Source organism: Pteronotus mesoamericanus, unplaced genomic scaffold (assembly GCF_021234165.1).
Source record: "Pteronotus mesoamericanus isolate MK-2021 breed Mesoamerican mustached bat unplaced genomic scaffold, CSHL_Meso_final contig_56, whole genome shotgun sequence".
NCBI classification, from domain to species: Eukaryota; Metazoa; Chordata; class Mammalia; order Chiroptera; family Mormoopidae; genus Pteronotus; species Pteronotus mesoamericanus.
Window position 1 is genome coordinate 10,826,775 of NW_026555201.1, and position 288,358 is coordinate 11,115,132.

General features: G+C 39.2%; 4 protein-coding genes and 2 pseudogenes across 9 annotated transcripts; 4 read left to right on the plus strand and 2 right to left on the minus strand.

Annotated features, from left to right (window-relative positions):
- The first annotated feature begins 26,431 nt into the window (after positions 1–26,431).
- LOC129076075 (uncharacterized) lies at positions 26,432–26,584 on the plus strand (annotated as a pseudogene).
- Positions 26,585–52,224: 25,640 nt separating this feature from the next.
- FRS2 (fibroblast growth factor receptor substrate 2) lies at positions 52,225–162,372 on the plus strand. 3 transcript variants are annotated; one of them, XM_054580091.1, is made up of 11 exons: positions 52,225–52,361; positions 95,264–95,324; positions 108,510–108,604; positions 109,481–109,523; positions 137,905–138,006; positions 147,336–147,429; positions 156,122–156,214; positions 157,198–157,384; positions 158,429–158,587; positions 158,914–159,077; positions 160,487–162,372. In XM_054580091.1, the coding sequence occupies exons 7-11, from the start codon at positions 156,149–156,151 to the stop codon at positions 161,435–161,437; spliced, it is 1,527 nt and encodes a 508-aa protein (XP_054436066.1). In that variant the 5' UTR covers positions 52,225–52,361; positions 95,264–95,324; positions 108,510–108,604; positions 109,481–109,523; positions 137,905–138,006; positions 147,336–147,429; positions 156,122–156,148; the 3' UTR covers positions 161,438–162,372. The 3 variants fall into 3 exon arrangements, with proteins under 3 accessions (XP_054436066.1, XP_054436065.1, XP_054436067.1); XM_054580090.1 differs by lacking the exon at positions 95,264–95,324; XM_054580092.1 differs by lacking the exon at positions 52,225–52,361 and having other exon boundaries at positions 95,240–95,324.
- LOC129075877 (glutathione S-transferase Mu 1-like) lies at positions 102,180–103,050 on the plus strand (annotated as a pseudogene).
- Positions 162,373–169,686: 7,314 nt separating the features above from the next.
- CCT2 (chaperonin containing TCP1 subunit 2) lies at positions 169,687–186,679 on the plus strand. The gene is made up of 16 exons (XM_054580094.1): positions 169,687–169,778; positions 170,683–170,757; positions 170,850–170,915; positions 171,602–171,713; positions 172,035–172,111; positions 172,241–172,353; positions 173,189–173,391; positions 175,722–175,822; positions 176,021–176,148; positions 177,728–177,831; positions 180,701–180,820; positions 181,171–181,299; positions 181,488–181,591; positions 181,882–181,981; positions 183,086–183,227; positions 186,399–186,679. The coding sequence occupies exons 1-16, from the start codon at positions 169,776–169,778 to the stop codon at positions 186,427–186,429; spliced, it is 1,608 nt and encodes a 535-aa protein (XP_054436069.1). The 5' UTR covers positions 169,687–169,775; the 3' UTR covers positions 186,430–186,679.
- Positions 186,680–192,984: 6,305 nt separating this feature from the next.
- Positions 192,985–193,875, minus strand: LRRC10 (leucine rich repeat containing 10). Its single transcript, XM_054580291.1, has one exon. It carries the CDS (start codon positions 193,873–193,875, stop codon positions 193,039–193,041), a length of 837 nt encoding a protein of 278 aa, XP_054436266.1. The 3' UTR covers positions 192,985–193,038.
- Positions 193,876–220,115: 26,240 nt separating this feature from the next.
- BEST3 (bestrophin 3) lies at positions 220,116–258,548 on the minus strand. Of its 4 annotated transcripts, XM_054580096.1 has the most exons (10): positions 258,392–258,548; positions 256,611–256,778; positions 253,067–253,161; positions 252,393–252,626; positions 242,953–243,107; positions 241,779–241,856; positions 241,524–241,676; positions 238,267–238,347; positions 236,443–236,594; positions 220,116–221,373 (listed from the first exon to the last, which is right to left on the minus strand). In XM_054580096.1, exons 2-10 carry the CDS (start codon positions 256,760–256,762, stop codon positions 220,434–220,436), a joined length of 2,040 nt encoding a protein of 679 aa, XP_054436071.1. In that variant the 5' UTR covers positions 256,763–256,778; positions 258,392–258,548; the 3' UTR covers positions 220,116–220,433. The 4 variants fall into 4 exon arrangements, with proteins under 4 accessions (XP_054436071.1, XP_054436070.1, XP_054436072.1 ...); XM_054580095.1 differs by having other exon boundaries at positions 241,524–241,856; XM_054580097.1 differs by lacking the exons at positions 253,067–253,161; positions 258,392–258,548 and having other exon boundaries at positions 241,524–241,856; positions 256,611–256,661.
- Between the last annotated feature and the right edge of the window lie 29,810 nt (positions 258,549–288,358).

Here is a 288,358-nt window from a genome sequence, read left to right on the forward strand (position 1 = left end):
AATAGAAAAAAAAAAAAAGCAATGAAAGATGTTGAAGCCAGATGTCCCTTTAAAAAGAAACTGCTGATGGGGAACCTTTCCTCCTGTAGAAAGAGATTTCAGTTAAGACGATCAGATGAAATCTGTTATACTTAACGTTTCTGGCTTTTTAAAAAAAAACTTAGTCAAATAAAGCTGTGTACTCTAAGACAGAAATCAAAGGTCATTCTTCTGATAAAGAAAGATTCTGGGGGTTGCCTTGTAGTAGGGCAGGCATTTGAGTAGTGAGTTCAGCCTTGGCAGGTGATAATGCTCTTCAAGTCATGTTCAGAGGGTGGAAAAGCTCCAGAATCTAAGTAGATTTTGGACTGCAGATGCCATGCTTACAAGTTGTCTAAGGTACTCTTAACTAGTTTTCTGATCTGTACCGAACCTTGCTTGCCAACTCTGTCTCCTTTTCTAAAATGTCAGTAATAAATAACTGCCAGTCTAACACATTCACCTGTCGACAAAGTGATGGCTGTGTTAGAGGGAGTCAACAACCAAGAATTAGAGTAACTTCAGTTGGTTCCCCTCTCCCATATATCTCTTTGTAGAATCCATCCCTGTGTAATAGTTAACTCTCTTTTATCTGTTTAATACCAAAGCAAAACCTACATAATCTAACTACATTTGAGCTAATCCTTCAACCTTGCTACCTTACCACCCTGATAGTTGCCAAAGTGGTAAATAGAGCTGACTTAAGTTTCACTTCAATCATTTCTCTTGCTCATCTCTCTGAGCTCTCTTCCTGTAGTGCCCGATTTCAATGTCACATCCTCCGAGGCCTCCCTCTCCCACCCACAGTCAGCCCTCCACGAGTAAATGCTCCTTTCCTTTGCATACACCTCCACTGTGCTTATCATACTTTATAGTCACGTGTTCATGTGTCATTCTCACCGGTTTGACTGAGAACTCCATTGGGGCAGGGGCTGTGCCACATCCTTCTTTCTATGATGGCACCTGGCTCACTGTCTGCCATTGTAGAAGGCTTGTCTAAATGTTTGTTGATCGAAAGTGTGCCACGTGCTGGGCACTCAGATGGGATGAAGGGTGTAGAAGGAGTCAGTGCCTATTCTCGAGGAGCATGCAGTATGGTGGGGCCAGAGAGGCCTGGCCATAAAGACAATATAAGAACGTGTCTGCAGGTAGCATTATCAATGAAATATTTGAGATGAGCCTTGGAGGATGCTGAGAGGACCTTCCAAGCGGTGGACCTGCATCAGCAAAGGGAGAAAGCATGTGGAACCTTTAGGTTGTCTGGTGAATTTGAAGTTGTCCAGGTGATATTAGGTAAGTGTCAGGAAGCAGTGGAAGATAAGATTGGAAACCTGGGTGAGCCTAGATGGCTGAAGGTTCTGAGTTTTGGGTTTCCTTCCTCAAATGATAGAGAACTACTAAAAGTCTCTGATGCACCAAGAATGTTGTGGGTAGAGTGGGCTGACATTGCTTTAAGAATTAAGTATAACCGGATTGCTGAGAAGAACATGGGCGGGAATGTGACTAAATCGCATGTGGAGCAGTAGGAAGACAAGATCACAGCGGGGTTTCAGGAGGGTGATGTTCGCAGAGTGCGAGGAATGAGATGTGGATGAGGGGCAGGAGGCAGGAAGGCCAGCTGAGAAGCCAGGAGTACCTGAAGCACCTGAAGAAATGCTTCATAGGTCCAAGGAAAGGGGTTAAGCGATTTGCAGCCTGAATCACTGTGAGAACTCCATCCACAATTAACTAATGTGAGGGACCTGGCTGGTCAGGGGGAGGGGGTCAGAGGTAAGATGAGGAGATGTATTTCAGGTGTACGAAATCTGAGGCGCTGGAAACACATCCTGGAGGAAATTTCCAGCAGATCGGTGGAGATTTGTGAAAAAACGTGCAGGAGTGACAGAGAGAAATTTGGTTATTTTTCACAGAAAGGGAGAGATGACAAAAGCCACATGATTTTATGAGCCCATAGAGAAGAGCGGATCCTAGACAGAAAATTCCAGACAAAGCTTAGGGAAAGCTTTCATCTAGGGGGCAGGAGGAAAAATCCCCAGCAAACTTGGCATTAGGGATTCAGAGGTCCAGGAACAAAAGGTGCTTGAGGGGTGACAGAGAGATGCAGAAAGTTCAAGGACAATGAGGGTGGAGGAGACACGTGTGTATCTCATAACCGAAAAGTCACTGGTGAGTTTCAAGAGGACATTTCTAGTTGAAAGATCGGGACATCACCAAAACCTAGCAGGAAACTGCAAACTTAAATGCTTACAAGGACTTGATAGGTAACAAGTGAGCAGAGTGGCTCGAAGGAGACTGCGATGACCAGGGGATCACATTCCACCCACCAGGAGCAGCTGTGCCCAGACCGCTGTTGCCACGTGGGAAGGGTGGCCCAGCTGTCTGACCTTTGCAGAGAAGACCAGCTGAAATCCTTATTTTTAGGTGATATTTACTAAATTAAGAACACCGTGAGGGCCAAGTGAAACACTTTTATAGTCTGTATCTGGCATTTGAGCCACCATGTCTAGCAACCTCTGCTCGGCTTGAAGGCACTGAAGCCAGGATAGGAATCTTCTGAGATTAAAGGCAGTGCAGGAATAACCAGTCTGATGGGTGTTTTAGAGACTGAAGTGCTAGCAGATGTCAAAGTGAAGACTAGGGATTCTGGAGGGAGAAAGTTCCAAAGAGGGGGCAGAAAGCATGAGAATTTTAGGGAGAAGATATATTTTTTCCTTTTAGATGAGAAGGATGAAGAGAGTGAGAAACAGAGAGGTGTTAAATATTGGCAATGAAGGTTGAGGTAAATGAGGGAAGATTCAGGACTATGAACAGGAGATCTTAGTCATCAATGAACTCTAAGAGGAAGGTCCTGAGATTACAGGCTGAGGATGAGGGAGGCAAAGACTGCACTTGGGCCATGGGAGGCTGGGTAGTGTTTGCAACAGTCCCCAGGGTCAGGATTTAATAAGTGACAAATCAAACAAATAAAGACCTGGTTAAAATTGGTAGAAAACACCTCCTGGGATTTTCCATTTGACCAGTATTTTTTACGTGGCTTCTGCATTCTGAGCACTGGGCTAAGCCCTGGGGATTTCCAGTCAAGTTAAGGAGCTAGATGAAGAAATAAGTAATTACTACAAGACTATAAATGTCCTAAAAAGGGTATAAACAGGGTTCTATTGAGAAAAGAGGAGAAACATTCTGGAAATCCTTGTGAGGAGGGGGCATTTAAGACTGTGTTTGAAAGATGAGCTGTAGTTACTATGAAGAAAAGGGGGAAAAGTCAGAAGAGACAATATATACAAAACACTAGAGGCAACAACCAACACGGTACATTCTTGGAATTTAAGTTCATTCTGTGTGTCTAAAATGGAGTGCCCTTGGCAGAGTGGGAGATGAAGTTGAAGAGTTAACATGAAAAAGCGTGGATGGTCATAGGACTTAGATTTGCCCTGTAGACAAGGAAAAGCCACAGAAGAATTTCAGGCATGACAGTTACATCATCATCTTGTTTGTTAGAAACAGCACACTGGCTAGAAACAAGAAGATCAAGAAGGAGGCCAATTCTGATGTGCAATTATGTACCTAGCCACGAAGGATACATCTTGATTGTTTTAAATTAATTATGGCAATCTTAATCTCTGTATCCACTGATTGATCTAGAGTTGGGGTATGCAACCACTGTAGGTCAATGGGGTATCAGAGGGTACCCACATGGAGCTTCTGGGAAAGAGTTCTTTCATAGAGAAGAAATACTTGAGACGAAAGCTCCTATGGTCCCTTTACTTCCTCTCTTTCTGCTTGTTGTTCTATAAAGATGTAATGTTTGGAGCTGTAGCAATCATTTTGAGATGATGAGGCAATAAGTCCAAGGATGAAAGCCACCAAGTTGAAAATGGCAGAGTATAAGAAAGGCCCTGGGTTCTTGGTGTTGGGTGAGGTCACCGAGAGGATGTGACCACTTGCTGACCCTCAAGCTGGATCCAAGCATTGGGAGACTCCTTCCCCTTCCCCTGTCCTGGGAAAGGTCTGCCCACTGTTTCCATAGCCAGAGCCCTTTCAAGGACACAGCCTCGAGAGAGTGATGTGTGGTTGGTTGAGACCATCTGGACTGTGTATGTGACTGAACCTCATTAAAGCCTCTCTGTAAACTTTTAAGACTGTGGCATTCCGGTGGATGTGGCGATCTACTTATCTTGCGGCCCAACACAAACTTTGTATGTGGGCTCCCTTGCTCCTTAAACCTGCCACCTACCTTCCTGGAGGGCCCGCCTCACTCTTCGTTCTCTCCTTGCCCTCCCTGGAAGGGGGCCGCTTTTCGATTTCACCCGGGTTGCGAACCAACACGTGGTGACACTGTTGTGTTTCCAACACCAGTCTGGGATGGCCTGTCTTGAACTTAACCAAGACCATCATGATTAGTTGGCTTTTTTGTTCATTGCCACACTGCCTTATGGTGGCCACCACAGTGGAAAGTTTATAGCAAGTGTTCGTAAACGGCTACGGGACTATACTCCTGTGCTCAGGAGACAAGATGCATACGCTGGTTAGTCTTTCTGCTCTGTCATCAGTCTTTACCCTTCCCCTCCCCACGTCCCACCTGGAGCAGGGAGGCTGCCTTGCTCATCCTTGTGCTCTTCTTTGTAGCTCTCCTTGCTTTCTCCCAAACAGAATTCATTTCTCTCATTTGAAGTCCAGTGTCTTGCTATAGTTATATTAAATTATAGTTAATTAGGAGGCCAGAGGTCTTATTTTCTTTATCTGTGTGCCCCTGGCACAAAGGCTGACAAATAATAGATACACAAAAATGTGTTTTAAGTGGTATTTTTAGGTAGGGGGCCCGAATAATGATACAAAGAATATTGGGCCTATTTTATATATTTCCCCAGATTTTCCTCACTGGCCTCCAAGCTTCTTGCGAAGTGCAGAGCCCCGGTGTGTTTCCTTGTCCTGGTGGGAGGACTGCCTCCGGCCTGGCCCCCACTGCACAGAGACAGCGGGAGCTGCAGGGCAGCCCAGAGCGGGAAGCCAGCTCAGCCCGACGTGAGGAATTTCTGTGTCCTCCTGCCACTTGCTGGCAGCACTGTGGCTGCCTGGAGAGGCCTTGTGTTGCAAGTCCAGGTGAGCAAGGGAGTCATCACCCTGTGGGGTGTCTACTTTGACCAAAGAGAGACAGAAGGTGAAAAGGAATTGAAGCAGCACATTACCTCCTCCCCCTTTCTCCTTGATGGACCACTCTGGGCACATGGTTTCTTATGGCCTGACCAAGCGACTCGCTGTGTTTTCTCACGAAGCCGTAGCCGATTCCATGATGCACCACTTTGTATTTGCTATTTCTCCACCTGACTGGCTTTCTTGTTACTCACTCTTGCCACCCTGGAATTGTATCCCTTTTTTTCCAGCAGTGTTAGCATGTACTCTTTCCTATACCTTTGTGTTCTAGGCTAAGACAAAGAATACAGCTATGAAGTAGAATCGATTTTCTCATTGAATATTTGTGGATGACACCTCAGTTTAAATTTTCCTTCAAATATGGCAGCCAGGGATGCCAAAATGGCACAGGATTTTTAAAAGCTCTTTTTGTTTAAGTAAACCATTACTCATGAGTGACATTTCTGAAAAATCAGTCTGGCCATTTTTTAAATGCTCTAAAGGAGGTGAAACGAGGTCTCAAGGGCAGTAAATTAGCTCCTAGGATAAGCAAATATTTAATTGTCCTTGAGTTTGAATACTTAGTTGCCAGTTTGAGCTTGATAAGGATTCCTTTAAAGTGAGATTATTTCTCAAGTCATCGAGCCTGTGTTGACAAGTTTCTTGAAAGAGAGTTGGAAGAATAATTGAAAGATACATAATTATCCTTTGCTTGATGTTTGGTTATCTTAATGTCATCTAATATCAATAAAAGCTACAGCCAGTGATCAGAATATCTGAGTTACTTTCTTTTGACAGGTGTGGAACACTATAGTATTTATTAAGCATTATTCTACTTATCGCAGACATTTTTTTGATGTAGTTAAATTTGTTTTATATTGAATGCATGTAGGAGTTATATATAATTAATAGAAATGTCCTCAAGGAGGCTCTGGCTGGGTAGTTCAGTTGGTTAGAGACTTGCTGCAATACGCCAAGGTTGCAAATTCAATCCCTGGTCAGGGCACATACAAGAATCAACCAATGAATGCACAAGTAAATGGAACAACAAATCAATGTTTCTCTCAAATCAGTAAAAAAGCATTAATTTACAATAAAGATATTAACCTGCATAGTCTTGTCCAAGATCTAAGAAACAAAGTGAGAGCATTTTAGCATATTGCTAAACTACCCAGAATAGAAGCACATGGACAAACTGAAAAGGAAAAAAAGAATAAATACTGAGCCTGTTCTGGGAAGGATCAGAAGGGGATCTGTACAAGTTGTAAGGGACCCATCAAGAAAAAATTGGAAAAAAGTAATACCAAAAAAAAAAAAAAAAAAGAAGAAGAAGAAGAAAAGAAAGAATGTAATCTTTTCTAGAATATAATAAATCTGGCAAAGATTACATTCTTGATAAATTTAATTTCAGATTATTCAACCATACTTTCTTGAGAATAGAAAAATCTTCAGCACTCTCCTAATGAGATTTGAAAATAATATTGTAACATTCATATTGAAATATGTACACGTTAAATACAGCCAACTCTCAACTATCCTAATGGATAAGGGTACAGTGAATCCCAAATCAATCAGCAAATGTTTGTTAAATGCTAATCATGAGGATTTTGCCATAGTTTAGTTTCCTGCAACTATGTTCCCTGACCAAACAGGAAATTGTCAGCATCAACTATGACTTGCTTTATAATTGAAATTTCCTAATTGCCAAGGCCTTCTGGAGAAGAGAAGAGAATAACAAATAGGGAATGAATGATAAGGAAGGTAAAATGGTTTCAGAGGAGAATTTTAGGAAGACAGTGATCCAACTGTCAGAGAGAAGGGGGGTGGGAGGGACTGGATGAAAGAAGGTAAAAGAATTAACTGAAGAACATATGAGCATATGTTCACCGACAACGGTGACACTGACAGGCGACATCAACAACGGTGGGGTACTGGCCAGAGGGAAGAGGGGTGGGGGCTGGGTGGCTGCAGGCAAAGCAGGGGGGTGGGAATGGACATCTGTAATAGTGTCAACAATAAAAATAAAGGGAAAAAAAGACAGTGATCCAAACGTTGTCCCAAGAACAAGAGAAATAAGGAAAAGCCTTTGAATTTACTGAGAATCACTCACTGGTGTTCCTAAGAGCAGTTTCAGACTCTCTCTTCTGGCCATAGTGGAATAACTGGAACTGGGATTAACCTTAAACAACTAGAAAACTGGACAAAGTATACGAAACAAGCATTTTCAGATTTCCGGCAAGTCCTGTGGGACTGTGATCTCTGGGAGAAGGTGGCCCCAGGGTCATCCTGGCTTTCTGCCTGGAGACACACGCCTGCCATGGAACAGGGCAGGGGACCCCATGCGACACGCAGTGGTCTCACCGAGTCCAGGAGATGAAGATCAGAGCTCAGAGAGCTGAAGTTGCCTGAAGTTGTAGGGCAGAGTTGCAGAGAGGAGGAAGGTACCTGAGAAAAGAGCCCCAGAAATCTGCATGGGCTCACTTTGAATTTTTGCTGAACGCAGTGAACCTTCAGTGTGGATGAAGAAAGGCTGGGGAGTTGTGAGCTGAACAGTTCCTGGTCTTACCCATGGCTGAGACTGCTCAAGCTCTGACGTGCCCCTGAGCTATCCTTGTTGATAACTAGGAACCTTCTGTAGAAACTTTTGTCGATGTAAGAACATCCAAACCTGTAGAGAATGTTTATAAAAATTTATTTGAGCCCGACAGAAGATACACCTGGAAACAAGGTCTCCACAGACGGAGAATAATGCTTCTTCAAATGGCAGGCTGCAGTTTCTTATACATATTTTAAATTAAAGAGGGAACTACGAAATATTACATGAAGGTGGAAGACGGCAAGGCAGGGATCAGGTTACAGCATAGTTAAGATTATGTGCTCTCTTGAGGGTGGCTTCTGAGGGGCCTGAAAAGAGAGGTGTGTTAACTTTAATGCACAGAAACAACGAACAGGGCTTGCTTAAGGCAAAGATAAACCTTTTACTAAAATGTTACGTGCCTGGGGTGTGACCACTCACCATGACCTGCTCAGTTAGGAATTTATGATCAGATCACCCTGTGATGTTACTTTCTGTGGAACCCTTTTTCCATCCACACTCTAAAAGGGCCATGCTTCAGTAGTGTTGCTAAACTACTCCTGCAATAAAGGTTACTTTATGTCTGCCCTAAAAAGGCTTCAAAACAAGACCAAAAGGATCAAGTACTTTTACTGCCTGCCACAACAAAACAGGACGATCTTTAAAGGAAGACAACAAAATCTAGACACTCAACAATGTACAACTCACTGTACCTAGCATGCAAAAGAAAAGCAAACAAACAAACAAAAAAACCTCACTAAATATGCCAAGAAGGACCATGACTTGTAGCCAGAACAATCACTCAAAGGGAACAGACCCAGAAATGTTAGAGATGGATAGAATTAGCAGACAAGGATGTTAAAGCAACTGTAATAACTATGTTTGACTAATTAAATGAAAACATGAATAAAGTGAGGAGATAAGTGGAAGATTTCTTTTTTTAAATAAAATTTCAGCAAAGTGGTAGAGAGAGACAGCCGACTGATAAAAGGGAAGAAATGAGGAGGACAAAAAGAAGGTAGTGGGCAAAGACTGTTTCTTCAAGAAATATGGCTGCTAAGACAGAAAGGGGCAGCGAGGACTATCAAAGGCTTGGGTTGTTTTTGCCTATTAATAGAATAAAGAAAGAAAAGCTAAAAATGAAAGCTAAAGAGAAAGAGGCAGCTGAGGGAGATTTAATTTTTCTTTATTTAATTAATTTATTTGGTTGTCACATGCTCTTTAATTGAAATATTTTCCTTTGTAGTTCTTAACTAGCTGGGCGTTCGCTGCACCATTGTGGGGATCATCTATGATGTCATGAGGGTGGTGGCCATCAACATTGCAACCCAGGGCTGGGCAGTCCCCAGGATCTCTGTAATGGTCCCAGAGTTCTATAGCTGAAGATCGACGGGTGCCACAACTGTACTTTAAGGGCTGTTGATCAGGGCAATCTGGGCCTGTCTGTTCTGAACAGTCAGGTTCACTGTCATCCTCAGACCCTTCAAATCACTGGTTGCTTTGGCGATGCCATCACGAACCTTTTTTGGAGAAGCCAAAGGAAAAGGAAAAGCCTTTGAATTTACTGAGAATCACTCACTGGTGTTCCTAAGAGCAGTTTCAGACTCTCTCTTCTGGCCATAGTGGAATAATTGGAACTGGGATTAACCTTAAACAACTAGAAAACTGGATAAAGTATACGAAACAAGCATTTTCAGATTTCTGGCAAGTCCTGTGAGACTGTGATCTCTGGGAGAAGGTGGCCCCAGGGTCATCCTGGCTTTCTGCCTGGAGACACACGCCTGCCATGAAACAGGGCAGGGGGGCTGATTTCGGGAGCCAGTTTGAGGGCCAAGGCAAGGTGGCACCACCTTCCCCTGGGGTGCACCTCAGGTATACGACTTCGCTCTCCTTGCAGTTGAACTTCAGCAACATAGTGAAGGTGGCTGGTGTCAGATGAACCTGGATTCGGACGATGGAAGAAAGTTGCACCTTAACCTTCTCTAAGACAAAAGCCTAAAGAAATTTGATTTACAGAAAGGGGAAATCATATGAGGTTAATGGCTCTAGGAAGCTTTAGGAGAGAAAAACTTTTATCTCTAAAGAGAAGAGGAATGATTTTTCTCTTACACAATGGAAAGAAGATGAATATAAAATAGAGAGAAAGTTCAAGGGAACTAAGGCCAGGGTAACTAATGGAGTGTCAGCAAACAGGAGGCAAAATCCTTAACTAAGAGGCCACAGGACTGGGGAGTCCAGTGAGGGAAAAAATGAGAAGAGGGAGCCTGAACCAGTGACTACAAGCCTCAGAGAAAATGTAAACGATGAATAAAGGGATTGCAGAGCTGTAACACCAATTAGCCCAATTTCCCTCAGCACAAGAACTGATTAGATTCCAGAATTAATGAGAAAGAAATCATCAAATGTAAATGAGGAGGGCTTTGAGTTGAAGTGTTAAAAGGAAAGTGATTTTTCTTTTCATATTAGTATGCTAAATCCTGGTGGAAACATTCTAGGAGAATAATGATGTTGAGGGGGTAGAACGGTGAAGGAGCTGTAGACTGTAGGGCACGGTGAGGTGAAAGCCAGGCCAAGACGCAGGAGACAGAATATGTGTCTGGTCTCTGATTGACCATCTCACGTCACAGCATTGGTTTCTGCGTCTGTAAAACGGGCAAAATGCCAGTTATGTCTACTCTGGATGAATTGGAGCAAATTAAATGAGGGTATACATGAAAACACTTTGTATGCTGCTAAATGCTATAAAATGTGTTTTAGACCTTTTGTGGGTATTTTTATAATTTTTACTTATTTATTTTTAGAGAATGAGAAGGGAGGGAGAAAGAGACAGAGAGAAACATTAATGTGAAAAGATATATCAGAGATATATCAATCAGCTGCCTCTCACATGCACCCAACTGGGGCCCTGGGCCTACATCCCAGGCACATGCCTTGACTGGGAATCAAAACGGCGACCTTTTGGTTCACAGGCCAGTGCTCAATCCACTGAACCACACCAGCCAAGGCAAGAGCTTTTGTGGGCATGTATCCCACTGACAATGACTCATCTTTCTGAGAGTTGCCTTTCTATCCACTGGAATGACTCCACTCCTCCATTCGTTTTACTGTATCACTATAACTACTTACTTACAATTGATTGGACCAGAATTGAACGCTGGATTCTGAATGGGCCAATCAGGTTTTCCCTCTTGAGGATTTAGAACTCAGAGCAAGATTATCTAATTTGAACCAGTCATTTCAAAAGAAATGTAAACTCTGGAGCAATGGGTGGTCATCTTCTGCCTGCTGAAGGCACGGAAATGCACAGAAAGCCAGGCAGAAGGAGACTGAGATAAGGAGAGAGAGCCCTGACTGGTGTGGCCCAGTTGGTCAGATGTCATTCTGTAAAGCAAAAGGTCGCCAATGTGATTCCTGGTTAGGGCACATGTCTGGGTTGCAGGTTCATCTCCAGTCAGGGCATCTAGAAGAGGCAACTGATTGATGTTTTTTTCTCACATTGATGTTTCTCTCCTTCTCTTTCTCCGTTCCTTCCCCTCTCTCTAAAAATAAATAAATAAATAAATAAATAAACAAATGTTTTTTGAAAAAAGGAAAAAGAAGAAGAGAAGACCAATACTTCTGACAGTTGTGCAGTTCCAGGTTCCTCCTCCTGAGGACTGGTGGTTTTACTGCCTTGGGATTCTGTGAAACACTCCTCTGTCCTGTTAATTTAGTTTTTGCATAACTAGAATAACAGTGAGGAGATGCCCTTGAAGCTCTTAAGTGCCTTCTAGATCCACAGCCCCCTTTTGAGAAACAAGCCTCTAGTGGTTTGCTCTGCACAAAGTTGTTATATTTCTTGCCATGTGGAACCAACCTAACTACTCCCGCCACACCTAGTTGGAGACAAAGCCCCCTGGGAATGCGCTGGTGGGAAGAAGGCCAAAAGGAGCTTGATGTCAAGCTGTCTAACAGGGACACTGTGCATTAGATAGTAACAACTCAAATCAACCAGGAAGTATAACTACTAAATAAACAAAGAATAGACAATATCCCAATCCATGCTGAGCCTTTGTTTTATTTCTCCACAAACCTAGCAACATGCCTGTCTGGGAAGCTTTGTGATCAAGAATGGCGGCCCAGCCCTGACAGAGTAACTTGGTTGGTTAGAGAGTCCACTCGATATGATACGCCAAGGTTGTGGGTTTGATCTTTGGTCAGGGCACATGCAACAATCAACCAATAAATGCATAAATAGGTAGAACAACAAATCGATGCCTCTCTCTCTCTCTGTGTCACTCTTCCCTTCCCCTCCCTCTCAAAAAAATCAATTAAAAAGAAACAAATAAATAAAAGAATGGCTGCCCAGCTAAGGACAGAGGACATTCATGCCATCTCGTGAATCCTAGCAATAACCCCCATTGTTAGAGGTCATACGGGTATGCTTCTTATTTCAACCTGTCTTAGTCTGCTCAGGCTGCCATAATAATATTATCAATTGGATGACTTAAACAGCAGAAATTTATTTCTTACGCTTCTGGAGACTGGTAAATCCAAAGATCAAGGTGCCAGCTAATTTTCCTGAGAAGAGCTCTCTCTGGCTTGCAGATCGCTGCCTTCTTGTTATCCTTACTTGGCTTTTGCTTAGTGTGTGCATGCAGAGAGAAAGAGACATTTCTCTTTCTCTTCTTATAAGGTCACCAGTCCTATTGGATTAGACCTTATGACCTCATTTAACTTTAGTTACCTCTTTAAGTCCTATATCAAAATACAGTCACGTTGGGGGTTAGAGCTTGAACATATGAATGTGGGAGGAGAAGCACACAATTTAATTCATTTAGTCCTTGAGGTTTAGCAAACCTTAGCAGGGGTGTCCAACCTGCGGCCCATGGCCCACATGCGGCTCAGGATGGCTATGAATGCAGCCCAACACAAAATCATAAATTTACTTAAAATATTATGAGATTTTTTTTGTGATTATGTGTCACAATGTACTTAATGTGTGTCCCAGGACAACTCTTCTTCTTCCAGGGTGGCCCAGAGATGCCAAAAGTTTGGACACCCCAACAAGAATCTAACTAATAAAGGTTAGGGCGTGTATGAATATGATGACCACAGAGATTTAATAAACATTTTGGGGAGTGCAGCAAAGCAATAAAGTTTGTTCTAAACTTTGCCATCACCTCCTGTACACTCTGGTGCTGTCACATGAAATCCCTTGTCTTCTATGGTATTCCTTCCAGAATGTCTGCTAGAGAGCTTGCCTCACGGCATTGGCTCAGCCCTGCTAGAAAGAAAAAGGCATTCTGGGAATGTGTGCACAGGGTTAAAATTGTTTTTTCTCCTTAACATCTTATTAGAATCCTCACCAGACAAACAGCTGTCTCATCCATGATTCCAATGCAAGGGTCAGAATGAAAGAAAACCTTAGATTATTTTTGTCATTTTGCCAAGACACACGATGCTTCTAACTACATAAATTTAAAGGTATATATACACATACATATACATATATATAAACCTATTTGAGTGTATGATTATATTACATATATTTATGTATATATGCATAGTTCCTACGTGCCAGGCATTGTGCTAAGTGATTTATATATATTAACTCATTTTATCCTTATAACAATCTCCTGAGATAGGTAGTATCATTAACTCATTTAACAGTCTAGAAATTAAGACACAGAGAGGTTGAATAGCTTGTCCAAGCTCAAGCCGTTAGTAAATGTTGATGTTTGGATTTGACCCATAAAGTCTGTCTTCAGACTTCATGTCCTTAACCTTCATGCACTGTAGTTTTTTGTAAATAAACAACTACAAAATGTAAACAAACTATAATGAAAATGTGAAAAGTACCATGATAGAAATTATGTAAAAAGAGATATGGAATCAGATCATTTTATACTCTTTTGAATGAACCACCTCTCAGTCTACTAGTCTCTATAGACTTTGATAGCCCTACTGCACTCTCAGTCTCAGAAATAAATACAGCTTCCCTTGGAATAAGACTGTATTAGCGTATGGCTCCATGTGTTACCTTGATCTGTTTTTTGACAGCGGGCAAGCCATTTGGTAGATGGAGAAAGACGCAAAGTCTTTCTTGTCACATTCTGCACGTCCTGAGGGAAGAGCTGCTCACTCTGAAGTTTTGTCCCCAGGGTAAAAAAGGGAAGAAGATCGTGCTCTTTCCCATCACTCTTACTAATCAAGTGCCCCTGTGTGCTCCAACAAGAGGTTCTTCTTAGTTGGATGAATGGATGTGTAGAGAGGCAAGAGGCCAGGACTTATGGGCTCAAGAATGTGTAAGATTTATTGGAGCTGCTGGTTAGAACACTGCTGTTTTCGTAAACTGGACCAAAATGCTCTCACACCAAGCTTTCAGCAATAAAATAAATAGCCTCAGGTGTCTATCGACCTAAGAGGACCTGCTTGTAGTAGATATAATTGCCAAACCACTTGCTGGGAACTTGACAGATGAATCCTTTAACCTTCGATCCAGGATGAGAATTTGCACCAAAAAACAAGACTAATACTTTTTAAAGAGAACTACAAATTCCTATGTTCTTAATGTTTCATTCCTTCATTGAACAAATATTTATTGATTACTTACTATGTGACAGGCATTGTTCTTGGAGATTGGAATACATCAGCAAGCAAAAGAGATTCATGCCCTCAAAGAATTTATACTCTAGTGTGGGGAGATAGATGATAGCAATAGACATAATAAGTAAATTATAAAGCACGCTAGGAAACTATCAGTGTTATAGAAAAATAAACAAATAGAGCAGAATTAGAGGGATTGAATGTATTGGGGCCTGGTTGCAACTTAAATAGAATAGTTAGGGTAGGCCCTATTGAGAAGGTGATATTTGAGTAAAGACTTGAAGGAGTTGAGATCAGCCAAATAGACATCTAGGGGAAGAGCTTACCAGGCAAAGGAAAGAACAAGGCAGAACTGTGTCTGGTGTGTCCAGGAAGTCCGGGTGGCTAGAGCAAGGGAGGGGAAAGGTGGACTATGGAAGATGGGAAGAGGTAAAATGGATCCACTCGTATGTGGCCTGGTTGGCCACTGTCAGGTCTTCTACTTTTACATGGTAGGACTTTTACTCAGAATGAAAAGGGACTCCATTAGAGAGCTTCGAGCAGAGGGGTGACATGTTCGCTCTTATATTATAACCAGATCACTTGGAACTCTGTGCTGCGAGTTGACCGTATGAGCCAGAGTGGAAAGAGGGAAACCCAGATAGACTGCAATCTCAATGATCAAGAAGAGATAATGCTGGCTTAGACAGGATTGTAATTGTGGGGGTGGTGAAAGTAGCCAGTCAGTCAGTTTGGGGATAGAATTTGAGGGTGAGTCAGTTGGAGTTGCTATAAATTAGATGTGGCATGTAAAGGGGGAAAAAAGACTAATTAGATGACTACAATCAGGTTGTTGGATATGTGAGTCTGGAGGTCAGGGATAAAGTTTGGGCTGGAGATGTAAATGTGGGAGTTGTTGGCACAAAGATGGCATTTAAAGCCAAAGGCTGGATGAGATCACCAAGAAAGTGAGTGTAGAGAGAGAAGAGGTCCCAGGACTGGGCCTTTCAGCATTCCAACATCAGGGGTCGGGAGAAAAAAGGATTCAGCAGAGGAGATGAAGATGCAGTGATCAGAGGTAGGAGGAAAACCTGAATGTTTGTTCTGAAAACCAAACGAAGAGAGCGTGTCAAGGAGGAGATAGGTATCAGCTGTGTCAAATGCTGCCAAGAACTCAAGGAAGATGAGGACTGAGAACTGATTATTGAATTTAGCAACATGAAGATTATTGGTAATTTTGCTAACAAATGTTTTGTCGCAGTGGTGGGAAAAATCCAGGTTGGAATAGATTTACATGTGAATGCATGCATTTTATTTACTACGTATAGATTATACTGCAGTAAAGTTGATTTAAAAGCACAAAAAGAGGGGAGGTATGAAATAAGATAAATAAAACTTAGAAATAACACAAATGTCCATCAACACTAGAATGGATTAATAAATTATGGTGTATTTATTCAGTGGGATATTATAGACTAAGCAGGGGTAATCAAAATACAGTGTAAGAGTCAAATCTAGCATAGGCCCTATTTTTATAAAGTGTCGCTAGGACATAGCCACAACCATTTGTTTCAGTGTTGTCTATGCCTGCTTTCGTGGGCTACAGCAGCAGAGTTGAGTAGTTGTGCTGAAGTCCTTATGGCCTACAACGCCAGGTATTTACTACCTGGTCCTTTACAGAAAAAGTTGCCAACCCCTGGTCTGAAGCAATCAGAATGACTGAACAATTGCTATTGATAACAATATGGACTAATTTCACAAATACAATGTTGAGGGAAAGAGGCCAAGTGCAAAGAGGACACACTGTATGACTCTGCTGTATGAAGTTCAAAAACAGGAAAACTAACCTATGGCGCTAGAAGTTAGGACAGTGCCTACCCTGGTGTTCGTGATTGGGAAGGGTCGGGAGGTGAGCTTCTAGGGTGCTGATGATATTCAATTTCATTCTTTTTCCAGTTAACATCCATCACCATAGTTACAATTTTTTTTTTTGTGATGAGAATTTTTAAGATCTATTCTCTTAGCAACTTTCAAATATGCAATACAATGATATTCTAATCCTTGACCGGGGTGCTAGTCACCAGGATTCTTCACTTGGTGAAAATTAACTGAGAACTTAGAATTTGTGCACATTTCTAAATGTCTAAAAGAAAATTTATTAAAAATTAAAAATGGTAAGAGGCACTGAAGACAAGGGTTATAACAACTCTTTCATGAAGTTTTGTTGCAAAGGAGAGGAAAGAAGTGAAGTGTAGTTCAAAGATGAAGGAGGATTAAAGAAGGGTTTTTTCAAAGCTGGGAGAAATGATAGCATGTTTGTATGTTGATACGAGGAGAAAATGGAAGATTTCAGAAAGAGGAGATTGCTAAAGTGACGTCCTTAGCTAGGTGAGAGGGGATGCATTCTGGCATACACATAGAGGGACTGGCTTTGGACAAGAGAACAGGGAGTTCATCTACACTAATAGCATTTTGGATAACCGAAGGCACCTACAACCTGGAGCCTATCTTTATATGTAGTCAAGAATAATCCTTGGCTACCAAGGAATTCCTTTATGATCTTCCCCAGCCAGTTCGCTGTTGGCCATTTGGTGAATAATAATCTCATTAATAGTCATTATGTCACAGGTGCTTTCACATGGATCTCATTCAACACTCATCTTCCAAGAAACATATTTTCTGTCTTTCTGATGAGATGGCACAGTGCAACTCAGAGTAGCTAGTGATAGCCTAAGGTCCCCATGACCAAGCCGCAATTGCAACCCAGGTCCCTGCATTCATTTGCCAGCTGCCTTAATAAAGTACTAATAAAGTACTGCAAGACAGAAATTTATTGTCTTAACAGTTCTGGAAGCTGGAAGAGTGACATCCAGATGTTGGCAGGGTTGGTTCCTTCGGGAGCTGGGAGAGAGAATCTGCTCCATGCTTCTCTCTCAGCATCTGGTGATTCTCTGGTAGTCATTGCTGTTTATTTCTTTATTTCTTTCTCTTTTAAAGATTTTATTTATTTTTAGAGAGAGGGAAAAGGGACAAGAAAGAGAGGGAGAGAAACATCAGTGTGTGAGAGAAACATCCATCAGTTGCCTCTTGACCTTGCTCCCACCAGGGGATAAACCCACAACCCAGGCATGTGCCCTGATGATTAATCTACCCAGTGACCTTTTGTTTTGTGGGATGATGCCCAAACAACTGAGCCACACCAGTCAGGGCAATCTTTGCTGCTTCTTAACTTGTAGATGCATCACCCTGACCTCTACCTTTATGCTCATATGGTGTTCTCCCTGTATGCGTGCCTATTTCTTTCTAAATTTTCCATTTATATAAAGACACCAGTCAAGTTGGATTAGAGACACACCCTACTTCATAACCTCATCTTAATTTAACTAATCACATCTGTAATAACCCTATTTCCAAATAAGGTCACATTCTAAAGCACTGAGAATTATAATTCAACATACATATTTGGGTCCTGGCCAGGTAGCTCAGTTGGTTAGAGCATCATCCAGATACACCAAGGTTGCAGGTTTGATTCCTGGTCAGGGCGCATACAAGAATCAACCAGTGAGTGTATAAATAAGTGAAAAAAGAAATCAATGTTTCTCTCTCTCTCTCGCTCTCCCCCCCCCTTCCTTTCTCTCGCTAACATCAATAAATTAAAAAGTTTAAAAAGTTAAAAAAAAAACATGCATTTGGGGGCAGGGAGACACTGTTCAACCTGTGGCTGTCTTCTAGTGCCACCTTTAGTGCCAGCCTTAATAGCAGTAGATTAGTCGATTGCAGACCAGATAGGATTGAGAATCAATGGGATTGAAACATCTATCTTGTGCAACTCTGATGCCTGCCAGTCCTATCCTGTGAATTTATTGTCTTTGTTGAGACTGTTTTGACCCGTTTTAGAAGCAGAAACCTTGAAAAATAGGAGGTAACTCCTGGGAAGGTGAAGAATGAAGGAATTTGTAGGGGAAGGTATTACTCTAAGGTGCTTTTCACAGTTTGGTCCAGGACATGTTTGCCTTTTGTAGAGCAGCTTCTAGGACCTCACCGCTGAGACTCTGATTAAACAGCTGTGAAGCCCAAGAATCTTCATTTTAGCATGCTTAAGGTGATTTGGATGTTACACCTTGACAAAGATTTCCCTGAAGAACCAGTCAGTGATTAGTGGTTTAGAGAAACTGAAGCAACAAGACACTGGGTTGGAGCCAGACTGGGTCTTGTCAGCCAGAGAGAATGGACAGAACCATAGGAGCCATGAGGTCCAAGCTACAAGGGCTGGAAGAGAACATCAAGATCACCTCTTCAATTTCCAGAGGAGAAAATAGAGCCCAGAGGTGGTAAAGCCAGGGCATTTTGAGCACATAAGAGCAGAGAGCGAAGCAACAACAGTACTTCAATATAATAAGAGGATTACAATGGATAAAATGAAAAGAGAGAAGAGGAATGTGAGCTGGCCTTTAAGCCAGTGTCTAGACTAGATAATGTCTTCTTTTCAGATCACAGAAATTGTCAAGCTTCAGAGTGGGCCACTTCCATGCTTCTGAGGCAGGCCTGGGTTCCGGAAACAGGGATTTGCCCACAGGATTCAGAATAGGTCTGTTTTTGATAGTTATTTATTGAAGTTCACTGCTTCTCATGGTACTGCATTATCCTTAGCATGCAAAGGAAAAAAAAGAACTTGAGAAAAATACTTTGTGTGATTAAATTGATTGATGATCTTCAATGAACACTGATTAGATTTTGATAATTAGACCTCCTAACAAAATTCTGAGGGATCATAATCTATATCTCTGTAATTTCTTTACTGTTCTTGCACTTTGTTGACCTTATTTAGTGTTCACCATAACCGTGTAATAGGTATTATCCTCCCTGGACAGACCTTTCAAGGTGAAAATCTGATCATGTCCTTTGCCTGCTTATAATCCTTTGGGGTTTCCTCACTGTCCACACATTGGCTTATTCATTCTCCCTTGGGGGAAATGTGTTCCAAGTTAATAACCTAAACGAAAAAAGAGCAATCTGTACAAGACTATACGTAACAGCTTTATTCACTATATTAAAAAACCGGAAAAAACCCCCATCCCAACAATAAACAACAGGGCTAAGCAAATCCTGCTCCATCAATACACTGAATACTCTGCACCTACTTTAAATAATAAGAATCTGGCCTATGCTGAGGTGTGAGTGTGTGTAAATGTGTGTGTCTCAAGGAGGTAAATGTGGAAAAATTTAATAAACAGGATAACGAACACCCCGATTCAGCTCTGTAAAAATATGCATGTATATGCTGACAAAGCCTAGACAGTAACAAAAAGTGATGAAATGTTTGGTATTGTATGTAAATTAGATCTTCTGTATTATAAGTGTGACATAAAATTTAAACGTGGAAAATAATGCCTTTGGGATTTTCTTCTGGGGCCACTCACATAGGAGTTTATACAGTGAAGAGGAGGCTAGGCATGGGACTTAAAACTTTAAGACGTCAGTCCATCAGGGTGGGCTTAGGACACAGTGACAGGCCCGGGTTGGAATGTAGTGTCTGGGTGAAGTCAGAACAGGGCTCGGGGCATGGCAGCCTGCAGCGGCTTTGCTCAGGACGTTCACACACGCACGTGTGCTTTGGGCCTGCAGTTACACTAGTTATTGCTGCCGCAGCAGTTAGGCGCCAGTGAGGAGTCACAGAGCAGGAAAAGAATTGCCCTATTAACTGAGAGAAAAACTGGTCAGACTCGATCAAGCAGAACATTAGTGTATGCTGTCAAACTGACCTTATGTACAGTTTCAAAGGGGCCCCAGGAGCAGTTCACCAAATTCTCTTCTCTGTATTGTATTTGTCATGGTGAAAGCCATAAAAGCACGGTGTCCGAAGCCTCACCATTAAGGCACACAAATGGCCGATGTGCCCGAACTTTAGTTTAGGCCTTTTCCTAGTTTTCTTTCAGGCTCCTCCCCTCCTCCTGAATCTTATGGTATTTGCCTTTTGTACTTTTCAGTAAACCATGCAATCAGTAATTGAGTCCTCTTTACATTTACTGTTTTCACTTGGTAGAAGCAAGGAATAGGTTGATGGTTAGAAACTCTTCCAGGTTTCCCTGGGTTTTCTGTCTTTGTAAATCTGGATCCTCAGTCTTGGCTTATCCTGGCTTGATCGAGCCCAAGAAAAACTGGCTCATGAATCCTGAACTCATGTGAGTCTGATTTGTATCAGAAAATCAATTGAATCATTTACAATGAGAAATGTATTTCTGTTGGCCAGTTTGGAAGTTCTCTTCCCATAGAAGAAACCAAACAAAGATTAGAACTCTGTTGCTGTGTAAGCATAAGTTATTGGTACAAGGACGGGGTCTGAGAGGGGTTTATTTACAAATTCATCTACCTAGAAGTTCCCACTTCCCTTTCAATGTCAGTTCCTCCCAGTTCACACGTCACCGATCCCGTGAACTTCTCCTAGCCCTGAGCCTTTGCAGAAAATTAGTCACTCACCTGGCCAGGCCACCATACCTTTTATACCTCCATTACAGCCCCAATCACCTTGTAGTCTAGTACTCCTCCATGTACCTGTTGCCCCTGCTATTTCAATATTTGGGGCAATGACTCTCTTAAACACGTGTTTGTTTCCTCAGTTCCTGGCATATAACAAGTACCCAGTGCAGGGTTGCAGAATGAAAGCATGTATGTATGAATGAATGATGAAGGAGGGAACTTATTTCTCCATCTAATCCTAATGATTTTTCTTAAATCAGGTTTTATTAGTGGACATAGGTAGATACTAAGAAACAGAGAGAGAGAGAGAGAGAGAGAGAGAGAGAGAGAGAGGATTTTCTTCCTTAACCATGAGAAACCAGTCCAAACATTATACCATGGAGAACCTATAAAAGCCAGTTGTAAGCAACACTGAATGTTTTACATTTTCACCCACACTGATCTGCTTATCTGATCCATCTATATTATTCTTCAGCCTCACTTCAGGCCCTGGCTCATATATGCCTTAGTCTGCCTTCTTGTTTTAGTGGACAATTTGACCGCCTCCACAAGCATATTGACTTGGATTCTCCTAACTCACCCCTCTTCTCTGCTAACCTCTGATAATCCTCAAAGCACTTGAGACCTCCACCTCTCAAATGACTAGCCCTATCAGCATGACCTGGGAACTTTTTAGAAATGCAGAACTTCAGGCTCCAGAACTACTGAATCAAAATCTGAATTCTAAGACCCTGAAGTGATTTGTGTGCACATTCAAGGTGGAGAAGCTTTAAATCTTTTATAAACCACTGCTCCTGGCTCACAGTTTTCCTCTCTGTCTTGTCTCCTGCTATTCTCAAGACATCAACATCCATTGTATTAGTTATCTATGAAAGCACCCAACTTATCAGCTTTAAACAACAAACACTTATTATTTCACAGTTTCTGTACCTCAGGAACCTGGGCAACACTTATCTGGGTCCCCTGGCTCAGGATCTCTCACAAGGCTGCAGTCAAGGTGCCAGCTGAGGCTGAAGTCATCTAAGGCTGGGTTGTGGGGGGTAGCCACTCTGAGTTCACTCCTGTGGTTGTTGACAGGCCTCAGGTCCTCTTGGGCTATAGTACTGAGGGCCTGAGGTTCTTACTGGCTGATGGCCAGAGACCTTTCTCCTCTTGTGACTCCTGTCTTTGTATGTGCGCGTGTGCTCTGTGTCTTGACTACAACTTAGTTCCTCTACTTGTTCTATACCTTCACTCTAATTAAGCCTACTTTCACAGGAAATATGACTATCCCTTTCAGCCTTTCCTTTTTTAAAAAAGATTTATTTATTTTTAGAGAGGAGAAGAAGGAGAGAGAAACACTGGCCAGTTGCCTCTTGCATGCGCCCCAACTAGGGACTTGGCCTGCAACCTATGCACGTGCCCTGAATCGGGAATTGAACCAGCAACCTTTCATTTTGCGGGACAACGCCCAACCAACTGAACCAAGCCAGTCAGGGCCCTTTCAGAATTTTTTGTTCTAATCTATTAATACCCGTTCAGGTTTATGCAAAGCCAGTTGTAAGCAACACTCCATGTTTTATGTTACATAGTCAGCAGTGGCCAGTTATGTATGGTCTTATTGAAAACCTAGAAACACCCATGGTCACCCATTTAATTTGTGGGACTGTCACCTTTTCTTCTTCCACTCTAGGGAAAACTTAGCATTCTCTGGTTTCTTCCATTTCCAGATTTCTGAGCATTCTTGAAGGAAATCACCCAATCATGCTGACTGGCTTTACTGTAAATTCATGCTATCTAACCTCATCTGGGTAACACCTCTCCTCCAGATTGCATTCCTGCAGAATTTATCCAGCAGTATTTGCAGAACTTTCTCATTCTCTTCAAGTCCCCAAACCCACCCTCACTGTTCTTGATCTACCCTTAGCCTTCCTCCACTCAAAGGTCATTTTCCAGTTCGTATGTCTCCACTTTAGAATGCTCTCATCTCTTTACTCATTGGTTTTTGTCCCCCTATATCAGAAATGGGTGCTGATCAGTCTTTCTGGATCTCAACTCTTCACCTGTTGTAATCCTCTATCCTGTTCCACTTCTTTGTCTTTGTTCAGTCAGTTACTCCCTCTCTCTCCATATTGCCTCTTTTCAGTTTATAGACATGTTCAGAAGTAAAAGCAACCTTGACTCAATAACCACCTCAGACTACTACTTCATCATTTTCTTTCTACCACTTGTATATATATTTCAAATATACAAAAAAGTATATTGTGTATATTGTATATTTCTGCATATTTTCTGTATATTTGAAATATATTGGCATAATAGATACCAATATACTTGCATGTAGATTTAACAATTTGTCATATTTACATATTTGTTTTCCTGAAGCATTTTAAATTAAATTATAGACATAATGACATTTAACATCTAAATACTTTAGAATGCACCTTTTAAAAATATCATTATCACAGCTAACAGAACTTATAATAATGCCTTCATATTTTGTAACAGACTATATTCACATTTTTCCAGTGGTCACAAAAGAATGTGTTTTTTTCAAATTCTTTTTCAAATCAGGATTCAATTAAAGACCATGTAATCAGGTTGTTGTATGGCTTAGCTTAATTCTCTTTTAATTTCAACAGTGTTCCCTTTCCTCTTTTTAAATTTTTTTTAAATGTATTGATTTGAGAGAGAGAGAGAGTGGTCACAAAAGAATGTGTTTTTTTCAAATTGTTTTTTCAAATCAGGATTCAATTAAAGACTATGTGCTCAGGTTGTTGTATGGCTTAGCTTAATTCTCTTTTAATTTCAACAGTGTTCCCTTTCCTCTTTTAAAATTTTTTTAAATGTATTGATTTGAGAGAGAGAGAGAGAGAGAGAGAGAGAGAGGAAAGGAGTGAGGGAATTATACAGAGAGAAACATCAATGTGTTATTCCACTTACTGATGCATTCATTGGTTGATTCTTGTATGTGTTCTGACAGGGGATCAAACCCACAGCTATGGCTCACGGGGACAATGCTCTAACCAACTGAACTACCCAGCCATGGCTCCCTTTCTGCTTTTTGATATAATTGAATTGTTGAAGTGAGCCCATTGTCTCTCTAATGTCCTACCTCTGGATTTGCCTGATTGTTTTTTTCTTTTTCTTTTTTTGCTGTCATTTCACACATTCATCTACCCTTTATTTCTTGTAAACCTATAAACTCTGATTTAAATTAAACATTTTTGTGAGGAATATTCATAGCTGATGCTGTATACTTTTTATTGCATTGCAGTTTAGATCATCTCACTTTTAGTGATGCTAACATTGGTTACTGAGTTAAGGAGGCAATAGCCAGATTTCCCTGGTATTGTTACTTTTTTTATTTTTTAAACAATTTTACCCATTTTATTTTTATTTATTTTTATTGAATTATTGTTGACTTTTTTGCTATCACTCAGCAAATAATCCATGGAATGATACTTTGGCACCATGTAATGCCAAGAATTTTTTTAAGACTGTCATATTGCTATTTCATACTCCATTCCCTAATTCTTCTTCCTCCCTCACTAGAATAAATCTTTTCTGTAGAAGGTCACTAGTGACTTTTTTTAGTCATTAAAAGCCTTTGGCTTTTCATGAAGATGGTACTGAAAGCAGAGAAGGAAGTTCTTTCTTCTTTCTTTCCCTAAGCAGAAGTCAAACAAAGGGTTGGAAGGCCAAGAAAGTAGTGCTGAAAGGTGTCTATAGTCATAAAGAGAAATATCCATAGAAAGATCTGAATGTTATCCACTTTCCAATGGCCCAAGACACTGAAGCTGAGAAAGCAGCTCAAATATTCTTGCAAGAGCGTCCCCAGGAGAAACGAGTTTGACCACTATGCCATCAAGGTCACCCTGACCACTGAGTTAGACATGAAGATAGAAGACAACATACTTGTGTTCATTATGGATGTCAAGGTCAACAAGCACCAGATCAAACAGGCTGTGAAAACACTCTATGACATTGATGTGGCCAAAGTCAACACCATCCTCAGGCCTGATGGAGAGAGGCGGGTGTATGTTCTACTGGCTCCTGACTATAATGCTCTGAAACTTGCCAACAAGACAGGGATCATCTAATTTGAGTCAAACTGGCCAATTCTAAATACAATTTTTCTTACCATATAAAAAAATGAAAATAAAACGAAGAGTCTTTGCTCATCTTCCCATAGCTTTTTGAAACATTTTTTGCAAATTACTTTTTGAAAATTTCCTTTCCCGTCTTTCATGAAGTTTCTTATTTTAAGTATTTCTTTCTCTAAATACTTATTTACATCTTCATTGAATATTTTTATTCCTCTGACACTAAAGAGGGTCTAAGTTCTGTTTTCAGACCTCAACTTGGTCTCTACAATGCTCCTCCCCGTTAGTAATCTTACCCACTTACACAGTTCAGGCAGGTTGCTCCAAAAAATAGGTATTTCTAGCTTGACATTCTATACTCTGTTGCTATTTCCACCTCTAGTACCGTCAGGCATAAGTTAAACCCAGCCAGCATGAAAGTAAAGTCATCTTTCTCTGTACCTCCACCCTTCCAATATAAGAGTTCTGATTTATTCAATGTTTACATCGTTATGCTCATGTAAAATATTGCCCACTGCTGATACATACAGTGTATTATGATCATATTTCCTTTTACATAAGAATAATGATGGTGGTAATTGCCTTGTTTTGTGGGGTTTTTTCTATGTACTGGCCATGATTTATTCTTTTCCTCTCCCCAGAGCTGTAAAACTCTTTAGATAGTGAAATTCAACAGGTAATTGATCAGTTTCCAGTTTTTCCCCCTCTTTCTGGAGAATTTCCTCCTGCCTTCTAGCCCTGCTGTACAACTGGCCACTGGGACTTACGGCAATTTTCTTCTCTCTCCTATGTAGGATCCTCTTTTCCTGGATTTCATCTCCACCTCTTTCCTGGTTTCTCCCATTGCTTGTGGGGTATGCTTTCCCCAATAGCTTTCTCAGAGAGGGTGTCTGGAGGTAAACTCTCTGAGATCTTGCATATCTGAAATGTTTTTATTCTATCCTTACACATGATTGTAAATTTGTTTAGAATTCTAGATTGGAAATCCGCTTTACTGACAATTTGAGGGTCACTGTTTTGTTATCTTCTAGCTTCTAGTATTGCTATGAGAAATCTAATGCCATCCTATTTCTCCTCCTGCACCATCTGTTTTATTCTCTAGAACCTTTTAGGATTTCATATAAATTAATTCTTTTGAATTTTCTTTAAGTATTTGATTTTTACTCTTAATTTTTCTGTTTTCTTTCTGAAACTCATTTTAGTTAGATGTTAAATTTGCTCTGTTGATTTTCAGATTTTATTCTTGTTTCTTTCCTCTTCTATAATCTTTTAAAATATTTTCAACATTATTTTCCAACCCTTATGTTGAATTTTGTGTTTTTGCTATCATATTCTTAGTATTTACAAACTTTATAATTCTCTGAATTTTCTCTTTTAATAGCATCCTATTGTTTCAAAGATGCAGTATTTTCTCTATCTTTATATGCATATTAATTATAATGATAACATTTATGTTTTCTCCTGCTCCATATATTATTTCTATTTCTTATGAATTTATTTTTTAAATGTTTGGGGATTTCCTATATTTTGTATTAGAACTTTCCCCGAATACCTGGTGACCCTGCTGGAGTGAGGAAGTGTACTCACCTGGCAGGGGCGGTGCCCTGATCACGAAGGTGGTTTCCCCAGGGCGAGGCTTATCCATTGCACTCTAGATGTGTGACCCTGATATTTCCCCAAATGTGGTAGTGCATAATTTATGGTAGTGGGGGGCTGTGTTCATGCTCTCTTGTGACAAAAAAAAAAAAGAAAGAAAGAAAGAAAGAAAGAAAGAAAGAAAGAAAGAAAGAAAGAAAGAAAAGAAAGAAAAGAAAAAAAGGGTGAGGCAATAAAAAGTTAGTTAGAACCTCTGTGCATGGGCAGGTTGATTTGGCAGGGCTCTGGATGTTTTCTTGCTTTCTCTCCCCAAATACTTTTCTCCTGGGGAGTCAGTAGCTCCAAAGTTAGATGCTTTAATCTTCAATCTGATGATGAGGTACTGTAAACCTGTCAGCCACCGTCTAGAGCAGGTATAAAAGGGGTGGGGACCTCATTGTTCAATATGTAGACTTTTACTGAAACCCTGTGGGTCTCTGGATCCAGTCTTTCTGGTTCAACCTCTCTAGTTAGTAAACATTTTTTAAAAATTAATTTTAAAAAGAGAGAGGAAGGGACAGAGAGAGAGAAAGAGAGACGATATTGATTTGTTTCATTTATCAATGCATTATTGGTTCCTTCTTGTATATGCCTTGACTTGAGATCAAACTTGTAACCTTGGCATATCAGGACAACACTATTAATCAACTAAGTTACCTGGCCAGGGACAATAGTAAACACGCTTTTTGTTTTTTAAAAAGGTATTCTTTCTCTCTCTCTTTCTTATTTTTAGAGAGAGGGGAAGGAGGGAGAGAAACATCGATTGTGAGTTGGCTTCCTCTCACACACCCCTAACTGGGCACCTGGCCTGCAACTCAAGTATGTGTCCTAATTGGGAATTGAACTGATGACCTTTCAGTTTGCAGGCCAGCACTCAATCCACTGAGCTGCATCATCTGCTAAACATTCTTTATTCTGCAAAGATGAGTATATTAGTCATGGTTTATTAAGGAAACAAAAGCCAATATAGATTTTTTTTTATCAGAAAGAGATTTAATTCAAGTAATAAGGAGCTTTCAAATTCATTGGAAGAGCTTGAGAAGGCTGGGCCAGGCTTCTAAAAGCTGAGTTATGAAATAGACTTAAGTACCTGTGCTCCAAGGTTCCATTGCCAGGCTGTAGCTGCATCTCTACATCCTCAAATCTAGGACCTGAAATTAACAGAAAAACTCATTGTCTCCATATCCATCCTGGCCAGAAACAACAGTCAAAGGAAGAAGATGGCCTCCACCTAATTGCTACCCTTCAGATTGAATGCAAGTGCATTTCATTTTTGGAACCTAATTCATATCTTGAAAACTAGATGTAAAGGAGTCTGGAAAAAAATTTTGTTGACTTTTCAACCAGCCTTTGCACACCAGAAAAATTAGAATTGATGGTGATTAAAACAATTGTTTGAAATCTCCCATAGTGACAGTCTGTTGAAATCTATCAAAGTAAGGCAAGGGTAGTGAAGAGGTACTGGAGTTCTAACTGTTCCACACACCTGAGACTTCTACAGTTCTATGGCAGAAATCAGAATGCTTCTCCTAGGCTTCCCTCTGCAGGCACATTGCAGAATGGAGAAGGTGAAATCCGACAGTTACTATTCCTCCATATTCTTTTCATCTCTTATGATTTTGTTGATCTTGCTCATCTACTGCTGCCTCATTTTACATTTTTTTGTACTTACTGGTGTGAAATTTTCTTAAATTTTCACTTTTATAGAGTTTTGGGAGAAAGAAGAAATAAAAATCTTTTAAAATCTACTTTGTTCTAGACACATCTGAGTGATAGGTTATTCTCCCATGTGCCTGTGTGAAGGATTAGGGTGACATTGAAATATACTAGCATACCAGAGTACAGGCATTAAAAATTTTAAAAACTCTCCTAGGAAATTTTGATAAACTCTACCAATATCACTATTTTTATATTAGTTATGTGTTGCTGTATAACACACTACTCTAAAACTTAATGGCTAGAAAAAACAAATATCTCACAAACAACAAAAGTTATTTCACAGCTTCTGCGGATCAGGAACTTGGAAGTGGATTAGCTGGGTGACTCTGGCTTAGAGCCTCTCATGAGGCTGAAGTCAAGTTGTTGGGTAGGGCTGAAGTCTTCTCAAGGCTTGACTGGGGTAGAATCTGCTTTCAAGCTCACGCACGTGGCTATTAGTAAGCCTCCATCCAAGGTGGCTGTTGACCTGAGGTGTCAGTTCCCTGTCACATGGACCTCTAATAAAGATGCTCATGGCATGGCAGCTAAAGATCCAAGAGAGGAAAAGCATGAGTGAATCCCCAAGACAGAAGCCACAGTCTTTTTATAACCTAATTTTGGAGGTAACAGCCCATCACTGCTGGAGTATTCTTTATTCATTAGAAGTGAGTCACTAAATCTAGTCCCCACTTAAGGGGAGGAGGTTATGCAAGGACATGAATACCAGGAAGCCCAGATCATTGGGGACCATCTCCTAAGCTGCCTACCACATTAACATGCATCAGTACTTTCCCCAAGTTGAAAATTATTGTTTTCAATCCTTGCTTTTGACCTTTCTGAAGTAATACTCTTCTTAGATCAGATGCACAGCATCTCCTCCTTGGATATAGATAGAATCTAATTGGCTGTATTATAATAGAGGTAATATACCAGACAGTTAAACTACAGTCTTTGGAGTAAAAGAGACCTGGATTTGAGGGATGGCTGTAGCATTTCTCTCCGGAATGACTTTATGAAATGAACTCTCTAAATTTCAGATTTCTATCCTAAAAAATTAGGTTAATAAGACGTATCTCATAGAGTTATTGTAAGGGTTAAATGAAATAATCCATGCGAAGCAGCTAACATAATTTCTTTCTCTTAATAAATAGATGTGCTTCCAGACACACTTTTCCAAACTATCTGCATCACCACTGCCAGTTCTGACCAAATTATTGTTATATCAAAACCTATTAAGAGAAGTTAAAGCTACTTAGCATCCCTTTCAAGATTCTTCAATATAGTCCCAACCTCCTACTTCCCCTCTTCTCCCTGTCTTCCCCTGCACTTCCCCTGTGTTGCAGTCTATCTCTGCCGGATGCCCTCTTTTGTACCTGTTAAGCTCTAACATCACGAGTTACTCATGAGCTTTCTCCATGTGTGCCCACAGAAACCTTAGCCATCTTCTAAAACTATAGCTGGAATTCTACTTTCTCCTAGAAATCTTCCTGTCTACCTCAGTCAAAAGCAATCCCTTTCTGGAGTGAGTTCCCAGGATACTTAGTATACTACATTAGGATATTGCTTGTTGTTTTTTTTTAAACAAGCAAATGAATATGGCACTTTTCCATCAGTAAGTATTGTCACTGAAAGTAGATTCCGAACTCCCAGGGGACAGAGGTCACATCTTATACTTCCTTTTGTCCTCTATAGCATCCAACATATTACTTGCTAAATGAAGGAGTGTTTGATTAATGAAGTGGGTGAATAGAGTGGTAAAGAGAGGAAAAGGAAACATAGTGTAGAACGACAAATAAGATAATTAAAAAATGACTCCAGGGACCCTTTCTGCGTTGTTTGGGCTGACTGGACCATGGGCCCTTCCCTCTCACCAGCAAGAGAAGCTGCACTCATATGTGCCTACCAATTCCCTATTGGCTTTCAGGAGCTTCTCCCACCCTTTCCCTTCTCTGTGTTGTATTACAGAATACTCCATCTTCCACTCTCCCTTGCCATTTGGCCTTTAGGTAGTTTCAGATAGTTTTCACATTTTATTTGATTATAGTGTTTACTCATTTTTATTGCTGTAAAATACCCCATTGTATGCATGTACCAAAGTTACGGTTTTATTCTACCATTAATGGACATTTTACAAGAGTCATGTAAAAGAATGTCTATGTCAGCCTTATTGAGTCCCAAACTAGAAACTCAAAAGACATGTTAGCACTTATTTCTTGGATTTATATTGGGGCTGGAATTGCTGGGTGAAGGGTATGTGTCTTTCTAGTATTTATTAGGTACTTCAAATCTCCAAAGTAATAGCAGAGTCTGAGAACACCTTATGCTTTCCATCCTTACCAATGCTTGGTATTGCCAGACGGCTAAAATTATTGCCATTCTGATACTTACGAAAAGATATCTTTGTTGAATTCACTGATTACTACTGAGGTTGAGTTTCTTTTCTTAGGTGTATTGATTATGTGTGTCTTCTGTGAAGTCATTGTCCATATCCTTTGCTAATTTTTCAGCTGGTTGTTCGTATGTTTCCTTTGACATGGAAGAGTACTTTGTGAAGTACTTTGTAAAGTACTCTACCATGTCAAAGGAAGCATAATATATAAATATATATTATACTTTGTTAGTTATACTGATTCTCTCAACATATATTTATTTACTTACTATCCTCAGAGAGATACAGCAGTGACCAAGACAGCCCCCAAAACTCACAGTTCATAGAGCTTAAATCCTAGTGTAGGAAGAGGAACAATGAACACAATAAATAAGCAAAGCTTATGGTATGTTCACTTTTATGTGCTCTGTAATAAATGCAATAGAGATGCTCTTTCACTTACAACAGGACACCTAACCCATTGAACATAATAGCTTAGCCTAGCTTACCTTAAACATGTTCAGAAAACTTACATTAGCTTACAGCTGGGCAAAATAGTCTCATTGTACAGTTTTGCAGTACAGTTTCTACTGAATGCATATCACTTTTGCACCATCATAAAGTCAAAACATTGAAATCAAATCATCTTGAGAACTGTTGTAGAGAGAAATAAAGCAGGGAAGGGAGACAGGGAGTTCTGGGGAAGAGTTGGCATTTCAAATAGGGCAGTCAAGACCTGATTGGTGTGACTCAGTGGGTTGAGCGTTGTCCTACAAACCAAAAGGTTGTAGGTTTGATTCTCGGTCAGGGCACATGCCCGGGTTGTGGGCCAAGTCCCTGATTGGGGGCGCGTGAGAGGCAACTGATGTTTCTCTCCCTTTCTTCCTCCCTCCCCTCCACTCTCCCTAAAAATAAGTAAAATATATTTTAAAAATAGATTTTAAAATTTATTTTTAGTCTCCATCATAACATACATTAAATTTTAAAATTGAGCCGTTCTGTAATTATAACTACTGTTGCTGTTTGTGTAACAAAACAAAACACACTTAGGAGAGTAAAATGAATAGAGGTGCCCCCAAATACATTTTTTTAGTTCACTTATAACATTTACTCTTGTATAGTATATGATACAACAAAATTTGTAAATTTTTAACATGAAAAATAAAATTTGTATTTATCAAAAAAAATTAATCAAAGTAAGAGATAATGGTGGCATGCACTAAAGTGATACTGAGGTGGTAAAAAGTGATTAGAGAAAATTAAAAGATAACTTATGGGTAACTATGACCTAGCTGAGGTCAGGTGGTATTTGTTGGTTAGTTAGTAATTAATCTTTGTTTTCCTACTCTAGAAGAACTTTCTCTCATAATGTTTAGGAGCTGAGACTGTGGATGGAGAAAACTAAGGTGACCAACCCGTGGGTGGAACTGGTATGGCTGTAACAGTAAAATGACAATGGCTTGGGCCAGAGTGGCACCGGTGAAGGGGTTGCAAAGCTTTCAGAATCCAAATTTATTTTGAAAGTAGAATTAATATGATTTGCAAGAAATATAAGCAAAAGTAAGAAATCAGGGATGGATGTAGGATTCTTATCCTAGAAGTTTAGAGTTTCCATTAGTTCATAATGGAAAAACTTCAAGACCAGATTTATAGAGAAGAGCAAGAGCTCACTGTTGGACCTATTGAGTTTGAGTTGCCTTTTAGACATACAAATGGAGGTGCCCAGTTGACAACTGGCATTCAGGAAAATTTAAAGGGTATTTTATTAGTCAAGATTGCTGATGTAAGAAACAACCCCCAAATCTGAGTGGATTATAGCAACAAACATTTACTTCTTTCTCTTGTTACAAACATACGGACAGCAGATTGATTAGAGCTCTGCTTTGGGCTGTGGGCTAACGATGTGTCTAATTCAATTTTCTTCTAATTTGGGGCCTAGGCTGAAGAAACAGTCACTGCCTGACACATGCCATAGTCATGGCAAAGGGCAGAAACAAGAGGGGTCAAACTAAACAATGGAATCCAATTTAAAACTTCTCCTTGCATGTGACTATACCATATGCTTCCATTTCATTCTACAGACGAAAGAAAGTCACAGAGCCCAGCCCTGCAATAGGACAAGGATGTATATTGTACACAGAAAAAAAGAAATTTCAAGACAAATCCAAAGGGATGTGCAATCTTCATAGAAAGGAGGAAGCAAATAAGTTGTAAACCATCATTAATCTACCACAGAGTGAATGTAGACATTGAAGAGAAGAAATCCAAAGACTGAGATATTTCAATTTTCAGAGCTCAAGGAGACAGGGAAAAATAAACAAAAGAGATTGGGAAAGACAAATAATAAGGTGGGGAGAAAACCAAGGTAGAAGTCAAACAAACCATGTCAAGAAGGTAGGAGGGATCAACTGAGTCACATGTTGCTAATACGTCAAGCAAGATGAAGACAGACATTGATCATTAGATCGGGCCATAAAGAAATCTTTGGTGATCTCAACAAGAGAATTGATGACATGGTACAGGGCAAAAATGGTCAATGTGGATTCAAGAGAGAGTGGGAGAAGAGAAAATAGAGAAGGTGGCTGTAGGCAGACTGCTCTTTCAAAGACTTTTGCTAAAAAGTGAAGGAAGGAAATGGAGGAGTAACTAGAGGGAAAGTGAGATCAATAGGAGTCTTTTTTTAGAAGGAAGAAATAAAATTGTGGTTTTATGATGATTAAAAAGATCCAGGAGAGAGGGAAACACTGGTAATGCCAGAGAGAAAGTAGAGGATTGCTGTACACTAAAGCCCATGAACAGGCTACAATGGATGGGATCTAGTGCAAAGTGGAGGACTGGCCTTCATTAGGAATATAGACAGTTCATTTATAGTTACAGGTGAAAAGGCAGAGGATATAGATACAAGTGCAATAGGTGAGTAGATATAATGTTATCATATGAAAATTCTTTTCTGATTTATTCTATTTTTCAGCAAAATGATATGCAAATTACCAACTGAGGATGAGGATAAGGAGAAGTTGTCAGAGGTTTGAAAGTTAGAAGAGAGTAAGAGTTGTCTAGGGGGATGGAATGCAAGAGGGAACAATAATCATCAGTATAACCTATCTGAGGTTAGTGAAAGTTTTGTGTTTTGTCTTCTCCAACCACAATCCGCTGCAATGGTGTGGGTGCAGAGTTAAGAGGAGAACTCAATTTATCTAAATAACAAACAGTCGGAAAATCAGATTTAACCAGAATTTGTCAAGTTAAGGATTTGTCAGAGAAGGTCCATAATGGTTAATTATGAAATTTAAGTTGCATAATAATGGAAGTAGAGCATGACACAGGTTGGAGACAATAAAATGGTAGAAGAATCAATAGATTATCTAGGTAAATTTGACAAGTTGTTGGTGTGAAGAATAAGCTTAAAAAGTCTTTGTCAGAGAGCCTGATGCTTAATACTGACATTATGGGTAATGACAAGATCCAGAGCAGCACTATCCCATAGGAATGTTCTATAGCCACCATCTATTGTGGTTTTCACTAGTGGCACCGGTCACTGGAAATAGGCCAATAAAAGAAATAAAATTTAAATTATATTTAATTTTAATAAATTTTAAATTAAAAGAAAAATTGAGCTAGTATCTACCATAACAGACTGTAGTTCTGAGACATGACCATGTTAGTGAGTGGTTAAGATGGAACAAAACATTATTGGAGAAGAGAAGGCAAAAAAACTTTGGAAGCAAGGTTATTGAAAGGACTATATCAGTAAGTGGATACTGAAATCACCAAGAATTATGACAAGAGTAGTATTAGAATGACAGTGAAGTACTAACTGAAATCTTCAAAGAAAGAAAAATTTCAGGATAGGAAGATGGGTATAACAAGGAGCAAAATGATGGTATAGTCAGGTAACGTGTTAATCAAAATAGAGAGTTTTAAGAAAGAATGAGAAAGTTTAGAACCAGTGATGTAAGAAGGATGCTTACTCCTTATCTAGGTCCAGTGGTATAATATATGCTGTTATATCTTCTTTCATTGTAAAGAGAAGTTTGTGGGTTGTTATACCACTTATTTAGGATGTCTTTTATTGAGTAAAATTTTTACTTATTTTAATTATATTTTATTGATTATGATATTACAGTTGTCCCAATTTTTCCCACTTTGCACCCCTCAATCCAGCACCCCCCACTCCATCAGGAAATCCCCACATCATTGCTCATGTCCACGAGTCATGTGTAAAAGTTCTTTGGCTACTCCATTTTGTATTCTGTACAGGGTCTGGCAGAAGTAACCTGCTTGAGTGTGGTTGGTAGGGTAACATATAAGTGTAATAATTTGTAGTTTTAATGTAGTTCAGTAAAATGTTACATGGTGTGCTTGAGTATGACATTGTTATGTTACAGAATTACATGCTTATGATTTTGTAATAAAAAATTTTGTAATAAAAAAGAGGCATTTTTTTTGGTGCCAGACCCTGTACTTTACATTCCCATGGCTATTCTGTAACTACGAATTTCTACTTCTTAATCCCTTCTCCTCTTCACCTATGCCCTACATCCTCTTCCCATCTGGCAACCATTAAAACGCTCTCTGTATCCATGATTCTGTCTCTGTTCTTCTTGTTTGCTTAGTTTGTTTTTTAGATTCAATTGTTGATAAGTATGTATTTATTGCCATTTTATTGTTCATAGTTTTGATCTTCTTTTTCTTAAATAAGTCCCTTTAACATTTCATATGATAATGGTTTAGTGATGATTAACTCTAGTTTTTTCTTGTCTGGCAAACTCTTTATCTGTCCTTCGGTTCTAAATTATAGCTTTGCTGGAGAGAGTAATCTTGGCTGTAGGTCCCTGCATTTCATGACTTTGAATATTTCTTGCTTATCCCTTGTAGCCTGCAAAGTCCCTTTTGAGAAATCAGCTGACAGTTTTATGGGGGTTTCTTGTAGGTAACTCACTTTTTTTCTCTTGCTGCTTTCAAGATTCCTTCTTTATCATTTACCTTCGGCATTTTAATTATGATGTGTCTTGGAGTGGGCCTCTTTGCATCCATCTTGTTTGGGACTCATTGTGCTTCCTGGACTTGCAAGTCTATTTCCTTCACTAAGTTAGAGAAGTTTTCTGTCATTATATTTTCACATAGGTTTCCAATTTCTTGCCTCTCTCATCCTTCTGGCACCCCTATGATGCAAATGTTGGTATGCTGGAAGTTGTCCCCAGAGGCTCCTTCAATTTTTTTAAAATTATGTTTTCTTCTTGTTGTTTTGATTGGTTGTTTTTGCTTCCTTATGTTCCAGATCATTGATTTGATTCTCAGCTTCATCCGCTCCACTGTTGATTCCCTATAAATTGTTCTGTTTTCAATTAGAGTATCCTTTTTTTTATTGGATCTTTTTTATACTGTTGAGGTCTTTGCTAGGTTCCTTGAGCATCCTTATAAACAGTGTTTTGAACTCTTGATATGATAGATTGCTTATCTCCATTCTGTTTAGTTCTTTTTCTGGAGTTTTGATCTGTTCTTTCATTTGGGCCATATTTCTTCGTCTCCTCATTTTGTCAGCTTCCCTGTGTTTGTCCCTATGTATTAGGTAGAGCTACTATGACTCCTTATCTTGGTAGTGTATCCTAATGTAGTAGGTGTCCTGTAAGGTCCCATGGCACAGCCTCCCCCATCACCCAAGCTGGGTATTCTAGGTGTGCCCTTTGTGTGGGCTTAGTACATCCTCCTCTTGTAGTGGAGCCTTGATTGCCGTTGGCAGGTAAATAGGAGGGATTTACCCAGGCCCGTCAGCTGCAAGGACTGGCTGCCGCCAGCTGTGGAGAATCAGCTGTGCGAGGGAAGGGTGGTTGTGCTTTGATGTGGTCTGTAACTATCCACTGGGTGAACAGGCTATGAGGTTTCCTGGGTAGAACAGACCAAGTTAACTACTACCTGTGTTCTGCCTGGGGCCACCCTGCCCAAACGATAAAGCATTCTGAGATGGCTACTACTTGTGCTGGGCTTGGAGATTCCCAGGCAAACCCAAGCTGCGAGTCTAGGCTGGCTGCTGCTAGTACCAGGTTTGGGGCCAGTTAGCAAGAGTTATGGGGTCTGGTAGCTGGGGGCATACTGAGGACAGCTGTTGCTTGTTTGATAGGATTTAAGAAGTTGTGAAGCATGAGCCAAGACCAGCTATTCATATGGAAAAGTGAAGGTTAATAGTTTGAGTGGGCCTGTAAATCGGGTGGGATGGAGTCTTAGGGAATCTTCAGGGTGAGTCAAACTGTGTTAGCCAGGTTGATGACATCTCATATATGGCACCAGCCTGCTGGCTCTGTGGCTCTGTGTGGGAAGGGCTCAGAAAAGGAACAGTGGCCTCTATCTGCCTTTCTGTCTGGGAGAAAGCTGTTGCCCAGCTCTTGCCTTGATGCCAGACACTTAAGTTCCTCCTCATAAGCCACTGGTGCCTTTTAAGTTCCTATCCCAGTGCTGGAGCTCAGTGGGAGTGAGTCAATAAGTTTGCGTGTGAGTTCTTTAAGGGGAACTGCTTGGGACTACAGAGGTGTCTTCTACCATCTCAATCCCCACTGGTTTTGCAGCTAGAACTTATGGGGACTTATTTTGTGGTACTGGAACTCTGAGCTGCAGGTCTGTAGTGGGGTTGGGACTCCTTGCTCCCAAGATTTCCCTCCCATTTTTATCCACTACTCCTGGATATGGGACTAGCCTGTTTCGCATCTGCACTACTCCTACCAGTCTAGATGGATGTGGTTTCTTTAATTACTTAGTTGTCAGACTTCCACTCAACTCATTTTCTGATGGTTCTGAGTGATGGTTGTTCTAAATTTTCGTTGTAATTTTCATGTGGTTGTGCAAAGAGGTGAGCCGTGTTTACCTGTGCCACCATCTTGACGAGAATGCCTCACTTCTTAAATTTGAAAAGTTTATTCCTCTTTTATGACTCTCATTTTTATATCTTAATTAAGAAATCCTTACCTACCCCAAGGTTATAAATATATCCTCTTATATTTTCTCCTAACAGTGTTATAGACTTGCTATTTATATTTAAGTTTTTATTTCCTCTGAAATTTATCTTCATGTATGGTATGAGATAGAAAACAATTTTTTCATATAATCTGATCTCTGAAGCACCCCTTATGAAGATACGAAGTTCACTGTTTCTTACACTGTTACCACCGTCTTATTCATTTCTCTAATAGCTTTTGAAATTAACTCTTTATCCCAGATGATTTTTACTTTAGTAGAATGTATGTAGTCACATATTTTTGGTGATTTATCCTGTGTGTGTGTGTGTGTGTGTGTGTCTTTTTCAGTTCTGCACTTACCTGGTTATTGTTTCTTCAGATATTGTTTCCCCATGATTCCTTCCATTCTTCTGGAACTTTTACTGAATGTGAGCTTGAGCTTCTCTATCCGTTTTCCATGTTTTCTCATATGTATATTTTTCCATTGTGTATCCTAACCATGTAATATGAAAAATAGAGACATTTACTGAAGATACAAAATACAAGAAACATTGTACATAGGACAATAGGACAATAATGCCTCAGTCCCCTTAAAAGTAGGCACATTGGGACCTCACGCAGTTCTCCCATTCACCATCAGGTGCCCCATTGTATTTTCCTGAATCTCAGGATGGTCTCAAATCTCTTCCCTTTCACAGGTGATTTTAGTTTTGGGAAAGGTTAGAAGTTGCAGGGTGCCAAATCTGGGTGATTTGATATTTTGTCAAAAAAACTCTGCATGAGACATGATGCATGAGCAGGCACATTGTTGTAATAAAGCTTCCAGTCACGTTGTCCATAGCTGTGGCCTTCTGATTCATCTGAATGGTTTCTGCAGAGGAATGTACAAGATTAATGCAAAATTTAATGCAGATTTGTTGCTCTACTTGCTCAGTCATTTTGAATGCGACAGTCACACAGTACATATACTCACTCAACATTGTCTACCACCCCCCACTGACTAATACAGTGAAGTTGTCAATGTTTATACTTTTGCATTCCAGTCCACTCCTCTTGGCTGCCAGGTTACATCAATGTCGTGCAAACCACTTTCATTATGTTAACAATGGCTGGACTTTTTATATATATTTTATATATTTTATATATATTTTTTATATATATAATTTCTTTGGCTCACTGCTGTATTCTAGAAGTGTCTCTCAGCATTATCTTTAGTAAAGTCACTCTTCAAATATTGCATCTTTAATGGCTATAAAAATTTGCAGATTCTAATAGTCTCTAGTTGCATCTTTTATTTAGTTGTTTTTTATTTTATTTATGCTTATTTCTTCATAAATTCATATTCATTTTCTTTTATTTATATCTTTTCACATCCTAAAATATTTATTGTAAATTGTCAAACTATTCTATAAAATTAATTTCAGTTGTAGTGAATTCATGTATCAATTGCTAATATACTTTATTCTCTTAGCCTTAAGTTTTCCTATGTTTTAGAATTTTGACTTATTTTGAGTAAGAGGTTTTTTTGTTTGTGGTTTTTGTTCATTTGCTTATTCCCCTGTGTGCTGTGCTCACTCCTCATCTATCTATTTTTGTGGCCACCTCCACTCAGACTCAGTTCCCTCAATTCAAAAGCATGTGCTATAGTGGCATTTCAAAGTTCTAGTCATAACATTGGGATATAAGGGATGTTACAGATCTAATCACTGAGGCAGTGGTCCACTTTATTCAGTTCCCAATTGCTGTGCATTTATTCTTCTACCTTCTCAGGTCCACAGCTCTATATAATGCCATAACCTCAGCAGCTGATGCGTTGGCATCGGCTTTGTATTTTAGACTATAATAAGCAGTGAACTTAGATTTGGAAGAGATGGGATATATTTAAATGTCATCCTAACCGTAAATCGTTTGATGGTTTTATAATTTTATGTAAAAAAAATTTAAATCTTTTATTGATCTGTAGTTTATGGTGATGTAGTTTTGAATTAAGGATCTAACTCTACTCCAAATAGCTAACCATTTGTTCCCACATCATTTATCACATTATTTATTGAATTGCTAATTGCCACTACTACTTTTTAAATAGTCTTCAAATCTGTCTTATTCTTTATATTCCCATAGTTAACTGTCCTAGTTTAGGTCACTATGATCCTGTCAACTTTCATCTAGCTTGCTGTTATAACCTCCTAACTCTCATTCCCCAGTCCCTTATACACACTGAAGACAAAATGACTTTTGTGTAACATAAAGTTGATCATGTTACTCCCTACATAAAACCTCCCAGAGACCATCCCATTCTCTCAAGATGAAATACAAACTATTTAATGAGCTAAGGCCATTAAATTAGTTCTTTATGGCTTCATCTCTTGCCATTAATTCTCCTCGCCCTCATCTTTACCGTCCACTCACTAAGTGTTTAGCTTCCTGAATATGCCATGCTCTGACGCGTTTCCAGGAACATGCATTTCTTTACCTCTGTCCTACCTCGCTCTAATTTTGATGACTCACTCATCTATCCCACAGATGTCATGATGTTGTCACATTTTCCAATGAGCCTTTTGTGATCTTCCTTGAATCCAGATTAGGAAATTCTCCTATATGATACTTTTCCCATTATAGCAAAAAGTGTGCAGAATTGCAATTTCTCATTTTCTTCCCTATTTACTTCCTTTCTAGATTACAAGCCATGTGAAGGAATTGTGTGGTCTATCTCTAAGTCCCTAGTGGCTAATATATAGTATTGTAGATTTCTACAAATATTTTTTTAATTTAGTAAGAATTTATCAAATGTGATCCATGGACTTCTAGTCAAGATGGTGGCATAAGTAAACAAGGCTCACCTCCTCACATAACCACATCAAAATTTCAACTAAACTGTAAAACAACCATCATTCAGAACAACAGAATTACAGAAGAAACCACATCAATACTGGTAGGAGGGACGGATTAGGAGGGACACAAAATGGATTAGTCCCACATCCATGCAGGGTGGATAAAAATCAGGAGGACTATCTCAGGAGTGAGGGATCCCAGCCTCACACCAGGCTTCAAGCCCAGGGTCCCAGTGCCAGGAATATATGTCTCCATTACTCTGGCCGTAAAAACCCACAGGTATTGAGGCTGTGGAAGACAGAGACTGCTGGAATACCAGCCAGTTCCCCTTAAAGGACCCTTGCACAGACTAATTCAGACTCCCTCCCTCTGAACTGCAGTGCTGGGGCAGCAGATTGAAAAGCATTAGAGGCATTCAGGGAGGAATATTACTGGCATCAAGGCAAGAGCTGGGTGGCAACTTTCTCTCAGGTGGAAGTGCTGGCAGAGACCATTGTTCCTTTTTTGAACCCTCCCCCCACAGAGCCAGAGGTGGGCACTGTATCTGAGACTCCATCAATTTGGCTTATACTGTTTGCCCCACCCTGGTGATTCCCTGAGGCCCTGTCCCACCCAAATTTCAGGTCCACCCAAGCTGTTTCCAGTGGCTTTTCCAAATGAATGTCTTGCATTTGTCCATGCTTTAGATTTTCCTAAATTCTCTCAGACAAGAAGCACATGGCTTTAGCGAGCCCTGTACCACTTGCTAAGTTGCCCCAGGCCCAGCACTAGCAGCAGCTGGTGCACAGCGTGACCTCTCCTGGGCACCTCGAAGCCCAGCACGGGTAGCAGCCATCTGCACATCGCTTTGTAGGTTATGCTGTGTGACCCTGGACAGAACACAGGCAGTGGCTGACCTTGGATGTGCCAACAGCATTCAAGGCTCAACTACAAGAGGAGGGTGTACACAGCCCACACAATGGATGCACCTTGAGTACTCAGATTGGGTAAGAGGGGACAATCTGTAGAAAATTCTAAAAACAGTAATCCTTTACCTGTCAAAACTGTCACCAATATTTTCTCCAGCTTTTTATTTACCACTTAAATCAAACTTAATTTTAAATTTGACATGCATAAGCTTGCATTTTTTTTTGTAGTTAAATTTACTAATCTTTACTCTAGTGACTCCTCTCCTTGCTTGTAAGCTTAGAAAGAGATCTTCCCATCCAGAGATTTGACAAACATACACTTACATTTTCTTTTTTCTCTTTCTCTCCTTCCTTCTCCATTTCCTCTTTTTCCCCCCCTCCTCCCCGTTGTCTTAAGGCCAGCTTTAAGTAAACTGAGCTACTAAGCTGCCCCCAATCACCTTGGTCTCTTGGGTATCCTGTAGACCAAGAAAAACGTGGGGTTGGGATGAATTTCTCTACAACACAACCCCCTCCCTTTTCCTCCTACATAAAAAGCAGTTCAGTGTCAAGCTCCCTAATAAGCGCATGTACGTCTGACAATTAATAAACTGCTGAAGTGAAAGGTGGCCTTTAGATATTCTGTATATGAATTTAGCCAGTTATACAGAGAGAATGAAAAAAAAATATGGCCTGATTCTGATCAGATGCTGCTTGTTTCTCCTTACACCATGGGGTTCTGTTCTATGTCATTTCCTTTGAAGTCAGTGGGAGCTCTGTGCAGGATGGAGGGCCAGGCGAACACCGGCCTCTATACATGAAGGTGAGAACTGCCATTACGATAAACTATTCAGCAATGCGGTGGAGGGAACATTGGTTTAACACACTTGGTGGCTACCCTGCAGATCCCACTGTCTGTGAGAGCTTTGTTCAGCCAGAGCAAACAAGAACTTTTTGAATCTTGACATACAAGGGCTCATTCAGCAGAGCATCCCCTGTTATGAGAGGAGGCACAGTGCTGGGCAGGCATTACAGTTTTTAGCCACAGCACACTGAGGGCATTTCTCTTACATTCTCTCCATCTGTAAAGAGACTGTTTTCAAGACCCCAAAATGGTTTTCTATAGATTGGAGAGATGTATAAATATTTTTACATGTTTGTACTCATATAATGGGGAGCAAATTACAGTCATGCCAAAGTGGCCAGGCCTTTTCAATATGGAAAGAAAGAATTCTTTGCAAATTTTAGCTGAGGGTGTTACCCGGTGAAACGCAGAGCTTATAACAGAAACAATGAGAGAAACTTTAACATGGAAAAGGTATGGAAAATGAAGAGTCATGTGCATCTGCTTTCTGTTTTAGGAGAATTAAAAAATTTTTTTAAAAAAATTTATTGATGAGAGAGAGAGGGAGAGAGAGAGAAACAGAGACAGAGAGAGACAGAGAAAGAGAGAGAGATGGGCTGTTCCACTTATTTATGCATTCATTGGTTGCTTCTTGTATGTGTCCTGACCAGGGATTGAACCTGCAACCTTGGCATACCAGGATGATGGTCTAACCTGTCTGGTCTAGTCTGCCTGGCCAGGGCAGGAGTATATTTTGTTAATTAGCCCACAGAGACCTTCTCTCTTTCCCCCATCACAATGAGTTTGTACCATTTTTTAGAAACCCACATCAAGGAGTGCTTTCAGGTTGTTATACTATGAATATCAGAATGAATAGAGGTCAAAGAGCAAATTGTTCAAATTTGGTGATTTTTTTTCTCCACCGACCCCATCCCCTGGCTTTTAATTCTGCTCCTGTCTGCATGCCCTCGCTTAAGCTGTAGCATACACCCAGCTGCAAGACCCCTCGCTTCCAAAGATCCCTCACAGAGCAGGACACCCACACTCCGTATTTGTAATTTTTCCTACTGCATAACATGGAAGTTGATAGGGCTTATTTTTAAGTTACAATTTTGAATTCTTTTCCAGAAAACTTGTATCTACCTCTGCATATAAAACACCTTTTCCACAATGCATCACCAAGTGCTTAGTGTGTAGACAATATTTAATCTTTGGGCCTGGATGAGATCATCAAGGGAAGAAACGTAGATGGAGGAAAAGAGAAAGAACTAACTTTGAAGCACTTTAAATTTTAGAGATTGGGGAGAAGAGAAAATATATCTGGGAAATTATTCCCTAATAGTACACAGGGAGCTGCATCATTTTTGGAAATAAAAGCTATATGGCAATATAATAGTTGGAAGCTATTTTATTCTGTGTGAATACGCCCTGATTTATATAGGCAGTCCTCTACCAATAGTTTCCTATAACTGTTCTTCCTGTTCTCAGTTAATCCTCACTCCAATCCACTCTGTATACTGCTTAAGTTAACCTTGGACTAATTTTAGTCATTTGTGTCTGGATAGAAAACAGAACATTGGTTAAGTACAATATATTACATTTATAATATGTAATATCATGTGAAGATGAAATAGTTAAATTATTATTTTTAATAAGAAAATACTCACAAAATAATGTAGGGTAAATAAAGCACAATCCTAATTTATACATAAACATGTACACACACAACCAGAAAAAAATTCTATGTTACCCATCAAAAGTGTAATATTTCTGGATGGTGGGGTTCCAGGTGACTTTTATTTTTATGCTTTGATGTGTTTTGCAAATTTCCTTCATGAACAATAGTTTTTCTAAAAGTGTACATTAATTATGTTGCCTCACCGGCAGAAAACCAGCTTTGATTTTTTATTGCCTAAAAAGGTAATGCTCAAATATCTTAATTTAGCAGTGAAGACCCTTCAGACTGGAGGCCCAAACTCTCTTTCAGATAAAAGGATCTGCTCAGTGTCTTCTTGATGTTCCTGTATTTTCTTATTTCTATACTTTTTGAAAGCTAGGGTTCTTTTAATTTTCCTCTTTTGTAGGTAATTTCTACAGATCCTTGAAGACACTGTTTAGATTCTACCTCCTACTTGGTCCTAAGACCATGAATACTGGAAGAGGTCCCCAAATATTAATAGCTCTATTATTCATTCAGCAACGACCACAGGATGCTTTGCATTATTATAGGTCTTCTTCTATGAGACCATAATTTATCCCCCCAACTGACATTTTTGTTCCTTAAGGGACAGGTTCTGTGACTTAGAGTCACACTTGGAGGAAATTTAAAATGGGTTGTATCACAATGCCAGACACTGGAACAGAGCTCTCCATGTGTTGTCTTGGTATTCCCTGAGTCACTGTGTCTTGTTCACAGCAAGTGTGTAATAAACATTTGCCACATATATATATATTTGCCATATATATGCATATATATATATACATACACATATACACACAGACAGAGACACATATATAAACAAACAAACTCTGGATTCTCTTTACATATATGTTTTTATCTTCTAAGTGCATTGAGCTTATTGAGAGAATAATAAAATTAGAGCAGTTATCGCAAGGGAAATGCTTTAAAAACCATACAGTTTGAACTATTGCTTAAGCATTTTTTCTTCTCCCACAAAAGGTCACTGGGTTTTTCTTCAGGGGATGTTCTTTTCTTACTGTCTCCTGAAATACAAGGTAGCTTTACTTTTCTTCCTTACTCCTTGGTTCCCAAGCATAATCTCTGCATGTGCTCTACCTTCGCAGGTGAAATACTTCTTGCCTCCGTGAAAATCTAGCTCCCAAATGGATTTCTGTTGGTTGAGGAAGCAACTTGAGGATTTTGCGTTCGGCACCATCGATCTTCTTGGCATCTCTCCACAGTCACCATTTAGAAAGCTCCTGGTCGGCAGGACTTCTCTCCATCATGCCTTCTGTGGAGATGAAATAAAGGACTGTACTACACTGGCTTGAAAATATGATGGAAAATGAAATTTGCTTTACCAAGAAAGGAAGCTTTTGAAACTCAAATTGTTCTAATAGGACCTTTATGTAGGGATAGTCCTTAGTGGAGTAAAATGGCAGATATGGTGAAAATGCCTCCTCAGTTTGCTGCGAAGTAAATTCCACTATGTTTAAAATCACTCACACAAATAAAGCAAATTGCAAAACAATATGATTATATTTATGTTCTAAAACATATGGGCATATATATACTTATAGAATAAGGTTGGATTAATGTCTTCAGGAAGGTCCTGAGCACTGAAGAGCTTATGGTGCATATGAAATAATATCCTATTATTCACTTTAAGATTAAAACCATGTTAAAATTATAGCCCTGGCAGCACAGCTTAGTTGGTTAGAGCATTGTCCTGATACACCAAAGTTGCAGGTTTGATCTCCAGTCAAGGCATGCACAAGTATCAACCAATGAATGCATAACTAAGTGGAACAACAAATCGATGTTTCTCTCTCTCCCTCTCTCCCTTCCTCTGTCTCTCTAAAATCAATATAAACAAATAAATAAAGCCATGTTAAAATTAAATAAGCATAAGAAAGTCTCAACAAATTCTGATTTTTATGTCTATGCATTTGTAAAACCATCTAATTCTCTATAAAAATTTTTTGGGTCCTGGTTTTCTGATACCTTCAGTACAGACTTCATCTACCTGTTGAGTAATCCTGTTTTGTTTATGTGAATGTAAATGCACAGAAAAAGGTGTGGAAAGGAACACACCAGAAAGGAATGAGGTACAGCATTCCATTTTACCCTCTATTTTTCCCTAATCATCTATACACAAAATATAGCCATTTATTTCAGGCACAATTATTGAAAACAAACAAAAACAAACTGGAAAAGTAAAATATTTCAGCTTTTCTTTCTCTATCAAAGTTTAATATTAAAGTGCCTATGTCTGATTTTGTTAATGTAACTGGGGGGCAACTCAAATTATCCTCCAAATCGAGTGTATTGATTTTTCTTTGTCTTTAATCCAATAACATGGTTAGAGAGCTGACCACTATTAGGATTTTTCAAATATTGCTGCTAGTCATCATCATCACTAACATTCATTGAGCTCTTAGAGTCTGCCAAGCACTGGTGAAAGCTCTACATGTATTAATCAGTTGAACCATCACAATAATCCTGTGAGGTGGGAATCATTATTACTGCCATTTTACAGTTGAGGAAAAAGAGGCTGGAGAGGTTCAGCTATCTTGTGTGAGCTGGGTCACACAGCTAGCCAGTGATGGAACTGAGAAGTGTCTCTGGCCAACTGACTTCATATTCTGCATAGAATAGAAGAAGGGAGAGGAACTAGTCTATGGTTTAAGATTTTTACTTTATTTCATAGTTGGCGTATACACTTTTGTCTAATTGGGAGCTGAGTAAAGGCATCTGGGTCTGGTTGATGTGTTGGTTGAAAATTACTATTATTATGAGGATGATTATTATAGTATTTAGTAATTACGCAGTGCTTTATACTTCAAAGAACTGTGCTTTATGATCATTTATTAGCTATGACTCACAATATCTCTACCATATAAGATGCACTTATCATGCATATTTGGCAGAAAGAGAAACTGAGGCAGAATAAGATGGGCCACATCTTAAAATGAAGAGCGAAGGTGAAATGCAACCTCTTAAATTTCTGAGGCTCAGAGAAACAGCTCAATCTGGAGAACAATGAAAGTTTAATTTTTTAAGCCTTTTAAAGGAAGGTGTCAGTTTGAATACTTTTCTCAATATTTAATTAATTAAAAATTAAATGTAAAATATGCTTTAAGTTGATGGTCATTTCCTTTTAGATTCTCTACTTTTGAGCTTTCACTGCATTTATGTCATGTGACATTTTTGCTCTAACTCAACCTTGCTGTCTCCCATTTCTCCACACAAGCGCAATTTGACTACAGATACTGGTTTTCAGTGTCAATATTATATTGCTTCAAATTGCTTCCATTGTCTTTAAAAGATACCTTTTGTTCACCACATGCATAGGACTCTTCACAATAACTTGCAATAAATACAAACTTTGTTCAAGAATTATATCAGAATTAAATAAAGTCCTAGATATCTGGCAGTTTGTACAGCTCAAAACTGAAGATTATAAGCACATCAATATGACTTGGAGTGGGAGGCAGAGAGAGATGAGAAGGACCTGTTTGGTTTATTGCAGCACCCTATAAAAGGCCTGGAAGAAATACATGCGCTCTTCCATAACTCTGGTAGTCTCTTTCAGTTGGAAGACAGTCTTGGCCATAGCACATGAGAGAGGCTCAATAAATATTAATTTAACGGTTAAAACCATGCCTGTAGAGACAGACTACCTGGGTCCTAATCCTGGCTACATTACTTGTTAATTACCTGAACTAGCTGTGCTTATGTTTCTCCATCCAGAAGATAAAAAGAGGACCACACTCCAAAAGGTCAGTTGTTAAGAAATTTATTCAAGTATTTGCTATTGTTTGTCCTTTCTATTTCCAAGACATTTGACAAATAACATCAGCTACAACTTCATCAAAATGTTGGTGATAATGATATTTATATTGGAATAATTAGATGTCTGCGCTTGCCTGGCTTGTTTAGAAATGGGATAATGTGATATCACACAATTTTATACCCCAGAAAAAATTTAAAATTACTTGAAAATACATTGGAATACATAGTTATCCACACGTGTAAAATCTGTAAAGCAAAATTTTATACTTGTTTCTTCAAAACATCCATATGATCCCACATATCAGTGGCTCTAAACTCAATGCCTACCATAAAGATTTCCACATGCGAGTGAGGCCAACTCACTGTACAACCTGAATAAAATTGCTGCATATGAGCCCTGGCCAAGTAGTTCAGTTGATTGGAGCATCATTCATAAACACCAAAGTTGTGTGTTCCATCCCCTGTCAGGGCACGTCCCTAGGTTGCAGGTTCAGTCCTGGTAAGGGTGTGTATGGGAAGCATCCAGTCCATGTTTCTGTCTCTGACTCTCTGTCTGTCTCTCTCAAATTAATGGATGTATTCATGTATCCTTAGGAGGGGATTTAAAAAAAAAAAATCAACCAAGGACCCAGGTAGGTGTGGGTCAGTTTGTTGGAGCGCCATCTAGTATACCCAAAGGTTGTGGGTTAAATTCCCAATCAGGGCACAACCTAGGTTGTGAGTTCGATCCTGGGTCAGGGCACTTATTGATGGATGTTTCTCATATTGATACTTCTCTCTCCCTTCCTCTCTCTCTCTCTCTCTATTAAAAAAAAAAATCAATTGAAAAAATAAAAAAATAAAGCTGCTGCACCTGAGCTAAAGACACTGATACCTTGTGGATGCATGCCCAGTTGGCCAGTGTCTAAATTTTCAAGGGACTCCAGAATCTGGGATTACTTTTTTAATGTGACATTTCTCAATTTAAAATTTTGGCTTAATATATTTCTTGGTACAAAACTGTGGTTCAAACAACACACTTGAGAGCCATTTGTCAAATCTCCGCCAATTATTCTAGTACCTACATAAGAGTACTCTGTGCTGTTATTCATATCAGCAAATACTTTTCAAGCACTTGTGCCAAGGCCTGGATACAAGGTAAGGAAGACAAAATATGACAAAGTATTCATGAAACTCACATGTCTGGTGGGGAGATAGGCCATAATGTCACAGGAGAGAGTGAAAAATGCCACATCTGCTGGTGGTTTAAGTATTTGATCAGGCCCGCTATAAAAAAAAAAATCCTAAAAACAAAGAACCTCATTATTTGAAACCTTGGCAATTGGTGGTACCCAAGTAGATGGCCCTTTTGTTTAACAAAACACCTTAATGGATTTTGGGGGTGGGAGCTATGCATAGAAAGGGCCACAGCCTTGCACATTTGCAGGGGGACCATTCCTACTGCGGGCCTCTGCAATTGGCACCCCCTTGAGACCCATTCAGGCTGTATTCTTTGTGAATAGTACCCCCTGGAATTGTGCAACCAGGATGATTCTGTCCATAAACACAGGCCTGGAGTCTGGCCTGAGAGAAGGATTGAGAGCTAAATCCTTCTACATAATAAAGTAAGAGGGGCAAAACAAGAAAAAAAAAAAAAGAGGAATTTTAAATCTTTACCTAGTAGGTAGAGGCAGGAGGATGGAGAGGTGCCTGTAATGGGGAGAAGACAAGGGCTTGGAGAAAACAGCTCTCGGATGAAGATGGGCCAGCAATTTGACAACAACCTGGAGCCTATGAACCTGGTGAGGGAATCCCTGTAATTTGGAAAAGCAATGCATAAAATCATCTGTCATCTTCTTTAATTCCCAGGAGACACTGACAAATGAAGTCAAACAACTGTTCTGTTGGCATCAAGTATAGCCTTCACTCCTCTTACGCATGAATTAGGAGATAACCAGGAAAAATGCAACGCTCAGGCTCACATAGCAACACTTGGCTAAATATACAGTACTATAATAACTTGCCTTTTCACTCTTTTTCTTCAAAAAGCTCAAAGTGCTTACACTTTTATTTCCTCATTTGCTCTAACATTCCAGTGTGGGAGGGGCTGATTTATGATAACATTATTTATAGATGGAGAAATTGAAATAGAGATTAAATTGCTTACTCAGTGTTGCATAGCTGGGGTGGTGGAGCCCACACTGGAATTTAGTTCTCCAAGCTCCTGCCATGAAGTTAAAAGATCATGAGTTTTTGAATTAGAGGGATCTTTGTTTGAACCATCCTGATTTCTGTCCCTTAGTAAGAATGTGGCCTTAAGTCAATTACTTCATCTAAGTCTCAGTTTTTCTCTTCTGTAAAATTAAGACCATAAAACTTCATAGCAGTGTAGTGAAGATTAATTTAGAAAATGCATGTAAAGCCCTGGCACAGAACAGTTCTCAAATAAGATTAGTTCCACCCCCCAACCCAGTGTTATCTGGTTAAATTTCAGTACAAATTTGAAGTAATAAAAAAAAGAATCCCACATTAATACTAAGTTTTTTTTTTCTAGCTTCATCTCCCACTGAGAGCAAAACATGAATAAAAATGCTTCAATAGGTCATTTAATTCAAGGGGAAGAATTTTGCTTCTGTAGAATTATTCCTGTTGGAGGCAATTAGAAAAAAAAGAGGACTATGGGGAAGACAAGAGTGCTCTAAACCTTGAGAATGTTCCAGAATCACCTGGAAGTCCTGTTAAATAAAACAGATTTCTGGGTCCCACCCCAGAGTTTCTGATTCACAGGGTCTGGAGTGGGGCCTGATAATTTGTGTTTGTAACAAATGCACAGATGATGGTGATGCTGGTGGCCCAGGGACTAGACCTCAGAGAAGCCCTAGCATGGTTAAATAGAACTCTGGGGTTGGAGCCAGGCAACCGGTGTGTTGCCAAGACCTCCAGGATTATGAGGCCCTGTCAAGTTGGAGAGCTACTGGCAGAGTGGTGAAAAGCATCTGAGGAGACAGATCCACACTCAGATCCTGACTGCAGCGTTTCCTGGTTAGATGACCATTCAATGACAATCCTCTAGCACTTCTGTGTCTTTCAGGGAGTCTGAGAATGTCTGTGATTCAGGATTCCTCTTCCTCTTCCTCTAAGCTCTTGGTGCAAAGAGAAGTTTTTGAGTTCTGCCAACCCAGGCTCTGTTTTTTATTCCTTTACACTCCAAGGCATGAAAGGCTGCTTAACTTTGGGTATTAGGGAAGTATTTACAAACACTTCTGTGATCACAAATATAAAATAAACAAGACAGCACTGTAAATAAAGCCAGTAACAAAGGCATTGTTTGCATCTTAAATTCATAATAATGGGTTGTGAATCATTACCATTTCCTCTGGCTCTTTAAGTAGAAAATTAAAAAAAATCTTCCTCACAGATGCTTAGAAATTTGTTTTGCAGATAGTGTGCATGCTAAGAGGCTTTATTTCCCCTGTATCTGGCCTGAGATACAGAATCTGCCTCAGATGTTTGATGCCTTCCTGATTTTGTGGTGGAGGAATTCCTTTTTTTCTTTTTTTTTTTCCCCTCCTTTCCCTGCCTGGCAACTGACTGTGGGTCCTCATACTGTCTTGGCTCACAGTGTTACAAGTATCCAGGCTGGCCACAGGACATTCTTTGGCTCACCTACCTTCATTTTTCCCACTGCAAAAACCTCTACTCTTCTTTTATTTCCCTAATTAACTTTTTCTGTTGCCCGTTGCTAATCCACAGGTTTCCAAATTACTCCCTGTCAGAGTGATTCCACTGGAAGAGAAATTGTTCCTACTGATGATGAGATATGAGAATCGTACTTTTATTCAGTTCTGTGTTGGCACCAGGTACACTGAAGTGTTTATCATACATTTTCACTTTAAATTCCTACAATTCAGACATGATTATATATGTGTACCCACAAAGACACATACACCTATCAGATATTACAAATGAGGAAACTGAGGCTTAGTTAGAAAGGTCAAGCAACTTGCCCAGGGTGAGAAAGTACAAGTAAATTACAGGTCCCAAGCAACAAGTAAAAGTAAGTAACAGGGCCCAGGTTCTTGGCCTCTGTTTAAGTTCTAAGTGATGATGGAATATAGAAACATAGTTTGGTCCTTGCACTTAAAAAATTTAAAAACCTTCTTAGGGGTAGATGAGATTTTTACACACAAGTTAAAATTAAGAGCCAACATTTGTGGTATTGAGTTTGGCATCTTTGACCTGTTTCCTCTTCTGCAAGGTGTACATAATAGCACCAATCTCAAGGGGCTTGGGGATTCATTAACTGAGTTAAGCACCTGAAGTGCTTAACAGGATGCCTACCAGGTTGTAAGCCTTCAGTAAAAGTTAACTATTATTATTTTCAAAGGAGGTAGATTGGAATGAATACTGGAGAGAGGAGGGGCCGGGTGTATGCAGTGGACCCTGTCATCTAAACTTTCTGACCCTCGACTTCCTCCTATGTAAAATTAGGTGCTGGAACTGAACAATGCGAAGAGCAGCAGCAGCCTGGGGAACAGAGTGTCCACGGGATTAGATCTCTGAGAGTCCGGAGGCGGATTTGTGGGCGCTGGGCGGGAGAGGCCCCGCCCCGCCCGGGAGGCCCTGGCAGCTCCAGCCCGCGAGCAGTTCCGGTGCCAAAACCCTTCCCTCTCCCGCTCCCCCGGAAGTGCTTTTCCAAGGTTCGGGCCAGAGAGAGGCCTTGTAGGCACTGCCGCGGAGGCTCGATCGCCTCCGAGTAGGGGCTCCTTCCCGGATCGGAACCCGGGGATCCGTGCCCGCCGAGCCGCGACCTAACCCCCTCCCAGCGCTCGGGCCGACGGTGAGTGGCTTGGGGAACAGCCTGGGGCAGCTGTGGGCCGTGTCGGGGCTTGCGCTCTCGGGCCCCCGCTGCCCGCTACGGGCTACGGGCTCCTGGCTGCAGGCTGGGCTGTCGGGGTTCCGGGAAGCGGGTTGTCGACCGCCGCGGTCTTTGCCGAACTCGCCGGCCGGGAAGGAGCGGGCGGCAGGGCCGTGGGGTGGGCGGGGCGGAGCGGGGGAGAGGGTTCACGGAGCTGTTGTTGCTGTTGGAACTGGAGAGTGGGGATGGGCTGGGCCGCGGTCCATCTGATCCCCTCTTTTCTGCTCCCTCAAACCTTCGTGCTGCCTCCCAGATTTGGTTTTCTGTGTCCGACCTGGGTGGGGCTGGGGACCTGGACACCGGACTCAATCTCGGGATCCAGTTCCCGACTTTTTTTGTCCTCAGGGTTTGCCTTTGGGCTCCGTAATTAGCCCGGGTCCCAGAGGTGGTGTCTCCTCGATCCCGGGGCGGGGCGATGCGTGTGTAGATGCCCGGGATCTTTTGCAAAGCTTTTCATCCAGACACGCCTAGGGGTTGCCCGGGACCGATTCGGACTGCGCTTGGGGACCGTTTCTGAATAGGTCTGTGGCACCGGCGTGCCTCCCATAATTTTTAGTGACTGGAAAGCTTGCTCAAGCTATTGTTAAAGTCATTTAAAACAAACAAGTTGAGGAGAATCGGTTCAGATAAGTTTCCTTATTTTCTTGCAGACTTAAAAAATAATGCTTTTCTTTAATCTGTATTCCTAATTCCTGTGGCTATTTGAAGTCACCGTTGTATGGTGAGTTCAGTCTGCGGTTGCACGAATGGATTGCAGAGGTTGGAGAACTGTTACACCGCGTCTCCCTCGAAGTTTGCATACCTTCGTGTTCGGAACTGTCATTTTCCTTAACTTTTACAGAATCGCTCTCGGTAACTTCTGAGGTTCCTTATACTGTTAACAGCAAGGCAGAGTTCACACAGTTGGGCAGAGGTGATTTGTTTTATTTATTTATTTATTTTGAACTTATATTATGAAGTGCTTAGCTCGGAAAAATCGAAAATTTCCTAAATGAGAAAGCACTATAGGCATTTTTAATGAACAGATTTTAGGTAATAAATACTGCTGAAAGGTTTGTAGGAAATAAGGGTTTCCCACATTTAATAGTAATTTTTCAATTACGATCATAAGGGAATGCAATTACTGCAGATTATGGTTATCGGCAGATGACCAGTGTTTTTGCAGTGTAAAGTGTACCCAAACCATCTTTGTGAAGTTCGTGACGCTTTCCCGCTTATATATTAGGACTTATACTGTAGTTATTTGGATACTCGTCTCATTTCCTCTCCTCCACTGACAGAGAGGTAATATGAATTAGGGAAAATATACTAAAGTGACAAGTTGGGTGAGCTCTCCTATGCAAAAGAAAATGTATTTCAGGGTTGTTGATCTTTAGGCAAAGGGTGGATGATTTTTAAGTTCCGGGAAAAGATTGTGGAGGGAAGGTTAGTTGCCCGACATTTACATTCCAATAGAAACTGTGGATTCTTAGCCATTTGAAGTGGTTGTTTAGAGCATACGGTTGGAATATTGTAATTGAAAGAACCTGGAAAAAGAGTCAAGTTAGATATGGTTATGGATCCGGACTGATGGTAGTTAATGTCTTTTGAAGGGACATGTTTCAAGAATTGTAGCAGTAAAAAAAGATACTTGGGGAAAACCAGATACCCGTAGGCATGGTAAATTTTATTATGTTCAATTCAATTCAATAGATGCTGAATATTTGCATTGTAAATTATGTTATGTAGGTCTATTCAACTGATATTGAACATTTGCTATGTTAGACAAACATGTGGGAGCAAATAAAGATACACCCCTAACAACTGAGATTCATGTTTTGGCAGTAATTTTCTACGGTGTATCAGAAATCATGAAGAGATGACTTACATTGTTTAAACATATTAAACAATTTTTCTAATTGGAGGGGGTGGTATGTGCTTCATTAAAAGCATTAATAGGCTTTGTAGGATACAAATACTAAGTTTTTGGTCTTCAGGAATTTGAAATCTAGAAGGTGATGTAAGATATTGGCACAAACATTTATGACTTAAATATATGTAAATATGTAGGTTTGACCGAAAGTTTGGAGTTACATGAAAGGAAAATGGGTTCATTTTTAGCTGGAGTAATTATGGAGAGTGGTAGAGGTATAGTAATACTTCTGAAGTTAGCTCTGAGGCCATTATTTACTGAGCATTAAGTGACCACCAGGCTCTCTGCTAGTTGAGGACTGTGTAGCTAGCAGGTAACCGAACCCTCATTTGAACCCAGATCTGCCTGGTGCCAAAGCCTGTGTGTTTCAGCTCCCTCTTGTTATCTCCCAATAAACTGATTCTCTGAGTTCAACATTGCAGAAGGTAAGGCTTTTTTCTAAGAGAAAAATTTAGGGATTGGGAATAGATAGATGGAGAAGGTTTTTCACATAAAAGGAATGATGTGAGCACAAGTGTGGAGGAGGGAACAGTTCATGGTGTACTGAGAGAAGAGTTAGAGGAGCAGAGTACCTAGAATATAAGGTTCATTTGAGGAATAAGAGGTGAGGTTTGAAATTTAATTTGGGGCTGGACCATGTTTAAATTCTCTATTTAGGAGTTCAACATTTGGGAGGTAATGAGAAACTACTAAGGTCTAAAAAGTGTAGTGTGTAGAGTTTTGTTGTATAAAGTTGACTTTCAGTATATAGAATTGACCCTTGAAAAACCTGGGTTGGAACTGCCTGGAGCCATTTATACGCAGATTTTTTTCTGTAAATACGTATAGTACTGTAAATGTAAATAGTCTTAATAACATTTTCTTTTTCTCTAGCTTGCTTTATTGTTAGAATACAGCATATAATACATGTAACATACAGAATATACAGGGTGGGGCAAAAGTAGTTTTACAGTTGTTGGTGTGGAAAATAATACACTAATTAATAAATAATAATACAAGAATAAACTGTGTACTCACAACTGTATATCTACTTTTGCCCCACGCTGTATGTTGATCATCTGGTTATGTTATTGGTAAGGCTTCTGGCCAACAGTAGACTATTAGGTTTTTGGGGAGTCAAAAGTTACATGTGGGTTTTTGACTGTTGAGGGTGTTGTTGGTGCCCCCAACGCCCAGGTTGCCCAAGGGTGGACAGCAGTATAAATACTGGGCAAGTGTAATGGTGGCATAGGATGATTTAGTAGGAGGGTAGAAGGAGGGATTGTTGGGAAAGGTTTGGAGGAGGTGGAAGTTGAAGGCTGTATTCATTTTTTAAAAAAAAGTTTTTGTTTATTTATTTATTTTTAGAGAGAGGGGAAGGGAGGGAGAAAGAAAGAGAAGCATCAATTGGTTGCCTCTCATTCCTGTACTGACTGGGGTGGGTTGGAATGGCAACCCAGTCATGTGCCCTTGAGGAGGCATGAAACTGGCAACTTTTAGTTCTATGGGAGGATGCCCCACCAACCGAGCCGCACCCATCAGAGCAAGGTCATATTCATTTTAAGTGTGGATGATGGCGATGGAGGCACTGTTACCAGAAATATGGGAAAAGGAGTGCATAGTATGATCAGTTTTGAATATGTTGACTGTGTTTTTTTATGTACTTGCCAAACACTGGAAATGCCTAGAGGCTTTTGGAAATGTAGGTTTTTAGTTCATGTGAGAGAGCAGTGCTAGGCATATATTAAACATGCGTGTAGATGTTAATACAAAACATGTACTAGTTGAATCTCTATAAAGAGTTGAAAGAATCGGGAGAGTTTATAGGGGAAAGAAAAAACTCTTTTAGATGGTATCTGTTTAAAACAGAATCCTAAGACACTAAATAGATAATTCTATGTAGTGAGAAAAGAATTTGGTAATCTGTGTACTCTTCTTCGCATCACAGATTCGGATAGGATAGAAAGAATCTGATCATTGAAAATCCAATTGGGAATAAAATTTTCTTGCTATTGCTGTTAAGAATACTATGCTATCATTGCCCTATTTCAGGGGGAACAAACTATTTCATATTAATTTGGTCTAGACTCTCAGACTTTGGTTACTTAAGAGCTGTTTGGTTGTTTCTTTTGGACATTTGCCGGCAAGTGATACGTGAGTATTTGGAAGCAAATCTCTGATATGGTATTCTGTTTATTTATATATATGACTTTCAATTTTGGTTTCCATATCAAGAACCTTTAAATATTCAAAGATAATTTTTGTGCCTCCTAGTACTACTGGCTGGTAGTAGTGCCTTTCATAGAAAATGGTATTTAATTACATATTTTTCTTCTCTCTTTAATACGTACTTTAAAAAAAAAAGATTGTATTTATTTACCTTTAGAGAGAGGGGAAGGGAGGGAGAAAGAAATGGAGAGAAACATTGATTGGTTGCCCTTTGCATGCCCTCAACTGGTGACCTGGCCCGCAACCCAGGCATGTGTCCTGACTGGGAATCAAACCAGTGACGTTTTGGTTTGTAGACCAGCACTCAATCCACTGAGCCACACCAGCTGGGGCTGTACTTTTGATTAATATGAATAGTTTTGTCTCTCAGGTCCTGATTGTCTTAGAGGGATAGAATGATAATTAACCATTGTATAATGATACATTCAGTTGGCCAAAAAGTCCATTTAGCTTTTTCTGTAAAAGAAAAGACACATTTTTCATTTTCGCCAATAACTTTATTGATTTGGATCTTTTGAGTATATTGGCAGTGTTCTGCAATTGGCGTCTAGTGGGTAGAGGCCGGGGTGCTGCTAAACATCTTCCAATGCTTATGACAGCCCCACAGCAAAGAGATATTTAGCTAAAACGTCAATAGTACCAAGAAACTTCGCAAACCACTTTTGACATGTTCAATCAGTCACAGCACCTTCTCCATATACTGCACAGATCTTTTTTTTGTGTTTCTGTTGTGGTTTTACCTTTCTTGAAATAATAAAGCATAAAACACCACAAATGTTGTGTATCTTCTTCCATCTTCAGTATTAAAATGGCTGCACAAAAATTCACCAGTTTTGATTTTTTTTTAATGCACACTGATATGACAGCTGTCACACTACTATCTAACAAAATTGTTTTGAATGAAGTTAAAGATAGTTAGGCACTATTAGAGTCAACATTTGGAAAAAATGTAACGGACTTTTTGGCCAACCCAATGTATAAAATATATTTTAATTTGGAAACCCTGAATTTATAGAATTTTGTGTGGTTTTCTGTTTAGACATTTAAGTAGGGGGAACCTGTGTATTAGTGTATAAGAGATTGTAATAGTTTGCAAAATGGGGCTTACAGTTGTAGCTTTTTGAGTGCAAGTTTATTAATTTTAGACTGAGTTACCATGGAAGTGTTTATTTCCTTCTGGAAATTAATACATTCATTTTGTTTTTCAGGAATATGTTCTTCACTGTATCACAGAAACTTGGGACAGTCCTAAGTAAGAGTCCTATGTCAGTGTTGTTTGAGGCAGGGGGTTTTGTGTGTGCTTTGTCTGGGCTGGCTGGCTTTGTTGCAGTGAGCCTGGTATTAATGAGGCAAAGGTCAGGAGTTCCATTTAGCTTCATTCGGAAGGAGGGCTAGGGAGTACACCTCTTACTCCCGCCAGCTGTCTTGGAAATTCCTCGGTTGTCATTGGTCACAAAGGTGACTGGATTAGGGTGGATCTTTATAGCACTGGAAGAATATTAGAGGAAACAATATAATGGTTAGGAACCCAGGCTCTGCAATTACACAGACCTGTGTTAAATTCTAGGTCCATGACCTTGGGAGAGTCCCTAAACCCCTCCAAGCCTCTGTTTCCTCATTATTGAATAGGTTAATATTTTGTTTGGGCATGTCTTACTGTTGCTTTCTTTTTCCAAGTGGGAGTTGGTTGCTTAGACCTGTGATTCCCAAATGCTGCTGTGGAGTGGTGTCGGTCCATGACAACATTTCTACTTGTCTGACGTGAAATGAGAATGAGCTAGCTTTTCTTAAAGCTAAATCTATTGAAGCTAAAAGATTTTTTTTCTAAAATTATCTTTTACCATTTTTGGTGTAAGCCTATTAGTTCTTTTATGAAATAATGGTGATGGTAATTGGTAGTTATTTTCTTTTTAAATGTCCTTAGCAAAATAAAAGTGGCACCTTTGATTTATTATTATTATTTTTAAGATTATGGGTCTGTGAAATCTGATAATCTTGGTTTAAACAGAACCAGGGATTTGGGGGAGAGTACTTATCCAACATATTTATGCATATTCAAGTTAGGTTTGTGGTACAGTCTGCCCTTGTATTACCCTACAGGGACTGTATTGGGATTCTCGCTGCCATTGAATTTAATTTTGTCAAGTTTTATACTACTTATTGCACATTTCAAGGGCCAGTTCAGATTGTTTTAAACTGAATTCAAACAAGTTTCTCAAAATTACTTGGTTAAGGCTGTGTTAAGGCTATGTTTCTCAACCAGAGTCCCAGGAGGAAACTGGCGAGCCGTGGGGCCGCCTGAGGGTGCTTGCTGTAAGTCAGCACGCTGCTGATGGGCCAACAAGATAAAAAACTTGCCTTTGACATAGTGGAGTAGTAGAAATTGGCTTTTCTTTTCACCTCTTCTGCAGGACAGATCCTTGAAGCTACAGCAAGAAAAGCTTTTTTATTTAGCATAGCAAGTAAACCCTGTACAAATATCAGTATTCAAAATGCTTCCTAGAGAAAGAATAGTTCAGCACTTTGCGTAATCGGTTATGTAAGTGGAGCCACAGAAGTCCTCCTGGGAACACAAACCAATTATTAGCATAAGCGTTTATTGAAATTGCATTCAGTTGTCTACGCGAGAAGCTTATCGATTCCCTGGTTCACTTTAGAATGTGTGTGGGGGTAACTGAAGGTGCAAACCTTGCCTAAGTGACTGTTAAATTAAGGCTTAACATTTGTTTCTTTTGAGTGTTTTTGGTTAGGTAATTTTAAGAATTGGGAGTGCAATAGAAATATATAGAAATGTATGTTAGACTCCCTAAAGCAAAATGTACATGTTAGGTTGAAATAGCTTAGGCCCTTTGTCCTTCAGTTTTCAAGAAAACGGGAGGCTTGCTGCTTTCGGTATTAAGGATGTTATTCTATAGAGTTTTGTTGTGTGATATTGTTTCTGGTGAATAAAAACAATCATATAGAATTCATCTGTTTTAACAATGCTTAAGTTTTTCCTAAAAAGTACTCCTAATGGCAGAAATGAATGGTATGCTCAGAAATCTAGAAATACAGTTTTGCTATAAGTGTTACCCAGTAAGGGCTCGCTGCCCCATGAGCATAAGCCAATACTGTGACACCTGCTTTTGATAAAAGAAAAAGCTTTTATCGCGAGGTCAGCTGGCAAGAAGACTGGAGGCAAGGCTCAAATCTGTCGCCTCCATCCAGGGTTTGGGGCAAAATTTAAGAGGTTTCAGCACCAGATCTCTCTTGGCTTCTCTAAAGGTTTTGCGTTTTTCTGGTCATGTCTGAGCCCTTTGCTCCGGAAAGAGGGTGCGGGGGGGCAGGGGCAGTTAGGGGTTCTATAAGTGTTTCTTGTGAGTGGTGTATCCATGGTTTAAACTTTGATTCTAGGTCTTGTTAGAAACAGGATAGGACCAGTTGGAGCTGGTTTTGGAGTTACACAAGTAGGACATTTCATGATGCCTACAGGCTTTTATTTTAAAAATTCACACAAATTTTGCATTTTGTCATTTTATATGTATGTAAACAGTGTTTTAAAGTGTTGTCAACTAAAATTGGTACCCTGCCAAGAAGAGATGATATGTTCATCCTGTGAATTTTTGTATTCTTGTGACATGGCTTGTATTCAGTTTAGTAGCACTGTGCTTAACTATTGGGTTGGCAAAAAAGTTCGTTTAGTTTTTTTCCCTATGATGGCTCTCATAGTGCTTAGTTGTCTTTAACGTCATTCGAAACAGTTTTGTTAGATTGTATTGTGACAGCTGTTATATCAGCATGTGTTTAAAAATAACTTACCAAAATTGGTGTATTTTTGTGCAGCCATTTTAATATTGAAGGTGGGAGAGGAGACACAACATTTTTAGTGTATCTTTATTATTATGCTTTACTATTTCAAGAAAGGTAAAACTGCAACTGAAACACAAAAAAAGATTTGTGCAGTGTATGGAGAAGGTGCTGTGACTGCTCAAACGTTTCGAAAGTTGTTTGTGAAGTTTCCTGGTACTGTTGACATTTTGGTCAAATAATTCTCTGCTGTGGGACTGTCTTATGCACTGAAAGATGTTTAGCAGCTCCCTTGGCCTTTACCCACTAGAAACCAATAGTGGAAGATAGCTGACATACTCAAAAGATCCAAATCAATAAAGTTATTGGTGAAAATGAAAAACATGTCTTTTGTTTTGTGGAAAAAAACCTAAACGGACTTTTTGGCCAACCCAGTATGTAATTTTGGCTTGTTAAAAAAAAAAATCCTTTGTTCTGATGGTTTTGGTGGAACACAGGGGATGGTGAATAATTCCTGACACTTTCTATATATTTTTAACAAACAGCAAGCTTTTAAAACTACTACTGAGGAGCAGTAGTTTCAGAGACATAAAATGACTTTAAAAGGACAGTTAATCAATTTTAAGATGTCCTTTTATATATAAGATTATTTAATTGTCAATATATTTCTAGTGTTATAAAAATAGCAGCACTGTCTAATAGAACTTTCTGAGTTATGGAAATGTTCTATATCTGTGTGATTCAACATAGTGATCTTCATATACTGAACACTGAAAATGTGTCTAGTGTTACACAGGGACTAAATTTTAAGTACTATTTAATTCTTACTAGTTTAAATGTGAATAGCCACATATGGCAAGTGACTACGGTATTAGACAGTGTAGCTGTCTAGGGTTATGAGGTCAAGAGGGTGAAGAGATTTAGAAATTCTTCATGCCACCCCTCAGTTCAGTTATAGGCAAAGATAAGTGTTTGTTTAATGAAACAGTGCATCTTCTTATTGTTTCAATTTCAAAGACCAAGTTTCGTGAAGTAGTCTAGGTTTAGGGGGTGATCACTGGTCATTTGATTTTCCCCCTTTTTTTTGTTGATATTTAAAATTTACTTTTATTATAAAAGTATACAGTAAAATGTACAATTTAAATAATTATAAAGTGAACTACCATGTACCATTAATTATCTTAGAAAAATCAAATACTGCCAGGGTCTTCAAAGCCCTTTATACTCACCATTTATGTTTAGTAATTCCCCATTCCCCCTTCCACCATCCCTGGCGACAACTACGGGGTCCGGCAGGAGTAACGCCTGCTTGAGTGTGGTTGGTAGGGTAATAATATGGGTGTAGTAATTTCTGGTTTTAATTTGAACATTTCACCTAAAATGTCAATATGGTGTGCTTGAGTGTAATAGTGTTATATTACAGAATTACATGCTTATGATTTTGTAATAAAAGATTTTGTAATAAAAAGGGGCCATTATTCGTGCCGGACCCTGTATTTTACTGTCTCTGAATTTGACTATTTTAGGTACCGCATATAAGTGGCTCATAAAATAGTTTTCCTTTTGTGTGTGACTTATTTCACTTAGCATGATATCTTCAAGGTTTATCTGTGTTGTAGCATGTGCACTGAGTTTTAAAAAAATTTCTTGTACTATTTTTTTTACTTCTGGAAGTTTTATTTAATTCCTTTTTAAGACTTTCCTTTTTAGTAGTCTTACTCCTTTTCTTGATCATATTCTCGAGATATTTTTTCTTAAACACCTATTAAATATATTTATATTTTGTATCTGATAATTCCAGTATCTTTGCAGATTTGATTTTGCTGGCTCTTGCTCATGTGCCATACTTTCTTGTTCATTTCGTAATTTAACTGTGAAGCTTCTTAGAACTTAAGCTGTGTTAATTTTGCAGAGTGATATATTTTTTAAATTCCTTACCTGAGGATATGCTTACTGATTTTAGAGGAGAAGGGGGAGAGGGAGAGGGAGAGAGAGGGGGAGAATATCATCGATATGAGAGACAGACATCCATTGATTGTTTCTCATACATGGTCGCCTCTCATACACTCCCTAACAGGAGACTAGGCCCGATCTGGGTTTGTGCCCTGACCAGGAATTGAAGCCACAGCCCCATGGTTTAGGGGATGACGCTACAACTGAGCTATACCAGCCACAGCTTGCAGAGTAGTATTTAATAGTACTTTAAAATTGTATAGCTTAGAGCTTATAAGTAAACCCTGGAGGTTAGTATCCTGTTTTCTTAAACTTTTTATTTTGAAATAATTTTAAACTTATAGAAAAGTTGCAAGAATAATACAATAGATTCTCTTACACCTTTTACACATACTCACCAATTTTCAGCATTTTGTCATATTTATTTTGTGGCATATATGCACATTATTTTTGTGAACCATTGAAGAGTATGTTGTATGCCTTCTTACCTCATAATGCCTCAGGGTATATTTCCTAAGAATAAGGACATTTATTTATTTATTTATTTATTTATTTATTTAGAGAGGGGAAGGGAAGGAGAAAGAGAGAGAGAGAAACTTCAATGTGTGGTTACCTCTTGCAGTCCCCCAACTGGGGACCTGGCCAGCAACTCATGCATGTGCACTGACTGGGAATCGAACCATCTATCCTTTGGTTCGCAAGCCAGCACTCAGTCTACTGAGGAACACCAGCCAGGGCAGAGTAAGGATATTCTCTTATGTAATTACAGTGCCCATATCAAATTCCAGAAATTTAACATTGATACTTTAATCTCCACTTTATATTCCAGTTCTTTCAGTTTGATCGTGTATTTGGGTGTCATTTCTCTTCACTGGCCATTAATTTGGAAGAGTATCTTAGCTTTTCTTTGTCTTTAATTGAAAGAAATACTGGTCAGTTATTTTATTTTATTTTTAAAGAATCTTTAAAGATTTTATTTATTTATTTTTAGAGAGAGAGGAAGGGAGGGAGAAAGACATCAGCGTGTGGTTGCCTCTCATGCGCCCCCCACTGGGGACCAGTTCAGCAAGCCAGGCATGTACCCTGACTGGGAATTGAACTGGCAACCCTTTGGTTTGCTGGCTGGCGCTCAACACACTGAGCCACATGAGCCAAGTCCTGGTCAGTTATTTTATAGGAAGTTTTTCAATTTGGGTTTGTCCAGTTTGATCTGATTTACCTTGTGATTTGAGTCAGGCAATTTATTTATCTTCAGTCAGACGACTACAAAAGTGATGTATTCTTCTCAGGATATCACATCTGGATATACATATGTCCATTTGCCCCTCATTAATGACTTTATTTTAGGTTAAGATGCTACCTGGTTTATTCGGTATACAGTTACTGTTCTCTTCTCCTTGTAACTAGTAAGCAATGCGCAGACTAGTATACTAGTGCTTTGTTTTTTCTTAATGAAAAGCTAGGTACAGTAATAGTATGCCTTACATTTGTGTAGTGCCTTCTATTTTGCCAACCATTTTTATATTTTATGATTTTATTTTAATCTTCATGACAATAGTACCTTTTATAGTTCTTGGAAACTAAGGCACGGAGACATAGCTAATAAGACGGAGCATTGAAATTCAAACCTGGTTTTCTTAAGATTCTTTTTACTAGCTATAGTTGCATTTAGGTTACTAGATGGACCGTAAACTTGGACATGATCTGTGTCTTGTTCACTGTTATATTGTTACTGACTGTTGAATGAATAAACAACATAGGCATGAGTTGCTATTTGACTGGTGTCTTAAATGGTGGTAGTTCTAGTGTAATCTCATTATTTATTAATATATCATATTTATATATGAATATAGACATAATACATAATGTAGAAGTATATATAATATATGTTGTTGCTTAGAGCTTAAAGCTGTTGTGGAAGGGGTTTTTTGATGTTTTGTGTAACAAGCCAAGATTCTTCAGATCAAAAAGTTGATGAATTTGCACATTGTAAAGAAAATTTGGCTTTCTTGAGAGCATTATGTGGTAAAGATTAGTGAGGCAGATTTTCTGATACTAACTCAGGTTCTTTTTCTAAGTGTGTCTTTAAGATTTGGGTGATCAGAGGAAATGATTTCAGGTTTTCCTATGGTCAACTTTGGCATTGATACTAGGATGTAGTGTTGGTTTATACCATCTTTTGACCTGGGGCTGGACCCTATCCAGATTTACCCTTTTTTTCTCTTGCCTCTTACCTTCTGTCCCCGTTCTCAGTTAAAGCTGGAGGAACTTGGGCATTGAGTCTGAGAACATAAATTCATCCATTGACTAATTGACTTAATAAATAGTTATTGGGAGCCTACTAGATATTAAGAATGGTGTAGTCTTTGAGGTTAAAATAGTGAATTAAGATAGATGTCATTGCTGTCATGTAGCGCAGTCCAGAGGTGATAAACTGTTATATCCTTTGTATTAGTCACTTATATATTTAAGTTGAACATAGGTAAGAAAAATCTTATTTACTCTTGTTGAACCTTTTCTGGCAAGGGAAAACATTCTGAGGGCTATTGTCTAATTGGTTATGTAAGTATAGGGTTTGAGGTTCAAAACTACTCAGTTAAGGATATTCTGAAAATTGACTGATACTTTCATTTAAATTAAAGCCTTGTATTCAAACCTAACCTAAGTAAATTATGTTCAGTCTGAAGACTGCCATTTGCTTCCTATGGCGTTGGATGAATAGTGGATAGTGGTGCCTTGGAAATTATACAAGGTGGGGCAAAAGCAGGTTTACAGTTGTGAGTATTGCAACATACAGAGTTTATTCTTTTATTATTTATTATATTTTTTCTATTTAAATGGTATGCATTTATTCATAATTATTGAGCATTCATATCCAAATATTTATAATCTTACCTAAAATCCTCAAATTTAAACAGGAAACTTATATCAAGGCTCTGACTTCACCTGTGCTAAATCATTTTTAAAATTTGTAGCTTTTTTATTATAAAAAGTTGATACTAATATACATAAGTAATAAGAACTTAAAATTCATCATACGTTTACATTTTTTTAGCTTGACCTTCTAGTAAATCTTTAGCTTAATTGGTTTGGGCTGTTGTATATTGAGATCCTCCCTTGTCTGGGTGATTTAAAAGCTTAATTTTGTCGATGAGAATCTCTTATTTTTCCTTTATTGGTAGTAGGGACCTAGCATTAGTGCTGCTTCCTCTTCTGTCGTTTTGGGTTCAAACCCACCTCTGTAATAGCTACCTCTGAAGACAGATTTTGGTAGACTTTGAAAAACTTGTTTGACTTACGGTTCCATTGGCTTCGTGGCTTGCAAAACACAATGGTCTGCAAACCCTGCATCAGCGATTGTCAGTCCAGCTGCTACCACTGTATTGTCCATGGCTGGGCCTTCGTTCCCCTGCCTCCACGGAGACCATGGTTCGTCCTAGCCCAGAGGCCCAGCCACCAACTCCATGCCTCCACCATAAAGCAAGACGGCCAGCACTGTCAGGGATAAAACATCCAGATACGGGCACCCCAGAAGACACTGTAGTGGTGACCCTTAATTATTGTATTATTTTTCAAATGAACAGCTGTAAACCTACTTTTGCCCCACCTTGTATAGTACATGGTTCATTATACACTCCCTTATCTCCCACCCCCTCAAAACAAAGCTTAATATTATATGTGCAAGCACATGTTCATTATTTTTTTTAACTTTTATTTTGAGATAAAAACTCAGGATGTTGCAAAAATAGTAGGGTCCTCTATCCTCTTTACTCAGTTTCCCCAATGGTGACATCTTCTGTAGCAGTCATACAATATGAAAACCAGGAAACTGATTCTGGTACATTGCTGTTAACTAAACTATAGACCATATACAGATTTTAAACCTGCATTTCTGTGGGTGTGGGTATGTAGTTCTGTGAAATATATATCATGTATAGTTTTGTGTAACTACTACCACAATCAAGATATAGGACTTCCTGGTGTTTCCTCTATGCATTCACCCCCACCACTAGTTTTGTCATTTTGAGAATATTATATGAATGAAATCATACTATATGTAACCTTTTGAGATGCATATTTTAAAATATAATTTGTTTTAATTCTAAAGGTAAAATAACATTTTAAAATGGTTAAACAATATAAAAAACATTTTGAATCCACCACTCTAATGTAGTCATCATTTTGGAGTTTTTTACAGCATTTTCCATATGAAGTTTTATGTTATAGTATATGTTGAATTTTGTTTGCTGCTTTTTTAAAACTTATTAAGTATGTTCTCTGTCGCCATGACACTTAATTTTTGCTGTTATAAGAAATGTTGCTGAAAAAACTTTTGAGCATATAGATTTCTTCATAATTTTAGTTATTTCCTAGTGCAGATTCCCCAACATGTGATACTGAGCCAAATGATATGAGGGTTTCTTAGTCTTGAAACATTTGGTCAGATTGTTCCACAAAAGGATGGTACCATTAGTACTATTTCACTGTATCCTTGTTAGAGTGGATATTAGTGTTACCGGCCCCACCTCCCCCAACTTAATGGGTAGTAAAGGTACTTCATTGTTCTAATTTTAGAGTGCATTACTTTATGTAACAGTTTTCTATGAAGAGTAAAATTGATTGTAATGTCAAAATGACATGAACTTTTAAAATGCAATTTCACTTACAGTAATTTGGAAAAGCATTTTAATACCTGTGCCAATGTTCAACAGTTCTGAGCACGAGGATGAATCACCAGGTCCATCCCCTTACCGTACCTGTAACCTCTTTAGTTTACAGGTTTGTTGCCTACAAAATTATTGCCAGTTCTTGCATTGCTTCTCTCTCTGGCCTCTGCCATTATCTTCTAGTTACTTTTCTCACTTGGGATCCTTGACCTTTTCCCATGACTGTTCCCTGTACAAAGAGCTGCTGCTCTGTCCAGTGGTACCGCATCACACCTTATTCATTTTTCCTGTGTTCTTGTCAGCTCATGTTGACATGTTAATGTAATACTGTCATGTTTCCTTATAGTAGACTGTAACCCTGGGTGACTACAGTCTCCTGGTGCTCTTAGGAGTATTGCCTGTCCTTACAGAAGTTATATGGCTAAGGATGTATGGAGTATAAATAATGTACATGAATGCAAAATAGCAGAATAATGATAGCGTGCACCTTTTACTTTTCTATATGTATTCTTAGAGCAGTAGACCATCAGGGTAATACAACCCTTAAAGTAAAGCAGAAGTTTTTAATTGAATATTACAAAGTGCCAGGTACTATGCTTACATACTTTATTTAGTCTTTACAATATTCCAGGCCCAGCTGGTGTGACTCAGTAGATTGAGCACCAGCTCGCCAATTCGATTCCCAGTCAGGGCACACACATGTCTGGGTTGTGGGCCAGGTCCCCAGTTGGGAGCATGGGAGAGGCAACCAATTGCACGTCCATATTTCTCTCCCGCTTTTTCTCCCTCCCTTCCCCTCTCTCTAAAAATAAATAAATAAAATCTAAAAAGCCCCCAATATTCCTATAAATTTTTGTGGTAGCTACATATTAAGATCTCATATATGATATTGAGTAGGTAGTTGAAAAGTTGGTTAGCAAGGGATTCATAAAAAATGTATTTTTAATTTTAATTTGGATATACATTCTTTCACCATTACACTCCCCTCCCATAAGATCAAGGTTTTTCTTCATGCATAGTTCTGTGATTAGAGTTCTGGGTTGCCTTTTTAGCATATTCCGCATCCATGAGGCATTATCTGTTAGTGTCTTTTAGAAAAGAGAGAATTAAAAGTCATTTTCAGTGTGTTAAATAAAAACTTTCTACAGCTTTTAGGCTTTTTTAATTTATTCTTTTAGAGCTCTTACATATACCTAATTCCATAATAACTTTTAAAAAATAATTAGCCTTTGAATTTTTTAAAACTTTTTAACAGAATTTCAGAGAAGCAAGCCCCTTTGACACTCATACTTCATCATTTCACATAATCTTAGATTACATAATTACAATAACAAGTCCAGTTGGCATAAACTGGTTTGGGAACCAACAGCTGGCTCTCGTTAAGTGTCCAGCGCATTTGGTGAGAGCAAAAGGGTGGGGACATATTAAGAAAGTGGTCTACTTAGAAGACTGCTAGGTCCAAGTGATGAACCTGTGGTACGCATCAAGGAGTAATTTATGGAGGGATTGAAGAGCTGTATTTCAAGAAGTTGATAAAGTAGAGGTCTGTTGAAAGAGTTTCTACTAAATTATTGTTATTTCCATTTTATAGATGAGAAAACTAAGTCTTCAGAGAGTTAAGTAACATTCCCAAGTTCAGACAGGTAAGATGTGATGGAGCCCCAGGATTTGTATTCAGGTTTGTATAGGTTCACACAGAGCATGTTCCCTTACTTGCTGTGCAGGTGCTAGATGCCTGGATGCTATCTGATTTACCTGGTCATTAAGTATTCTTGAGTGGTCTTCAAGTGATGATTGGGGTTGTTCTGGCAGTTATCCCATATCTTGGGTCCTAGTTTCATTTTGCTCCTTAGTGTTTCTTTGGCACTAATGCTATGCAGAAAATGCGGGTGCATTCCAAGGTGAAAATCTGGCTTATGATTTGTTTTATTTTATATTGGATATGTGTAGTTGAAGACTATGGATAAAATTTTGCAGAGTTGTCCTGCTGAGGTAATTGTGAAATAAAAGAGTGTAAGGAGGAAAAATGGAGTTGGAGAACACAGACATAGTCTCTTCCTCCTGTTAAATTTCCTTCATAGTTTGGGATCTGATCAGTCATCTTTTCTTTCCTTATTACTTATTTCTTGAATCATCAATTGAGCCTTTAGGATTTAAGGAAAAAGATACATAGAATTTGTATTTCATAAGTATCTTTCTGTTCTCACCCAGCACACACAACAGACCTTTTCCTGATAAACATTTTATCAATACCTAGAGTCTTGATAAGGGACCTATCTAAGAAAATATGTAATTTTAGTTTGCATTTTGCTTTTCTAGAACATTAAGAAACCTATACTATATTATTACTGCTACTTTTCAGATGTTAGACTACAAAGGAGTTGTTCCACAAAATAAAATGTTTATTACATAATTATTCATTGAGTTTTTGGTTTTCATTGGTGAAGACTATAGCTACGACCGGAGCGTCTAGTCACTGTGAGATAATTGCTGTTGCCACATTCAGTTTTAATGCCAGCCCTCAAAATGAAATTTGGTTATCTTAGTGTACAAAGCACTATTTCATACAGTTTATTAGGCTGTTAAGCTATTTTTTAAATCTTGAAAATAGCTTAAGGAACTCTTAAGTTTCTATCTTAGGTGGTCTTGGACTCAGGATTAAAAACTACTAGTATTAAATGTTCGTGTGTGTAGTTGTTAATCCCTGACTTTGATATGGTTATAATGGATATTATGATTAACATTACTCTTTGAGTATCAAGTATCTCAGACACTCTTGAGCCATACATATAATATAGAATAAAAATGAAAATTATTAGTTGATAACATTCGTGTTCTTTTTCTTTGTAAATGTCAAGATATGTAATACTGATTCTGAGGCAGATTTTACCTCCTGCTTTTTTAAGTGTACATTTACTTCATGAGGTTAGGTTTTATTTGTTGTTGGGTTTTTTTGGCATTAGTCTGAGTGTTTGAATCTGCCAAAGGAATGTACTGATTTTTTTGATATGCCAGCTAGCAGCTTTCATTTACTGAAGTATATTCTAGCATGAGACAGTAATTGATTATGACAACTAACTTTTAGGCTATATAGTTTGATTTTTTTGTTTCAACAGATCTTTAAGTTTGTAAAATTAAAATTTTTTCATAGTGATACAGCAGTGTGCTTACATGGCCATGTCATAGTGTTGTTAATGAGAGCCAGTAGAAGGATATTCTTTTTCCACAAAATAAATATGATTCTCTTCTCAGATGTTACCATGATGTTACCATGCTTTGTCCTCCCCACTTCAGGATTTTTTTCCCCTAGTTTTATAGTCAAACAGTGAGACTGTAATACTTTTGAATCAGAGTTAGAAGAGGGGGACCAGCTTAGTATTTGCTGCTGTTATGTTAACCTCTTTATCTAGTAGCAAAAACAAAAAATCTCATTAAATAGCAACATTTAAAAATTAGCTAGAAAAAGAGTTTGAATTGTTTCATTCAGTTCCTTGAGTTTTAATTACTGAAGGACAACTATATTCAATGCTACGTGGAGTTTAAGAGCTAAAGGGGAAAATTCTGTTAGAAAAATGGTATCTTAAAATGGATCTTGTGGACTTCTGGCCAAGATGGAGGCATAGGTAGATACACTTTGGCTCCTTGCACAACCAAAAGAAGGACAACAACAAATTTAAAAAAAAAACCAAAACACGCAGAACTGCCAGAAAATTGAACTGTATGGAAGTCTGACAGCCAAGGAGTTAAAGAAGATACATTCATCCAGACTGGTAGGAGGGGTGGAAACAGGCAGCTAGGGCAGAGAGGACATGTGGCAAGGCGGTAGCTGGAGGCCCAGGCTGGCGAGGTGATGGCTGGCAGACTGGGCAGTCCCACATTTGCCTGCGCTTAAACTGGGAGGAACATCTGCGGAGTAAGACAGGCAGAATCTAGGGTTCCAGTGGGGGAAAAGAAAGCCTCCAGATCTCTAGAGGTAAAAACCTGTGAGGGTTGGGGCAGCAGGAGGAACTCCCAGCCTCAAAGGAGAGACTGTTGGAGAGACCCACAGAGTCCTAGAATGTACACAAACCCACTCAACCAGGAATCAGCACTAGAAGGGCCCAGTTTGCTTGTGGGTAGTGGGGGAGGTGACTGAAAGCTGCCCAAGAGCCGAGCAAGCAGCATTGTTCCCTCTTGGACCCCTCTTCCACAGACAGCGGCACAACAAGGCAGTGACCTGGGTTGCCCCACCCTGGTGAATACCTAAGGCTCTGCCCCTCCCAACGTAACAGGTGCGCTGAGACAAAGAAGTATGGCCCAAATGAAAGGTCAGATCAAAGTTCCAAAAAAGAACTAAGTAATGAATAGATAGCCAATCTATCAGATACACAGTTCAAAACACTGTTAATCTGGATGCTCACTGAATTGGTTGAGTATGGTTGCAAAATGGAAGAAAAAGTGAAGGCTATGCAAAGTGAAATAAAGAAAAATATACAGGGAACCAACAGTAAATGAAAGGAAACCAGGATTCACGTCAACGATTTGGAGCAGAAGGAAGAGATAAACATTCAATCAGACCAGAATGAAGAAACAAGAATTCAAGAAAATGAGGAGAGGCTTAGGAACCTCTGGGACAACTTTAAATATTCCAACATCTGAATCATAGGGATGCCAGAAGGAGAAGAGGAAGAGCAAGAAGTTGAAAACTTCTTTGAAAAAATAATAAAGGAGAATTCCCCAGTCTGGTGGAGGAAATAGACTTCCAGGAGATCCAGGAAGCTCAGAAAGTCCCAAAGAAGTTAGACCCAAGGAAGCACACACCAAGGCACATCATAATTATATTACCCAAGATTAAAGATAAGGAGAGAATCTTAAAAGCAGCAAGAGAAAAGGAGAGAGTTACCTACAAAGGAGTTCCCGTAAGACTATCAGCTGATTTCTCAAAAGAAACCTTACAGACAAGAAGGGGTTGATGAGAGGTATTCAAAGTCATGAAAGGCAAGGACCTACATCCAAGATTACTCTATCCAGCAAAGCTATCAATTAGAATGGAAGGGCAGATAAAGTGCTTCCCAAATAAGGTCAAGTTAAAGGAATTCATCATCACCAAACCCTTATTATATGAAATGTTAAAGGGACCTATCTAAGAAAAAGAGGAATATCAAAAACTATGAACTGTAAAGTGACAACAAACTCACAACTATCAACAACTGAACCTAAAACACACACACACACACACTCACACACATAGTGTAATACTATTACATGCATACCATATTGAAAAGTTTTAAATGACTGACACTATCATGTGTTGGCAAGTATATGGAGCAACTAAAACTACTATATTCTGGGGCAGGGGTAAATATTGTTGCAGTACTTTGCTAAACAGTTGATATTACTTTGTAACATTGAGCATGTGCACACTATAGGACCTAAGAATTTCACTTGTGTGGAAAAACAAATGGGTCTTGTGGCCTTTGAAACTTACTGCCTCTTTCTTTGACCTCCTCTTTCTCTTGTTTTGAACTGCCTTTTCGATTCAAATGGTTTTGGCACTTCTTAGGTTCTTTACAAAGTATTTCTGGTGCATATAGCCATTGAGATCTAGACCCCAACCAGAAACTCCAGCTAGATAGTTTTTTCCTTTTGATGAAGCATGGTTTTTAGAGTGCTGATAACATTATATTACATCCAATTTTATTTCTGTAATAAAGATTACTTTGGGTAAGACAAATTTTTCATTTATTTTTTTCATCTATTACACCTCATTTTGATTGATGCAAAGTTGCCATAGCTGTAGCTCTTTGCATTAAGGAGGAAATGAGCCCTCTACCGTAGCGTATTGATTATTGGTAACTTCTAGTAGCTTAGATGCTCATTTTAATGAACATTGCCTGCAGATGAAGATAGTAAAACTATGTGTGATACATCAGAGGATCGGAGAAAATGGTCTCAATTCTTTAACAAATTTTTAATGTATTTTTAACAAAAGGATGATATGTATACATGACCCAAAATTTAAAGGTACAGATAGGTTTATTCTGAAAAGCAAGTCTCCTCTCCTTACCTCCCTGTCTACTAGGTCCCCTCCCCTGAGGCTGTTGTTGTTTGTAGCAAGTTTATTCCCTACATTTACAACCATGTCCACTCTTTATTGGTTGCATAGTATTCATTGTATTGATGTACTATAAACTCAGCTTGTTTCCTATCTTTTGCTTTTATAAATAATGAGGCAACAAGTATTGTATACATATTTCACATCTGTGCACATATAGCAGTACTTTAAACTTTAGAGGAATTTCTGCGCCAACAGATACATGCAGTAAAAATTTTGATAGATATGGTCAAATTGGTTTTTTTTTCCTTTAAAGATTTTATTTATTTATTTTCAGAGAAAGGGAGGGAGATAGAGAGGGAGAGAAACATCAATGTGTGGTTGTCTCACGCATTCCCAACTGGGGACCTGGCCCACAACCGGGGCATGTGCCCTGACTGAGAATCGAACCAATGGCATTTTGGTTCGCAGGCCAGCACTCAATCCACTGAGCCTCATCAGCCAGTATTTTTCTTGGTGTATTCATTTCTCAAGTTAAATATTAGTTTTCTAAGGTACTTTTATAAAAGTATGATCACTAGTTAAATGATGTTTATAACTAATTTTATTTTATTTTTCAATTATAGTTTAAATTCAGTAGTGTTTTCTATTAGTTTCAGGTGTACAGGAGAGTGGTTAGACAATCATATACTTTAAAGTGTTTCCCCTGATATTTCTAGTACCCACCTGATACCAAACATATTTATTACAATATTATTGACTATATTCCCTATGCCATACTTGACATCCCATGACTGTTTTGTAACTACCAATTTGTACTTCTTAATTTGTTCAACTTTTTCACCCAGTCCCCCAAGTCTCCTCCCCTCTGGCCACCATAAGTCTGTTCTCTGTGTCCTCAGTTCTGTTTGTCATTTATTTTGTTCTTTAGATTTCACATATAAGTGAAATTAGATGATATTTATCTTTCTCTGATGGACTGACTTAGAAGAATACCCTCTAGGTCCATCCATGCTGCCACAAATTGCAGGGTAATATTTTATTGTATTAGATTTATTTTATTTTTATTTGTTACATGGTTGCAAAGATGAGTCACTCATGTTGCACAAGCTATTTGTATTCACTTGTTTACTTTGTCAAAAATGTATTGTTTTAATTACTACTAGTTACTGTAATTTTACTTGTATATAGGTGACCTCTATTTTGTAAATGAATCATTTAAAAAGGATTTTGGCTAAGAGGAGGGGAAAATCAGGAATTAAAAAGAGGAATTTGGAATTAGCCTATTTTTCCAATAAGTCACATAAAAAAGGTGTTCAGCTTACTAGGTCAGGAAATAAAAATGATGTAGCCCATCATACTGCATTGTATTTGAACCCCTCTTTGTAACACTGGTGGAAACTCAGTTCATCCTGCTGCATCCCTGTCAACGAGAACTGGGTCTCCCCAAAATCTAGGCCCTGGTTGTGACTTCCATTACCTGAGACAGGGGAGTAGAATTGAGGAGAATCATGTAAGGTGATCAGACCAAGGAGCAGACTGCCTAGAGGGAGCAGTGAGCTGAGTTAGGGGTAACAAGTAAGAAATAGCAATAGAGTGAACTTAAGGTGGTGCAGGGTTGGGACAGGGTAAAGGAGGAAGCAGGGAAATGGGAAAGATGGGATTGTCCGTTCTTTTCCATTATGGTAACTTTTCTTTGTTTATTAGTCCCATTCATAGGATCCCCATACCTGGAATTCAGGCGAGTTGAGGTGAATTAGGGCTTGTGAGAGGTAGTGGAGAAGAGATGAAGAGTGACCGTGTCTGTAACTGTCAGGGAGGTTTATAGAGCCTGAGAACAGGGAAAGGGAATGGAAAAGAAGATTTCTAGTGATAAGACAAAGAACCATCGATCTGTGTGTTAAGCTTTTATAGTGTGTTCTTTTTTAAAAATTTTTTGTAGGCAAGTGTGTGGGCAGTGTTGAGGGCATTTAAAGCGTTGTGTTTTGAAGGAGAGGGCAATAATATCTTGGGTCCATGTGGATTTTTCTTAAGGGTGCTCTAACCATTCTTTCCTGAAGTGAAAACATAGAGGCTCTGACATAAAGAGAGTGTTCTGTTATATCCTAGTTGATTTAAAGGTATCTCTGCTGGTCTCACTTGAAGTAGTAGCAATAATTCTCTTTCTATTCAGTTCCACGGTGGAGCAAAACAGAGTTGACTGTGCAGCCGTTGTCCTTCAGATGTGTCTAAATTTCTCAGTCTATTTATGAGCATCAACAAACACTTTGTGCATACTTCTGCCGTGGGTTGAATGCATCTCTTTTCCTTTAATTTAGCTTAAAACTAGTAATGGAATTCCTGAGGTTTTGAGAGGAATAGTGTTGGCAAGTTCAGTTTTGAAACTAAAGGCAAATTAAGATACCAAGCAAAACAGACTATTACTTTAGAAAGGGATCTTAAAACTCTGCTGACATTTGCAAACTTAGTGTCATATTTATACAAGCTTTAGCTAGCAACTACTATTTTTCTAAAATTGTTGGTTTAAAAATAATTGTTATATTTGTGCATTTAAAAAGTTGCTTCTAACACACTTTGGGTATGCTTGAGCTCAGCCTTTCAGCAAGATATTCAGACATTTGGGCATCAGCCCTTTTGGTCTTATTCTGTCTCAGGCCATTTAACATAATTAAGATGGATTGTGGATGTCAGGAATTTGATAAGCTTCCATTAAAATCTAATGTGGTTTAAAAAATTGCTTAAAATGGCCTTTCAACCTATTAAAATATGCTGTCATCATCTGAATTATGAAATTTAGCTGAGTATTGCTAAAATGACAAATGATAGCACTTGTCATTTTTATGTTTGTTCTTTAAGTGTACTGTTTCATTGCCTTTGTAAGATATTAGCTGCATGTACTCTGAAAGATTATACTAATTAACAATAGGCCTCCTCTGATTAAATCTGCTTAATTCTAACTTTTGTATGCATCTCATTGAGATTCATTTGTGACCTCAGCTATTTATGTGAGTTTTACCCATCAATCCATGAATATTTTTTTTTGAGTGTCTCCTCCTGTTAAGTTTGAGTATTTTGTTTTGTTGCTACGCATCTCTTACTATTCTAAAATCTCTCCAGAACAAACACTGCTTTCATACATTCTTTGATACTTCTCCACAATGCAATGCAATGAATACTTTGTTGTTGTGAGTAGATATTGAGAGCTTATTTGCCCATTTAAAAGATACTTGCCCAATACTTACTTTTGTTGTAGAGGCTGAGGATTCAAAGTCGTATAAGGTAAGGACTCTGCCTTCAAGTTGCTTAGACTTTAATAGGAGATTCAGACAATAAATAAATTATAGTGCCATGTGTGATTTATATTTTGAAATGATCTTTGGAAAAGCCAGAGCTCTCTACCCCTGATTGAGAATTTTGTACTTACTTTAAAGAATGGGAACTAACATCTATATAGAGTGTCTAACGGCTTCTGTATTAATTCAGCCTCCTAAATCCTGCAACATAAGCATGTTATCCATTTTATACAAGAGGAAACTACCTTCTAGAGTTTATATGATTTGCTGAAGGTTCTTAGCTAACAAGTTAGAGAGCTGGGATTCTTTCTCACTTAGAGTTCTTTTATTACCAGGGTTTCTTTACTTTTAGCATTAGTGATGTTTTAGGCCAGGTAATTGTCGTGGGATGCTGTCCTATGCACTCTAGGATGTTTAGCAGTATCCATGGCTCTACTCTGGGCCAGGAGGACTGAGGTTAAACAGGGAGGTACCTAGGGCACAAAATTTAAGAAGTCACTCACTCTTCGGGTCTTTAAGGGCAGACCCTGAACTTAATCCTCATAGTATCTGAGACAAAGTTCTCCCATACCAGCCTGTTGCTTCTAGGTTTTGATTCTGTAAATACTGTAGGCATTTGGATGTTCCTTGAGCTGAGGAGCATTAATGAGCAGGAACTTTTTGTGTTCTTTGTCTTTGTCATCCAAGAACACATACTCTTGGGTAAAAGTGACTAAAAAGAAACGGCATTTATAAGTGCTAAGAAAATATCTTCTAAATATTACAGAACTAAGGACCTTTAGGTGATATGTTATAGGACAAAAATAGCAATTGCCTCAGACTAATTAGAACTTAGAGCAAAAATTGTATATTGAATATACTCAGCTTAGTTTATTTTGTGCCTGGTGGCCTGTCACTTACCTGCTAATATTAACTTTATACCCTTAGAAATCACATTAAATATTTTCCCGTGTCCCTGTCTCAATACAAGTATGTACTTGTATGGATAGATACGTTAATTCCTTTCAATTAGCTAGACTGTAGCTTGACACAATCTAGGTTCTTTATGTAGTTCTCTAGAATGGAGTCTTTAAAAAATGGTGTAATAAAAACCTAAATTTTAGAAGTATTAACAAACAATGCCCAACAGCATTCTTTATAGAATGCCAGATTTTTGAATCTTAAGTAGTTTTGGCTTATATTTAACTTTCTGATAAAACACTAATATTTGACTCATGATAATACTATTTAAAAATTTTTTTATACTCGTTGAACTGTAGCTAGATTAAAGAGGTTCCTGAAAAGCTGTGAAAGTCGGCAACTCTTCTTACTCTAGACAATAGAGAGCCATTAAAGACTGTCAAATAGAAGAATAATTTAGTAAAGGTAACTTTTCAGAAATATCATTCTGGCAACTCTATATATAAGGTATATAGAATATATTAGGCAACAACTTTCACGAAGGTCAGTTTATAGGCCAGGCAGGAAGACATAATGAGAGTCTGAAGTTAGGATGCTTGTCCCATCTTACATCCTCCCATTCCCTCCCCACACCCCCATTTTTGGAGAAAGAATCCACGGTGCTACATATCTCTTTTCATAGATTATGAAGTTTTTAAAGAAATGGCTTTCTCAAACGAGACAGTTTTATTCATATGCAGCAGGAACACAGCAGGTGTTTGTGGAATGAATGAATTAGTAACTGCTAGAATACTATAGAAACAAATAAAACGGGGAATAGAGAGGGACGAGTCAAAAATAATGCCTGGGTTTTCAGAGTGTTTGAGTGGTGGTAAAGGAGAACCCGGCTATAGCTTTTGATGGTGAGAATGGAAGTGGTGGAGGTGGTGGGGTCTACAGAAGAGAATGGGTTTCATTCGCAGGTATTGAATTACATGTGCTGGTCCTGTATTGAAAGCTGGAGCTTAGGTGAGAATTGGGGTTTATCACAAACGTGAGAAAATGTGGAGAAAGAACTGAGTTTAAAGCTAGCCACAGTTTGGGTCAGAGCAGTGTTTCTGTCACATCTCTTTTCAAGGACCACTCCAAAATGCAGACCTTTTCTTTAAATGACTCTTTTACTTAAATACATTTATTTTATAGAGACACTTTATATTGGTACTATAAATTGTAAACTAATATCACTTGCTTTCAGTAGTTGGCAAGGAAAATTAAAGTGATGACAACAATAATAGTATTGAATTTTAGCTAGATACTGTTGCCTGCTAACTCCTCTGAGCTTGAGTCTACTCAGTTTAAATAAAAAACCAGAATGAAATGAAAAACAAAGTTTGAGGGCTTGACATGCTAATTTTCTTAGGACGCTATTCATTATTGTATATGTGCCATCTAAAGTGGATATACATCCCATGCTTTGGGAAACACTTGGGTGTGGTCGAGGAAGAGGAACCTTCTGTGAAACGAGAGGCAAGCTAGCGATCAGACCAGTGAAAACCAGGAGAGAGTGATGAGGTCCTAGAAGTATGGATGTAGGAGTTTCAAAAAGGTATGTGTTGTGCTTTAAAAATTCAGGGAAAGGTTTGTGATAACTTACTTGCATGTCAATATGTGATACTGTCTATTAATACATGCCAGGAAGTGTCTGAATTCTGGTGATTCTCATGTATTTGGATTTATCCAGTTCACATTGATCATCATATAAGAATTGATAAAATGCTTTCTTGCTGTGTTTGCAAGTTTTATCTGGAACGGGTAAATGAAGTGTGGAGAAGGCACGTGGCAGTGATGAGGAAAGTGCATTCTTGGTTTTCAAGTAACTATTAGAACATCCTTGTGGTCATGTTCTTATTTTTATTATTGAGACTTAGTTTCAATAAATAAAATAAATTAGTGTCAAATAAAATAAATTAGTTTATTTAAAGAGGAAGCATCCCCCTACCCCTTTTTAATCTTAACTTTGAGGAAATTTGGTTGTATATCTTTATAGGGATAATATTTTGGGTATAGTTTTTTTTTTAAAGATTTTATTTATTTATTTTTAGAGAGATGGGAAGGGAGGGAGAAAAAGAGGGAGAGAAACATCAGTGTGTGAGAAATACATCAACCGGTTGCCTCTCATACGCCCTCAACCAGGGACCTGGCCCACAACCCAGGCATGTGCCCTGACTGGGAATCGAACTGGTGATCCTTTGGTTTGCAGGCCGGTGCTCAGTCCACTGAGCCACACCAGCCAGGGGTTGAGGAATAGCTTTGTAGAGTTTTTGTCATTGAGTCATATGCCAGGGTATGGACCAACACTGGTCACATACGTGAAGTTTTTTTTTTACTTTTGGTGGGTGGATTGGTGGGGGGGATGAGTGTATTAATAGATTACTTGTATTTTGGTTATCCTTAAAATGAAAATTTGATGCTGGCTGGGTACTCAGTGGCTTAGAGTGTCATCTCGTTAAGCCAAGGTTCCAGGCACATACAACAATCAACCAGTGAATGGATAAATATGTGGAACAACAAATCAGTGTCTGTCTCTCTGTCTGTCTTTCTGCCTCCCTCCCTCCATCCCTCCTTTCCTTTCTCTCTCTAAAAATCAATAAATAAAAAAAGAAAAGAAAATTTGTCCCTGACCTCTGAACATATTTTAGAAGTTCTTAGAATTTATGGTGATAAAATAATTCTAATTTTTTTGTGAATCACCCATAATAGTACTTTGTTGTTCTTTGCATTATAAAATTCATTTTAAAGAATATCTAAGAATATACTTTTTTGATACCTTATTTTCAAGCTGAAATAGGTGGTTGGCCCCAATTTAAGATTAAACTTTTTCAATTAAAAACACTTCTTTAGAAATGCAGTACTAAAAAAAAAAAAATCACTAAATTGTTACATACCATCATTCAGCCATAACCCCCTCCCCCCATTTAATGAATGAGACAAAATATAAATAAATGAAATACACAGTGGTGGTTGCCAGGCCACAAAACCCTGTAATGTACCTGTAGCACAGTACTGTACTGCATCACCTAACCACCATACACAACAGTGATTCTGTGGAGCAAAAAGACATACATGACTCCGAAGCAATGAACCAACAAATCATTTTTGGAATGTACCATGTTTAAGTTGGGAACTGCTGTAGAAGTAATTGATTTGGGCAGAAAAGAGATGTGTTAAAAGAGACTTGAGTATCTCTTCATTATCTGCTCTTGAAAGTGCCTTAATGTTTTAGGAGTCTCTTTCTGTGGGAACATTTCTCTGCCTTTACGATGGTGGGAAAATGAGATTCGCTGTGTAGTTAACCTTGGAAAACTAATTCCATAAAATGAAGGAAATACATAATATGAATTAATCTGTTTAATGATAAGGTTTAAGGATGAATTAGTACTGAATATATTTTCATACTACAGAAACATTCAGATTGGTTATATCAGTGAACGTTGTGTCCCATAAGTTTTAATCTATGTTTTAAAATATACAGGTGGTCTTAGTTAAATCTAAACAAGAATGCCACTTAAAAGACTTCTAGTGGAGCATAAAAGTTCTATTAGACATGGAGCTCTGTTTCTGCCAATAACTCGACATTTTGAGGACAGATAGCATCCCATTTCCAATTTGAGATTGGGTACAAAAATATCCTAGGGCTGAGAATAGGCGTAGTAAATTGCACCAACAAAAACCTTTTGTGTTTTTATGGTAGAGGAAAAGTCTTCACTGAGTGTTCGTGGAAAAAATGATACAAACTCCTTATGCTTTAGCACAGTAGATGGGACTTCATTTTATTATGGTTACTCTGTATGATTAATTTTTGATGCAAATTCCAAAAATGTTTCTGCACATGAGTTCTTTGACGTTTTTTCTGTTATTTTCATCTTTGGTTAATTAAGAGTCTCACTCTCCCTTCTCTGCCAGAAGTGTTTCATTAATTTTTCTTCTCTTATTTTTATTTTTGTATTTTTTTAATTAATGGTTTTGTTCTACTTTAAGCTTAAATCTTTTTCCTAGTGGTTTTAAAAATTATGGGACAGTAAAGTCTTCAGATGTCTTTTATTTTCACTCTAACACTGTTTGAGTTGGCTTTTAATCCATGCTTATTTTGCCTAAATTTCTCTTCAAGGGGAAGAATCACTTTTAGCATTAACACTGCTGGGAATTGTTTCAAAGTTTAGTTTATTGTCTTAATGTTAATAAGATTTCCAGAAGTCTCATTTTGGTCCTATATCCCCAAAGAGTAGATTTGGTTTTGTTGTTTTAATTGGGTTCTATATCATTTTGTTTGATCCTGGATCTTTCAAAGAGTTATAATTAACTCTTTTCTAACTTATTCAGTATTTTAGAATGCTGATAAATAGGGAAAGTACTGATACGTATTTTTGAAAGATTTTATTTATTTACTTTTAGAGAGAAGGGAAGGGTGGGAGAAGGAGAAGGAGAGAAACATCAATGTGTGAGAGAGATATCTATGGGTTGCCTCTCACATACCCGCAACTGGGAACCTGGCCTGCAACCCAGGTATGTGCCCTGACTGGGAATCGAACTGGTGACCTTTCGGTTTACAGGCTGGCACTCAATCCACTGAACCACTCCAGCCAGGACTGATGTGTAATGTGTATTCTTTAGGTAAAGTAATTTTAGTAAGATATTAATACTATTAATAACTTAAATATATTCAAGGAGACTTTAATAAATGCTAATACCTTTATTCAACTATTAGATAAAATTTTGTGGTGTCAGGAAGGAAAATAATTAGGTGATATGATTTTTGGTGAGCTGTAGAAATGTATATAGCATATTTTATGGTTATCAGTAAAATGCAGCTAAAGCTAAATGATATCTAAACTGTCCATTGGGGCATATTTTGTTGGTTGAAATATTTAACTAGTCTGATACATGATCACTGAAACAGACTAATAATTTAATATATAATAGTGCATGTTGTGTGTGTGCATGGGAGTACATGAGCCGGTACATTTTTAGAGAATAAAAAATAATAAATTCCTGAATGGTTAATGAAGTACTTTAGTGAGTATTATTATTCATCATTGATTTTTAAAATGTGATTGATAAAGCCCTGATTCCAGTTCCTGGTTTGCTTTTGATACCCACTATAATTATTTCCTTGTTGATAGGCTCAGGTAATATAATGTTAAATGTTAATCTGAGACATAATCAGAAAGATATATGCTAAAAATCAACGTAACACATTTGAAGAAGGTAAGTAGAAATAAAGATCCATGCAGCACTACTACATGGCTGCGTAGTGGAGTAGTTAAGAGCATGGTTGAACTTCCAGTCAAGATGGAGGCATAGGTAGCCAAACTTGCCTCCTTGCACAACCATAAAAAGGATCACAACTAACCTCAAAACAAAAAACACCCAGAACTGCCAGAAAATCGAACTGTATGGAAGTCCAACAACCAAGGATTTAAAGAAGCCACATTCATGTAGATGGGTAGAAGGGGTGGAGACAGGGAGCCAGAGCAGAGAGAACGTGGTGTGCAGTAGAGTCAGCGGTGGTGGCGCATTCACCTGTGGATAAAATTGGGAGGGACAACTTGGGAGCAAGCAATCCCAGCCCCAGGCCAGACCGCACAGCCCAGGGTTCCAGTACTGGGAAAATACAGCCTCATAACTTCTGGCTGTAAAAACCAGTGGAGGTTTGTCTCAGTGGAAGAAACTGCCAGTCTCTTGGGAGAGTACATTTAAAGGGCCTGTGCAATCCTAGAACATAGGCAAACCACCTACTCTGGGAACCACTACCGGGGCAGCAGCTAGAGGGCTGCCAGTTGCATGGGAAGTGGATGAACTGACTGGAAACAGGGCGAGTGCCGAGCAAGCCTCCACCAGCCAGACAGTGGCATTGTCACCTCTCTAACCCCTCCCCTACATACAGAGGCAGAAAGCAGTGAAGCAGGTTGTCTCACCCTGGCGAATACTTAAGGCTCTGCACTATACAACTTAATAGGTATACCAAGACAGGGAGTCAAAGCAGCTCTACCTAATACACAGAAACAAACACAGGGAGGCTGCCAAATGAAGGAGACAAAGATATAATGGCCCAAATGAAAGAATAGAACAAAATCCCAGAAAAAGAACCAAGTGAAACAGAGATAGCCACCCTATTAGATGGCAGAGTTCGAAACAGTAGTGATCAGGGTGCTCAGAGAACTCACTGAGTATGGCAAAAGCATAAGAGAAGAAATGAAGGCTACACTGAATGAAATAAAAATCCACAGGGAACCAGCAGTGAAGGGAAGGAAGCCAGGGTTCAGATCAGTGATTTGGAACATAAGGTAGACATAAACAATCAACCAGAACAGAATGAAGAAACAAGAATTAAAAAAAACGAGGAGAGAATGAGAAGACTCTGGGGCATCTTCAAATGTGCCAACATCCGAATCATAGGGGTGCCAGAATGAGAAGAGGGAGAGCAAGAAATTGAAAATTTATTTGAAAAAATAATGAAAGAAAACTTCCCTAATTTGGCAAAGGAAACAGACATACAAGTCCCAGAAGTACAGACCCAGGCAAATTGGACCCAAAGAAGACGACACCAAGGCATATCATAATTAAAATGCCAAAGGTTGGGGAGAAGCTTATAAGCAGCGAGAGAAAAGCACAGAGTTACCTGCAAAGGAGTTCCCGTAAGACTGTCAGCTGATTTTTCAAAAGAAACCTTGCAGGCAAGAAGGGGCTGGAAAGAAGTATTCAAAGGCATGAAAGACAAGGACATACATCCTGTGTCCTATCATTTAGAATGGAATGGCAGATAAAGTGCTTCCCAGACAAGGTAAAGCTAAAGGAATTCATTATTGCCAAGCCCTTATTATATCAAATAGTAAAGAGATTTATTTAAGAAAAAGGTCAAAACTATGAATGATAAAATGACAACAAACTCACAACTGAATCTAAAAACAAAACAACAAACTAAGCAAACAACCAACTTAGAATCATAGATATGGAGATCATTTGGAGGGTTATCAGTTGGGAGGGGGAAGGGTAAGAATGGGGGAAAAGGTGCAGGGATTAAAAGGCATAATTGGTAGCTACATGATAGACAAGGGGAGGTTAAGAATAGGATAGGAAATGGAGAAGCCAAAGAACTTACATGCATGACCCATGGACATGATCTCAGTGCGGGGGATCCCTGGAGGGAAGGAGAGTACTGGGTGGAAGGGGGCAAAGGGGGAAAACTTGGGAGAACTGCAGTTGCATAATCAATAAATTATATTAAAAAAAAGAGCATGAATAGTATCAAAGACTGTTAAGGTAAGGTAGTTTCCTAGATGTGCTTTTGGAGGCTGAACATGGCAAGTTGAAATGCTAGATGAAGGAGGTCACTCAACTAAGAAAGTGGCAGAGCTGGGATTGAGACTGCTCCTCCACTCCAGGTACATTGCTTTTTGTACTATGACTCAGGTGCTTTACGGGGCTGAAGGGTTGTCTTTGGCTCTTTGGTGCCTACATTCAAAACTCCCTGCTCCTCTCAGTCACACATAAACACATATAAAAATATTGGAAGGAAACTTAGTTACATCCTTCTGTATACTATGTACATGGGATCAGTTAATTCAGTATTGGATCTCTGTGGAAGGGGGATAGAGTGTTTGGCTACTGTTCAGGGGGGTTTCAAGTGGGGGTGTAATGCAAGAGCATGAGATTTATGCCTTTGGGTGTGGGAAAACAGAAGGAAGTGAGAGAGAACATGAAGGACCATTACTCCCAGGTGCTGGACCAATGAGTGTTTTTCAGTTTATGGTGAATGTGAATTTGGTTTGGTATGCACTAATAAACATAGATTCTGATTTGTAGATGTAGAAAAACTAATAAGGTATTATTAATATAGAGAAGGGAAAAATTGAGATGTTAAAAGTAATATTAGTTGTAATTCCTGAGAAAGCTTTTAAGTTTTTAACTAATAATAGGGCATAATTATGAGTGCAATTCATGAATGTGATTATTTTGTGTTTCATTTAGGTATATTAAAGTACGTATTTTTCTTTGCATTTCAATCCCTGTCTATGCAGTTGTTAGCATACAACCAAAGTAATTTAGATTATACATTGAAAAGTTTTATAAATGAATTTCTGTAACTCTGACTAGCTTTGAAATTTGCCTGAGCAGCATCCTCTCTCCTTCTGATCATCAGAATGGCCTGTTGACTAGATGATGCACTGGAATAGTAATGTCTCAGTTTGCTGGAAAAGGCCACATGGTCTGGTCATAAAAATTTTGTGGTTTAAATAAATGAGACCCATTTAGTTCTTATGTAATGCAGCATACTTTAAAATGGACATTTTTTAAATAGTAGCTATAGCATCCTAATGTTTTGGTTTTTATGGGAGATTGAGGTTGATAATAAGTGCAGTGTAAAATACTTAATGTGTAAAGAGGTGTGTAAAATAATGGATAGATTATAGGACTGGGAATCAGGAAATCTTAGCTGTCCTTAGGTAGTTTTGTAGCTAAACAAAACTTTTTTTGTCATTCTTTCATTATGGAAATGGGATTATAAAGCTTTTACTCTTTTTTTCTCCCTCAAATAGTGGAATGACGTTAATCAAAATAATGTGAACATTTATTGACACACAAGACATATGGTTGTTCATTTTTTTCCTTTTGTTTTTCATTTTTTGAAGTTGAGGGGAACTCTGTTTACTATATTTATTTTTTTCTTACCTCGGTCAATTCTCTTTCAGATTACTGTCACTTTTTGATTTTACATACATTCGCCCCCGAATTTCAGTATGAAAAAAATTTAAGAGTACAGCAAAATTTAGAGGAGGAGAGTAGCATTGATGATCTTTTTCTCTTATTTCTTAAAATACTTTTCTAATTTTTTGAGGCCCACCCAGTTCAATGCCTACTTCCTCTTTCAGCCCACTAATAACTTTCTCTGATCCAAATTTGTAATTATTCTTTATATTGTATAGTTTAGTACTCAGTCATTTCCCAGTTTTATATTGTTTATGGGTCGGTTTTTTTTTTCCCCATGTCTAACCTTGGCATCCCTACCACTACACTTTTTACCTCTTCTCCTTGCACTTCTAAATTCCATACTCCCTGAGTGCAGGACTTTTCTCCTATGCATTTCTTTCTCATGCTCCCTGACATATGGGCACTTAGTGATAAATAATTGAGGTTTTCTTTGGTAGCTGTATTCCTGACTCTGTTTCTCATTTCATTGTGTGGATGTTCAATATAAAATAACATATTGGATTTTAATGCTCTTAAGCCTTTGTAATAGTTGTTTAATTATTTGTAAATACGTTACATAGCTGATACATGAAATTGAATAACTATTTTGTAAATTAGCCCAGTCGGTTGGTACTGCTGAAAAAGCTAAGCCTCATAGTTTTGTTTTCTTGAGGAGAGAGAGAGAGAGACAGACAGACAGGCAGACAGGCAGACACTCATTGAGTTGTTGTTCTACTCATTATGCATTCATTCGTGGATTCTTGTATGTGCCCTGACCAGGCAGTGAACTGCAACCTTGGCATATCAGGACGGTGCTCTAAACAACTGCGCTACCCCACTAGGCCCTGTCTCATAGTTTTTATATGAAAAGAACATTAATTTTTAAAAAATTTCAATAGATTCTGATGTAGTTGCTCATGTTTTTTTAATCTTGTACTTAGAAGTTTGTTTGTTTTTTCCCTGGAATGAGGTTCTGGTTTTGACTGTAGAAGAAGTATGTTAGATTATATTTAGTTGGTGAATTTTGCCCACAAGAATGTGACTTTTAAAAAGTTTCAAGTTGCTATAGTTCTTGCAGATAAGATTGTTTCCTGTTTTCTTTTGTGCATTTAGTATTTTGCATTTTTTCCATGAAGTAGCCTTTCAGTTTGTCCATTTGTATAGTTTGACATTTTGACTGTAGTAAGTTCAACGCTGCCATCACTAGTGCTTACAAATGCTAGTCATTCAAAATGTCAAAATTTGGATTTTACCCAAGAGTTACAAGTAACATAAGCTTTTATATAAATACATCCAAATACATGTTCTTAGGAGGAAAGGCATACATAAAATACTGTGTTTATGGAGTGGTTTTAAACAGTTAGGCTTTAGAATTGCTACATGCCCAAAGTATTTCTCCTTTGAATTGCATAATATAGCAGTTCATGAATTGTGTTATAAGAAAAATAGTTGGGCCATGACCAGGTGGCAGTTCAGTTGGTTGAAGTGTCATCTTGTACTCCAAAAAGTTGTGGGTTCAGTTCCCGGTCAGGGCACATACCTAGGTTGCAGATTCTGTCCCCAGTTGGGGTGCAAGCAGTCTATTGATGTTTCTCACATTGACATCTATCTGTCTGTCTGTCTGCCTGTCTCCCCCACACCTGCATCCCCCGCTTTCTCTCTCTCTTAACTCAGTAAAAAACATATCCTTGGGCGAGGATTAAAAAAATAGTACTATTGACCTCAATACTACTGAAACTGCTAGTTGACAAAAATCAGTATAATAGTTTGGGAAAAATGATGTATACTTAATTTAGATAATTTTAGATCTTTTAAAAAAAAAGATTCATTTATTTTTAGAGAGAGGTGAAGTGGGAGAAAGAGGGAGAAAAATGTCTATGTGAGAGAGAAACATTGGTCGGTTGCCTCTTGCATGCCCCAGCTGGGGACCCTGCCCGGGTGGGTGGGGAGGTGGGTGGGGAATGGAAGCAGCGACCTTTTGGTCTGTAGGACGATGCCCAACCCACTGAGCCACACCAGTCAGGGCCAGTTTTAGATCTTTCTAATATCGTGACAAAATTTGCTTTACCTCTTTAAACTTTTGTTTACTTAAAAAATAAAATATTTGGCTCTCGCCGGTGTGACTGAGTTGGTTGGAGTGTTGTTCTGTACACTGAAGGGTTGTGGGTTCCATCCCTAGTGGGGAGCCTACAGAAGTGACCAGTCGATGTTTCTCACATTGATGTTTTTCTTTCTCTCTCTCTCTCACTCTTCCTCTCTTTCTCTCTCTAAAAGCAATGAAAAAATGTCCTTGGGTGAGAATTAAAAAAAGGAAAAAAAGTTTGTGCATACATAGAGTTAAAGTCAAATAATATTTCAAGGCTTATAAAAACATCAGTTAGCCATCTCTTCCTACCTCCAATTCCCAGTCTTTAGAGGGATTCAGGTTCAATTTTTTTTCTTAGCTCTTTGTTCTGATATGTATCTTTATTTTTTTAAGTCAGTTCTGCTTTTTGCTGGCTTATTCATTTTAGACAGAAGCTACTGACTTCCTTCTAAGAAAAGTGAGGCTTAGTAACCTTAATCTCTGTACCACCTGCAAATATTTACACATGATTCCTTTTCTCTCATCTTTTATAGGATAGCAGATTTGGGGGTAGATTCTTTATTTACTATTTAAATTATGGTTATGCAATTTTTTTGACAGCTGAGCCACAAAATTCACTATGATTGTATTTTTTTGTTGTTCAGCTCATTGTTCTCCTAATTATTTGAGTTTAAAATTTTGTGTACTTTATGCTGATGATTAATTGATTTGTACTTCTCTGACAAATCTAAAATGCTTTTCAATATTATTGGATACAGTCAGGTAATCCATTTTGTTCTTCCATGCCTTCTGGATCTTGTTTAGAATGCAGACTCTTACATAATTCTTCCTGTTTTTAGTAAGGCATTTTGTCTTCATTTCTTTTATTTGTGACTTGTGTTCCTAAATCAGGGTCTCTGGTCTACTCTCTTTGGAGGAACATCTCTAGACTTTTGTCAGAGTTGCCATAAGATTGGTTTTCAGAGTGAGGCTACTAAAACGAACTTTCAGCCAGCCCCCTAGTTTCCAGACCCTTCCTTTGTTTTTGTCTTCATCATGCTTCTAGTACCTGAACCTCTCCAGGACCGGTCAGCCAGCTGCTGCTGCTGCTGCTACTGCGATGCTGCTGCTTTTTTTTTTAAATTGCTGCAGTACGGTAATATGGTAAAATGTACATAACATAAAATTAACCATTGTAACCATTTTAAAGTGTACAATTCAGTGGCAATTAATAGATTCACACTGTTGTGTAACTACTACTCACTATCCCTCAGTCTCCAGAGCTTTCACATAGTCCCAAATTGAAACTTTATATCTATTAAACTATAACTGCCAATTCCCCCAAATCTTGGGCCACTTAACTGACTTATTCTGCTTTCTGTCAGTTTGCTTCTTCATCTCAGGTTTAGGTTTCACCTTTCTTGGTCTTATTAGGTTAGTTGTCACTTTTCTCCCTTTCTAACTTTCCAAATATTGTTCACTGCTATCACTTGCTGTTGTGTCTTTCCCCATCCTCTGTATCCTTATGGATTTTATGCTTTTAAAACAACTAACTTTTTAAGGTGAGGTATCAGGAGTCAAAGTTAGTTGTGCTTAACTGAAGGCCTGATTTCCCCCTACATTTCTTACCTTTTAAAAAAATTTTTTTAATTAGGAATTTAGAATCAGGTATGCCCAAATAAATAATGGCAATTGTATAGCTATTTTGGCTATAAAATTAAACTTGCTAGATGGGCACCTTTCCCCCCTGCCCCCCAGTGGTTCCCATTGTATTGGCAGGGAGTTGAATCCTGAGACCTATTTAAACCCTGCAGTCCCCTCCTCTCTTCCACTAGCAAATCTAAGATGGTGCCACTGTTTCCAGACATAGGTTCTGTGCTACAGCAGCAGTTTTTATAGCAGTGAGAACCTGGCCCTTCCATGGGAAGTGATTTGGGGGGATGGACTGTTACATAGAGATTTCTGTAAAAGTTTGTTACTCAAGGTACAATTGAAGCATTTCATCTTCTGCACAACTTCTCTGAGTGCCCTAGGCAGAGTTAATTACTCCTGTGCCATGACACCCATGAACGATCCTGTTTCATTCTGTTGCATTAGATCTCTCTATCTACACTGGATATGTACATTATATGATTGGTCTTGATCTTTCTTTCTTAGACATAATATTTCTGAACATTTGGAGAACATTCTGATAGTTTTTAGTCCATAATAGGTAAGAAATAATTATTTACTAAATGAATAATCCATATGGATTGATTGAATTTCCTGGGCCCTTCATTACCAATGTCCACTGAAAGCTGAGCCAGAAACTGTTAAATGCTTTTTGCTTGCTACTGGGAGTCAGTTCTTTGTAGTGAGTTGAGGTGTGGCCAGAATGTCTGGGTTCAAAAAACTAGCAAGTTTCTTAGCCTCTCTGTGCTTCAGTTTCTTTACCTATAAAAGAGATAATAGTAATAGCTATCATGCAATGTGAAGATTAAATGAGTACATCTGAAATATAAGATCAATGGCTGGTACATTGTTTTGTGGTGTATCCTTTTCATCTATATGTGGACATTGCCTTCTGTAATAGTGTTAGAAACAGATTATACTAGATGATGATTTTTGATAGAAAAATGTAAATAAAGTGACAGATCTAGCTATTATTAAAATATTTAACTTCTGGTCAAGATGGCGGCCTTAGTAAACACGGTCACCTCCACGCACAACTACATCAAAATTACAACTAAACTGTGGAACAATCATTATTCAGAACTGTCAGAAACTAAGCTGAACGGAAGTCGTACAACTACGGAATTAAATATGAAACCACATCAAGACCGGTACATGTGGCAGATAAAAATCGGGAGAGATATCTCAGGAGCAAGGCGTCCCAGGTCTACACCAGGCCCCACAGCACTGGGTTCAAGTGCCAGGGAGATAAGTCTCCATAACTTCTGAATATAAAAAACCAGTAGGGATTGAGGCTCTGGAAGACAGAAACTTCTGGAACCCCTGGCACTTAAGTTTCTCTTAAGAGGCCTGCCCACAAACTTACATGCACTCACTCCCTCTTAGCCCCAGTGCTGAGGCAGCAGATTGATAGGCATCAGAGACACATAGGGAAGAACTGAGTTGTTTGGCATCAGGGCAAGAGGGGGCGGGGGGCAGGCCGCGTTTTCCCAGACAGAAATGCTCGCAGGGGCCATTGTTTCTTTTCTAAGCCCTCCCCGCGCAGAGCCACAGAGTCAGCAGGTTGGCACCATATCTGAAACTCCATCAACATGCTTCACACTGTTTGCCCTGCCCTGGCGATTCCCTGAGGCCCTGCCCCACCCAGCTTTTGGACCTACCCAACCTGTTTCCAGTGGTTTTTCCATACAAATGGCTTGTCTTGGCCCATGCTTCAGATTTTACTAAATTCTCTTAAACAAGCAGCATGTGGCTTCAGCGAGCCCTGTACCACTCGCTAAGTTGCCCCAGGCCCAGCACTAGCAGCAGCTGGTGCACAGCGTGACCTCTCCTGGGCACCTTGAGGCCCAGCACGGGTAGCAGCCATCTGCACATCGCTTTGTAGGTTATGCTGTGTGATTCTGGACAGAACACAGGCAGTGGCTGACCTTGGATGTGCCAACAGCATTCAAGGCTCAACTTCAAGAGGAGGTTATACGTAGCCTACACAGTGGGTGCACCTTGAGGACTCAGCTTAGGTAATAGGAGAGGCTGTGCCATGAGATCCCAGAGGATACCTACTACATTAGGCCACTCTATCAAGCCAGAAAGATGTAGCAGCTCTACCTAATACATAGGAACAAACACATAGGACCACACTAAGTTCCTTGGCAGGCTCAAGGATCTTAGTGAGGTCCTCAACAGCTTAAAAAAGATCCAGTCAGAAATGAAGGATACACTAATGAAAATAAAGAACAATTTACAGGGAATCAACAGAAGAGTGGATAAAGCTGAGAATCACATCAGCAATTTGAAACGTAAGGAAATAAAAAACAACCAAACAGAAGAGCAAGAAGAAAAAAAATCCAAAAAAATGAGGATAATGTAAGGATCCTCTAGGGACAGCTTCAGGTGTACTACCATTTGCATCATGGGTGTGCTGGTAGGAGGAGAGATAGCAAGAAATTGAAAACCTGTTTGAAAAAATAATGACAGATAACTTCTCTAACTTGATTAGGATAATAGATAAGTCCAGGAGGTGCAGAAAGTCCCAAACAAGCTGAACCCAAAGAGGCCCACACCAAGACACATCATAATTAAAATGCCAAAGGCTAAAGGTAAAGAGAGAATCTTAAAAGCAGAAAGAAAAAGGCAGTTAGCTACCAAAAGAGAGCTCCTATAAGACTGTCAGTTGATTTCTCGAAAGACATTTTGTGGGCTAGAGGGATTTGGCAGGAAATATTCAAAGTGATGAAAAGCAAGGATCTACAACCAAGATTACTCTGTCCAGCAAAGCTGTCATTTAGAATGGAAGGACAGATAAAGAGCTTCCTAGACAAGAAGAAACTAAAGGAGTTTATCACCACCAAACCAGTATTATTTGAAATGTGAAAGGGTCTTCTTTAAGAAGGAGAAGTTGAAAAGTATGAACAATAAAATGACAATAAATACATATCTATCAACAAATGAATCTAAAAAACAAAATAAACAAGCAGAACAGAAACAGAATCATAGGTACAGAGAATGTTTTGATGGCTGTCAGAAGAGAGTAGGGTCAGGGGACTGGTGAAAAGGTGAAGGGATTGGATTAAGAAGTACAAATTGGCAGTTACAGAATAGTCATGGGGATTTAAAATACTCAGATACAGCATAGGGATTAGAGTAGCCAAGGAACATACGTGGATTACCCACGGACATGGACAACAGTGTGGCAGTTGCCTCAGGTAGTGGAGGTGGGGGCGAGGAGGGGAACAGAGGGAAAAATTGGGACAACTGTAACAAAATAAAATATAATTAAATATAAAATATAGCATAAGTAATAAAACATAATTAAAAAAATATTTAGTTCTTTGCCCTGACTGGTTGGCTCAGTTGGTTGGGCATTGTCCCACAAAGCCAACGGTTACTGGTTCAATTCCCAGTCAGGTCACATGCCTGGATTGCAGGTTAGGGTCCTGATCTGGGAGGGTATGAGAGGAAACCAGTGGATGCTTCCCTCCCTCTTTCTTATTCCCTTCCCCTCTCTCTGAAAATAAAGAAAATCTTTTAAGAAATAAATAAAATATTTAATTCTTTGAATTTTATATATGAACATGTTCTTAAATGAGCTCCATGGGCAATAACAGATTATGGCATTTAGACAGTAACTTAAACTGGGAGAAATAATGTCTTCAGTTTGCTGTATACCTACTAAAATACTATATTCTTTAAATAAAAGATATCCATACTCGTAAACATAGGGAACTATATTGAATGGCAGTGTCAGTATTTATGCTGTTCTTTCCTAAAAAGAGTTTTATGCAGCCCATTAATGAACTCGATATTTAGCATGATTGTTGTCTTCTAACTGGGGAGAATTTCATTCTATTTAATTCTCCCTTCAGACCCTATGCTGAGGGAAGAGAAACCTTCATTCATTCAGCAGTTATTGACCACTTGCTCATATGCCTTGGTGTTATGGATACAAGGGTGAATAAGGCATGGTTGTTCCTTTCAAGGAACCATCATCCCTTCATCGTTTCAGTAATATTAAAATCAGATGTTCTGGCAGAATGTATTCACAACTCTTTGACCCAGAATTCCATTTATAATACTTTATAAAGGGAATAAAAATGTGCGCAGAGATTTATATGTACAAGGTGTTCATTAAAATATTAATTATAAAAGCAATAAAAAGAAGTGAATTTTAGTACATTCATTATATTTTCTAGACTTTCAATTAGAAACAAGTTATTACTTAAAGAATTAAAATTTTATTTTTAAAGATCTGTTCTGGTGGATTTACATTGGTGGATGGATAGAGGGTAGGTCAGTTGCTGAGTTCTGTAAAAGGAGTGGTAAAGTGCTTGTGTCCTTGTTGGAGCCCCAGTTCTACCACTTACTCTCTCAAATTCTGTAAACCTCAGTTTTTTTCTATGTATAAAATGGGCATAATAAGTAGTTACAAAGTTTATTGTTAGGATTAAATGAAAGAGTATATGTAACCTAGAAATATAAAATAAGAAATAGCTCAGTAAATATTTGAGGTTCTTCTGTTATTGTTTTTCTGTATACCTATTCGCCACTTAATTTTTCTCCATACCCTTCCTCTAGTCAGTCCAAACCAGGAATGGCAATGTTTTTGTTTGGTCTGACAACTCCATTGCTTTGTAATAGTATTCTAGATGTTTCTGATGCCTGTGTCAAGCTCCATAAAGCTGTCTGTCCCATGTCATCTGTGCTGGCCAGTTTTGAAGGAGGGAAATAATCCTTGTGCCTTGGAGTTGTTGTGCTTGCTGTAAACCTTATTTTGCCTCTTTATATACATATTCTCTCCCTGTTCTCCTTTGGGTTTTACGTACTTTTTGTTCTTGTACCTTATTTTGATAGGAGTCATTAGCTCTTCTATTTTTTATTTTTTTATTTTTTTAATGTTTTGGCTGTTACTGTTGTTTCCTAGCATAAATTACTCTTCATAATAAAGTAGTAATCCAGAGCTAGCCTTAGGTCCTTTAGCACTGCTGCTTATAGGCTTCTTATAAAATGCAAATATAGCTAATTTGTAAGGCTGACTTGACCGTGCTTCATTTAAAGAAGATTAGATTTTGTGTGAACTTTTTCTTCTTCTCCCCTGAGTAGGAAGCTCCTATGTTTAGTATAAGGTAACCAAATGCAAAGGAACTTTTCCGTAAGGGATTAAATCCTTTCAGGGCAGATAGATTGTGACCAGAAATTTTTTTGTTGTTGCTGTTGTTAAATGGCATACATTTAAATTCATGGTTTTTAGGTATAAGTTCTGTTCTAAGGACATGCAGTAAATAACAACCAATAAATTATAATTGGTGATTAATGAAATAGCCGATAGCGTAGAAGCAAAAATGATTTTATTTTTAAACACATTTTGGGAATTACATAGAAATGAACTTATGAACACCTTAAAAAGTTTTACATTTTTTTGATGATTCTATCTACATTGAAAAGTCCACAGTATTTATAAATCAACATAAATCAGATTTTTATTTATATTAAAGAGTATTAACAGTTGGATTTTGAAATCATTTGCCTTGAGTTTACAATTTTTTTTGTTAGTTAAATGCAGGAATCAATATCATATGGTGTTCAATTAACTTTATTTTGACTTAATTTGAAGGATGAGCTGAAGATGTTTTAATGACATCACCCAGCTAGAAGTCAGAAGATAGGCTCTTTGGGTAAGTTGATAACTCTCAAGGCCTGAACTACTTCTATCTTACAGCATAGCTCTAACGCATGATTTCAGGAACCCAAAAATTCTACAGATGTTTTCCCTACACAGTCTCTACCAACATTCAGGGATTTACTCTATTTTTAATGTTAGGTGGATATTAGATATCAGTATACATTTCCAGTGCTTGATTTTTTTTTCTCTCAATTGTAATCTGAAAAAACTATCACTTTTTTTTTTTTAAAAAAAGCTATGTTTGGTTGATTTAGATTGTTCCTTATTCATTACAACATAGTCTCAACTCTAAATGGTGACTTGCTTCTGAGATTTACAAAAAAACATTTAATCCCCAGTTTCACTCTCTCCATACCGTCACATTTATATTGCTAAATTACTATAAATTAATAAATAAAATTTATTTGAGCTTTAACATTCTAGACAGTGGAGAAAAGCAATACTGAACTATAAAATAGCTTTGCAGAGAAATCTAGCAGAGGAAGAGGAGTGTGATTTACATATCGAAAAATCAGCCTGTGGTAATGAGGCAGTGAGTTGCTATGTACTGTTTTAATAGAAAATTGAATAGTTTTGTTAATATGGATTCTTTACTGAGTTATTTGTTAAAAGAGGAATATTTAAGGCCTTTTGTTAATAATTAAAATTTTTTTACCTTAAAATGACCCTCAAGAGACAGAGGGAATTTCTTGGTTATAGAAAAGCTCAAGTGAAAAGCTTCTGCTGGGAAGAAAGCTGTAGAGGGTAGTTATAGGCATGTTGGAATAATTTCTGTTACATCAGTGGTAGTTTCTCCACGGATATAGGTATTTTCCTGTGTTTTCTCTTTTACTCTGTTTCTTTGAAATAAATTTAAAATTGATTAGACATTTCTCATATTCTAAATTAGGAAGATGATTCAAAATTTTTAAAAACAACTTTTCTAAGACTTTACAGGATAAATCCATAGGTGGAATGTGAACAAGACTTTCGTGTTTCTTTGTAAAGATTAAAAATAATCTTTTTCCCTGTGGCAATGGAGCAGGTGAGAATAAAAGTTACCCCTCCCTGATGTGTCAGTCAGAATTCTTGGTGGCAGTAAAAACCAATTCAAACATATCATGTATTTTAAAAAGATATTGGGTAGAGCTTAGTGGTTCATCAAACTGTTGCAAGGGTTAGAGAACCAGATTTAAGACTAAGCAGCCAGAAACAATGCCTTAAATCACATTGCACAATGATTCCCATGAGGATGCCAGCACCATCTAGAGACAGACAGACGCCACAGCCTGCCCCAGTGACACTAGCTCTGGATGACTCTGAAGGCTGTCACCTCTGCCCTGGACTTGACCTGGCTGCAGTTATTCCACCAGTAGTGAGAGAGAGAGTTCCCTCTGGTTTCTGCTTTTCCCACTCGCTAGTTTCCCATGTCCGGTCTGGGCTGGGCACATGTGTTTGGCAAAGCCCATGTATAGGATGTGTGGAAAAGTGTTTGACCTTTTGAAATCATAAGATGAGGGGAAATTCTTAAATTTAAGATGTAGGGTACTATTTGCCCTTCTGCAGTCGTAAAGTGGAGAGTTTCCCAAACCTAAGAAGGGTAAGTTCAGATGCTAGACAGAATGAAAGTTGTTCACTGCACCTGATGTTTTAGATATATGTGTTGGACCTTCACTGTGTGCTAGGAATTATGCTAAGTGTCTCACAAGCATTATGACACATTGTCCCTACAGCATTAGACATAAGCTAATAGGCCAAGAGAGAGTAAGTAGCCTACCCCGGTTCACAGTTAGTCATTGCAGAGCTGGGGCACAAACTCAGAGCAATGATTCCAAAGACTCTGCACATAACCTCTGTATTAAACTGTATTAATTTTTTCCCCTAACATATTTAGCTCAGAATCTTGTAAATAAATCTGTTAGGTTGACTCTACGAAGCTTATTAAAATCTTATGTATTTAAACATCTTAAATGAAGTTGAAAGTTTGTGGCTTTAATTTTATCTATCTTTAATTAATTGAATAATTTCTGATTCTTTTTCTCATTTTGTGACTTACTGTAATTCACTTGGCCACACTACAGTTTGATAAAATTCTGTCTCAGTATCAGTGTTTAGAAGCCAGTTATTGAGTGTAAGAGAGGTCAACAAGAAGGAGAGGGCCATAGAGAGACCACGGCCAAGGTGGGGAGGTAGAGATATCACGCGTGAGCACAGACAAGGGGGAGGGAGAGACAGGGCAGACAAATGTATTTTGAAGTAGTGAGAGCACATCATACAAAGTGCTACTCTTTTTATCCTTTGTTATTTGTAATTGTTGAAAAACAATGAAACTGCCCCTCTGCTTTAGGAAAGTTTTAAAAGTTAGAATTAATACTATCTCTAGAGTACACAGTAAGTTTTAAGTCTCTGTATCAGTTTATATTTTAAATTGACCTAGGTACTTCTGTTTGAAGTATTTTTAAAAAAGTGATATATAGGAATAATAAATGGAAGCTGTTCTTTAACTTGGGACAAATACCACTTGGTTTTGGAGGAAATATCATCAAGATAAACTCACATAGTTACTGTGATGTCAGCCACATTAGAGTATTTCTTCATAAATTTCTTGTTAATTCCTCCTTAGTACAAGTCTATCTGCACTGCTGATTTTTCTATGCTACCAGAACAGCATTTTATGATGTTATTTTATTCACTTGTGCTTTTTGGACTAATTGGGCAGCTATAATGTTTGTTCAAGTAAGTAGATCAAGTACCCTTCCACACACATATTCTTGTAGACTGTCTAAATGTGGGTTGAGTTCTAGAGAAATACTTGATCTAGAGTAAATATCTATGAAATTAAAATTGATTTTTGTCCTTTTAATTATTACATTTTTAATACTGAATATACTATACTTTTTGTCCTTACCTCCCTACCCGACCTTCTCCCCTTTCCCCCTCCCAGCTGATAACCCTCCAGATGATCTCCATATCTATAATCTTGTTTCTGTTCTGCTTGTTTGCTTACTTTGTTTTTTATATTTAATTGTTGATAGTTGTGAATTTATTGCCATTTTATTGTTCATATTTTTTATTTTATTCTTAAAGAAGACCCTGTAAAAAATTCAAATAATACTGGTTTGGTGATGATGAGCTCCTTTAGCTTTTTCTTGTCTGGGAAATCTCTTTATCTGTCCTTTAATTCTAAATGATAACTTTCCTGAGTAATCTTGATTGTAGGTCTTTTCTTTTTATGACTTTGAATATTTCTTGCCAACTCCTTTTTAGCCTGCAAAAGTTTCTTTTGAGAAATCAGCTGACAGTCTTATGGGAACTCCCCTGTGGGTAACCATCTGCTTTTCTTTCAATGCTTTTAAGATTTCTTCTTTAACTTTAACCTTTAGCATTTTAATTATGATGTCTTGGTATGGGTCTATGTTGTTTGGGACTCTGTGCTTCCTGGACTTGTATGTCTGTTTCCTTCACCAAATTAGGGAAGTTTTCTTTCATAAATTTTTCAAATAATTTTTCAGTTTCTTGCTTTTTCTCTTTTTCTTCTGGCAACCCTATGATTTGGGTATTGGAATGTTGGAAGATGCCCCAAAGGCTCCTTACCCTATTCTCAGTTTTTTTTTTCTTTTTGCTCTTCTGATTGAATGGTTTTTTCTTCCTTATGTTCCAAATCGTTGATTTGATTTTCGGCTTCATCCCCTTCACTCTTTGGTTCTCTATAGATTTTTCTTTTTTTCTCTTAATGTAACCTTCATTTCTGCCTAGGTCTTTTTTATGCTGTTGAAGTACCCAATGAGATCTGGAGCAGCCTAATAATCAGTGTTTTGAACTCTGCATCTGATAGATTGCTTATCTCCATTTCATTTAGTTCTTCTTCTGAAGTTTTGTTCTGTTTTTTCATTGGGGCCATACTTCTTCATCTCCTCATTTTGGCAGCTTTCCTGTGTTTGTTTCTATGTATTAGGTAGAGCTGTTTCCATTCCTTGTTTTAGTAGCATGGCTTATAGTTGTAGAAAAGCACACCTGTAAGTTGTATGGGGCAGAGCCTTAGGTAATCGCCAGGGTGGGGCAACCCATGTCACTGCTCTGTGGCTCTGTGTGGGGGAGGGCTCTGCGTGCTGCCTGGCCTCTGGCACTCGCCCTGCTGCCAGTTATTTCACTTTCTTCTCGTATGCCACCTGTGCCCTTCCAGCTGTTGCTCTCGTGCTGAATCCCAGAGGGAGTGGGTCTGTGTAAGTCTTAAATCTGTTTTGGGCCCTTTAAGTCTTGCAGTTTCTTCACCACCCAGTCTCCACTAGTTTTTACAGCCAGAAGTTATAGGGACTTACTTCCTGGCGCTGGAACCCTGGGCTGCGTGGTCTGGTCTGGGGCTGGGATTCCTCACTCCTCAGGTATCTGATTTTTATCCACCACATGTGGATGTGGAACCATCAGTTCTGTGTCTTTGCACTTCTTTGCCTCTCCGTGCCTCTCCACCTCTCTGCACTTCTCTGCACTTCTCCATGCTTCTCCACCTCTCCACCCCTCCTGCCCATCTGGATCAATGTGACTTTTTTAAATCCTTGGTTGTCGGACTTCCATACAGTTTGATTTTCTGACAATTCTGGGGGTTGTTTTTATTTAGTTGTGATTCTTTTTGTGGTTGAATGAGGAGGTGAAGCATATCTACCTATGCCTCTATCTTGACCAGAAGTCTCTCTTTATCATTCTTAACCATCAGTGCAATGAGTTAAGATTCTGAGGGAGATTTTTTTGATAAGGGTTAGTTTATACTGAAAATTCCTAGGAAACAATCAAGTACAGGTTTCTCCAGTATCTGAAAGCAGTGTTCCTATAAAACCTTTGTAGCTGAACCCTGGCCAGGTAGCTCAGTTGGTTAGAGCATTGTCCTAATATTTCAAGGTTGTGGGTTTGATCCCCAGTAAGGGCATATACAGGAATCAACTAATAAATGCATAAATAAGTGGAACAACAAATTGATGTTTTTCTCCCTTCCTTTCTCTCTAAAATCAACTAAAAACAAAAACAAAAACCATCATAATCTGAAAAGGAGTGAAGCAAAGAAGTAATTACCATTAATTTATATGAAAAAATTTTGAGCACTCTCTGACCCCCAAAATACCCTACCAAATCATACCAAACAATGCATAGAACTAAAGTAATACCAACATATAGTAAAAGCAGGAATGATATAAATACACCCATGCTTTGTACACCCATCAATACTCTCAGCCAAGAGACTTTCCATTTTATCCACTGCTGAATGCTGACTAAAAGAGACCACTTTGCTACTAGCAGAACCAATAGTAACTTCAGCAGCTTTCAAGATTATTTCTGAGTATAATTAATAGGAATGGTGGATGCAGGCAAGGAGCTTGGTGGTGCCACTCTGGCTGTTTGGGGTACACACTGTCTCTATAATGGCTCACTGCAAAACAAACAATGAATGCTATTTTTGCTTTTAGTCTTTTTATTGTAAAGGTAAAATCCTCTTCAATTTTGTTCAGTTAGTAAAACAGTTACAGCATGTCCGCAAATGACATTGTTTCATTCAGCATCATTTCCTTATATCATTGAGAAGATGCTGTAGGAACTTTAACTCTTGTTTATATCAATTACCCTTTGTTAAAGTTGGTTTTGAAATATGTTGTTTTGCCACAGTTCCAAGAACCTGTTCACAGTGTTAAGCGAGGACTTACTATACTCATGTAGGTCTTTCGTAAAAGCAAAGTACTGTAACACAAACTTTCAAAAACCAGGGAATACTTTTACTTAGAAGGCTAGTGTATATATGTATTTAAACTTTCAAGAAACTTTAAACCATCAATTTGTTGAGACTCTCCTCTATAAAACAGTGGGTTGTTTAAATGACATGTTTTTAGTCATTGGGTATAATTTCTCCCAAGGAATTTTCACTTTCTCCAACTATATGAGGATCTTTTCAATGTATCAAGGTCACACTTTCTGGATAGTATGTGTCTTGACAGTTAAATAATTGTCTTTTTATTTTATAATAAGGATGTTACTTTTACTGTGTGATAGCAGTGCATGCATCTCATAATAACCACTAAGCTTACAGTTTAGAAAGAAAATATTCCTACAAAATATTTTCTGATAATGACATGTTAAAAATCAGATTCTGTTGAGTGTAAAGAACCGACACCAGTAAGTGGCATTCCATACTCTCAGGAACTAAAGTGTTCCACATGAAAGAATTTTCCAGAAAGGAAAAATTAATAATCCTAACTTTAGTAATTTTGCTGTAAAATTTTTAAATTTATTTTTAGAGAGGTGAGAAGGGAGAAAGAGAGGAGGAAAAACACTGATGTGCAAGACAAACATTGATTGGTTGCCTCTTGCACACTCTAATTGTTGGCCTACAACTCAGGCATGTTCTCAGACCAGGAATTGAACTGGTGACCTTTCCGTTTGTGGGATGATGCCCAACCCACTGAGCCGTATCCAGGTAGGGCAATTTTGCTGTAAATTTTAATAAATTGGTGGAATACTTTAATATGTGTATTTATCTATTATGAAGAGAGAAAGAGAAGTATTTCAGACATCCAGAAAAAGTACAGAAACTATTTTGATGAATAATTATGTTCCTACTCTATTAAATCTTAACATTTCTTTCCTGACTTTTCAGTGTGTAATGAAATAGCCATCACTTAGAGGTTACTAGGTTAATCATGAATGAATACTAATTAGTAAGTTGTGCTAGCCTGGCTTATGCTTACTCAGTTCACTTAGACCTAAATGTAGCATATTCTTCTGATTCATTCCTTAATGCCACAGTTTCCTCCTTTAACCTTTTATCTAAAGCAACTTTGAGGAGGCTGCCTGAGCCTCAGGTCCTGGGCCTCTCTTCCCCAGGGACAGACCACAGTATCCAAGCCCAGCCTGGAAGAAAGCACTCAAAGTGCAAAAACCAGCACCATGGCCTTGACTTTGGGTTACTGGGACATCCGCTGGCTGGTTCACCCCACCTGCCTGCTCCTGGAATACACAGACTGCAGCTACCAGGAGAGGAAGTACATGATCGGGGACGGTCCTGACTTTGACAGAAGCCAGTGGCTAAGTGAGAAATTCAGGCTGGGCCTGGACTTCCCCAGTCTGCCGTACTTAATTGACGGGACTCACAAACTCACCCAGAGCAATGCCATCCTTTGCTGCATTGCTCACAGCACAACTTGTGTGGGGAGATGGAGAAGATTTGCATGGACATTTTGGAGAACGAGATTATGGACATCCGAATGTACAACATCTGGATCTGCTACAGTCCTCACTATGAGAAACTGAAGCCTGAGTTTTTGAAGGTGCTCCCTGAAAAGATGAAGCTCTTCTCACAGGTTTTGGGGAAGAGGTCTTGATTTGAAGGGGACAAGCTCACCTATGTGGACTTCCTGGCTTATGACATCCTCCATGTACTGTGTATGTTTGAGCCCAAGTGCCTGGATATGTTCCCGAACCTGAAGGACTTCTTGGTATGCTTTGAGGGCCTGAAGATCTCTGCCTACATGAAGTCTGGCCACTTCCAAGGCTGTGCCACATGGGGCAGCAAGTAGGGCCTATGAGCGCAGGAGATGGGAGCGAGGTGCACAGAGGGACCTGGAGAACAGTGGGTCCTCCGTGAACCCACTGAACCAGCTGTCTTGTTTTGTCTCCTATTCTTTCCTTCACCCACACTCACATCCTGTTTGGTGCCCTTCCCTTCCTGTTCACCTGGGATCTTCAAGCTGTCTAGCACCCATTACTCAGTGAAGCCTGTCCCTAACATTGTCCTTATTGCACTAAATTAGAGCCAGATGGACAGACCTTCCTTCAGTGATTGCTCTGCTTTGAGGAGCCCAATGGGACCCCTGGCCTATAGAGCTCAGCCCTGAGCTCCCAGCACCACCCTGAAGACCAGTATTGCCTGGGGTGCGCAAGCCCTGCTCCCCAGCGGGGCCACTCCCAGCCCTGCCAGATCCCCAGGGAAGCCTAATCACGCTGCTGTGCCTTACTCCCTCCTGCCCCCTGAATTCTCCAAGGGACCCTGCTGCTTCCAAGGAAGTGACTGGTGATGCTGGCAGTGGCTTGGTCCTTGGCGTTCCTGGGTGGTAGTAAGGTGTGTTGAGACTCCTTGTTCCCATTTCTGACACCCGTGGAGTAGGACGCCTCACGGGGCTCGCTGTGGGAGGGAGGCCTCTTTCCGGACCTGGCTCTCTCACTCATTCACCCTCCATTATTGAGGGCTCACTGGCAGAGCTTCATGTCTTAGTGAGTGGGGCCCAGAGGTGTTCGGAATCCCCGGGGAGGAGGACCAGGGCTCTTCTCCCTTCTTCATTGTCTGGCTTTATCACACCTGTATGATCTCTAGGATTCCATCTCTGTTCTTTTCTCAGATTTTGTCAAGGTGCCCTCTGCAGGCTTGCTGCACAGCTGTTTTTAAGACTTTCTGTTTTGATTTACTACCTCTTTATCATAGGTACCATAACATAAATTTATTTAGTCCTTCCACATCTGAAAAATGCCCATCTTGGTGTGCGGTGAACTAATACTCTGCTCGGGTATAGAATTCTACAGACCACTCATGGGGTTGCTCAGCTTCTGGGATTCCACGCTGTTGATGAGAATGGTGATGCCAGCTTGACTTGAATCATTTGAATCACAGGGTCGCATCTTTTAAACCTAAGGAGCTCTTAGATTCTTCCTGCCATTCTGAGCTAGCCAAGTCCTATGTGGAAAGCTAGAGCATGTCCTCCACATCACACCCTTCTGTAAACATTTTAAGTCTAGATTTCCTCCACCGTCATCCATGGCCACCCTTTCCCCATCAGCATCACATGTTTTGAAAGTGATTTTAAATCATGCTGTAAGATGTGCTGCTTGAGAGGGGGTTTCTAGGAGCTCAGGGGTTCCCAATTTGTGGAATAGTTTCTGATTTTGTGAGTCTCATACTCAGGCAGGCTCAGCTAGGAGAAAATATTGCAGATCATCAAAGGACTCTTACCCAAAATCCAACCCAATGAAAAAATGTCCCAGCTTTGAACAGGTACTTCCTGAGAGAGAACATCCAGATGGCCAAGAAGCATATGAAAATCTGCTGAACATCATTATGTATTGGAGAAGTTATTAACGCAGTTGAATCCTATTACATATTAACACAGACTAAAATTAAAAGGATTGACAATGAATCCTGATGGCATCTCTCAGTTGGTTAAGCATCGGTCCACAAAGCAAAAGGTTGCTGGTTTGATCCCCAGTTGGGGCACGAGCCTGGGTTGAATCCTGGTCCCCAGGTTAGGTGCATGTGAGAGGCAACCAGTTGATGTCTCTCTCCCTTGCTCCCTCCCTTCCCCTAAGAATAAATAAATAAGATTTTAAAGAAGAAAATAAAATAAAGCAACTTTGGAAGAATGGAACAAATTTCTTAAAAGAGCAACCTGGATTTATGTTATTCCTATGGAGCAAGTGTGATATTTGTAACTAATAATTTTATTCCAGTTTACTGCAGATTATAATAGTGAAAAAGAAAGACTGAGATTTTGCACCATGTCTCTTTCTGGTTTGGATATGATATTTAGCCATTGTATGTGCTTTGTTAATACCTTTCCCATAGGGAAGTTCTGAGAATTGTGAGCAAATGTAAATATCTGGCACACAGAAGTTGCTCAATAAAGGTTACTTTAAAATCACTAACCTTCTTTCCAGTGATTGGACTTGTTAAAGTCTGATTTCCAAGTGAGCAGGGGCATTTCTGCAAAAAATACTCAAGGAGTTTTCCCCCACTCCTCCCAAACAAAGCAGAATTTAACATGAAATTTCAGCATTCAGCTCTTAGAACGCCTGCTGATTGTTTTCATTGTACTCTTGGTTTATTTTTGTACCTAAGGTCTTATAGGCACATAACAAGTGCTTTGTGTACCTTAAACTAAGTGAAAATAAATTGTTCAGATGAAAGGTATGTGGATAAGTCAGTTTGGGGGCAATTCTAGAGAACTCTCGCCAGAAGTGGTATCTTTGTTTTGATCTTCAGACACTATTAAATGTGATCACTGAGTCATACTTGCTGTTTTCCCTGTCCCCTGGCTATCTCTCTTAAGGACCCAAAGCTTGCCAGCCACAGAGTGTTTAAAACAGGGTAGGCCTTAAACCAGGGGGAGTTTGTTTATTTAAAGAAAAATAATTAAGTTCAAAGATCCCAACCATGTCAGAGCTTGTCTAGTCATGTTATAGAGTTAGTGAGTTCTTTTCTGGGGGTCATAGTACTTGAAGGTAACAGACACATTTGAAAGTAAACTTTTCCTGGGATAACTTGGAACTTGATCATATATTCCCTAACAGAAGTCCTTACAGGAGTGGGAGGAAAGGGAATGCCATTTATTTTGCTAGTTGTTTTTTAATGGGACCCATTTAATTCAAATCTTTTACCCTCTCCTTTCTAGTGTTATGATAAAGACGATTTAAAAACAAAACCACCACCACAACAAAAACCCCACAATATGGTAGCTCTATCTTCATTAATTCTTTGAAGTTGGGGTCATAGAATCTAGAATCTCTTAAAAAGGTCAGTATAGTTCTATAGATATTTAGACATAAAGACATGAAAATTGATGACTTTTGTGTTTCAAATGATTGTCATCTCCAAAATTTATGACTGATTTCTCCTATATATTCTCTTCCAGATAAGAAAAGTCTGAGGCAGAGGTTTTGGGCTTGCCTAGGGTACCAAGGCATATCTGTTAGATGACATAACTTGTAAAAACTGAATCGTAGGGGAGGTGAAGGAGAAATAAGCCAGAGAGTTATCTGGTATCATTGGCAGAGGGAAAAACAAATCCTGAGGCCCTGAGAGCGTGCCTCATGTGTTTAAGGATAGGAAAGAGACCAATGTGGCTAGAATGGAGTGAACAAGAGGGAGAATGGTGTGAAATGAGGTTAGAGAGGTGGGGATGGGAAATATCAGATTATGGTCCTATGCCTTTGTAAGGTCTTTGGCTTTTAAGACTAGTGAGGTGGACTCAGTTAGAGGATTTGAACAAAAAATGATCTGACTGGTTTGTTGAGGTGAGCAAGGGAAGGGGAGTCTGGGAGATCAGATAGGAAACTATCACAGTAATGCAGATGAGAAGTAAGGTGGCTTGGACCGGGTGTAGGTAATGTTGTGTATACCATTTGAAACTGGAGCTCCCAGGATGAACAGTTAATGGGTAGTCATGAATACTTCTGCATGTATCTGGTTGACACATTTTTAAAAAAAGATTTTATTTATTTATATTTAGAGAGTTGGGAAGGGAGGGAGAAAGAGAGAGACAGCCATCAATGCGTGGTTGCTTCTCGTGCACCCCTAGCTGTGGGCCTGGCCCGCAATCCAGGCATGTGCCCTGACTGGGAGTTGAACTGGCGACCTTTTGGTTTCAGGCCGGCACTCAGTCCACTGAGCCACACCAGCCAGCGCTGGTTGATGCATTTTTAATGATGTTCAGATTAATCACTGGGTTCAAGTTTTGTCAACTGACTTATCCATTAAAAGTTTCCTGTCACCTTGGAAGCTAAACAGGGTCAGGCCTGGTTAGTACTTGGATGGGAGACCACCTGGGAACGCCAGGTGCTATAGGCTTTAAAAAAAAGTTTTCCATCAGTCTTTTACCTAATGATTTTAACAATCATTGATCACTTTTAAATATCCATTATTTCATTAGGGGTTACAAAATGGTGATTGTCTAATCCTATCATTACTTCTACATTTAAGTTTGGAATCTTATAAAAAAGAGCTTTCATTTATTGACTGCTATATTACCCTGAGGTATTTTTCTTAAAGAAAACCAGGATAAAAGCTTGATTATTCCCCTTTATCCATTTTCAGATAATAATTTAGTACCCTAGTAACTTTCAAAGATGACCATAAATTTTTAATATGTTAATGTTTCAATCAGTGGTAGTCATTATTATTTTTTTTTGTAGTCAGAATGTCAGTATCATTTCATGTTCATTTGCTCTTAAAACATGTCTTCAAAATAAACACTATAAGGTATATTCTGAGAAGTCTTCCATTTCTCTCCCTTCTATTCTGTTTTCTCTTACCTCTGTAGATAACCCTTTAAAAATGGTTTCAGTTTATCCTTCCCATTGCTTCTTTTTGAAAGAAAAAAAAAGCAAGTCTATATTAATATTTGTATTCCCCCATTTTTTTACAAAAAGAGTAGTATTTTATGGAATCCTGATTTAGCTACGGGATTGACAGTAGGAAACTCCTGGGTTCCTGAGGATTACTTTTGAGACCTGTCAACCTTTCACTCCTTATGAAAGATTTTCTCTTATATTCTTAGCTGTCTTCACAACCAGCACCTCAAAGAACACACATATTTAAAAAAGAGGACCTTCACTCACATTATTTGGCAATATTTAGCAAAATTGCGTATCTAGCAAATTCCCTTCGAGGAGTCTTTCCCAAAAGTGTGCACTAACAAAATTAGGAAGTGACATATGCCTTTGTTTTGTTCCTTGAAGGTTGGGATCCTGTCTTGATTGTCTTTTAATTAGGGGCTTTGTTTATTGGAGAACAAAGCAATAATGATAATGTAGTTGGCCTTAATATCGATGGTGTATGTGTGGAAGATACGACATTTTGACACTTTGCCGTTTTGAAATACTGTCAGGTTAAATATTTTACCAATTAATGTTAGGTCATTCATCAGTTTATTTATCCTTTCAATAAATATTTATTGAGCACTTAACATATGGTAGTCATTGTCTTAGGTGCTTGAAAAATGCGAGTAAATAAAACTGACAGAAATCTCTGGAGCTTACTTTATAGGTGTGAGAGGGAAGTAGACAAATGGACATAACAAATAAGCAATTAACTTCTTTTTTTCAAATGTGCTGTTTTAGTGCTTCTCTTCTACATCTTCCTTGTTTTCTTTTTCTAATCTATACATGGCATTTTTAACAGTTGCAAGACCCTGGTGGGTGAAAGGGCTTGAGGACTGAAGGGGTTATGGATGTTTATACTCAGTACTTGTAACTTACCAGATTCTGGGCTTGTGGGACCATAGTCTGTACTCCATCCATCCCAGCTTACCCTCAGTTCTGCTAATGTTTTTTAATTGGAAAGTTGGTCAAGAACTGTTTTGATAGTTCCCTGAAGTCACTGAAATTTAGATCATTGTCATTAAAGATTTCATGTTTTTATAATATATTCTTAATTATTACATCTTTATTTCAGAAATGACCATTAAGAAGTAGATTCCCAGATGCAAAGTGATGAAACAGCCAATTTGTCATAAAGTAAAATGCAGCTGTGGCTTTTCAACCAGATTAGTAAGTGTGGCCAACATTTTTTTAACTTTATACTTATTTTACCTACTTTGAAAAACATTTAATAAAAAAGCATAGTGCATATTTTTAAAATGTCAATTTGTATTTCTTTTTCTTTTTTTACTGTGAGTTATAGTACAGAGTCTAGCATATAGTTTCTGTGCTATACCTTTTAAGAACAATAAAGGTAATATTATAAAATCATAGCTTTAGAGGAAATGTATGAAAAAGAGTCCGTCACTAATACATCTACTCTCACAATTTTTGAATGTATGTTTTCCCTACCAGTCTTTGTTCTACATATTTAAAAGAGAACATAATTTTGATCATTGTGTTAAAAAGAGTATGCTTTTTATATATTTAAAAAAATTGTTTCAAATATTTCTCCCTGGCGGAAAATGTTTGCTTCAAGTACAGGGTTCCTTATTGGGGTGACAAAAATGTTTTGGTGTTAGATGGTGGTGAACGTTACATAACTTTGTGAGTATAGTTAAAAACTACTGAATTTTATACAATAAAAGGATGAATTTTATGACATGTAGATTATACCTAAAGAGTACCTTTCAGGAGGTCAACTCTTGACTGGAGTAAAACCCAATTGAGTAATGATGTTTTAGAATATGAAAATGTGCCACACATTACGTACTTAGCAAAAATGATTTGATATAAGTATTTTTGTAATGATAAAAATAAGTATTTTTATAAAAATAAAAAAGTACTTTTATTAAAGACTTACTGTCTCTTAAGGTTTGGTAATACTAAATGTTATAATATTCTGTATGTACTGTGTTAGCATTTTGTAACTTTTCATTTTCAACAGACTTTCTGTTTTGAAACTAACATTTCTACTTTTCTACTGATTTTTTTTTTTTTTTTTAGGAACAAAATTGTATCTATTTTTCTCAGAAGAGAATTCTACAAGGTAAGAAATTGGAACAGTAGTAAAACAAATATAACTGAAAAGAGGCTAAATTTTTCTTGATACTTAAAAATTCCTTTCCTATATTTGTATCTTTTCTTCATTATTACAAGATTCTCACAAATTGGTTAGCAAACCTTTATTACCTCAGAATTTGCTAGAAAGACTCAGGCTTATCTTTTCTGAATTTAGGGTAAAAGGGTGTGGTAAAAGTAGTCACCTTTGAAACTCAGGTACTGCTTTTCCTAGTTAGAGCTTATTCCTCATGTCAATAAGAGTGGGGTTGTCTATTTTATGGAAAGTTCTCTTCTTCCATTGGGGCCCATCCACCTTTTACCTCAGTTGACATTACCTAAATGAATCTGCTGAGTAGAAGGTTCATAGAATCTCTCTCAGGGGCTTTATTTATTTATTTTATTTTAAATAATGAAATGTTTTCATTTTTAAATTTTTCGTTAGCATTGATGGTTTTATTTTATTTTAATATTGATTATGCTATTACCTGCATAATCAATAAAATATATTAAAATATATATTTTAATTATTTGGTGTAGGTAGCGCTGATCACTAGGAAAATTTATGCTAAATTTTCCCCTTAACCCCTGCCACCCAGGACCTCCCCCCATGTCCTCTGGTAATTTTTTGACCCCCTTAGTTCTTGTCCATGGGTCATGCATATAAATTCTCTGGCTACTCCATTTCCTCTATTGTTCTCAACATCCCTCTGCCTACTCTGTACCTACCAATTTGTACTTCTTAATTCCATTACCCTTTCCCACTTTCTCCTCCTCCTCCCAAATGATAACACTTCAAATTATCTCCATATCTTTGATTTTGTTTCTGTTCTGCTTGTTTGCTTAGTTTGTTTAGTTTGTTTTTTAGAGTCAGTGGTTGATAGTTGTGAATTTATTGCCATTTTAATGTTCATAGTTTTGACTTTATTCTTTTTCTTAAATAAATCCCTTTAACATTTCGTATAGTAATGGCTTGGTGATGGTGAATTCCTTTAGTTTTACCTTATCTGGGAAGTACTTTATTTGCCCCTCCATTCTAAATGATAGTTTTGCTGCATAGGGTAATCTAGGTTGTAAGTCCTTGCTTTTCATTACTTCTTGCCAATCCCTCTTTGCCTGCAAAGCTGCTTTTGAGAAATCAGCAGACAACCTGCCTCATAGGAACTCCTTTGCAGGCAACTGTCTGCTTTTCCCTTGCTGCTTTTAAGATTCTCTTTTTATGTTTAACCTTTGACATTTTAATTATGATGTGTCTTTGTGTGGTCCTTCTTGCATCCATCTTGTTTGGGACTTTTTGTGCTTCCTGGACTTTTTCAAATAAGTTTTCAGTTTCTTGCTCTTTCTCTCTTCCTTCTGGCCCCACTATGATTTGATTGATGGTATGTTTGAAGTTGTCCCAGAGGCTCTTTATCCTCAATTTTTTTTTCATTCTTTTCTCTTGCTATTTTGATGGAATTTTTTTTTTCTTCCTTATGTTCCAAATTATTGATTTGATTCTTGGCTTCATCTAGTTCACTGTTGATTCCCTGTAAATTTTTCTTCATTTCACTTAGTGTAACCTTCATTTCTGCCTGGGTCTTTTTTATGCTATTGAAGCACCCAAAGAGTTCCTTGAGCATCCTAATAAGCCGTGCTTTCAATTCTGCACCTGATAGGTTGCTTATCTCTGTTTCATTTAGTTCATTTTCAGGAGTTTTGTTCTGTTTTTTTAATGTGGGCCATATTTCTTTGTCTCCTCATTTTGGCAGCCTCTCTGTGTTTGTTTCTATGAATTAGGTAGAGCTGCTTTGACTCCCTGCCTAGTAGCATGGCCTAATGTAGAAAAGTGCACCGTTAGGTTGGATGGGGTGGACCCTTAGGTAATCACCTGAGCAGGGCAACCTGTGTGAACCAGGCTGATGGAGTCTCAGATATGGTGTCACTGCTCTGTTGCTGTGTGGAGGAGGGCTCAGAAAAGGGACAGTGGTCACTGCTTGGCCTCTGGAATTTTGTCTGGGAGAGAGCTGTCCCCTGGCACTCGCTGTGATGCCAGACACTTCAGTGTCTCCCCGTAAGCTACTGGTGCCCTTCTGGCTGCTGTCCCAGTGCTGGAGCCCAGAGGGCGTGAGTCTGCCTAAGTCCTAAGTCTGTTATGGACTCTTTAAGAGGAGAGGCCTGAGAACCCTGCAATTTCCTCCGTCACCCCAACCCCCACTGGTTTTTACAGCCCGAAGTTGTGGGGACTTACCTTCCTGCCACTGGAATCCTGGTTTGGGGGGCCTGGCATGCAGGTCAGATCCTTCGCTCCCAAGATATACCTCTCGATTTTTATCCACTGCATACAGGTATGGACTGCCTGTTCCGATCTGCCCCTCCTACCTGTCTGAATGAATGTGACTTTTTTAACTCCTTGGTTGTTGGACTTCCATACAGCTTGATTTTTCTGAGAATTCTAGGTGATAGTTGTTCTGTAGTTCAGCTGTCATTTTTGTTGGGGCTGTGTGAGGAGGTGAGCTGTGTTTACATACACCACCATCTTGACCAGAAGTCAAATAATTCTCTTAGGGGCTTTAAATTAAAAGAAATTATTTAACTGTGTGTTTCCATCTCTGGAAATTGTATAATTGCTATATGAGCATATTTAGTTTAAAAATGTAATGCTTTTTACCAGGTAGATAATAAAAGATTGAGTAATGTCTACTATTGTTTTTAAAAATTGAGCTCTTTTTTCAAAAAAATGTATTTAGAAAGAGAGAGGAAGGGAGGGAGAGTGGGAGAGAACTCTTTGGTGTAGGTAGCGCTGATCACTGCAGGTTAATTCAGTCTGTTAACTGGAAATGATTATATAGTTAATTATTCAGATCAATAACTCTTCCTCATTTATTCACTTTTTCCGATATCCTGTATCCCGAGTGGAACATGCATTCTCAAACATATCTTTTCCACCTAGTTTTGAGACTGCCACAGATTTAGTTAATCAAGTCAGTTTTTATCCTGATAACTAAAAACAAGGGTTAAAATAAAGGGACTGATGAGGAGGACGGGAGGGCAGATCACCAATACACTTCATTTTAAAGTTTCTTGTGAAACTCTTTTTTTCCTTCGACTTCTGGGGGCTTAAAGGAGGAGCTCCTGAACCCGTGTGTAGCACTGTCTAATCTTATAGGGCACTGCTCAAAGATTTCAGGAGAAGTCCCTTTCTTGGACTACAGTGCTTAAAGCATAGACTAAAACTTCAAAAGAGCTAATCTTACTGAATGAGAACCTTGATCTGTTACATCTTTGCTTCTGTTTTTTTGGTAAATGTAATTTAAGTCTTCCACATTAATATAATAATGATGGATCATGGAGTCTAGTACCCTGATGGCTCCCATATAAGTGTTCAATAAATATTTATTTTTACAAATACCCAGGTGGTTTTATAGTTTTTTTAGAGTAGAAAGTAATCAAAACAAAATTATTCACATTTATTTAGTATCACCGTACTTCACAAAGGTGTTAAAAGGACAATGACAACTTTAAAAAAATTGTTAACCATACACTTAAAAATGGTTGAAATAGCCCTGACTGGTATGTGTCAGTGGGTTGGGCATTGTCCCACAAATCAAAAGGTTGGTGGTTCAATTCCTGGTCAGGGCCATGGCTGAGAGCCAGGTCCCCAGTTGGGTTGTGTGAGAGGCAACCAATCAATGTTTCTCTCGCACATCAGTGTTTCTCTCCCTCTCCTGGCTCCCTCCCTCCTCATCTCTCTAAAAAGAAATAAAACCTTTAAAAAATTTTAAAAATGCATGTAAGTTCTGTTATGTACATTTTACCACAATTTTAAAAATAAATATTGTTTAAATTTTGGGGCAGCTGTTTATTGTGAAAGAGGATGGCTATGTCTGAAGTATCATTTTCAGCCTCAAGTGCAAGAGTATTATGAAGTTAATGATGTTCCTCCATTTATGTTATACCCATCATTGCTGGTTCATTAAAGGACTGTTCTGTTTGTTTTTTTTTTTTAATGAGTCCTCATATAAGAGACTTTTTAAAGTGCTTGATATGTATCCTTTTGTTTGTGTCTTGTAAAAGGCTTTAGTATTGTATTTATTAGGTCTTAATCTAATTCCTAAAGTCTTCTCCACCCTCCTCTCACTGCTTTTTTTTTTTTTTTTCTTAAGATCTGGCCATGTTGCTGAGTGCTCATCTAATTGTTTCATCCTCCTGTTACATTGTATTCTAGGTTGTTTATTAAAATGAAGCTGTTAATGTATGTAAGGCACACTAAAATGAGTGTTGAAGAAAAGCTAATTTCCCCTGGGTGGTATGGCTCAGTGGATTGAGCACCAGCCTGCAAACCAAAGCATTGCCGGTTCGATTCTCAGCCAGGGCACATGCCTGGGTGTGGGCCAGGTCTCCAGTAGGGGGTGTGTGAGAGACAACCACACTTTGATGTTTCTCTCCCTCCTTTTCTCCTTCCTTTCCCCTCCCCAAAAATAAATAAATAAATAAATAAAATCTTTAAAAAAGAAAAAAGAAAAGTCAGTTTGTGCTCTTTTCTTTATATTAGAATTGAAGTTAAGGAATGTGAGTTAGATGCTGTACAATATTAGAGGAAATATAAACATCGATTTAGAAGGCTGTCTAAGCGTCTGTTAGAACAAGCAAAGAATTGTGGTACCTAACAAGAGCATGTAATTTTCTTCTGGAAACAGTGTTATTAAAATACTTAGGTCTCAGTACTAGCCCACAAAGGCTTAATAATTAAAAGATACTGGTAATACTATGGAATGTTTACATTCTCTATTACTTATTAATTTCTACATTGTATTTTATTTGAACATTCACCTTCTTTTTTCTGACTTCCTCGAAGCAGACCATGTTCTATGAATTCCTGTCACTGAATCTAACACAGAGTAAGGACAGTACAAATGCAGGATTTTAAATTCGGGATGCAGAAACAGTTTCATTCATAGTAGCACAGTATCAGCAGAAGCAACTTCTTTTACATCTCCCTAACTAGGCATTGTCAGAGAATGGGAAGCTCCAAGTCCATGGTGAGCGCCTGCCTCCTAGTAGTGAAGAGGGGAGAGAGGAAGAGATGCCTGTGAGAGGATGGGCTTGGCCAGGACATTAGAAGGATAATGGCAGCAGTGACCAGGTCAGGGAGGGGCTTCCATTAAGGAGAAAAAGCTGAAGGTACCCTGTTGGGAGCAGTTTCTTTGTTTGAGAGGAGTATCTTAGGACCACTTAGTTCTGAGGGCTCGGAGGAACGTGGTGGAATGAAAAAGGGTAAGGGAACTCACATCCACTAAAGGTGAAGCCAGTGTTGAGGCTTTTTGAAAGAAGTAATTTATATGTCAGTACAAGTATTTTATAAGATCTTTGGTGGGAACCTCTTGAAGTTGATGCTGACTTGGTATCCTGTGCATTGTTAAATACTCCCCCCACTATTTTTGAAAGTAACAATTCAGAGAATTGGACAAGTAACATAGTCTTTCTCTCTATTTTTTCAAATTTTTGAGTATTTTGTATGACATAGTTATTATTCTCACTAAGTAAAACAGATAGTATTCTCATTTTACAAATGACGAAACCAGTAGTGGAATTAGCTTTAGGTTTTTTTTGTACTAATCTATACTGCCGCCTCATCAACTGATATTTTGTTCTGTATAGAACATATAATTACTAGGATAAATTTAACTTAAATATGTCTAACCAGGAAAAACCTCATTGCCTGAGAAGTCTAAAAAACACGCATACAAACAAAAATATAACCAGTGAATAATGTAGGTGGTAGTTCCTTAACCTTAAGGTTCACTAAAACATTTTTAATTAAACATTAAATTAATATGGATTTTTGTCTACCACAGTTATATAGAAAATTATTTCATAAATATTTTCCATTTACAATGAAGGCCATAAGTTTTAGATGTCTTTGAGTTTTGAATATGCCTATATACTTCCTTAAAGATTAGGTGTCTCATTTTGATGAATGGGAGTACAGAAACCCTTTGTGGGTGTGGAACAAGCAATATGGTCTCATGTATTTTAGAACATGGTAATTCTTTTCCTCCAAATTATTTATCTGTAGTATAAAAATCAGGCAGACTTTTATTATAAACCTGTATATTTTATCCCAAGAGACTTAACTTGTTTCAGGCCCAGCTTTCATTGTATAAGCATAAGTTCAAGATTGGTTTGAGTAATCCAGTGCTATCCTAGGTTATTCTAGGTCTGAAGAATTCTCAGATATGCTAGCCATTTGATTTCAATAACTAATGCATTTGAGACTTTGGAAAGATTGTGAAATTTTACGTGTAGGTGGTGGGATCAGTCCATCGACTCACAGTGTATTGAATAGATTGAAGTTATAGGACTTTGACGTTTAGCAGTGTTTTTGTTGTTCAAAGTTAGGCTGTGATGTTTAAAAAACATCTAACTCTGACTTCTTATTGCATATGAAGGCTTCAGATGTTACAGTTCAATTTAAGAAAATTTGAACTTTGAACAGTGTGGATAGGTTTATCATTTTATAAAAGAATACAGTTATTGCAGATGACTTTATTCTTCACGTTCTACTCTTCCTTAGAATTCCATATGAGCTGCCTTTATTTTATTTTTAGCCACTTACTTTAGATTAAAAAAAAAACAACACACCAAAAATCCCCAAACTCAGAATAGGTTGAAACTCGACCCAGCTTGCCACCACAGAACAAAAGTGCTGATCAAGTTGAATCAACCCCTGTAATGTGTATTGAAAGGAAAACCTCTTCTTTCTCCCCTAATTTGAAGAACAAGCATTTTCCCTGCCAAGAAGGGCTGACTTTAAATGGACCAGCTGTCCATATTAGGAGCATAGGGTTGCTAAGGTGACCGTGGCTGTTTGGAGAAGAATGCAGCTGAGAGGGCAAGTTCTTGATGTGTGAGCTGAGGGAAGGAATGTGGTGTGATTGTGCATCATTCCTCCTAATCACATGCTCACAAAGTGCTGTGTGGGCAGCATGTAGAAACTACAAGTCTGAGTGCTGGAACTTGTGTGGTTAAAATCATTTTATTTTTAATGTGAACCAGAGGCTTCACAGTTCAGATTGAAAATATCTACTTTGTGCTAATGTGTGTGTTTTTGGAGAAAGGAAAGGGTGTTTTGTTGGTGGATGAAATGGAAATAACTTATTTTGCCTGATGGACACATGATTGCATATTATTAAAAAATTACTTTGGGATACATATTTTTACAACTCGTCCATCCCTTTCAGTCTTTTATATATATGTGTGTGTGTATATATATATGTATATAGTTATATATTTAATAATATGTATAGTTAATAGTTTTCCAAGTGGATGATATATTCCTTGTATTATGCCTATTTTCTTGGCACTTTGCATTTCAGAATTATTTGACAGTCCTTCAGAATATGTTTTATTTTTTAAATAGTTCTTAATTCTTTCCAAAGTATATCTTATCTTAGGTATTTCTTCCCTGAAGCATCCAAACAGAGGTTCTGGCTTTTGGTAAAAAATATGATTCAAGGTACAATGGGAATGTTCAAACCAATACCTCACTTATTTGAAGCACTATGTAGATTTTACCGTGGGCATCACCGTTAATATTTGAAATGAGATGCAGACACAGACATTGATATAAATACTTACTGAACCATGAGGTATTTGATTTTTTAAAAAAGTTCTTGTTAACAAATCCCTACAATAATGTCCTGATCTTAAATGAGGGCATAAATGTATACTGTATTTAGGTGGTTAAGTAGTTGTAACATTGGAGGCTCTGTATTACACTAGCATGATATTATTTTTTAATCCTTTGACATGATTGATTTTTGATTAATTTATAAAATAGAGGGAAATTAAAAGATTAAAATAATTTCACCTTTGAATTCAGTTGGTTATTTGTCATTTCTCATGTATATCTTAATAACTTCTGATGGCATTCTCAACTACAAGCTTAATGGTTTTGCCTTTCACATTTTTCTTATATCTGCTAGAAATTGTTTTATTTTAAATTTATTTACTTTTTGGTTATGCTATTACAGTTGTCTGAATTTTTCCACCATTGCCTCCGCTCCACCCAGCACCTATCACTCCCTCTGACAATCACTCTCCTTTGTTCATGTCCATGGGTCATGCATGTAAGTTCTTTGGCTACTCCATTTCCTATACCTGCTCTTAACATCCCCCTGCCTATTCTGTAGCTACCAACTTATACTTCTTAATCCTTTTACCTTTCTCCCATGTCCCAAACCCCCTTCCCTACTGGCTACCATCCCAATGATCTCCATATCTATGATTCTGTTTTTGTTGTGCTTGATGCTTAGTTGTTTTTTTTTTTAGATTCAGTTGATAGCTGTGAATTTATTGCTATTTTAATGTTCATAGTTTTGACCTTATTTTTCTTAAGTAAGTCCCTTTAACATTTCATATAGTAATGGCTTGGTGATGATGAACTCCTTTAGTTTTACGTTGTCTGGGAAGCACTTTATCTGCCCTTCAATTCTAAATGATAGCTTTACTGGATAGAGTAATCTAGGTTGTAGGTCCTTGCGTTTCATCACTTTGAATATCTCTTGCCAATCCCTTCTAACCTGCAGAGTTTCTTTTGAGAAATCAGCTGACAGTCTTATGGGAACTCCCTGTAGGTAACTCTGCTTTTCTCTTGCTGCTTTTAGGATTCTCTCTTTATCTTTAACCTTTGGCATTTTAACTGTGATGTGTCTTGGTGTGGACCTCTTTACATCCATCTTGCTTGAGACTCTCTGTGCTTCCTGGGCTTGCATGTCTATTTCCTTCACCAAAGTAGGGAAGTTTTCTTTCACTATTTTTTCAGATAGGTTTCCAATTTCTTGCTCTTGCTCTTCTCCTTCTGGCACCCATATGAGGTGAATGGTGGACCTCTTAAAGTTGTCCCAGGGGCTGTTTATACTCTCCTCATTTTATTGGAATCTTTTTTTCTTCTTCTTGTTCTGATTGGTTGTTTTTGCTTCCTTATGTTCCAAATCATTGATTTGATTTTCGCTTCATTCATTCTGCTGTTGTTTCCCTGTAAATTTTTCTTTATTTCAAATAGTGTATCCTTTGTTTCTGACTGGGCCTTTTTTATGCTGCTGAGGTCCTCACTAAGTTCCTGGAGCAGCCTTATAAATAGTGTTTTGAACTCTGCATCTGATATCTTGCTTATCTCCATTTTCTTTAGCTCTTTTCCTGGCGTTTTGATCTATTCTTTGATTGGGCCATGTTTCTCTGTCTCCTCATTTGGCAGCCTTCCTGTGTTTGTTTCTATGTATTAGGTAGAGCTGCTTTGACTCTATGTCTTGGTAGTGTGGCCTAATGTAGTAGGTGTCCCTATAGGGTCCAGTGGCACAGCCTCTCCTATCACCCAAGCTGTGTACTTGAAGTATGCCCTTCGTGTAGGCTGGTTGCTGTTGGCAGATCAAAGGGAGGGATTTACCCAGGCCAGTCAGCTGTAAGGACTGGCTGTGATCACTGACCACCAACCTCTGCCCTCTGTGGAGAATCAGCTGTGCAGGGGCAGGGTGGTGGCATTCTGACATGGTCTGTCACTGTTGACTGCACACTGGCTCTGTGGTTTCCCAGGTGGTGCAGGCCAAGGTCAGTCCCCACCTGTGTTTTGCTCAGGGCACCCTGCCTGAACAGTGAAGCACTCTGAGATGGCTGCCACTTGTGCTGGGCTTGCAGATCCCCAGGTAAAGCCAAACTGTGACTCTAATCTGGCTGCTGCTAGGGCTCCCTAGAGTCAGCTGTTGCTTGTTTGATAGGATTTAGGAACCAAGATCAGCATTCTTTTGAAAAAGTAGCTTGGGTAGACCTGTAAGTTTGGTCAGGTAGAGTCTCTGGGATCTCCGAGGTGGGTCACACAGTGTTAGCCATGTTGCTGGAGTTTTAGATATGGCACCAGCCTACTGGCTCTGTTAGGGGGAGGGCTCAGCAAATGGACAATGACCTCTGCTCGCCTTGATGCCAGACACTTCACTCTCTCCCTGTATATCATTGGTGCCCTTCAAGTAGCCATTCTGTTGCTGGAGCCCAGAGGGAGTGGATCTGAGTTAGTGAGTCTGTGTGCAGGTTCCCTAAGAGGAACTGCTTAGGTCTCCAGCAGCCTCCTCCACTGACTCAATCCTCACTGGCTTTCACAGTCAGAAGTTGTGGAGACTTACCTTTCTGGCATTGGAATCCTGGGCTGGGGGGGCCTGGTGTGGGGCTCGGACACCCCAATCCTGAAATATACCTCACGAATTTTGAACCACGTGGGTGTGGGGCCGGCCCATTCCATATCTTTGTCCCCTCCTACCAGTCTGGATGAATGTGGTTTCTTCAATTCCATAGTTGCCAGATTTCCATTGAACTTGATTTCTGACATTCCTGAGTGATGGTTGTTCTACATTTTAGTTGTTAATTTTAATGTGGTTGTGTGAAGAGGTGAACCATGTCTGCCTACATTACCATTTGACCGGAAGCCCTATTTTCATTTATTTGAGAGAGATGAAGTGGGGAGGGAGAGGGAGGTGGGGGGACAAAGAGGGGCAGACTTTGATATGAGAAGCATCTATTGATTGCCTCTCAGATGAGCCCTGACCAGTGTTGGAACCCCCCAACCTAGGTCTGTGCCCTGATTGGGAATCAAACCTGTAACCTTTTGGTGACAGTGCTTCAACCAACTAGCTGCCCAGCGAGGACTACTGTTATCTTTATGATTATAGCCATCCTAGAGGGCATGTGGTGGAATATGTGGATTAGATTTGTATTTCCCTAATGACTAGTGATGTTATATTTTTTTTTCAATCCTCACCTGAGTATATGTTTATTGAAGAAGGGAAAAGGGGGGGGGGGAGAGAGAGAGCGCGCGAGAGAGCGCGAGAGAGCGAGCATGGCACATCAGTGTGAAAGAGAAACATTGGTTGCCTCCCATACGCACCCATACTGGGGATCGAACTGGCAACCTAGGTATGTGCCCTGTCTGGGAATCAAACCTGCAGCCTTTATTGGTGCACCAGGTGATGCTCTGACCAACTGAGTCACTTGGCCAGGGTGATCGTCTTTTCATGTACCTATTGGTCATTCGTATATATTTGGAGAAATGCCTATTCAAATCTGTCCATCTAAAAAATGGGTTATTTGTCTTTTTATTGTTGAATTGTAAGAGTTCTTTATGTTCTGGGTACTAGACTCTTTTAAGATATGATTTCCAAATATTATCTCCCATTCTTGGGATTGTCTTTTTACTTTTTTGATAGTGTCCTTTGAAGCACAAATGCTTCTTTTTTAAAAAAGACTTTATTTATTTTTAGAGATTGGGGAAGGGGAAGAGAAAGAGGGGGAGAGAAACATTGATATGAGAGAGAGTCATCAATTGGTTGCTTCTCGTCCATACCCCAACCCAGGGCCAAACCCACATCCCAAGCATGTGCCCTGTAAGGAATTGAACCGGGGACCTTTTGTTCTTTTTGCTACAACCAGTCAAGGCACAAATGTTTCCTATTTTGATGAAGTCTAGTTTGTATATTTCTTTTTTTTCCTTGTAATTTGATATTATAACAAAGAAACTTTTGCCTAAGTTTAGGTAATGAAGATTTATGTTTTCTTTGGAAAGTTTTATGGTTTTAGCACTTACATTTTGGTCTTTGATCCATTTTGAGTTAATTTTTTTTATAGAGTATGGGGTAGAGGTCCCACGTCATTATTTTTCTATTGGAAATCTAGTTGTTGCAGCGCCATTTGTTGAAGAGACTGTTCTTTTCACATTGAGTTAGTTGTCTAGGCACTCTATTGAAACTCAATTGACTATGAATATATGGGTTTATATCTGGATTCTCAATTTTGTTCTCTTAGATGTATATGTCTTTTCTTATGCCAGTGGCACACTGGGGTGATTTGATGTTTGATGACTGTAGGTTTGTAATAAGTTTTGAATTAGAAAGTGTGAGTCCTTTTTAATAGATTGTATTTTCTAAAAATTTTTTAAAATTTACAAATTTATTTCTGTAAAAGTGTCTTTAATATCCTCTCACTAGTTTAATCTCTACAGCATTTGTAATGATGCTCCCTCCTTTTGTTTCTTTTTCTGTTTTGCTTGATTAATTTTTTCCAGAAATTTATCATTTTGACTACTGTATCAAAGAATGAATTATTGACTCTATTGATCATCTCTGTTGTAAATGTTTCCTATCCTTTTAAGTCCTGCTATTCTACTTCCTCAGAATTTTTAGGGTTTTTATGCTGTCCTTTCAAAAAACCTTTTAAATTTGGATTCTTAGTCTTTTAATTTGCATCCAAGTGTCATCTTGGCTGCCTCCCCACAAATTTTGTTAAGGAATATTCTTGGCATTGTTTATTTTAAAAGTAATTCTTATATGTCCCACGGATTGTTTAGACATGCACACTTAATTTTAAGTATATAACTTTAAAATATTTTGTTACATAGTTTAAATTACTTTTATTATGGTCAGAGACCATAATATTATCACTTGTAGGAACTAACTTTTAAGACCTAGCATATGGCTAGTTTTCATAAGTGCTCCATGTACATTTGTGGAAATTATGCAAACTCCCTGGTTGTTTAGTACAGTGTGCCACATATATGTCCATGACTTTGTTAATTGTTCTCTTCAAATATTCCATATTTGTTTGTCTAAGTTTTGTTTTGGATTTGTGTTTGGTTTTATTTTGGAACTTCTCTATCAGTTTCTGTGCTAAGAAAGACATGTTAATGTCTTTCACCTGATGGTAGGTTTGCTGGTATTCGCCCTGTAGAAGTGTTAATTTTTTTTTGTCTGTTTTATTGATTACTTAAAATTTTAGAATTATTTTATCCTTCTGTTGAATTGAACTTTTTATTATGAAAAGTCTCTCCATAAATTTTTTTTAACCTTCTAATTTTGTTGTTGGCTCTTTTCTTGGATTAATACAGACATTGTAGCTTTCTTTTGGTTAATAGTATTTTCCATCCTTTAGTTTTCACTGGTTCTGTATTTTGGTTCGTGCCTTGTAAATGGTATGGTTGTGTGTTTTGTTCTGAATGACAATTTTTATTTTTTACCTGGAGAATTTTAGTCTGTTTTGATTACTGGTATGTTTAGATTTATTGATCTTTGCATGTGGTCTTTTAATTTGCCCTACTCTACCTCCCTTCCATTCTTCCAGACTTTTGTTATTGAGTTATGTGTGTGACACTTTCATATAGGCACATCTTTTTTTTCTTATTTCATCCCCCCAACACCTTGCACACCTGTACCCTTGTTTGTAAGTTAATATACTCTTTATTCTTTCAGTGGTTACTCTAGTTATTTTAACATGTCCTTTTTAAAAGGAAAGTCTAAGTTAATCAGTATATTTAACCTATTCCTGAGTAATAACTTAAAATTCTCTGATTGTTCTTCTTCCAACCTGTAACACCATAATCTATTACTTTTTTTTTAGTTTTAGCATATTTCTCTCCTGCATATGTACAGATTTTTAGGCAAATTATTGTTTTAGGTAGTCATCTTTATTTACACCTATTTACTATTTTCTTGGTTCATTTTCCCTGTTTGTATCTGAGACTTCCATGTGAGATAATTTTTTTCTATCTGAAGTACATCTTCTAGAATTCCTTTTAGTGAAAGTCTTTGGTGAAAAAAAGATACTGGTTTTTGTTTGTTTTATCTGAAAATGTTTTCATTTCATCCTCATTCTTGAAAGATAATTTCTTTGTGTGTAGAATTCTGTGTTCTCACCACATTGAGGACGTGATTCCAGTCTTTTGACTGCCATTGCTGTACTTCAAAAGTAAAATTGCCCTTCTTTTGTAAATAATCTCTTTTTTCCAAGCTTTTTTTCCCTCCCTTTGGTGTTCTACAATTTTATATATTGTATTGAGATGTTTCTCTTTTTTTTTTCACTTCATTATTTTATTTTATTAATTGTAATCCTACTTGGGATTCTTTGGGCTTCTTTGATCTCAGGATGTCTTTGAGTAATTATGTTAAATTTTTCACCATTATTTCTTTAAATGTTGCCTATTACTTTCTTTATTTTCTCCTTCTTTAAATGACTTTATTTATTTATTTTTAGAGAGAGGGGAAAAGGGGGGAAAAGGGAGGGAAACATCGATGTGTGAGAGAAACATCCATAGGTTACCTCTCATAAGCGTGCTGACTGAATCTACAACCCAGACATGTGCCCTGACTGGGAATCAAACCGGCGACCTTTTGCTTTGTGGAATGATGCCCAACCACCTGAGCCACACCATTCAGGGCTATTTTTTCCTTCTTAAGTGTTCTTTAAGGACTCAGCTCCTTACTTGGGCTTTTGGTGGAGGTCATGGGGCAGCATCTGCAGGTCTAAATCAGGGTGAAGGTGTTTGGTCCTTCTGTGTTTCATGAGAATGATTTTAGACTCTTAATTCTGTGAATGGTACAACTCACACAGTAATGTAGTTCAACTTACAGTTTGTGAACTTCATGTTCATTGGAGACACTGACTTTGAAAATGCCTTTCAGGCCTCTGTTACGTTTCCAATGACGAACTTCTTAATGGCCTTGGGCACATGGATGCAGTTAGTGCACAGACTCATTTAAGTGTTGGCTTGTAGTTACGAATTCTCACTGGAGATGTATTTTTTCTTTCTACCAGCACCAAGGTCAAGCAGGCCAGTTTGCTTGCTGTTACCTTCTGCTAGATGGCTTTACTACTCATTCATATGTACTTTGCAGGTGTAGATATTTGGATTTTTCAGCCATGTGCAAGACTGATTACATTCCCCATATTGGCGGGGGGGGCGGGTCTCAGAATATGTAGCATACCTCCAGCGATCTATAGTTTTCAAAGCAGCGTTGTGGGGTAACATTAAAGTCAAGAGCCACCATCCAGAGTTTCTCTGTACATTTGTGTCAAATTAAGAAGTTTAAAAATATCTTCTAAAGAATTTATTCAACATTTTAGATTCAGGCAGTAGAGCCAGTCTGGGCATCTAACCTACTGTGTTGCCAGAAATGGAAATCCTTGATCCATTTCAAATAAACATCTTTTAGGTAAGGTTTATATAAGAAATATGACACAGAATTTCTTAAAACTCCTGAGACCTGGTTTAGTCTCCGTATGAATTTATTTCTATATTTGATATGCACATTCCCCACATAATAACATAAAATTCAGTTAAAAACTAAGGCTTTCCCAGAAGCAAGAACCCTGTGGGCGCCCACCCCGCCCCCAGCAAGAAGAGTACACCTCATGCTCAGGTGTCGGTTTCAAATACAGTTCTCCAATAAAAGGAACCAGGGCTCCTTGGAGAAATGGTTGATTCTAGAACTGGGGCAAGAAATAAGTAAGATCAGCCTGGAGCATCATGTATTGCCAAAAAGTAAGAAAGTGTTTAACAAACACACCCACACTGATGGGAATGTGTCAAAGGGACATTGCCGCCAACTAAAAAGAGCTCCCAATGGCCAAAGTTGGAATAATTTGAGCAAGAAAGTAAGTAACGGGTAAAGTAGTATTGGATTATAACCCAAAGTATAAAATAAACATCCAAGGCTTCATACTGGTATATAAATGGAGAAAAGACAAATTTTCTGTGCAGAGCTCCAAGTAATTTGTCACTACACCATCTTCAACAAGAGAGAGCATAAGCGCCCACTCCGTAAATGTGGGCTCTGCATAATGACTTCCTTTCAAAGAGTACACTGCTAAGGGGCGGTTGGGAGGAGAAACTTTAGTGGAGAAACCTGACAAACACCAGCTCAGCCAGGTGGTCTGGATTAACATCAACAGTGATACTGATAATGTGCTTTAAGGGATATGATGTGATGAAAATGAAACTCTCTCTGTGGTCTTCTTCCCCAAAACTCATAACCATAGTTTACTCATGAAAAAAAATTAGATGAATTTCAGTAGGGAGACAATCTGAAATCGGTTTTCCCTGAAATGGCTAGTGTCATCAAAAACAAAGAAAACTCAGATACTCCGCAGCTGGGAGGAACCTAAAAAGGTATGATGAATAAATGTAATGTGATATCACAATAGGACAACATTGTGAAAACTAAGGAGATCTGAATAAAGAGTGGACTTTAGTTAATAATGATTTATCTATATTAGTTCATTGTAACAAATGTACCATATATTAAAAGATAGAGTCTCTCAAGTATTTTTTTAAACCCCAAAGTCATATACATCACAACTTTTACCATATTTTTGCTCATTTTTTATTCTTAAATACATACTCCTCCTGGAGCAACCCGGTTTTTAAAAAATCTAGTAATAGCCCTGGCTGAGTGAGTACTTCAGTCAGTTAGATCATTGTCCTGATAGACCAATTTGTTGGGTTCAGTACCTGGTCAGGACACATAGAGGAATCAACCAATGAATGCATAAATAAGTGGAAGAACAGATCAATGTTTCTCTTTCTCTCCTCTCCCCCCTCTCTAAAAATCAATCAATAAAGAAGGAAGGAAGGAAGGAAGGAAGGAAGGAAGGAAGGAAGGAAAGAAGGAAGGAAGGAAGGAAGGAAGGAAATATCTAGGAATATAGGGTAATTTGCTTGAGTATATTGCGTAACTGGTTCTTGCAGACAGGCCTAACATTTATTATTCTGCATTTACTGCCAGCTGAAGTCCTACTCACAAGTGGTAGAAATTTGTGTTTATCATAATCTTAACTATTTTAGCATTTAAAATTTTTAGCCTTCATATCAACCATAATTCTTTTTTAAATAAAGATTTTATTTATTTTTAGAGAGAGAGAAAGGGAGGGAGGAAAAAGGGGGAGAAACATCGATGTGTGAGAAAAACATTGATTGGTTGTCTCTCACACATGCTCCAACCGGAGACCACACCCGCAACCCGGCATGTGCCCTGACCAAGAATCGGACCAGTGACCTTTGCTTTGTGGGACGATGCCCAACCAACTGAGCCACACTGGTCCGGGCCACCCAAAATTCTTGTAAAAAATATTTAGTGTACCTTTAAAAGTATAATTTGTTAACCTAAAAATCCTTTCTTAGTCTTCAATATAATTTTAACACATTTTTAATAATGTAAATAGGGATAATGATTTCAAGGAAGTAATTTCTCTATTTTTCAGGATAATTTTACCTTAGGCACCTGAAAGATGGTTTGGTTTTCTTTTTAATATTCAAGACTCACTAAAACCATATACATGGTGGAGCAAAAGTAGGTTTACAGTTGTGAGTACAGCAAATACAGTTTATTATTTATTAATTATTGTATTTTTTTTCCATATGAACCTACTCAACCTACTTTTGTCTTATCCTGTATTAGGAAATGACATTTATTGCCTGCAACCCAGGTATTTTCTTGGAGTGGGGTAGAGTATGTTCTTGATAGTTTTCCTTACTAACAGACAAACTTAGTTTTGACAAAACAAACATTAATTTGTAGCATTTTAATTTAAAAGTAAAAATGTTCATGCTAGCAAACTCAGTCTTAAACAGATTTAGCCTTATCAACAAAAGAAATTTAAAGCCTTATTTTGTTAACTTTATCTTTGGTTTATTTATAGATAAAAGAAAAAAAAAGATGAGCTCTTCTTTGAATTTTTAAACAGATTTTTGAGTGAATTAGTGCAAAGAAAGAAAATACCTGAAGAAACAAATGTTGTAATAGTTAAACTGTTATTATTTTAGTAGTCTGTGTTTTTCACTTACATAGCCATATCCCTCTTTCAGCTGAAATAACTACCAAATAATTAGACCAAAGAAATACCAAGGAAATAAACCAAAGATGTTGGTGTTGGATTGCATAGGGCAGGTAATTCAAGTGATAGTCAAAGAAAATACTAGTTAATATTAAGCACCTTTAAGGTTAAAAATTAGAAGAACTTAGGGGAAGGGTTAGGATCAGAAATCCAACATAAACAGTAGTCTCAGCTCTAGAGTTCCTCACCTTCACCTAGCCTCATTCTAAGACTGCAGGAACCTAAAAGTGATCTAGCTTAGAGGGAGGGGTACAGGTTGGAAAAAGACTTTTCGGCAGTTGACTTGCCCAAATAGAATCTTTAGACATCACATCTACTGTAATAACTGCAATCCAAATGACATGCTTGGAATCTGTGTAGTATGAAAAGGAGGACATCTGGTGGCTGCTAAGTCTTGTGAATATTCAATACTTGCTCTCTCTGGCAGACACAATGCTTAGAAGCATTGATTGTAAGAAAAGTTTGGTGTACTACATGCTAAATTTCAAAGCATTTTACACGAAATAGCTGTCAGTGTTCAGGTAAATCTGAGTGATAATTTTAAGCTTCATTTTTTAAAGTAATCAATAACTATTAAGTAGCATGTTAATTACTAATAATGTAAGATTATTTGGTTGCAGTTTTATTGATAAGTTTTGGCATTGCAGAAGTTCAGGGACAAGGTTTATCAATAAGTATGCTGCTGTTTTGAAACATTATCTAATACTAAGGTATTTTTTTCATTTAACTAAGACTTACTGAGCATTTAATGTGTTTGGCATGCCAGGCACTAGGGATATAGCAGTGAAGAACATAGAGTCTTTGCCTCAGTGGAGTTTACATTTGGTAGCTATGGGGTAGAGAGACAGGGACTCAAAAAATAAAGTCAATATATAGTGTGTCAGTTGGTAATAAGTCATTTGGAGAATAATACAGCAGTGTATGAGGAAAAGGAGTACTGTTACAGGGTAGCAGTCTGCCCATTTCATACAAGGTGCTCGGGGGAGTCCTCTAATAAATTGGTTTGTGAGCAAAGATCTGAAGCAAGTGAGGGTGCGAGCTCTGTGGCTGTCTGGCAGAAGAGTGTTCCATGTAGAACAACAGTTGCAAGGGATCTGAGGTAGAATCATGCATAGTGTATTCAGAAACAGCAGGGAGGCCAGTGTGGCTGAAATAGAGTGCGGAGGTGGGAGTTGTAAAGTATTAATCCATGAGCTCAGTAGTGGACCAGGAAGGCAAGAAGTGATACCAAAATATTTAGGACCTTGTAGTCCAGGCCATTAAAAAGTCTTTAATTTTTACTTTCAGGGGAATAGGGTGCTATACAAGATTTTGTCAGGAAAAATTGTGAACGACTTTGAAATGGGCAAAAAATGGTGAATGAGTGTCCTGTTTTGTTCATCCATTGGATCTATCTCTATCTCATTTCTTTGAGTTACTTTATGGTTTTGTAATTTGTAGAAAACTTAAAAATGCACTTGAGTCTTATCCATAGCAGTGCAAATGAATTGTGTCCAGTGGAATACAATTGATTATTGCTCTGTGAATAAAAAACTGTTTTACATCTATTTGTAAATTTATTTCAGAATTCCTCATTCTCTATGTAGGTGTGGTTCTTGGAACTCTCCTTTGAACCAGTTGTACATCTCAATGGTTCCCTTATTAATCAATGAGTTAAATAGTATCTTTGACATGTGCTTATTTTACCATGTTTCTCAGAGTCATGATTTTTACCATTTAAAAATATATCCAATGCAGTAACACTTTTTAGCAGAAATACTCTGGTTGCTCTGTTGAGAAAAGGCTGGAGGAGGACAGGAGCAGAGGCAGGAGCCTTCCGTCAATCAGAAGGCTATTGCAGAAATTCAGACAAGAAATGATGGTAGCTTGGAACTGAGAAGTGATGGTGGAGATGGTAAGCCGCTGTTGGATTGGGATATATTTTTAAGAGAGATCTGAAAGGATTTATAGATTGGAAATGGAATATGAGAGTGAGGTGTTACGGATGACTGCAAGATTTTTGAGGTATTAATCTTAGTAATATTTACAATTAATTCCTTTCTTTTATCCATTTTTGTGTTGGTAATTTTTTCATTCTTAGGAATTTAGTTTGACAAGAAATGTAAAAGGACTCATTCTGGCTCTTTTCTCATGTGGTATTTTTCTATAGTAGTCATAAGTACAATATATAATTACTGTATATGAAAACATGAGGAACAATTATGAGTCCGGATTCTGGCAGAAAACAGAACACAAACAGTGTTAAAAGAATTTAATGAAGGGATTATTTACAGAGTTTAGGCAGGTTAAAAGGAAACCAGCAAACAGTGATGACCAGGCTGACTAGTAACAACAGGAGCTGTTACCACCTTGGTCCGAAAGGGACAGGGGAAGGGGAAGTGATCACCTGGACCAGCAAGAGCTATAGGTATAGGAGAGGGTTGCCTGATAGGAGCCGTCAGTAGAGAAGCTTCAGTAAGGAACGGGGCCACAGCCAACCTGGTCTGCTGGTGCTCCGTGCAAGCCGGGCTCCTGGAGCACAGAGCAGGGCGGCTCTGGAGGACCAAACGGAAAATATCCAGCAAGGCAAATAATTTTTATACACTGTCATAAAGCAAACATAAAAACAAACAAACATAAGACCAAGTAAACAAATAAACATAAAAACAAACAAGCGAATGAACAAACTGATGTATGTGAACTTTAAAATGAAAAGAAAGAACATAATTTTTCAGTAGTAAAATTTGTATTGTAAAAACTCAGCTGGGTAGGTTTTAATGACATGGAATAGAAGTCTTACAGCTAAAATCAGTCATAAAGGCTTTTATATCAAGTTAAGTGTTTTACTTTGAACTCACAAGGTTATAAAAATCTCTTTATCTTTTTTATGTGTTTTACTTAGAATTAATTTAATTTTAAAAACTTTATACAACCATTACTTTATATTTCTGAGTATTTAAAAGCTTTTTTTGTTGTGTCTTTCCCTTTGTTCTTTTTAATGCAAAGTTATTTGAGATTTAGTTTGGTCCTTGAAATTTACTTCAGTGAGTCATCTCGTCCAGTTTCTTAACCAGTAGTGAAATCTAGTGAACTCAACATTTAAGGGGAACTCAGTTCTTTGTTAGATAGACAGAAGTCTATTTTATTCACATAAATGTCCATGGTTTGGTCTAACTTCTGTTTTAGGAGCAAGCAAGTCAAGTTATTCCATAAAACAGAGAAATCTGAGAACAGATGACTCTTCTGTCCTCTTTTTAACTGCTCAAAATATTTTTCTCCAAACTAACTTTCTATTGTTTCCGCGATCTTACCTTGCTAATTAGACACTGTTCTTATCCAATATCACTTTGAATCACTCTCTTCCTTAGATTTCTGTGATACCACACTCTTGGGATTTACTTCCTGCTTCTTGGGCAGTACCTATTCAGTTTCCTTTGTGGGCTTCTCTTCCTCTGCAGTTCCTTTACTTTTTTCTTTTCTTTTCTTTCCCTCTTTCTTTCTTTCTTTCTTTCTTTCTTTCTTTCTTTCTTTCTTTCTTTCTTTCTTTCTTTCTTTCTTTCTTTCCTTTTCTTTTCTTTTCTTTCTTTTTTTTTTTTTTGCAGTTCCTTTAAATGTTGGTGTCCATAAGTTTCTGTAGGTTTTACTTTTCTTCTCATCGGGCAATCGCATCTTGTCTCATGCCTTGCATCTATCTGTAAGCTGATGACTCTCGGGTCCATATCTCCAACTCAGATCTTTGTCCCACCTTTGTAACTATATGTCAGTTTGCCTGTTGACCATTTTCTTACATGTATATCTTACAGGTACCGTAGTGCATTCAAAACTGAGCTTACTTGCTTCTCTAAGCCTTGTGCCCTTCTGTCCCCTAGCTCAGTAAGTGTACTGTCACCTAAATGGCAGTTGTGGGTATATTCCTCGACTCCTGCCCCTCTTCCCAGTCTAGTTAATACTGGCTGTTATTAATACCAGTAACTTCTAAATATTGCTCTAATTTATCCTCTTCATCTTCATTGTTTACTACCCTAATTAGGATTTCCCCTGTTGTTATCACTGCAGCAGCCTTCAAACCTAGCAAACAAAGGAGGTGTAGTAGTGGTGGTGGTGCTTTTTACTTACTGGTGAGGAAACAGATTCAGAAAGGTTAGATAAGAGGACAGACCTCTCTAATCCTGAGGCCCCTGATACTTTCACTGTGTCATGCTGCCTTGCTGGAATTATCTGAAATAGATACGGCCTTCTACTGGAAGAATTTAGAATGCTAAAAACAAAGCGTTTTATTTTAGATTCTAACGTGCTGTTTTAAAACACATTTAGATAGTAGAGCTGTAATAGGCCATTTATAAATTATATCAGAATTAAAATCTTACCGTAGCCACATCCCACCTCCTTTTTAGCAGCGTTAACAGTTTCAGAGAATTCAAATTTGGAATTTGCATGTGAAAGTTAAAAATTTTAAAGGTTTGCTGAGAATAGTTTATGTACATGATTTTATGCAACTAATATTCTTTGTAGCCAACTATTGAATTCAGGTCAGGTTTTGGGAGGTTTTTTTTGTGGTGGTTATTTAAAAGGGTTTAAAGTAGATAGCTTTTTAGTTAGTACTGGTGCAGAAACAATTTGGAAGTGGGACAGAGTAAAATTTCTTCTTAGAAATTCCATAGTAAGTTTCCATAGTGATTTCTTGTATTAACATTTGTCTTTTTTTTTTTTTAAGGAAAGAAGGAAATGTTTTCACTGTGGCTTTCAAGTAATGTTTTATTATAAGTTGTGCTCAGAGGGACTGGCCCCAGTGACCTTATATGTACTTTTAAATATAGCTCTTCAGAATTACCTTTACCATAGATGATTGATGTCCTAGGTTTAAGATCAATATAAATCTGAAGGAAAACAAACCATGACAACGTTAGGTTTTGGCAAAGGACTTTGACAAAGTACACATTGTCTTTGTCAAAGAGGTAGACAGGGAAACTAAAAATTCCAAATTCGGCTTCTAGTCAAATTTTCATTAAATTTTTTTTTTTTTTTTTTTTTTTTTTTACTTTATTTCTCCATTTGAAGAATGGAGAAAATACTTCTCAACAGCCTACACTACAAGATTGTTTTCTAGACAAATATTCATCATGGCTCAGAACATTAACTCTCATGCGTTCTAGTATCCTGTCTCTTGGTTGTAACTATCTTATAACCTCTGGTAAGGAAAAGGAAATGATATTTTTTACCTCCTTTCATTAGTAGTATTTGTGTCGAGTTGATAGTTTTCATTGACTGTGCCATGTTTCATTGATCTAAGAGACATTTTTTTCCCATTTTATTCACTAAAATGTGGGCATATCAGTCAGTGGTGTGTCATAGTTTAATTGGTAACTCATATACTTTAGTGGTATATAAAATATTAGCTTTAAAATCAGCTGTGTCTCAGCTTTGATGAAAAGGAATATATATCTCCTTCAGTATTCAAAATAATAACAACAACAGTAACAATAGAGTGGACTCCATTCTTGAGGATTATGCTTTTGGTAAGCCTCCACTTTCTTAAGCACAGCCAAGAACTGGAAAGTAAGCAAAGAAGGCTTCTGGTGCTTAAAATTGTTGTTATGAAGCTCATAAAGTAAAGATTATGAACTTTAACATAAAGTATTTTGTCTCTGAGTACAGGGCCTTATTTTGCAACTAATTTTAATAGGCTTGCGTATCTGATTACAGAGTCTATAAGGGGTCAAAAGATAAACTAAAAATAAAAACAAACACAACAAAAAACACACGTGCATGTTTATTAAGTGACAGTTCTGGGACCTGCTATACTATCAGCTGAGAATGAAGGTGACCAACAAAGTAAGAATTAAAAATTATTTTAAAAAAACAAACATAAAACCCAGAACTGGCCACATAGCCCTGTTTCACTAGAGGCAAACAGCCTGATGACACACATAAATCACCCTGATGACAGTTTGGAAAAGATTCTTTATCAAAATGCAGTCTGTCTGATGCCACTGGCACATTTTTTAAGGACAAAATGTGCTTTATTTTCTCATTCTGATTGGGGAACATTTGCTGTTGATTAATTATCCCCTCTTATGGCTTAATGGAGTTTCCCTAGGACATATTTTGTCCTGCAAATGTTAGGGGGAAAAACAACAAAGAAAAACTTTTTGATACTCACCTGTCAAACATCTGAAAAAGGGTCAGAGTCTGTAATCCCAGTGGTGTCTAGAACCTTGTTGCTCAATGGTACCGGAGTGCCATTTTTAGGCCTGAGGGCTAAGGACTTGGGTATAGGTTGTTACGAAGGTGTTAGAGAAGAAAGACATAAGTAGAGGAGAAAAACTGAAAGAACAGACTGTGGTACTGGGGGAGTGTTTCTAGAAGCTCTCAGTGGGCAGTTGTGCACCAGATGCCCAACTGCATTATTTTTGTTTGGAAAAAACCCAGACTATGTATATCCATAAATTCTTAGCATTAGGGGGGCCTTTCAGGACATTCCCCTAAGGCATGTGAATTCTGAGAATAACTTTGCTGACTGTGAGCACCTTGAGCCTAAGAGTGGATGTTAAGTTCTGTGCATTGGCTGATTTCCAGCATTTACTAATTAGGTTTTGCCTTCTTAAATTCTCCTGGCAATTTCCCTTGGCCACACTCTGCCCTAACCTGTTTTGTATGCAGTCTGCCTTTGGGCTCTGCTTAGACATTTATAGCATTTCTTTCTAAAGAAGTCTTTAATAAAATATTGATTTGTATATTCTTTAACTAATAATTTGTTGATTATAAAAGCAATTCACACTCAACAGAAAATATAAATAAAAAAATGCCTTTCAGATTATCACCAAGTGAACCGATGTTAACATTTTAGTATGTTTTAGTCTAGTTTTTTTCCCCCTGAGTTTGTGTATTTTGTGTAGGGATAGAAGAAAGATAAGTGTGAAGGCTATTTTTCTTTTTTGTTTTAAAGATTTTATTTATTTTTAGAAAGGGGAAGGGAGGGAGAAAAAGAGGGAGAGAAACATCAATGTGTGGTTTCCTCTCATGTGTCCCCTACTGGGGACCTGGCCTTCAACCCAGGCATGTGCCCTGACTGGGAGTCGACCCTTTGGTTTGCAGTCTGACACTCAGTCCACTGAGCCACACCAGCCAGGGTTGTTTTTCTTTTCAATAAGAATTCCTCTCAAATGTGGTACTGGTTACTAATAGTAATTTTTTAAGTAAGTTTTTTTCAGAACAATTTTAGAATCACAGAAAAATTAGGAAGCTAGTACAGAGATTATTATGTACCTAATGTTAACCACGCACAACTATGGTGCATTTGTCAAAACTAAGACATTAACTCAGGTATAATATTATTAACTAAACCATAGGCTTTATTTGGATTTTGCCAGTTTTTCCACTAATGTTCTTTTTCTGTTCCAGGATCCAGTTCAGAATACCATATTGCATTTTGGCCTTTTTTTTTCTCTATTTAACTTTATATCATGACCATTTTTTAATTTATTAAATATTCTTCTTTTTTTTAAAGATTTTATTTATTTTTTAGAGAGAGGGGAGGGCAGGGAGAAAGAGAGGGAGAGAAGCATCAATGTGTGGTTGTCTCTCACTTGCCCCCAACTGGGACCTGACCTGCAACCTAGGCATGTACCCAGACTGGGAATCAAACGTGTGACTCTTTGGTTTGCAAGCCGGCACTCAACCCACTGAACCACAACAGCCAGGGCTATTAAATATTCTTTAAGCAATGCTTATTAATGGCCTCATAAAAGTACATCAAACGGATAGGTGCACTCTGATGTAAATATTTCTGGTTAACTTTTTGGGGGACATTTTGTGAGGGTAGGAAGTGTTAAAAACCACACGCATGCATTGAACATTTTTAGTAGTGGTGTATTTGAATCAGGTAAGTTTGCTAGTTTGTAACAATTTTTAATATATTGCTCTAAAAGTAGAAACTAAATAGTATTTTTTTGAGAATATGTTTAAGAGCATTTTAGATTGAGTTAAATGTGGAAACTGATGAGATATTAGTGAATGACTTGTTTTGAGGGTTACAGTTGCTTGGCATTTGGCTTATTTTGTGCAGATTGTGTGTATTGACACAGTTAATATTTAGGCTTTTAATATGCGCCTAGTAAGGAGCATGATAACCATCTGAGCTTGGAAGTACAGATTTGTGGTATATTCTACTTATCAACTTGTACATTAGGTTTTGCAAATTACCCTTTTTTTGCTTTTTTGTTATCTTTAATTGTTTATTTAGTTCTAGGTTAAGCATATTACATAAAAAGTGAAAATGCCTGGTGATTTTCTTGCATGTCTTGTATTGTTTTGTTGATTGTTACTGAATACATTGTATATTTATTAAACACGAAGTTTAAGGTCAGTGATCTGCATTTAGTGTTTTGTTGTTTTAAAGAATAAAGCCATGAAGCCAACCATTTTCTGAGAACTATTAGGTACCATTCTGAGGAAAATACTGTAAAATTCTTTTTTGGGATCTACTGTGGCTCAGTTTAGTAAAACCTCATAAGTTAAATAGTATGCTAGAGTTCAGTCCTTGCTAGTAAACGAGTGTCTAATAATAAATTTATGAACTAGAGATTTATTATAGGGTTAAGTAATCATTTGTTAATTTGACACAATTGTATGGATTAATATATAGAAATAATAACTGAGTTGAAGAATACAAACATGGGATTCTGATGTAAAATACTTACAAAAAATTGAGTGCACTGTCTTTGTAAGATAAATATATTCATTGCAATTTTCAGAATTAATGATAAATGCTTTCTGGAGAATGCTTGTACTTTCTTCTGCTGTCTTAAACAATTACTTGTCTTTTTATGGTGCAGTCTGAATTTTTAGTGGTGAGAGCTCCATGATCTGTCATATAGAATGTTTATCACTTTGATGTTGCTGGAGGATAATATTTGATTTCCTTGTCATATTTTAATATCATGACATAAAGCACTGAACTAGGAGTTTCTTTGAGAGTTCCCAAGGCTGATGATTTTTTTCCCCCTATGATTGAAGGTGCTGGGAGCCTTGCCATCAGCACTGATTACATTATTGAATTAGCTAAGGTGGGGTGACTCATCTGCTGGGTTTGCACATCTGTAGGTTTTTTTTAATATCTCAGGGCAGAGATTATGGGTACTCTGACTTAATTGTGTAAATTTCATCACAAGGGGTTCTAGATATAAGTATGTTCCAAGGTTAGAAATGACTCTAGGATTGAATTAAGGCAGAGATGTGTTTTATACCACTTTCCATTTTAGCACAGTTTTATCAGTGTTTGATAAGTACACATAGTTGTTGATTAATAGATTGGTAGATGGTAGATAAAGATACAGATACAACCTTGGCAGGGTAGCTCAGTTGGTTGTTGTCCCATACACCAAAAAAAAGTTAAAGGTTCGATACCTAGTTGGGGCCTGTAAGGGAGACAACCAATTAATGTTTCTCTCTGACACAGAAGTGAGTCTCTCTTTCTCTCTCCCTCTCTCTCTCTCCTCCCACTTCCCCATCTCTCCATCTCCTCCCTCTCTCCCTCCACCCCTCCCTCCCTCCCCCCTTTCCTCTCTAAAATCAATGAACATATTCTCCAATGACAATTTTTTAAAAATTTGAAAGAAAAAGATATAGATACAGGTATAGATTCTTTTATTTCAGTTTCTAAAAGTCAAAATGCATAATTGAAAGTGACTTTGTCAAATTCATTGTGAAATACAAAGTTAAAGTGGGTGACTTTTTCTAGGTCTGGAAGGGGTATCTAAGGTTTAAGTCATTCTACAATGACACTCGCTGCAGGTACAGATGCTGTTGGGAGAATGTTCATGTTTATAGATGGATGCTGTTACTTTCATGTCAAATTTTGGGCATCATAGATAATAAAACACCATTAGTTTTATTCTTAGGAATTGGATGTTTTTGTATGTACTCTAGATTTTCTGCCTCTAGGAGAAAGTATTTGGTAGGACAGGGGTGTCTTTAAGATTATAAAGGAAAATGTGAACAGCCCTCAGTAGTGCAAACTGGCTCTTCATGAAATCGAATGAGCCTACCCTGCACGCCTATCTCCTAATGTTTTCCCTTGTGTTACCTGCCTTTCAGTTATAAGGAACTACTTGCTGCTTTTGGAACAGGCCATGTTCTTTCATACTTTTGTGTTTTTGCATGCAGTTGTCTTGGTCTGGATTGCCCTTGCCCTAGCAAACTCCAGTCTGCCTTTCAGGACTTGACTTAGAGGTCACCTTTCCCAGGAATCCTCTCGTCACTTCTCTCTTTCCTTCTGCTCTGAGTTAAATGTTGTGATGGCACCAGTGCATGGGTCAGCAACTTTGCCATGTATTAATTTTCTTGTCTGCCTCCTTCACTGAAGAGTAAGCTCCTTGTATCAGGGAATGCATATCTTGATCTCTAGCATTTAACTCAGTGCCTGGCAAAGAGATTTAGTGCTCAGAAAATACTTGTTGAATACTTCAATGTGTATATGAAGAAATGAATGAACTCATTTTTTATTCTCTCCTTAATCTTCGTAGCTTCTACAAATTACTTTAAGTAATAACCTTGTTGTAATTTTTAACAACTATGTCTGAAATAAAGAAATGTTACTTTATTAATATTTTAGATTTATCCATAAGAAAGTGAATTAATGGCAGTTTAAATACATGTATGCATGTCCTTAATCTCTGTTGATTACCCTGGTTTTAACTTGTCTCTTACAGAGAAAACAGACATGAGAGGAATCTCATTTAAATTACAGTGCAAGGAATTTAGATTAGACAAAGACTTTCCAGAAGATAAAGTACCACATATTGAAGTGATTTGTAAGTACTCTAATTGATTTTTTTTTGTTTTTTTGAGAGTTCAAAAAGTGTGGTGTGGATGAAGGGTTACGAATTGCAACCTGGTTCACAAACATTGCCCTTTAGTACAATAAAATACCTACAAGAAGAAAAACCTATTTAGTAATACGCAGATGCAACTATATTCATAGATAGATGCTTAAAAATAATTAGATACTTTTTTTTGGTTTTGTGTGTACATTTGTACTTTAAATTTTTAGCTAACAAGGAAGCTATGTGGCAGGTGTCCTTACCTTTCTCAGAATGGTTCTCATTTAGGTGATTAGCAGAATATAGTGACAGACCTCCCTCCTTACCTTTTTAAAAAATTTCTTTTCCTTAGAATAATGTAAATATAATGAAAAATCCTTAGCAGTGTTAAGAATAATCTGAACACTAGTGCATATCAATAAAAAAAGACCTACCCAATAGTTTAAGAACAGCATAGCAAGACGATTGACACAAAGAACAGGTTTTTGAATGCCATTCTCTTGATTGTTTGAATGTAATTAAATATGGCAGTTAGCTATGCCCAAAATTTAGAGTTATATTATTAAGTTTCTAACTGTAGAACTTCTGTAGTTATAGGCCAAATTCACCCTCAGTGCTAGTGAACTGAAAGAGCAAATACACCTTCCTGAGCACCAAATTTATAATCACACTTATGAATAGAGTTCAGTGTTCTCTTTGCTTGTCAGTCTGCAAAAATCATATTGGAATAATTTAGGATAGTTTTACTAAATTTATTAATGTAACTCTTGTTATGAGGATGGTGCTTAAGTTTTAGGAATCTGTGTGTATAGTGCAAAAGGCTTCTTTGTGATTTAAGAGGCAGATTTTACTGGTAGTGATAATATAATAATACCTTGTCTTTTTAAACACTATATATTTTTCTAAATGTCTTCATAGCCTGAAATTATTTTGTTTTTATAATACCTCTGTGAAATAGATGTTCAAATCTCATTAATGAGGACATTGAGGGACAGAAAGGTTGATCAGCTGCCAAAGGCTTACAACATTGTTTTAAGATAAATCATCATCATTAGTTTACTAAGTGCTTACTATATGCTAGGCACTATTTTAAGATTTTTACATGTATTAATTATTAAGAGTCAGATCTGGATTTAACTCTGGTTCTTCCTCTTATCAGCTATTGACTTTGGGAAAACTGCCTAACTTCTTCAAGGCTTGGTTTCCTCATTTGGAACTTGGAAATAATGGCAGTGCCTACCTTGTAGGGTGATTGTATGGACTGAGATAATCCAGATAAATCTGTGTCTGGCACACAGGGCTTTAAAATCGGGTTACTGTTGAAAAATAAGGTGCTAGTAGATAGTATTTAGTATAATTTTTAGCTTCTCGATGATTATTCTGTTACAGTCATTGTGTTCTTGCGCATAGAATCATAGTAAATGCTGCTATACATACCTATTTTGTAGAAAAATATCCGCGTTACAATAAGATCATAGATCCATATAGTGGTTATCGCTACCTCTGCCCTTTCACTATTTCCCAATCACCTTTTGGTTCTAAGCCTTCTCCTAGCAGGAAGAACCCTAAGGAAGTTAAGCAGTCACGGAGAGTATCTAAGGTATCTGCGTTCCAAAGCGAGTGGCAGGACATCTGCAGTCCATTGCGTTGTCTTCATTCCAAGTGTATTGTGGTATATCAGTTATTTGGAATCCAAACGTGTCTTCTTGTAGAAAGTATCCTTTTAAATAAGGAACATACATTCTTTTAATCCCTGTTACAATTAACATGCTGGATATTGGTACATAAAAACAAGCAAAAACTCCACAGTACTTTGGCAGTGCCAATATTCAAAGTATTTAAAACAATAAAACTGAATATATATTGATCCTCACAAAAAGGTCTGGAGAGGAGTCTGGGAAGATGATGCAGTAGGAAGCATCAGGAATATGTCTCTCCACCTAGGTAACAGTTGCACTGCCAGAATCTGGTGTAATTATTCTAGAACTCTGTGGTTATTGAATATTTGCAGCTTCCAGGAGAAAAGACTTAGATGTAAAATTGCACTTCATTTTAGTCAGTTTCAGCTTTCAACACAGTTATCAGCCACCCCTCATCTACTCCCAGCCCTGGACACCTTACACACAGTTTGTAGGAGCCAGGATAGGACAAAAGGACCCTCTTCTCCAAGTATCAGGGATCTGTGCTTGGATCATTGATTGCTGCTTTTGATAACAGGTGTAGACCAAGGGGTGGGCAGCCATTGATGTTGCCCCTCCCCATTGTTGCAAGCACCTTCCCCTCCAGCTGAAATTACTTCTAGGGAATTTAAAGGGCTACCACTCATTCATTTTTCTCCTTTTTCCCTTTTTGGGAGCCAAAACAATTGCATATACAGGAACATTTAGAAAGTGCAACCAGAAAAAGGCTCAGAAAAGACCTGAGAACACCTTAGGTTTACACGTCAGACTGATGGTTGGTACAGAGACAGTCTACAATCAAAAAAATTAAACTAACAAAATACAGCAAACATTGGGGGAGACTCTGAGTTCAGTAGTTACACCATTATTAGATTCAAATGTCCCATATTCAACAACAACAAAAAATCACAAAGCATTCAAAGAAATAAAAAAGTATGGCCCGTTTGAAGGGGAAAACATCAATAGAAACTGCTCATGAAAAAGACTTGATGGCAGATATATTACACAAAGACTTTAAAACAACTATCTTAAACATACTCAAAGAACTAAAGGATGATGTAGAAAAAGTCAAAAAAATGATGTATGAATAAAGGAAATCTCAATGAAGAGATAGAAAACATAAAAAGGAACCAAATAGAAATTCTAGATCTGAAAAGTACAATAACTAAAATGAAAAAAATCTGTAGAAGGATTCAAAGTCTGATGTAAGCCGGCAGAACAAAGACTCAAGAAAGTTGAAGATAAGACGATGGAAATTATCAAGTCTGAGGAACAGAAAGAAAACAGGTGTAAGAAAAATGAGCAAAGCCTAAGGGATCTGTGGGGCACCTTCAAGTGGACTTACATATTGTGGGATTTATAGAAGGGGAAGAGAGAGAAAGGGGCAGAGAGAGTATTTGATGAAACATGAATATAAACGTCCAAGAAGCTCATTGCACTTCAGGTAGGACTAACCCAAAGCGATACACACCAAGACAAATTATAATCCAACTCCCAAAAGCCAAGGACAGGAATCTTGAAAGCAGCAAGAGAGAAGCAAATTATTATTGTTGTATGTACTTTGTACATACAAGGGATCTTCAATAAGGTTATTGCCAAATTGCTCTTCAGAAACTTTCGAGGCTAGATGGCAGTGGACATAAACACTGAAAGTGCTAAAAGACAGAAACAAACAAACAAACAATAAAACACCTGTCAACCAAACAGTCCTATATTTGAAAAACTGTCCTTGAAAAATGAGGGAGAAATGAAGACACTCCCAGATAAACAAAAGCCTAGGGAGTTTATTACCACCAGATCTTCTCTGTAAGAAATGCACTTCCTAAGAAAGAGAAGCCTGCAAGGTGAAACAAAAGGACGCTAGACAGTAACCTGAAGCCATATGGAGAAATAAAGATCTCACTAAAGGTAAACACAAGGGAATTCTAAAAGCTAGTACTATTATAACTAAGATTTGTAACCGCACTTTTTGTTCTCTGATTTAGTATTTAAGAGAATAGTACATTTGAAGAAAAACTAACTTATCTAAAAGCTTAGTATTTAAACTTTGGTTTTTCACTTTCTTTTCTATATAACTTAAGGGATGAATACTTTAATTCTTTGTTTATGTTTTTGGGTATACTGTATAAAGGTATAGTTTTGTGACATCAGTAACTGAAAGCAGTGAGGACAGAGCTATAAAGAAGCACAGTTTTTGTGTATTATATTAAGCTGGTATAAATTCAAATTGGGTTGTTATAACTTCAGAATGTGAAATGTAATTCCCATAGTAACCACAAAGAAAATAGCTATAGAATATATACAAGAGGAAATGAGAAGGGAATTTAAACACCTTACTACAAAAACTTAAACACAAAAGAAGACAGGAGTGGAGAAAATGAGGGACAAAAAAACTCTTAGAGGTATATGGAAGACAAATAGCAAAACGACAAATAAGTCCTTTCTTATCAGTAATTACTTTAAATGTAAATAGATTAAACTCTCCAATCAGAAGACAAATTTGGAGAATGTATAAAAACATGATCCATTTATATACTGTCTACAAAAGATTCACTTGAGAATTAGAGACACAAGTAGATTGAAAGTAAAAATACAGAACAAGATATGTGCAAAAAGTAAGAGGGGAGGGGTAATTACTAATATCAGACAAGAAAGACTTTTAAAAAGTTATGAGAGATGATGAACATTATATAAAATATTTATAAACTATTCAGTAGAGCAAGAAAATGGAACAGTTATAAACATTCATGTGCCTAATGACAGGTCATCAAAATATACAAAGCAAAAAAAATGACAGAATTAAAGGGAGAAGTAGTTCTATAATAATAGTTGGAGACATTAATACTCTACTCACAATAATGGATAGGTAACCAGGCAGAACACTCTACCCAACAATAATAGCATAAACAGTTTTTCAAGTGCACATGAGACATTTTCTAGGATGGACCATATGTTAGGCCACAAATTAAGTCTATAGACTTTAAAAGGTAGCTCTCATACAAATGCAGAGTATCTTATATTCAGCCATAAGGGGATGAAGTTAGAAATCAAACACAGGGGGAAAACTGGAAAATTCACAAAATTGTGGATCTTAAACAACACTTTAAACAACCAGTTATCAAATATGAAATCTCAAGGGAAATAAATACAGCTAAAAGTTGGTTCTTTGAAAAATTTAACAAAGCTGACAGATTTTGGCTAGATGAATTATGAAAAAAAGAGGGAAGACTCAAATTACTTAAATCAGAAATAAAAGGGGGACAGCACTACTGATTCTGCCAAAATAAAAAGGATTGTAAGAGAGCACTGTGAACAATTGTACACCAACAAATTAAACAACCTACATGAAAAGGAAAGATTCCTGTAAACAGCAAACCTACGAAAACTAAATCACAAAGAATTAGAAAATCTGAGTAGACCTGTAACTAGTAAAGGGATTGAATCAGTAATCAAAAATCTCTTTACTAGAAAAGGCCTGGCTTTACTGGTGAATTCTGCCAAACATTTAAAGAAGAACTAATATCAATCCTCAAACTTTTCCAAAATATTGAAGGTGTGGAAACACTTCCTAATTCATTCTAAGAAGCCAGCATTACCCTGATAACAAAACCAGACAAAGACACTACAAGAAAACTACAGACCAATATTCCTTATGAACATTGATTCAAAAATCATCAAGAAAATACCGGCAAACTGAATTCAGTCACATTAAAAGGCTTATACACCATGACAAAGTCGGATTTGTTCTTGGAATGCAAGGATGGTACAACATACAAAAGCCAGTCAATATAATAAATCACATTAACAAAAGGAAGATAGAAAACACATGATTATCTCAATTGGTGCAGAAAAAACAGTTAACAAAATTCAACATCTTTTCATCATAAAGACACTAAAAAGCTAAAAATAGAAGGAAACTACCTTGATATAATAAAAGCCATATATGAAAAACCTACAGTGAACATCATACCCAATAGTGAAAGACTGAAAGCTTTTCCTCTAAGATCAGGAACAAGACAAGGATACCTGCTTTGACCACTTTTATTCAACACAGCACTGGAAGTTCTAGCCAGAGCAATTAGTCAAGAAAAAGAAATAGAAGGCATCTAAACTGAAAAGGAATAAGTAAAATGATCTTTGTTTGCAGATGATAAGATCTTATACGTAGAAAACCCCAGAGATTCCACATAAAAGACTTAAAACCAATAAATGAATTCAGCAAAAAAGCAGAACACAAACTCAATGCAAAAATTAGTTGCATTTCCATACACAGTGAACAATCTGAGAAGGAAATTACAGAAAATACTTTATATATAGCAACATCAAAAAGAATGAAATACTGAGGAGTTAATTATTAACCAAGGAGGTAAAAGACATGTACAAATGGAAACTCTAAAATGTTGCTATAAGAAATTAAAAATAAAACATTCTGTATTCCTGGATAAGAAGGTGTAATGATGTTAAAATGTCAGTGCTCTCCAAAGAGATATACAGATTCAGTGCCATCCCTATCAAAAGCCCAATGATTTTTTTTCAAAAAAATAGAAAAACCTATCCTAAAATTCATATGGAATCTAAAGAGACCCCAGATAGCCAAAACTATCTTGAAAAAGAAGAACAAAAGTGGACAACTTAAACTTATGATTTTAAAATTTACTACAAAGCTACAATAATCAAAACAGTGTGGTACTGGCATAAAGAAGAGAGAACCCAGAAATAAGACCTCACATGACCAAAACCCTCATGATCAAATAAGTTTTGACAGGTGCCAAGACAATTTAATGGGGGAGGGGCAGTCTTTTCAACAAATGGTGCTGAGAAAACTGATTGTCCACATGTAAAAGAATGAACTTTGACCCTTACCTAACACCATATATGAAAACTAACTCTTGAATCAAAGGCATAAATATCAGACATAAAACAATAAAATTCTTAGGAGAAAATACAGGACAAAAGCTTCACAAAATTGGATTTGGCAATGCTTTTTTGTATATGACACCAAAAACACAAGCAACAAAAGCAAAAATAGACAAATTGGACTTCCTGAAAAGTAAAAAAAACTGTACATCAAGAAAGGTAGCTCAGTTGGTTAGAGTGTTGTCCCGATACACCAAGGTTGTGGTTGGATCCCCGATCAGGGCACATCTGAGAACGTACCAGTGAATGCATAAGTAAGTGGAGCATCAAATTGATGTTTCTCTTTTTCTTTTCTCTCTCTCTAAAAATCAATAAATAAAAATTAAAAAGAAGAAAAAAGACAGTATCACTAGAGTGAAGAGTGCAACCCACAGAATGGGAGAAAATATTTTCAAATTATATACTTGAATAGAGTAAATAGCCAGCATATGTAAAGAACGTCTAAAAGTCAACCACAGAAAATCAAATAACCTGGTTCAAAAATGGCCCAAGGTCTTGAATAGACATTTCCTCAAAGAACATAAGCAAATGGCCAAAAATCACATGTAAAGATGCTCAACATCACTAATCATTAGGGAAATGCAAATCAAAACTACAATGAGATACCACCTCACACCTATTAGAATGGCTGATACCAGAAACAGAAAACAAATGTTAGCGAGGATGTGAAGAAATCCTTGTGCATTGCTGGTGGAAATGTAAATGGAACCCTTGTGCATTGCTGGTGGAAATGTAAATGGTGTAGCCACTGCTGAAATCAGTATGGTGGTTTTTCAGAATATTATCAATAGAGTTACCATATAGTCCAATAATAGAATTAAAGCCCGAGAAGCAATACTCCTTCTGGGTCTATATCCAAAAGAATTGAAAACAGGGTCTCCAAGACATACTTGGTATGTCTATGTTTGTAGCATTCACAGTAGCCAAAAGGTGGATAAATGTTAAACAGGTGAATAGATAAGCAAAATTTGGTATATGCGTACAATGAAACATTATTTAGCCTTAAAAAGGAAAGAAATTCTGACACGTGCTACAACATAAATGAACTCTAAGGACATTAAGCTAAGTTAAATAAGGCAAGCACAAAAAGATAAGTATTGTATGAGCTCACTTATATGAGGTACCAAGAGCAGTCAAACGTATGCAAACAAAGTAGAATGGTGGTTGCCAGGATATGATGAGAGGGGAAGTGAATTGTTTAATGGGTAGAGTTTCAATTTTGCAAGATGAAGTAGTTCTGGATATTGGTTGCACAACAATATTGAATGTATTTAACAGTACTGAAATGTATGCCTTAAAGTGGGAAGATGGCAAATGTTATGTTGTGTGTATTATACTACAATAAAAAAAATTGGACAAAGGAAAAAAAAAGAGATCTGATGGTGGGACAGAATAACAAGTTTTCAGAGATTCTAGTGGAGGCTTTTTAATGTTTTCAAGAGCTTTATAGGTTGGTACACTGATTCTTTAATATGTTTCATTTCAAGAATTAGGACTTTTACTTGATAAAGTGGTATGGACAGATCGCTCTAATTCTCTTAATTATGTTTACTGTCATTTACTCATTTCAGGATGGAGGTTGGGGGATGCTTGTAAGTGGAATGAATAAAGAGAAGAAGAGAGATTTTTCTGAGATTCTTGATTGGCTAAACTTTCTTAAAAGAGAGATGGACAAATAGAATATGTATTCATATAAGAGCAATGGGTTATGGTAGAATTAACTGGACAGTTTTGCAAGCCAGAGACAAAGCATGATGTGTGTTTAGTTTTTTGGGAAAAAAAGATGTGCTAAGGAAGAGGTACTGGGTTGCTGCCCACCCTAACGTGGGGTGTAGCAACACCTAATGAGAGGAACGAGCAAACACCTGGCTGAGCCACCGATTTTATATACAGGTTTGAAATACAGAATTGAAATGTTTGATTGAGTATGGATGCATGGTTTTGGAAATGTTCGTTTTGGATATCAGTCATACTTGTTAACTCTTGAGAGTCGATATATAGATTAAAGTGACACTGTTTGCAAAATCTCTAACATAACGCCTAATGTAGTGTAGCAGTAAATTTTAGTACCCGTGTTAGAGTTTAAATTTTTTCTGTGCTGTAAAATGTGAATAAATTCACCAGAAAAGTTTCAAAAGTATATTGAAATCTCTTGAAACTTGAGATTGTACTAGATTGCCATAACTTAATGAGTATATTGTCCTGTGAGTCCATGGCATGTCCATTCATATGGACTGTTCAGTGATGACTGACTCCTGGTTTGGCTCTGGGGGCCTTGTAGAATAGGAAGATACTGAGTGGGTATTCTATAGAGAGTCAGCTCTTTGGGAGAGTGATGGTGAGGTTTAGAAAAAGTGACTGAAGGTGGAAAATTAGCCTGACACTGGCTAAAAGAGGTTTTAGAGCTGGAAAGGAATCTTGGGTGATTTAGTCTAACTTCTCATGGCTGAAGAGATAAGTATAGGGAAGTCATAGCTATAGTGGAGAAACCACAGTCAGTGGCTTCTAAAAGTCCTGTTATCCAAACTTCATACAACTCAGACTATTGCATTTTTACTCTATCTTTTGAAAAGGCCATGTTAATAATAATACCTGTACCTCACATTAATTTTTAAAATATATCTTATTTATTAGATGATTTGAACTTACAGTTCTGTTAGAAGTCTCATAAAGACAGTTATTATTTTAAAAGAAATAAGAAAGTCTCATTTTTTTTTTTTTTAGGTTAAGTCATCAAACAAAAAAACATGGTATTTTGAAGTATGATTAAACTCCTGATGCTGCAGCAGAGGCTAAGAATATTAATGGCCAGATCTAGGTAAGTTGAATTTTACCTTAAAAAAAAATTCATTAAGTCCACAAGTCACATTTTTTAAACAAGAGATGTTGATAATGTTTTTTTTTCTTCAATTTTAATTTTTCAATTATAGTTCATATTCAGTATTATTTTATATTAGTTTTAGGTGCATATCGGATAGTCATAGACTTTATAAAGTATTCCTTCTGATATTTCTAGTTGCTACCTGGCATCATACATAGTTGTTACAGTATATCTCCTATATTCCCTATGCTGTACTTTACATCCCCATGACTGTTGTGTAACTACCAATTTTTGCTGCTTCATTCCTTCACCTCTTTCTCCCTGTTCCCCAACCCACCTTCCCTCCACAACCACCAGTCCACTCTCTGCGTCTGTGAGTCTGTTTCAATTTTATTTGTTTATTTTGTTCTTTAGATTCCATATATAAGTGAAATCATATGGTATTTGTCTTTCTCTGCTTGACTTATTTTACTGAGCATAATACCCTCTAGGTCCATCCATGCTGTTGCAAATGGTAAGATTTCATTCTTTTTTATGGCTGAGTAATATTTCATTGTATATATGTACTGCAGCTTTTTCTATACACTTGTCTGTTGGTGGGCACTTGCATTGTTTACATATCCTGGCTATCATAAATAACACTGCAATGAGCATTTGGGTGCATACATTCTTTTGTATTAGGGATTTGGGTTTTTTTGGATAAATCTCCAGAAGTGGAATCACCGGGTCATAAGGCAGTTCCATTTTTAATTTTTTGAGGAAACTCTATACTATTTTCTACAGTGGCTGCAGCAGTCTGCATTCCCAGGGGACAAGGGTTCCCTTTTCTCCACATCCTTGCCAACATTTGTCATTTGTACATTTATTGATGATAGCCATTCTGACAGGTGTGAGGTGATATCTCATTGTGGTTTAATAGGCATTTCTCTGACAATTAGTGGTGTTGAGCATCTTTTCATGTATCTATTGGCCATCTCTGTGTCCTCTTTTGAGATATGTCTGTTCAGGTCCTATGCCCATTTTTTTAATTGGATTGTCTGCTTTTATGTTGTTGAGTAGTACGAGTTTTTTATAAATTTTGGATATTAGCCCCCTAATGTATTATGTTCGCCAATTTAGTAGGTTGTCTTTTTGTTTTGTTGATGGTTTCTATTGCTGTGTAAAAACTAGTTTAATGTAACCCATTTATTTATTTTTTCTTTTGTCTCCCTTGCCTGAGAAGATATATTGGAAAAAATATTGCTAAGAGAAGTGTTTGAGATTTTACTGCCTATGTTTTCTTCTAGGACTTTTATGGTTTCGAGTTTTATGTTTAAGACTGTAATCCATTTTGAGTTTATTTTTGTATGTGGTGTAAGGAGGTGGTCTTGTTTCATTTTTTTCACATATCTGTCTAATTACTCAACACCATTTATTGAATAGACTGTCTTTATCCCATTGTATGTTTTTTCTTCCTTTGTCAAATACTAATTGACCATGTAATTATGGGTTTATTTCTGGGCTCTCTTTTTTCTTTTTAACAATTTTATTTATGCATTTTTAGAGACAGTGAAAGGGGGGGAGAGAGAGAGAGAGAGAAAGAAACATCAATTGGTTGCCTCTTGTACCCCGACCAGGGACTGAACCCATAAGCCAAGCATGTCCCGTAAGCGGCAGGCATGTCCCACAAGCCAGGCATGTACCCTGACCAGGAATTGAACTGGAGACCTTTTGGTTTGTAGTATGATGCCCAATCAAGTGAACCACTCCAGTCAGGGTAATTTCTGGGCTTTCAATTGTGTTTCGTTGATCTATATGACTGTTTTTTTATGCCAGTACCATGCTGTTTTGATTACTATGACCTTGTAGTATAGTTTGATATCAAGTAGTGTGATACCTTCAACTTTGTTCTTCTTTCTCAATATTGCAGAGGCTTTTCGGAGTTATTTTTTTGTGGTTCCATATAAATTTCTAAATTATTTGCCCTAATTCTGTGAAATAGACCAGTGTTATTTTGATAGGAATTGTGTTCAGTGTATGGATTGTTCTGGGTGGTATGGACATTTTAATGATGTTAATCCTTCCTATCCAAGAACATTATATGCTTCCATTTATTTGTGTCTTCAGATTCTTTCTTCAGTGTCTTACAATATTTCAAGTACAGGTCTTTTACCTCCTTGGTTAAATTTATTCCTAGGTATTTACTTTTGATGCAATGTTAATGGGATTTCTTTTTAGTTTCCCTTTCTGATAGTTTATTATTGGTTTATAAAAATGCAACCAAATTCTGAATATCAGTTTTGTATCCTGCTACTTTACTGAGTTCATTTATCAGTTCTAATAGTTTTTTGGTGGAGTCTTTAGGGTTCTCTGTATACAATATTATGTCATCTGCCAATAATGACAGTTCTACTTCTTTCTTTCCAATTTGGATGTCTTTTATTTCTTCTTGTCTAATTGCTGTGACAAGGACTTCCAGTGCTGTGTTAAGAGTGGTGAAAGCAGACATCCTTGTCTTGTTTTTGATCTTAAAGGGAAATGCTTTTAGTTTTTCCACATTGAGTATGATGTTGGTTGTGCATTTGTCATATAAGGCCTTTATTACATTGAGGTATGTTCTCTCTATTCCCACTTTTCAGAGAGTTTTTTTTATCATAAATTGTTGCTGGATTTTTTGCAAATGCTTTTTCTGCATCTATTGATATGATCATGTGATTATCTTTTGTTTATGTAGTGTATTACATTAATTGATTGGCAGATAATATACCAACCTTACATCCCAGGAAGAAATCCCACTCTATTGTGGTGTGTGATCTTTTTCTTGTGTGTTGCTGGACTTGGTTTGCTAATACTTTGTTGAGAATATTTGCATCTATATTCATCAGGGATATTGGCCTATGATTTTCTTTTTTTATAGTGTCTTTATCTGGTTTTGGAATTAGGGTAATGCTGGACTCACAAAATGAGCTTGGGAGTCTTCCTTCCTCTTGAAAGTTTTGGAATAGTTTGAGAAGGATCAGTGTTAGTTCTTTTTCCAGTATTCGGTAAAATTTTCCTGTGAAGCCATTTGTCCAGAACTTTTGTTTGCTTGTAGTTTTTTGATTACTGCTTTGATTTCATTAGTTGTAATCACTATGTTCCAATTTTTTTATTTTTCTTGATTCAGTTTTGGAGATTGTATATTTCTAGGAATTTATCTGTTTTTTTCCTAGATTGCCCAATTAGTTTGTAATATTTTCTCATATTCCTTTGTCTTTCTGTGGTTTCAGTTGTTACTTTTCTTTTGTTTCTGATTTTATTTGGGTCCTCTCTTTTTTTCCTTGATGAGTCTGGTTAAAGGTTTACCAGTCTTGTTTATTTTTTCAAAGAACCAGCTCTGGGTTTCATTGATCTTTTGTACTGTTTTTTAGTCTCTATATTGTTTATTTTCACTCTGATCTTTATTACTTTCTTCCTTCTACTCACTTTGTGCTTTGTTGTTCTTTTTCTGGTTATTTTAGGTATAAGGTTAGATTGTTTATTTAAGATTTTTCTTACTTCTTGAGGTAGTCCTGTATTGCTATGAATTTCTCTCTTAACAACTGCTTTTGTTGTGTCCCATAGAATTTGGGTAGTTGTGTGTTTATTTTCATTTGTCTCAGGCTAAGTAGATTTCTTCCTTACTCTCATTTTTAGTCCATTTATTGTATAACATGTTATTTAGCCTCCATGGGTTTGTGTGTTTATCAATGAGTTTTTTCCCTGTAATTGATTTCTAGTTTTATACCAGTGTGGTTGGAGAAGATGCTTGATATGATTTTAATCTTCTTTCTTGAGACCTGTTTTGTGTCCTAATATGTGGTCTATTTTAGAAAGTGTTCCATGCGCACCTGGAAAATAATGTATATATCCAGTTGCTTTGGGGCGAAATGCTGAAAAATGATCAATTAAATCCATCTGGTCCAGTTATAATTTAAAGCCACTCTTTTCTGGTTGATTTTTTTGCGTGGAAAATCTATCCATTGATGTCAGTGGGAGATTAAAATTTCCTACTAAGACTATATTAATGTCAGTCTCTCCTTTAATCATATTTTCTTGAATGCAGTCATTTTGCCTGCTGATTAGCTGTCACCTCGACATCCAAATAATAAGGACAAATGGCTTTAGTTAAACTAAGACAGTGTTTACTAATTTAAAATATTCAGCAAACTGTTGCAATATTGATCATCCCAAACAGTAGCTATCTTTTGTACCCTAGTTACTTTCTAAGTTGCTTTCTTAAGGGAGCATAGTAAGTCTGTTTGTGTTTTTGCTGAGTTATGAACGTGGTGCTGTGAGATGATGAGATCTCATGGTTTCTTATCAAGTGTTTACAGTATTAGTACATATTATTAGGTTTTACGTAACTCAGATATGGTCTCCAGATATTAGTCTGGTGGTCATAAATGAAGAATATCTAGTATCTTGCATTTCTCATTGCCTAGGAGTTTGTGGCTTAGGAAGAGGAGCCAGAGATAAAGATGAAAACTCCATATTTTTAAAAAGCCCCCTTTTATGTTGAAAATATACCACAGCTGCCTGTTGTTCCAGCTGACTTAGTTTCTCACTCATACTAAACCTGTTCTTCAACCCTACTGAAGCCTTCTCTTCCTTTTTGCCTTCATTTTCTCCTATTTTGTCAGCCTCCTTCTTTACTTCTTTCTGACCAGATGCAATATCTATCACTTTAGAAACACTCCCCAACATCCCCAACCCCGGGTATTGCCGATTCCTTCGAATGATCCGGGGTGAGTTGAGCTTTCTACCTGCTGGAATGGTGAACGCAGCTAGAAAACTAGCATATCTTTGCAGCCTCTCTGAGCTCTCCGCACAGCCTACTTAGTAATTCTGTAGTCTTTCTTGGTTAGCTCCTCAGTGAATAATCCTTTCATTTTCTTCATGCTGCAAACTTGCTTTCTATTTTACAAAGGAAATTGCGAATGATAGATGTTGATCTTCTTTGGCTTCTCCACTATGCTCCACACATCCTTATTTTCTTCCCTTTCCCCTCAGAAGCTGAGGTATTTCTCCTCCTCCTCCTCTGGTCAAATGTCTTAGCCTGAACCCCAGAACTCATCTTCTTTAGTCTTTCTCTCTGTCTTAATCCATGCTTTGTTCCCCTTCTCTTTCCTTCGTTTTTTTCCTACATTTTAAAACCTTTCCTGACCAACTGATTACAAACCTGCATAAATTTGTCATCATAAAACAGTAAATAATTCAAGTATCATATTTTCTTTTCAAACCATGTCTGTCCATACCCTAGCACTGTACTCTACCATCTCAACTTGTTCTTGAAAGAGCGGTTTCCATCCTCTGGGGGCTGCTTCCTTACCTTTCATCTGCTCACTGCAGTTTGGCTTCTGCCTCTGCTACTCTAAGGATGGAATTCTCTTTCCTGACACTGTTTTTTCTTAATCTGTACTATTCCTATCTTTTTATTTTTCTTCACTTGCTTCTCTCTACTTCAGTGCTTATACATTCATATTCCTTGGGATTTCAGCCTCAGACCACTGTCCATACTGTCCTTGAGCAGTGTCTTCTGTGTGTAGCTTTCGATACCACATGTGTTCCAGTATTTTACCTCCTTCAACCTATAGTCATGTACATAACTCTCTATTGCATATCTCCATTTTATTGTTCTCTAGAGTCTCAGTTTAGCATGTCTAAAAATGAATTAATCACTGTTACTTCCACTTGCGGACACCGGTTTTTCCTCTCAGGTGATGGAGCCAGCACCCTTCACCTGCCCCCCGGCAACTGCCTCTGCCTTCCCTGGTACCTAGCCCAGCGCCTCTGTGCCAGTGACTTGTCTTCAGAAGTGCTTCTTAAATGCATCTTTTCGTCTCTGTCCCCACTGTTGCTGTTCTGGTTTTAGGCGTTTAGCATATTTCTGTTTTTAAAATAGTCTCTAACTGATTTCCCTTCTTCTGAGCTAGACTTTGACTTAAATTTATGCTGCAGATGGATATATTTATAATGAAGTCCTGACCACCACTTTCCTGCTTAAAATTCTTCAGTGGCTTTCCTTCCTGTGTAGGATAAAATCCATTCTCCTCGTTATGGCATACAAGACTTTTGTATCTCATGGTAGGCTCTCATTAATTACAGTTGTATTGAAGTACTCAGTGTCCATAGAGTCTCCAAGTGGGTTGCACCACCGCTCAAATATCCTGCCAACATGGGAGGGGCTGGCTTAGGTGGCCTGTGAAGATGGCAAGTGGAAGGATGATTTTTTTACTCCTTTTGAGAAATAGTTTTAAAATATACCTTTGAAGCACCATCTTCTGAGGCCAAAGCTGCATTGTAGTAATCTTTTAGCTCTTTATATTCATGAGGAGGTCAGTGGATAAACATGTAATTTGAAGAAACTTTGTTTGTTTTTTAATCAATTTTCTTTCTGCTTTAAAAGGTTTTCACACTGGCTGGTGTGCTTCAGTGGATTGAGTGCCAGTCTGTGAACCAAAAGTTTGTCGGTTCAGGTTCCCATTTGGGGGTGTGCAAGAGGCAACTGATTGATGTATCTCTTGCACATCAATATTCTTCTCTTTTTTTCCTCCCTCTCTTCCCCTCTCTCTAAAAATAAATAAATCTTTAAATAGTTTAAAAATACTTTTTGCCTTTTCTCCTATAATTTATTAAAAGTTTATTAATTTTTAAAGAGTAAACATTATGGACTGTGTGCTATATCAGGTATATGCTTAGTGTCCTAGAAAATTAAGAAGGCAAGGTTCTCATCTTCAGGAATGTCACAGTGAAGTGGGTGGTGAGACAGATACATATTACAGTAGAATAAATACATGCCACGATAGAGTCATGTCCTTTTGACTGTGGGAACACTGGATGTAGTCTAGCTTCAAATCGATTGGTGTCCCATATCCCTCCCTTGTTCAGGATGCTTTCTGGTTTGGCCCCTGCTTGTGGTGTAGCCTACCCTCAACTCTAGTTGTACTGGGCCCTTTACTCCTGAATGCAGTGCAACCAACCTTTCATGACCTCTGTCTTTGCAATCTCTTATCTGTCTCAAGTACTTATTTCTATTTTTTGCCTAATACACTGTTTTTGCTCACCTTTTTAAGTACCAACTCAAATTGTGCTTCTCTTCCCTGCCTAACCCACAAAGTCAGTTGCTCCATTTTCTATACCCATAGAACTTTTCTTATATTCGAATGTAAGGTTTATCATAATACATTATCTGTTTACATCTCTGTCTTTTCCTTTAGACTCATGCTTCTTCAGAGGTACATACTCTGACTTGATTGTCTCTGTGCCATGATATTTAGGTGGCATATCGGAGCAAAATACTAAAATGAGTCTTAATTAATTTTGCTATTTTATTTATCACTTTTTTTGGTTTATTCACTAGTATACTTTTTCATCTTATACCTCTCAGGCATTCTTTACCTTTGTTTCATACAGTTCATTCAGCTTATAAGAGACTTTTAAGAGACTGCGTGCTAGGTGTTCTGTTTGGCATGGGCAGTGCAAAAATGATTAAGTTTCATCCCTGCTGGAAAGGAGCCCCTAGTGGAGGGAAGGAGATAGACAAGTAAATAATCTACCACAGTTTCTGCAAAAGTAATCAGTGTGAAAGATGCTGTGATATGGGAAGCCCAGGGTCCTGGGAGTGGGTGGTGGGTTACATGAAGTATCATTCACCCAGTTGTTTGGAGTCAGAGAAGGCTTCCTGAACACACCACTCTGGGTTGAATCTTGAGAAAGGAAAATAGCAGAAGGGGAGCAGCGTGAAAGGGTGTGAGAGAACAAGATGCTCTTGGGAAACTGCTGAATGTGCCTGGTAGGGCTTGGAGCAGAGAGAAGGAAGAGTTTAGATCTGTAGACAGGGACCAGACGGGGAAGGACCTCATGGCAAACTGGCAAGCTTTCAGTTTTTCCTTGAATGTAATAAAGAGCCACTGAAGAATTTCAAGCAAGTTTTAATCAGATTTATGCTTTTAAGGTTAGCTTCTGGTGCTTTTTCTCTCTCTCCCCTTTTCAAATATTGTCACATTCATTCCCTTTCCCTTGTTTGTAAGTGACATTTTAAATTTTTCCTTTGTTCATTTGGAGTGTTACTGAATACTGAATGTCCCTTGTAACCTGTTATCTATAACCTGTGGGAAAGCAGAATCAGATAGATACACTCAGCGTTGCCAATATTTTCTTTAAGATAATGCTTAAATTTTGAGTTGTCTTTCTCTCTTAGTGAGCTATTCCAGGTTTGTTTTTGTGTCTTATTTACCAATGAGCTCTTGTCTGGTGGACTACATAAAAGATACTACAGTCAGGAATAAAAAAACCTGTCAAGCCACAAGTCTAGCATCCCTAAGGAAATTTATTAAAAGAGGGACATGAAATTCCTGATGAGCCATAAAAGGTTAATTCCGTGAATGACTTTATTTAAATAGTGCTACATATGAAATTTTAGATTGTCTTGCTTTTTAAGATAACTTTAAAATAAGCAGACCTTTGCAAATTAAACTGGAAATTTGAAATTTCTGTGACATCTACCTCACAAAATTACCGTCATTGTCTCTGAGCCAAATTCACCAGTTAGTTGCATATACTTTCTTGGACTTAATTTTCCTCATCAAAATAATGCAGAGTTTGTGGTAGATGATTTCTAAAACCTTTTTTTAAATTTTATGATTTTTATATACTATGTCTAATATTTTGTAAATTATCTTTCATGTAGTGCTCACATGGTCTTCTGAAAGAAGCCATGGGTAGCTGTTGTAGCTGTCCAGGTAAAGACACTGTCCCAGACAACCATCGGAACAAGTTTAAGGTCAGTATAACTGCTTGAATTACTCTTACTGCCCTCTTGGATATTCTTTTACTTCACTTAATATATCTTTTTCACTTTTACCTATAGACCCTTTTACTTCCCTTTTTGTTCATTCTGCCTTTTCTTATTTTAATAAATGATGGTGACATTTTCTTACTGACAATGTGGAATATTATTTTATTTTCCCTTTGGTCCTCTATATTCAGGTAGCCACCCAGTTCTGGTATTACTTTCTTTAAAATGCCATTTTATACATTCCTCTTTAGTCATTGATTCTACCTCCAGCCATTGGTTCATGCCTGGATAATGTCTTAGCTGGACTCTATCTACCTTGAGAAACCACTGTGATCCATCCTGCAGTTGACATCAAATTAATCTTCCTCTTTCATCATTCTGAAACTTCTGTAGTGTTCTCTTACCTAGAAGCTAAACCTCCACTCCTTACTCATTCACAGCTATTTAGTCTCTTGAAGTCTTGCATAGTCTGTTATAAATCATAGCCTCTGGATCATACACACCTAGGTGTAGGTCACAACCCTGTTGCTTCATCGCTTCGTGACCTTGGACAGGTTGTATCATTAAGTCTTTGTTTCATTTTTGTAGGATGGAGAAAACAGTATCACCTAGTTTATAAGTGTGATGAGGGTTAAATGGGAAAAATACATGTAAAACACTTTGCCTTTTTACAGGGGGGTATAGTAAGTTCTCCCTAAGTGAGACCTGTCTTCACAGTTTAAGGCTGTTTTCTGGAACTCAGTAGTACAAGGTCTTATCTTAACGTGAACTTATCTGCCCAGTGGGAAGGTGAATTCCTTGCTGATATAAACTATGTATTATACAGCTACAGAGTCCTACACGCACATTGGTTGATGAATGAACTAATAACGGAACGACTAACTGAATCAATCAGCAATTGGTGAAATATGAGTATGACTGTCGAGTGGAAGCATTAGGCTAGCACTAATTAGACTTTCTTTGTTTAGGTCATTAATGTGGATGATGATGGGAATGAGTTAGGCTCTGGCATAATGGAACTTACAGACACAGAACTGATCTTATATACGCGCAAACGTGACTCAGTAAAATGGCACTACCTCTGCCTACGACGCTATGGCTATGATTCGAATCTCTTTTCTTTTGAAAGTGGTCGACGGTGTCAAACTGGACAAGGTAGGTAGAGCCTTTAATTGTTTTCTATAAACCTTGTCACATTTGAAATACTGTTCTTTTACTTACTCTATATAGAATAGTTAATATTTTACTTTCTTCTGATAGGAAAAAAACTACCCAAATGAATGCCTTGTTAAGAAAAGAGATACAGTAAACTATGCATTTGTTCAGCAAGCATTTATTAAGCATATTCTCTATGTCTAGAATTTTGACTCATATCAGCTTTAAGATTTTCAGTAAATGATTAGTCCCAGTAAATTGACTATATTTTTACTGTTATAACTTGTTGGGAAAAGACCCTAAACTTCGGAGTCAGTATGTAGTTTGATTATTTTGCTACCTACAATTTGAGAGGCCTTGGGCAAGTTACCTTGATCAAGCATCAAATTTTTTCTCAGAGGTGAATGATAATCCCTCCTTACAGAATTGTTTTTTTAATTTTAGTTTAGTTGGGTTTTTTTTTAAAGACTTATTTACTTTTAGTGAGAGGGGAAAGGAGGGAGAAAGAAAGGGAGAGAAACATCAATGTGTGAGAGAAACATTGCCTCTTGCACGCCCCCACCTGGGGACCAGGCCTGCAGCCCAGGCATGTGCCCTGACTGGGAATTGAGCCAGTGACCTTTAGGTTCTCAGGCCAGCACCCAATCCACTGAAACACACCAGCCAGTACTTCTTACAGAATTATTATAATAATTAAAAATGGTAACAGAGCCAGGCCTGTCAAATGGTGTAGGATCACCATGGTAATGGTGAGTGGGGCTCCCTCTGCTGTTAAAAGCAGATTGAAGTAAGTTCAAATCTTGTTTGTGTCTGCCTTACTTTGAGCCATCTCCCTTAGACAAATGAAAACTGTTCTGTCAACTTTTTGGGGGGTTTATGTTTTGAAACAGGGAATACCATTAATTTATCAGATGTTTATTGAAAGCACCTTTCTTGCTACTGGTACACAGAATGCCTATTTTACAGTTTTATTCTTTGACAGGTGCTCCTGTATCTTTTTAAAAGATGTAGTAACCATTGTTCCCTTCTGGTTTGTATTTATAGGAATCTTTGCCTTTAAGTGTGCTCGTGCAGAAGAGTTATTTAACATGTTGCAAGAGATTATGCAAAATAATAGTATAAATGTGGTGGAAGAGCCAGTTGTTGAAAGGAATAATCATCAGACAGAATTGGAAGTCCCCAGAACACCTCGAACACCTACAAGTAAGTATCTATTTTCCTTCTTGTATTTTATAAATTATAGACTATTGTAAATGTAATGGTTGTAGGTTTTAAAAAGCCATTAGCTACAATTACAAACATGTTGACTATTTTAAATATGGTGACATTAAACGTTTCATTTTATCTAATATGTGAATGGGAAGTTGGCATGGAGGGTGTGCCGTTTGTGCTCTGATTTCGAATGTCTTGCCAGAAACACCTTCTGTAATCCTGTCAGTGAAGACTGGATTTTTAATCATTTTTATTCTCTTTCCCCTGCCTCTGTATCCTGCTTTTCTTCTTAAACCAATAAACAAACAAAAACTCAGCTCCAGGGTTTGCTGCTCAGAACTTACCTAATGGATATCCCCGATATCCCTCATTTGGAGATGCTTCATCCCACCCTTCAAGCAGACATCCTTCTGTGGGAAGTGCACGCTTGCCTTCAGTAGGTGAAGAATCTACACATCCTTTGCTTGTGGCTGAGGAACAGGTAAGCTTGTGCTACACTGTCTAACAGGATAATGGCTTGTGTGGAGTTCAAGCGTGGAGTTGAAGATTTCAGTCAGTTTGAATTTAGCTTTCACTGTATATGACCTTTGTAGTGAAGAGTCAGAGGAAATAGTGTATATTTCCTTACATATGCTGAAATCTGTACAGGTGTTGAGGGAAACTTAGCATTATAGTAGTTTGAGGGTTCAGGAGAGGAGCGTCTATAGGTAAAGACAGACGTGACTTATGGCCAATTCCCATTATAATAACTTCCAGTCAATTCAGAATTTATGCTACTGCTTTTATTATAGTTTATAATTAGTGGACTACTAGCAGGAAGGTAGATTTTTGTTGTTGATGTTTTTAAAGAACTATGTAATAATATTCCTGACTCTTCTATTTTTCATTTGAGGAATAAAGCATCTGGTTAAACGTGGTCTGTGCATTAATTAGTTGCATACTTATCTTTTGTAAACCCCATAGTTTTTTGTCATTAAGAAACTTTTGTTGTTTTAAAATTCATTTGTGTTCTTTACATAGTGCATGGGCTCTTTTATTATTTATTGTAATTACATTTCTCTTGATTTTGCACTTTTTTTTAGTTTTTCATATTTTATGGATAGACTTCTAAATGTTTTTTTATATTGTCCCCCAAAATACCATTGAGCTTCTCATTATTGTTTTAGTGATTCTTAGTAGGTCATATTTATTTTATATCTGAATTTTACAGAACTCTTACTAAATCTAGTAGGATTTATTTCTTTAGATAGTCAAATCATCTGTAAATAATGATAAATTTGTATCTTTTTAATATTTGTTTCTGAATCATGGCTTAATGCATTCATGAGCATTTTTCTAGAACAATACCAAAATTATAATCCCTATTTGTTCTTGATGGGTTTTTTTTTTAACAAAATGCTTTTCATGTTTCACTAGCAAGTCTAATGTTGCATGTTACAGTAGTTACTCTTTTATTAAAAATTTTTTTAAAAAGATTTTATTTACTTATTTTTAGAGAGAGGGGAATGGAGGAAGAGAAAGATCGATGTGAAAGAGAAACATTGACCTGTTGCCTCTCATATGCTCCCTGACCCATGCGTGTGCTCTAACTGGGAATTGAACCTGTGACCTTTTCCTTTGTGGGACAACGCTCAACCAACTGAGCCACACTGGTCAGGGCAGAGTAGTTTATTCTTTTATCAAACTAGAAAGCTACATTTCTACACCCTTCCCTGCCCTCCCCCCATATCTTTTTATTAGTTAAAAAAAAACAGGTTCAAAAGCTTCAGAATAAGAGTTTATGTAGGGAGAAAGCTAATCAGTAAAATTAACAGATATGGTCAGAGTTCTTTTGTTTAATTTTCATTTTTTTTAAGCGAGTTACCGATTCACTTTACTCTTTTGTTTTAGGTACATACTTACGTGAACACTACAGGTGTGCAAGAAGAGCGGAAAAATTGTGCAAGTGTGCATGTCCCTTTGGAGGCAAGGATTTCTAGTGCTGAAAGCAACACTCCAAAAGAAGAACCTAGTAGTATTGAGGACAGGGACCCTCAGGTTCTTCTTGAACCTGAAGTAGTCAGATTTGTCTTAGGACCAACTCCTGTTCAAAAGCAATTAATGGAAAAAGAGAAACTGGAGAAAATTGGAAGAGATCAAGTCAGTGGAAGTGGTGCAAATAACACAGAATGGGACACTGGATATGACAGTGATGAACGAAGAGATGCGCCCTCTGTTAACAAACTGGTGTATGAAAATATAAATGGGTTATCTATCCCTAGTGCCTCAGGGGTCAGGAGAGGTCGTCTGACATCCACCAGTACCTCAGATACCCAGAATATCAACAACTCAGCTCAGAGAAGAACTGCATTATTAAACTATGAAAATTTACCATCTTTGCCTCCTGTTTGGGAAGCCCGCAAGCTAAGTAGGGATGAAGATGACAATTTAGGACCAAAGACCCCATCTCTAAATGGCTACCATAATAATCTAGATCCAATGCATAACTATGTAAATACAGAGAATGTAACAGTGCCAGCAAGTGCTCACAAAATAGAATATTCAAGGCGTCGGGACTGCATACCGACAGTCTTTAACTTTGATATCAGACGCCCGAGTTTAGAACACAGGCAGCTCAATTACATACAGGTTGACTTGGAAGGAGGCAGTGACTCCGACAACCCTCAGACTCCAAAAACGCCTACAACTCCTCTTCCACAGACCCCTACCAGGCGCACAGAGCTGTATGCTGTGATAGACATTGAGAAAACTGCTGCTATGTCAAATTTGCAGAAAGCACTACCACGAGATGATGGTACATCTAGGAAAACTAGACATAATAGTACTGATCTGCCCATGTGAGCCTGGAAAGCATTACATTGTTTGCACCTTTGTGAATTTTTTAAAAATGAAGATGCAAGTGCTTCATTTTCTTTTCTAAACACTAACTCCTTTTATAGACTGATCATTTTTTTTTAACTATTTCATGTGCTTCTTGAAAGGGAATTAATGTAGAGCAGGTACTCATTAAAAACACTAATTTCATTATATACTACTCATTCCTGTACAGCAGCACTCCCGTTTTCACAGTGCCTATTTAAAATGAGAGTTGAAGTGAGTGACATGCTGGTTGATTTTTATCAATATTCGGGACTTACGCATATCCTTCATGCATAAGTCATGGTTGGCATTTAAAACATTTTATAAAGCCTCTTGATAATGTACATTGCTAACAGATAACTCTAGGCTTTGAAAGTAATATTTGTAGATTCACTGTTCATGGTATGTGGCATCTAGCATGTAACATGAGGAATCCTTTATTTCATTAATTGTAGGCTTTTTGACTTGAGCCAAACCATATGTAAAGGAAATAGAAGTACCACACTCCTTATATACCAGTCAGTTCCTTTGCCTTCAGCTGACTAGAAAGTCCTGTGTCCGTGAATGTGGTTGCTGTTGGTGTGTTGAAAGTCAGGAAGGAGACAAGATTTTCTGTTCATTCATCTCATGGTTATTGGAAGGGCATGCCCAGATACCTGAATCAGAATTACGGTAGGCTCGAGAATCGGTCTCAGGTCCCTTTACCCCAAAACATTTGAAAATCTGAACCGTGATCTCTTGAAAGTGTCTCTCCTATGGATTATTAACGATAATATTGCTTATGGAGGCATTTGTGCCATTAGATTGCCATTTACCTTCAGTTTTTTCCTTTGGTGTTTGGGATGTCTCATTTTGTTGCTTAATGTCTCTTTCAATTTAAAATGTTTGAGTTTGTAAATAGTTTTAAAAATGGATTATGTGTTTATTGTGTAGTTTGCATTATGTGTAGTTTGCATTTTTGTCAAATTGTGGTTCTGAAGGTTCATTTGGAACTTACTGTTATTCTATAACAGGGTTGCCCTTGTCCAGTATTTATTTATATGCTGTTTACTTTTCAAGTTGATAAAAACATTCTCTCAGTTTTAAATTTTACTTGTGTCCATAGGTGATCTCTTTAGCAGCTGAGGGAAAAAAAAAAAAAAGCTATTTTTAACATACAAAGTTCCCTAACGGTACTGTGTTTTCTCTGTGGGCACCCTCCCCAGCACTTTAGCAGTGATTCCCTCAAGTCACATGGCTGCAATAGTACTTTGCCCACTGTAGTGCTCCTCAGCTCTGCTGTCCTTTCATTCGTAGCTGGATCTTTGATTATCCCTGATTTTAATGGAATGTTAAGATTATTGCCAGCATAGCAGGTACAGTGGAAGTCTTGTAGCAATGAGATTATGTCATAATTTGGGATTTAAAATGAATTGAAGCTTGTGTGAACTGACAAGAGGTCATATGTCCAACTCTTGGATAATCAAGAATGTTCCAGTTTCCCAAACACTAGAGAAGATAAGAGAAGGTAGAGGTAGCGTGAAAAGAAGGTTAGGTAACCTTGCAAAATATTTTACCATTTTCTCTAAATTTGAGGAAGTTTGAGATTATGATCTGGATCTACCAGATGTAACTAAGGTTAAGTTAGCATGAAAGTTTCAGTCACATAGCATCCAACCTGTTCAATAAATAACCAATTATAGGACAGTGAATGGATTAGCAAAATAATAGAATGGGACCATTATAAAGAAAAATAACTTATTAAAGGTGTCTATTATTTTCAGTGCCATTGGTTTATGTGCATAGCAGAATTTCTTTTTTTTTTTTTTTCCTGTGAACTTGGTGCTTACTAAAGTGTTCACTGTTCTCTAAAAAGAGAGCAGTGGTGTAGGTGTGCAGTTTCCATTTTTAATATATTGTTGCATTTATGTTTTCTTCTGAGTAGATTGCTAATTGTGCCAAATTTATGTGATTTTTGTAATGTGGAATACGAATTGTGATGGAATTAGTACACATGGTTTTATCTCAAATAAGCAGTCAAGACAGAACATTAACCTCCAAATAGAAGGGCTGACCTATTTATTCATTTTGGAGGTTGGATACTTTATTTTCTTTTACTAATCCTTTTTCTTCCTTCCAGATTCTAATTAGTTTTTATATTTTTTAGGTAACTCCAATATAATCATTGCAGTTTATGCTTTAAATACTGTATGCTTTAAAAACAGAAATGGGACCAATTTGCTAAGAATTTGGTTTTAGGTACTATGAGTATTAGGAAGATGTATACATACAACTGGTGTTAATTTCTAGATGTCTCTGGAAATCACCTGTGATCCTATTTAATAAAAAGTAATGTAGAACACTCCTTGTCCTTTGCAGTAGTCTAGTCATGGGCATTAAGCTCCATCCTGGAAGAATGTACCTATTAGGAGGTGCATTTTAGAATGTGATATTTTATTGGGATATAATTGTGGCCATATGTTTCAGATTTTCTGAGGCAGACCTAATTTTAGATATTCTGTTCTGTTGGTAGACCATGTGATCCCACTTTTCAGTTTTAGAAATATAATCATTGTTCATATGTTTTCCCAAACAGAATCCTCTTTTATCCATATAGATCATAACAGCTTTTATCCCAGACCAGGGTTGGAAACTGATATGGGTATTGACTGTGTTTTTTCTTAGTGTGTTTTATTTCCCAGTTTCATCTTCTTTTAAAACTGAAAATATGGTGCCTTTTCTCCCTCCAGGAAAATTGGCAAATAGTTCCTTTTATTTACTGCTGCTGTGGAGTGATGAGATATGCACTTTACTCTTGAAGACTCAGCAAAAAGCTTTTCACTTCCCAGTATATCCAGAATCGATCACATTTGGGACTTATGAAAATTTGCCAAGCAATCTTTGTTTTTATAGATACTGATGTTGATCCCACAGTTCAATGTTATAAGTCAAGCTAGTGTTTATCAACCCCCCGCAAAGGAATCTGTGGCACAACATATAAAAATGTACCTCAGTAGTGTTCTATTAAAAATGGGACAGGGGCCTTATGTTTCATAATTTCCCAGTACTGTGCCACCATATTTTTGCCTCAAGGTAAAAGTTTTAACAAGCTAAAAAGTACTTCCCACTTTCCCCTGTGCTGTTCCTAACCCATAATGCCCAAGTGTTTTGTGCAATGTGTGTAATATGTGTGTATGTGTAAATATATATGTATATACACATATATACATATATATGCTTGAAATAGACATACCATCGGAGACAACATTCAGAAGTAACTGATGTATTGGCATCTCATTCATATTTCTGATATATGAGGTATATGGTACTAATTACCTTTTCCCTGATGTTTGCCAAATTTGAATAAAGGCATTGGTACGGAATTCCAGAATGTATAGAAAATGTTTTTGGTTTCAAAAATTAACAACTATTTTATGACTTACCACATGATACTCTGCCCAAACCAGCACCATATCTATCTTTCCTGTTCTTTGCATCCCTATTCCCCATTCCTACTTCCTCATTTTGGGGGGGTATAACAATTGTTTTGTAGCATCATTACAACTGCGATTCTATGATGGACTGGTATTAATAGTACAGTAGTCACCGGTGTGCCACATTTGCATAAGTAAATGCAAAATACACATTTTATAAAGGACAAATTTTGTGTTATGTTTTTATTTTCATTACATTGTATAATATTGTAAGATTATTGTATGTCCTAATTTGCATTATAAATGTTTTTTTCCTACATAAAGGCATAAATATAGCAACTTTGTATAAAGGTAGCTTATTAGATTTTTAATTTTTTCTTTTATAAAAAATTGTCTTAACAGTGGGACTACCATTGCCAAATTGTATATGAAATATGAATTTTACCCCCATGGTTAATTTCTTTTATGAACATTCCACATTTCTCTAATAAAAGACATAAGTGATACTGTACTATGCATAAATTGTATTTTAATGCTGTTTCATATCAGCATTTTAAATTTGGTTTGCATTTTTCATATTGGCAAAATTTACCACTGTTGATTAAAACCTTGTTGTATATGTAACAACATCTTTTGCCCACTCTCCTTCCCCATCCTTTGTTCTGTTTCTATCAGTGCCAACTTCATACATTTTGTAGCATGGCAATAAAATACAGCTTTTACACTGAGGCCGAGTGTGGCTTTTTGGAAGTTGTGGACATGGGAGGATTGCCCTCTACTTCTTTGCATATGACTTTTTGCCATATGAACCATGTCTCCAGGCATGAGAAGTTATCTCATATATGATGTAGACATGCTTTTAAGGACAAGTGTGAATGTGCTTGTAAGCTTAATTTTTGTCATAACAAGAACTAATTTTATCTTTGGAAAAGTCATGGTTCTTGAAGTACAATCAAACCTTTATTAACTGGAGTACTTAAAGAATATGCTAATAATTGAATTTAGTTCAACAAGGGCTAAGCAACACTTTTTAAATCCTTATTTATTACAAAGTATTAGTATACTTTATATGTAAAATATGGTTTAATCAGGTGATTTGGGATTTTGCAATGGCTTACTGTTGTCATTCTGGCCTAAATTTCCATGATGAGGTACTCGAGTTGATACTGGAAGCTGAGCTGACTATATACACTGACCTTAAGCATTCATGAAAAACTGCTTTGTTGAATAAAATCTGGTTGGATTTCTTATGGTTCCTTTACCCTTATTGCTGAAAGTAGATTGCAATAAAACCCCAATAAAAGTTTGGTTGGATACCTATTTATAGTTTTACTGTATTTATATTTTAGACATTTCTTGAAGCTATAATAGGTTTTATTTCTTAGTCTCATATCACTGCCTCCATTTCAAAGTGAACATATAATGGGTTAAGGACTATATTTCATCAAGGTAAAATGAAATTTTAAGTATATGACAGACTCTCACAGTTGTATCTGTGTGGTCATTCAGACTAGTAGTTCTCAGCTCTGGGTCTTCAAACCTGTTTTTAACCACTGAGTGAAACTGCGAAGCCTATTTGGATACAGTTCAAGATAGAGAATACTAGAGCAATGAAAGGGGGCCCTGGCTGGGTGTCTCAGTTGATTGGAGCTTCATCCAGATGCACCAAGGTTGCAGGTTCCATCCCCAGTCACGGCACATAGAAGAATCAGCCAATGAATGCATAAATAAGTGGAACAATGAGCAGATGTTTCTTTCTCTCCCCCTTTCTTCCTTTCTCTTTCTCTCACCACCCCCCAGGTCAATTTAAAAAGAAAAAAACAATGAAGGGGAAAGACAAGTCCATGAATGATTGGATGCTTACTTGTGCCAGACATCTATGGAACACATAATTGGTAAAGATGTGGCAGAGACTAAGTCTTGGAGAACTGAGGCATTTGTTCTCAGAAGTTAAGAATTTCTTTGGACTATTTCTGTATTTTTTTTCTTTGAATTCTTTAGAAGAAAGTAGCTATTCACATGTTCTTATTTAATCAATGAACATGAACTAGGCCCTATGCTAATAATAAAGATACCAGTCCTTGTCCTCAAAATATTTGTAGTTCAGAATAGCCTTCTAATGGGGCAACGTCCTTTCTGCCCTCAGAGGACTAAGCCCTAACAAATAAATTGTAAATGGTGAATTAACTTCTCTTTGATATCTCTAGAATGGGTAATAGCTGTCTAGCTTAGGAGAACTGCCAATTTTGTCAGTTTTTAGTAGGAGCAGAGTGATAAAAGGCACACAAAAAGGAAGCACATCTCACTCCACCTGAGAAAAAAATAGAGGTTTTTGAGAAGAGCATGAAGGAGGTAATCCCTGAGGTGTTTGATGGCAGCCATTGTAGATTAAAGAGGGGAGAGGATGTCTTAGGGAGAAGGAGTAGCATATGCAAAGGCACAGAGGTATGGAAAGATCATACTGTTCAATGATGGAAAGGGGTTCCATATGAGGAGCATGGCATGCAAAGGCAGGGTGGGAAGATAGAGAAGGGAAAAATGAGGCATCAGTACCTGTAGAATGCTAAGGAATTTTTGTTGAAATGAGATTAGAAAATTTGAAGGAGTTTAAACATTGGAGAGAGAATAAACATTTGGAAAGAACTCTGACATCAACATAGATGATAACAGAGGACATTTGAATACATCAGACTGATGAAGAGGCTCTTGCAGAAATCAAAGCAAAACTGGATAAATGCCTATTCAAAGGCATTGTTAAATAAGTGCTTAGGTTATTTATTGTGCACCAAACCACCTGAAAACTTTGTGGCTTAAATTAAGTTTTGTTATTTCTCACTTTGCTATAGATCAAGGTAGGTGGGCCTATGGAACCCACCCCAAAATACAAAATTAGTAAATGGAAGAACTGAAATCCAAAAATACACGGCCTGGTTCCAGAAGCTGAGCGATTAAACCCTGGGATACAGCCCTGGCCAGGTGGGTCAATTGGTTGGAGCATTATCCAGCACACCAAAAAGTTTGCGGTTTGATTCCCAGTCAGGACAGGTACCTGGGTCGTGGGTTTGAACCCCGGTCAGGGCACAAATGGGAGGCAACCAATCAATGTTTGTGACATCAATGTTCTCTCTCCCTCTCTCCCTTGCTCTCTAAAACAAAACAAAACAAAAAAACCCCAAAACAATAAAAATATATCCTTGGGTTTAAAAACAAACCCTAAAATATGAGGATGATGCCAAAGGAGGTAGAAAAGGGGGGAGAATCAAAAACACCAATGAAAGTTGAGAGCTTCTCAGGGGTCTCCTGCTGTCTCTGGCCTCAGCTGCACAGGTGGCAGGGCCTGCCTCCCATTCCCAGTCCAAAAGCTTCTTTCTGGCTGTTCTTTCTACCCCAAAGCACAGCAGGGAGGTGGCGTAACTTTCTCTGTCATCCTAGTCTCAGGGTTGCCTGCCAAAGGACATATTTCTAGGTGTGTGATTTGCCCACAATAAAAACAGCCGTTTTGTGTAGGTATCTTAGCTTCTCATTATTGTGACTGCTCATTCTAGTCTCAGGGGTGTCCAACCCGCGGCCCAGGATGGCTATGAATGCAGCCCAACACAAAATCGTAAATTTACATAAAACATTGAATTTTTTTTTTGGCTTTCATTAGTGTTTGTGTAATTAATGTGTGGCCCAAGACAACTCTTGGTCCAGTGTGACCCAGAGACTCTGAAAGGTTGGACACCCCTGTTTGTGATTTGGTATATACTTATCAAAGGGCACTTCCTGAAAGAAGAGCAAATTTTCCCATGAACACATGATTTTTGGTAGATTTAAAGTAACAGTTTGTCCAATCAGAACATCCCTTTTCATGATGTTCTGGGAAGAGTGTAAACCAGGCTCGGCAAACATTTTCTATAAAGGATCAGGTCATAAATATGTTAAGCTTTATGGGTTATACATTCTATCACAACTACTCAACTCTGCCATTGTATAACTGTATTGTATTGCAGAGTATAAAAATTTAATAGGAATGCTTGTGTTCCAGCTAAGCCATGGACACCAAAATATGTTTCATATGATTTTCAGGTATCACGAAATAGGCAGGTGGGATTTGGCTCCCCATAGTTTGTCAATCCCTTGTGTAAACTAACCCTTTGAGAGTGTACCTAAAGGGTAGAAACAATTAAAAATTGAAAACATCAATGTTAACAATTGCTAAATATTCACGAGCTTGCTAATTGATAAGTTCGTCAAATGGAAAAAAGGATTGGTAGATGAGAGAAACGAATAAATTTTTATTTTATATATAAAGATTTTACTTATTTTTAGAGGGGAAAGGAGGGAGAAAAAGAGGGAAACATCAATGTGTGAGAGATGCATCATCTGGTGCCTCTCTCGGCCCACAACTGGGGACCCAGCCCGCAATCCAGGCATGTACCCTGACTAGGAATTAAACCAGCGACCCTCCGGTTCGCAGGCCTGCGCTCTATCCGAGGAGTCACGCTAGCCAGGGACAAGTTTTTAAATAGTAAATGTAAGAACAAGGTGCGAGCTCCTTCTGGCCCCCTCCCCACAAAACGTCTTTTGTTATTCGGGGCTCCTACTCCCAACCCGTTGCGCCCCAAGCAAGAGGTCAGGCACCGCTCCGCCCCCCTCCCCCGGCCCCCTTTCTGGTCTTTAGCGGGTCTTTCCGCAGGGGACGCGGTGCGAGCCGAGGTCCCACCCCTCCCGCAGGAAGACCTGCGTTTACGACCAGTGGGACGCCCTTCTCCTGCCCCGCGGGCGGAGCTCGGCTGGAGCTGCTGCGCCGGCCGAAGCCCCGCCTCCTGCAGTAGGGCGTGTGGCGTCACATCCGGCTTCTCTTTCCTCTCATCCCCGGCCGCGAACTGTGAAGGAGTAGCGTGAGGGGCCAACTCCTCGGAACCATGGTGAGCCTAGCCCCGCTGGTCCTTCCCCGCCATACCCCGCTGTGTCCTGCCGCTCCTCTGCCCCCTCTAGTCCTTCCAGCGCAGCTGGCGCGTTGTATCTGTCCCCCACAACCGCTGCACATGGTGCGGGCCAGGGCGTGTGGCCTGTGCCCAGCCCGCGGGTGAAGCCCTCGGTGCGGGCCAGGGGAAGGGGTGGGCCTCCAGGCCAACGTCTCGGTTCTGAGACGGCCTCTCCGCAGTCCGAGAACTCCGAGGGCCGCGACTCACCCCCAAGCGGAGAAATTTCTAGTGCCCCGGGCGGGCCGCTGAGGCAGGCCCCGCCTTCGTCGGGGCGGAGTTTGGGGTGGCGAGGAAGGAGCGGGCGGGTGGGAGCTAGGCCGCCGCGCTGTCCCGTCCGCCTGGCGGTTGTCCCGCTAGTGGCCTACCCCCTTTGCCTGCCTTTTCCTTAGATTAAAATCAACTTCAGTCTTGCATTTCTTAACAGTTAATTTCTTCAGTGTATAATTTTTGTTCCTGGAGCACTCGTAGATACAAAACGCAAGGTCCTTTTATACAGCTTTAGCAATCCCTTTTCCCCCTTAAATAAATGACTGCCCGGATGATGGAGAGCTTTATTTGTTAGGAAAAAAACACTGTTCTATAAATTAATTTTTTATCTATCTACTTGGAAGTCTTGGGGAAGGCATCTAAGTATATATATTGAGGAATCTTGGCATTCAGGTGGGTACAGCAAGACTTATCCCGGGGGTCATTTTCTAAATTATAGAAATGACTAACCCATAGGCTGGACACCTGAAACTAATATAACATGGAATGTAAACGCTAGTTGAAAAATAAAAAGCGAAATTGAAATAATTTAAAAAGAATATTGGTATTCAAACTGGTTCTCACTTTTCCTTTTCAGGCGTCCCTTTCCCTTGCACCTGTCAACATCTTCAAGGCTGGAGCTGATGAGGAGCGAGCAGAGACAGCTCGTCTGGTAAGCCTTGCTCTCCTTGTAAAGATGCAGTTATACTTTTACAATTTTAAGACTAGAATTGATTTTGAAAATCTCTTTGATTTTTACCCCAGTCTTCCTTTGTTGGTGCCATTGCTATTGGAGACTTGGTGAAGAGCACCTTGGGACCCAAGGGCATGGTAAGAAAAACGCGATTCTTATGTTTTGATACTGTTTAGAGTTCTTAGTGGAAATAAACATAGTAAACGACAACTTTCTGATGCTTTTTAAATCTTTGAAACTTAATTCTACAGGTAAGACATGGACACAGTCTCCTTACTAAAAATCAGAACAGTATTCATACGGCTGAAGTCCCATTCCATGCCACTCCCCTCCCCCGTGACAGCCACTGTTACCAATAGGATGTAAATCTTTCCAGTATCTTTGTTCACTTATGTAAATATATGTGTGTCTTATGTATTTTCTTCTATACTTGTCAGATTATAGTTTATTTAGATATTATTTATATTGTAGTTTTCCTGTAGTTTGCTTTGTTAAAATCTTGCCTCTTCAAGTGTCAATAGTAGTCAGCATCTGAATTATTTTATAGTTTATATCTGTGACTATACTGAGTGATACTTAGTGTGTTTCTATTGTTTTGGTATTACAATGCTGAAACAACCTTGTTTATGTCTCCATTGATCTTCTAGTGTTTTTACCAAGGTAGATACCAAGGCTTGCTTGTGGGTGTATGCATTAAAAAAATTATAATGGATTTTGCCAAATAGACATCCAGGATAGGTACCCATTAGCAGTATATGAGGTTATAGATTGACCCATGCATTAAAGATATGTTTACATCTTCAGCCAAATATGTTCCTTGTAGGACAAAATTCTGTTAAGCAGTGGTCGAGATGCCTCTCTCATGGTGACCAACGATGGTGCAACTATTCTGAAAAACATTGGTGTTGACAATCCAGCAGCTAAAGTTTTAGTTGGTGAGTCTGAAGATGGTACTGTTTTGTTAACATTTTGAAATACGTTTTTAACAGGCTGTGTTGACTAACTGTACTTTCGACTGTTCACTTTTGAGTTACTGTCATTATTAAAATACAAGCTTCTGGAATGCCGTGTAATTATTGATGGTAAAAGTATTGCATTTTATACCGAAAAATTCCTAAGAATTTGTCATGTGAGGCAACCAGGCAGGTGAGGTGTATTGGTAGTGGGTATATTTGGAGGATTAGGTAAGCGACACAGAAGTAATTTAAAAGGCAGAATCAAATATAAGTGGGTTAACAACTAACTTGTTTTTCTAGATATGTCAAGGGTTCAAGATGATGAAGTTGGTGATGGCACTACCTCTGTTACTGTTTTAGCAGCGGAATTACTAAGGGTAAGGCTGTCTGAGTGAGTTATACTTCGTTTTATTAATCATTTTTTACTACTGTGGTTTTCAGTGTCAAAAATAATCAAGTTCTTACATTTTTACTATTGACAAGTATTTTCCTCTGTTTATTAATAGGAAGCAGAATCTTTAATTGCAAAAAAGATTCATCCACAGACCATCATTGCGGGTTGGAGAGAAGCCACAAAGGCAGCAAGACAGGCCCTGCTGAATTCTGCAGTCGACCATGGGTTGGTATACCAAAACACTATGATAAGTATTTGACATTCTTTGTAAAGTGTGCTCAGTGTACAAAGTCTAGAGAACAGGGAAAACATATACAAACATGATTCTGCTGCCTCATCCTGCCCCAACATAAAACCCCACACTACAGAGAGAGCCACTAAGTTAAAGTTAGGGTGTTCATTTTTTGCCTAGATAATCACAGTAAGTGAAACAAATAGTAGCATTGTGTAGAGGATCATTCGCCTCTAATGTAGTTAAATAACAACCACATTTTTGGGTGTTAATATTCTCTGTAATATGTTTAATTGAGGTATGCTGTTGATTGTATTACTGCAGTATAATACATTCATCTGTAGCTGGAGATTAGTGTTTCGACAGCATTTCGCTTTATGTTGTGACACACTTATTACCCCCAAAAATGTTTCAAGAAGTATTGCTGGGTTCAAAGATAAGTAATCCTCTGGAAAAACATTTACTAATTTACACTTTATACACTTTACAATTTATACCTGTATAACAGCATCTGTTTCCTCGTGATCTTGATATCGTTTGGTATGCTTCTGTGTGCTTGTGTTTTTTCATTATAGTTTACCAGTTTGGTGGTGAGGAAAATAATATCCTTTAATTTGCATTGTTTGCTTACTGGTGAGGTTTAATTCTTAACATGTGAGTCCTGACTAGTTGGGGTGAAATTATGTATTGACAGATGAATATCTCAATAAATTTTGAAAAATAAAATAGGGTTGATATCTCAGAAGAAACATTTAAGGATGACGAAGTAAATTTAAGCATTTGATAGTAAGAAAGTCCATGAGTTTTCTTGTGTGATTGTTTTTTTAGTTCTGATGAAGTTAAATTCCGCCAAGATTTAATGAACATTGCAGGAACAACATTATCTTCAAAACTTCTTACTCATCACAAAGATCACTTTACTAAGTTAGCTGTAGAAGCTGTTCTCAGATTGAAAGGCTCTGGTAATCTGGAGGCAATTCATGTCATCAAGAAACTTGGAGGAAGCCTGGCAGATTCCTATTTAGATGAAGGTATGTATATATGTTGAATGTGGGCAAACAAGCTATGAGGAGCTGTTGACAGGTAAATACTGAGTGAATCCTGTTTTTAACTAGTCAGGACTAGTAACGCTTTACTAGTGTTTACCAGAAAAATCTGTCTTTAAGGACAAAAATTATATTATAGCCATTTTTGTCATTTTCACCTATTTGTTAAATTGACAGTGTTCTTCATCTCACATCATCCTAGCCTTTTGATAATATCTAGGTTCTGTTTATACTTGGAAGATATTTTCAGTTTCTAATAAAGATAAATTACTGTTTTCTTTTTCTGGAAGTCAGCTATTTTCAAATGACCTTTTTTCCCAGGATTAATTACATCTGTTCTCCAGGAAGGGTCTGGGATAAGTCAAATCATTTAGTTGGCAGGTGTTGGAGTTTTACAGGGTCCGGTACAAATAAGGCCCATTTTTAATTACAAAATCATAAACATGTAATTCTTTAACATAACATCACACTCAAACATACCATATGACATTTTAAGTGAAATATTCAAATTAAAACTAGAAATTATTACACCCATATTATTACCCTGTCAACTCCACACAAGCAGGTGTTTACTTCTGACAGACCCTGTTTGTTTTTTGGTGTTCTTAAAGAGTGATAAATTAGTCTCAGCAATTGCTATTTTCCTAATGTACTTTGTCCATAAAGTAGGAATTTTCCAAGTACCTTTACATTGTATTTACTTCAAAATGACCTATAGATGTAGTTTATGCATTCTCTTCTATAGATAAGAAAGAAATAAGTTGTGCCTTACAGTTTCTGCTTTACCACTGATACAGAGTCCAAGTATTGCTGCATGTCAGCTGTGTCTTCCAAGGGAGTAACAAGTCTGCAAATATTCTTGGTTGAGTTTATGGGCAAGGGCACTGTAGCATTTCCAGATAGGGGCTGGTAGTAGGGAAAGATAAAACAAAAATAGTTACCTTTCTTTATCTGCTCTGTGCCAGGCATTCTAATAGGAATTTTACTTAAAATCCCATTTGTTGTTGTACTGACCCAGTGAGTGAGAATTAGGTTCTGCTTAGTAGAGCAGAAAACCCAAGATGATAATGGCTTAATAAAAGTTACATGTGCATCTAAAAGAAGCCTGGAGAAGCAGTACTGTCCTTGAATGATAGTTCTAAATCAACAGGGCCTTAGGCTGGTGACTGATACCTATCTATGCCACTGCTTACATTCCTGTTTTACAAATGAGTAAGGTTGAATACATTTTCCAAGGTTGCATACATAGCCTGTATGCAGCAGAAGCATAATTGGGGCCAGGTCTGTCTGACTCCATTGTCCATGGCTTTTTCATTTTATCATCAGTCTCGGTTCTTTAAATTCCAGTAATCTCTAGCAATACCCCGTGTATCTGAATCTTCCCACCCTGTTTTATATTGGTTTTATGTTAATAAGAGTAGACATAATACCTTTACATTGCAGCCCACATTCCTGTGTATGTAGTATGCTGTATTTCTGAAATACAAGTTTCAAAATACTGTTTGCTCTAAACATTTGTGCTGTGCTCTTGAATTTTTCTGTTTTATATATTTTTAAAATGACCTTCTAAAATGATTTTTGTGATTACTATTCTAGTGATTAGAATGATTTATAGGGTCTCTCTAGGAGCTTAGACTTAGTCTAAGTATTAAAGTCTTAAATTAGACTTAAGTGTATTTTTTGAAAGTATTGGGTTCGCCAGAAGTTTGTTTGGTTTTTTCCCCTAAGATTGCTCTAGTAGCGCTTAGTTGTCTTTAACTTCATTCAAAACAGTTTTGTTAGATTGTATTGTGACAGCTGTCATATTGGTGTGCAGTTTTAAAAAAATCAAAATTGGTGAATTTTTGTGTAGTCATTTTAGTATTGAAGATGGAAGAAGATATGCAACACTTTCTGCATATTATGCTTTATTATTTCCAGAAAGGTAAAAACACAACTGAAATGCAAAAAGAGATTTGTGCAGTGTATGGGGAAGGTGCTATGGCTGATTGAATGTGTTAGAAGTGGTTTGCAAAATTTTGTGCTGGAGATTTCTTGCTGGACAGTGGCTGGGTAGACTCGTTGAAGTTGATAGTGATCAAAGCAAGACATTAATTGAGAAGAATCAGTGTTCTACTGTGTGGGAGATTGCCAACACACTCAAAATATCGAAACCAATAAAATTATTGGTGAAAATGAAAAATGTGTCTTTTATTTTATTGAAAAAACTAAATGGACTTTTTGGCCAACCCAATAATTTGATAAAGCAGACAACTTTGTAAGAGTTACTAACTCAATCTTGAAGTATTTACTACAAAACTCTCCTCGTATTGTAGGCTTTCTGTTGGATAAAAAAATTGGAGTAAATCAACCAAAGCGAATTGAAAATGCTAAGATTCTTATTGCAAATACTGGTATGGATACAGACAAAATAAAGGTATGTTTACATTTCTTGAAATTCTTGATTGCTAGCTGCTATAAACTTGGAATCAGTTGCACCAAAAAACTTGAGTATATACAAATATATACACATGCCAACAGTTTTTGGTGTATTCACATAAAAATGTTTACATATGCTGTGGGACTCTGAAGAGTAATTAAAGCGATGTTGTTGTTTTGCTTTTCCCTTTCTTAGATATTTGGTTCTCGTGTAAGAGTCGATTCTACAGCAAAGGTGGCAGAAATAGAACATGCAGAAAAGGAAAAAATGAAGGAGAAAGTTGAACGTATTCTTAAGCATGGAATAAATTGCTTTATTAACAGGTCTGTGTATTCTTGCATTAACCATATTCGTAACAATCTAAGAAAGGATTTTTTTCTAAAAAGATTTATGGAAATACCTTATGTAGCAATTTATTTAGGAACTGCTGTTTTTTTTTGTTTTTTTTTTTTTAAATAATACGGCAAGTCATTTGCATTATAATTTTAGTGATATTGTGTGATTATACTTTACTAAACCTTTTTATCTTGACAGTAGCTGTTTCCTGATTTGGCAGTTACTAGTTTTGTTGTAGTATACATATATTTGGTGGAGAGTTAATTTTGTATTAAATGATAGGAGTTTAAAGTAGTAAAAAGCTAGCATAAAAATAAAGCAAGAATGAAGGGATGAAAATAATAAGAATTTTAAGGCTTTTCATTTGTATGAAAATACAAACCTTTCTCATATATCCTTAATTATTAGTATTTAAGGCTTCTATGAATTTTTTAAAAAAGATTTTCTTTATTTTTAGAGAGAGGGGAAGGGAGGGAGAATGAGAGGGAGAGAAGCATCGATGTGGGAAAGATACATCGATTGGTTACCTCTCGTCCCCAACTGGGGACCCAGCCCACAACCCAGGCATATGCTCTGACCGGGAATTAAACCAATGACCCTTTGGTTTGCAGGTTGGCACTGAATACCATACCAGCCAGGGCTTATGGATTGTTTTGAATGAGGAAAATATCAAGAGGAGTAGCACAGATCAATGAAATAAATGGTCTTAGTTGACTTAGAGAGAATGTTTGAGGAAAAATAACTGTTTTAAGCCCAATGTTGGCTTTTGAAAAGTAGGTTTCTAAACCTACTTTTAAATCTATGTGATCTGTGAATCTGATAACATTTTGCCTAGCAGTGTATTATAAAATTATAATTCTGCTTTTTTAAAAAGTTATAAACACATGTTCTTTTTACTCCTATTGTAAAAGTAACATGTTCATTTTGGAACATAGAAAAGTATGAAGAAGAAACAATCTAGAGTCTAACCTCAGGAATTCTTTCCTTTAAGTTGACTTCTGTGTGTGGTGTTCTAGTTTCATTTTTTACTTAGTTGAGATCATATACCATAAACTGGTAACTCACTTTTTAAATCTAACAGTATATATATTTTTTACTTAAAATTACAAATTTTTTTATAATTTTTAAATTTTCATTTATACAAATGTACTTTCCTGGTGGACATTGGAGTGATTGGCAAGTATTATTTTATATAAAAATCCTTTCAGATATCTTCATTACATGTTTTATTACCTAATTTTCTTGCTGTAGATTATCAGCAGTGTAATTAAAGCATATGAGTATTTTGGTTTTGATGCATTACTGTTGAATTTCTTTCTAGTTTATAGCAGTAGCAGTAATTTAAAAAAAAAAACCTATTTCTAATACTAGCATGGATGCACTAGTGTTATAATTTCTAAATTATTGTATATTTAAGAAATTGTATCTTGTTCTAATTTTCATTTCTTTGATAACGGGGGAGGTAAAAATTTTTCCATGTTTTTTTCCCCCTGTGGATTTTTTAAAAAAAAATCTACTGTATTTTATCTTGTGGCGTAACAATATTTTTATGTATTTTATTTATAGGCAATTAATTTATAATTATCCTGAACAGCTCTTTGGTGCTGCTGGTGTTATGGCCATTGAGCATGCAGATTTCGCAGGTGTGGAACGCCTGGCTCTTGTCACAGGTATGGGGGAAAGTCATTAAATTCTAACAAACATAATAATCCCTCTTTTTATTTACTGAGTTTTAGTACAGTTCACTCTTGAACAATGCAGGGTGAGTGAGGGAGCCAACTCCCAGCCACAGGCAGTTGAAAATTGCATATAACTTTTGACTTTGCAGAAACTTAAAGTCAGCCCTGTGCACCAAACTGCAGTGAAGAAGTTGACCCTTGAATAACATGGGTTTGAACTGCACAGGTCCAGCTTTTTAAGCCTGCTTACAAGTGGACCAATGGAATTCAAACTCATGTTGTTCACGGGCCAGCTGTATATGTAACTCATTGCTGAGAGTACAAAGAAATCCCTTTTAAGTTAGCCTGAAATCTGATGTACGCTTTTTGGCTATCTTTAGTTACATTATTTTTATTTTTTAAAAAAGATTTTATATATTTTTAGGGAGGGAGGAAGGGAGGGAGAAAGAAAGGGAAAGAAACATCTCTCAGTTGCCTTGCACATGCCCAACTCAGAACCTGGCCTGCAACCCAGGCCTGTGCCCTAACTGGGAATTACACTGGCCACTTCTGTTCGCAGGCCAGCGCTCAATCCACTGAGCCACACCAGCCAGGGCAATTACATTATATTTAATATGCTAAATTATATGCCAGATTTACCGTGGGTAAAGATTGCTTTTTGTTGTGTTATTTTAAAGATACATACTATGTTATTTTTCACAAACCCATGGGACCACTGTCCTAAACATAAAGTCTCTGCAAGCTAGAGCTTGAAAAAAAGAATCTTATGTTTTTATCTAGTTTTTCATTTACTTATTTCTAATGCTAAGTTGGTAGTTTAATGCTTTGTGCCCTGTATGGTAGTGCAGTTATGATAGTCTTTATTGAACACTTAACCATATGACAGGCAGTGGGTCAAATACTTCAACATTGCTTTCATTACGTTTTGAAAATTTCTGGAAGCAGTAAATGTTGAATTAAGTATGGAACAGTCTGGCAATGTGTGATGAAAAGTTAGTATACTCCAGCACCCACCCTTCAGAAGAGGTGTGAGTAATGTAATTTCAGTTGCATGCGGTAGAAATGATGTTTACAGGTAAGGTGTGTCTAAATCAAAATGACATTAAGAGTGCAACTTGTTTACTTTCTATTGTGGTAATGGATTTTAAAGTAAGTTCTAAACAGCCCTGTAAGAACTAAGCATTAAAAACTTTTAATTTTTAGGTCCTTGAAAATAAATGAATAGGTTGGAAAGTTGGTTTGGGATCTGGCAATGAGAATTAAGGAGAGTGGGGTTTGAGATGGAAAGCCACTGAGAATGTTGACTTTAGTTTGGAACTGCCATGAGTATTAAAATAAATTAAAGGGTACTAATGAATGCAGAGAGTAGCATTGGTCTCATTTCAGAATTCTTAAGCCATTTTTAATAATCTAAGAAACATCATCTTCTGACCTAAAAAGAGACTTTTTCATTTTATTAATTCAAAGTGGTTTTATCTGTTCTAATTAAAGTTCTTTAAAAGCCATTGCACACTTGATGCTTAAGGTTATAAAACTTAAGATGCTTATGTTTATGTAACTGTTCTTTAATGCAATAAACTTAAAGACAAAAGAAATGTGAATGATAGCACATTCATGGGATAAGTTGATATCATAAGGACTTGATACATGAAATTGCCACATATACTCAGAAGAAAATTTACTGCACCAATTATACCAACCGAGGTTGACCCCCTTGATATTAGCTTACATGTAGTCATAGTGTGTGAAATTGTTTCTTGCAAATACCAAGAAATACCTTGTAAGCAGATAAAGATGAGTGAGTGTAGGAAAAGTGAAAATTCTCACAGGCCAAATTAGTCTAATTTTTGGGATATGATGCTCCAAACACTGATAGGGTCTCTTACTTAGAAAACAAAATCTCAGAAATTTGCCAACCAAAAAGAATTTCAGTCATACAGATTATCAGTATAAGTTAGTAAAGTTGGGAATACCAGAGTTCTTTTTAATAAATTAATTGTAAATATACATGTGAAGCATTAATTATTCAGCAGATATATCGATAAGGCGAAGAGGGGTGGGTGATGATAGAGGGATTCTGCTTTATTAAAAGAGATTGATGATCTAGAGAAAAGGATTTTAAAATGGAAATCTAACTTTTGCTTAATTAGGAACCAGGAAAGGAAATGGCTAGCCCTTACAGTTTACAGCATGAAAGGTTGAGGGAAAATAGGAATAGAAATAAGACATAAGGAATAAAATGAATTTACTTTTTTGACATCTCAATTAAACTTGCTCTGGAAAATTTTCAGTATATATTTCCCCTTTTCTAGGTCTTACAGGGCTTTCTGACATTTCAGTTATTGTGATAGCAGATACCAAGTGCCATTAAACTGTTCCTAAATTTCATACATCCGTTGACATAATAGGACTAGTTAAATGTTTTCATTTTTGCTTGGGAGATTAGGTCATAAGAGTATTGGTCTCATAGACCAATTCAGAAGAGAATCTATTTAAATTCAGACTTAAAGGTAAATGTTAAAGTTTCCATTTAATCTTTGGAGGGTAGTATACAGTGCGTGCACAGGCCTGAAGCCAGACTGCTTGGATTTGAATCCCACCTTCACGTCATTTGTTCAAACTATATAACCATGGATGAGAAACTGAATAGCTCTTTGCCTCAATTTTATCATTTCTAAATGGCATAATAATGGACCATATCTCATTAGGATTGTTGTAAAAAGTAAGCCAACTTCATAAGAGATGCTTCAAAGAGTGCTTAGCATACAATAAGCAATCAACTTTTAATAGATTACCTGTTAAATACTGCTTGTTCAGAAGCAAATTTTAAACCTGTTGTGCATTTAATTTATGTTCATAGGTGGTGAAATTGCCTCTACCTTTGACCACCCAGAACTAGTGAAGCTTGGAAGTTGCAAGCTTATTGAGGAGGTCATGATTGGAGAAGACAAGCTCATTCACTTTTCTGGAGTAGCCCTTGGTGAGTGATTATGTAGATTTGGTTTAGCAAATCCTTGTCAGGCTCTGTTGAAGTGAAAGAAACAGTTACATAGCTGTTAGAATATGATGTGTCCTAATTCTTGTGAAGCATGATCTCTGTTAATTTTGATCTGTTTTGAGGTCATCCTTACGTTAATTGTACCTTTGTGTACAGTGCATTTTCAACATAATTTTTAGATAACTTAGAATTATGAATGTGAATTGTCAGCAAAGAGAATGTATAACAGTGGAAGACACATCAGCTTTCAAAACAAGTATAACTAACACATAAATGTTTGTTTCATAATTAAGTGCTTATTGTGACATAAGAATATTGTTTTTTAACATCAGGTGAGGCTTGCACTATTGTTCTTCGTGGTGCCACTCAACAAATTTTAGATGAAGCCGAAAGATCTTTGCATGATGCTCTTTGTGTTCTTGCCCAAACTGTGAAAGATTCTAGAACAGTTTATGGAGGAGGTAAAACATTTTATTTATTTTCTTCAAGTATAGCATAAATTGTAAGTGGTTTTAATGGTTCTTATCGAAATGGTATGTTGCTTTTGCACTTAGTTTTAAAATGCTTGACATGCCTAAGGGAAGTCAGTAATTCAGTGTCTTTGAGACAACTAAGCATAATGGTATCTTACTGGATTTTTAATCCATAGGCTGCTCTGAGATGCTGATGGCTCATGCTGTGACACAGCTTGCCAATAAAACACCAGGGAAAGAAGCTGTTGCAATGGAGTCTTATGCTAAAGCACTGAGAATGGTAAGTTAAAAATAAGAGATGTGACCTTAAATTTTGTTGGTATTGATGGTTTTTAAGTGAATATATTTTTCTAACTTGGGCATAAAATGTTTCTTTTCTTGGTCTTAAGAAAAAGAGCAGGATCATACCACCTTTAAATTTGATTCTGGAATTTATCTTCTCAATGAGCAGTAATTAAAAACAGATTTTACAATGTTTCTAAATATGTAATTTTTAAAAAGCTATCCTAAGTAGTCATAAATGAGTTATACTAGAATAGATAGTAACCACTTGTCTTCTTCACTTCATAGTTGCCAACTATAATAGCTGACAATGCAGGCTATGACAGTGCAGATCTGGTGGCACAGCTCCGAGCTGCCCATAGTGAAGGCAATACAACTGCTGGACTGGGTAAGGAATCAGCTGGGACCTTGCAATTGTTAAGAGTAACTTTTATTTTAAAAAAATATATTTACTTATTTTTAGAGAGGGGGAAGGGAAGGATAAAGAGAGGGAGAAAAACATCAATGTGTGGTTGCCTCTCATGTGCCCCCCACTGCCATGCTTATAACCCAGGCATGTGCCCTGACTGGGAATAGAACTGGTGACCCTTTGGTTCGCAGGCTGGCACTCAGTCCACTGAGCCACACGAACCAGGGCAAGAGTAACTCTTTACCAAGATCTTTACTTTTCTTTTTGTTCGTGAATTCTCTTGATAACCATATAAGACTCCTTTGGCCCTTTTGTAAGCTTTACATATTCTAGGAAAATATTTTACTTCATATTCTCAACACTGCCAAACTCTGTGTTTTCCATAAAGGGTATAAATCTAGTTGGAAGATTGGTAACTAGTTTATTATATTATGAATTATAAAACTTAAGTACATAAGCATTCCAAAATAAGTGTAAATTTAACTATATGTCTTATAATATAATCAGCATTAACTCCCAGTCTCATGGTAAACTTCTGAGACATTCTTGAGTGCAAATCTCATACATAGACAAAAGTGGCCAAAAAGGCAGATTTAGTTCAGATTGTAAAATATCTCAAACTATCTGGGACATCATAGGAATAGTCTTAGAAGATAGATAGATAGTCCTGTCATGGACAAGGGAGAGCTGATGAATAACGATCTGTAGGAAGGTGGAGTAGGATTCTCAAAGGAAGAAAAATAAATTACTTCTAAATCCTCTCATCCAGTTCCTAAGAATTCATGGTAATTAGTGATGAGCAAATTTTCTGTAGTAATTTTACAGACATAAGTAGGTTAAGCTAGGTGATCTAGTGTTTTGTATAAATTTTTCATCATTTGACGTAGTTGCCCTACATTAATACAAATAATCGGTAGTTGGTGTTTTGATTTTTTTAAAAGGCTTTTCTTGAGTGGTAAGAGTTGAGTAATTTGGTGTTGTAATTTTATTTTTCATAACAGGCTTAATTTTATTTAAGTCATTAGTGATGTTTGGATACTTGTTAAAATTGTGGTTTTTTTAGTAAGTACTTTTTGTTGTCAGATATGAAGGAAGGTACTATTGGTGATATGGCAGTACTGGGTATAACAGAAAGTTTCCAAGTGAAGCGACAAGTACTTCTGAGTGCGGCTGAAGCAGCAGAGGTGATTCTGCGTGTGGACAACATTATCAAAGCAGCACCAAGGTATTGTAGCACGATAAATCATTTCTTAGAAAAAGTTCTTAACATGGAAACCAAAAAAAAAAGGTAACTGCATATAATGGTTCTTGATAAAAAATGTAGCAATTTTTGCTTAGATGAAAGAATTACGCAAGTTAGTTAAAGTATGTTATCACAACTCTTAGACTTAAACCAGAAAAGCTTAGGGGGGAGCAGGGTATGGTGACACGGAATAGCACTTGGAATTGAAAGGGCACATAAAGAGGCAGACTTGAAAAGGTCAAGAACCAGAGAGCTTTTGGGCGCGGGTGTGCAGTAGTCAGAACTGATGACTTTCTTCCATGATGGGTCAGCTCCAGTCGTTTTCTGTCCTGGGTACACTGTTCCATATCAACATTCTTAAGCACATAATTAGCACAGTTACTTACATGTTACTATACCAGCAGTTTTTCTAAAATGCCAAATTCTTTTAAAAACTCATTAACATAAAAATGGTTAAATGGCCAGAAAATCTTAACTTTTGAAAATTCATTTAATAATTTTAATTGTTACTATTAATACTTACCAAAACCATTTATTTTATGTCCTGGTGGTAGTTCAGAGAGATGGGAGGGGATGGTGGCTTGGACCAGGAGATAAAAGTGAAGGTGGTGAGAAGTGGTTGATAAAAGATACATATTTTGAAGGTAGAGTCAGCAGGATTTGATTGTGGGGTGGATACAGGGTGTGAGAGGAAAGGGGATTGTGGATAATTCAAGGTTTTTGTAGGGAGAAATATCGAGTTTCTCTTAACTGAGCTGGGAAGGGCTTTGGGAGGGAAGAAGTGGATGTCAGTTTGGGACATTTGAGATGTCTCTTGATTATTCAGTTGGGAAGTTGATTTCTGTAGTTTAGGAGAGAGGTTGGAGCTGTCATTACAAATTTAGGTATTGTCAGCCTGTATGTGGCATTGAAAGCCAGTAGACTAGTCCAGTCGCCAAGAGAGTGAATGTAGCCAAAGAAGGAAAGTGGCTTTAAGGACTGAGCACTAGAAAATTCCAGTTAGAAGTTTGGAAAAATTCAGAGCAACCAGCAAAGGACACTGAAATGTAAAGAATGGATAATTATTTAAACTAGATGATGGCCACATGAGGGTTCCTGATACAGTTTCTGCTTTTATATGCATTTGAAGTTTTCTGTAACACAAAATTTTAAAGATTGCTTGGTAGGCGGTTGCTGCTGAGATGGGAGGAAAAACCAAGGGAATGTGTGTCCAGAAGCCAAATGAAGAAAGGATTTAGAGAGGAGGAGTGATCAACTGCCAAAATGATGCAACTAGGTCAAGTAAGATAAGGAGAGAAAATTGACCTTAAAAATTGGACTTAATTACGGAGGCCATTGGTAATCTTGACAAAGAGTTTTAGTGGAGTGGAGGGAATGGGAAAAGAGGAATTGCAGAGAGTATATATAGACTGCTTTTTGGAGGAGTCTTGTGATTGGGGGCAGAGAAGTGGGATAGTAGCAAGAGGAGGTGTGTTTACTTTGGAAATTCAGTTTAAGTGGGAATGATTTCCTAAGAAGAGGAAATGATTGATGCAGGGCAGGGGAGCTGTCCACTAAGCAGCTGCAGGGGTTAGTGGGAGATCAGAGAACAGGAGCTGGAGTTGGTTTTAGACAGGGGCACAGGGAGTTCATCTATAGTAACAGGAGGTGAGGTAGGAATGCTACTAGGAAATTGCATCTTAAATGCACTAAGTTATAGAGGACCTTGTTCATGCAGACCCTGTACTCATTTCATTGGCCTCTATGAGTGGCAGCTATTCTAATAATATTAGGGGAAGGAAAGAGTAGAAAATAGTGATTTGGATGTATAGAGAACAGATGAAATGGTACTTAAATCCTCTGTGATTAGTAGTGAAAAGAGGACTGGGCTGAAAAATCTGGAGATTCACTGCTTCTGATATCGGGAGGACAGGGTAATGAAGAGTACTTCCATCGCTGGTTTTCCATATTTTGAAATGGAAAATTAGTCAGGAAAGGAGAAATGGACAGAAAGGGTTTTTGGAAGCAGTGCCACCAAAGATGGTTAAATGCAGTTAATGTTTTTTATTGTCTTTAAGCAGAATGATAGCAAGAGGCAACTATCTGAGTTCAATAATTAAATTTTTCCAACTTGGGATCAAGGTCGTGTAACCACATTCACTCTCAAAAAATCTTCAAAATAATTCATCTCCCTCAACCACCTTTGAAATACTCCTAATACTTCACTTGATCTGGTAACATTGTTTCAGAGGTTTATCTATTAAATATATCAGAAATTCTGATATATGGGGCTGTGGACTTTTCATACTAGTTAAGTAACACCCAGGGGGCTCGTTTTCAGGTCAGTGCCCTTTGACGGCTGCCTGATAACTTTTTCTGGATTGACGTCTTTCAGCATCCAGTAGTCATCCTCCCATTAGTCACCAAGGTTGGAAGGGTTTATCTCTTTATGTGATTCCAGTATGCTATACTCTCCTTGGGTCTGTTTTTGAATTTTTTCTGCTTTTTTTAACTGTTGTGCTTATCTTTAGAAGCAGAGCTTCTTAAGCCCTTGCTCCTTGAAAAGGCATTAAGTAAAAATACTGCATTAGTACCCTACCATGCTACCTTCCTGAGCCATTCACTATGTGGTTACCAGAGAATGAAAGTTTAACATCTGAGATGCAAGGGGTACTGTGGCAGGTCACTCAGTCCCATCAGCACCTTACCTATTGGCGTGCGTTTTCTGCATTTAGAATGATGATCCAGAGGTTTTCATCTAGAGGTCCCAAAGCCTTTTCATTTTACAGCTTCTGGCTAAGAGTCACTGTCTTTGACTAATTTAGTAAAATTCCTTAGTACACATTAGTTGAAGACATGAATTAACATTTTCTGAAAAATACATGTTATCATTTTCTGGAAAATAATATTTGTTAAGTAGGTTGTTTGGACAAGAAGTTGAGAACTGCTCAATTAAAACAGACCTTTCTGTTTTACAGATTTTTTGTAATGTCCTCTTAATAAAATGGTTTTTGAGGGATGTTAGGAGGTAGAAACAGCTTTTAGAAACTTGGGTTATGATGGCCTTAAGTTTCTAGCTGTGTTTGTATGTAATATAAACTTTTGGTTGCTGTCATGCTTTTCATTTTCACCATTTGACTTTTTTCTTACGTGTGTGTTGTATGATCCTTGCAGGAAACGTGTGCCTGATCACCACCCCTGTTAAGCATTCCTGTATGCTGTTAATATGCCCTGGACCAGTTCATAGTAAAGTTGTTCAGAAGACTTCGACGTCTTAAAGAAGACTGTGAAATCGAAGTTTATCTGTGGTTCTTACATCCTTAAGTTTGGACATTTAGCGGACCTTTTACTTTAACATGGGTCTAATTTATTTGCTGTTCATTTTCCATAAAATTTAGTTGATTTAAAAGTCCATTTCTCATACTCTGCATCAAAATAAAAATTTGAACAATTAACTTAGCCGTTACCTCTCTTAGTGATTTCTTTCTTGTAACTTAATGGGTATGAACGATGGTACTTTCAGTAGAGTTGTTTCAGCTTAACTACTGATTGACCTTAAACATTTATAAAATAATTATCTTGATTAATACAAATCTAAGTCAGATGTGCTAAATATACACTAATGTTTGGTTCTCATATATAACCTTTATTAACCATTTATTTAGTGAAAATACTGTAGCCTTCAGCACTCATTTAATTTTGTGGAGTTAAGTACCATCTCTTACATGGGAAAACCTTACGATGGTTTCTGTTTAAGTTTGAAAGAGTCAGGTTTAACGTTGATTGTTGCAAGCTACTTTCTTGCAGCAATCACCTCTGATGCTTTATAAGGTAGTGTTCTTTTAAAGAAGATGGGTTTTGTTAAGACTAAAGCATTGCTGTTGCTAGGGCTTTTGTTTTTGGCAAATGGAGTCTATAGAGAGAAAATGATAATGGGAATAAGTATGTACAAATTTAGTGGTCATTTTAGACTTGGAGGTTTTTTATTCATCAGGATATAACAGAATGGACAAAAATAAAATGAGAAAGCCCAGCAGTAGATAACGAGTTTTTGCTGGGTATCTGTCTCTGTGCTAGCATCGTAGAAGGACATTTTATTCCTGGGGAGGAGCAAAAGGATTTTCAAAGGAACACTGATTAAACCAACCTTTTTTGTTTTGTTTTTGTCCAAAAGTTTCAACGTTTTAATACTACTTTGTAGAAGCTGTTAAACTGGAAAATGGTTTTCTTTGTTGTGATACCAGCTTTTGTCCTCCAACATTCACATAAAGGAGAAATATGCTGAGATCATTAAAGAGAATAATACTCATTTTATTTTTTATTATTACTTTTTTTTACTTTTAGGAATATTAATAGCAGTACTGTTTGCTGTGTAATTTTTTAAGTACTTTATCATACCTCATAACATTAGTTTACATCCAACGACAGGTGGAACAGCAGGTGAGTGTATCAAAACCTGCAGGGTTTCAGTGGGGGAGGTGGGCGTAAACGTTTCTCCTGAGGGACCAGGCGGCCTGCAGTAGCATTTTAAACTAAAAGTGTACTTGGGCACATTTTTTTTCTCCAAAGGTCTTAAAAAGAATGCACCAGTTGAAGTTCATTTAAAAAGAGGTAGAAACATGGGAGTTGAATTGTTCTATCCAACAGTACACCCGTGTCCCTTTTTGTCTTTGAATTCATATCTTTTGAAGCCCTTACAGGTTTTATTGTCATGTCGCGGAATATTCCAAGTTAACAAATTTTAAAATCTCTTTAGTTTCTAGGTGAAGTTCTAACCTAGGCTTCTCTAAGTCCTATGAGTTTTGGAAAGCAGTTTTTGTAAGGTCCAAAATGGCAAATGTAGAAGCAGTCTTTTTTATTTTCAGAAGACTGTTGTGACATAGAAATAGAAATTTGCAATGTACATTAATAGTTACTGCGTAGAAAATTCTTTAATGTTCAGGAATTTTAAAACTAGTATACTTCAGGGGTTTTTTCAATTGTTTTTTGGAGGAGAATGTGTGTGCTGGTTACTTTCCTTTTAGCTCTCCTGAAGCTGAGATTGGTTCTTTGCCTGCCTGGGTGCCGTGGCGCTTCCCCTTGATGACCGCCTCACAGTGCCCTGCAGACTGGCTTCCTGTGATTTAACTCAGGAGGCATTGGCAGGATGTGGGGAGAAGGAATCATTTTCTTTCTGTTTTTACTCTTTGGCTGCATCCTTGTGAGACAGACCACAACTATCCCTTCTCAGGGCACTCTCAGCTCTTACTGGATTTGGGTGACATTTCTGTTCCCATCTCAGCTATGTGGGTAATGGCAGCTGCTACTGTTGCTCTGGTTCCTGTGCATCAGTATTGCTACCTCAGTATTGTTCCCCTCCCCCCACCTCAGTCCTCTCTAGTAATAGTTCCTTTGTTCAAGTCTCTCCATGTAAACCATATGGGGGTGAATGAATTTTCTTGCCAGGACCCTGACAAGTCAACAGAATGCTCTTTGTACAGAATTCTGTCTTTTGTCTTGTACCTTCTCTAGTGTATTAGAACATCCCATGGAACAGAAGTGTAAAGAGGACTTAACCTATTTAAAATTAGGATTACTATAGAAATTACAGATCCTCAATATGAAGAATAAAGCAGATCTGATTACAAGAGTTTTCATTTGTAAATTGTGAGATGTACAATTTACAAAAGGGCAAAAGGGATTGAACGGGTTATGTGGAAAGTTGTGTTAACTTTCACAAGACTCTGAAGATAGTACCATTCTTGTGGGCTGGGTGCATGATAAAATCTCCAAAATTCAGGTAACTTGGTAGAATTGTGCTAGTCACCAGAGATTCAAAGATAAATTTCACCTGCCCCCCGTTCTCCAGAAGTAGACAGTCTAGATGGGGGAAAAAACACGTCAACTTGGTTGTTTTTAATAGTATTAATATCCCTTTTATGCTAGTGAGAAGGTCTGTGCATTTTTTTATAATGACAAAAGCCAGAGAGTCAAGTGTCTAGCAAATAGAAACCAATGTGCTTAGTTTCATACCTCTTGAACCTCAAGATGCATAAAGAGTTAGTGCTGAGGAGTCGTCTCATGTTTTCAAGTACAGCAGTTCCTCATACTGTTTTTTTCAATGTTTAACGATGTGATGCTGTAGGAACTTAACTCCAATTATGTCAGCCTTTGGTAAAATTGGCTGTTAGATGCCCTTTTGCTTTAAGTTGTAGAACCTATCGATGTTAACTGAGGACTTGGTACTTTGGTGATTTTGCTGATTCTGGAATGACAGGGAAAGGACAAGTATATTCATTCAGACATTTAAAAATAGAATCTTTTGGTAATGGTGTCTGTGTTTTCAGGTAAGCCAGAAGCATTGGACCATATTGCAGTTATAGTTCTCATACTTAAAACTATAGATACTATTGAAAATTTTATTGAAAATGCTTTTTTCCATTTTTTCCTTCAAGCAAGGAATTACTGATTGTAGGGTGAGTAAAAGTATTGTGCTGCATGGTGTAACAATAAAAGAACATGGTACATAAACATTAACTGTCACCTGCCAGGCACTGTTCTATGCACTTTATACCCTGTGATTTGTTTAATTCTTACAGTATTCTGAGAGGTAGAAACTTACCCATTTTACTGATGAGAAAATTGAGGTACACAGACAGTATCTGACCAGTAGTGAAGGGCAAACCTGGTAGTTTGAACTTGTTAGTTTGAAGGCCATGTTCTTAACCTTCATTATACACTCTACTTTTTTAGTTAAAATTTATTAACAAGCACACTTTTTAAGTGAAATTAGAATGATGTTGCATTTTAGGACAAAAGGAAAAACTATAGAATCATGTTAAAGATTTTACCTGGCATCACTTCTTTTGAAAGCTAAAATTCTGTACAAACTTCTGGAAGAGGTTTTATTCTGATGTGTAACACTTTGAGTTTCAGGATTTTTATCTTTTAAAAAAATTACTTTATTGGAGTGACATTGGTTAATAAAATTAACCAATTTTAACCAGTTTTAGGGTTCCAATTCTATAATACATCTGTATATTGTATTGTGTTCACCATCCCAAGTCATGTCTCCTTCCATCACCATTTTTCCCCATTTTACCCTCTCCTACCTCCTCCACTTCCCTTTCCATGTGGTTATCACACTGTTGTTTGTCTATGAGATTTTTTGTTAACCCCTTCACCTTTTTCATCCAGCCCCTGTACCACCACCTCCCCTCCAACAACTGTCAGTCTGTTCTCTCTATCTGTGAATACTGGTTGGTAGGTTTTGTTCATTGGATTCCAACTATTGAATGGTTTTTGTCTTTCTCTGACTGGCTTACTGTACTTAGCATACAAGGTGTACTCTCCAAGTCCGTTCGCGCTGTCCCAGAAGGTAGGGTTCCCTTCTTTTATACAGCCGAGTAGTGTTCCATGTGTAATAATAAAAGTTTTTTTTATCCACTCACCTACTGATGGGCACTTGGGCTGCTTTCAAATCTTCGCTATTGTAAATAACGCTGCAGTGAAAAGGGGTGCATGTATTTTTGAATTTGTGTTCCGGGTTTCTTTGGATATATTCCTAGAAGTGGGATCTCTGGGTCATAGAGTCAGGATTTGTAAAATCATAAGTAAACTTAATTTGGCGCTTAAACATTTTCCCCTTTTTTTACTTTCTACTTGTGTCAGAATTTCAAGAAAACATCAGAAGGTAACAAATGTAAATACTCATTTACATAGCTACTTTATAACATTGATTGAAACCCTGTAATGCAAAAATTTTTGGACAGCAAAATCTGATAAATTCTTCAGCATATTGTTTGAGAAATGTTTATTGTGTATTGATTATTTTAGATGACAACAGCTTGACTGTGTGCCACATGTTTATAATTTGACATTTGATTCAGACCAGTTAACTCAGGTGAGAACTCCATATAGGTCATGTGGCTTCACTTTATTTTATGGCTTTGGCCTGCAGCTACGCTGGAAAAGGGGAAAAGGGGGGCCGTTAATCTTGGAAAGGGGAAGATAAAGTCAAAAGAAAGCCAAAGCACTCATAAGACTTGCTGTAGGTACAGGTCAGAAGGTGGTTTTGTTGGCAGGAAGTTTCTATCATCAGCAGAGCATAGTTTAGTTTCAATTGTTAAGAATGAAAATAGACTATAAATCCTACTGTTTAAATCTGGACTCATTACTGAAGGAGTTAACATGTTTGACAACCTTTTACACTTAATGATTCAAGTACATGGGTTGCAGATATTCTACAGACTGCGGTGGTGATAGGAAGATTATGTGATTTGAAACTTCCTCTGGTTTAGCAAGAAATATTTGGTAGGAAAACTATGAAAATAGTCTGCTGTATAATGCCATTTGAGAACCAAACTTTGCTGGGTTAAGATGCTTTTATGGCAAAAGTAATGTTTTAAAAGCTAACTATATAGTATGTTTTAGTTAAGATGACTGTGCACTTGATTGCAAAAAAGGTTTACATAAAGGACTGTTATCAGCCCTGGCTGGTGTGGCTCAGTGGGTTGAGTTGCGGCCCTGTGAACCAAAAGGTCACCAGTTTGATTCCCAGTCAGGGCACATGGTTGCAAACCAGGTCCCCAGTTGGGGGCATGTGAGACAACCAATAGATGTATCTCTCACATACTGATGTTTCCCTCTCTTTCTCCCCCACTCCCCCTCCCTCTTGAAAAAGAGTAAAATATTTTTTTTTTAAAAAGGATTGTGTTATCAAATCACCCACTGACAGCAGTTTAAAGTTGACATAGGAAGGTCACAATATACATATTTTAAAAATGGCCAAAATGCCTAAATTTTTACACTGATCATCAGAAGACCCTATATACAAAAATCAAATCAGAACAAAGATAGAGATACTGAGGCTAAAGAGGCAGAAGTTCTGTATGTATACCCACCACCTGCAATTCAAATTTCCACATGCTTGTTTCAAGGGCGCAGATTTGTCACCTACTACCTTTAACCTGGTATGATTATGGAAATGCAGTTTCCTTCCATGAAAGGGGGTTCAATTCAGCTCTGGCTGGTTAATGTGAGTAAATGGGGGGCTGTGCTTCACAGAGGCAGCCAGGTTACAACTAGGCTTGATTTTAAAAGAGACCGCATTACCACAGATTTCACTTTCTAGATGACTCGAGCATTGTCAGTGACAGCAGTTGAAAAAAGACCTTGGGTCACACCTTATAGGGAAGATGAGCTAGGTCGATATGGACCACTGTTAAGTTTAAAGTGGCAGATGGGCTCCAGCAAGAGGCATTCTTCATCAGGGGTCTTACCAGCCTTTGCTGAAGAGGGAAAAAGCTTCATCTTGAACCTTTATAACAATAAGGTCTATGCGTCTGATTAGGTATAAATGTCTTTAAAGTGGCCTGAATTAGTAATATTTTCATACTTTTTGTGGTCACGCGGAGTAAGAAAATATATCCTCCAAAGGGCTGGGGAGAGTCCACCTAGGTAAGTACTGTAAATACCATATTTCAGGAGCTCACGAACCTCATGGCCAGCCACTTCTGGAGAGTGGAAGAGGCCACTGTGTCCCAGCCCTTGCTCTTTGCTGTTTGAACATACCTGCTTGGTATTCTCTCTGCTTGGAGAGACTGGTTTTCTGGCAAGGAAGTCATGCTGCCTATAGCACACAACTTCCCTTTGGCAGAGATGCTTGCCAGAAGATGTTTCTACTTGGTGTGATTTAGGGGTTTCATGTGACTCCGTCAGCCCTCACTGGCAGAGATACCCCAAATGTCCCAGAGCAGCCTTTTGCATTCTACTGGAGAGGTCTCCAGAAGATGCTGGAGTTGGTTTCTTGGCATTGACCTACCACTGAAGCGCCTCAGGAGTTTGTAGTCGGAAGTGGAGGAGGCAGGGCAAGTGCCTGTGCCTCCTGGCTTTCCTCGGCCAGAGCATAGCGCCTGGCTTTCCTGCGGTCGGGCTCTGGGGTCTCCTCTGCCCATCTTCCCACGCGGCGCACGCCCTTGGCCACCTTGGGCGCATTCTTGCAAGGATTGTGGTCATAGATAACCAGCTTCAGACTTGACAGGTGGGTCAGGCTGGGGAAGTAGCGGATGCTGTTCCGGTCTACATCGATCACCTCCAGGAAGGGCATGTGAAGCAGCACAGGGGGGAACTCGGTCAGCAGGTTGCCTGAGAGCCAGATGGTCCTCAGCTCCCGAAGGCGCTGGAGCTGGCCTGGTAGCAGATGCAGGGCATTAGAGCCGGCATGCAGAGTCTTAAGGAGACCAAGCTCACAGACCACATCCGGCAGCTGGGTGAGGCAGTTGGCCTCGACCCACAGGGTCCGGAGATTCTGGAGCAGGCTCAGTTCATTAGGGAGGTCACAGAGTTTGTTGTTGCCCAGGTAAAGGATGCAAAGCTGTTTCAAAGTACACACCACCTGGGGCAGAGCCTTGAAATTGTTGAAATCCAGGGCCAGGATCTGCAGATTCTGTAGCTGCCCCAGCTCCAGAGGGAGGCTGCTGAGGTGGTTGTCACTCAGGTAGAGCTTGACCAGCTCCCGGAAGGAGCACACGTGCATGGGGAAGCGGCGTAGCTGGCACCCACTGAGATCCACCATCTTGTCCAGCGGCATCTCCCGGAGGTCTCCAACCACGTAGTTCTGGCAGCGGTCAGCAGGAATGAAGGCCACGAGGGCCCTGATGGTGTTCCCCATGCAGAGGCCGGTGGCATGACGAGCCGCAGCCCACCGAGGGACGGGGCTGCCGCGGACTGCTCTGAGGCCTGTCCTCCCCTCCCGTTATAACCTGGGGATGGCGCGACAAAAGCCAGTCACTTCAACGGAGAAAAGTGCTTCTGATAGCAACCTGAGTGTCGGGTGACAAGGCCCCGCAGACAGGCAAGGTCCAGGAGGCCAGATCTGACGCCCATATTTGCTTTCAATCCCTAAACCCCAATCTCCTTTATCTACATTTGAAAAAATGTGTTGGTTTCAAGTTGAAAAGAGTTTCATTGTTTTTTTCCCCTAATGATAAAACAATGAGACCTTTAATATAAAGGTGTAAAAGAGGAAAGTGGAAAACACCCATAGTCATACTGCTCATGGATAAATACTGTAAACTCATGCATGTCCTCCAGTCTTTTTGCTACAAGTAATCAATTTGTTTTAAAAAATTATTTATACTATTTAGGATTATTATGCTTTATCATAACATATGGACATATTTTTATGTTTTGTGGGTTTCTACACAATTATAAACAACTGCAGAGTTTGTTATATGGATGCACCATAATTTAAACAGGTCTCTATCATGGGGTATCTAGGTTGCTTACAGTGTGTCATTGTTATAAATATCCTTGTGCATACAATGTGCGAAGTAATCCACTAATTTCCTTAAGAAGCATCCTTATAAGAGTTTCTGGGTCAAATATATGTATCCTTTTAAGGCTTTTCTTTTTTAAAAAAAATTTATTTATTTTTTCAAATACATTTGTCTCTGCCTTCCCCCCACCACTTTCCCTTGCCCCCTCCCTCAACTCTTCCCCTTTGGTTTTGTCCATGAGTCCTTGCTATATGTTCCTTGACTTTCCCCTTCCCTTCCCTTTCCCCCACCCCCACTCCCTCTTTCCCTCTTGTCTCTGTTGGTTTCTTTTCCTTTCAGTATTGCTGGTCTTATTTTCCTTGTATCTTTGTATTGTTGGTTAGGTTCCACTTATAGGTGAGATCATATGGTATTTGCCTTTCACCCCCTGGCTTATTTCGCTTAGCATAATGCTCTCCAGTTCCATCCAAGGCTTTTCATTAATAGTGTCTCCTCCCTACCCTGACCAAGTCTGAACCAGTACTCTACAGGTGTCCATTTTCTTATTTCTTCATTCTTACCAGGTAATAGTTTTCCATACTTTAAAAAGTTGCCTTGCCCTAACTGGTGTGGTTCAGTTGGTTGAGTGTCATTCCAATAACTAAAAGGTTGCAGGTTTGATTCCTGGTCAGAGCACATGCCCAGGTTGCGGGTTCCAGCCCTGGTCAGGGTGCGTACGAGAGCCAACTGATCAGTGTTTCTCCCTCACATCAACGTTTCTCTCCCTCTCCCTCCCTTCCCCTATCTCTAAAATCAATAAGCATGTTTTCAGGTGAGGATAAAAAAAAAAATTCATTTGACAAGAGACAAGTGGGAAAAAGAGAAGAAAAGCCAACATCCTAAACGTTAAATAGCTGAGAATGTATTGCTATAGTGCATCTGTGGCAGGTGTAGCTAACTGCCTGTCAGAGGTTTGTGCTTCCCTGCCACAGTGCGAAGTTGTAGGAAGCAGCTGTCTAGCTGGGACACATTCTAGTACCAGTCTAGGGCAGGGAGTCTAATTCTGGCCAGTGGAATGTGGGCAGAAGTGATAAATGTCACTTCTAGACCTGGCTCGTTTAAAACAAACCTCACTTTTCTCCACACTGTTTCCATCTGCTAGCTGGATATCAACACACAGGGTGACCTTAGAAGCCACCAAATATGTAGAAGTCACATGTGGAAGTTGGCAGGGCTTTGGTCATCCTGGATCCCTGAATAAATGCTAGGATTAGTACACCTCCCACCTCCCGCAACACTCCCTGCCACCAACTGGATTTAGATAAACAAGAAATAAGCTTTGATTATGTTAAGCCATCCAGGTCTGGTGGGTTATCACATGATTTTAGTTAATAGAGCAGTTGTTAAAAATAAGGAGGTAAAATTATATATATGGATATACAAAGATATTCTTGATAAAGTGGGAGGGGGAGCAAGTTTCAGAAGTTTTAAATCATCCCCTTTGTAAAAAATATGCATATATTCTTGTGTATGCATAAAAGTAATCTATGAAATAATGGTGATTATCTCTGGGGAACCTGCGTGATGGTCTGGGGGAGATAGGAATGCTGACTTTTCTATTTATAACCTCTTGTACTGTTTGATTTTTTTTAACTGAAGACATTCATTACTTTTAAATTGAAAAACTCTGGTCCAAAAGAAACAGTCCATTAGCCTGCCTGCTCTCTGGATAGTGTCGGAGTGGGGGTGGGGGGCGGGGGCGGGGCTTGGCACACCCTCTGACCTCCTGGGCTGCCTTCACTGAACAGAGGGATAGATGGAAGAGCATTCTCCGTGAAGGGGGCCGTCCTGCAGTGCTCTTTGGTGATGCAGCGTCACTCTCTGCCTTCTTTCCACTCAGTCACACTGAGTGTCCTTGGACTTTTCATACAGTGAAAGTCAAGGGCTATTATCTTGAGTCCTCTCCTTGCTTTGTTGATTTGTACTATAATAACTAGCCTCTTAACAGGTACTGTGCTTTACCTCTATATTTAGTGCGGCCAGTAGTAACCACAAATGGTCATGAAGCAGCTGCCCTGCTGTCATCTCTAGAAATGATAACCATGACAATGATTGCTACTCTTATTTATAACTAATCTGCTAAATACTAAGCACTGTGCCAGGTACTTTACATATACTATTGATTCTCACAACACCTGCCAGATAAATACTTTTATCACCAATTTTCGGGTGAGAAAGCTGAGGCTCAGAGAAGTTTAATAATAGCATCAAATATTTTTTGAGTACCCACTATGCTCTTGATGCAGGGAATCTCGTGGCTAAGAAGACAGATCTCACAGAGTATGTGATTCTATCAGAGCATGTGTGTGCGCAGTGGGCTTAGTCACACCCGTTGAACAAACTTGGCTCTTACACACTGAACTTTCACTGAGCACTTTAATGCCAGCCCCTAAATATGAGCTAAGGATAACCAGAGTTGAGACAGACCTTTTACATGAAAGGGGGAGATCTGGCAGGTTTCCAAAAGACTCTGTGCTCACAACACCCCCCACCCTGCCATTGTTCATGGCTCGTAGCGTTGAGATCTATTTTTTAAACATTTTATTTATTTTAGAGAGAGAGGGGAAGGGAAAGGGAAAGAGAGGGAGAGAAACATCGATCAGTTGCCTCTCACACACTCCCAGCTGGGAAACGCCCACCACCCAGGCATGTGCCCTGGCTGGGAAATGAACCTGTGACCCTTCAGCTTGCAGGATGACGCTCAACCCACGGGGCCGCACCAGTCAGGGCAGGGTTGAGATCTTGAGGCTTCAGGAAAAGAGCGTTGACCTCTTCATCTCCACTGTGCTCTCATGGGCCCCCACTCCATTCATTTCTCACTTGTCAGCGCCTCCTCCTGAGGCCATGCAAAGCTTTGTCACTCTCCACCTCTAGCCTGGGCTGGGGCTTCTGATTTCTGTAAAATGAGGCCCAGGCTCCTCAGCGAGGGTTGAAGGGTCCTATAGTCACAGCCCACTGTCTCATCTCTCCAGTGCTTCAGGGACTACTGCCCTCCTTCTCTGGCTCTTGCTGGCTCATCTGGCATGAGGGCCTTCCCGCATGCCGCCCCCGTGGCCGGGAACGCTCTCCCCGGCCCACCCCCTTCCTTGTGCTTCCCACCTTACATGTCATTTCCTGCCTTCTCAGAGTGAGGTCAGGAAATATTCGTTCATGTTTGTTGATTCTCTCTGTAACTATTTGTTGATTGCCCATCTCCCCCACTGCACTGTTATCTCCTCAAGGGCAGAGGGCAGAGGAGGGCAGAGGGCAGAGGTTGGCTGGAGCCGGCTCCTTGTCCGTGCATCAGTCTCTGCCTCAGTGCCTGGCAGCTCTTCAGGAAGCAGAAATAAATGAGCTGATGCTAATATGCTAGTAAAATAGGCATTTATTTGCACACATAAAATTATTTTTAAATACTTAAAGATAGCACTAAATATAGGAAAGGACACATTTAATTTATTACCCCTTGTTAGTACTGCTACAGATAGTACCTTGTATAAAAAGTGTCAGTTTTAAATATATGATTGTACTTATATATTTATAATGTGACATATATTTGTAGTTTCACATACAAAAGTTGTCTTTTATTGGGAAAGGGGGAGTAGACATTGATAGCTTCAGATATAGAATAATTAACAATAATAAAATTACTTTTCTGGGTGATATTTTAATCATTAAGTTCTTTTTCCCCCTAAGCAAAAAAGTATTGTATTTCTATGCCCATGGTAATAAAATCTATATGTTTGGGAGTAAGTCCAGGGTCAGGCCCAGGAATAAAGGCTTTTCTTTTTCTATCACCTACAGTATCATTAGTAGTTTAAGGTCTTCTTACATAGTCATCACCCAATGTTATGGTAAATGAAATTGTTATGGGAAATAGAGTATCTTCTTACCTTCTTTCTATTGAGTAATAAAAACAAAGAAGTCTCAGGACATTTGTGCTGAAGTCTTCTCTCTGCTCTGAAATGTTCCCTTGAAGTGAAAGGTGTATCTGTATATGCTGCACGTGTGTGGTGCATGTATGTGTCTGGTGTGTACAGTGTATGTGCCTATGTGTGTGGTGTGTGTATACGCATGTGTGATGTGTGTGGTGTGCGCGCGGTATGTATATGTGTGTGTGGTTGTGGTGTCCTGTGTGTGGTTTGGGTGGTGTGTGCGGTGCGTGTGTGCGGTGTGTGTGCTGCCCTGCACATCTTTTCAGACCAGCTCCTCACGGTCAAGTCTCTGCTCAGTGGGCATTTGCTCGAAGAGGTCTCCCTGACCACCCTATTGAAGCGAGGCTGCTTCTGCTCCACGGTTCCTTTCCATCTGAGCTCTTCCCACCATTTGTGATTGTTACATTTATTTCTCTGCTCTCTAGCTCCCCCGCCGGACTGTAAATGCCCTGAGGCCAGCGACTGTGTCACTCCTATTCATGGCTGTATTTTCAGCACTAATGATGGCACCTCAGAGTAGGCACGAATTAATTCAACAAATAAGTGGGGAGCCACAGACAAATTTACCTGCTCTTCTGGAGAACTCGAATGAATGAATGAATGAATGAATGGATGAATGGATGTACTACTCTCGGTTTGATAATGTAAACTCAGATTGCTGGTAGTCAGTGACTTAAATATTTATGAGTAAATAGACCTTTTTTTCTATCATTGATTATCACTGAAGTAAGAGAGTGACTCAGAATGTGTACACAGATTCATGCACAGGAGAGGGCAGAAGTAGATTTACATTTGTGTGTATGTGCAACTGAGTTTATTCTTATATCATTACTTATTAATTATTGTATTATTTTCCATACAAGTAACTGTAAACCTACTTTTGCCCACCCTTCTATATCTATACCTGTATCTATATCTGTATCTGTATTTCTATCCACTTGTATATTTATATCTATCTGGTTGGAAGAACCCAGAAAGGAACTTTACATTTGCTTTGCTTGGTAACCTGTAGGATGAACTCCAATTTTCTACTTTCCAGAGCGCAGTGCCAGGGGGGAATCCAAAGGTTTCCCTTGAGATTTCACTTGTGGACATGCCTAAAGCTGGATTCTAAAGAAGTCTCCCAAAATATGCTGTGAAGTTAGATTCTCTTTCAATGTTGAACTGCTGGAGTCTGTTCAGTAGAGACCACTGTGCTAACACAGTGATTCTGAGAAGAGGGGCTTCAGAAGTGAGCAGTGAAACGAAACAGGAAGGCTGAAGGAGTTCCACGGCCCGGCACACCAGGGCACAGGGCCTGGGGAAAGGGACGGAAGTGGGAAGGCAGCCTTTCCACGGCCTCCCTGGGAGTCAGGAGAAGGCCCTGAGGGGATTCTGCCTCACAATCTCTAGCAACCGGCAAAGAGGGCATATCCTCACAGAAGCTGAGTTTCTTGATGGCTGAACAATAGGCCTCGTCCATGATTATAGTCGAAGGCCATTTCAGTGGCCATATGCTCCCTACGTTAGGGGGTAGGATTTGCTGTTGGAACATGGAGCAGTACTGCTTACTTCACGGCAGTGTTTCATGGCTCTGTCAGGTTCAGTGTAGCCCTGTGAGTAAATGGGTCCTTTCAATTTATCAGCCTTTCTCAGTGATTCTTAACGAGTGCTGGGCGATCTTGCCCTGCAGGAGACAGTGGGCCGGGTCTGGAGGCATTTCTGGTTGTCACACTGAGAGTGCCCCTGGCATCGCGTGGGCAGGGCCTGGATGCTGCTCTCCTTCTGCAGCACCCATTGGCCTCACCACAAATTGTTTGGCCCAAAATGTCTGTAATGCCGAGGTTGAGGAACGCTAGGCTACCCTAATTAATGTCAGCCAGTCCTTTCTCAGGAAGACACAGCACTGTAATCATGAAGTGGATACAACTAAGTTTTTTATCTCCTTGACTGGAATACATTTTTGTTTTCAGCTGTAGAAAACATTTTCTTCCAGTTCGAAAAAGTGGATCGGATAGTATAAAAATACCTCATACTAACTATACTTTCGAGACTTCGCTTCGGCATTCTTGATATTCCGCAATCTTTGGGTAAGTAAAGGGTTGATAATGTGAATGCAGCTTTGGGTTTGGACTTGTGAAATCTGAGTTGACTATAAACCTTATAAAGGACTCATGATGTCTCTTGTAAGTTGCTGGTTTTGTTGGGAGAGGTGGTAGGGCGCAGGGGAGTTGGTGGATTTTCTAATGCATTTTGCAACAGAAACAGTGCTATAAATACTGGTATCCCAGGTTAATCTACAAGAGTTGATGTAACCGGTGGAACAACACAAGTACAGTGACAATACAGTGCTTGCAGTCTTGCTGACTGCTCTGCCTAAGATGGATCCTATGAGACAGCCAGTTCTGAGCTGCCGCTGAAGCGATAGGCCCAGTAGCTAGAGGTGGTTTCAGCAGATGGTCGATGCTACTAAGCTCTGGGGCCACCTGGAGGTGGGCATGTTACTGTCTCAAGGCGGCCGGGGTTCTGTCAGAAAGGAAGGGTCCAGTAGAAAACCAGTGGCTTCTGCCACGGCAATGTCTAGTGTGTGCAGGTTGGCAGCTGGTGGACCAGAGGTGGCACTTTGGTGCTACTATTTCCTGCCTTACGTGGCCTTGGTAAGGTTGCTGAACTTCTTGGAAAGTCTTTAGATATTTGTCAAATGAAGGTAACAACAGTCATGGTGAGGATTAAATGACATACCCAGAACACAGTAGGAGCTTAATCCATGTCAGCTTTTCCCTTCCCACTGCAAACTTTCTCTTGTCAATACTTCACATCTTTAAAGAATGCCATTATTTGCCCAGGGCACACCATTTAACTGCTGCCAACTTAGAACCTCCTGGAATTGATGGAGCAACCTCACAACTTTGGTAACGACCGAGCCATCAAAAAGCCTGGTGAGGAGTGAATGGCCACGGAACAAGGACAATGAAGCTTGTCTTGCTGACGCTGCTGTGCCTGCAGCCCCTTGCACACATCGGGGGGGGGGTGTAAGGGAACCATGGCACAGCCAGAGGCAGCGACAGCGTCTGTCCCTGACTGCCGCCTCTCGTTCCCCACCCACTGCGGAGCTGGCAGTGGGATGAGGCGCATACGCTCGCTCATTCGCCCCTCTCGGCTTTTTTGGGATTTCTTTGATCCAAGTTCAGTCCAGCAGGCATCTGCTTGGAGAAGCAGGGACACTGGAGGAGTTTAGGAAAGACCATCAGCTGCAGGTTTCACTCATAAATATCTGCAATGCTCCCCTTGCGGAGTGTATTTATATAGAGAATAACAAAGGAGCAGTTATGTGATTATGTGAGTAGACCGGGGGCCTGGGGATGTCTGGCTCAGAAAAGCCACAAACCCACTGGACTTCCCAGAGGCCCAGGATGAAATGTGTGCTCCTCTTGTTGGAAAGTTCCTCCCATGTACTTCTGGTTCACCATTGCCTTGTCATAGGCGTCCCTCCAACAGTAGGGCTCAGTTTGAACACTTTGCTGAATCTTGCCCAAACTGAGTCCTTTTGATGAGGTGGGACGGCACTGTGAGAAGGGTCCCAGACGTGGACTTTAAAGATGTATGTGGGAATTTCTCTGACTGCGGTGTGACCTTGGACCTATCGTTTAACTTCTCCAGCTCGACTTTCCCTCATCTGCAGACAACAGGTTGGACTTGGTGGTCCTTTGGGTTCCCATTAAGCTTGGCAGCAAGGGCCTCCCACTGTGTGTCACCAAACATGTGTCACTCAGCTGTAAATGTATGTTAGGGGTGAGGCAAATGGCAGGGGGACTGTGCTTGAGAAAAACGTTCTTCTGTTTTACTCTGAATTCTGGAACATGAAGTTGGCAAAGACCTTGACCCAGCCTTCCTTTTGTGTAACCCTCCAGTATACTTAGAGGGACCAGAATGACAAAGGGAAAGAGCATGCACGGGCTTTGGAGTCAGAAGAGTTTGAGTTTGCATATCAGTGTTGCCATTCGCTAGGGTTAGTTAAACAATTTCTCTGAGCCTCAGTTCACTTACCTGCAAAACTGCTGTAATAACACCCACTGCATGGCTTATCCTGAGGCCTATGAGATAATGTGCTTAAAGTATCTTGCGAGCAAAAGGTGCTTGAAAAAATGGTTGCTATTATTATCTTTTTGTTATTAATGTTGTTGTTAGCTACCGGGTTGGGGTTATTCCAGGGAGTCCTGCTGGAGGCTCCTGTGCGCGGAGCCCTGAGCCAGCTCTGGGGCTGCTTCCCTCACTTCTGGGGCCAGTCTGGCCTCCTGGTTTGGCGTTGGGAGCGCCTAGGGCCTACTCTATATCCTTTTGGCTGACTATCCCAACTCCTCCTCCCACCATGATGTATTAAAACATAACTTAATCCGGCCCCAGCCCAGTGGCTAAATTAGTTGGAGCGTCATTCTGTGCACCAAAAGGTTGTGGGCTCAATCCCCAGTCAGGGCACAGAGCTAGGTTGTGGGATCGGCCCCCAGCTGTGGCACGTGCGGGAGGCAACCAATAAATGATTCTCTCTCTCATTGATGTTTCTCGCTCTTTTTCTCCCCTCCTCTCTCTCTTAAAAAACAAAACAAAACGTATCCTAGGGTGATGATGAAAAAATAAAATAAAATAAATAACAGTCCTGTGGTCTCCTCTGTAGGTATTTGCTTCCTTACAACAACAAAAAAGGCTTTTTACTGACCTTGAATGGTGTTCTTTGACATGCTGGCAAGGTGCTCTTGTCTGAGCAGGACAATGTCTTATGTCTTCCTCCCCAGGACAGAAGGCAATATCGCACTGGGAACACCCGCTCTCCCCCGCCCTCCGCCCCACCGCCCTGCCACCTTGGGAACCAGGGAAAGTTCTATAAATCCTTTGGTCAAGTGCTTTGAATGTTGGTCCACAAACTGACAGGAAATGAGCCATAAGTAAGGCGGACGAGAGGAGTGGCGAGATGTTCATTGGCTGTGCCTTGGTACGGAGCTGGCCTGCTTCTCGGTCAGAGGCGGAGCCTTGGAAAGAACGCCTTTCTCTAAAAATAGGGCAGTGTAGCAGACAGTCTTTCCAGCCGCTTTGGGACAGGCCAGCTGATAAAGCTTTCTGCTGCGGGTGCCCCAGATTACTCACAGCTGTTTTTCCAGACCAAAGGACCCTGGGGACGTTGGCCTCACGCCACATGTCAAGCACTTTTCACCAAACGCTACTCACCAGGCAGGAGTCGCTTAATCAGCCGCGAAGCCTTGCCGGGCCTCCAGGAAGGGTTGGGAAGGGCAGGAGACCTTAGCTGTAAGCACATCCCAAAACCCAGTCTCCTTGTTCTGCTTTACATGTACATATTTTTTTTCTTTTTTACTTCTGTAAAAAAGTTGGATTTTCCCTTCCATTAGAAGTTGGGGGATAGTAAGTATAGCCTCGTGCTGAAAGGGGTATGTTCTGGAGCCAAACTTCCTAGGTTTAAAGCCTGTTTTTTTTTTCTCTATTCATAATTTTTTTTTAAGAGCAGTTTTATGTTCACAGAAAAATTGAGCAGAGAGTACAGAGTTCCCACGTGCCCCCCTGCCCTCCCCCGCCACACACAGCCCCTCCTGCCGTGGCCATCTGGCACCACAGAGGTGCATTTGTTCCCATCAAACCTACACTGACACACCATTATCTCCCTAAATCCACGGTTTACCTTGGCGTTCACTCTTGGTGCTGTGCATTCTATGAGTTTGCACAAATGTATACTGACATGTGTCTGCTCTTGTAGTATTATAGAGAGTAGATTCACTGCCCGAAAAGTCCCCTGTGCCCTGCCTAATCATCTCTCCCGGTCCCCTACCAGGCAGCTGCTGATCTTTTTACTGTCTCCATACTACCACCCCCGCAGAATGTCATAAAGTTGGAATCATACAGTGTGTAGTCTTTTTAGATTGGTTCCTTTCACTTAGTAATATGCATTTATATTTCTTTTACTTAGGTCTCCATGTCTTTTCATAGCTAAATAGGCAATTTCTTTTTTAGTGCTGAGTAATATTCCATTGTCTAAATGTACTACAGTTTATCCATTCACTTACTGAAGGACATCTTGGTTGCTTCCAAGTTGGCAATTATGAATAAAACTGCTATAAAGATCTGTGTTCAGGCTTTTGTGTAGACATAAGTCTCAAACTACGTTGGGTAAATACAAAGGAGCGGGATAACTGGATCATATGGGGAGAATGGGTAGTTTTGTAAAAAACTGTCTTTCAAAGTTGCTGTACCGTCTTGCATTCCCGCCAGCAGTGAATGGGGCTTCCTGTTGCTCCACATCCTCACCAGTTGGGGTTGTCAGTGTTCTGGATTTTTGAAGGCCGTGTTTGCTTCCTCTCAGCTTTTGATGACCTGAGGCATCTCTAACCCTCTCTGCCGGGGTTTTCTAGTTTGTGAAACTTGGAAAACAATAGCGCCTTTATTTTTAGGTTGTCATGGCAATTAGTAAAGTAAGGCATGTAGGACGGAGTCAGCAAATGTACGTTCTTAATACACATGAGCTAAGACATTTGGAGTAGGCTGGATTGCTTTTCTAAAAAACACTTCAAATTTTTGAGCATCAAATGATGTTTAGGTTGGGGGTGGATGCCACAAACTTATTTTTAGTAAGAGCTGAACCCATGCCATTTATCACACTGAAGACTATATACTGTCTCCTTTGAATGTCACTACTCTGCTACAGAGTAGACACCAGCATTATTTTATGCACTTTTAGATAAGGCAGTCACAGCCCAGGTGGGTGGAATTGACTTACCCAAGGTCACTAGCTCAGAAGAGATAGAGTGGGACCTGAACCTGGGGTATGGGATACCAAAGTCCAACATTTAGTCCCTGTGACACTACCTTCTAAATCTGTCCTCCCTACCAACCTGCACCTTGGGCTTGGAAATTTAGATTTATAGAGTTACAGTCTTTTCCAAGCCATTCTCTAATTAGGCAAGAAGCCATGTCTATGTGTTAGTATTAATTGTACTTCAAACTTAACATATCAAAATGATTATGTTAAAGTTCAACTCAACTGTTTTGTTCTTCTCCTGGCTCACACTTCTTCCACCTCTTCATCTGGCCAGCCCATGCTCAGCCTTCAGGTCTTGGTTTAGACATTACTTTCTGCGGTGAGATTTCTGAGTTAGGTGCCCCGCTTTGCTCTCTTAGCACCCTGACTTTCCCCACTGTACCTCTTACTGCCCTTTACTATGATTTTATGTCTGGTTCCTCTACTAGACTGAGCTTGGTGAGTGCAGACACCCTCTTGGTCTTGCACACTGTTGTATGACCGGCCCATAAAACAGCACCTGGCATCCATGTGGGCTTAACAAATATTAGTGGAACAAATGACTGAGTGACTGGTCATAAAACGCTGGTGCTGGGCTGCAACACTGGGTTTGGTGTGTTCTTCCTCTGAGCCTGGAGCTGCGGTCTTATCAGCGTTGGCCCTAACCTTGGGAATTCACCATGGTATTTAACTTGGGACCATCTGACTTCTAGGTCCCTTTATTCCATTGCATTAGCAGAGCAAGCAATAAAGGGTGATGTAGGCAGGGCTGGTTTAACACTGGAGTAGCCTCCTGGGCTCTAAAGTCCTTCTCCCCAACTCACCTTGCAAGCGGGGAAGGAGCACCAAATGGATTTAATCTACTCTGTGGTCCCCTGTATTTTTCATGGGGCTCCCACAGTAACTTCCTGTAGGTCTATGCTGGTTTGACTATATTGGTTGTTAAAATGTCGACATACTTCCATACCCGTTGGTAAAGGACATGTGCCCAGAGCCTGCTGAGTATTCCCCCCATTGCTCCAGCTTCCCTGGCCCCTGACCGCTGATCCCCCCACAATCCAGGAAATAAGGTGGTAACATCTGGTGCAATAGGCGTCTCCCAGAGACCTGTCCGAGCACCATGGCGGGCTGGCGTCCTGTTGCTTAAGTCCGTCTTTACATACCCCCTAGTATAGTCCTTCTTGTGCTCTTGGGAAATGGCACAGGGAAGATGGGAGAGGAGAGGAGGTGCAGGGGAGGGTGTAGGCAGTCTCTCTGCCCCCCTGGCACTTTCTCAGAACTAAGAGGATGCCGGAGTTTGGACATTCCAGACTAGTGACAAGTGATGAGTTGTTTACATGTGGTCCCCTGCTATCAGCTGCACAGAGAGCAACTCTGAATCTTATTTCACAAGCCGTCCATATGGGATGGTTTCTAGAACAACAGCCACAATTTAAAAAAAAAATTTATTTATGGATGAGAGAGAGAGAGAGAAAGAGGGAGAGAGAGAGAGAAACATCGATTTGTTGTTCTACTTATTTATGCATTGGTTGTTTCTTGTATGTGCCCTGACTGGGGATCAAACCCGCACCCTTGGCATATTGGGATGACGCTCCAACAGAGCTTCCTTGCCAGGGCCTTAACAGCCACTATTTCTGATCTCTTACTATGTGTTCAGTACTCAGCTAAATGTCCATTTACCTCTCCTAACAACTCTGTGAGTATGAATGATTATTACACTATTTTTGCAGTTAAGAAATCAGGCATGAGAGATGAAGTGGCGCCCAGGTCACAGAGCTCATAAGAAGGAGAATTGGGGGTGTGACTCCAGGGACCACAGCCTCCAGGGAGTATCTCAGTGCCCAAGGCGAGGGACGGAGGTTCCTGGCGGGGGAGGCACTCTTCCAGGACAGAGTGTGGAGCAGCGAAACAGATTTGAGGAGCGGGCTGCCCCGTAGCCACGCCCCTCATCCCTCTGGCCGCCGCAGGAAGCCTTCCCAAGTGCGCTTGCCCTGTGGACGGCTGCCCTGGGCCTCTCCAAGCTCTGAGGCTCTGTGCTAACCTCTGCTGGAAGCGAGTCAGCCGCAAGGTCCCAGAGGGAACCTCTGGGACACCTGTCCCGAGGGCACTGCTTTCAGCTGGCCCTGTGACCTGCCCTGAGATATCAGTCTACATTCAGTCTCCATAGCAACCTTGGCTCTCGGGGAAGCACCCGGGGGCTGGCTGGGTTTTACAGAACTTTTGGCATGGGACTACGGGTCACACTCTTCCTGGATGTCCCCAAAGCAAATTCCTGTTGCTTTGACTAAAATAATGTGGAAATCAATCTAAGAATAGAAAATTCATAAAGGAAAAAATCTTTAAGAATATTCTTCAATGATAAACTTATAGTATATCTAGATTGCAATTATGAAAAAATATGGAAAGGGTAAAAAAAGGATTGGAAGGAAGCATGTTAAAAATGCTAACAGTGGTGTTGATAATGGGCTATTTATTTCTCTTTCCAATTTTTCCAAAGGGTTTACTTTTATAGTGAAAAACATATCTATTTAAATCCCCCCCTTCCTTCTGAGGTGGCTTAGGTCTACCCTGAGGTGTTAGAAGAGGATGTATGACCAGGAGAAGATCAGCCAATCTCCTCTCCCCTTTGTGATTTTGAGTAAACCACCTAACTGCTTTGATCAGTTTCCCCACTTGTAAAATGGGGAAAAAGTATAATAGTAGGACTTTATAGAGTTAGGATGAGCATTAAATAGGGTCATCTGGGTGAAATTCTTATTATAAGTCTGGTTCATAAAAAGTGTTAACCTGATAACACTGCGGATCATTAGCTCCCGGACGGTGTTCCTCTCAGGAGCATCCATGTTATTCTGACCACCAGAGGGCACTCCCGGCCCAGGGAGTGCCCTGCTCCTTGGGACACCGGGACTCCCGTCCTGGGCTACCCTAGGTAGACAAATGTGAGGAGAAAGTACAGCAGTGCCTCTTCCACGCTTGCTGACCAATACGTTTCCAGCCATGTGCCGGGAAAGAAATCAGCTTTAGAGTTGGAAGGGGCTGACTTCCTCTAGCAGTAGTAGAAGCCGACCTTGTGGTTCCCAGAAGTGCACGTTTGATTCAAATCATCCCTCTGGAGTTCCTATGGGCAAGGAGGGCAGGCCTTCTCCCCTCAGTATGCGCCAGGGACTCCCCTAGGGATGGTGGGGATAGAGATGGGGAAGTGGGTGGGCCTGAGGTCTCTGCTGCCTGGTTGGGGAGCAGCAGGTGTTCTCTGTTTCGCTGTCACTGGCTCTGCCAGGCCACATGCCCAGGGGGGATCCTGGACTAGGTGAATTCCTAGGCTGGTTTGTGTGGTAACAGGGTTTCATTCTCTGTGATTTGGTGATCACTTTATTACTTGACTTCGTGTAGGAAAGATTTTAGAGCATGAGTCCAGGTGACTAGGAGGGTACATTTACTAAAGCTGGGGACAGTGAAACAAGGAAGGGCTCAGCATAGAGGAAGCAACGGGAGAGCCTGGGCTGGGCTGCCCGAGCTCTCTGGGAGGTCAGAGAAAAACAGGCTCTGGGGACAGGGTCAGGGGATCAACCCGGCCCAGGCTGCCAGCTGCCCAGTGCCTTAGAGTCTAGGAGATGCCTGTGGGGAAAGGAGTAGGGGAAGAAGGGAAAGGGAATGAATGGTGTGGGCTGCTCCCAGGGGGAGAGCATGGGCTGGGTCCTTTGTCTTGAGGCTTTTCTCTCTCTGGCAGGCACAGGCAGGGACCTCAGGGGAGCTCTCAGGGGAGGGTTTCAGCAGAACGTTCATTCATTCACTGGTTCCCAGGTGCGCCCTTTCAGGGTCATGGTCTCCTCTGACTGGTGAGAGGCAGGACAGGGGGTCTTCAGTCCTTGCAGTTGGTCCTGGCCTCACCCACCTGGTTTTGCTGTTTTTCTGGGCCTGGAGCTGAAACACAGCCGAGGCCCAGATGTCATCTCCAGGGAGGCAAGGTACCCTGGGGGTGAGGGCCTTGTTTTCCCCGTCTTGCCCCCTGCAAGGGCCTTCCACGCTGGTGCCCATCAGCAACGGCACCTGCCTGTAAATTGCTTGGCCTTTGTGTTCAGGATCTGTCTCGGTTTCCCTATTCCATTGCCAAGGAATTTCCCTAGTTTCTCACTATCCTGTCTCACTCAAGCCCTGACCTCTCCTCTAAGCCTAACTTGTCTGCAGATCCAGCTGTCTACCTGATATGTCTACTTGGATGGGGTTTAATATACCCAAAATAAAACTATTTCTCTACCAACACTAACTACGACTACAACTAAAACAAAACAAATAAGCCTACACTCTCAAAATGTCATTCATTTATAAAACAGGGCAGACCGGGGACCGGCCCCTGGCGTACAGTGACGGAGCAGCCCGACTCCCTCCTCACGCACTGCAGGAAAGGAAGCTGAGTGTCTGTAATGGGGAAGCTGATGATGCCACTCTACTGTGCGTTGGTGCCCGAAGCAAAACACAGAAATCAGGGGGAATATTGTGCTTGCTTTTGGATATACATTTGAACAGGACCATTGAGAAATTATGACACTCCCAGTAGAGACATATCAGGATGGTGAAGAGTCTCGAGATCATGAGATGTGAAGAGCGATTTGATTCTTGGTTTGGCAAGATTCAAGAAAAAAGTGTGTGTGTGTGTGTGTGTGTGTGTGTGTGTGTGTGTGTTGGATACTTATAATGCAGCAGCGTAATGGCATTTTCCACCGTCTCATGGTGGTCCCGAGTGTGGGAAAGGATGGACTAAGTAGGTACAGACCCAGAGGCGGGATGAGAGCCAGTGGGGTCGGGTTTCCAGGAGGCAGCTTTCGGCTCAGTGTGGAGTGTGATGTGCCAGCGCACAGCAGGTCACCTTGGGAGAGCGAATGGTCTCTCCCTGGAGTGATTCCTGCTGGATGGGTCTTGGCAGACAGAGTGCAGAGAACCCTTCCACACAGCAGGGACTGAACTAGGTGACCCCAACATTTCCTTTCCACCACAAGGTTCTAGGAACTGGCAGATCGGTGACCTGGAGGCCCAATGTAAACACATTTACTATAACCAGCCTGGTGCCAGGGGGTTCTCAGCAGCCTCTGAGGCCTGTGTCTTTGTGCCCTGCAGATGAAGAGGCTCTCTGTTCCATAACGTCACACTGACTCAAAAAGAGGGCCAGCTGGACCTGAGGGCCCCACTGTGCGGTGAAGGCTGAGGCTTCCTCGCACTGCTCACGCTGGGGAATTAGACTTACCGCCGCAGCCTTGCCTTCTGTCCCCATCCTGCCCTTCCTCCTCAACCTGACTAATGTCCCCAGGTGCTGAGCATACCTGGAAAGGGCCTGTTGCATCACCGCCTTGATCTCAGGTAACATGCTGATCTTTATTGCATTGTTCTCCATCCTGATCAGATTCTCAGCTGCCGATTTCTTGGATCCTCTCTTTGATGAACAACCTATTTGGTAGAGATTTTAAAAGTTAACAAACGTTTTAAGAATGTGTGTGTGCCTGGGCTGTCCTCAGTCCTGATGTGGTAATGACCTCAGTTTACAGGTGGGCATTTGGGCCTTCTGTCCAGAATTTAAGGAGAAGGAGACAGGCCACCCGCGGCACAGGGGTTACTGAGTGGGCCTGGGAGATTGTGTGGGACGCCCTCTCATTTTTGCCTTCCCCTTTCCTCCTACTCCATGCATGCTTCCTTCTTTAACCTTCCCTGTTATCATGTTAGACCCAGGGATGTAGGACCCAGGCCCCTAGAAGGCCTTGCTCCCATCCCTCAAACCCCTCCATTCTTGGAGCACATTCCTCTAAGGTTTCACGTGTTCAAGTCTCTCCCTGGTGCTGGGGCTAGTGGGGTTGCAGTGCCACCCCAGCAGAGCGCGCTGAGGCTCATGGCTGCCCTTTGGTCCACACCAGGCCTGGCTCCAGGAGGAATCGCTCCCGGGGACCAGTGTGGCTTTTAATTTCTTCTTCTTTTTTTGTGTGTGAGATTGGGCTTCCAGAAAGGACATGCTGATTTGGGGTGACTTAAATCGTTTATATAGACAGGGCCCCCACCCTAAGGCTGGCCCTGATCACCCGCAGCCATGCCCATGTTCCAAACCCCCTCCCCCAGGGGCAATTTCCAGAACATCTGAGGGTCTGCAGCAGCCCTGGGGATGGACATCGCCCCGCCCTCGGTTCAGGTGGGGAAAACTGGGGGGCCCACCCCTGGGGCTGGTTGTGCTCAACACGCTAAGGCATTGTCACCGGCAGGCAGGCCAGACTGGGCCGTTTGAGAAACACCCAACTTTTGTTCCCCTCTATGACCTTGGCTTCTGCAAGTGGAGTTTGTTATATTCTGTTTTATGTACCTACATCTTTGACTCAGCAAGAGTCATCTTTATACCTTCAGGGAAGCAACATTAAACATTCTCAAATTTTACTTTGCTCTAAAGTCAGGCTCATTTCTTTAACTAATGATAAAGATAATTAACGATTACTCAACAACTTTGCATCAGGTAGCGTAAATTGCTTTATATAGACTATTTCACTTAATTTTTTAAAACACCCCGATAAGGAAGGTGCTGGCATAAATACATTTTATTTTTTATTGTTATAAAATTGAGGCTAAGGCACATCAGGTAACTTGTCCTAGGTCACCCAGTCAGTACGAATCTGAGCCAGAATAGAACCCAGTGTCCTGGCTCTTAATCACCATCCTATTTAATAATATAACGACATAACAACAGCAGGAAGCATTAAGCGCTTCCTAGATGGCTGGCCATGTACTATGAGTTTTGTATGAATGAACTCATTAAATACTCACAAGGATGGGGATTACTCTGATCTCCATTTTATCTGTGAGGAAACCAAGGCACGGAAAGGTTAAGTAACTCTCCACAAGCAGTGGTGAAGCCAGTACCTCAATCTGATTCCCACACAACCTGATTCCAAAAGCTTACACTGTTACCCTTTATGTTCAGAAACTTCTTGACAAATGCTGGTTAGGCCTTGCTTGGGATGTGGTTTTGTGAGTGGAATATAAGGTGAAAACGAACCCACCCTACCCTCTGCGCCCCTGGTAGGCTCCAGAAGACTGTTGATTTGTGTTACATAACCTTCACATTGAAAAATACACCGGGAAGGTGTGTTCCTGGCACCCAGCTGGCACCACGGAGAGCGGTGTAACGCCCGCATGATCCTCACCTGCTCTTTTTGATTCCAGGAGGGACGGGACTGTGTGTGTCAGTAGTTTCAGGTTCCAAGTTGCAGAGATCGCCACCCACTCTGAACAGCTCCAGATCTTAGGCGCGGTGCTTATATCCACATTTTACGGTGTGTTCGATGGGGGTAATAACAGGGTGGTGTTTGCGAAAGCCGTGCATGGAGGTGGCATTGACCTCCACGAAAAGAGGGACACAGGTAACAGAGGCGAGGCAGCTGCAGAGTACTGTCCTGGGGGCTGCAGGCCAGACCCCACAGGTGCTGATGGGACAGCTGAGGGACAGTGTTGTTTCTGACCCGATGCTGGGTTTCTTACTCTTTGAGCTCAGACGCCTCAGGGCCTCTCCCTCAGGCTCCCTGAGTATCCTTGGGAGTATACTCTGAGGAAGGCGACTCTGGACTTGGTGTTGGCTACACAAAGCCAATGTCCATTTACACAAGAATGTTCTTTTTTTTAAAAATATGTTTATTGATTTTAGAGGGAGAAGAAGGGAGAGAGAGAAAGAAACATTGGTGTTAGAAACATCAATTGGTTGCCTCCCATATATGCCCCAATCAGGGATTGAACCCGCAACCTAGGTATGTGCCCTGACCAAGGGTCAAACCCGTGACTGGATGACACTCCAAACAACTGAGCAAGGGCTGGAGTGTTCTTGCCTCTTATATTTGGTGTTTCTCCTGAGACCTTGTCTTTTATCAACTTCTGATCTTTGTGGCTTTTAGAGATTTTGTTTCCCAAGCACTGAGCGAGTTGGGCCTCTTTCCCAGCCATCTCTTCCCCATACCAACAGGATGCACCAGCTCTTAGCTGTTTCTTCTTTCTCTACTTACTGACTTACTCTTTCCTTACGAGGATGAAACTGGCTTTGAAAAATTACATAACTTTTCGTCTCCTGACTCTTTGCAGCTGCCCCTGCTATTCAGCTCCGTGCCACTTGCTCTGGAGCTGACCCCGGAGTGACTGATGGGTCCTGAGGTGGATGCCTGAAAATAGCAGGCTCCGGGCTGCCTTTACCCATTGCAAGAGAAAACCGGCCTGCCAGCTACTGTGAACGGCAGCTGTGGCTACATGAACCCAAGTGGAGAGGCTCAAGTTACTCCAGTGGGACAGACACAGAAATGACATGGTGTTCCCGGGTTGTCTGGGATCTAACATCTCTGGAAGGTGGGCTGCCAATAGGACCTGGTCAAGTGAGGCTGATTAGTGCTGGGAGTCCCTGCGTCTCGAATGATTTGCACCGTCATCGAGCCAGGGAGGTTACTAAGGCTGTACGGTTCACCCAGAGAGGCGGGTCAGAAAGAGAAAAGATTTCAGGTTTCACATGTCTGAGTGGCACCATGGCGCTGCTGGGAGATTATAGCAGTAAGTAGAAAGATGACCTAAGGCATTGGCTTTTCATCGTATTCTTTCCCTCTTTGCATAGTGTAGGAACTGACAGTGGTTGAGGTCTCCATGGAGCTGGTGACGCTTTAGTAAAAGAATTGAAAACTCAAAGTACCCACCAGGATCAAGTAGGCCACAACTGAGTGAAACAGGCCGAATGAAGGGTGGCAGGGAGTGGTGGGGACTGTGGTAAACTGGAGAATCCTGGCGGAGAGAGAGCATTCAGAAAATCAGATTCAAACTACCAACCACCAGTTTTCCACTGCAGACCAAAGTTTTATACCTAACTTTGTCTCAGATCACTAAGTAAAGGAACTTACTGGAAAATAAGTTCCAGTAAGTGAAGTATTCCACTCAGTGAAAAAAAAAGACAAAAAAACCCCACAAAACCCAATAAACAAAACCAAACCAAAACCCCAGATTCAGTAAAATTGCTTTAAATTCTTCTACTGTTATACTTTCTCTTCATGGAAGCTGGTGCACCCGGAATGCCCCAGCTTCCATGTGTCAGCTGTCAACTCTTGGGTAACGAACATGTCAGTAGCCTTGTGTAGGGGTTAGGCCCGACATTCAACACATAATGACAAAATTGTAGAGTGAAAATTGCCATTGAAAATCTTTTAGGGAGGTACTATGTTGGGAGCCAACGAAGCATGTTTCTCAGGAAGTCTACAAGCCTGGATGCTAAAAATCAGGGAAGATTTTTCAGTACAGCTGCAGCTGAAATGGGGAGCCTGTGTTTAGGAGCCAATCTGAGAAATTCTAGTGTTGTACCTTTAAACACCAGAATCTCTCTCAGCACATCAGAACTGAGGCTGATCCAGTGGGATTGATATCTTCCACTTCCCACGTACTCTGAGACATGTGTTCCTTGGGGGGGGCGGGGGAGTGAGGAGGACTTTTTTTTAAATACATGTGCATAAGTGCTTATCTTTCCTTTGTCAAGATCATAGCTGAATTCATGCAGGCTACACACATTTAATATGACTCCGGTGGTCTGAGCGATGCACCGATGCACCCACATGCCTCACAAGTGCACAGAGAAGAAGGAATTCATGGTCTTGCTCTGGATCCACAGACTTGTTTCAGGCACCCAAACCAGCTTTGACTAGTGACAGAGAACAGTCTTATATTATATCCAAGAACTTAGGTTGTTCTTGATGAAGGAAGGGACTATGAGAACAGGGGTAACTGCATGGAAGGTGTTTATAGAGAAAGAAGCTCAAGGATTGGGCTGTCCTTCAGGAAAATGATGTGTTTGTCTCATGGTTCATGTTGCTGGCCTGATTCTGAATCCCAGTTCTGCTGGTTATCAGCTCAGCGACACGAGCACACTATTTCACCTCCCTGAACCTCAGTTTCCTTATCTGTAAAATGGACATAGTGACACCTCATAGTTTGTTATGAGAATTGTGTGATCACGTGTGTGTAGCACTTGCCATAGCACCTGGCACATAATAGGTACCCATTACATGTTGGCTTCCCAAGGTTCCCCACCACCTTCCAAGAAGGCCAGTGCAGCTGGTCGAGTGACTGTGTACTTAAGTGCTAATCTGTTGTTCTAGTTAATTGTGTTTTGAATGCAGTGTGGAATTATAGAATCAGCGATGAGTCTAAGGGACCTGGATTCAAATCCCAGGTTGAAATTTTAACTGTTGTGAAACTTTCAGCAAGTTATTTAACTTCCGTATTTCCTCCTATGCAATGAGTGATAATAGCATTTTGTGAAGATCACCTGAAGAGATATATGAAAACACTTGGCACACCCAAGTGCCCAGTAGGCGTTAATTCTGCCCTTCCTTGCCTCATCCCCCTTTTCATTTCTTTCTGCCATTTGGGTCCATTTTCTCAATATTCATAATAACCATCTCTTCCTTCTTCCCCCATACACACAGCATCCAACAGAAGTAACACCTGCTTGGGTGTGTTTGGTAGGGTAATAATATGGATGTAATAATTTATAGTTTTAATTTGAACAGTTCACTTAAAATATCATATGGTGTGCTTTAGTGTGATATTGTAATACAAGATTTTATAATAAAAAAGGGGCATTATTGTGCTGGACCCTGTAGACTCTCCAGAAATTGACTGTAACAGCTTTGAGAAGCACCTTAAATCACTTAGTCTAACCCCTCATTTTAGAGCTGAGCAAGATGAAGTTCAGAAGTCCAGAAATCCAGAGTGCTCAAATAACTTGACTGAGACCACACAACTAAGGTCACGGCTGTATTTGATTGGGATTTTAGGCTTCCTAACTTTGGATCTAGGTCTAGTTTGGTTAATCCATTCGTTCATTCTTTCTTTCAAGCATTCATTCATCTAATCTTTTTTTTTTTTGAGATGTGTCAGGCACGGTCCGCAGCACAGGGGATCTGCGGGTTGAACAAGACAGGGAGCAGAGCTTACATCCCAGTGGAAGGGGCATGGCTGCCCCCAGGGCCGGAAGAGGATATGCGCTGTCCCTTGGGCTGTCCCTAAGAGAATTGCGCTATCTCACATGCTCTCCCTCAGCCAGACCAAGACCTTCTTCCTGGACAGAGCAGCAGGGGACACGTAGCCTCTGAATCCTCAGGAGGAGCAAACTTCAAGGGAGATGACTGTGTCATTCAGGGATCTGCCTGTGTTTTCACATTTTTTAGTAATAAAAGTAATCAAAATCCGTTCTTACTGGGGAAAAAAATCTATATGATCTTTTGTTTGGAAGTGTTTTCCAACATTGAAAATGTTTTTCTCTTTGGAATTTGTAGGGTTCAATGACCATGTGGATAAATAATGAGTTTATTATTAATATCAAGAATGCGGCCAGTTTCAGAAAGCTTCATTTCTTGAGGAATAAAGAGAAGATGAGATTAGTTCTCTTTTGAAACCCCTGCAAGTGTCCCAGGCATGGCAGTAAACACCCAGAATCCATACATCTTTGAGCACAGCCTGTTACAGGAGAGTAAAGGCTGAGGCTGTGGGAAAACCCTAGAGACCCTGGAGAGATCTCAGCCAGCAGGAACAAGCGATGCCGGCCTGCTGGTATACCTCCTCTGCCTCTGCTGATCCAGGGCCCTAAGTGTAGCCTGATGGTGGACTCCACCTGTCTGGATTCCCTCCTGCCTTCTTTTGAGTATTGAAGGATCCTGAACTGCCCCTGTACCACCATCACTGTTTCTTCTTTAGCAAGAGCTCCTTATATATCAAGCTTTAGTCTTGCAGTTTAGACTCAGCCTGATCACAGAAGGGCCTATTTTTAGTGGGTTTTTGCATAGAGAAATGTAACGAGTTTACACACTCCAGGCACTGAAAGGGGGAAAAAAATCACCAGTTGGAACATAAGAGCAGATGACACATTTGGAGAAATGTTGTATTTAGTGAGGAGGAATTAGAGTTTTATAAGGTTAAGACTCAGCTTTCTCTTTTCCATTCATACCACCCTATTTGTTAGTTTTCTCAGATGCTATTTTATTTCATACCAGTGCCTCTGATTTGCAAGAAACTCATGGAACTTATAACTAATCTTTTAACAGGAAGGATTGGGGGAAACCAGCTCACTCTATGGAGAAAAATAAAACTGGATCCCTACTAGTGTTGTGAAGAAAGTAGAAAAAATGATAGGAGAATAATCATGACATGGGGGTGAGGAAAGATTTTTTCCAAAACTTGAAAAGAATAAAACAAACAAAAAAAATTTGATGAACTTAATAATATCAAAATTAAGGATTTCCATTCAACAAAGAACAACTGGGATATTTTTAACAGACACACAAAGGATTGGAAGAAACTGTTGTGATGTCCAAAACCAATAAGAATCTATTATCATTCTAAAATCTAAAAGGAACCCCTGAAAAGCAACAGGAGGAATATAGATAAAAGGGCAAAGAACTTGAAAAGGCAATTTTCAAAATAGGGATCCCAACAGAATTAAGAAGTATATGAAGGGATGCTAAAGGTCATTAGTTAAATCAGATAAATATCATAGTACAGTAATCAGTAATGTTGGTCAAGTAAATGCCAATTAAATGGTAATTACATGTCACTTTCTACTGGTTCTACTGGAAGAATCGGAAACCTAGGTGATAGCCTCATTGAATGAATCATTGTTCAGTTTGTGTAAGGAGGAAATGGGAGGCCACCAAAGATTTTGATGAAATATCAAGGAAATTAAATAATTCTCTGGACAAATGTGCATGAGGGATAAACAACACTTTCTTAGTCTTCCATAAAGTGTATGATTCTATTTGTCCATAATTTATCACCTTGGATTTAGGTACCAAAAATTGATTATATTTCACCAGCAGCTAAGTAGAAATATTTGCACTTGAGCAATAGATAAAGCCAAAGAGAAGAGAATAGAGGGATCTCAGATGAAACATCCAGGAAAAGAGAAGGCTGAGAGAAGGTTAAGTTCCTGCTTTGTAGAAGTACTATACTGGGGCCTGATCCCCTATTGTATATGCAGTGCTTTGGGAATATTACTGCCTTCCCAGGTAATAACACTGTTGACCAACATAGAAAACCATCAATGTATAGCATTTCTTCCAGTATTATTCCCGTTTAGTCCTTGGAGAAAGGTCAGTTAAAGTAAATGTTGCTGTCATGCTGCTGTGGTGGTCTGTTTGACTGCTGCGATGCCTTGTAAAAATGGGCTAATTATAACACTGCATGTCAGGAGGAGATGAGGAGGGGAAAGGAAGGTCCTGCCAACTTTCTTTTTTTTTCAGAAAAATACAAAGGACTATAGCCAAGGCTCAAAAGTGGAGCAATGTCCATCTGAATGCATGCAGAAAAGATGCAGGTAGACTTCAGCAGGTAGGCCTTGAAGGCTGGAGAGATTTAGGCATGGTTCTCCTAGGGCACCCTCCAGAGTTCTGGGCAAACTGCTGGCAGATTCAGGGCCTTGCAGACAGCACAGTGAGGGAGAACACTGGCTACGAGTATGGGCTCTTGAGTCAGAGAAATCTGAGTTTGAATCTGAGCCCTGCCACGCCCTGCTTATGAGTTTTTAGTCACATTACTTTACTTCTCCAAAGCCTCTGTGTTCTTCATCTTGAAAATGGAGACAATACACTCTGGCTGGTATGGCTCAGTGGATTGAGTGCCAGCCTGTGAATCAAAGGGTCGCTGGTTCGATTCCTAATCAGGGTACATGCTTGGGTTGCAGGCCAGATCTCTAGTAGAGGGTATGCAAGAGACAACTACACATCGATGTTTCTCTTCCTCTCTTTCTCCTTCCCCTTCCCTCTCTCTAAAAATAAATAAATAAAATCTTTAAAAGAAAAAAAGAAAATGGAGACAGTAGTATATTAATTCAGAAGATTCCTGTGAGGATTAGTGAGATCATCTGTGAACAGTACATGCTGCTGCCTGGAACACTGTGAGCACTCAGTAAGTGGTAGCTATCAGGGTTATTTTATTTCTGAAACCATATGTAGTTAGGCTCCATCATATGACAGAAATAGGAGAGCACTACTCATAAGACATGGCCTTCCAGACAAAATTGGGGGCCCCAACAAACAGACACCCCAAGGGCTCCTTGGAGTGAGTCTACGCGCATCCCCACTGTGCAGTCCTGGACCCCCTTAACCTCCCAGCTCCAACGTCCTGTCTCGTCCCAAACAACCTGGCAGCCACAGTCGCTGGTCCCATGTTGTGACATGACTGGGATTTTCGCGTTACGAGTTCGAGTTAAAGACATTCAAGCTTTGTTTTTGGTTCCATAGCATTCAGTTGCACAAGTTCCATGCCCTTCTTGGCTTCAGTTTTCTCCCGCGGCCAAGGCCTAGAGTGGATGCGGAAGGAAACGGCCATGGCGGCCAAGGGTGTGGCGGGTTATCCCTGGCGCCCACACCCGTCGCTGTGAGGCTGGAAGTGTGCCAAGCTGGGTTCGCTGACCTCGTCAGTTATTCTGTTGGAGGCTTTGCCAATGCCTCATATTTTGAAAATCATGCCAAGAAGTAAGCAACAGAGTTGGCAAGAGAAAATATTATAACCTGCAAGGTGGGACAGATGAGAGCCATTAGACAAGGAGCAAGAGTAGGAAGAAGGGGAGGACAACAGGATGGGAGAGTAAGGGGGAAGAGAGAAAAATGAAGTTGTGAAAGTAGACAAGGAAATTGAAGAGAGATGAAGCTATCTGATGCTATGAAGCTTAAGAATATAGAAGTGATAATAATAGTTTAGAGAGTGGGAGTGAAATGGTTAGAAAGCCTCAAACAAAAAAAATTATAATTAGAATGAGGCTTTTGAAGCATTTTATGATCCACCTCCTTGTCTTTATAATTGAAGGAAAGAAGAAAAAAAAAAAAAAAAGGAAACAAGTAGGGAATCCTTTGGCTCCCTATTGGCAAAACTAGGGGGTTGGGTTATGATCTATAAGATGCTTTCTAAAGCTAACAACCTGTGAATTCATAAATCGTACACATATTTAAGATGGCTTATTTGGTTAAGAGAGATCACTGTGGTCTGTGCAGTGCCCATGAAAACCGCTTTGTGCCAAATGACATGAATGAGCTTGATTTTATTAGTTCTGAAAAACTCAGGATTATAATGCCCTTCAAAGATTTAAATAGCTTATATAGTATGATTGTTTTTTAAAAAATTAACCAGCCCGCAGGTATGTTCTGGAACTAAAGTTGAACTTTTGGGAAAATAAGAATTTAGACTAGAACCCGATCTTGGAACTTTCTGGCATTCTTCTGAGAGATGCCTCTGTTTGCTCGTTGTTAAAGTCTACAATGTCCGTTTCCTTGGTGTCCAGGTTTTCCATTAAATACCGCACGTCAGGAGAGGCCTGGGAGCCAGCCACAAAGGTGATGCCACTGGTCTCTGAGGATGTTTCTGTGTCAAGTAAAAGGGTCGGCTCCGGGTTCACGGGCTCCGGGCTCCGGCCCGCCAGCGAGGTGTGGCTGGACTCCAGGAACCCTGGGAGGCTCCACCTTTTCGGGAACTTGTCGTTCTCAAAGGGGTCTTCCTCAGCGGCAAGCTTGAAGATGTTCTTCTCAGCTTGGGTTGAAACAGCCTGGGGACTGGGGCCTTGAAGAGGTGTCCCCTCCCCTGAGGGGAACAGCATCAGTCCCTCGGGGTCCTCCTGCTGCCCAGTGCTGCTTGGCTGAACCCCGGTGAACTCAAGGCTCTGGGTAGAGGCAGTGGAGTCCCGGTGGTGGTCGTCCACGGAGGGCCCTGGTGCTGTGATCCGCACCTCGGGGACCTGTGGCATTTTGGTGGGGGAGGCCTTCACGCTGGACTGCGGGGTCAGGCTCTGTAAGGTGCTCGTCCGGCTGGTCTCCCTGATTGTGGACAGCTCCCCCAGGCTGGAGTACAGCTTGGGGCTCCCCTCTGGGGACAACTGCTTCCGGGAGGCTGAGGCACGGTGGGGGCCCCTCAAGGGCACATCCAGCAGATCCTTGGTGGGGCTGAGGTCCCTCTGGGGGAAGAACATGGAGCTCTCGCTGACCTGCCTCCCATAGCTCCTGCTCCTGGGGCTGGAGGGGTGTTCGTGGGCACTCAGGAACCTCTTGACTTTTCTGATCATGGAATGGCGATGGCCGTGCTTCTCATAGTCCCACAGCCACTCGTCCCCAGGGAAATCGGACGCAGGCAGCCTGAAACACAGAATGGCAGCTTCAGGGGCCTATCTGTGGGGGCGGAGTCCCAGAGGAAAGCGCAAGTTTGGTATTTCTGCATTGGAGATTTTGAGATGGGCAGGGAGGGTGACTGGCTGGGAAAGGTCTAGCAGAGGCTCTCAGAACGTTTGGGTGCCGGGTCCTTTTAAAACCTTAAACATTAGTGAGCACCCCAAAGAGATTTGTTTATGTGGATTGTAGCTATTGCTATTTACTCTGTTAGAAATGATAGCTGAGAACATTAAAAATGCAAGAATGTACAAGCACACATTCCATTAATTGTTAAATGATGACATCATCACATAGCATGTAGCCTCTGGAAAATTCCGCTGTACACTCATAAAAGAATGAGAGTGGAAAAGGCAGGTAACATTTTAGTATTACGGAAATGGTTTTTGCAACAGCGAGCACTGCTGTAGCATATATAGGGAAGTTGTTAAGAGAGTAAATCCTAAGACTTCTCATCATAAGGACAAAAATGTTTTTCCTTTCTTCTTTTCCTTCTTTTTATTGTATCTATAGGAGAAGACCGATGTCAGCTATACCTACTGTAGTAATCATTTCATATTATAAATCAAGCCATCACGCTGTATACTTTAAACTTATACAGTGATATAGATCAATTATTTCTCAATAAAAGAAAATGACAACTTTGACCTGAAGGAATTGCATCTCAGGGATCTGCAGGGGTCCCCAGATCACACTTTGAGAATCACTGATCTAGAGGTTTGAACATTAAAAAAAAAAAAAAAAAAAAAAAGATCTAGCATGTGTTCTCTCTCCCTTATTACAGATGAACTTAGGCCATATTTTCCCAGGATCCATAAAATTCCCCAAACAATGGATCACAGCTAAATTTAAGACAGTGCAAATAAGAGCTAACATATACTGACATCCCATGCTTTAATTCATTTAATTATCACGGTAATCTTGTGAGTTGGTATTGTCATTACGCTTCACACTTTGCAGAGGAGGACACTGAGGCCCAGAGAGGATCACTGAGACTGTGCAGCCAGTGAGGGCCAAACCCAGAAGTCTGATCCCAAAGTCTTTGCCTTTAATCACCTTGATACAAAGCCTGAAGAAGAAATGTGAACCTTGTGGAAAGAGGATAACCACTGAGGTGGTGTGGACTCACGCTGTAGGTGGGCTCCCTGTGGGATTAAGTTTGATGGATTTGCTATTGCTGAGAATGTTTAACATTTGAGACACAAAAAATTCTACCCTTTTAAAACTTCTTCTAGGCTGACATAAAATGGATCATTGAAATAATGGTAAAGGCTATTGGGTAGTAAGGCCTACTCCTGCCTCAAATTACATGGGTATTTGCCTCACATCTCTGTGGTCTTACAGTCTTCGTGAGGTCTGAAGAACTACTTAACGCTTTGCCCTTAAACTACAAGCGCTTCTGTTGGCTGTGGGAGCAACGGTGATCAGGCTGTCACAGTCCAGAGTTCATATTGACATCCATGGTGACGAGATGCTTTAACTGTGTCCAGTGCATTTTATATGACAAAAGGGAAAGTAAGGATCGCATAATATTGGTGTAACCTGAAAGAGCAAAGGGAGCAGTGAAAAGAAAACATCGTTCCTTCTGTTTATGAATAAAAGATGGGTGATTGAGATGATTAACTGGCTAAATGTCCTGGGATGGCATCCGATTACAACCTCGTGCTGTTATTCTAAAGCCCCAGCCGTGCCCTTGGCTACCAGATAGGCCTCTGGCCCACTGTCCGCTGCGCACGGCTCAGATTCTGTTACGTTGACTTGAGAAATGCAGACTCATGCTTCAGCGGCCCTGTGACCCTGCCGGTTGGGTTTCATTAGGTCAGATCTCTGGTCACACCTCAGGAGCCATGCAGTTAGGGAGGCCACTGAGGAGCAGCCAGCGCAGCTGTTCACTAAGACTGCCTTGCTGATATGCTCTGGGAATCGAGGCAGGCAGACCTCTAGCCTCCATTGGGGATCTTGACTTTTTGTTCAGGATTTGTTTTCCTTAGCTCCTTGTAAACCACACCACCTTGTAAGAATGAAAAAAAAAGTTCTAGGAAAAAAGGTATTATCAGTACTTCAAAATAAGGAGTCCTGCAAGAAAAATTCCCCAACTTTCTCACTAGGCACTGATGTGGTGGTTATGCACTTTCAGCTGAGGCAAGACAGTTGAGGCCCTAGGTCACAAAAGGGGGAAAAACTGACCAGATGTAAAGAGCAAACTGCATAAAAGGCCAACCCTCTTCCTAATGTTCCTGATTCACCAACTGACATCGAGACCCTACTGCTCCTTCCTGTCTCGTGAGATAGTGGTGTGGACGCATGAGATTTATCCACTTACCCAACCAAACTCATTGAACACCTAGCATGAACAAATTGGTTACATTAAGTACTGTATAACGCAATTTAAAAGGAGGGTGAAGACGTGTACAGCTGACCCGTGAACAGCAGGGGGGGTTAGGGGCATTGAAAATACACCTGAAGTTTTGACTCTCCAAACACTTAGCTACTAGTAGCCTGCTGTTGACCAGAAACTTTACCAGTAACAAACACTCAGTTAACATATATTTGGTATGTTATATATGTACTATGTACTATATTCTCACAATGAAGTAAGCCGGAGAAAAGAGTGTTATTAAGAAAAGCATAAGGAAAATACATTTACAGTATTTATTGAAAAGAAATCCCCATCTAAGTGGACCCATGTGGTCCAAACCTGTGGTGTTCAAGGGTCAGTTTATATAAATAGCTAAATTTGGAACAAAGGAAGTTTTTGAGCTAGACTTTTAACGCTGAGTAGGAATCAGATAGGCAGAGAAAGGACAAAGTACTCAGGTGGAAGAAGTGACAAGTAAATAAGGTAGCAGGAGAGTTTAGGCCCTAAACTGTAGGATGTTTGTGAGGAAAAGGAAATAGTTGAGTTGGTGTGAAACACATAGGATAGTGTCAGGCGAAAGGCTAGAAAGGCAGCCTTGGACCATGCGATGAAGAGTCTTATACGCCAGGGGGAGGGACTGGGACTCGATCCCAGAGGCAGCGGAGAGCTCTGGGTCTTGTCTGAGAATGGAGAGCATAGTTAGACCTGTGTCATTTGGTAGTAGTGTCCAAGCAGGCACAGCTACATGGGAAGCAGCATTAATTATTAATTGTCAAACAAATGTTTTGAGTAAGAAACATGACTTGGGAACTTTCTACACTGTCAGTAGGAAAATGGGTCTTTAGGAGAATACTTAGGGGTCTGTGATCTGTGAGGCAGTTTTAGGAATCTCATGCTGAAGTGATTAAGGAGGCCCTCCAGTCTCTATAATACCCGAGAGCAGTGTGACCCTCACCTACCGATGAACCTCACGAACTTCCTTCTAAATGAAATCTTCCATGAAGGACACAATGTCCATCGCCCTTGTCTGATAGTCATGGTTCCCAATATGACAGCAGAAGCTACAGTTTAAGAACAAAAGAGTTTAAGGCTTAGAGCATGCGGAATAGGATACATAAGTCCTCACTTAACACCATCAATAGGTTTTGTGACTTTAAGTGAAATGACAGGTAAAGAAACCAATTTTACTATAGGATAATTGATATAAATAAGAATTAATTTCCTACAGCATTTCATAAACATTATAATAAAATGATGTTGAAGGAGATGACATTATTCAAGGACATGCTGTACTTGAAAAGATTTTTTATTTCCCAGTTGGGAGGCTTGGGTGTAACTTTTAGGGTCTTTTAGACTTTCTATTTCTCCTTATTTGATTTTTAGAGTGTACCCTAGTGTACGGGCCCAAATATAATACCACTTAAAATGCCCCCAAACAATTATAGCAGAAATATTATATGACAGAATGTCAGCACCCTCATTATATTGCTATGTATTAGAGAAGGTCAGCTTAAAAAGCTAGGTCTTATATTCTGGAAGTCACTTGGACTGAGCTAGGCAGGTAATTAGAGACGGGGGACATTCATGGAAAGTGCCAGGCAGCCATTAGTGTCCAAAGATGGAATTTGAGAATTGCCTCTGTGGTAAGAAAAATCTTTTATTGTGGGAGCTTGCGGATCTAGAATGGCCGCTGCCCAGCTGACACTAACTAGCTGTGTGACCTTAGGACACCCACTTAACCTCTCTGTGACTTAGCATCATATTCGGTAAACTGGTGACAAGTTTACTCTACCTGCCTTACAGGTTGTTTGGGAGTTCAAAAGGAGTAATCTATATGTGGGAAAGCTTTGAAGACTAGAAACGGTATAAAAAGAACTCTTTCAATGACTGGCACACTTTCGGAGGTGGTTTCCGAATGAAAACTGACTTCTCACACGTGATTGGAGGAAATGGCAGTGTCTGCCTCAGGGCTACTCCCCCTTTTTCCTTCAAGAGTGTCCTTTAAAAAAATGTTACTAACCCTCGGAACTGCCACCCAACAACTAACGCGTTTGAAGGGACGCTGTAACAACCATTTATTGGTAAGACTAGGGTTCTGGGTGAATGAAGAGGAAACACAAAGAAGAGGGGAAGCTGGATTATTCGAGGGGAGGAAGACAGGGCCAGTCACGTGGTGGGACCACCCTGACCTTGCTTCTCAAGATTGTGTTTTATGCCATTTGCAGACATTGCCAAACCCTGCAGTACACATTTATTGCACAAATAAATCATCCATGCAGAAATATAGAAAAAGTGAGCATGAGAAAAGCTGGGCCATGTATTGGGCCATTTTTGAATGGGAAGAGAAGGGTCAGTGCAGGAGAGAGAATAGGTTGCATTAAGCTCCTCAGGCTAGTTGGTTATAATTTAGTCTAGAAGGATGGAAAGTGTGAATTATTTCTAAAGGTCAGATTATTGTCTGGATTGGTGTCTGTGTTCTTGCTTGAATCTTAAATATTAAAAAAAAAAAAAACACCTTCCGATTTTTCAAAATATCTATTGAATACCTACAAAACTATCAGCCCCACAGCCTTCCTTGCCCATGACAAATCTCTGAGAGCAGCAGCAGCAGTGATTTAATTAAAGGCTCTTGCAAAGATGCTGGGGCTGGTAAGGGGCGCAGAAGAATCCTCGTGGGCTCCGGTTGCCAGAACAAAGAAGAGGCAGGAGATGGGACGGCAGCGGATGGCAGCCCACGCTCAGGCTTCCTGGGGTGTGTCTAAGATGGAAAGACCAAAACAGCCCCGATGACACTCCTAGAGGGAATGCGTTTTTTCCAAGCGAGCTTTTTGCAAAGCCACCCTCTTCACTAGTGCAATTAGGCAAATACAGAACTTCAAGAGACTGAGGGCTAAAACTGGACGATGCTTGCCTTTTATTCCTCCATGCCGCTTCGAAAGCGGTGTTTTGGCAGTTTAGATTCAAATAATAAGAGGGCATTTTGACAGAACTGAAATGAGAAATTTAGGAAAATGATATTTAATATGAGTTCTTTTCACATCAGATTTCCTGTTTGCAAATTGCTAGTGTACACAAAGTCAGGCTTGGAGGGAGCCGATACTTTGCCTGAAAATCTGGTAGGGCAAAAAGGCACAATGTGTAGAGGAGCATTTATTCCTGGGCAAGGCAAGATGTACTCTTCAAACCCATTAGAGGCAAATGCTGTTATTTTTAACCTCCTGCACTGCAGAATCACCATCAAAGCTGTAGTCAAGGATTTATAAGCTGGGCAAGGGAAACCTCAAGGCTGAGGTGGGAGGTGTGGGGCCAAGCGTGGTGAGGAAAATCCAGTAGACAGGAGGTTGTGTCTTCCCAGTCCTCCTCTCTACTCCTTTGCTGGGGACACTTTCAAGCTAGTGGAGCATCATAAGAGGTGTGCTTAGCTCAGAGCTGCACACAAAGCTGGCAACCCTACCTCTGCCTCCCTGTTACCTCTCTGCTGGTTTGGACCAAGCATTACAGCAAACCTGGTTCAAGAATAGGAGTGTCTAGCCTCATGCAACCATTGTGGTTATGCTCATCTGGTCTCTACTGGCTGATGCAAAGGGAAATTGTGGCCCAAAGTAGAGGTTCACTTACTGTCCCCCAACTTTTAGTACTGTTGTGTTATATAGTTCTGTTAGAAAAGAATATTAAGCCATCTATACCTCTCACACCTTTTAGGAGGTGACAGCACCAATGACCACCCCATGTCAGCATATGAGAGAACCCCTGGGTAAGTTCTAAAATTATTAACTTAATGCGCACTCATCTCCTTGGCAGTTTCTGTCTCTCCTTCCTTTCTGGTGCATTAAGTGAAAATCAATGTTCTAAGAATACATTTTTGTTCAAGTGGGCAATTCAGAATTCAAGATATTTTTGGTTGTTTATGGTACACGCATGCATTGTTATATCTTTCCTTATAAAGTGAAAAGATTTGAATACAGTTGGCTAAGAAAGGATGACTGAATAAAACATCCATCTAGAAGTATATTTAACCACATGGTAATAAAGTCTTTCCTTGCTAAAATACATATTTAGGTATATTTGAACTAATATCACTAAGAATACTTCTGATTTACTATGTAATTTTACAAGCTTTGTGTATATTACATACATATTTGCATAATTGCAAAAAAGTAGTTGTATTATTGTTAAATATTCTTAGGATTTTGGAATGAAGATAGATAAGATTCTGCACTGCAGAGTCACCATCAAATCACCATCATTATTTCTGGTTAAGTGGTTATAGTTTGATATAAATCTTAAATAAATTCCTCAACTCTTAAATAGGGGAACTATTACAAAAATTTGAATATTTCTCTTCTTTACTAAGGGGACCCTTCATTGACATCATGGACACATCCCTTACGATCACTGTAAGAGTGAGGGAATTCTGACATCTTGAACCATGGCAGAGAGCCTAGGAAAACAGCTTCCTTTAAACAGGACTGCAGGCGGCAGTTTGAGGTTCACAGGCTGAGCGCGTGCTTTCGGATTAGGACGCTTAGAAAGAGCACAGTCCAAGTGCACGCCTTTGTCCCTCATGACACGCTTGCGCGATTCATTTCATAATTCTCCAGAATTCTTAATCCTTTAGTTGCTATGGATGTATATTTTTATTAGGGGTTTCCAATGCCTTTAAGGGATTATTTCTTCTTTACCGTTGGCTGTTTTGATTTTCAAGGCAGGATTAAAGGGAGTTGTGAGACTTCGGGTCTTTAATTTCCATATATTCCATTCCTCAGAGACTTAGCAAGTTGTGCTAATGGATAATTCCAAGTATTGAAAAAATTATAAGAATTTCGGAGTGACTCATGATGGTGTAATATGAAGGCAAGCATTCTACCTCAAGCTAGCTGTGTGTGGTAGGCTAGGCCTGCACCTTACTTTTTGTTTTTTGTTTGAAACGGAAATTTATTTTCAGCCTTGCTGGCTTGAGTTTACACATTCTGTCTGTTTTGGTGAAGTGAGGTTTATCAAGCATAGTGTTTACTTTTGCTCAAAGAAGACCCATTTTTATTCCAGTGCTTGGGTGTGTTTTCTTATTGAGCATCTTATGGACAATTCTTCTGATTTTTTTCGGGTGGTTTTTTAAACCTTGGTTAATAGTGTCTCCATGGTTAAACTAATGAGAAGATGCCTTAGCTGAAACAGCAGATCAGAAAGTGTTTCACATTATGACATAAGAACCTACTAATCAAATTAAAATGAAATCATCTCGGCTGTGTAATGGGAAAAGAGTTCAAACAGGAAAGATTGTTTTCGTTGCTCAGTTAATTCATAGGACGGTTTATTAAGCGGGCAGTGCTAGCCACACAACAGTCGATGCTATTTATTAAATGCTCAAGACAGGTATATTTATGAAAATAAATATTTTTGTAAATAAAAATTTATATTTTGACTGCTCAATTTGGATTTTCAACTGGCCTCTTTTCATTCAGAAAATTGGCTCTTAATATGCCCCATACGAAGACTGGGAGATAGAAATTCAGCCCTCATTTAGCGTTAGAAATGATACAATATAATTTCAAAACAGAGGCTTTTTGATCTCAGACTTGACAGAGGAAGATGGGCCTGTTGGAGCTTCCTTCGGGCTGAGACCCAGGGACGAGCGGGTGCGGAGAGAACTCCGAGTCTGGCTTCGCTGGCCGCACAGGCCCCGTCTCCCCACCACCCCCACTCTCCACCCTCGAGTCTCTCCCTCCAGCTCAGGCGCTGAGGCCCCTCCTGGCGACCACCCCCGGCCCCCAGGTCCCCCCATGTTTTCTCTAGGACCTTCTTCTGTCAACCCGCCAGCTCCCATGACTTTCTTGGGCTCCAGCGGCTCCTTTCGCTCAGCCTGCGGTTTTTCCTTCCTTTTGCAGAGCAAGATTTATCGTTTTGTTTCTTTATTACATCTTGCTTTATCTCATAAAGGATTTGAGGTGGCTTATAAAAGTACATACAATGCAATACTATATAAAATTAGGCTACTATAGGAGAGCTAGAAAAAAAGAACAACGACAAGATGAGACCAATAGATGCAGTATTTGGTCTCTAGGGCAGTACCTAGAAATACATGCCCCCAAATCCCACAGACTTACTAAAGGTGGGCTACAAATTTGATTTCCAGCTTTTGCCAGCCAGATGAAGAGGAGAACATCATCAATGATAAACCTCACAGTCTGTAAGATAAATAGTGTAAGTATTGCCCGGAAGAGGCAATTTTTTTATTTTTTTCCTACCCATGCCGAGATAGATTTTTGTTAAGTCATACAGTAGACAGTTCTACAGTAAGTGCCCTAAGGAGTCTTCATGGATCTGTCCGAGTAAGACCAGGGCATAAAGAGAAATTCCACAGAGATGGTTAGAGAAAGTCTACGGAATGGTGGCAGGGAGGAGGAGGGCAGCTTCTCCTTTCCCTTGAAAGATTCTTAAGGTGCTCCCATCATTAAATGTTATTAAAAAATGCCATTACCTTGACTCCATGTCTCTTACTAGATACTGTCTAGCTTGCCTCTTCCCCTTAAACCAGATTTCTCAAAAAAAAAAAAAAAAAAGCAGTCCATAGATTTTTAATGAATAAAGGAATTATCATGAGGTTAAAATTTTGTTTTATTTTTGTCTTTTGGTAAATGGAATTGTGGTTATATTGCTTCACAATGATCCAGAGACAGGGAGGGTAAAGGCGGGTCGGGTAATGGGCAAACCAAGGTTGGCCATAATTTGGTAATTGAAGATGGGTCTGTGGAAGTTTATTATGACTTATTCTCTACTTTTATATATGTTTGAACTTCTCCACGATACGATTGTATTTAAAAACTAGTTTACACGGGCAGTCTTGATCTCCTTACCTCCTTTCACTCCTCAGTTCACTGAAAATTAGCTTCTACCCAACACTCTCACTTGTTTCTTATGACCTTAAAATGCAAACTCCTATGGCGCTTTTCAGGCTTTATATTGAAACTTTGCACCCCTGCCCTCTACAACAAGGGATTCTTTGGGCTCTTCTCCTGCATTCACACAGACCACCTTTCTAGGCTGACTCTTTCAAGAACTCCTTTTCCTCTGACGGCCCTTTAAGTGGCATCTTTTGTACTTGACATTTTTCCTGGGTGCTCCCACCCACTTTTATGGCTCTAATAAAAACTCATGTACAGCTAACAGTCAAATGCGTCTCCTGCTGGTCATCTGTGAATTGCCCAGAGGTGCCTCAACTTCAAAACAAGCACAGGGGAGCTCATCATTTTTCCTTTGAGCAGCTCCTGCTTTTCCTCTCTCTACTGTCCTTTGTCCGTTACCAATCACACAGTTGTTCCTAACTTCTCCTTCCTTGAATTTGTCCCTTATGCCATCTCCACTATCTACATCCCTTCTAATGTTAACCTAGCACAGGCCCTTCTCTTCTCCTGTCTAAACCATGCTCACAGCCTGCTAACAGGTCTCTCTGGCTGCAGTCCTATCCCTAGTCGGCTGTTAGGCTAACACACAAATGTGACTCTGTCGTTTCATAGCTTTGGAAAAAGGCTGAAGCTCTTTGCCCAGATTATTAAACCCTCCATAATCAGCTCTTACCTCCCTCTCTGGATTCATGTCTTGGCTCTTCTGCTTTGCATATCAAAGTGTTTTCTAATGGAAATAGCAGAAAAGTGGTTGTGAGGGCCTGCGGTGGTCATGGGGGGTGGGGAGACATTGGTACAAGGATATAAACTTTCAAGTATAAGATGAATAAGGTCTGAGGATCTAATGTGAAACATGGTGACTATCACTGGTGACACTGTGTTGCATAACTGAACTTTGCTAAGCGAGAACTTAACATTCTTACCCTCCCTTAGAAAAAGTTAACTACATGAGGTGATAGATGTGATAATTAACTGAGGGGGGATCCTTTCACAATGTATATGAATATTAAACCACCACAAGGTATTCTTTAAATATCTTACAGGTTATATGTCAACGATACTTCCATAAAGTTGCAACTTAAAAAAATGCTACTCTAAAAACACTATCATTCTTTTCTGTCTTGGCTCACATGGCTCTGGAATGTCCCTCTGCTAAGCCCCCACACTTGTTAATTAGTTCCTAATTAATTCTTATAGATGCATATTAGATCCCCTCAATTCCAAGAGGCCTTCTCTGATTCACAAGGCTGGGTGAAATGTATCTTCATGGTGCTCCCATAAGACTCTAAGTATTTCTCATTTATAACTTGTCTCCTTATTCAAAGTTTAAGAGGTAGTTTTATTTTTGGCCTCTCTCAAGTATCTGGCATAGAACCATATCAGAGGGCTTGAAAAAATTTTACTTTGACAAATGAATGAGTACATTCCATCTGTGAAGATATAGAGGAAAACAAGAAATGTTAAATTTGTACTTGAGAGGCAAAAGGGAAAAAACTTATTTCTAGTAATGTATATTTGGTATATTCATAGAAAATAGGGTCATATTTTGAACATGTTCCTTAATATAGAGAACAAAAAAATTACCTCCAAGGAGTCTCCTTTTTATGTGGAAATGAATAGTGTGCTGACTGAAAGGAAAATGAGGCAGAATAATTTTTCAGGTTGCCCTTGAATCACACTTTTGCTCAGTTATTGAAGGGCATTGCCTTGATTTTAGAATTTCTGGGTCATGGAAATGGTAATTACAAACCTGAAATGTTGATAATGAAAAGATAAGGGAAATTTGGTTTCTGAGTTAAATATGCTGGGAACATACACTTTAAATAGAATAAGAAAACAAAAAATCTTACTCACTCAGGAAAGGATTCTACATATTTATCAAGCAGAAAACACTTTTCTGAAATGTTTGCATCTGTACTATGTTGACACCTGGTCTTCACCTTAATCCAAAGAGCTCAGTGACTCAGTCATCATCAGCAAAACCACCTGTGCTACAATAATCCTCACTTTTACCTTCCCTTTCACCTGAGCCTTGGTCAGATGGATCACTTGATATTGACCTTGTATTTGGTGAGTGGACAATTTGATGTTCAGGGAGTTATCTTTTATGATTTTACAGGATACCTATTGTTTTGCCAGCCTGTCAAACCATTCACCCCTTTCCTGGTAACATCACCCTGATTTTTCTTAAGACATCACCTACTCCATATGGTTGGCTGGGGCTGACCCCATCCCTTGGTCCAAAGATGGACAGGTAAAGCAGCCTTGGCTAACCAGAATACTGAGTCTCCCTGCCCATAGTGATTGGTTCAGAAGTGAGCATGCTAGTCAAGCCCAGCCAATCACAGCAATTCCAGTACTTCAGTTGAGAGTTGGAAAGAGATGTGCTCTTTTCTTAAGATTTGCTAAGAAGATAGGTGTATACCTGGAGCTGCTGGCTGCCTGTCCGTCATTTTACCATCAAGAAGGGACAGCTGCCTGAAAGCTAAGTGAGTGGAGAGAAAAGCAGACCTGAGAGACACCCCAGGATCAACGAGGGTGTTCCTGTGAACACTGCCTTCCAATGCCAGTATTCCTGCAGGGATCTTCCCTGGATTGCGAGGCTGCCCTTCAACGGTCCTTGGTCACACAGAAATTTGAGATCATGTGAGATTTCACGTAATGGTTTCCTTGATCACTTGGTCCTAGTGGAGTTCATTAAATGCCTCATGAAAACCTGCCTTGATAGGCTCTGGCCTTGCTCGTGGCTGTCCCTGTCCTGCTAGCGAGCGGGCCATCTTAATTAGGAGAGTCTCTCTGACAACTGGTAACTTCTCTCTGCATTCATAAACACTGTAGCTCCTGATTTTTTCTCAAGTACTTGTTTTCTGTCCCAGATTTCCAGGATTAGAGTTTAATTTGAAAAATAGCTTAGCTTTGTTTAATCTTTCTGTACCTCAGTTTGATATTCTCAATTAAGAGACCTGTACTAGTTATAATAATAATGCTTTATAGTTATATCTGGAGTGTTTTTATGTTTATATAATCTTGTTTAATTTCCCCAATAATCTTTTTGGGGTAGATATTTTCTTCAAGGTCTTATAAAGCCCTACTTCTACATTTTGATATTTAGAAATAGGAAAAATACATATTTTAATTCTTGTTAAAGAATGTGAGCACTTAATAGAATTATAAAATTATGATGATTAGGATGAATATGTGGATCAAGATAAAAAATCTTGAGATAAAAAAAAATTTACACAATGGAATACTGCACAGCAAGAAGAAGGAGCTCCTACCCTTCGCGACAGCACAGATGGAACTGGAGAGCATTACGCTAAGTGAAATAAGCCAGTCAGTGAAAGACAAATACCATATGATCTCACCTATAAGTGGAACCTAATCAACAAAACAAACAAGCTTTCAAAATAGAACCAGAGACTTGAAAACAACTGACAGTGACCAGAGGTGAGGCGGAAGGGGAAAGAAAGGGAAGGGGCATCAAGGAATATGTATAGAGGACCCATGGACAAAGGCAAAGGGTGGGTAGGGTCGAGTGTGGGAGGTGGGTGGGGTGGGTGGGGTGGAGGAAAATGGTGGTGGGAAAATAGAGACAACTGTACTTGAAGAACAGTAAAAAAGAGAGAGAGGAAAAAATCATTTTAACCATCACACCAAAACAACTCCGTGGACACCAGACTGGGAGCACAAGTAGCACTTGGAGACTAGAGTCGTCACACTAATTCCCTGACCCCATCAAGAGGGGCTGGTCTCTCTTTATTTACAAGTTAGATCTTCAACTACTTCGCATTAATCCATGATGGGAGTCGAGGAGAAGGTTAAAACACATTTAATTATCTAAAACCAAACTGACAGAAAAGCATCTATTAATTTTCTAAATTGCAAAAGTTGCCAGATACCCATGAAACTGCCACTGCAGAATGCATTAAAAAATGCTGAGTAGCGCAGACAACAGGAAATGACTATTGATGGGGACTGAGCCACAGGCTAGGGTGGGTGTGTGCTCCCTGGCTGGAAGGAGCCAGCGACGGGAGGCCCAGGTTCAAAAGTCCCTCTGCAGCTCCTGCAAATCTACTTTGTCACCCTTTTCTTTGGGTCTTAAAGGGCTTTCAGCCTCAGAGGCTCCTCTGGAGGATGAGCACTACAAATCACTATTGATGAGGATTAGGAGACATTGGGCTAAGAATAAAGCCATATGGAAATAGGATTGAAGCTAGATATCCTGATAGCAGTGTTAAAAACAAGACAATAAGCCCCATATGAAGACCCTTTGCTAGGCCCCACATCACCACAAGTACAGTTTCGGCTCACCCAGAAGTGCCATCTTAAGCCAGTCCATGAGGAACCAGCTGATCGGCCCCAGTGAGGGATCTGCCTGACAGGCCCCGGCCTTCCCTGAGGAAAGGAACCTTGCAGTGACCAGCCTGCCCCTCAGCCTGGCATCGTTCCCTTGTCCCTGCAGCCTTCTGCCTGGGAAAGGCTTTCATTTTGCACAGCTCGTCAGAGCTCCTGTCTGTCTGCTAGATTGAATGCTACCGGAGTCATGAATCATTGAGTAAAGCCAACTGGGTCTTGAAAATGCACTCGATTCTTTTTTTTTTTTTTTTTTTTTACAGTAGGGGAAAGAAAAGGGATGAAAACTGGGGGCAGAGGAGGGGAAAGAAGGGTCACACGTGGCAATTAAGAATTGCCACAGAATTACAAACTTGCTTCCAAAATTTGCTAGAACTGGCTGCAGGGAACAATAAGACACAGTTTTTTCAAAAGTTGTAAGAAAAATTCCACAAGTTTTTTCTTTTTCTGTAATTTCTGGGTGGTTTCTTCTTACTTTTCTAAATTTGTCCATATTCTTTTTAAGTTACTTGGAAACTGTGGCATCTGCCTTCAGCAAATATACTTCAACTTCCCCCATATTCACACATTTCTCCAAAGTCAAATACATTATCAGATTTAATAAAATTATTCAAGAACTGTGCATGTTTACTTCAGGCCTCAGCTCATTTATTTAAAGCTTGTTGTGCATAGGGACAGATTGTTATATTAAAACCATGGAACAGAGATTGACTTGTACACTAAACATAGCTGGACTGAATTATAATCTTAGGGAAAACTTTTGGTAAAACTCATCTCATTCCTAAGATTTGCTAGTCTCCAAGTAGTGTAATACCATGACTGCACATGGTACATGCTCAATAAATACTTGTTAAAAAATACATTTAACCCTGGCCTGGTAGCTCATGTAGTTAGAGCAGCATCCCAATATGCCAAAGTTGTGGGTTTGATCTCTGGTCAGGGCACATACTAGAATCAACCAGTGAATGCATAAATAAGTGGGACAATAAATCAATGTTTCTCTCTCTCTCTCTTCCCCTTTCTCTCTCTCTCTCAAATCAATAAATTAAAAAATACACTCAATTAAATGTATTAAATAATAAATGACTACATAATGAAATAATTAAACTACTCTTCAAATTGCAAGGAAAAAAGAGAATAGTTTCATAACTATTAGGAAAGTTTGCTGTGGTATCAAAGCAATATAAAATGCAAATTACCCCAGAACAAATATGCTCACATGCACACTCCCTACGCATATACAATATTTCAACCAGAAACTACATCTCTTTACTCTCTAACTCCCTTGAGTATATTAATTATATCTGAAATTTATAAGATATTAATAATTAAAAGTTGTAATGAAAGTAACTTCAAGAATAGGGCAAAAAAAGATCAGACTTATTTATTTTCTAAATGTTGATGATTTTATAAAAATGCACTTACCCCATTTCGACTGTTGACCCCAAGAATGAAGGAATACAGTAGTCAGCAGCTGCCAGCGTATACGGTGGCCGAGCGGCAGAATCGTCCCAGTAGATGTCCTTCTTCATCTTGGGTAAGCTCATGTGCATTTCATCCACAGCTAAAAGAGAGACCTAAAATCATTGTTGCAGTGTTAGAATGATTCAGATGTGAATTGCACAAAGAGAGTAAGTTCCACAGGGTGGATGGGGTTTGGAGGGGGCAGGAGCACAGCCTGTTGAGTGAATATACAAATGTCTCTAGTTCTTATTCCCTGCAACCAGGGCTGCTGCAGAGTTGCACGTCGTTTACTGCAAGAGAGCATTTGACATTGGGGGTAAGGGGGTTGTGAAACTGCCCAGACGGGGTTCATTGAGCCACATGCCTCAGAGTGGAGCTGCTTCTTACATGGATGCATGCATGAGAAGCAGCTTTTTCTTCTTTGCTCAAAGCTACCATATTATCTATTGGCTATCCTGACAACGGATACCTCAAATCCCAGGTATCACAGGAATCTGAAGATTCTCAATTCCCATTCTGTTGATTCCATAAACACATTTACACTTGATATCATTTCTGATGTGCCTTGAGCTTTTGTTGGTTTGGAAAAGTTTATCAACACCCTGTACTGCTTGGGGCTATCTCTTGACTTTGACAAACTGCTGCATGAGTAAATGATGAATCCTCTGGGAATCCGATATTTTCAGTGAGCGGTTTAGGCATTATGCCTTCTCCCTAGCAGACTGACAGTGTGATTATTGAGGGCGGTGATGGAGAGGATGGACCACCAGCTGAGCCTGGAGCTGGACCTGGGCGGCTGGAGGCTCCTCACCCCACTGCCCTGTCCTTAGAGTGTGTGTTCTGCTCACAGTGGGAGCCGTTTTCAAGGATGCAGGCTTGAGAGAGCAATGTGTTCTTGAGGCCGTCAGGATGACAGACGTGACTGAACCCAGCAGTTAAGGCCTCTGTATAAACTTTGAGCCTCTGTGAGGTGGGCTCAGAGATCTACTCCATCTTGTGGTTGCCAGAGACAAGCCTTGTAGGTAAGTCCCCTTGCTTATTAAACCTGCCACCTACCAAGCCGGAGTGGCCTGCCTTTTCTTTCAGTCTCTCTCTGTCCCCACTGCCCCCCGCACCATGTACAGGGGCCAGTTTGCGAACCAACAGTGACCGACTGTGAGGTGTTTGAACCTGTTCAAGAGCTGAGTAAAGGCTTGAAACAAATAGAGAAGCTGAAGGCCTTTTCACAGTCTGTGGTTCTCAGGGTAGAGAATGATGAGGAGAGTCTTGCCTAAAAGGAAAGTCATCTTATGCTGGTTCATCCTGGAATAATGCCTCAGGGCGAGGGCCTGAGGCCCTTTTGGTGGGATCCAAGCAGATCTGAGATACAGGCCGGTGGGCCCAGGCTCCCAGGGTCCAGCTGAGGGGTATGTGGTAGGAGTCTGGGAACTCACACCAGATTGCATCTGGCTGCCATTTTATGTCACTGTTAACCTCTCTGGGTGGCAATAGAAAACAGATCAAAGAACGAATTAAAATATTGTTCTGTACAACACTAATAACAACACTTACAAAGAAAACTGGCTTGAAATTCTACTTAAAAGTGGCTAAATTTCACTGGAACTGAGATCTAGAGCCTGTGAGGCTCCAAAAGGTCCTTAGACAACACACTGAAGGGCCGAACCTCCCTCATTTGTGGCTAAAGCTCTGAAGGTCAGGGTCCTGTGTTCAGAGTCTATTTAGATTTAAAACATCACAAGTAATGTATTATTAATGTTTATAAAGGGGGAAAAACGCTCATTTCACCTGCAAATTTCTGTCAATGCACCAGTTAGTTTCAAAATCATCATCGTCTTCTCCAAAAGGGTTGATAAGCTGCTCAGCTACCTGTAGTGGAGAACACAGAACGAGTCAGCTGTGATGTTTGTGAAGGCTAAGAATGACGGTTGAAGGTGATTCCTCTTTCACTCTGTTTTCTTTTGTCACTTTCATAATATGAAGCCTAGAGAGGGGTGGTTGTTCAGTAGACACAGATACATGTATTTATCAGCAAATGAGACTCGACTCTCAGACCACAAACGATGCATCTGCAAGGCAGGCTCTCCAAGGGATCTGTCTGTTTAGATGGTGACAATGCAGGCCCTTTGCAAGGGCCGGTTTTGGGGTCAGATAATTGATTTCCAAGCACAAATCAAACCAGCGACTACTGAAGGAGCACAGACAGTGTGCGAGGCACTCACGAGGCGCGTTCAGGGGCGCAGTCTGTGCTCTTAAGGAATTTACAACGGCCAGGTGACAAGACAAAATGTATATGTGGGAAAGGTTGAAACAGCAAAGAAAGATTTAAGTCACAATTAAAGAAAATAATACAAGGAGGTTTCATAGTTATTGGACATAACTGTTCAATGAATGAGTCAAAGAGGCAGTAAGTCATAAAGCTGGAATTTGGCTGTCTTAGTTTTACCCTAAAGGATTTACTGTTGTCTAGCACTTAGTCTTTGTACTGGGAAAAGTTTAGGTAGCTTCTTACCATATTCCTTCTAAGAGTTGGACAATATTATATGTGCTTACCATGCTTCTAATTGAATAATCTTCTTGAGAGATTTATATGCCAAATATGACTCACCTGATATTCTCATTTTTGAGGACTTCCCTTTGATTTTTTACTATCTGGGTGTGTGGGTGTGTGATTTTTCATTGGGCCTAGATGGGGAAAACTTACAAGTGTATAAAATAAAGGCACCATTGATTAGTAGTTTCTAGATTCTGAGACTCTTTGGTAGAAAATCTACCTACTTGTTTTTTAGCATTTAAATCTAACCACTTACAGCAGTCGCTATCAACCTTGGCTGAACACCAAACTCACCTGTGGAGCTTTTAAAATAAGTGATGCCTGGGCCCCTCCCCCAGAAATTCTGATTGCATGGGTGTGAGGCTCAACCCAGACATCAGCGCCCGGTAAAGGCCCCAGGAGATTTTACCTGTGGCCAGGGCTGAGAATCCCCGCCTCCCTTAGTCTGAGGGGCAGCCCTGGGCCGGGCCTGAATCAGCCAGCCTCACACAGCATGCACACCAAAGCTCTTCACTGCAAGTCCCAAGGGGCTCCCTACCCTTTCTTGCCTGGGGTTTTCCTTAAATTACATGGGCCACTGGGTCGGTCTTGAAAATATTGTTATATCCAAAATTTCACTTTATGGGATCAGTCTTGCATATAGATGTAGAGTCTACAATTAACTACCAAAATGATATCTATGTCTCTGAATAAACTATCTCACGAAAACATTTTTTTTCTTTCTTGGAGGCTCCATGTCTAGGAAAGAACTGAATCTTATACTGTTCATAAGGTTAGATGGATTTTCTACACTTTGAAAAGAGTTGTAAATATTAGAATGGTCAAGATAAAACAGCTGTTCAGAAGCTGAGTACAGTCTATGGTGAAAAAATTCACTTCTCTTAAAGTTGCCAGCCTCCTAATGGAGCTAGGATTGTCTTCTCATATTTTTTCTTTAAAAATCTTTTATAAAAGAAAAGGACATTATTTTAGAGAGCATGTCAGAAGGCAGGAACTAACCGTTCACTGTATGGTGCCCGAACGCCTCACATAGACACAAAGCAATGGCTGAAAAGCTCAGCACAGCTCAGGGGGAAGAACAATAAAGGACGAGAGTGATCAAGCATTTGGGCCAATTTTGGTGATTTTTCTGTTTATAAAAATAGAATCTACTTTTTGTCTAATGGGAAATGAGAGTGATAGTCTCCCTTGCTCTTTCTCTGTCCTAATTGAGTAAAAAATAAGTAAGAATTATTGTCATCTGGTTAAAAATGTTTTGGCTATTTGTAAGGGATATACCTTTACTCTTGGAAGTACCATTTGAAATGCCAATATAAATTATTTTTTCTGGTTAAGATTTAATCCAATGAAAGTAAAGGACCTGCAGGGAAAATGCTGGTGCCCCCTGGAGGCCCATGATGGTGCGCTCCAACCTGCGGCTGCTTGGAAGGTCAAACATTTGGAAATTCCATGTCATTAACGACACCTTCAAGCTGTCATTAGATTTCAATTAGTCTAATGTAGCCACACTCCTCAATATTTTTTCATCACATAGTGTACTTCTCTTTTTGAAGTTCCCAAAAGAGATGAAAGAGTGAGACCTCTGATATTTACGCAAATATCTAAGGGAGATGTGCGAGGAGGTGGTGGTGGGAACAAATAAAATTTCACACTGATGATTGGACAAGTTGTCCTCACTGTTCTAACCTGTTTTTTAATTTACTGGCAAGCCAGATGTTGTCATTAGTTCTGGTGTTTCTAGTTTTGGTTTCAATGCATTCTTTTCTTTTTTTAAACATTTAATTAATTTATTTTTGGAGAGAGGGGAAGGGAGGGAGAAAGAGAGGGAGAGAAACATCAGGGACCAAACCCCGCAACCCAGGCATGAGCCCCGACCAGGAACTGAACCAGTGACCCCTCGCCTTGCAAGATGACACCCAACCAACTGAGCCACACCAGCCAGGGCTTGATGAATTCTTTTCTGAGTCTCAGTTCTGGTTTTGAAAATGGGAAGCATTTAGTGTTGTGGAACAGCTAGTGGGATTTCACGGAATTGCAGTGAACTATTTACAGAGTCGAGAAGAACCAAGATAATAATATAATATTAATGCTTAAGTCTAATATACAAGACTTCTTATTTACTCTCTTTTACTGCCTAGTTGCTTATTGTGGTATAAACTATCAATGCAGGTACAGTTATTACTTTACTTATATTATTGTAATCCTAATGGGAGCACACAAAGACTTCAAAAAATCAATAGCCATAAAAGAGTCTTCTTATCTCTTTGCATAAATGAGCTGCTACAGTTGCTGCAAAACGGTACTCACGCACATCCCTGACACTTGAATCTCTGGCTGAAAAGTAATAACATCTCTGAGCTATTAAATATTAAATCTACCTATGACTCACTCAGGAATCATTTGCTAGACTCAGTGAAGTATCAGCGTGCAGAGTTTGGAACATGAGAGAGATTACAGACGGGGGTCTTATGACACTGGGGCTGGTGGTTACCTTGAGCCATCCTGCATAGAAGAAGAACTGTAGAAGAGTAAAGATTGGAATGTAAAGATCTAAATCATGCCCCGCGTAGCCTACGGTGGGATCCAAAAACTGGCGTCCAATCAGGCACGCAAAGAAGAAGGTATAGACGGCCAGGGTGACGACCTGGAACAGAGAGAAATCCAAGTGAGAGCATGGCTCTGGCCACCCCAGCAAGTGCCACAGTGGGCACGCAGAAACAAAAGTCACGTGCACAGCACTTGATACCTGGGTGTAAACCAGCGGGATCCCGACCCAGTCGTAACCGAATAAGAGACTGCACCAAGATCGGTATCGGTTCATTTCCTAAGCCAGAAACAGATAAAACATGATTTACTAAAGTGACGGGTGTGGTAGGATTAGGAATGTGGCCATGTCTTCTACCACTATGTCTGTAAAATGATGGGACTTCCTTTGCAAGGCTAATAAATTGGTTCTGAAGGCCACCCCCAAAGGAAAATTCTGAAAATAGCAAGCAAAGAGTATCATTCAAAAATGCACAAAAAGAAGTACATTTGAATATATACTAATAGTAAGATAAATTAAGACTTTAGAGAAGTGTCTCCTGCCCTACTGAATCCGTAATTTCCAACATGACATTGGTCTGAAGTGGTGATGGGAAGGCAGTGGTTAATATTTTAAATAAGTCATCGCCAGCCATTTTGGTAAAATATGTGGATAGCCAATATTTTTGTTGTTTCTCTCCTTTGAAAACATGCTTACTAGAGATCTTAGAAAAAAGAAATAAATCCATCCTAACCCTCAACCCCCACAAATGAGATGCTTATATTGACAGAAAATCTATCTTTCTTTGGAGCAGGAAGGACTGGCTGGAATCCATTGATTTCTTTTCCCCCACTATTGCACATAAGTTATTATTTGAGACTGGGAGGGAGAGTTCACATTCATTTGGGAGCTATTTTAAAATCATTCATTTCTCTTAGCTTAATCCAGGCAGGAGACTACCTTGGCACAAACCTCTTTAGTCTTTACATTAATTTGTTTCTCAGATGAACTTAGGGTTATTTTGTTGAATGAAACACATTTTTGTTTCCTGGAGCATCTGAAAAGCTGGCTTAACCTTGAAATATACCAGTTTGAGGAAGTGACTGGGATGGTCCTGGAGCCAGGGATGCATCAGATCCTGCAGAGCCCTTGGCAGACATGGCCAGTCAATTAAGGGACATTTTCTTACAGAGCATATCACAAGCCTAATTCCGTTTAACACAGTTTCCAAGCAACCGTTGTCAATCGGTCTGAGATAGAACCTGTGTGCTTTCCTTGTCCTGCACGTTGAGGGCTCTGAATTAAACAAAACGCGTTCATCCGGGTCCAACTGACACATCCAGGTCTCTCTTGGTCTCTGATTAGCATTTCTTTTTGCAATTTACAATGTACTTACAGTCATCAATGATTGCAGATCAACACTGTCTCTGATTCTACCTTCCTTCCGGGCTTTAGCGGCGAGATTTCCAAACCAGATGAATGGAACCCAGTATTTCAGGTGAGGAGATTTGAGGTGGTCAAATAATTTTCTTTCATCTGCTGTCATAAAACCTTTACACAAAATAAAAATAGCTGGATTATACAGATTTAGATACACTCCAAAAATCCAAAAGGGCCAAAGGAATATTAATGGGGACAGGGAGTCTCACTTTATGAGCCACACAGTTTCCCCTCTCTGAAGGAAATCACTGCAGCTGGTTTGTTGTGTATCTTTCCAGAGAAATATCACAAATTTCACACGGGCCTAATTTTTAAAAACACAAATGGCTTCATACTACATACATATCTATCATTTACTTCTATTTTCAGTTATATCTAGGAGATATTATTTGTTACTATATAGAGAGCAGTATCATTCTTTTTAATGGTTGCCTCCTAGTTAATTATATACAACATTTATTTTATAGTCCCCTTTTGAATAGACATTTAAGTTGTTTAAAATTTTTTGTTATTAAAAATAATGCTGCCATGATGATCCTTGTACTTATGCCTATGACTTTTTAAGTGGACTTTTAAATGTTCATTTTGATTTAGTATAAATAATATTTTCTGAATTAAAGTTTATTTCTAAAACCAATCTCTTGTAAGATAATAACTTTGAGTTGCTTTTGTCTCCGCAATGCAATTATTTTTTTATGACATTCTGATAACACATTTAGATAAAAATCTACTTTTGCCCTAGTGTAACATATTCTTTATCCTTAAGCATTTCAATCAGCTTATGAATCTGGCCACCCTGTTAAAAGACTGAATTTTACTTAAGAGGTGTTGCTATAGCACAAAGAAGTCAAAGGAGAAGTGAGACTTGCTCATTTGCAGAGTCACCAATTCATAGAGGTATGGACTTACCTAGATTCTTGATATGACCTAAGCCAGTGTGTTTGAGAATAAGGCCCACGGATCAGGGGCATGGGAATCATGTGTGACACCTTATACCTGGAGGGTTGGGCCCCACCCTCACCTGCTAAGTCACTCAATAGGGCAGGACGTCTGGACCTAGGCCTGTGCCTTACGGTCTCATGCAGATACTGTTAGAAAATACCAATGCATTGGCCTTATCCCCAGAGACTGATTCAACTGATCTAGAGTGAGGTCCAGGCACCCGCAAGTCTTTTCAATTTTTGGTGACTTAATGGAACTGGGTTCAGGTAGCTGCATGTTTACCAAGCTTTGCAGGAAATTCTGACTTACAGCAATGTTTGAAAATCGCTGCTTCACTCACTGTTTATTCATACTTAAAATAAACAGTACCAACTACAAAGCCAGTATGTACCAACAGGAAACTAGTTTTAGGTATTAGTCATGTTATTAATGTTAGCTTAGAAGGGTTCTGTCCATACCTGGGGAATTAGACTCTCTTTGGAGGTCAGAAATAAAAATATGCCTGATAGTCCTCTTCTTGTTTCTCAGTGCATCTCAAAGTTGTTGCATGTGCCAGATAATTGTTTTTTTAAAGACTTGCAGAGTGTGATTAATTCTTACTATAGGAAGTTAATAGATATACTTGACCTGTCTTGGCTCTTAGCTTGAAGACTTGTTGCAGCACAACATCCTTTACCTGGAAACTATGCTCAGACATTTTATGTCAATTATGCAACAGTTATATTCTTGGGATTATAGTGTAATTTTCAAAAATAACCCCATTTATATACTGGCTGCAATCTTTACCTCTGGTTACTTTTTACTCAGGAGTATGGATGATATTGTGCTGGCAAGACCTCTCTTGGCTTTTTAGCCTAAAGCAGATATGAAGAGCAAGGGTTTTTAGTGCAAACGCCAAAGCTAGAGTTAGGTCCTTCCCACTAAGTAGCACGCTCACCACGGATTAGAAGGGTGCCGAGCAAGGAAAGCTGGTGGTTTTTAATTTTATCCCAAATTTATTGAGTCCTTTGCTGTGAAAGATGAATGATTAACCAGACATTAATATATCCTCCAAGAGTATACAGACGTAATGATTTTTGTTATTTCCTGCAGGGTCACACATCTTATCCAAAGTAACCCTATCTGTGGAAATTGAGTTTTTGATTGATTGAAAGAAAATCTCTAGATTGTTGCTCCAATCAATTCAAAGAGCATTTGCTATCAAAGGAAATGTTATCCTCATCAGCACTTCAGACCATTTTAACCAGAGACCGATGATCTTTTTCAGAATGTGGTCATTATCCTCATCTCTAAGGCTATGTTAACCACAGGTATTGATTTGCTACGGTTTGGCAGCACTCACTTGGCTGGTCCTCACACTACCCTGCCTCCTTCACATGCCTGCCTTCACACCACGCTCCCTCAGGCCCTATCCACACCCTGGCATTGCTGTTTTCTCTTTCCACTGCACCTGACTAGAGCTTCTCTTGCTAAACTTTCCTTCCAGCTTTCTGGCTGGTTCAGCTCGGCTCAGCAATTTTCCTACTGCTTATCCCAAAGAATCTTCCTTAATATTTCAAATCAGCAGAAATAAAAATATAGGCACACACATACATATATATGTCTGTGTTTATTTGCAACTTGAATTGTGGTTTGATGGAGTAGGATCTTCCACTTCAAGTCAAAATTTTATTGTCCTCAAGCCAAAGGGCCAATTAAATCCATTGATAAACAATATTCCGGTTATCATAGATTTTGTCTGTACAGTTGATTTATTTTTCCTCGGTTGAAGCCGAGGCAGATGTCTTTTGCCTTTAAAGCAGAGTGTGCAAATGAGCCTCTGTTACCAGAAGAGCTAAAAGCTCCGCATCTCAAAACTTGAAGGTGGAATGGGTTTGCTGCCAGTTCTTTCCGAAAGAGAAAGTTGTGCATTCAGCAGCTGAGCCCTTCCCAGAGACAGGACTTTCTCAGGAATATTGCAAGGTGCCTGGCTCATTTTCATCTTTGCGTTTTCCAAATGAATGGAATGAAGCCACCAGATTCAACTACAGCTGCCCTTTACGTTCAGTATTAGAGGTTTGGACATCCCTGCCAAGTGGAAAAATCAAGAGGAAGCAAGATGAGATTGAGGGAGAGATGGAACCACATGATGAGGGCATTGCATAGGGCTGTACCTCAGGCACTTTTTACTGTGAACCACAGTAAGATATGCGTGGCTCACCAAGCGATGATTGGCTCCCCTTCACAATGTTCTCTCTGATGTTTTCCGTTCCATTCCATTCCATGAACTATGCTGGTTGTAAACCATTAAAATGATTTAAAAACCCAATAATAAGTTACAACTCAGAGTTTGAAAAGCTCAAAATAGGATATGGGTGAGTAAAAGCAGATTCTGGAGTAGCAATGCTGAACAAAGACAGAGAAACTGCTCTGTTTTCCTGATATGAGCAAAATATCTCTAGTCAGCCATACTCCGACCCCTAGATTAGTATCCTATTTGGTAATTCACTGTCTTATTCACACGACACACAGGAAATACCACACACCTGCCCAGCTGGCCAAGAACTTCATTTGCCCTCAGTAAATAGATCTGAAGCCATTTGCAGATAAAGTTGAGGAGTTAACAGACACACCCTAGAGCAGTGGATCCTAAGCTTTGCTGCATGTGAGAATGGTCTGGGGAGCTTTAAAAACTGCTGATGCACCCTATTTCTATTGAAGCTAATGTCTGGGAATGAGAGCCAGACATCAGTATTTTTAAAAGGTCTCTAGTGATTCCAATTTGCAACATAGTTTGGGAACAACTACCCTGTGTGAAGAATCATTCCACAAGCAGGCCATTTCAGCTTTTTTGTCTGGGTCAAACATCCTGCAATGCTGCTGGCGAGTTTGTTTAAAATATGGATTCCCAGGTCTTAAGCCCCAGAGATTCTGATCTGTAGGTTGCCTGGGAACCTGCAATTGAAATAAGTACCTCAGATAATTCAACGAATATAGTCTGCGATCACACCTTGAGAAACATTGAGAGGATAGCCTTGACTCAACTCCTAAAACAGAACTGTGCGGAGCCTTCCAACACTGAGCAGCTGAGACGGCCCGTGCGCGGCCGTCATTCGGGGAGGGCTGGTTCCACTGTGCATTTTCTCTCCTGTGCAGTACAAGTGCGCATAGGTGAGTCAAGTTTCACTCACAGGATGATGATTTGTCTGTTTTGGGCTCATCAAGTGAGACTATAGGGAAACTGACTCAGCCTGTAAAAGTTCAGCCAATGGAGGAAAAACTGGCCCACCTGTGAATACCACTGTTCCCTTCATCATCTCTCCTGTGACACAGAGCAGGGAGGTTTCAAAGAGCTCAAGATGCCCCAGAGCCATGCGACGCGCCAGGAAAAACTTGAGCAGGAGACCACAGGGTGGAAAGTCAATATTAAACAAAATCCATTTGATTTTACTTAGTGAGAGAAGGTCACAGGTTAAATGATCTAAATATGCCAGAATCTCGAATGGGGCTAGTCTTCCAGCCAGTGCATCTGAAGTTAGAATTTTTATCTCAGTAGCCACTTGACCATTGGAAGCTTGCTTTGTTGTATTAATGTTTGTTAATGATAAGCATTGATAAATATTCTCATCACTCTCATCAAGCTCTTTCTAGTCATACAAGAAACTCAAGGAACTTGACGTTAAGATTTCAGGGCATTAGGAAAAGTAACAAATGCTTTTTCCTCATATTTTACTTTCTTCTAATCATTTTTAAGGGCACAGAAAGAAATTATTTTAAAGAAGTAGAAATGCAGTATAGAGATATGAAATTTGGCTATGACTATATTTGGGCTCATCTCTGAAAATGATTCATGTAAGAAAAGATTTGCAGTAATTTTTATTGATCCTTGTGGACAGGAGCCATATCTGTTCTTGCTTAGAGCTGTGCTCCAGTGCCCAACACAGTGCCTGGCATATAGTGTACACTCAATAAATCTTTGCTGAATGAGCAAAGGCATGGCAGATTTAGCAACAGCTTTCGTAATTTTTTTAGAGGAGTGCATATAATTTCCCATTGTCTGTCTTTGTGGTCTGGTGAGTAAGTTTTGAAGAGAAATCTTCCCTTCTCTTGTTCACTGTGAAACACTAGATAAAACATTTCAATTCAGTGTCATGCTATAATGTAAGCACCTGATTAAGGCCATACTTGAATCAGCAAAGATCTGGAATTGTGCACATGACTTGACTTGGATGAGTGACATCTTCCAAGGCAGGTGATTGGAATTATTAGATTTTTCCAGGGCAGGTTTGTAGCCAATAGGCAAAATAATGGAGACTCTATTGCCTTTCCTCTGGTAAATAACTGTTCGACAACAGACCAGTTCAGGGGATTTTCAGCATAATAGACATTATTTAACATTCAATTGTTATATTTCTACTTCCCTGTGAGCAGAAATGAAAAACCTTTATTTTTAAATTGAGAAATTTTGCCTGTAACATCAAAGCATAAGTATTCCCCCAGTCATGTGCATTGTGGTCCTTTTAATTTACCAAAATAGTACGACATGACTGGCCAGCTTACAAGCAAAGAAAATTCAGGGGTTAGCAGGTGAGTGACCTTTAGCGCATCGGGCTTTAGTTGGGAGATGGCCAGACCCTTCAGAAGGAGACACTGCTCTTCGTTCTCTCTGCGCTCCCACTCGTTTCCTCCTGGCCTGCCCTGAATCTCTGTGGCCGGGACCCTCCCTGAAGCAAGAAGATGTTGGAGGGAAACCCTGATTACCGTAAAGCCCATTGTTTCTCAGAGTGGGATCCAGGGACCACCTGCCTTAAAGTCTCCCGAAGCTTGTTCTTGGACCTCATTCACCTCGGACCTACTCAACCAGAATCTGAGGTGGTATTTTGGAATCTACATTTTTAGCAATATTGATTTTTAAGAACATCTAATGTACACTGAAGTTTGAGAACAGGTACTTTTTCAGACAGGTGATATTATGTAGGGGAGTCACCTGACAAGAAGTGTTTTCTGTCCCTTACCCTTGTGTCCTGCTTTGCCCTCACCCATTTGGTGCCCCTGTATTTTCCTTCTCCGCCTTCTCTGCCCTCCAGCGGGGCAGGTGTCCTGGCTCTGGGCTCAGGGCATCTGCCAAATATTTTCCGCCATCCCTGGACTTCCTGTTCTTCCCAGAAACGTTGGCACACGCAAAAGACAGTCAGAGAGTGTCGGAGGCATGCGTCCAGCAGGAGGTCATGGAAACTGACCCCACGTGCTGACTGAGTCAGCCTTCTCCATTGGGGAGAGAAGCAAGATGTCGGGTGAGTTGAGGCTGCCCGTGGACAGAGAGGGGCCCACCCACGTGGGGGCCCACCCATGTGGCTGGCCGTGGGCAGCCAGGGAGAACCCCACTTCTGAAGTGGCTCCTCCAGCTTCAAGGGCCACGGCTTGAAACCTTTGATCTGCCGCCTAACACCTGAGCCTGCTCCTGGGGGCACAAGCCCTTCCACTACCCCTTTTCCTGCTGTTGCAAGAAAACACTTAAGAACGAATAGAGAGCAGTAGGGGTCCTCCTTCTGCAATAACCAGTGATGACCCCAGAGGGCGCATGCAAAGGCGTTAGCCCACTTCTATCTCCCTCAGCTCTCTTCCTCCTTCAGCCGCTCTGCACAGAATGATACTTGCGTGTTTCATCAGGGCTAAGGCAAATCCTCTGGACAGGAGTCTCTGAGCAGACTGCTGCCCTAAAGCCGCTCTGTAATTCTGGAGCCTCTAGCATGGCTGAAACCTCGAATTCACTCTTTCTTTTCTTTTTTTAATTTAATTTTTATTTTTAACAATCAGGGTTGAGGGGTAGAGGAGGGCAGAGAGAGGGAGAGAGAGAAACATGGATTTGTTGTTCCACTTATTGATGCATTGATTGGTTGATTCTTGTATGTGCCCTGACTTGGGGGTCAAACCTCCCATCTTGGTGCAGCGAGATGACGCTTTATCCATTGAGCTTCCTGGCCAGCGCCTAATTCACTCTCTGTCTTAACCTTTGCTACTTTATTAATAGAATGAATTACTTGATGGTTGCCAAAACCTTTTTTATCCCAGGGGTGAGAAAAAGGGTTTTCAAAAGTAAGCATCCCAGAAGAGACTCAATACTTCTCAAACGTCAGTGAATAACAAAGCAGCATAGGAGCACATTTAAATACAGGTTTCCTGTGCTTTAAATCCAATGGTTCTGATTCAGTAGGTCTGAGATGGGGCCCGGGAACATCCATTTTAAGTAAACAACTCAAGTTATTCAGGATGTAAAGGGCCTGCGTGTCTGCGGATCACACCGTGAACACCCTCGTTTAAATGCACTTAGAGGAATGAATGACTGATTTCCAGACTCCTTTGGAATGGCTGGGGGTATTTCAATATTCCAATATTCCAACTGCCTTAGAAAGCCAAAACAAGTACATGACAGGCATTTGCACAAATCTGAGAAGGAAAAAGCTTTGTTATGAAGATTACACCTAAAGGAAATGCAATCTTGTCATTCTCCTACCCACCTCTCCCTCTCTACTCGCCCCTCAGCACAGCCCAGGCTTCTTGAGCTAGAAGGCCCCCAAACCTCTCCAACAGCAGCCATCCTGGCTTCCTCCTGATTTGCTTTTAATATGAAGATGACGCTGAGAGGATAAGATTTGTTTTGAGAATTGGGCCTGGTGTCTGGTTCCTGTCAGAATGCACTCTCTTCGTTTCAAGGATGCATCAGGACTAGAGAAATAGCACCTTCATTCTTCCAAGTAAACTTTAGCTCTCACTCATTACTTTGGAATGGGTCTAACCTTTCTCGTTTATTTTTAGGTCTTTCTTCAGTTGTGGTAATTCTTATTGCATTTGATTCCTATAGACATTAGGGTAAGAAAATTAAGTTATCATGTAGCATTTTCAACTTGGTCATTCTGAAGAAGTATTCAACTTTTAAATTTGGAGGAGGTGTGGTAGTTAATTTTTTTAAAGTTCTTCCTGGTTTTACATCATAATACATATACCTGTGCATTCACCAAGCCATTAGTAACGTCCACCTGAATTTTTAACTAACTCATTGCACCCTGTTACTTTCTCACATCTGTAACCCCAACAATACCCTCTGCACCCCTCCTTCTTTATTTCTACCTTGACTTTCCCAACTTTCTGGTCATTTAGTTCAGGAAGACCTGGGATGCCATATAAAATGAACCTTCTAAAGTGACCAAAGGACTATGGCATGCTGTTGTACTAGATGATTTCATTATTACAATCAAGAGCTCATATAACATTTACCATGTGTCAGATTTTTCCCTAAACACTTTGTAAATGTGAACTTATTTAATATTCACAACAAGCCAATGTGGTATATGAAATAGATGGTATTGTAAATTACTAGAAACTTATTTTATGGATGAGGGACCTGAAGCATACAAGGTCATGGAGCTAGGAAGTAAATGGTGGAGTAAGAATTTAAACTCTTTCTCTGTGTCCTTAGTCACTGTCTATATTGTCCATCTAGAAGGCAAAGCCAAACCAAAGAAAAGCCTGGGGGAAAAATCCCTCAAAAAACAACCCCCAAAATACTATTTTTAAAGAAATACTATTTTCAAGGACATTTCAAAGAGAATAGACAGAGCAACCCAATTTGAGAGCATACTCAATATAAAGATGGAATTGTCTCATGATTCTTTTATCTTCTATACATTCATTTCAACAAGCTATTAGATCTATTAACAAGAAGCTAGCACAACCACCCATATTTATTCAGCACATGCTGAGAATTATCTCGTTTAATCCTCATCCCACTGAAGGCTGCTTTAGCTAAGAGCTTCTTCACTAAATATTAACACGCGAAGGAGAATCGTCCTTCCAACACAATTAGTACTCAGCATCGTGCCTCGGAGCCCAGGTGGAATAATTGCATCTACTTTGAGGAACAAGAGAGACCACAGACCCACACTGAAGTAGCCTTTACTGCCACCTCTCAGGGTCTAACGACATAAAAACCCACATCACTGGTTCCTACCAGAATCGCCTTATGTTTTGGGAGAAGTATTGAGGAGTTCTGAGCCTGAATCATAACTGCGCTGTGTGATCCAGGGTAGGTCATAACCTCTCTGAATCTGTTTCTTATTTTTCTCATTTTCTCAAGGTCCAAGGGAAAAAATATTTATGAAAATGAACAAACTGTAAAGGGATAGAAGATATAAGGTAATATTACAGACGGTTTAAATAAATATGATAATAATTATTATATTTACCTACAGGCCATGTGACTGCTGCTTCTCCTCCTCCACCCCCTCAAGGAAGCTTTGTGAGGACAGGAACCATGTCTTACTCATTTTTCCCTCTGAAATCTGTTTCTGGCACATAGTAGGTAACCAATAAATGTTTCTTGAATGAATACATGAATAAAAGGGATTTTCAAAGGAATGAGGAAAGTTCTCATCTAGGTCGAGTGGAGCCCAGGGAAGGAAAGGCCATTCACAATACCTGCTTCCACCACGTGGTCCATTGTTGGAAACCTTTTGTACACAGCTGTGCTCACCGAGCGGAAGATGAGCAGGGATGTGAGATTGACATAGCGCATCAGGGTCCTTCTGAGCAGGCGCCCATGCTCGTCCCTGCCGTGAACACTGCTGGAGATGAGGAACATCAGCCTGTCTGGCCAGGGCAGGTTCACAAACTGGTTCCACCATCGGTTCACTACCAGTGTAACATAAAACCCTGTAGAATAACAGGAAACTATAAAGTAACTTTCTAGAGCAGACATGTCAACACTGATGCTTTTAGCAGACTTTTAGCCTTTTTGGGTTTGGGGTGTAAAAATATGTTTTTTCCCTTCAGAAAAAAAAATGTAATTTGTGCCTGGCAATGCCGCAGCACCCAGTATGCAGCTATTAGAACTCAAATATTGACAGCAAAAATGGAGGGTTAGTGAAGAGAAAGCTTCATTGCCCAGTAGCAGATTATTACCTCAAACTTGTTTGGTGTTAATGTAGCAAAAGCAGCCCTGCAGGCGAACCTTATGGATGACTTCTGTTCTATTGCAAGCGGTGGCTTTGCGGGCATGCCTCGAAGCTTGGACACACTCCCATGCAGAGTCATCGGTGTCATCCTAACGGAGACAGCTGGGTGGCTGCATTCTGCGTGTTACCTATACTTACCAAGCACAAAGGTTACTGGAATTTGTTCAGCATATCTGTCACAGTAAATTGATAATTTTTCAAAGTAACGTTTTTGGGCTCCTGTAAGTAACAATCTGGAGCAAAAATAAAATGCACAGCCCTTTATGATATTATACTTCTGCACCTGCTTTGCAAGTGATATTCAGTGCAAACAATTAAGCACAAATAATTTTTTTAAGGAGCAGCAACTTTTTCTTTTCTACTAAGCTGATGTATCTCAAAAGCTGAATATTTCAAGTACTAACATTTGTAGTACATAAATGTTATTGGCCATTAGACAGATTCATTAAACACTTTATTTTTAAATACTTTATATTTTTAAACTTTTATATGATTAATGCTTTGGATTTGGAGCACATTACCTCATAAAAGAGTTTGTTTTTCAATTATTTATCAGGTGTACTCGAGGGAGAAAAACTGTCTTGATTAAGAGGATTAGAGTTATTAAGTCATTATTAAATAATAGCCCTGAATTTGACATCTTGATCTTACTTTTTCCTGAATATTCTACTCAGCACAGTCTTGATTTTCTGTGTTGTACTTCAAAGGATATTATAACTTTTTTAAAAGACTGCAATTATTTAAAATATAACAGGTTTAACAGTTAGAAGTGGAAATTTTTATTATTATATTTGGGGGTACATATTAATATATTATAAATATTAAAATTTATACTATAGATCTGACCCAAAGCCATTTCACGGTATTATTAAACATACATTCATTTAATAGAACTATTCTTGATATTTATGTTGTATAGGGAGGAGATTCAGGGTCAGAAGGAATATCTCAAGGCAGGTTAATAAAGACGATCAAAATATGGAAAGCAAAGCAACAGGGATGAAATTGCATCAATGAATGAGTGTAGCTGTTCCAAAGAAGAAAGGAATCCCTTGGAAAAATCCATGTTAACATACTTTAAAGGCCTATTGGGATCCGTAGAACTTTGATAAAGGAAGCAGAGGGATAACAAGGTAACAGGGAGCCAACAATCAGGTTGCAGGTGAAGAAATGGGAGCTGGTGCTGACGAAGGGGTGCGGCGCACTGGGTGTGGGGGGGCCTTGGGGCTCTCGCCCCAGCTTTGGAGGAGTTGTCAGAAACTCTGAAGCCAGGAAAAGCAGACAAGGAGGCATCACCTGTGTGCACAGTCCTATCAAGGTCATGTGATGAAAAGTTACAGCCAGAGTGGTTTCCAATACTCAAACAGAAATGGCTGAAGAAGGTTTAATTGTGGAAAGCACAGACCATAGGGCTGGGGAGCTGGGTTTGAACCCCAGATCTGCCACTTACAGATTTGGAATGTGAGCATGTTTCTAAAGTTCTCTGAGCCTCCGTTTTCTCATTTGTAAATGGGGATAATAACATCTATGCGTCAAGGATGTTATGATCATTAAAGAATACATGTTATATAAAACAACATAACATATGGTGTTGTACTTAATAACAATTGGTTAATAATAATTGGTTATTAATAATTGGCCAAAGGAAAAAATATTTGGCCTATAGACACATAGAAATTTTACTAGTTAGAAAGTAAGTAATGGCAATTATGTTGTCAAATCCATTCAAAAAATAGGAAGAGATATAATAACATTAATGAATTCTGGTGCTGTCTTATGATTTTTGTTAAGTATATTTATTTGCTTTTAACAGGACCAAAAAACGTAGGGTCATCAGACATGAGACAGAAACTATGTCTATATTTTTACACATATGTTTGACTTTCTTGACAAATTCAGCCTATAGTTCTTGGTATTCCTTTGATCAAGATATTAGGATCTATTTTAACAAGCTTTTACAGTTGGACTTCAAAAAATGAAGAATGACTTAACTGATGGTTATTGTTATCAGTGAAAGCACTCTTTGGCCTTTAGAAAAAATATATGCATATAATTTTGTGGGGTATAAATAAGATATTGGAGCAAAAGTTAAAGCTCCATGGAGCATTTCTGGCTACAATTGTTCTAAGGGCTATTCTATTCTAAGCAGCAGTAGAAGCAATAAATTCATATTAGTAAAAATAAATTGAGACAATTAACATCATGTGTCTTCCACCATCTTAGTATTCTGAAGGATTAGGTGACACATAAATAAGTTGTCAAAAAGTATTATAAGACAGATCAGAAAAATTATTAGAGGTTTTTAATACAACATTGTATTTAAAGACATTTTGCCAAAATACATACCAATATATACATTCATTTGGAATAGTGGTTTTGATTTAGCTAAATAGACCTTCCTATTCTACTTTTGATAATTATCAGCCAACCAAATTAATATCCCTCTTCCTCAAATGGGGTCCTATTGCTGCAAGGAAGAATGTAGGTGAGAGCAGTGCCATACGAATGTGTTCATCTGTACGCAGAAGGAAATAACAAACTGATGTACATAGAAAAGGTGGAAATACAGCCTCAAAAACCTTCAGCTTTTTTGTTTTAAGTTTTATTTCCTCCCCAGAGAAGACATGTATGCAATCAATTTTAATTTAAAACACTCGTAAAGCTTCTCTTTTGTAATACTGATAGAATGTTATTAAGAATAAAATTTTTAGTCTTGACTGGTGTGGCTTAGTTGGTGGGGCATCATACCGCACAGTGAGAGGGCGCCGGTTCTATTCTCGGTCAGGGTACGGGCCTGGGTTGCGGGCCTGATACCCCATTCAGGCACATGTGAGAGGCAACTGATAGATGTCGCTCTCATACATAGATGCTTCTGTGCCTCTCTTTCTCCCTCCCGTTCCCTCTCTCTAAAAATAAATACATAAATAAAATCTTTTTTTAAAGTATAATTTTGTCATAAAAGTATTTCTTGGACATAAGATTGCTCAAATTTTCTGTCAATCGGACAGGCATAAGTTGTGAAGTTATAAAGGATAAGTATCATCTCCTTTTGTGAATATGACATGCCCCAAACTCAGAAGACATAAAAAAAAATACAGTAGTTTTCAGCCCCTTTCTTTAGTTGAGGTAGCGATAAGGTTGGTGGGCACCATCCTGGATAAGATCTTGTCATTCCAGGCAAAAGGAAGGAAAGTTCCTATATCAGGTGTGTATGCCTGATAGACATTATTCACAACCATGCTAATTACAAAGGTAGTTGCTGCAAGCTCTTAAATAGCAAATTAAAACTATGAGAGACACAGTTGAGAGAGGCACACGTAATTATTCATGTGTAGACTTTGCCATTCAAAATCATTATGTAGCGAGGATCTAAGTATGAATCTTCCATTCTGTGCTTATAGCAACATTCTTGACCCACGACTAACACCTCATCACGATCACTTCCTGTGGGGCTGCAATGAGAACCCCCTGAGCATGGCAGTGAGAATCTATTTAACATCCTAAAAATGGCGGATGTGGATTCAACTACCCAGCCCTGGGGAGAGGGAGGCCACAGAGAGGGTCATGCAAAGGGGGTTACATACGCACAAAGGTCAGCGGCAACCGCAGGGCTCAGATTTCTGAGACTGTATTCTCACTTGATATTTGATGGCCACTTAAGGAGACATGCAAAGGAAAGTACCTGTACACCAAACTTATTGCTGTGTAAAAAACAGCAAAAACAATAAATTCCCTGTACAGTAGTTTGTAGATGCTGCCTCTCCACTTGAGGAGTAACCTATGAAATCCAAAAAAAGTCGCATTGGCAACTTTACTGGAGTAAGTGACAGTCATCTTGGATAGTTTTTTTCTAGAAGAGCAAGAAGACAAAATACAAGTAAGAAGCCATGTTTAAGACCAAGCATAAATCTGTATCTCAAAGGAAACCCACACCAGCAACCAGTCAGCCAGCTCCCCTTTTGTAGCCTTTCTCAGTTCGAACAATTTGGAATTTGGAGGTAACCACCACCTTAGTGCGCAACAGCTTAATAAAAAAAGGAGGAAAAGCATTTCTGGAAAGAGTAATAGAAATTCTAAGCTTGCCTTAATTTCTAAGTAGTATTTTTTAGATTATATAGCCATTGCTCGAAAAATATTTGAATGAATAAGTGAGATGTATGAGATACATTGTAATGTTATCTATCATAGTTTCTTAACCCACAGAAAGATTTTAGGATATTGATATGCTATATTGATTGACATTTTCTAAAGCAGTAGCCAAACTTATTCTTTGGGGCTTTATTTGTTAAAGTATGCAAAGAGATATTTATTTATTTCATGCTTAAACTTCCAAAGGGGAAGTTATGGTTCTCTTCTTTGAAATCAGGAGATACTGTTAGAAATAAACAAGCCCTTTGTGGGGATGTAATTTATGGGTTATTTTTGCTGATTTTAGTTGGATGCGGGTGTCTCTCTAATGGAGCTCCCAGTGCATAGTTAGCACTCTAGGTACTTCAAAAGGTGGACAGAATGCTGGGCTGCAGTGATATTAAGAAAGGTGCTTTCCCATAGAAAAGTGTAGCACAAAATGCTTAGGGAGACTTCATTTTCTGTTCGGAGCTGAAAAAAACGGGGCCGTCCTTTAGGACTCGTTCCACTTGGATCTGTTCCATGGGTGAGGGTAGCATGAGAACTGGGCCCCAAAGCTCAGTTTTCAGTAAGTTCTCTCGAATTCCATTGCTTTTCACCAAGAAATTAAACATTCAGGTTTTGAGAAGAAGGCCCAAAGCTAATCTTTGTTTGTAAATCCTGCTCTCTAACACAGAGCACACACATAAAATGAGACTTCTTTGAAGTCTTGATTTTCTCGAAGGGATCTGTGAGGAGAGTCTTATGAGGCTACATAGACTGAAATTATAAGATTTTAGGTAGCATCATATGAGACACAAGAAATAAATCATACAGCCAACTTCTTGTATAAAGTAGCCCGTAGCTTACATTTTTCTATAAACAAGAAAATGTTCAGCTTTTATTCAGAGCTAAGGAAACAATCCAATTCTAATTTGCCAATTTCCCTAAGAAAACAAAACTCTGGAATTATATGCACAGTATTTTTTTGTAATCACAAACATAAACCTTCACCATAACTAAATTTAATTAAAAAAGAAAGAAACAACTCAGGGCCTTTTGGCACGAGTGAGTGGCATTACGAAAGGATGGGACTCACGCCACAAAACCGGTTTCATATTTCCATCTTTACCTTGTCTATTTGTCTAATGTGAATACAGCCAAAATTGGGAGAGGACCATAATAAATTCAGCCCATTTCATAATTTGTTCTCATCGCAGTTTTAAATAACAGTCCTCAAATAACTTTCTTTCATGGAACAGTTCATCCTTCTCATTAAGCTCTTTCAGAACAACAAAGATCAGATAGAGCAGAGGTCAGAATTCAAAGGCAGATGTATACTCTTTGTGCACTAACCTATTTATTCGATTTGGAGTCTCCGACAGGAAAGAGAATCTTCAGGCTGCCCCTGAACAGGTGCCTCCAGGCCTGTGTGGCACTCTTGGTTTCACCCTTCGCTCATGCACAGTCAGAATTTCTTTCTGTTCTCTGGCCACTGAGAGGACCCAGACAAGGACAGGGGTTAAATGATTTTCCACTTGCGGAGGCCTGTTTATGCCAATTTGCCCACTGATGACAGTTATAGCCGGGAACAAACAGAAGCAGCAGCTGCTGATGAGGCTTTTTTAAAATCTATAATTATAACTCCACCTGCCGTCCCAAGTACCTCTTTGAATGAGAAGTCGGAGGTGACGTGAAGGAGGTTGGGCCGTTTAAGTTTGTTATTTTCATTTTTGACTTTGCCCTGGGATCAAGGAAGAAAGAGCCATTTTTCCTCCTAAAGAGTTCAGAAGAGGCTCCACCAGCCGAAAAAGGGAATCGGGACAGTCTGCGTGTGCTCAAAACACAGGCTAAAGTCTTGTGAAGTGTGAAGCCATAAACTAGGGCAGACAAGAGTATAAACAGGATTTACACTTACTGGAAAGGTATTGAGAATGCTCTTCCATTAAAAACATCAAGCATGCATATTTGAGAGAGACAGAATAGTCTTTTAGAAGAACAGAGAGGATTATTCCTTGCTATGGCTTAGTGTTGTGGGAAATGACTACACACATTCATTACTGTTGTTATCTTTATATGGTCAGCTAGGAAAAAATTTTAATTATTCAAAATGTTTTCTCTTGAATTATGCCTCCATACTTTTCTTCTGGAAAGAGAGAGTTCAAGATGGCATTCTTTAAATAATGAAATAAATAATTTCAGGACCAATTCCTGTGGTTTTCTAACCCTCCGAAGTAACGTGTGCACCAAATACCTTAAGCTTAAATAGAATGACTACAAAAAGCATGCATTTTTGTGGAGAAAGATGTAGAAAAAAATATTTATTCCAAAATTGGGAATATACACGGAAACGTTTTTCTGTGGTACTGTTAAGTTTCATATGCACGAGACTGATTTCTTTATGAAACGAACTATAAGCACCTTTGAGCAAAAGCAGTGGTAGGTGTCTGATTTCTTGCCGCATCCCTTGTTCATAGTTCAGCATGGAGCCCTGTGCATAATGGATATTTAATATGTACTTATTGTTTGATTACCACCTAATCTTCACTATGATACTTCTATTCGTACATTTAGGGGAATTTGTGAACATTTTAAAAGCATATATACAATGCCGCACATTTTATACTTGGGTTGCTGCTAAAAGTGGCAGGATAGACCTGATGTTCCATTTATAAAAGTTTTCAAGACTGATCAATGCTATAAAGTTTTAGTAAATCTAAATTTAAGTACTTATGAAATGGAAACACTGGAGGTTTGTTTCCTTTCTAATTTCCACTCTTGCGTGTTTTACTGGATGCGCAGCAGCCCTGAAAGGTGGCTCGATTCCTGGCAGTTACGGGTGCGTAACTGGCCATCCGACTCCGTGCGGCACTGGGGCTGGTTTCGCTTCGGAACGGCTGACTATGTTCGTCGCTCCCCTCAGGCTGTTTTGAGGAATGACTAATTAATGGTTGAGATAATATTCTAAATTCAAATTAGTCAACAATAATTAGAGTGAACGAACTCCCATTGTTGAGCTCTGAGTCTGGTGGCTATTTTTAACAGGTACCGAAAGATGTCATTTAGAAATTAACTCATTAGTGGGACAAGCCACTCTATCTTTTTTCAAAATACTTAACAAACACCAAATTGCAAAGGTAACTGTTTATATGACTTTTTGAAGAAAACTTTAAAGTCCATTGTTAAAAATAGACATTTTTCCAGATTCTGAAATTTTTATATGGTTTTAAAAAAATAAAGAGTGAAACAACATAGGAAGAACAGAGTGGTACTCTGTCATGCTACCCTAGAAGGTGATAATCATTTGGCATAAAGTTCATATTTATAGACTTTTGTAGAACATATTGTAATTAACAACAAACACTATGATAGACAGGCAACCTCAGGGCTTTATGAAGTAACACAATCAGTCACATTTTCTTTGGACAGCAAGCATCAAGTTATGAGATCCTGACCACTCTGGTTTTCAATGGTCCAAATGAACACATTCGTTTTTGATTCCAGTAAACTTCCAGTGACAGGGAAATTCATAAAAAAGAAAAACTGATCACTTCTAAGTGATGGGAATACTGACATTTAATCCATAGATGTCAAGATAAATCACCCTTGTTCCTTAAGGGAACAGAAAACACCAAGTGTAAGTAGCCACTAACCACCACTTCCGAAAGGAGATCTTGTTATTTTAAAAGCCCACATTCACTTTAAGCTGATCTACTTATTTCATTGATGAGAGAAATTGTTTGCCAAATTTCTCTTGAGGTCTTGGTTGTACATAGTCATGTGTATGTCGAACTTTGCATTCAAATATTAACCAAGGACCAGAAATTGTTGTATTTTGGAGGATTTGACTCTGACTTCTGGACGTTATTAAGTGGGGACTTTGGGATATTATTAAATGGGGAATAAAGAATCATTAACATTTTGAACAGGAAAAGGGCTTGATAAAGATCTGTGTTGCAGAAAGGTGAGTCTGTGAGAACGGTGACTGTTGGATTTGAGTAGGCAGGAACTATTAGCAAGGGAATCAGTTTGGAGGTTATTGGGGTTGTTCCAGTATGAACGGGGTGGCGGGCGGTGAGTGGAATGCAGAGGCAGGATGGTGAGAGGGAGCCCAGGGGAAAACTACCCCTGGAGGGTGGAGGAGAAGGAACGGGAGGAGGAGGAGGAAGAAAGAGAAGTCGGATATAACCTCTGCTTTGTCCTTGGAGCCCATTTGCTGATGAAGAACAAAAAGTACAGAATATGATTTCAAATTTGTTCAGGTGACACAGTTCTTTGCAAGGTGTCATTTTATTTGATCTTGCGAAAAGGAACATTTCATCAGCAAAAAAAGGACACAAAGTAAAATCACAAGTAGGAGCTCATGTATCCCCCAAATCAAGGTGTCGAACTAGTTGTTGAACTATGTATGATGAGCTGATCCTCAGTTTTTTTGTTGATAATTGTTTCTGGAACTTATTCATTTTGCTGTGTGCTGGATCTCTCTCTCTCAAAAAAAAAAAAAAAAAAAATGACAGTAGTCAGTGCCGAAGTTTCAAGAAAAACTCGTAAACTTTCAATTGAAAGCATTGATTCTTTCTCCCCACTGCCACCCTCACAGCAAAATATCTTGGTTCAGTTGGTTTGAGAACCACTCACAGTGATATTTTTTCCTTACAGATAAATTTTTATTGGCTCGGTGGGACTGTAAGTTTCTTGAGAATGCATACCTTACTCTTTGTTCATTTTTCCTCTTTACTGGTTGCCTTGATGGATCAGTACCTGCATAACTGGCAGCTGATTGGAATAAGTCATGTGTCCGTCCAGATGTGTGGCAGTGTCTGTTACATGTGGCAGATAGAACTCTGCCAAAAATCAAATGAAACAATGGGAAACCTCCTCAATTAATTTTTTCTCTTTGATTTCAGAGGAGAAATAGCGAACTCCTAGGACTAGAAAGATGATTGAATTTCATTACAGCTGAAGCTCTAAACTCAAAAGAAACTGGATATTTGAAAAGTCATCACTACTTTCCTTATGTAGAGTGACTGCCAACTCAACAAAACAGAAATGCATTAGTTCAAATTTTGAAGGTTATCTTTTTTTAATGGAAGGTACAGAAACTTCATACTATTTTAGGATGAAAGCTTATAGGGCAGAGAATTATTACTATGGTGCTTAAATTGTACTCTGTACTTTATAATCAATAATGCTTCTCAAGTAGATGGTACTGTTTAGCTTACACACATTCCAGATTGCTAAAAAAATGCAACATAGAACCAATTAAAAAATCAGTTTAATTTCACATGAAAAGGCATGCAAATCTAAGTATATTGTTTATTCCAAACAGCTGTGAAATTCTGCTACTTCACCACCATCGTGGTGGAAGGTAGCCATTCTGCAAATGACATTACTGTATGGGTAAAAGGAAGATACAAGTATATTAAAAAAAATGTATACATAAATACTTGGACAATTCTAAAACACTTTTCCATGTGGTAAGATGTATGTGAAAATGAAAAAAACAATGGTTGGTTTGGATTCTCAAATATAGTCATTGAGTACTCTGAATTTTTTAGTTTCTTAATGCATAATAACTCAATAGTGATTACTGTTGGGAAGAGTAGTGAGTTTGGAGTAAGAAAGTGAAGGAGAAACTTTAGTTTTATTCCACATTAATTTTGTATTTTTAAAATAACACCTATATTTTCATATTAATCATGTGCTATAAAAATCTCATTTGATGCCACTTCCAAATTTAGTCCTTCAGCCTGGAAAATTTACCTGAATCCAGACTTAACACTTGAATTTCCCTCCAACATCTCAAACCCAACATGCCTAAAACTGGGCTCCTGATTTTCTCCCTGAAACATGCTCTTCCTGCAATCTTCCATCTCGGTGGAACATTCCTTCCTTCCAAAAGGCCAAAAACTTTGGGATCAGCCTCAGCTCCTCTCTTTCGCCCACACCACAGTCCACTCTTTCAGCAAATCCTGCAGGCCCCACCTTCAATATGTCCTCTGAATCTGTCCTCTGAATCTGTCCCCCGACTCTCATCTCACTCTCGTCCCCGCCGCTCCCAGCTCGTCAGAGGCCTCGTCCTCCCTCTGCCGGCCGCTCTCCCCACTTCCCCGCCTGCTCCCTCCAGTCTGTTCAGACAGAAAGGCTGAGAGATCTTATTAAAGGTAAGTCAGGTGAGTTATGCTGACTCCTCTGCTCAAAAGCCCTCAACGGCTCTCAACCTCTCTCGGGGTAAAAGCCTCTATCTTTACACGGTCTGCAAAGTCTTTCATGACTTGTTCTCATTTCATCTCTAGTCTCATTTTCCACTCCTCTCACCTAAACTATGGACCCCTCTGCAGCCACCCTTGTCTGCTTTCCTTCCTAGAACCTATCATCTTAAAGCCTTAAGAATGGCTAGTCTTCCTGCCCGGAATGCTTTTTCTCCAGGTCTCCAAGGGCGGTCTCCCTCAACGCTTTCATATCTTGCTCAAATATCTTCTCAATGAACTGATCACCCTACTTAAAATTGCTGCTGACTCTGCATTTTCGAGCAGCGCTCCCTCCCCGTAGCACTCCTGACCCCCTGTACCTTGCTCTACTTTTGCTTTTTATCCACACCACCTACCTCCTTTGAATCCAGGGTGAGGCAAAAGTAGATTTACCATTGTTCATATGGAAAACAGTACAGTAATTAGTAAATAATAATATAAGAATAAACTGTGTTTCATGTATTCACAACTGTAAACCTACTTTTTCACCACCTCATATATCATATAGTTTACACAATTATTGTGTTTATTGTCTATTTATCCTTACTAGAAATTTCATGAGAGCAGGTACCTGTTTTGTTCACTGATGAAAACCAAGTACCCCCAGTTCAATAAATATATATTGAATGAATACATTGAAAAAGAGGCTAAAGGAACATCCACTTTTTCTCATGATAGTAAATTTCATGAGGACAAGTTCCATGATTATTTGGTTAATTGTTTAATATCCAATGTCTAGAAAAACATGTGGCATTTTATTAAAACCCTATGAATATTTGCAGAATGAATAAGTGAACATATATTTGATTCAAAGATTAGCTCATCTTTTTCATATAAATAGCTTTTATAGGGTAAAAAAGGAGAGGACTGCATATTTTTGCTGTGGAGGTACAGGTTTTCAGCCCTCCAGAAAGCTAAAGACACATACCATTTAAGGAGCCCTGAGCACCAACTCTGCATTCTGTGTGTACCGAGGAACGCTGCGCCTGCATCCTGAGTGGTCACCTCTCTTCTGAGTTTCTGTGTCCTTAGCTAACTAACTCAGGACTTGGAATAAGGATGTGGATGGTTCCTTGCAGACAATCTGTCTGCAACACTACTTCTCACTTTTTTTTTTTTTTACTGGCTTCAAGGAGATTCAGAGTAGGAGATTACGTCACACTAAAGAACAACCAAATACTTGAAAGTTGACAGAGATTGATTTCTTCTACTTCCTGTTGACTACTCCAGAGCCTCATGTTGTTCCAGGCACAGGACTCAGCACTCACTTGGCTAGTGACAAATTCATCGCACACTCCTTAAGATAACAGTGTAATAAAAGGATGAATACAGTATTATTATTATTATTTTTTTAGTAAATGTTCTTTGATGATGGTCTAGGTGGCAATGATATCATTCTTGTGTCTCAGAAGGTGCCTTGGGGTTCTTGACCTTGAATACCCTTCTGGGATAGGGGATATGATTCTTGGTGAAGATTAAACTATGGAAGTTCTTTAAGAGGAATTTTTATGACTAAATCCCAATAGTAGAGTAATAAGTCATACTGACATCAGGACTCTTAAAATGATGCACTGAGAAAGGCATAACCTCACTTCAATGATATGCTTGCTCCAAATGCATAACCTCAATCTAATCATGAGAAAACAGACAAACATAAATTGAGGGACATTCTAAAAAACAATTGATCAGTACCTTTCAAAAGTGTCAAGGTCATAAAAGATGAAGGGTGAGAACCGTCATACACTGAGTGAGAGTAAGGGAACAAGACAACTAGATTTGGACAGAAAAAGGACATAGTATTAATAGTATTGTATCAATGCTAACATGGTTTTGACCAGGTATTGTGGGTAAGATGTTAACATAATGGGAAACTAGGGGAAGAGTACATGGGAACTCTGCACTACTATTGCAACTTTTCTCCAAGTCTAAAACATTTTCAAAATATTAAGTTAAAAACAAAAAACTCTTTCTCACTTACTTTTTTTCTGTTTATCTTGTTTGCTTTCCCATTTAGCAGGGCCAAGATTTTGAAAATATGTGTAGAGTGACATGAATTTGCCCTTTGGCAAAAAAATTAAGGGATTAAGGAAGGAAATTGAGAATGTTTAATTAAGTTACCTTGGTCCCTCTCCCTTCCTAGAAAAAAAAGTTTAATCTAAAGAGGAAAATGGTGGGGCAGGATGTGGGTAAAGGGATGCAGTAGGATGGAATGATCTGGGGAACTGTTACATCCCTATGCCTGACTGGGAGAGGGGAGGGAGAGGGTAGCAGAACCTGGAGAGGGTAGCTGAATGAATAGGGTGCTGGACAGGATTTGTGTTCCTCAAGGGCAGAACACAGCATCTCATAGTAACAAGGAAGGGAGCCAGGTGAACGAAAGGTCCAATCTTAATCCCTACTTGCCTTCCAAGCTCCTGCCAGGGTCTGTCATTGGCTGTACCCAATCAGAAGCTAGAAGTCAAGGGAGGAGCCCAGTGATGCAGGTTAAAAATATCCACCTCTAGGGGCCCAGAGCAGAGTGAAGTTTGGAGAGCGGATGGGGAGGAAAAAAAGAAGTATCTAGCATTGAAATCAACAAGTCCGTCCCTCTCAGTTTTCAGATGAGAAAAATAAGCCTCCAAGATGGAACAGATTTATCTGAGGCAACTATCCAAGGTCACAATAGAAGGCAGTGTGGTAGAGCTGAAAACCTACTGGTCTGCGAGCAGGAAGACCTAGGGTCTGGACTCAGCTTGGCCGTTGCACTGGGCTTCAGTTTCCATATCTATGAAAAAATGAGGTGGACTAAAGCAATAGTCTTCAAACTGCAGTACGCCTACCCCGAGGTATACCTGAGAGTTTCCTGGATGTAAAGGAATGGATACTTTTAACCGAATAGTTTTTCCAGATCCACAACTTCCTTATATACATTCTCTCCTCAAATTAATCTGCTTTCCCTTTCATAATTATACTCCTATTAGACAAAGGAAAAAAATTTCTCTCACCCATCCCAAATATTACAGTGCAATGACTCCAGGGCATGAAAATTGGGGCACGCCAAGCAAAGGGACACTTTGAGAAGGCACAGCTTCTGGGGCAACCCCTTCCTGGCAAGTGTGCATCCACGCAGAGTCCTTCTGAGAAGAGTTTGAACCTCTCAAATGAACCTTTCAGACATAAGGTTGAAAGTGGGTCTTTGTCCACTTAGGAGGAAAGAAGATTCTGAGCTGATTCAGAGGATGAGCAGTCAGAGCTCTTCCAGGAACTAGTTCGGCCACATTCCAGGCTGACTGGAGCAGCCAAAGGTGAGATATGCAATTATCCCTACCTCTGACACATGTGGTTTATTTCATGCTCGTGTGGAGCTCTTGTGTCTTCACAGAAAAACCAGCTCACAATGAGCCATACAGAGTCAGGAACTTCCAAAGCCAGTTGTCACTTCCTCCAAACATGCTTACACCCTGACATAGGAATTGTCCCGCTGGGTCAGCCTCATGATTCACCCCACTCTGTTGTCTGCTTGGAAAGTGGCAGGGATCTCTTTGGACACAACTTTAAAGTTAATAATTTCCAGGTTTCTGTTAGTTGCTTCTGCCTTTCTTGCATTAACTAGCCGATCCAATGTTTGCAAATAGCATTACTGTTTTATTAAAATGACTACAGGCTCACTGTAAAAATTCAAACAATTCAGAATGTGTAAAAATAAAAAACATTCTGAATTCACCCATCAATAATAACTGTTACCATCTGATGACTGTCTTTCCAGACATGTTCTATGCCTAGATACACATGTATATTATTTTCCATAAATGACACCGTATTATACACACTGTGCGGTAATCTGCTCTTTTCCTAAACAGTATGCTGTGAAATGTATGCTGCATATCATGTTTGATGTGTGAGCTCGGCACTCCCTTAACTGAAGTCCATTTAGATTGTTTCCAATTTTTCACTTTCAAACAATGTTGTGATGAACATCCTTGTGTCTATTTCTTTTCATGTTTCTGCCAATGTGTCCTTGCATTAATGGATTGTATTATTTTGGATCACAGACACCTTTGAGAATCTAATGAAAACTGTGGATCACCTCCCTTTCAAACTGCACATACAGGGGTGGGCAAAAGTAGGTTTACAGTTGTGAGTATGTGAAACAAAGGGTTAATAAAGCTATTGTAATAATCACAACCTGCATGTCTTTTTCCATACAAACAACTGCAAACCTACTTTGTACACTCCTCTATTCATATACATTATTTTGACTTTGACTTTTCCCTGTGGCTCACAAATATGCATCCTGAAGTCCATCTTTGGACTTGCTAAGGATCCATGTATCCCAGATTAAGGATACATACTTTATGATTAATTTCAAAACATGAATTTTAATAGCCTTTAAATTTATTTATATTATTTTACCACCCGTGCGAAGTACCAGTATGCCCCTATGTCTCTTCTAATTAGGTTAACTTTCCAGTCAGTATGTGTCCAACTCTGAAGGTCTGATGACATAATAAATAATCAGGTTGCATAAATTTCCATTGACTGCTGATGGAGGCTGAAGGGATTTTGATCACAAAGAAGTGTATTTCATCTTACTTTGTAGGCTTAAAGAAAGTTTCACATGCAAAAAATGTCATAGGTTAAAAAAAAGTATCTGAGCATTTTGTTTCTTCATTCAACAAATATTATTGACTATGTGCCAGGCTTGGTGTGAGGAGCTAGGGGCACAAGATGGATAAGACTCCATCCCTTCCTTCAAGGAATTCGCTGTCTGGAAGGGGAGACAGGCATATAAACAAACCCTGGTGAGGCAGGCAGAGAGCACATTCTGCTATTTACAAAGGCGTGAAACCGCAGGGTACTCAGGGCGCGTGAGGAGGTCAGCGCTCCGACGGGACGGGTCTTAGAGAACCTGCTCCCTTCGCATGGCCAGTTCTTCATCCCCACCCATCAAGCCTTCGTCTCTTCTCTCTAGACAATATTTATTTCTCTTCTCAGAGAGATTCCATAATAAGTTGAAATTCAACAATCTCTAAGATGGCTGAAGTGAAACAGTTTTCTGGATATATTTAGGCCACATCCAGCAATGTAGCTGGGCCGCCTCCGCAGAATGCGGCTCTCGATGTCGTAGCCATTAAACCACTCCCGTCGATAGATACGAAGCAGGGGAAACTGCAGGTCAAGTCCACATATACAGGTAAGTAGATTGCTTGCTGTCCAGTGCAGCGTGCAATTACTGGAAATACTGAGAAAGCTCACTTTGTAAAGTTTTTTGCCATATGCTAGTTCTCTTGTCTTGGACTTAATAATTTGGTGTCCTTAGAAATAAGCCATATCTGTTTCCACCTTCGCCCAGGGATCTTCAGTAGCTTGATTTCCTTTGGAAATAGGTTAATCTTCCCTGTTTGCTGTGGCTTGTGTGCATTTTAGTCATCTATTTATATCCACTCCTTTCATTTCCCCCCCATGTTTGTATATTTCCTCTTCCCCCATTGACCACCATCTCCTCTCTCTCTGGGCGCCTCACAGATGGATTGCCATTCATTGGTAAGCTCTTCTAATTCTCCACATTTGCAACAGGCTTTAGCCTCCCCTTACTTACCTTCCCAAGTCAGGCCTTGGGGTTCCCAGGACATGGCAGGAGACCATCACTCAGCGAAAGCTTTCCCTGTGTTGGGGAAAGAGGAGGCAGAAGATGAGCGTAACTATTTCCCCCAGCATTGTATTTCTTAAGAACGGCACTCATAAAAATATTTCAGTTATATTGACTTCCTGTAGGATTTTGATGTATGGCGCTCTCAGGATAAAGACTGACTTTTATTAAAAAGAGTGAATGTGTACACATTTTTCATTCAAAATGAAAGTGTACATTTTTGCATAAAATGTTTCTAATATATTTATTATTTACCAATATGAGTCGCAGGTGTCTGAGACCAAACATTCGAGCCTGTTGACAACAGGGATAAGTGATATTTAAAGAGCACGAAGGAGGATGGCTGTACCTCCCGTCACGCCCCTGCCTCTCCTCTAGGTTAGTGACAGTCTTTTTTCTAAGACTTCATGCCACAAGGAAAGCCATTTAAAGATCTCTACAATATTTCTTGCACAAACAATGTTGACAAAAGCTTTATATTAGTGTCCATTGTTATTTATTTTGTTCTCTATGCAAAATATAATTTATTTCCATTACCTTATTCTATTTCACTGATGCGGAAAAACATTGTATTATTTTTTCCAAATCTGGTTCACATCTATAGACAGGGGTCCTCCCCTTTTCTTTTTAGGTTTGAACAGTACCATCTGTTACGTTTTCATAGTTAGTATAGCTTCTTATTTTTCATCATAAAAGGGGATCTCAGTAGGGCTGTCATAAGGTCACAGAGTTGTCAAGAGTTTAAACAAACTAATACATATAATGACAGCAACAACTAACCTTGCTTGAATATTTTCCATGTGCCAGGCAGCACTTTAAGTGCTTCAAGCTTGGCTTAGTTGTATGGAGCATCATCCAGTAAACCAAAAGGTCATGGGTTTGATTCCCGGTCAGGGCACATGCCTAGGTTTTGGGTTAGGTCCCCAACCAAGGGATGGTAGGGGCACGTACAAGAGGCACATCAATGTTTCTCTTGCTCTCTCTCTTCCTCCCTTTACCTCTCTCTAAAATCAGTAAGCATGTCTTCAGGTGAGGAAAAAAAATAGTGCTTTATCTTTATTATCTCATTTATTCCTCCCTACAACTCTATGGAGTAAGTACTATTATTATCATACCACTTTTTTTTTTTTTACAAATGAGGAAACTGAGGACCCTGAGCATTTGAGTAATGTTCATAGGTTACACAGTGGCAAATGGCAGAGCTCAGTCACAATGGATTCCAGAGCCTGCACTATTAACCATTGAGCTATATTGCCTTTCAGGTAAAACAGTAAGTAAACCGAGCAGGTGGGAATTTTTATAAAAAAAAAAAAAAAGTATAGCCCTGGCCAGTGTGTCTCAGTTGGTTGGAGCATTGTCCAGTACACCAATAGGTCACAAGTTCCATTCCTGTTCAGGGTACATACCCAAGGTTGCCAGTTCGATCCCCTCTCACGGTGCGTACGGAAGGCAACAGATAGATATTTCTCTCTCACATGGATGTTTCTCTCCCTCTTTTTCTCCCACACTTGTCCTCTCTCTAAAAATAAATAAAAAAATCTTTTTTAAAAAAGTATAATCTAGCGCGGGTAAAATGACCGTTTTCATGTGACTGATGCTCAGTGTAGTCTGGCTAAGGCATCTCTAATACTTAGTGGCCACTATTTCAGTAAACTTTTCAGGTCCCTTGCTTCCTCCTTTTCCTGAATGCTTTTAAACATCTGACTTCAGGTAAAAGTCTGTTATTGGAAAGAACATGAGGTTCTGAATCAGTAAAGGGCTTGATTCCTTACCAGCTGTGTGATCTTGAGCAAGTTACATTTCGTACTGAATCCGTGTTCTTATCTGTAAAGATTACAATAATATCTGCTTCAGCTCCTACAACAGGAGGCATGAAATGATTAAACATTCAAACACCGAGGAAGACATTTAGGAAAACTAAACGGTGAATACGGAATTCGACACCCGCTGACTGGGACTGAGAGCGTTGTCCCAGCTGCCTCCCTGCTCGGAGTTTTGTCCATTCTTGATGAGGATGGAAATTAATATTAGGATCTCATTGATTATTACTATTTTGTTGCTTATATACTTATGTTTTAAATCCTCTCTATAGAAAAGTATATATTGCTATCATTCCATAATTCATTAAAAATTCTTAGTGTACCTTTTTGTTATTTTTTTCAAGTCTGATCATAAGGAATTTTTAAAGTTATGCTATACCTATACCGAACTTGTGTTGTTAGTAAAAATTGTGGTGTACAAATGAGATAAACAAATTATTCAACAGGAGATACGTCAGTCAGTATACGGGAAACAGCCAAACCTCTCTAGAAACCAAAGAAATGCAATATGAAAAACATACCATGTTTCACATAGGAGAACATTTTGTCTTTGTGAGGGTAATATTCATTGTTCATGGGTATATAAACTAGATAAAAACCTGTTGGAAGACATTCTGTAATATTTAACAATAATCTTAAATATGTTAACATATTTTAAGATAATTTCTAGCATCAAGAAAAAACATGAAGTACAGAAAAAGCTTTTAGTATAAAGTGTTCATTGTTGCATTATTTATAGTAAGAAGTTGGAAACAACCTAAACGCCCTACAAGTTGATAATAGTTAAATAAACAAGATGCTCTCCACAGCATAGTAGATTATGGTGCAGTTACATAAATTATGCTTAAATAATCATAAACCATGGGGAAATATATGTAATATAATTTAAGTGAAAAGCAAGATATATTTTATTATAGTGTGATCACAAGGAAGTTTAAAACAAAACTGTGTAAGTACAAATATTTTCAAATAAATATACCAGAATGCTAAAAACAGTTACTGGTGAGGTGGTGATTATGGATGGTTTGTTTTCCGACTTTTAACTTTTCTACATTTTTCAATTTTTCACGATGAGTGTGTGTTAGTTTATAACCTTAAAACACAAAGCAAACGCTGCCCGAGTAAGGATGTTGTCGCCAGGGCGAGCAGCACCATCGTGGAGCACGATGCCCTAACGGGCGAAGTGCTGTCAGCTGTGCTCCCCGCTGCTCCGCTCCACCCGCAGGTTTCTGGGAGAATTCATGTCATGACGTGTAACCAGAACCAGCATGGACTACTGTTTAGTAAGACATTGTTATAGAAAATTAAAATTTTACACCTTTGCATAAGAGATGGGAAGGTACATGGTGAAAGGAATTTTTTTTTTTTACATTTCCAAAGAATTCAGTTTTGTTAATGAGCAAACTTTCCTATAAGCATTCAACTTCTCACAAATATTTCCTTTTGGTGAGATGTAAGGAGACATTTGCATGTACTGGAATCTTAATCAGAAGCAGACCAAGGAAGAAAAACAACCTTTAATTCAGTCAGCATTTCTTTAAAAGTTTTCACCCTTTATTTGGTGGGGATAAGGAGGATCTTGGTTTACCCAGGGCAATCCTGGTTTACACCTGCTGTCCAGCTGTGATTATTAATAGTGCCCTCTTTTTCTCTCAAAGTTGCTCTGGTTCAGACAATAAGTTGTATGGTCACTGTGGCAATAACAGAGATCGGGAGAGGGGAGAAAAGAGTGGCACCCTCTGGATGCTGACCCTTCAGTGGAGGGTGTGTGGGGGGCAGTTGTCTCCCCACAGCCAGAATCCAGGGGAATGAGCCAGCAGCAGCCCTGGGAGAGACAGAAACCAGCCCAGCTGCCAATCAACACTGGCCCGCCAGCTGTATCGGTTAGTCTACATTGGTCGTCTATTACTTGATACTGAGTCTGACAGCCCTGGCTCTCCCTGAAGGTGGAACAACTGGAAAATCTGTCCAGTTGATTTAAGGTCCTAAAGATACACCTGGCACAGGGTTCTCTTCCATCAGCCCACCCTGGTGCCTGGCACTTCCATCATTACAGTAATAATGAGATGTTATCAAAATAATTCAAATTCTTATCTGGACAGAGCAGCACAAAAGGACAGGGGAAATGGCTCAGTTAAGGGGTTGGAAGGATCCACACATGGACTCCGCTCTCTCCTGCTGAAAGACCCCTGGCAAAGGAGCCCGCTTGCCCGAGGTTCAGTCTCTCTAGGAATACAGAAAGGAAAATGAAACCTGCCCTCCCTCTCTCTTGGGGTAGCAACGTGAATGAAATGTTTATTGTCTGTGAAAATGCTGTGTTACTATACCTGAAACTGTTCATACAAAAGCACTCGGGCGAATATCAGAGAGTATTAGTATTATGAAGTTATTACAATAAGGTAACACATTACCCATGAGCATGGCCTGAGGACAAAGACACAAATTAGGTAAATTTTGATGGGTGATAACAAGGAAGAGTGAGAGGACTGAAGCAGCCTGGCTGATCATCTGAACCATCTGGAGAGCTTTTTAGAAAATAACAACAACATGAAAACAGATTAGCGGGCTGCATCCCAAGAGCCTGAGATTCAGCTGGCCAGACGTACAGCCTGGAGTAAGTAGTTTCGAGGGGTGGAGGGTAGGAAAGCTGCTAAGCACGATGCAAACAGGACCAGGCAGCACTACAGAGAGAGAGTGATTGGGGGAGAAAATAACAGAATTTTGTTGCTTTGATCATTTTTTTTCAGAGTTAGCCTGGCTAGAAAACAAGACTAAAATAAAATTTTGAAATTTTTGGTAACTGCCCCTCTCGACCTACTTCCCCCAATTCCAGAACATCAGCTCCATGTGGGTGGAGATTTTTATCCCTTTGCCTCGCAGCTGAATTCCAAGCACTGAGAACATATCCTGGCACATAGTACCAGGATAGTAAAAATTGCGTAAATGAATGTCATTGGCCTGTGTCAACTGTTTTCCCCACTCATGCCTGTAATTTACAGTTGGCTGCGTTTTGTCTCTGGAGCTACTAAAGGGCAGGTTGTCAAACGAGGTTTAGGACGAGAGCCTTGATCTGGGTCACAGCTTCACATGTGGCAACTGCTCCTTCCACCAGCAGCCTTAATTCTTTGTTGGTGACTTGTCAGTTTCTGCTGTTGTAATATCTGACTTAAGCTCTTCAGCACTAGGATTACCCTACCAAGAACAGAATTCTTTTTACAGTTATGTTTAATTGGTTATATCTGGAAATAATATGGCAACAGGGGCCTGATCTTTCAATGCTCATTGAAGTTTGTTGCTGTTCTTTGGAATATCCAGGGCAATATGATAAGCTTTTTGGGTAGTCTTAAGCTTTTTGGGTAAGAAGTGATTTGGATTAGATTTTGTGTACCCCCCTTCTCTGCTATTACTTAACCTACTACCAGATGTGTAAGATGTAAATTGTAGATTGAGATGAATGAATCTAATCAATTCAATTCTAGAAATGTTGAGAGCCTTCTATGAGCAGGTATCATGTTAGGAGCTGAGAATATGAACATAAATAGATAAATGTTACCTCAGTCTCTAGTGCGATACATGACACCAGAATATATGTACATATGTATGTATATACATAATTTTTACTATGTGTAAAATTAGATACATACATGTTAACATACGGTCAGCCCAGGATGCTTTTAAAGACAATGAATGAAACACCCAGTTTAAAATGTCAGACAGGGAGCATATTTATTATTCATAAATCAAGAATTTTGGGGGGAGGAGTCCCATCATTGCTTAATACACTGTCTGGAGGATATGGCTCTGGTCTGCCTCTCCGCACTTTCTGAGTTCAGAGAGGCTTGTTCCTCATACTCCCAAAATGACAAGGGCAACAGTTGGAAGGGTAGCTGGGTCTGCCAACAAGAAACAAGTGTGTGTGAGGGGGTCGGGGAGGTGGCTGTGACTGAGCATGTGTGTATGGGGACTGATCCACTGGCACACCCAGTTTTAAAAATTTAGGACTATTATAGAATAATTCTGCCCAAGAAATACAATTATTTAGTACACAAAAACCTGCAAAAGGTCAAATCAGGGAAGCATATGCTCGGCTTGTTAATATATGGCATGATTTTATGGTATTATTGTTTAGTTTAATATACAAAAGTAACAAATGGTCGTTAAAAATGTAAGCAGCAAAAGCAGACTATTGTTTAAGGTCTAATGTGTATTTTTTTTCACAGTTCTACGCATTCCCAAATGAAGGCTTAGGTATATGCATATGTATATACATTCACCAAAAATGTATAAATGGCTTCAATACCTAGTTTGCTTGTGTTCCTAGCCTGAATCCTCTAGACAGGAGAACCAGACAGAAGGTTTAAAGTGTGGCCACTTTATTTGGGAAATGCAAGCTAAAGATGGTGACAGCGAGGAAACAATAGCTGCAAGGTAATAAAGAGGCAAAACAATGAAATGTGACATGTCACTTCATCGGCTACCGTTTCACAACTAGATCGGCAAAGACGTAGCAGGTGCTTGGAAGGTGTGTCCAGTTGGCATGCAGGCCTCCTCTGGAAAGGCTGCAAGAAGAAACCGCACGCAGAATAGTCCACTGCAGGAGAGAAGTGGAGGGAATTTTTCTGCTCAGATCCCTTCTGCCTCTCAGTTCCCATTGGCCAAGTTTCACTCCATCGGGAGGAACTCCCTATACTTTCAGCCTTTGACAGCCATTCGGGAAGCCAGTTCCCATGCTCCATAGTGTGACATTTCATCCAAATCTAGAGTGACGATTCAATGCCAGTGAGGCTCATTGTGGAGAGAGTAAAGGCTATGCCGGCCTGGGATTCCAGCTTGAACTTCATTCATCTCAGGGAAGTCAGCAAAGGCAGTGGTCACGGCATGAGGAGGGGCTCAGAGACTGCATCCAATGACTTGGTTTGCAAAACAGAATAGTATACACATTGTTCTGATATTTGTTTTGTTAAAAAAAATGATAACCATTTTTCCCGGTCAGCATTTTGAGATCAAAATCATTCTTTTTAACAAATGCCTAAGATTTTAGAGAATCAGTCTGTCACCATTTACGTTGCCATTTCTTTATTGATGGACGTACAGGTTGTTCCCAGTTTTCCACATTATAGGAATAATCCTTCAACAACATGTACAAGTCTTTCTGGAAGACAAATTTAAAGTGCTAAAAGTAATTTGAAACAAAAAAATCTTATTTAAAATCAGTCCCCACACTCCTCTGGAGCTTTACTAGTCTGATCCTTGAGACGGCATGAATCAGGCTGAGTGGCATTTTGCCCGGGCCGGGCAGCTCTGAGGTAGCGCCCAGGGCTGGGACCTGCGGGTCTTTCAAATGGAGGCCTGCAGCGCTGACAAGGCCTGCGACTCCCCGAGGGGGCTCCCAGCCCCGGAGAGGAGACTGCTTCCCATTTTTGCATATGCCCAAAGCCTTTCCATTTGAATGATCTCATCAGTGAGTGTCTTGAGTAAATAAATGAAATCTATGCATTCTGACTTTGCCTCGCCAGATGTGATCAGTCAGGCCACGGCCCTGGGGTGGGACCTCAAGGACACTGTGCATTGCCTGACAGGTGTTTGAAGCATTGTTAAGAAAAACACCGCCATGTGGGGAATTTTATGTCTCTTCTACATCACAAATCACCTCAGGTTTCACATGTGTTTCAGAGGAAAACACTTTTATCTTATGTTTTTATCTTGTTAATGCTTTGATGTCTTGACAGTTTGGAAGGTAAAGACCCCTTATGGGAAGCAAGGGGGATTCCATCTGCTTTTTTAGGCAGTGTCCCCTTCAGTCTCCAGTGGATGGCCACAGCCTCTGAAGGTCACTCTGGTACCCTTCCCCCATTTACCCTAAATTGGTTAACTATGGCATTCTAAAACCTGCAACTTTCCTGACTTTACTAAACCCATCACTTTATTTTGAGTCAACTAACCCCTCAGACACTAGGTTTTATTGTTTTAGAACACAAAATATTCTTTATTCTAGTGCCCTTTTAATTTCTTTCTCTGAGAAGCTTAATAACATAGGCCTGCTGTAAAATAATCAAATTCTACATGAAACTATGGATCAGACCAAATAGGAAAGACAAAAATTATTAATGTAACTTAGCCCTTAAAGTGCTTGACTAGCAATGTTGAGTGAAAGAAATGAACCCTGTCTGCTGTGGTTCAGTGGATTGAATGCCCACCTGCAATCTGAAAGGTCACCGGTTCAATTCCTTCAATTCCCAGTCAGGGCACATGCCTGGGTTGTGGGCCAAGTTCCCAATTAGGGATGTGAGAAGCATCTGATTGATGTTTCTCTCATGTGTCGATGTTTCTTTCCCTCTCATTCTCCTTCCCTTCTCTTCTCTTTTAAATAAACAAATACAATAAAAATAAACTGCTCCCACCTTTCAAAAAGAAAAAAAAATGCTTCTAGAATTTAAAAAAAAAGTATCTGACCACTGAATTCAGGATCAGAGAATAATGTATTACATTTTTATTTTACATAATAGTATTTAATATTTTTAATGCAAACATACCGTTTTATTATCAAATTAAACCTGAAGAATTAGTAATTCCAGGTGAACAAATTACATCTATATTTTAGTTATCATAGCCTAATGTTGGAATATATTTTGTGATTTTTTTTAGAGGTAAAACAAGTTTTTAAATTACTTCTAGGTTCAGTGACTAAAATCAGGAAAGGCCTAGAACTTCCCTATTCTTGGGAATTCTTGGAATCTGTTCATGTGGCCATTGTGTCTTTAAAATGCCTCTCCTTTCTTTATTAATCAAAGTTGTATAAAACCATATCACACTGCTGATCAGCATGAATTCATATAAAAGAGCTCAAAGGTAGAAACACATTTTTCTGTTTGCTTGTACAGTCCTTTCAAAGATAAATGTACAATTTCTACGTGATATGGTTTTTGAAACACTGAAAGTAGTTCACTGAGCCCCCAACTAACTTGGAGCAGCCTCAAGAATCCAGACTCTGAGGTTGGCAGCCATGTCCTGAGGCAGGGTCTTACTCCGATTCTTGGATGAGATTTGTACCCTGCATAATTGTAGTGACTGTTTGACAACTATGTCTCTCAAAGTGTCCCCACAAAGGCCAATTTAAAAATTATTCAATCTCCAAGTCGCTGGCAAAAAACAGGAGAGAGTGAAAAGAGAGAGGTTTGGTACTGATTTCCGTGGTCCCCATCTGGCTGAGTCATCAGGTGCTGGTTGCTGCCGCCCGAGGGCGACCGCTCCAGTTACACAGCGCTCTCCTTGCGGTTCCCTGTTTCCTGGGTCAGGGAACTGCCTCCTTCCTCACATCAGCTCTTGAACCTGGCCTTTAAAGGTGTAAAGGCCTTTGGTTTGTTTTCAATATTTTTCCCTTGAGAACAATGCTGAGATGAATAATGTTGTATATATATGTCTTTTTTTCCTTGATTAGGGACAAATGGATTGTTGGAGTTGGTTTATTAAAGGAAGTAAACTGGAAAGACAAGACAGTGAGATGTCAGAAAATAGAATGATAAAATTAAGATTAAGAAGTTATTGGTAGTGACAGGGTCTAGAGCATGAGTATGAGGTGAGTGACTGAAGTATAGTGAAGAATGTCATTTGAGTGGAGGAGTTAAAAATTAACTGAAAAACTATGGTGTTAGAAGGATCACCTGAAATATTGATTGAAATCAACCAAGGAGTAAGACTAAAGAGAGAAATTATTAGACTGGAGTTAATATCATTGAAAAACATTGCAGCATTATTTATAATAGCCAAGATATGGAAGCAATCTAAGTGTCCATCAATAGACAAATGGGTGACGACGACTGGTACGTATACACTACGGAATATTACTCAGCCCTAAGAAAGAACGAAACGTTACCATTTGCTACATGGATGGACCTAGAGGGTGTTATGCTAAGTGAAATAAGACAAATACAGATACCATATGATTTCACTTATATGTGAAATCTAAAAAACAAAAAAAGAAACAAACTCATAGATTCAGAGAATAAAAGAGTAGCCAGATGGGAGGGTTATTGGGGAGATGGATGAAAAGGATGAAAAGGGTTGAGAAGTACAAATTGCCAGTTATAAAAACAGTCATAAGGATATAAAGTATAGCTTAGGGAAGATAGTCAATAGTACTGTAATAACTATGTGTGGTGTCAGATGGGTACTAGACTTATTGGGGTGATCACTTTGTAAGGTGTGTTAATGTCTAATCACTATGTTGTACACCTGAAACTAATATAATATTGTATGTCAACTATAATTGAAAATAAACTTAAATATTAAAAATAAAAACATTTAAGTTATGAAATTAATAATAATTAAAAATTAACACATAACAGGCAAAAAAGGAAAAACAAAAGCAATTGATGACAGTAAAAATGAATATTATTGGGTGAACTAATCTGATAACATGAGATTTAAAGCTAGAGAATCTCAGGGACGGGAGTGGGAAAAGTCTGAAAGTACAGCGAGAGCAAAGAGGTGACTTACTCCTCCCGCAGGCCCAGGGATAGGTCTGTGGGAGAAGAGACAGCCACTATGTGCTGGGAAGCAGTGTCCTCAGGGGAGAGCCAGGTTTCTAGGGAGAAGAGGTGAATGAAATGTTCAGGTTGAGGATACAGAGAATTTGGCTGATTACGGATGAATTCCAGAGGGCTCAATAAAAGGATTCCATTTAACTATACAATGTTCACAAACAGTCCTTTTGCTGTAGTTTTGCCGATTATCTTTTTTTTTTTTTAGTCTAAGATTCATCTTTTAGTAGTTTTCTTAAGAAAAGCTATTGTAATGGGAACAATGTTGCCTGGGTTTTGCATATTAAAAACTGTCTAAGGTCTTTATACTTGGAAGACAGTTTGGCTAGACATAAAGTCTTCGCGTCCATTTTCTATACTTAAGTATCTTATATATGTTACTCCAGTGTCTTCATGTAATGAACGTTGCTATGTGAAACTCTAAGGACAGCTTATTTCCCCTTTATAAGTGACCTGATTATTTGTAACCTCCCCAAAAATGTTATTTCCTTCTCTTTGTAGTTAGTTAGCCATACCTGGTAAAATGTCCCTGGCATACAATATACTCTTTCAATAAAGAGAGGATTTCTTTTAGTTGAGCAAAGTTTTCTTCAATTATATTTTTAGATGTTTGTTTTTTTTCCATTTTGGGGGGTCTTTTTCATGGGCACCAATTATATGTTTTTACAAAAATCTCCTTTTCCTGTTTTCTATATCTACAATTTTGTTTCTAATCTTTTTGACTTGATTTTTAAATTTTATTTTGCTTGTTTTTCTCATTTCTTTTTTCTATATTACTTACTCTCTTTCCTTAAGTTTATTTTCTTTCTCACTTTCCTTCTAATTTTATATTCATTTCTGTGATGGATTTTTTTCCCCTACTGCTTCTCTTCTGAAGTCTTCTATCTCTGATTTCATCACTTCCTGTTTTCTCACTATATCTTCCTTGAATTACTACATTTCTGCTTTATGATTTTCTTTTTATAGAGGTGATTGTCTCATCTGCCCCACCCCCACACAATTCAAGGAATACATTTTTCAAAAATTCACCTTTCATAGCAACATTTTATTGGTGGAGTGTTCTTTATATGTTAAGTTTTACTCCTGTTTTTCCAAAATTTCTGTTATAGTTTCTTTATATTGGTACTGTGCTACTTCCTTTCTCGTATCTCATCGTTGATCGAAGTGTGTTTTCCTGGCTCCGGTTTGCAAGAACTGGTTTTTCACTAAGTACAGGGTCTATTCTCCGCTGCCACATGAACAGATTGCTTCTTGCAAATATAGGTTATCTGTGTGATTCTTTGTGCGGTCTCACTTTGTGCAGTCTTTCTGAATCAAACTGGGTACAAGGTCTTTTGTTGTCAGTATGGCTTGCTTTCCTCAGCTTCCACACTGCTTTTTGCAAACAAAGTATAAAGTTTCTGTAATTCAGAGTGTGTTCCTTACCTTCAGGAGTTACACTTTGGCCATCAGTGTCTAGCTGGGCCTTCTTGCTGTTGCGCTCTGTCTCTGTTTCATCCTCTAATTTCTCCCACATGATTTCTGTCCAATCTCAGCTGCTTTGGCAATCTTTATACATGTTTTAGGATCGAGAAGTACATTTATATACTAGTCTGCAGAAGGAAGGAAGGAAGGGAGGGAGGAAGGGAGGGAGGGAGGGAGGGAGGGAGGAAGGGAGGGAGACGTTTGTGGATTTGGGGATGTAGGTATGTTTTTATCCTTATAGCTCTTAAAAAATTTTTTAAAAATCAGCTGATAGTCTTATGGGAACCTCTTTGTAGGTAACTCTCTCTTTCTCTCTCTCTTTTAAAGATTTTATTTATCTATTTGTAAAGAGAAGGGAAGGGAGGAAGAAAGAGAGGGAGAGAAATGTCAATGTGTGGTTGCCTCTCATGTGCCCCCTACTGGGGACCTGGCCTGCAACCCAGGCATGTGCTCTGACTCAGAATTGAACCAGCGACCCTTTGGTTCACAGACCAGCTCTCAATCCACTGAGCCACAGCAGCCAGGGCTTAAATAATTTTTAAAGAAAGAGAAAATACTAATATAGCTAGTCCTGTTCACACTAGAAGTCTTCTCTAATTCTTTAGAATAGTGATGTCTACATTTTACAGATAATCAGAAAATCATGTGTGTGTGGCCTGAATTATCTCCTAGTGATATTCGAAACTATGAATTTTTTAGGATAATATACAAAGGGTTCTTCAAAATTATTTAGTCAACTTTTAATAAAAATGCACGTATAGCCTACCAAAACTACAGATGACTCGTATCTTTTGGTTAGGTCTTACTCGAAGCCTCATTATTACAATATGCTGGAAATTTCAAGACCCTAAGAGACAGACTAATTAAGAGTTTGTATTGTTCATTTACTCCTTATAAAATATCATACTAAGCAATATTTAGATGTTTCCCACACCGCTCCCAGTTCTCTGTCTCAAGGTCAGATTCTACAATTATCTGAATCATCTGGGCCTTGAGTTGGCATTGCTGGCATTGAATTGGGGACAGATGCCAATTCCTTGCAGCCAAAAGTGTCTGCTTATTTGGCAAGATTTCTTTCACATGGGGATGATGTCAGAGTATTTCTGGTCTTAAAAGGTACTTATCTAAAGCAAAAAATGTGTTGATTAATTTTGATTATGTCAATGACAGTACAGTTATGTTTTGAGCAGTTCTTGAGACATCTGGACTGTATTCAAGTGGCATAGAGCTTAATTTCTGCTCCAGATTTTTTGTTATTGACAGTTGCAATCAACATGGATTTCAGCCGTTTCATGAGAGAGAGGCATGTAGACAGAAGTTTAGGACAATCTTGTGATTCATATGCCACTTCTCAAATTCTAACTGTGTCTTTTTTATAGCATAATTATCTTTCAGGTCTGTGACATTAAATTCCTCTTAAACCAAGCTGCACAGAGAGGGAGATGCTTGGTAACTCAAACACATCTTGAGGTTTGCACATCCAAAGCAGCTGCAGAAACTTAAAGTATGTTTCATATTCATCAAAATATGTCTTCTGAAATTTGAACTTTATGTCTACCCAAACGGTACAGCAACTCCTCACAAACCTTTAATTTCATGAAGGTTAGAAAAGTTGCCATGAGCTCAATTTACATGGCTGGTTTGAGCCTGAGATCTTCACTTCCTGAAACAAAAGCTCTTCCTTTCCCCTGGGATTTGAAGTTCAGTATATTCAGATGTTTCATCATACCAGCAAGAACGCACAGTCTCTGGGGTCCCTGCATGCTGAGTAAGTTGGGCCTCTGAGAGCCTTTTCATCCCCAAAGTCCTTGACCTCAAAACATCTCTTAAAGCAAACAAAATAAGCAAATGAACAACAAAAAAAATCTCTTAAACAAGTTCCTAAAACCTAGACTTCTGGCGGCGTTAAAATAAAGCCAAACCGCACACACTGCTTTGCCTTTATCCAGTCTGGTGATGGTAAGGGGTACAGGCAAAAAAAATGCTGACAACCCCAATAATTTCCATCTTAAACCAGGAAATGGCTCTTTCTTAACACGGCTCACATTACAAACTGGCCTGATGCAAGGAGCATCAGACTTCTCTCTTTGGTGTTGGGTTAGTACTGAAGCATTTCCCCTTCCTTCACTGCCGTACCCCACCTACAGTAAACATCCACGTTTACACTTAACTTCTCAAGTTCCTTCCTGGCAGAGATAGCCCTTGGAGTGTTTCTGTGTTCTAGCTAATCAAGCTTTTTTGTTGTTGTTGCAATATCTATAGATTCTTTTCTTGGTCTTCTGTCTTGATTATGTATATATTGGATTTCTTTTGTCTCTCATTTACATAATTTCTCTCATCCTTTAAAACAGTTTGTTCATTTCTATTTCATTTTACTTTTCTTATTTCATGACTTTAAAGAAATTTTTTTTTAGTTTTTTCCTTAGAATGGTTTATTCTCCTTTGTGCTATTTCCAAACCTGCCTTTATTTTTGAAATAGTTTCTTTTCTCCCACTTCTTTCCATTCATGTTTAAGCGCTTTTTATGGTTTTGCTTCATTAAAAAAATTTCAAATGAAGAGAGGACAATTTAGTTAACCACGCTTATCAGTGCATACTACATTTATCATGACAGGTCCGTCTTATTTATTTTCCCTTTTTATCTGTTCCCTCCCACCCCCCACCTTATAGGCAACAGTATGTGTGTTATGACCGTTTAAGGCCAGACAGGTTCACACGGGATTCAAGCAGACGGAAGAAACTTCACAGAGCCGATGGGATGACTGACATGCCTTTATTCTAGGGCAGGGTGATCCATGAATGCCACAAGCTGCGTGTTGCCCAGCAGGGAGTCCCAACTCCCTTATATACTAAATGCACACACAACCGGGAGGGTGCCAAGGCACTATATGACACAGCGTGATTCTGCGCATGTGAGCCCATTCTCAAGGCTATGGGAATGCTGCTTATCTTAGTTGCCCAGACATCTGGGTGAGGGAGCCTGACTGACTCCATTTACCCTACAGGGTGTATTCTTTTTTGTTTTTGCAAAATGTCTACACTTTTTAAATGTATATATGTGGTATTTATTGATCTTATACCTTTTTTTTTTTTTTTCATTTAGCACTATGTTTAAGATCCATCTGTTTCTCTGTGGCTTCTCATCTGTCAGTTCTAACTGTGCATAATCCTCCATGATGTGCATCTACCACTTCTACCTATTCACTCTCCTAGCGGTAGACACCAGAATGCTTCCAGCTTCGGGCAACCCCAAATAACCCAGCTGTCTTAGTCTGTTCTGGCTGCTATAATAAAACACCATAGACTGGGTGGCTTATAAACAAAAGAAATTTATTTCTCACAGTTCTGGAGGCTGGAAATCCAAGGTCAGGGTGCCAGCGTGGTTAGTTGTGGTGAAAACCCTTTTCTGGGATACACCCTTAACTTTTAAAGTTTATGGCAATACATGTAGTTAAAAATTTCTTTTGCTTAATGGCAACAATTTTTAAAAATGTGTTTATTAATTTTAGAGAAAGAATTAGTGAGAGAGAGTAAAACATCAATGTGAGAAACACCGATTGGTTGCCTCCCATACGTGCCCCAACCAGGGACTGAACCCTCAACCTATGTGTGTGCCCTGACTGGGAATCTAACCCTCATCCTTTTGGTTATAGGACGGTACTCCAACCAACTGAGCCACAGAGACCAGCCAGGGCAATGGTAAAAATTTTTTTGATGAGAATTTAATTTGCATTTTTTTTTAACTCTTCCCTCCTTCCTTTTTTCTTTTCTTCATATGCTCATTTCTTTTTGATTGATTACTCACCTTTGAAGGAGGCGAGATTTCCCAAGATATGCTCTTTGCTGAAGGTTTGTGCTGAGGAGGGGCCTGGACTGTGTTCTAGTCTAACAGGAATTCTCCTCACGACACGAAGGTTGTGTGGGTGAGTTCCTTCAGCTTCTACTTTTTTTAAAAAAATTTTATTTATTTACTTATTTTAGAGAGAGGGGAAGGGGGGAGAAGGAGAGGGAGAGAAACATCCATGTGTGAGAGAAACATTAATAGGTTGCTCCTCAGACGGCCCCATCTGGGGATTTGGCCCACAACCGAGGGCCCTGATGGAGAATCACACCAAAACCTGCTGGTTTGTGGGAGGACCCCCAACCCACTGAGCCCCACCAGTCAGGGCTCAGCTTCTACTTCTGAAAGAGGCTGGCAGTTGCAGGGCTGGCCACATTGCAGAGTCTATCAGAGCCGTGTTCTCCGCATTGCTCCACAGCAGAATGCTTCCTGCACGCAGAGCCCATCTGAATGTTCCTCTTTCAGCCTCTCTCCTATAAGAAATATTATAATAGATCAGGTTGCCTCCTTCTCTTTCGTAGTAGATCAGGGAAAGGAGAGGCACTGGTGCCAATCCGAGTACTTGATTCCCTTGTTTCAAATGAAAAATTGTTGTTTTTGCCCATAAGGTAAGTCATTTAATTGTGTGAAATGTGCTCTGTTGATGTTTCCTGAGATCTGTAGCCTTGAACATCTTTTATCAGAGTCTTCCTGCTCTTCACTGTACTTCAGGATATACTTTACTTCAGGGTTTTACGTGTCTCTTGTTTTTGATGAAAATATATTTTGCATTTTTGTTTGTCATTTTGCTTGGTATTAGGCAATTTCTGAGAGGAGGAGGAGTAGTAGAGGATGCTATACTTTTAATTTACCATTTTAATTCTGAAAGTTTCTCCAGAGCATATTTTAAAAATTGCATTTTTATGTATATATTGTTATCCCATCTAGATTATAATTTGGGGACTTTCCTGCATTCCTTTACTTTCCTTATATTCTTTACTGTTGATTCTTAAAGTTTAGTATCATAAGAATTGCTTCCAATGTTTGTTAAAAATTTCAGTAGTTAGCCCCAAGCATCTCACGTGATTCTCATGCCAGAAGCTCACCAACTGCACCTTGTAGGGAGCTACTCAGTGATATTAACTGACTGATTTACAAGGGCATGGGTATTTGGGTGAGATGTCTTGGTATATGTAATAGAATCGATACTGCTTTAATACATAATGAGACAGGATAGTAAGAAGCTAGGAAAATTCCTTGGCAATGGAATAGGGAAACTGAGACAGATCCTGAACACAATGGCCAAGCAATTTACAGGCAGGTGCCGATGCTGATGGGCACCAGCGTGAAGGCCTGGCAGGGGGCAAGACGGGGAAAACAAGGCCCTCACCCTCGGGGTACCTTTTCTCCCTGGAGATGACATCTGGGCCTCGGCTGTGTTTCAGCTCCAGGCCCAGAAAAACAGCAAAACCAGGTGGGTGAGGCCAGGACCAACTGCAATGACTGAAGATCCTCTATCCTGCCTCTCACCAGTCAGAGGAGACCATGACCCTGAAAGGGCGCACCTGGGAACCGGTGAATATTGTCCTGAAACCCTCTCCTGAGACCCTCCCTAACATTCCCAACTGCAAAAGAGAGAAAAGTCTCAAGACAAAGGACCCAGCCCATGCTCTCCCTCCGGGGAGCAGCTCCAGCCATTCCCTTTCCCTTCTTCCCCCCACTCCTTCCTTCACTGGCATCTCCTAGACTCTAAGGCACTGGGCAGCTGGCAGCTTGTCCCAGGCTGATCCCCTGACCCTGTCCCCAGAGCCTGTTTTTCTCTGACCTCCCAGTGAGCTCAGGGAGCCCAGCCCAGGCTCTCCTGTTGCTTCTCCTATGCTGAGCCCTTCCTTGTTTCACTGTCCCCAGCTTTAGTAAATGTACCCTCCTAGTCACCTGGACTCGTGCTGTAAAATCTTTTCTACAGGAAGTCAAGGACCCACACGCTACAGCTGGCCCTAGGCGGACCTGCTCAGTGCCAGGCCCCTGTCTGGTAACAATAAGATTGGCACAGATAGCATATGTAGCAATAGAGAGGGTACGGAGGCAGGGATATTTATTTATTTATTTATTTATTTAGCATGGAGAACATTTTTGTCCTCTCACTCAGACAGATTCTGTGATTTGTTCAATTGAGTAGCTTTTAGCACATTACCAGATACTCAATAAATGTTGATGACATCAAAATAGAGCAAAGTTTGATAGACAAAAAGTCTCAGATTCCCTGAAAGTGACTGAAGAAATACAAGTTGTTTATATGTGTATCTGACTAACCAGGCAAGTCCTCTCTCAGGGCCAATTTAAGTATAGGGTGGATTGTGTGATTTTTTTGTGAATGTGTCAGGCACAGTATAACGTGACTTATCCCTTCTTTCTTTCCCCAACATTCTCTGTGGCAGATGGCTAGCTTTCCCTTCTTCCAGGGCAGGTGGCTTTCCACTTAGAGATGACATTTCCCAGCCCCTCTTTGAGCCATGTTTGGCCATGTCCAAATTCTCCAGTATTTAGTCCTGCTTTATTTTTCTTCTTAGCGTGCATCATTCCTATCATTATATACTTATTCCTATGCTGACTGTCCCCTCCACTAGAATGTCGGAGCCATAAATTTAGGTGGGGATGTTGTCTTATGCTCTGTCATATTCCCAGCATTTGTCATGTAAGTGATGCATAAAGCAATAATTGCAAAGAGATAGGAATTGTTAGGTATGACAGGACATGTGTGTCCCAGCATTTCTATAATGAAGGTGAGTAATAGGCCTCAGCAAGGAAAGTTTTGGCTGATTGAGGTTACCAGTTGAGCCTCAGCGACCACCTTCTCTGCATACACTTAGCATTCATATTTTCAAAGAGAGAGACACTTACTTGGTTGATTCCAGTCAACGAAATGGAGGATCCCTATTGGGGAGAGCTTCATGCCCCTTCAGAATGTTGACCTTTCTCGTATCCGGACTGACCACACAGCTGGCTTTTGGCTCAAGTATCTGTCTAGGTGCAGTTATCAGTGGCCAACGCAGCATTGTTGGTTTCACTTAATATACTGTGGCACGACTCATCACAACACTGTGCACAAAGACTATCTTTCCTCACAAAAATGTGAATATTGCTGGCACTCCCATGCTTTCAAAATGAATACTGTTCTTTCAAACTAGTCATTTCGTAGGGAGTTATGTTTGAAAACATTTTTTGGATGTCCTGCTTTGAAGTGTCAGAATGATATGATGGAAATATACAGAGTAGTATTCCAAAGACCTGGGTTCAAGAATAACACATATCAGCTCTATGACTTTGGATAAATCATTTCATCTTTTTGGACCTCAGTTTCCTCATTTGTGAAAATAGGCGGTGAGGTGAGGTGACTGAAAGATCTTCTCTGGCTCCAATATTTTATGATTCTGTAATTACTTTCAGAGCTTTCATAGCATAATTTGTGATCATTTCCAATTATACTAAACATCCTCTCTTTGAATGCAGATTTGATTTTTTGGAACAGATAAAATTTATTGGTGCCAAGTCTATTAATATCATGTATGATAAAGGTTGGTGACACAGTTTTTAAAGCTTGGAATTGCCATAGATGACTTCTTTGCCTTTATTTATGCACATTCAGCTCCAAGTAGCAGATACCCAACACAAACTGGCTTACGCAAAGTGAAAATCACCAGCTCATATAACTAATACTTACCTTAGATCAGCCTTCTGCCTGTTAGTTCCATTCTCAGCCATGTTTTCCACTGGCTGGGCATGGACGGCATGGCTGACA

What these genes read in the sequence shown, in the direction of transcription:
- CCT2 (XM_054580094.1), top strand. An exon ending in AGATTCCTATTTAGATGAAG is followed by an intron (nt 173,392 to 175,721) that starts GTATGTATATAT and finishes CTCGTATTGTAG; the next exon opens with GCTTTCTGTTGGATAAAAAA. An exon ending in ATAAATTGCTTTATTAACAG is followed by an intron (nt 176,149 to 177,727) that starts GTCTGTGTATTC and finishes TTTTATTTATAG; the next exon opens with GCAATTAATTTATAATTATC.
- LRRC10 (XM_054580291.1), bottom strand. Translation starts at nt 193,875, where the DNA reads ATGGGGAACACCATCAGGGCCCTCGTGGCCTTCATTCCTGCTGACCGC.
- FRS2 (XM_054580091.1), top strand. Translation starts at nt 156,149, where the DNA reads ATGGGTAGCTGTTGTAGCTGTCCAGGTAAAGACACTGTCCCAGACAAC. An exon ending in ACGGTGTCAAACTGGACAAG is followed by an intron (nt 157,385 to 158,428) that starts GTAGGTAGAGCC and finishes TTGTATTTATAG; the next exon opens with GAATCTTTGCCTTTAAGTGT. An exon ending in TGCTTGTGGCTGAGGAACAG is followed by an intron (nt 159,078 to 160,486) that starts GTAAGCTTGTGC and finishes CTTTTGTTTTAG; the next exon opens with GTACATACTTACGTGAACAC.
- BEST3 (XM_054580095.1), bottom strand. Translation starts at nt 256,762, where the DNA reads ATGACTGTCACTTACTCCAGTAAAGTTGCCAATGCGACTTTTTTTGGA. An exon ending in TCCAGTAACCTTTGTGCTTG is followed by an intron (nt 252,627 to 253,066) that starts GTAAGTATAGGT and finishes GTTATTCTACAG; the next exon opens with GGTTTTATGTTACACTGGTA. An exon ending in ATCTGCAATCATTGATGACT is followed by an intron (nt 241,857 to 242,952) that starts GTAAGTACATTG and finishes TTTCTGGCTTAG; the next exon opens with GAAATGAACCGATACCGATC.